General features: G+C 37.1%; 1 protein-coding gene and 1 long non-coding RNA gene across 6 annotated transcripts; one reads left to right on the top strand and one right to left on the bottom strand.

The window, feature by feature from the left end:
* Positions 1-87,386: 87,386 nt before the first annotated feature.
* TRPC6 (transient receptor potential cation channel subfamily C member 6) lies at positions 87,387-192,316 on the top strand. Of its 2 annotated transcripts, XM_047752592.1 has the most exons (14): positions 87,387-87,452; positions 87,562-88,061; positions 148,336-149,110; positions 160,221-160,403; positions 162,441-162,605; positions 167,970-168,186; positions 172,162-172,395; positions 174,651-174,915; positions 176,522-176,717; positions 177,744-177,947; positions 180,056-180,130; positions 189,779-189,862; positions 191,102-191,177; positions 191,900-192,316. In XM_047752592.1, exons 2-14 carry the CDS (start codon positions 87,892-87,894, stop codon positions 192,049-192,051), a joined length of 2,796 nt encoding a protein of 931 aa, XP_047608548.1. In that variant the 5' UTR covers positions 87,387-87,452; positions 87,562-87,891; the 3' UTR covers positions 192,052-192,316. The 2 variants fall into 2 exon arrangements, with proteins under 2 accessions (XP_047608548.1, XP_047608547.1); XM_047752591.1 differs by having other exon boundaries at positions 87,400-88,061.
* A 24,698-nt stretch (positions 192,317-217,014) lies between these two features.
* LOC125110976 (uncharacterized) lies at positions 217,015-280,944 on the bottom strand. 4 transcript variants are annotated; one of them, XR_007130784.1, is made up of 7 exons: positions 280,788-280,944; positions 275,433-275,491; positions 263,930-264,064; positions 260,364-260,502; positions 238,837-238,983; positions 219,265-219,733; positions 217,015-217,509 (listed from the first exon to the last, which is right to left on the bottom strand). It is a non-coding gene; the product is annotated as an uncharacterized LOC125110976 (long non-coding RNA). The 4 variants fall into 4 exon arrangements; XR_007130781.1 differs by having other exon boundaries at positions 219,536-219,733; XR_007130783.1 differs by having other exon boundaries at positions 219,536-219,733; positions 238,837-238,979.
* Between the last annotated feature and the right edge of the window lie 7,414 nt (positions 280,945-288,358).

The raw sequence follows: 288,358 nt of genomic DNA, 5'->3' as shown, positions 1-288,358 counted from the left end.
AGGCTAAGATCAGATGGAGAAAGAAGAGACCCAGGGAAACTGAAGCACCTCTAGGAACTGAGATAGGAGGTTTGGAAGTGAAGGGCAAGAACCACCTGATAGGCTGAAGGTGCTGACCATGAGTTACATAAGCTGAACATTCTAGAAGCAGATGTAGTAAGGACAGAAGCTACAGGCCTGGCAAGATGAAGTTGCTGTGGTATGTACCCTACACCTCCTCTCCATCTGGACCTCAATCAGAGATGGAATGGAGTACCCACCATTCCAGCTCCCTTGGCATACACGAGCTTTACTCTGTTTCCAGAAACTGTCTTCTGAAGGAGGAAGGTAGTCCTTTTGAGAGAGCAATGACAGCCCTGATGGATACTTTGAACTTTGAATTAGCTGAATATTTTCCCAAAAGGGATTTTTAAATCAAAAAAGACCATTTTGGACCAGAAAAGAATGATTCACCTCTAATTGGCATTTTAATGCTCTGCCCCCATCCCACCCCCAGCCATATGCCAGGATGGTGCTTGGCAGGAAGCTTAGTGCTTTGGTAGAGAAATGAAAACACTTTACTTTTGTTATACCTCTGAGCTCTAGTGTGTAAATTTTGACACATATCACCACCACCACAGCATCATCTATGACCTGTCAATAACCAAAACTATAATTTCCCATGGTGAGCGGTGGCTGTTAAGTAATTTGTACCTGGATATGAATAAGCAAAGGGTCTTTTGTTTCTCTTGGTCTGTGAGAATTTACAGCCTGTACATTCTTTTTGTCGATATTGGTATATATTTTACTTCTGCTTAAAAGAGCTCATCAAATGAAACTGGTTATGATGGCACAGGTTTTTCAAGAGTGTGGGTATTGCTTTGATTTCCCCCAGTTTCAGCCAAGGTCAGTCAGGTCAACTCTATCCTTAGAAATGTCATGTTCATTTCTAAATAAGATCTATTTTTGTTGTTGCTTGATATCTTCCTTCTCTTCTCCACCTGGTCCAAATGTTCCCTTTCCTCCTAGGCCCAGCTTGTACATTGTCCCCCACGACTTTTCCAGGCACTTTAAGTCACACCCTTTTCCTACTCTCCTGGGCTCACAAAGCACTTACTTAAATGCAGACCATTTATTTGGCTCTCAATCACACATGGCGAACAATGATAATTTAAGTCATTTTCATACAGTAAGCTAAAATCTTTCCCACACTCCATGAGGTTAGAACCTACAGCTTATATTTCCTTGTATATATATTTGAGGTGTATGGTTGGTTCGTTGTTTGGTATCAGTCAAATCTGACTACTGATTTACTTACTCTATGACCCTAGGGAGCCAATATCTTAGCTTCTCTTAGTCTCAGTTTCCTCATGGGGTTGTTGAGTAGACTGGTGATGTTAGGTATGTAAAGAGTTGAGCTGAGTGTAGGTATATTTTGGCACACAAATAGAGAATAAGTATCAGTTATTCTTAGAGAAAGGCCTTTGCGGGCAAGGATTATCTCCATTCCTCTTTTTTATTAACTCTACCTTCAAAATATTCACATGCAACCACTTCTCATGACCCTCACTGCCACCAGCTTCTACCTGACCCTGGGCCCTATCATCTCTTGCATAGATGGGAGCAGTGCTTCCTTACAGCTTGGAATGATTCATCTGCTAGGTACAGACTGTCCACACAAAAGCCAGAGTGATGCTGTTGAACTCAGATGTGCTGGGATTCCACAGAGACTTTAAAACCTCTCAGTAGCTTATTTCCCCTTGTGTAGGGCTGCTTGCAAAGCTAATTCTCTGACCTCATCTCTTACCACTTTTCCCTTCAATCACTTGACTTTGACCACACCAACCACCTGCTGCCTCTGACTGAGCCCAGATTTTACAGTCTCAATACCTACATTTTCACCCACATGATTGTTCCTTCATATTTTTCAGTTCTCTGCTCAGATGTTATCTTATCAGGAAGGTCTTCCCTTATTACCCAAGGCAAATACCATTTCTCATCCTATCTCCTAACCCTCTATACCTCCTTCATTTAGCTTTATTTTTTCTTGTGCAGTTACTCTCTGATGTATTATATTTTTATCTGTTTATTTGCTTTCTGTCTTCTTCCACTGGAAGGTAAGCCCCATGTGGGAGTCTTTTGTTCACTGCTCTATTCCCAATGCTTTAAAAAAAGGGCCTGGTATAGAGCAAAAAAGAATGAATTTAGGATTAACTTACTACTATATACATACATATATATATACATATATATGTATTAGATAAACAACAAGGAATTATTGTATGGTACACGGAACTATAATCAATATCTTGTAATAACCTATAATTGAAAAGAATCTCTCTCTATATATATATGTATATATAGATACAGATAAATAGATGTGTATCTGAATCACTTTCCTGTACACCTGAAGCAAATGCATTGTAAATTAACTATACTTCAATTTAAAAAATGTTTAAACAAAGAATGAATACATTAATTAAAATGCAATTAATTAATGGCATTTGATTATAGTATATGGTGAAGAGTTATCTGATATTATCAATACTTCTCTAAATTGGTTGGAATATGGGTATTCACTATGTTTTTATTTTCTAGCTTGTCTGTATTTTCTAGCTTTTAAAATAATGCACATGTATTTCTCTGTTAATTTTGTAAAATAGAAAATTTATACAGAAAGAAGAAAAGTCATTTGAATGTGTTTGCAATAGAAATGATGAGATTTCAATATGCAGAATGAAAGTTACTTGGTATAAACTTCAGGTTTTCAGCATATTTTGTAAATGAATTAATTCTAACATTCTGTGAATTCTGACTATATCCAGATGGGCATACTCATTGCATACTCCATTTTGTACCATTTGTTGGTGAATGTATTGTCATTCACTGTGTATTGACCACAGGATTTCTATTTTGAGTCATGTTAGTGTGTAATTATTGGAATCCATTACTAGGAGGGTTGACAGATTTAGTAGATAAAATACAGGATGCCAGGTTAAATTTGAATATTTGATAAATAACAACTAATATTTTAGTATAAGTCTATCCCAAATATTTATGGGCTATACTTATCCTAAGAAAAATTCAGTGTTTCAAATTCAACTACACATATATTTTATTAGGCAACTACAATTATGAGCATGAATCTCCTATCTGTTCGCCTCATAATTCTGCATGTTTTCTTCTCTTTCCATACCAAAATCAGGCCATCTCGGCCTTTGGGCTTTGCTATTGACCTATTTTACCACTAGAGGGGTTATTTCACTTTCGTTTTAGGACTTTGTAGAAAGTAAAGCCAGGAGATAAGAATGGCTCAATAAGTGCCCTTTCTTACCTCTGACTCCAGTAAAACAGAGCATAGAGCACACATAATTCCATTAGAACTTTATGTCATGAGGGAGCTTTGAATAAAGATTTGCTCTCTATAATGGAATTAGTTACTTGTTTCAACTGTCTGTTATCTCCCCATCATGAAACAACAGATGGCCCTGTGTGGAGTATGCTCACAGATCTCTTTACGGGGGAGGACTATGCCAAAGGCTGTGTTTGTTTCTTTTTTGTAATTACCTATTTGGTAAAGATATTTTTGGAATTTCCCCTGGTGAGACTTACTAGGCTGAGGATTTGACTTGAAACTTGTGTGGCTTTTTGGCACATCTAGCATCCAAGCTATTGGTTTAACATGGTTTGTGTTGTTGTCCAGTGAGAGCTGCATAAAATAATTTTGGACATGAATGAAGTTTCCATAAGTAACTTTCAAAGTTGCTTGTATGATGATGGTGATTATTCTGTTCTACAAAAATGTAGCTTTATCTGATAAATTTAATTTCATTTTCACTTTAATATTCTTTAGTTAATAGATTGTGTTTACTTCCCATTTTAATCCCAGACTGAAGGTTCATTACTTGATGTGTGAATAAGTCACTTCATCTGACAAAGTGTTTCACTTTACCCAAATGCTTTAAGATGTTGGCTACTGGATTTCAAAGCCATTTGACTCATTAGGCAGAATAAAAAGTGTCTTATATTATGTATTGTTTTTCAGTCCTCCTAGTTGGTCCATAAACTATTCTTAGTTTTGATTTTCTACAGATAAGAACAACTCTGTGAGGAAACTGCATTCTTAAAATTATTAAACTAAAGTGGAGGGCAAACATTTATAAAAAGAGTAAATATTAAAAGAACAGGCAGTGTGGTGTAGAGCTTAGATTAAATAGTATTTGGTTTGCTTTGTTCTCTTACCTTTCAAATTCTGCTTACTCAGAGGCGCCACATGAAACAGAAACATCCATTCATGTGTACACTTGGGGTGAGTAAGAAAGAAAATATACCTCTTGAATAATATCAAGTGGTCAGTGTCTGTCCTCAAGCTTTTTTTTTTCCCCCAGCTCAAATAACAATAATAATAGTGATAATAAGAATTATAGTTAATAACTTTAAGTACTTACTATGTGCTAGAAATTTTTTATACATTTTACTTATCATACCCATTCACAATTACATCATGTCAAAATTCTTCCACCAGATTGTAAGTTCTACAGGATACTATCTTATTTACCTCTGAATTCCTAGTAACTGGCATAGTGCTTGATTTGTTGTATTTCTTCAGTAAATGAAGGCTAAATAAATGAATATGTGAAAGAGAAGGCCCCTTCTACAATTAAAATAGAAGAGGACAGAGTTCCTGTTGTGGCTCAGTGGGTTAAGAACCTGACAGAGTATCCATGAGGATGTGGATTTGATCCCTGACCTTTCTTGCTCAGTGGGTTAAAGATCTGGTGCTGCTGCACGCATAGGTTGCAGATGCAGCTCAGATCTGGTGTTGCTGTGGTAAGCTGGCAGCTGCAGTTGTGATTCAACTCTTGGTCTGGGAACTTCCATGTGCTGCAGGTGTGGCCATAAAAAGAAAAAAAAATAGTAGAGGAGAATAATATTTATCAGATCAGAGTATTTAATCAATTTTTGATCATATTTAAAAATCATGTTTATTTTTCTTTTAAATATAATATTTGATATATTCTAGAATATATACAAAATAAAGCATGAGATAATGACTAATCGCAACCCACAACCCAAATTAGATTCTGGATCATTGCCGATAACATTTATCTGCTTTTTTATGCCTCCCCTCATTTAGTCCTTGTTTCCCCCACCAGAGGTAATGACTTTTCTGAAATTTTAGTTTATCATTACATCATCTTTATACTTTATATCTTTATTACATACATATGTGTGCCTAAAGAAACTACTGTTTAGATTTGATTTTGAGCTTTATAAAATAGGGTATACCATATGAATTCTCCAGAAATGTGCTTTTTAAAAATCAGTATTATGTTCCTAAGATTCAGCAAAGTTTTTACATGCGACTATAGTTAATTCATTTTACTGCTGTGTAATATTCTGTTGTGTTAGTAAACCGCAACTTATTTATTTCTTCTCCTTTCAGTGGACTTTGAGGGCTGGATATTTTACATTTTTGCTGGTAAGAAAAATGATGCTATCAACATTCTTGGACATGTCTTATTGACTATATGCTAAAATTTCCTCAAGGAGTATACCTATAATTAGAATTGCTGGGGTGAAGTGTAAGTGATTGTTCAACATTACAAGTTAATCCCTAATGATTTAGGAAGATGACCACCTTATTTTCTCAGATGAACCAGAATTCAAAATCCAAAGTTATTCTAATTCAAGTTACTCCCCTTGATTTCTCTTAGTATTATGACCTAGAGACTGTATGTTTTGTTAAAGAGCAAATTTTGGCAAAGACAACATCTTAAGATGTTGAATTGAGTGTTTCTGGTGACAGTATATTATCTGCAAAGGACACTTACTGTATAACATCTTTGAGTGATGCTTCTGTAAACTAAAAGTCTAAACCCTGTGATGGTTGCAAAACTACAGATATTGGAGTTCCCTGGTGGCTAGTGGTTAAGGATTCAGTGTTGTCACTGCTGTGGCATGGGTTCCATCCCAGCCCTGGGAACTTTCACATGCTGTGGGCATGGCTAAAAACAAAAAAACCAACAAAAAAACAGCCCCTAAAACTATAGAATGTTATAAATAGAATTTTCCTGAAGACTTTGTAAATCCCCTTGAATCAGAGGCATTATCCTGAGAAAATACAATGATGACAGTGTTTCTACTCTATCTTGTTCATGCAGAGAACAGTTTACTATAGGACAAACTGAACTAATAAGTTATTTCTAGGTTTTTGTTTGTTTGTTTGTTTCATAGTTTATCCCGCTCAAGGATATATGCTGGTCTATCATTATGTGGTAAGAAATATAAAAGAAATCTCACTTTAATGTAATTTGTTACTAAAAGAGTATTTATCCACATATGTGCTAAGAAAAAGTATTAATATGGTTAATAATACATATTCGGCCATACCTTACGAGGTATCTTGCCACATATTGAAAATTTCAACTGAGGAGAATCCACATATTTTAAGTAAGTTTTCACCTGACCTAAAAGTATTCTGATCCATTTGGTAGATTACTTCCCTACAGATTCTAATTGTAATCCAGATTCTTAAATTGGCTATATTGTTTCAACTTACTGAAATCTTTTTTTATTATTGTTTTTCAGTTAATATAATGATTTTTCTCAAAGTAATAATATGACCAGAAATTACGTACTTTCTCCTAATTTTCAATATTTATAGGTCCTATTTTACTTTCTTTGCTTTGACCATGAACTCAAAGATGAACTTCTGATTTTGAATAGAATGCAATAGCTTATGATATTCCAATCTTTGTGATGCAAACAATTGGAAAAGATAAACTGAATTTTTAAAAATTACAATGACTAATGGCAAGAACTATGACTGAGATGTAGAATTTCTTAGAATTTTTCTTTCTTCTCTCACTCTCTCTCTTACCCCACCTCCTCTAATAAATATGAATATTATGTTAAGAACTTAAATCACATGTATACTTAGACTGTTCATTGAGATATTATGCATACTAAAACTGTTATGTTTTAAATATGAAACATAACATTTTTAGCACATTAAATTTAAATCCCTAATTAAGGGTCATTGTGGGAATAATTAATTTTCAAAATTTTCTTTTAGACAAAAAAATTAACTGCCCAGAAGAAATTCTTAGGAGATGACTTTAATTAACTTGGCTCTTGCCAGGTAATTCCTTTCTGCTTCCTTGTAAATGACCTCAGCTTGATAGAACTGGGCCACCTGTTCTTTATGTCTGTTACAGGGTCCAACTTCAGCTAATTAAACCAGCCAGGTCACATAGCTATGAGTCCCAGGTTTCATTCCTGCAAATGTTCCTGTCTTTGTACCACCTGGCCTCTGATTTCCTACACCTTCTGACTTAGAAATCCTGGTGACAAGTCTGAGCCATTTTGACCCCTTCATCTGCCCTACTTGGATGACTTTACTTCAGTTTTGGACCTTCTGTTATACTTGAAATCCACAAGGAATAAATCAGTCAAGTCTTGCTGGATGTAGTCTTGGAATCCAGTTGTGTCATTAGGATGCTTTAGGCTCCAATTAACAGAAACCAGAATTTAAACTGGAATAAATGAAAACCTGTGTTATCTCATAAGGATAAGTCCAGAGGTAGAGAAGACTCCAGGGTTACTGAATTGATTAGTTACAAGGTTCTTCTGTTCCTCTTCTCTGCCCTCTTTGGCAGAGGCTTTTTCCTCAGTTTGGTATGAAGTTGTTGGAAGGAACTACAGACATCATTTCCAGACAAAACCATATTCCAAAGATGAATTGTTTGTTGTTTGGTTCACTCTAAAGAAAGAGGAAACTTTTCCCCCAAGGCATTTCCCATCCCACTTCCACCAGCAGACTTCTCCCAATGTTATGTTATTGGTAAGAACTGAGTTACATTTTCCCCTTCGCTAATCATTGCAAAGGAGAATGGTGTGATCATTCAATCAATCACCCCTTGGATGGGGGACAGAGTTTGCTTCTGAACTACATGGTGATGTGAGGAGAGTGGATACCTTAACATTTGGGTTTTATTAAGATGGAATAAGACACATAAAAAAGAAAAAGTAATACAAATGCAATGCTACAGATAGCAGATCGCAAAGGAAGATGACAAAAGAGGAAGGGAAGAAAAAAGACCTAAAATAAAAAATTTAAAACAATTAAGAAAATGGCAATAAGTACTTACTTATCCATATTTACATTGAATGCAAATGGATTAAATGCTCCAACCAAAAAACATAGACTGGCTGAATGGATATAAAAATAAGACCAATATAATACTGTTTACAGGAGACCTACTTCAGACCCAAGGACACAAACAGATGGAAAGCCAGGGGATGGAAGAAGGTGTTACATGCAAATGGAAATCAAAAGAAAGTGGGAGTAGCAGTAGTCAAATCAGACAAAATGACTTTATTTTGTTTTTTTTTGTTGTTGTCATTTTTTGTCTTTTTAGGGCTGCACCCACAGCATATGGAGATTCCTAGGCTAGGGGGCAAATCAGAGCTGTAACTGCTGGCCTATGCTACAGCAAGTCATATCTGAGCTGCATCTGCTTCCTACACCACAGCTCATGGCAATGCCAGATCCTTAACCCACTGAGTGAGGCCAGGGATTGAACCTATGTCCTCATAGATGCTAGTCAGTTTCATTTCCACTGAGCTACGAGGGGGAACTCCCAGACAAAATGATTTTAAAATAAAAAAGGTCACAAGAGACAAAGAAGGACACTACACAATGATCAAAAGATTAGTCCAAGAAGAAGATATAAAAATTGTAAATATATATGCGCTCAACTTAGGACCACCATAATATGTAAAGCAACTGCTAACAGCCTTAAAAGAGAAATCAACAACAATACAATAATATTGGGGGACTTTAACACCTCCCTTACATCAATGGGCAGATCATCCATACAGGAAATTAATAAGGAAACACAGGTCTTAAGTGACACCCTAGGCCACATAGACTTAACTGATATTTACAGAAAATTCCATCTCAAAGAAGCAGAATATACATTCTTCTCAAGAGAACACAGAACATTCTCCTCTATAGATCACATTTTAGGCCACAGATCAAACTTTGGTAAATTAAAAAAAACTGAAATTATTTCAAGCATATTCTCCTAATACAATGCTATGAGACTAGAAATCAACTACAAGAAAAGCAAAAACAAAAACAAAAACAAAACAGCTTCACAACTCCCGAAAGCTAAACAATATACTACTAAAACAAAACAAAACAAAAAAAAACAATGGATCATTGAAGAAATCAAAGAGGAAATAAAAGATATTCAGAGACAAATGATAAAGCAGATCCAGCAATCCAAAACTTATGGGACACAGCAAAAACAATTCTGAGAGGGAAATTTATAGCAATACAATCATCTCAGGAAGCAAGAAAAGCTCAAATAAACAACCAAACCTAACACTAAAAACATCTAGAGAAGGAATAACAGACAAAGCCCAAAATTAGTAGAAAGAAATCATAAAAATCAGAGCAGAAATAGAGACAAAGAAGACAATAGATAAGATTAAAGAAATCAAAAATTAGTTCTTTGAAAAAAATTAACAAAATTGATAAACCTGGAGCCAGACTAATCAAGAAAAAAAGGAAGAGGATTCAAATTAATAAAATTAGAAGCAGAAAAGTTACAACTGACACCACAGAAATACAAATGGTCTTAGGAGACTACCATAAGCAACTATATGTCAACAAAATGGACAACCTAGAAGAAACGGATAGATTCTTACAAAGGCACAACCTACCAAGACTGAACCAGGAAGAAATTGAAAATATGAATCAACCAATCACAAGTACTGAAATAAAAAATATGATTAAAAAACTCCAGAAATCAAAAGTCCAGGACCTGATGGCTTCACAAGCAATTCTATCAAACATTCAGAGAAGAGTTAACACATAATCTTCTGAAACTCTTCCTAAAAATTGCAGAGGAAGAAACACTCCCAAGCTCATTCTAAGAGGCCACCCTGACACCAAAACCAGATAAAGATGCCATGAAAAAAGGGAATTACAGGCCAATATCACTGATGAACGTAGATGCAAAAATCCTCAACAAAATATTAGCAAATCAAATCCAACTATATATGAAAAAGTTCATGTGCCATTATCAGTAGGATTTATCACAGGGATGCAAGAATTCTTCAATAACCACAAATCAATCAGTGTGATACACTACATCAACAAACTGAAAAATGAAAACCATATGTTCATTTCCATAGATGCAGAAAAAGCTTTTGACAAAATTCAGGCTGCCTGATAAAAACTCTCTGAAAGTGGGTGTAGAGTGAACCTACCTCATAATAAAAGCCATATATGACAAACCCACAGCTAACATCATTTTTAATGGTGAAAAACTGAAAGCACTTCTGCAAACAATGTTTTTTTTTTGCAAATCAGGAACAAGACAAGGATGTCCACTTTCACCGTTATTGAACATAGTTTTGGAAATGCTAGCCATGGCAATCGGGGAAGAAAAAGAAATAAAAGGACTCTAAACTTGAAAAGACCAAGTAAAACTATCACTGTCTGCAAATGACATGATACTGTACTTAGAAAATCATAAAGACACCACCAGAAAAATGTTAGAGCTCATCAATGAATCTGGTAAAGTTGCAGGACACAAAATTAATACACAGAAATCTATTGCATTTCTATATACTAACAATGAAAAATCAGAAATTAGGAAAACTATCCCATTTGCCATTCATCACAAAGAATAAAATACCTAGGAATAAACCTACCTAAAGAAATTAAAGACCTATACTTTGAAAACCATAAGATGCCGATGAAAGAAATCAAAGGTGACACAAACAGATGGAAAGATACACCATCATCTCAGATTGGAAGAATAAATATTGTTAAAATGACTATACTACCTAAGGCAATCTACAGATTCAATGCAATCCTTATCAAATTATCAATGACATTCTTCACAGAACTAAAACAAAAGATTTTAAAATCTGTATAGTAACACAAAAGACCCCAAATAGCCAAAGCAATATTGAAAAAGAAAATGTAACTAGAGGAATCAGGCTGCCTGGCTTCAGACCATAATACAAAGCTAAATTTATCAAAACAGTATGATGCTGGAACAAAAACAGAAGTACAGATCAATGGGACAGGATAGAAACCCAAGCATCTATGGTCAACTAATCTATGACAAAGGAGGAAGAACATACAGTGGAAGAAAAATAGTCTCTTCAATAAATGGTGCTGGGAAAACTGGAAAGCTACATGTAAAGGAATGAAAATAGAACACTATCTAATACCACACACACACACAAAAACCTCAAAATAGATTACAGACCTAAATATAAGGCGAGATACTATAAAACTCCAAGAAGAAAACATAGGCAGAATGCTCTTTGACATAAATCACAGCAACATCTTGTTGATCTACTTCCTAGAATAATGACAATAAAGACACAAATAAACCAATGGGACCTAATCAAACTCAAAAGGTTTTTGCACAGCAAAGGAAACTATTAAAAAAACAAAAAGACAACCCACTGAATGGGAGAATATCTTTGCAAATGATGCAAAAGACAAGGGCCTAATCTCCAAAATATACAAACAACTCATACAATTCAACAACAACAAAAATAACCCAATTGAAAAATGGTTAGCAGGCCTAAATAGACATTTCTCCAAAGAACATATACAGATGGCCAACAGGCACATGAAAAAATGCTCAACATCACTAATTATTAGAGGAATGTCAATCAAGACAACAATGTAGCACCTCACACTGGTCAGAATGTATATCATTAACAATTCAACAAATAACAAATGCTGTAGAGGGTGTGGGGAAAAGGGAACCCTTCTTCCCCTTTGGTGGGAATGTGAATTGGTATAGCAACTATGGAAAACAGTATGGAGGTTTCTCAGAAAACAAAATATAGAGCTAACATATGATCCAGAAACCCCACTCCAGGGTACATATCCAAACAAAACATTCATTCAAAAAGATACATGCACTCCTATGTTCACTGCAGCACTATTCATAATAGCAAAGACACGGAAACAACCCAAACGTCCATCAACAGATGAATGGATTAAGAAGATGTATATGGAGTTCCCATCATGGCTCAGCTGTAACGAATCTGACTAGTATCCATGAGGATGTGGGTTCAATCCCTGGCCTTCCTCAGTGGGTAAAGGATCTGGTGTTGCTGTGAGCTGTGGTGTAGGTCACAGATGTGGCTCAGATCTGGCATTTCTCTGGCTGTGGTTTAGGCTGGCAGCTACAGCCCCTATTCGACTGCTGGCCTGGGAAATTCCATATGCCACAGGTGTGGCCCTAAAAAAAAGCTAAAAAAAATAAGATGTGGTACACACACAAACACACACTTTAATACTACTCAGCCAAAAAAAAAAAAAAAAAAAGAATGAAATAATGGCATTTGCAGCAACATGGATAGAACTAAGATTCTTATATTATGTAAAGTAAGTCAGAAAGAGAAAGACAAATACTATATATCATTTACATACAGAATCTAAAATATGGCACAAATGAATCTATCTACAAAACAAAATAGACTCACAGACATATAGAACAGACTTGCGGTTGCCAAGGGGGAGGGGTGAAGGAGATGGATGGACAAGGATTTGAGGGTTCGTAGATGTAAACTATTACATTTAGAATGGATAAGCAAAGGAGTTCTACTGTATAGCACAGGGAACTACGTCCACTTTCTTGGGGTATAACATGATGTAAGATAGTATAAGAAAAAAGATGTGTGTATATATATATATGTCATATATATACGTGTGTGTGTATATATATATATATATATATGACTAGGTCACTATGCTGTACAGCAGAAATTGACACAACACTGTTAATAAATTGTACTTTAATTAATCAAAAATGAATAAGAGAGACTGGATGCTTGGTAGGTAACCAGCAGTACCTGCCATATTGCTAGCATCCTTTGTTATGCATGAACCAAATCTGAGCTGTGGAATTAGGCAGATCTGGATTCAAGCCCTGAGTAGAACTTGGAAAGCCAAGTTACCTGATCAAATTACTGAACTTTTATGAGACTCAGGGATTTTTTTCATCTTTAAAGGAGATATAAGTATAAATATCTTTCAGAGTCATTGAAATTGTTAAAGAAGAATATCTACAACAACCATAAAGCAAAAAATGTTTTACAGAATTCTCACTTTAGTAAGTTCTCAATTTAATTTTTACTCTTCCACTTCCTTAAATTTATCAACTCCCCATCCTGGGAAAAATCACTTCAAATTCTACAAACTTCATTTATTGCTTGGCTGGAGAAGACTTTGCTTGAGAAACACAGTGTCTAACTCTTCCAATTCTGCTATATAACATGACATTTTGTTTTCTTTCTACTGTGCCTGGAAGTGTTTATTGCACTGGAGTATTAGCAAACGTTTTATTTATAAAATAAAATATTAATTATTATATAACCTGTCTAGCACAAAGTCAGTGCTATGTTGTTCTGACTTAGGCAACTGTAAATTATGCAAAAAGGTGATAGATACACTAGACATAAAATGTGTGCCAACTTGTCACAAAACTTGAAACAGATAGGTAGAGACCAACTCTACCACTAGGAAACCTCATCTGACCCTGTTTCAAATAATGTTTTGAATTAAATTTGGTCTTAGGCCAGTAATACCCAAATTGGAATTGAGTGGTAGCCATGCAACAAAATCCCACTCCAGTTTCCAATTTAAAATAAATTTGATGGTTCTCCTTAAAGCATTTGAATTCATTCTTTATGAGTTCAAGTTCTCTAGATGGAAGGGTATATGATGAGTTATGAGGGGAAATTTAGGGCATGAAACCCAAGTTTAAGAAGTGTATATCTTGTGTTGGTATGTTCACTAACTACTTATCATGTAAATATACCTTGAGAGTGTTGCTTCTCATCCCTTCTCAGGTTACTATTTTCAACTTTTCACTTTAGGACAGCCAAATGCAGAAGAAAAAAATCTGACTTTCCACTTTTTTTCTTCTTGGGAGTGTGAGAATCAAGACTGTGAAGAGGTATGATTTTCCCTAAGGGCTCCTGTGTGGGGTAGCCATGACACAGGGCAGTGGGGAGCAGCATATCTGAGCTCTAGCTGGTCCTTGACAACTACCTCCTCACTGTCAGTAACAAAAAGCCAAGTTCCCAGGGTCTAGGATGTCTTCCAGGCTTAGCCTCACAAGCTGTGACTGGAATTTCCCTCTTGTATGATTTTTCCAGCTTTTGCCCTGTTTCCTCTCTCCCCTGAGTCCTTTCTCACCAACAACTTGGTTGGTATTCTCCCTGACTTTTTATCTCAGCTTCTCTTAATGATCATTTCTTAATTTAATCTCCGTTTTCAGGTGCTGCCTTAACTTTGAGCTGGAGTGCTGAGCCACGCAAAAATACCCTGTCACCATGGACTACCAGGTTCCCCAGAGGATAGCATTAGAACCATGACCTAGCTCTGGTGTTCCTATTGTCTATTTTTAATTGAAATATAATTGATCTATAACATTATGTTAGTTCCAGCTGTACAATATAGTGATTTGATAGGTATATACATCACAAAATGATCCCCATGATAATTCCAATTTAAGATTTTTTACATATTATAGACTATATTTTCCATGCTGTATATTTAATCTCTGTGATTTATTTTATAATTGGAAGTCTGTACCTCTTAATCTCCCTCAAATTAACATTTTTTTCTTCAGAGAGTTACCCAGAAATGGATTTACTAGACTGTATGGAAGTTCTACTTTTAATTTTTTGAGAAACCTTTATATTACTTTCCATAGTGGCTGCACCAATTCACATTGCCACCAACAGTGACCAAAAGTTTCCTTTTCTCCACATCCTTACCAACACTTGTTATTTGTTGTCTTTTTGATAATAACCAATCTGAGAGGCATGAGGTGATATCTCAATATGGTTTATTTTTATATGTATTTTGCTGGTGATTAGGGAGGTTGAAACTCTTTTCATGTGCCTGTTAGCCCTCTATATGTATTTAGAAAAGCATCTATTCAGATACTCTGCCCATTGTTTAATTAATTTTTTTACCAGTTCATAGTTTTACTCAATTTCATATTGATGTACTTAATAACATTTTTTGGCTTCTTGTATTTAAGGTAGCATCAGTTTTCCTTTAAGGGAATGTCTAAAATACTTAAACATTACTGTGTATTTATATTCTCTTTTTTAATTTTTATTTTTTCCTTTTATTAATTTTTTATTGAAGTGTAGTTAATTTACAGTATATTAATTTCAGGTGTATAGCTTAGTGATGTAGTATTTTTGCAGATTATACTCCATTATAGGTTACTAAAATATAATGGTTATAATTCCCTGTGTTATATCCTTGCTGTTTATCTATTTTATAGACAGTAGTTTGTATTCATTAATCTCCTACCCCTAGTTTTTTCTCCCTCTTTCTTCTCCACTTTGGTAACCACAAATTTGTTTTCTATATTTATGAGTCTGTTTCTATTTTGCAGATGCCCTCATTTGCATTATTTTTAGATTCCACATATAAGTGATATGATATAATATCTGTCCCTATGTCTGACTTATTTCATTAACACAGTATTCTCTACGTCCACCCACGTTGCTGCAAATGGCACAATTTTTAATGGCTAATATCCCGTTGTTTATATATACCACATCTTCTTATTCCACTCATCTGTGGGTGGGCACTTGGGTTGCTTCCATGTCTTGGCAACTGAAATAATGCTGCAATGAACACTGAGGTGCATGCATCTTTTTGAATTAGTGTTTTTGGCTTTTTTCAGACATGTACCTGGGAGTGGAATTGCTGGGTCATATGGTAATTCTATTTTTAGTATTTGAGGTTGCATCATGCTATTTTCCACAGTGGTTGCACCAATTTACATTTCCACAAATAGGGTACAAGTGTTCCCTTTTCTCCATATCCTCTCTAACAGTTGTTATTTGTAGACTTTTTGATGACAGCCGCCATACCTGGACCATACCCTGGGCCACAGGACCATAAAACAAAAAAGACAATCTATGGAAAGGGAGAAAATGTTTGCAAATGGTGTGACAAACAAGGGGTTAAATATAAGAAAAACAAACTTCTCATACATCTCAATATCAACAAAACCAGCAACATAATAAAAAAAAATGGGCAGACAACCTGAATAGCCATTTTTCCAGAGAAGATATACAGATGGCTAACAGGCACATGGAAAGATGTTCAACATTGCTAATTATCTGCTATTTTCTATGTGATCTTGGAGAGGTCATTCCTATTCTGTAACCCTAGACTTACTCAACTGAAAAATGTTAATGAATTGATTTACCTCACAAAGTAGTCTTTATAGAATTTTGGAAAGAAATATTTTCTCATTTAATTCTCAAAAGTCATATGAAATTAGAATGTGTAGTATTACTTGACTCTTAGAATAAGGTCAAAATAATACCTAAACACCTTCGCCAATTCCCTGATATCATTTTAGAGTATAGGGATGTTGCTGTAAAATATGGATATGAAAACTGCTATATTCTGAGTAAGCATCAGGGAGATAAACATGAGACTATCATGAACTACTAGAAGCTTTACAGTGTATATAATAGTATTTCTCACTCCTGGAAGAATTTTTAAGGCACTAATACAATAATTTGGCACACATTTGTGAATAGCTACAGTATTTTTTTTTCTTTTAAAGGTGGCAGTTGCAGCATATGGAAGTTCCCTGGTTAGGGGTCGAATTGGAGCTAGAACTGCTGGCCTACACCACAGCCATAGCAACGTGGGATCTGAGCCCTGTCTGTGACCTACACTAGCTCATGGAAATGCCAAATCCTTAACCCACTGAGTGAGGCCAGGGATTGAACCCACATCCTCATTGATACTAGTCAGGCTCACTAGTGCTGAGTCACAGCAGGAACTTGCAACAGCTATAGTATATCTGGCACGGTAGGCACAAAGACATGGCTCCTGCTTTCGAGGGTGTGGGCTTTAGCTAGAAAGTTTAAGTAGTACCTTCTAAAATAGGGACATACAAGATAAACAGATTTTGGTCATGTGACAATGATATAGAAGATAGAAGGTTCAAAAATAGCATAAAGACAGTATTCACCCAACTTCTGAGGAATAATGATCAAGGAGTTCTTTTAGGCTCAGGCTTTCAGAAGGAATGTTGAGAAAGTCTGAGATGAGGGGAGCAATCATACTATTGATAGGGCTTATTTTTTTATTTTAATTATAGTAGGAGCATTTAACATGAGATTTACCCTCTTAATTTTTTAAGTGTACAATAGAGTGCAGTACTATGGACACAGCGCTGTACTGCAGATCTCTATGACTTAACCACCTTGCATAATGAAACTTGATACTGAATAGCAACTTCCAATCTCCCTCACCCCTCAGACCCTGGTTGCCATCATGCTACAATCTATTTCTGTTTGAATGTTCTCGGTGCCTCATACACATGGACTCATACAGTATTTCTCTTCTATAATGAACTTATTTTACTTAGCATTATGTCCTCAAGGTTCATCCATATTGTGAGATATTGCAGAATTTACTTTTTTAAAAGACTGAATAATATTTCATTGTGTGTATATATCACATTTTCTTTATGCATTCATCCATTGATAGATGTTTCTTTTATTTCCATATCTTGGCTATTGTAAATAATGCTGCAGTGAACATGAGAATGTAAATATCTCTTCAAGATCTTGATTTCAATTCTTCTTAATAAATACCTAGAAGTGAGATAGCTGGATCATACGATACTTTTATTTTCAATTTTTTGAGGAAGACAGGGGCTTAAATTTTTATTGGAGGAAAGATGGAAGTTTATGACCCAGTAATTTAAAAGCCACTCCTTTATTATATAATGCTGTGTAATGCTTAAGTATATGTCTGAGCTCTTTTGTGGAGCTTCATTTCCTGTAGGAAAAGATGGTGTAGCTTAATGGTTAAGAACATGGTCTCTGGAGCCAGTATCCCTTTATTTCAGTCTGGGCTCCATCTTTAGGACCTGTGTAATTCAGAGTGAATAACTCAGTTTCTTTGTGCCTAAGTTTACTTATCACCATTATAAGAGAAACTGTAGTAGTCTGATACAGCTGTGAGGATTAAATAAATATATGGAATGCCCAAATATAGATATATCAATAAATTGTAAATTAAACACTGGGTATTGTCCTAATTTGTTTTCTACTACTACATACCTAGATTTTTTGCTATTATTACATTCTTTAAATTACCGTAGTTTCATAAGAAAGTGAGATATGTGGTAAAGCCAGTGGTCTATCCTGTTCTTCTCTTTCAAAATTGTCTGATGTACAGACTTCCGTTTCTGGTCATGATGGAGTAATAGGTTTGGCTCTGCTCTCCTTCCTTAAACAATTAAAATATATGAATTTTTTTTTAAGATATTGGGCAATTGATGGCATAGAACAGTGATCCCTGAGTGAAGGGAAACGAATGAAGTGAATTTTATGATTGCTTCAGTTTACTGCCTGTAGGGAGTTTCCAAAGCCATAGTATAGGAAGGAGGAACTCAAACAGAGTTGTGGAGACAGAGATCAAGATTCAGGGATAATTCTCAGACGGTCTTTCTGAGTTGGGCTGCCCTGGGGAGGAGCCTCCTGGCTTCGCAGCGGCCCAGCTAGCCACCCAAGCCCTCAGAGGGTGCCAAGCTCTCACGGATCAGCTGTATAGGACTGCCAGCTCCAGGAAGGACCCCCTGCAGCCCAGAAAAGCTACAACAAGCTTGGCCAGACTGTGAAAAGATCTGCCTAATTCTCAGGCTGTCCTTCTGAGTTGGGCTGCCCTAGGGAAGAGCCTCCTGGGTTCTCAGTGACCCAGATAGCTGCTCCAGCCCCCAGGGGGTGCTGCACTCCTGAGGAACAGCTGCCCAACACCGCCAACCCCCTGCAAGAACCCCACAGCCTAAAAACACCAGAGCAAGCTCTGCCTGACCGAGTGAAATCTGCTACCATTGTGGTGTGGACCTCCCAGTCCTGTTCCCCCTCAGGAAGTCCTCCTTTGCTTCAAAGAAACACTGTTAGCCCCATCAACACTCCAGAAAAGCCACACTGCCTCAACAACGCCAGCCCTCAGGAAACATTCCATGGCAGTGACAAGGCAAACACTGCCCGGTCATGGAGAGTACAACTCCCTCAGGAAAAAGAAAACAACAAGCAAGATGAAGAAGCTGAGAAACCACCCCCAGTCAAACCAACAGGAGAACTCACCTAAAACAGTCAACAATGAAACAGATCTCTGCAGTCTGACAGACCTGGAGTTCAAAAGAGAAATAGTGAAAATACTGAAGGAATCAAGAGAAGATATGAACAGTAATGCAGATACCCTCAGAAAGGAACTAGAAAATATAAGGAGGAGCCAAGAAAAACTAGAACATTCATTTGCAGAGATGCAAACTGAACTAAGGGCAGTAAAAACCAGAATGAATAATGCAGAAGAATGAATCAGTTACATGGAAGATAGAATCATGGAAATCACCCAATCAGGTCAGCAGACAGAAAACCAAATCAAAAAACAGGAAAGCAATATAAGAGACCTATGGCATAATATAAAGTGGGCCAATCTATGCATAATAGGAATTCCAGAAGGAGTAGAAAAAGATAAGGGAATGGAAAATATATTTGAAGAAATTATCGCTGGAAACTTCCCAAATCTAAAGGATACTGGGTTCAAGATACAGGAAGCACAGAGGGCCCCAAACAAACTGAACCCAAACAGACCCACACCAAGACACATCATAATAAAAATGGCAAAAGTTAGTGAAAAAGAGAGGATCCTAAAAGCAGCAAGAGAAAAGCAGAATGTTACCTACAAGGGAACCCCCATAAGATTATCAGCTGATTTCTCTATAGAAATACTACAGGCCAGGAGGGAATGGCAAGAGATATTTAAAGTGCTAAAAGGAAAAAATATGCAACTTAGAATACTCTATCCAGCAAGAACATCATTTAAAATAGAAGGGGAATAAAAATTTTTTCCAACAAACAAAAACTAAAAGAATATAGCAACACAAAACCCAGGCTAAAAGAAATACTGAAAGGGCTTCTCTAAACCAAAAAGAAAGGAAGGAGCCAACCGAATCCAACAACATATCAAAAAAATTATACACCATGACCAGGTTGGGTTCATCCCAGGTTCACAAGGATGGTTCAACATACACAAATCAATCAACATCATACACCACATTAACAAAAAAAAAGTCAAAAATCATATGATCATCTCAATAGACGCAGAAAAAGCATTTGACAAAGTCCAACATCCATTCATGATCAAGACCCTCGCCAAAGTGGGTATAGAGGGAACATTCCTGAACATAAAGCCATTTATGATAAACCCACAGCAAATATAATCCTCAATGGGGAAAAACTGAAAGCCTTCTCACTCAAATCTGGAACAAGACAGGGATGCCCACTCTCACCACTGCTCTTCAACATAGTTTTGGAAGTCCTAGCCACAGCAATTAGACAAACCAAAGAAATAAAAGGCATCCATATAGGAAGAGAAGAGATAAAACTGTCACTGTATGCAGATGACATGATACTATACATAGAAAACCCGAAGGACTCAACCCCAAAACTACTTGAACTGATTCATAAATTCAGCAAAGTAGCAGGATATAACAGTAACATTCAGAAGTCAGTTGCATTTCTGTATACCAGCAATGAAATATTAGAAAAGGAATACAAAAATACAATACCTTTTAAAATTGCACCTCACAAAATCAAATACCTCGGAATACACCTGACCAAGGAAGTAAAGGACCTATATGCCGAGAACTATAAAACTTTAATCAAAGAAATCAAAGAAGATGTAAAGAAATGGAAAGGTATTCCATGTTCCTGGATTGGAAAAATCAATATTGTAAAAATGGCCATACTACCCAAAGCAATCTACAGATTCAATGCAATCCCTATCAAATGACCCATGACATTTTTCACAGAACTAGAACAAACAATCCAAACATTTATATGGAACCACAAAAGACCCAGAATCGCCAAAGCAATCCTGAGAAACAAAAACCAAGCAGGAGGCATCACTCTCCCAGACTTCAAGAAATACTACAAAGCCACAGTCATCAAAACAGTGTGGTACTGGTATCAAAACAGACAGACAGACCAATGGAACAGAATAGAGAACCCGGAAATAAACCCTGACACCTATGGTCAATTAATCTTTGACAAGGGAGGCAAGAACATCAAATGGGAAAAAGAAAGTCTATTCAGCAATAATTGCTGGGAAACCTGGACAGCTGCATGCAAAGCAATGAAACTAGAACACACCCTCACACCATGCACAAAAATACACTCCAAATGGCTGAAAGACTTAAATATACGACAGGACACCATCAAACTCCTAGAAGAAAACATAGGCAAAACACTCTCTGACATCAACATCATGAATATTTTCTCACGTCAGTCTCCCAAAGCAATCGAAATTAGAGCAAAAATAAACCCATGGGACCTCATCAAACTGAAAAGCTTTTGCACAGCAAAGGAAACCAAAAAGAAACCAAAAAGACAACTTTCAGAATGGGAGAAAATAGTTTCAAATGATGCAACCGACAAGGGCTTAATCTCTAGAATATATAAACAACTTATACAACCCAACAGCAAAAAAACCAATCAATCCATGGAAAAATGGGCAAAAGACCTGAAAAGACATTTCTCCAAAGAAGATATACAGATGGCCAGCAAACACGTGAAGAAATGCTCAACATCGCTGATTATAAGAGAAATGCAAATCAAAACTACCATGAGATATCACCTCACACCAGTCAGAATGGCCGTCATTAATAAATCCACAAATAACAAGTGTTGGAGGGGTTGTGGAGAAAAGGGAACCCTCCTGCACTGTTGGTGGGAATGGAAACTGGTACAGCCACTATGGAGAACAGTTTGGAGATACCTTAGAAATCTATACATAGAACTTCCATACGACCCCACAATCCCACTCTTGGGCATATATCCAGACAATACTCTACTTAAAAGAGACACACGCACCCGCATGTTCATTGCAGCACTATTCACAATAGCCAGGACATGGAAACAACCCAAATGTCCATCGACAGAGGATTGGATTCGGAAGAGGTGGTATATATACACAATGGAATACTACTCAGCCATAAAAAAGAATGACATAATGCCATTTGCAGCAACATGGATGGAGCTAGAGACTCTCATCCTGAGTGAAACGAGCCAGAAAGACAAAGACAAATACCATATGATATCACTTATAACTGGAATCTAATATCAGCACAAATGAACATCTCCTCAGAAAAGAAAATCATGGACTTGGAGAAAAGACTTGTGGCTGCCTGATGGGAGGGGGAGGAGTGGGAGGGATTGGGAGCTTGGGCTTATCAGACTCAATTTAGAATAGATTTACAAGGAGATCCTGCTGAGTAGCATTGAGAACTTTGTCTAGATACTCATGTTGCAACAGAACAAAGGGTGGGGAAAAAATGTAATTGTAATATATACATGTAAGGGTAACTTGATCCCCTTGCTGTACAGTGGGGAAAAAAAAAAGCAAAAAAAAAAAAAAGCAAAAAAGATTCAGGGAGACCAAGGAGGCTAGAATACTAGGACAGAATACCAGAGAGGAGATAACTGGAGAGACAGAGAACATCACAGATCTGTAGAGGGTTTCTCTCAATCTTCAGCTAAGGTGCTGATCGGTGCCTGCATATAAGGAAACTATCTAAAGCCAGGAGAAGAACTACCGTAAAGGAGAAGGTGAAAAATTTCAGCAGAGGTAGAGTAATTCATGCTCCCAATGGTCAGACTGAAGAAATCTTATAATGTTATCTGGCATTGGATTAATTTACCAATGAGCTTTTTACCTCAGTAAGATCCATATGGCCCTGCATTAAATCTCCTCTGTTTCTATATAACCAATCTTTATAGCAGCTTTGACATTTATTTGTTTCCAAATAATTTTATTGGATTCCAGAAGGATGCTAAAATATTTCATACCTAATAATATAAAATTCACAGATTCTGCCATTCAACAGAGATTATCTGCTATGAAAAGAAACAGGAAAATACAATCTATAAGGAGAAGAAAATAAACTCAGTAAAATAGACCCAGAAATGACGCAGATGATAGAGTTATTAGACAAATACATTAAAACAGCTATCCCAAAACACTTATCATATCTAAAAAGGTATAGAAAGGATTGAGCATGATAATAAAAGACATAGAAGATACCCCCTCCAAAAAAAAAAAAAGACCAGAATAAAACTTTTAAAGATGGTAAAATATCTGAAAAGAAAAATACACTGGATGGTATTAATAGCACATCATTTCATTTCAAAATGTGGGCTTAAGTTATGATTTATTCATAGATCTTCACTAATATGTTAGTTAGACATTGGCAAATGGTGAATCAAGCACTTCTAGTTTTCTTTCTCTTTTCTTTTTTTAAAGCACTTCTAGTTTTCTATTATTCACCCATTTAATTCAACAAATGTTATTCACGTGCCTTCTATCAGCTAGCTACTGTTCTAGTATTGGGACCATATCAGAGAACAAATCAATTCTCTTGCCTCAATAGAGCTCATATTCTGGTAGCAGGAATTAAACAAACCAATCACACAAACAAACAAGCAAACAAACATACAGTGTGTTACATGGTCATACAGCTATGAAGATAAACAAAGTAGGATAAGAAAGACAAGGAGTAGGGAAAGTGTTCAAGGACAGTGACAGTAATAAAATGACAGTTCAACAGAGGACCTGCAAGAAGTAAGAGAGTGAGTAATGTATTTCAAGAAGGAAGAGTAATTGCTAGAGCCTTGAGACAAGAGCTTGCTTGAGAATATTCAAGGAAGAGCAATGAGGCTGGTGCAGGAGAAGCAGAGTGAGTAGAGAGGTGGTTAGAGGAGTAGCAGAGGAGGCAGATCACGAAGAGCCTTTTTTTTTTTTTTTTTTTTTTTGCTTTTTAGGGTTGCACCCGGGGCATATAGAGGTTCCCAGGCTAGGGGTCTAATCGGACTTACAGCTGCCAGCCTATGCTATAGCCACAGCAACGTGAGATCTGAGCCATGTCTGCGTCCTATCCCACAGCTCAGGGCAACATGAGATCCTTAACCCACTGAGCAAGGCCAGGGATTGAACCCACAACCTCTTGGTTCCTAGTCGGATTCATTTCCACTGCGCCATGACAGGAACTCTTTTTTTTTTGAGACTCTAGGTTGTTGTAAGGATTATGACTTTTGAGTGAAATGGAAAGCCATTAGAAGTTTTTGCTGCTGTTGTTGTCTTTAATTGTCGCGCCCACAGCATATCAGCATATGGAAGCTCCCAGGTGAGGGACTGAATCTGAGCTATAGTGGTGACCTACACTACAACTGCAGCAATGCTGAATCCTTTAACCCACTGCACCTGTCTGGGGATCAAACCTGTGGCTCCACAGTGACCTGAGCTGCTGCATACAGATTCTTAACCCACTGTACCACAATGGAAACTTCCCATTAGAGGGTTTTAAGTGAAATAATGAGAGAATACAAATATTGTAAGAGAATCATTTTGCTAGATTGAGCTTAGGTTATAGGGGAACAAATTTAGAATTGGGAGACCAGTTAGGAGACTGCTGTAATATTGCAGGTGAGTCATGATGGTGACTTTATCCAGCATGGAAGCAAAGGTGATGGTAAGAGGTGTTAGATTTGGGAATTTGTTTATTTATTTTTTTTTGGAGGCAGAGCAAAGAGGATTTCTTGACAGGATGTGGAATATGCAAAAAGAGAAGACTCAAGGATGACTCTGAGGATTTTAGCCTGTGAAACTGTAAAAACTGAGCTGGAGCTGTCATTTACTGATATAAGGAGGATGACAGAAGAACCACACATTTGGGGACATGTTAAATTTGAGATGCATTTTAGACATTTAAGTGAAAATATCAAGTGTGCCATTGGCTATGATAACCTGGGGATTAGAGAAGTCTAATCCAGAGAGATAAAATTTTGTAGTCATCAATGTTTAGCTGGTATTTTATTATCTCTCTTCCAGTTTTATTGATATATAATTGGCATATAAAGTTTTATTAGTTTAAATGTATAATGATTTGATATATGTATATATTACAAAATGATTACTGCGATAAGTTTAGTTAACTATCACCTCACATAGTTACAATTTTTCTTCTTATGATAACAACTTTAAAAGCCTACTATCTCAGCAGCTTTCAAATATATAATACAGTAGTGTTAATTATAGTCCCCGGGCTGTACATTTTACCCATAGAACTTATTTATCTTACAAGTGGAAGTTTGTACATTTTGACCACATTTACCCATTTTCCCCATCTTCATCTCCCACTTCTGGAAACCACCAATCTGTTCTGTTTTTATGAGTTTTTTTTTTTTTAGATTCCACATATGCATGAGATCATACAGTATTTGTCTGACTTATTTCACTTAGCATAATGCCTTCAAGGTCTATCCGTGTTGTCACATATTGCAGGATTGGCATTTTTAATGGCAGAATAATATTCTGTTTTGTATATATACCACATTTTTATTAATCCATCAATGAACTCTTAGGTTGTTTCCATATCTTGGCTATTGTAAATAATGCTGCAATGAACGTAGGAGTTCAGATAACTCTTTGAAATAGTGATTTTGCTTTCTTCAGCTAAATACCCGGAAGTGGGAATGCTAGATCATATGGTGGTTCCATTTTTAATTTTTTGAAGAACCTCCATATGTTTTCCATAGTGGCTTGCCAACTTACGTTTCCGTCAACAGTACACAAGGGTTCCCCCTTTCACCACATCTTTGCTAACACTTACCTCTTGTCTTTTTGATAGTAACCATTCTAAGAGTTGTGATGTGATATCTCATTATGGTATTGATTTTCATTTTTGAGAGCTGGTATTTTAAAGCCTTGAAACTCTCTGTTTTAAAGCTATTAGTGGATGGGTATAGAGAGAGAAGTGAATAGGTCCTAAGGATAAGCCCTGGGGGCAGGCAAATATATAGAAGCTGGCTTGATGAGGAGTGTTTATCAGTTTACTATTACTGCTACAACAAATTACCACAAATTTAGTGGCTTAACAACAACACTAATTATCTTTTCTCTTATAGTTTTGGAGATCTGAAATCTAAAATCAAATATTCATCAGGGCTCCGAATGGCATTCCTTTTGGTGGCTTCAGGGGAGAGTCTGTTTCTTTGCCATTTTTAACTTCTGGAGTCCATCTATTTTCCTTAGCTCATGACCCTTCCTCATATTACTCCAACCTTTTGCTTTCATCATCACATCACTTACTATTCTTTCTGATCTTCCTGCTTCCCTCTTATAAGAACCCCTGTGATTACACTGGACCCACTTGGATAATCCAAGATAATCTCTCTAGCTCCAGATACTTAACTGAATCAAATCGACAAAGCCCTTGTAACTATGTAAGGTAACATAGTCATAGGTTTCCACTATTAGGACATAGATAATTTTGGAGGATCAATGTTCAACCCACCACATGGAGGAACCAGAAGATAAAGCTAAAGGAAATAGCACCTGGTGAGGTAGACAGAGGCAGACAGAGAACAGAGGAAGTTTGTTCTGTAATCAGGTGAAGGTAGTTCTTCAAGGAGAAAGGAGTGACCAGTCTGTTATATTCCACTCATTAATCTGAAAAAGAGAATTGGCTTCTGGATTTAACCTAATGAAAATCATTACAGACATTGACAAGAACTACATTAGTGGAAATGCAGAGGATGAAAGACTAATTGGAGGAGGATTGGAAGACAGAGGAGGGCCAGCTTCATGGTTGTAAGATGCACAGTTTCACAAGGCTTCACTTTTAGATAAATTCCACATTTGGCTTAATGCACTACTGTCACTATTTGGAAATTATTAATTTTGAAAAAGGAGTTTAACATTTTTATTTTGCCCTGAGCACAGTGAATTATGTAGCTGGTCCTGCAATGGAAGAAAAGGAATTGGAAACAGTGATTATGGATAAGTCTTTCAAGGAATTTTATGTAAATGAGATCAGAAAAAATGGAGCCAGAATAAGACGTGGATTCAAGGGATAATTTTTAAACTTAAGATGGTTGCTTTCTAGTTTGGTGCTTCCTATGTAAAAATAGAATCACCACTGACCAGGACCATTTTTCCCCACTGCCAGATGTCCCACATATGGTTTTAGCTGAGTTTACACCATAATTTCATGGATCCCTGCATAGGAAGACACACTGCTTCCTTGGCTCACCTCCATTATTTTTTCCGTGGGCTGGTGGTTTCAAACAGGAAGGATCAAAACCTTAAAAAGTTAAATTCCAACATATCTTCTTAATCTGTCAAGCTCATGTCACTCTGAACTCTGCCATATGAGATTAATTTTCCAGGCTTTGTCCTTTACAGATTCATGCTCTTTTAGAAGCATTTGCAAATTGATTTTATCATGATTTTCTCTAGCATTTTCCCAGGCATACCAGTTAAGTTGACTCAGGGTCAGGGCCATTCATTGCTGTCCTCAGAAAAGACACACTGTTGGCATTTATCCAAGATACAGGCATTTTTTTCCCCATCTATTATAGTTACTGGAAATAAATTTCACTGTGAAAGGCTACTAATCACATTTAACACACAATCATCCAAAGAGATTTTATACATCAGCCAAATGTATTAACTCTCCCTTCTACCAAGTAAGCAAACTGTAACACATACCACACCCAAGACCTCATAAGGTAATCTAACATTGGCCATTTAAGGTTAGAAACTTTCTGCTGTGCAGAACCTTTTTAGTTTGATGTAGTCTCACTTTTCACTCTTGCCTGAGAACCAAATATATATATTTGGTTACTGTGGCTAGGACTTCCAGTACCATATGGAATAATAGTGGCAATAGTGGATATCCTTATCTTGTTCCTGAACTCAGAGAAAATTCTTTCAGTTCATGGTTTGAGTATGATATTAGCAGTGGGTTTGTCAATATTTGACCTTTATTATGTTGAGGTATTTTCCCTCTATTCTCACTTTGTTGAGAGTTTTGATCATAAATGGATGTTGAATTTTGACAAAACTACTTTCTGCATCTACTGAGGTGATCATTTACTTTTTATCCTTTTTTTCTTAAAAATATGGAGTTTCATGTTGATTGATCTGTGGATATTGAAACATCTTTGCATCTCTGAGATAATCCCACTTTATCCTAGTGGATGATTTTTCAATGTATTGTTGAATTTAGTTCAGTATTTTGTGAGGATTTTTTGTAGCTATATTCATCAGAGATATTGACCTATAATTTTCTCTTTTGTTATAGCGTCTTTGATTTTGGTATCAGGATGTTTATTGACTTATGAGTTTAGAAACATTCTTCTTTAATTTTTTCAGTAGTTTCAGAAGTACAGGTATTAACTCTTCTTTAAATGTTGGTAGAATTCATCTGTGAAGCTGTCTGGACTTAAACTTCTGTTTGTTAAGTTTTTGATTAATTATGCCATTTCATTACTCATAATTGGCCTGTTCATACTTTCTGTTTCTTTTTATTCAGTCTTGGCAGATTGCACATTTCTAGGAATTTATCCATTTCTTCTACGTTATACAATTTATTATTAGTGTTTATGTTTTGACATCATATTTTGTCTTTTTATTTTACATATCACTTAATTATTTTAAATATAGATAACTTTACTATTTTTGTCTTTTAACCTTCCTACTAGCTTTATAGGTAGTTGATCTTTACTATATATTTGATTTACCAGTGAGATTTTTTCTTCCATAATTTTCTTGTTTTAAAAAGTCTCTGTTTAAAGGAGTCTCTTTAACATATCTTGTAAGATTGATTTGTGGTGATGAATTGCTTTAATTTTTTTTTTGTCTTTTTTCCTTTTCTAGGGCTGCTCCCATGGCATATGGAGTTCCTAGGCCAGGGGTCTAATTGGAGCTGTAGCCACCGGCCTACACCAGAGCCATAGCAACTCGGAATCCGAGCCGCGTCTGCGAGCTACACCACAGCTCATGGCAATGCCAGATTGTTAACCCACTGAGCAAGGCCAGGGATTGAACCCGCAACCTCATGGTTCCTAGTCAGATTTGTTAACCACTGCACCACGATGGGAACGCCTTTAATTTTTGTTTTTTATGTCTCGCTCAATTCTGAATAATAACCTTGCCAAGCAGAGTATTCTTATTTGTAAAAATTTTTTTTTTCAGTACTGTGAAATTATTGTGTATTTCCTCTGGTCTGTAAAATTTCTACTGAAAAATCCAGTTGATAGTCTTGTGCAGTTTTCCTTGAATGTAATTAAATTATTTTCTTGTTGTTTTGAAGATTGTCTCTGTACCTTTAAATTTTGATATATTAATTATAATGTGTCTCGGTGTGGGCCTCTTGTTTTCATCTTGTTTGGGACTATGATTCCTAGATTTAGATGTCTCTTTCTTCTTTTTTTTTTTTAGATGTCTATTTCTTTTGCTGGACTGGGGAATTTTTTAGTTGTTATTTACTCAAATAGATTTTCTGTCCCTTTTTCTCTCTCTTCTTCTTGGACCCTTCTTTAATTCAAATATTAGTATTCTTGATGTCCCAGGAGGCTCTGAAACTATCCTCATTTTTTTTTTTTTTTGGATTCTTTTTCTTTTGCTGTTCTGGTTGTGTGATTTTTAGTACCCTATCTTCCAGATTGCTGGGCTGTTCTTCTGCATGCTCTAATCTGCTATTGCTTCTCTAGTGTATTTTTTAATTTAAGTATTGTATTCTTCACACATGACTGATTCTTTTGTATTTTCTATCTCTTTGTTAAAGTTCTTAGTATGTTAATTTATTCTTCTCCTGAGTTCAGAGATCATATTTATAGCTGTTAATTTAAACATTTTTTCTAATAAATTGCTTATGTCTGTTTTATTTAGATATTTTAATGAGGTTTGGGTTTGTCTTTCATTTGGAAAGTATTCCTTTGTCTCCTCATTTTGCCTAAATCTTTGTATTTGTTTCTATGTAATAGGTATATCAGTAGTGTCTCCCAGTTTTGAAAGAGTGGCCTCATGTAGAAGGTGTTTGTGAGGCCCAGTGGCACAATTCCTACCCCATTCACCAGAGTCAGATGTTCTAGGTGTATCCCCAATGTGGACTGCTTGCACACTTCTATCATGGTTGTACTGAAATTTCTGTGAGTATGCTTATGGGTAGGGTTGGCTCCCAGGATGATTGGCTGCAGGGCACAACTACAACTGCTGTGAACAACCTGGTGGGTGGGCCTGGTTCCTGGTCCATCTGTGTATGAGGCTCAGCCATTCTGCCATGGGTGTCCCGGTGTGGAAGCAACTTTGGAAGTATGTAAAGACCACCTCTCAGATAGGCAGAGCTGGGCCACCAGGAGCCCTGGAGGGGAGTCAGTGCAGCTGGGGTTGCCTGATGGATTTGGTGGGATGGGAGTCACCTTGTAAGGGCCACATGATGGTAGGTTGATTGAGAGTGACAGAAATGGCATCAGCTAGCACTGGTCCAGCTAGATGAAAGGAAAGTTGAAAAAAAAATGGTTGCCACCCAACATTTTCATCCCCAAAGAAAGTTTCACCAGATCACTACCCCGAGGGACATCTTATTGAATGACCCAGACCCATCTTCTGTTGGTCCTCAAAGTGAGCAAGTTTGTGCAGCAGCTCTTTAAGAGTGGGAGTCTTGATTTCCCACATCCTCCTGGATCTCATGGATGTGAGCCTACTGGTTTTCAAAGCCAGACTTTATAGGATTTCATCTTCCTGGTGCAGGTTCCCTGGTCTTGGGAACCCAACATGGGATATAAATCTCCAACTCCTCAGAGGGGACCTCCATGGTTATATCCTTCCTGCTTGTAAGTTGTTGCATAGAGGGTATGGGTTCTCAGTAGACCACAATCTTTCTTTGCCACCTACCTGTCTTGATGTGATCTTCTCTTTATATCTTTAGTTATAGAAAATATGTTCTTTGGGTCATTCTCAGGGATAGTTGTTCTATATGTAGTTTTAGTTTTGATGTGTCTGTAGGAGGGGGAGAGCTCAGGATCTTCTTACTCTGCTATCTTCATCTGGATCTGGTCTTAAGAAAATTAAAACAGATTTTCCATTGATCTACTCAGTTGTTCCTTACCAAATATATATGGTAACAGAAGGTTAGGAAATATAATTCTTGTAAGTAAGCTGCTTGCATTTTAATTAGGGAGAGAGATAAATGAATAAGAAATGACCACATATTGTGGGAAGTAGCATGTAATCAAAGCCTGAGTCTTGGGGACCCTCCCATTCCTTCCCAGCTCTTCTTAATCTCCATTATCCTCATTGTGCCCAGACTTATCTCCTTGGTTTATTTTCTCATATGTTTTCCATTCTTTCCTTTTTCTTTTTCTTCTTTTTTTTTTTGTCTTTTTGCCTTTTCTAGGGCCACTCCCGTGGCATATGGAGGTTCCCAGGCTAGGGATCTAATCAGAGCTGTAGCCACCAGCCTATGCCAGATCTGAAGCAACACAGGATCCGAGCCGCATCTGCAACCTGGACCACAGCTCACAGATGTTTTCCATTCTTAACAACATTCCAACTACACTTACTTGTCCGTTTTATTATTCAAAGTCTTGCTCTTTTTTCTGAATTGATAAAAAACCACTCCTAATTGTAAGTGAATGGAACCTTCTTAGCCAATACTGTGAAAACATTTTAAGTTTAGTTATGAATCTTAAAAGGCATTTTCTTCACCAACTTTCCTTTAAAAATAAATTTTGAATGAGAACTACAGACACTTTACTAAACAAATGATGGCATCCCAATAAATCATAGTCATTTAGGGACAATTAATATCTTCTTTGGGGTAACAGAGAATTTAAAATAAGTATTTAATTTACATAAGATTTTCAAGTTTCATGAATGTTTTTCAGGTAAGCTTTATAATTTGATATTTGTATCGAATTTATAAAAATTTTATTCTTTTTAATTTTATAGATGGGGAAACAGAGGAGCAGGCCAAAGTCACACAGCCAGTAAATGATAAAATTTCAATCATATCCACTTGCAATTTTCAAATTGAGTGCTTTTTCTAAAATGCTTTTTCTGACTCTTGAATTGCAAAAGCCAGGTTTTGAAAGTAAACAGCTATGTTTGATTTGGGAGGAAGAAAGAAAGGAAGGTAGGGAGGGAGGAGTGAAGAAAGGAGGGAGAGAAAGGAAGAAATGAAGGAGTGAGGGAAGGAAGGAAGGTAAAATAATGTAAGAACAGCAATTAAGGAGTTGAGTCAGCAGACTGAAGATGCCCTATGCCAATCATTGTACCCAAGAGGATGTAAGTTTCTTCTATAGACTCTTCCTTTATTGCTCTTCCCAGCAGAAAGTCAGAAGTAAGAGAAACAGCAAATTAAAATGGATGGCTAAGTACAGAATTTCATTGTCATATTAATGAATTAATAAATTAATAAATTAGAAAAGTAACAGCTGGAGAGGCATCAGCTTTCATAAACGTAAGATCTCTAAAGCAGTATGGCCTATTTATCAGATGATTAACTAGGTAGTGCCTCTACAAAAGATTCACTCTATGCTGTTTGATGATCTTTGATCAAGGTAAAATAGCTTCAGCTCTGAAAGATAAAATTACCCTAAAGTAGGTTTAATATATTATTCATACCTATAAAAAGAACAGATTAGAGGTAGAAAATTTAGTGATTTGGGTACTAATCTAAAAGAAAGCTATTTTTGGTTAAACCAACCCACACTAGTATCTCTCTTGTTTTCCAACTTAATTATTAAATCTACTTTATGGAGTTAATTATTTTGCTGGTAGTTTACTCTGTTAATCTTATTTCTCTTCTAGATATTTTTCTTGATATTAATGGCATGTCAAATGCTTCTTTATTAATTCCTGATAATATTTGTCAGAGAATCACATAAATTCAGAAGTACCTATTTTAATTAGCTTGAAAATTTTATCAAAAGAAAAACTTTATTTAAGAAAAAATCAAATATAATCTGATACTTTGTTCTCTTTCTTGTATAAGGAGATGATTTCAAGTAAAGCTTTCCACAATAATTGTGTTCAACCACCTTATCCTATTCATAAAATGCTGCCTACAGTGAAATCTCTTTAAAGTAATATTGCTATTTCAAATAGAGACCAGAAAAAGTACTATTCTTAGTTAATGCTCTCTATTGTTCTTTAATAAAAATATCGATAATCTAAATCTACTTAAGTCTAAATTTGTCTTAGTTCCTATTTTCTTGAATTTCCATCAGTGTATTTTGTTGAAATAAGTTTGAAGATGGTCAGCATTACTATCAGGCTAAGAAACTTAAGCAAAATGGTGTTTTCTTCCAAAGTGGTATATTCTCTTCAAAATAAGTTATAACATGTGGAATAGTTATTGAATTTCATAGTGATAAAGAAACTAGTGATTTGAATGCTCATACTTTCTCCTAAAATGTGAAAATTCAGCCATTATATGTAGTCATCTTGCTGATACCGTAAATGTATAGGAAATCTTCACTTTAGGAAAGCAATACTTTGTTTAAACATTTACATTTTTCATATATGTGTAGGAAAATAGAAGCTTAAAAGGAAGTTTATCAACTTGGATATAGAATTAAATCCAAGTTGATATCTATATCTATATCTATATATATTTCAAGTAGTATCTTGGAATTACTGAAAGGAATACTTAGATTTGTCCAAAAATATCTGAAATAAGTTAACTCATTTTTTTCAATATTGTCTTGTTAAATAACTATTTATCATTGCTTCGTTTTCAAGACTTGTTTTTCTGTCCTAAGAGGAAAAAGCAAATCGTTCTGTGCAATGAACCTAATAGATTACACAGGCATGCAATGTCTTTCTAAGGCTGGTTTATCTTGTAAGTTGAAGGGTATATTCATTTTAAACTGGTAAGATTTACACTCTAAGTAGAACTGCTAGATCATAAATTTAAAAATTATTAGCTACTAGAACATTTTTAAAAATTAAACTTTTTATTAGTGTTAGCTCAGTGGACCAGAAGCCAAGAGCTATGGGCTTCCATTCTCCACACTTTGTGGGGTGACATGATGACAGTGCAACCTGGTTACTGAATTTCACTGACATGAAGCCTCTTCCTGAACCTGTGATCATGACATCACAGTTCCACCCTTCATCTCTTGTTTGTTCTTATTGTTCTTTCAAGACAGCCCTCTTAAATTCAGCCCAAGCTACCAGACTACATAAAGTATATCTTGTGTCTTTCCCTATTTAATTTGCTGAATAAACAGCAGGGTAAAATCTGTCTTTGTGCTTGGATGAAATCTTTGTCTTAGGCAGGTCTAGTACTGTTATGGAAACTTGAGGTGGTATCAGGAACCCTAGATGAGGAGTCTATGGTCAGTAAACTGTGTTCTCTGGCACCCTGCTTGAGCATGCAGCTTCTATTGCACCATGACGTCTTGATGGAAACATTGATGTTAACATCCTTTTTCACTGCTAACTACAGCTGTTAGGAAAAAGAAAGGTTACACACTAGAGCAAGTGGGGAATGAGAAGTAGAGTGTTTTAGCTTCATGTGCCCCTTGAATCTTGAATTTGACTTAGAGGTACCTTCTGTTCTTTTTGACTTTGCCTCAAACCCTAGCTTCTTTTCAGCCCAGGATTCTCTTCCTATTTCCCTGAATTCCATTCTCCTTTTCTACTGTGATACAGGGTAGGTACCAGTAGTGTTCTGTAGATGGCCAAAATAATTGGCCCAATTTTAATCTCATTTTATATAAAACACTATTTTTTTTGCAATTTTCAGATGCAATATATTCTATCTTCCTAGTTATTTGGGAAATCAAAGGCTCTTATGACCAGACTATGCCCTGAGGATTCTCAAAATATAGTTTACTTGTTCAACAACACTTTACCAGATGCTTTGTTGAAGAGTAATATATGTGAGGGAATATAAAATACGACACATTAAAGTCAAAATATTTGGTACAAATGTAAGTATCTATAGAAAAGGAGTGAGAAGAGTGTAATGTGAAGGAAATAATTCTGTATCTAGCCTGAAACTTTGTTAATGCAAATGTGAAACCACATGGACCTGCAATGTCAGCACTACCCAGAGCTTGTTAGAAATGCAGACTCACATGACCCACCCTATACCTACCAAAGTAGAATCTACATTTTTTTTCTTTTTACTCCCACACCTGTGGCATATGGAAGTTCCCAGGTTAGGGTTCCAATCAGAGCCGCAGCTGAGGGCTACTCCACAGCCACTGAAACACTGGATCTGAGCTGCCTCTGCAACCTACAGGTACAACCTGCAGCAAAACCAGATCCTTAACCTACAGAGTGAGGCCAGGGATCAAATCCTCATCCTCAGAGACGTTGGGTCCTTAACTCCCTGAGCTACAACAGGAACTCTGAATCTACATTTTAACAAATCTTTGATTAAGATTAGAGAAGCATTGCTCAAAAATAATTGGATTAGGATACGCTAATTATTTATTACTTACATATTTAGTCTATGAGATGTTTTCTTCCAAACCACAAAGCTCTGAATTTTCCAAAGGACCATGAGCATTGACATACTGAAAATGTTAGTGGTAATGTCTTTATTGAATTTTGTTTAGACCTGTATTTTGCTTTCACACTGACTTTACTACATAGATGCACACACATATATTTTCCGAGCCCTTAAATCCATTGCTAAAGGCAGTAGTATAGAGTATCTGCAATTACCATGTTTTATGTTTATGTTATAGGAGATACAAAGATGCATAACACAATCTCTTCCTCCAGGGAAGTGATCTTGTAGACAAAAAATTTTTCTAGACATATAAATAAATAAATGCAATGTTAGAGACACCCTTGGAACAATATCATGATGACATTAAAAAGATTCCATGGACCATGCATTTTAAAATAAACTCTTTTTCTGTTTTATATTCTTGCCTCCTTTGTTGAACATTAATATACCATAGGTGTCTGGGTTTATTTCTGGGTTCTCTATTCTGTTTCATTGGTCTGTATGTCTGTTTTGGTACCAGTACCACACTGTCTTGATTACCATAGCTTTGTAATGTTGTCTGAAGTTTGGGAGAGTTATGCCTCCTGCTTGGTTTTTGATCCTCAGGATTGCTGTGGCAATTTTGGATCTTTTATGGTTCCATATAAATTTTTGGATTGTTTGTTCTAGTTCTGTGAAAAATGTCATGGGTTTCTTCAGCAAGTGGTGCTTGGAAAAATGGACAGCCACATGTAAATCAATGAAGCTGGAACACACCCTCACACCATGCACAAAAATCAACTCAAAATGGCTTAAAGACTTAAACATAATACAAGACACTGTCAAATTCCTAGAAGAGAACATAGGCAAAACATTCTCTGACATCAACTTTACAAATGTTTTCTTAGGTCAGTCTCCCAAGGCAACAGAAATATAAGCAAAAATAAACCAATGTGACCTAATCAAACTGACAAGGTTTTGCACAGCAAAGGAAACCATGAAAAAAAGACAACCTATAGAATGGGAGAAAACAGTTTCAAATAAGGCAACCGACAAGGGCTTAATCTCTAAAATATACAAACAACTTATACAACTCAACATGAAAAAAACCAACCACCCAATTGAAAAATGGGCAAAAGACCTGAATAGACATTTCTCCGAAGAATATATACAGATGGCCAATAAGCACATGAAAAAAAATGCTCAACATCCCTAATTATTAGATAAATGCAAATCAAAACTACTATGAGGTACCACCTCACACCTGCCTGAATGGACATCATTAGTACGTCTACAAATAACACATGCTGGAGAGGGTGTGGAGAAAAGGGTACCTTCCTACACCATTGGTAATAATGTAAATTGGTACAACCACAATGGAAAAGTGTGGAGGTACCTCAGAAAACTAAATATAGAACTACTATATGACCCAGAAATCATGCTCTTGGACATATATTTGGTCAAAACTTTCATTGAAAAATATACATGTACCCATATGTCACTGCAGCGCTATTCACAATAGCCAAGACATGGAAACAACCTAAATGTCCATGGATAGATGAATAGATTAAGAAGATGTGGTACATATACACAATGGAATACTCAGCCATAAAAAGAATGAAATAATGCCATTTGCAGCAACATGGATGGAACTAGAGACTCTCATACTAAGTGAAGTAAGTCTGAAAAAGAAAGACAAATACCACTTATATCTGGAATCTAATATATGGCACAAATGAACCTTTCCACAGAAAAGAAACTCATTAACTGGAAGAGCAGACTTGTGGTTGACAAAGGGGAAAAGGAGGGAGTGGGATGGACTGGGAGTTTGGGGTTAATAGATGCAAACTATTGCCTTTGAAGTGGATAAGTAATAAGATCCTGCTGTATAGCACAGAGAACTATATCTAGTCACTTGTGATGGAACATGATAGATGATAATGTGAGAAAAAGAACATGTATATATATAGATATATATATATGTATATATATATATGTATGACTGGGTCACTTTGCTATACAGTAGAAGTTGACTGAATACTGTAAGTCAACTATAATGAATAAAATAAAAATCATAAAAATGGAAATATCCAGAAAAAAATAAAATAAATAAAATGAACTCTATTGAGATATCATTTACATACAAGAAAATGCACCAGTTTTTTGAAAGAATACTTGGATTTAATCCCTTTGGGGCCACCTATGAGTCTGTGACCACAAACTCCTCTCTGATAAGAATGATTAATATCAGTGTCACAAGATCATAATGAAGTTAAATTCAAGATAATTAATGTGAAATGGCTTTATGAATTACCAAATAATAAACACATCAGAGTTACCTGTATTTTCAGTAAAAGTTTTTATGGAGATGTGTAACTTTCAGGATACTCTATGTAATAAGCAGAGCAACCTGAATATCTCCTTGGGTTCTGGTTTCAACTTAGTTAACCTTTCTCTCTCTCTCTCACAAAGTTGCATTCCTTGAACTACACTCCTGATTCTTTTTTATTTTTTTCTTCTTAAGGTCACACCTATAGCACATCAAAGTTCCTGGGCTAGGGCTGGAATCAGCACTGCAGCCTCCACCCTACCCCATAACCACAGAAATGTAGGATCAGAGCTGCATCTGCGACCTATGAGGCAATGCCAGATCTTTAACCCACTGGGGAAGGCCAGGGATCAAACTTGCATCCTCATGGACACTATGTTGGGTTCTTAACATGCTGAGCCACAATGGGAACTCCCTGAATTCTTTTTTGAGGTGTTTTCTTTTTTTTTTTGTCCACTTTAGAACTTATGAACCATTCTACGTCTTCTGGAAGAGTTAGCATGATCTTTTTTAAAAAACCTGTTATCAGTTAAGATTTAAAAATTAACTACTGTCATTAATACAGACAATTACTTAAAATAAACAATCATACCCCAAAGTGATCACATACTCAAATTCAAAAAATAATAGTAATCTGTCACAAAATATATGGGATTCTCATTTGATAGAAATTCAGAAGCATGTGAAAATTTAGTTTTTGCAATATTAATTTTCTCTCTCAGCGGCATGTTGGTATGAGGCAAACAATGTCCTTCAAAGATACAAAACATTAACAACTCATACCATCACTGACAACTAAGATTGATGGTTAACCTAGTTCCAGAATATGGAGGAATTTTCTATTAATCACAGAATTAAGATGTATGATTGCTGGCAAAAGTATTTCTCCATTCAAATAGTTTATTTCCAAAGAATCACACATGGAATATTTAAGGATTAACATACCAATTTTTCTACTTATTTGTTGCTTTTAGCGGAGTGAAAGGATGGAGGAAGAGGCAAAGGCTGCCATATGATGTGTTTGAGGAAAGCTTGTAGCTGTTAAAAGTTCTAGTCACAAAAATTATTTTATTATTTTATTTTATTTTATTTTTTGCTATTCTAGGGCCACACCCATGGCATATGGAGGTTCTCAGGCTGGGGGTTGAACTGGAGCTGTAGCTGCTGGCCTAAGCAACAGCCACAGCAACATGCGATCCAAACCACATCTGTGACCTATAGCACAGCTCATGGCAATGCCAGATCCTTAACCCACTGAGTGAGGCCAGGGATCAAACAAACCCACATCCTCATGGATCCTAGTCAGGTTCATTAACCGCTGAGCCACAAGGGGAACTCCTCTGGTTGCAAAAATATTTTAAAGTCAAATATTAAGCCTCACGTCAAAAGGTTTATTTTAGTTGTAAGTATTAAATTGACAACTAGGTCACAAATTTTGTCTTCATTTGGAACACAATGGGGGTAACTGATATACTTGGAACTTGTTCTTTAAAAAATTAGATGTATAACCCTCATTATTTACGCCCATGCCCCCCCTCAAAAAACATAATTTGTTGGATAATTTTGTCTCCCAAAATGCTTAATTATCTAGAATTTACTGTTTATTAACTGAAAAGGAACTGAATGCATCTCTTTGCCTCACCTATTTCCATGACATTAATGTTATGTGGTTATTATGACAGAGAGAGCAACTGTTTATGTAATATAATGCATTCCAATTGGGGTGATATTGTTAGACAATATCTATATTTAATAGTCACTTATCAGTAAGAGATGAGAGCTAGCAAGTTGGATTATTCATATTTGGAAAATCAAAGGATATAGTTAATGTTTTATTTTTCTTAAAGAAATATTTCTTTAATATAAGTGTTATACAATGACTTTCATAATTGCTTCCAAGATTTTTCTCTCCTTGGAACCTGAAATTTTACAACTATGTTAATTAATAACAATGTTTCGCTGTTCTGGGGCACCTTTTTGTCTGAGAATCTCAGTGTTTACTTTATGTTCGTCATATCTTTGGGGAGATATGAATCTGTGATGTTTTCTACTTCTTTATTTTTAAGTACAGATAGTCCATTAATTCAAAACATCCAGTAATGCAGTCATGCCACAGATTGTGCAAATAAAAAGAGGGTTTCACTCAGCTATCATTCTCAAGAAGCCTGAGTGGGCCCTAACCCTTTCCTGCCTGCATTTGATGAAGGTGTAAATGAAAGCATGAAGAAGAATGCAAAAGCATTTCATGGACTTCTTGGAAATTTCTTTTATTTTTCACACTATAGGTACAGCCAAGGTAACTGAGGACTCCAAATATACACATTCTGTAGGATAATAGAATGACAAATTTGTAGGTTTAGGGGAACTGTAGTCATGAAGAACTTTGAGAACTATAGATTAAGTCTAGATTCCTTGTATTAGCAATCTACTGCTACATAAAAAATGACCACATACTTAGGGGTTTCAAACAACAGATTTATTATCTCATGGTGTCTTCAAGTCCAAAGTCTGGGGACAACTTAACTGGATTCTCTGCTTGGGCTCTCAAAAAGCTTCAATCAAAGTACAAGTTGGGTTGTGCCAATATTTGGAGGCTGATGAGGGAGAATTCCCTTCCAAGCTTACTCAGATTGTTAGCAGAATTCATTTCCTTCTGGTTGTAGGACTGAGGACTCGGGGTTGTTGCTGGCTGTTGGGTGGTGCTCACTTTCATATCCTAGTGCCTACCCTCAGCTTCTTTCCAGGTGGCCCTTCCAGCATGACTGCTTCTTCACAGTTAGCTAGGGAAACAGACTCTAGAGGGAATATGCTTACAGTCTTAGAAATACAATATAAACAGGAGTGACATCTGTTCACCTTTCCATTTTCAACTAGTTAGAAGCAAGTGACAGGCTTTGCCCACACTCAAGGGAAGGCAACTGTATAAGGTCATGAACACTAGGAGGTGGGAATTATAAGGAATAGTCTGCTCACCCTACTCCTTAATCTGTCTATATTGACTGAGATTAGGGAAAGGAAAAGGCAGGTTAATAGTGACTAAAGCAAAATGGAATTTATTTCTCATGTGAAAAAAGAAGATTAATCCAGAGGAAGGTATGTCATGACCAGTGTGGCAGTTCCTCCTATTTATCTGGGGCCTATACTCTTTGTTCTATCTAATTCTTAATATAACTTCCAGCCTCAGCTTCTAGTGTTAAGGCCACCTCATGGCTCAATATGGCTATTGATACAGCCATCATCAACACAAAGGAGGAAAAGTAGACAGAAAAACTGTTCAACCCAGCCGAAGCAGCTCCCAAAGCCTTCTTGGATATTCCAAAGAACACTCCATCAGTTTGGACAAATTTTACATGTAGCTGAGGGTTACAGATAGCTTAGTTACACAGAGCTTAGAGAGAGCTGAAAAATACAGGTTTTCACTGGAGCTATTATTGTCTCAATTAAATCAGGTTTTTTTTTTTTTTTTTTTTTTTACTAGTGAAGAAAAGAAGAATAGCTGTCAGGTGGTAACTTGCCTTTTTGACCATGCTGGCATTGAGAACTCCTTATAAGCTTGCCCTGACAAAATGTTGAACCTCATTGTCCAATACTAGCTTCCTATGGAAACCATGCACCTGGGCCTGCATTCAGCCAAACCTCAACACTGAAAACATGTTGATTCCTTCCTGGGCTGGTCCAGGTGTCTTCCCCATGCAACATTCCATGCATTGATTTTCCCATCGTTGCCAGAGTTCCTGCATTGGTAATATTTTCAGTAAATAGATCAACAGTACTTTGGACTGCGCCTTCTTTTGACTAATTCCATCCTTCATCTTCACCCCTTGAATCTCAAAACTCTCAAGTTGGTGACCTGGCCCAGTGCCTGTATCCCTTCTACTTGGTGATTTATTGCCTGCTTTGGAATCCACATCACTGTGTACTGGCTTCATTTAGGGACACAGATCACTCCCTTTTGTGTCACTCCCTTTGACGTGAGGTCCTTGTTTGGGCAGGTCATGTCCTCTGTCCCCTTGCTCCTGGTTACCCTGTTACTCTGTCACCTGCAGTTGGGACTCACCCCAGTCCTTGCCATGCCTTGTTGTTTGGGTCTAGGTCACGTTTTATATACCTGCAGCCTCAGCCTGACATTGATAATACAGCAATTTTTCAGGCCATGCCAGAGGTTGAGCAGCTAACAATACTAGCCTAGGTGCTTAGTAGGTCCTTGGTGAATATTTGAACTGTGTTTAATGAGTACTGTATTTTAGGAGACGATTCTTTGATCCTACTGTTACCAGCTTCCCTCAGGTACTCAGGTTATGCTTTTTTCTTCTCAGAGAATATTCCAGTACAAGTCTAAGACCATTTAGGTCTCAGGCAATGGTCTTGGGACCTAATTTTGCCAATGCCAAAAATAATCTGGGTGGGAGTCTCAGTCAGTGGTGAAATATTTGGGGCGGATGGTTTAGGTCTTTGAGGCCCCAGGAATATGGCTGCTGAGGTTGCTATTGTCAGGATAAAGGGAAAGGAAATCAGAATTCTATTGAGCTGCCTGGGGCTTCTGCTGCCACATGTTTATTTGCCATTGTCACCTCGAATCTCCTTCCTTACTCTTCCAACAGTGTTGCTGGAGATCCTACAAATATTTCCCTTCCCTGGAATTACACTTCTTTGTTAGATGATTGCCTTAGTTTAATCCCATCTCTAAATTCACCTCTCTGTCCCAATGTCTGACCCACATTGACCTGTAAATTTCTAGTACGAAGCTGTAAGTACTCTGGCCAATAATCTCACCTTCTCCACTCAAAACAATCAGGGCACGATAGCCTCAGCTTTCATTCACACTGCTAATATTTACAAAACTTTTCTTTGTATGACACTGTTCTTAGTGTTTGGGAGACAGGGCTGAATAAAAGAATGTTCTTAATCTCATGTCATTTATAATCTAGACAAAGGCATAGACAATGAACAGGGCAATGAATGGACAAACATGAAATCAAGCAATGATAAATGCATTGCGGGGAATTAAAATAAACTATTGTGCTAGTGAGTGACTTAGGTTAAAACAGTTAAAAAAGGTCTCTGAAGAATAAAATATATGCTGGGAATTATTCACAATAGCCAAGATATGGAAACAACCTGCCTGTTAACAGATGAATGGATAAAGAAAATGTGGTATATTCCAAAATGGAAAAAAGTATGTAATACTCAATACATTTTATATTGATTGCATGTTGAAATGATATTTTGAATATATTAGGTTAATGACATTATTAAAATTAATTTTACCTGTTTAAAAAAAAGAAAATGTGGTATATATACGATGAAATACTATTTAGGCTTAAAAAAGGAAATCCTGCCAATTACTGGATGAAGCTGGAGAGCATTATGCTAAATGAAATAAGCAGAGAAAGAAAAATACTATGTGGTATTACTTATATATGGAATTTATCTTTTAAAAAAGTCAAACTCATAGAAAGAGAGAGTAGAATGATTGCTAGGGCTTGGAGGGTGGCAGAAGTAGGGAGAGGTTGGTCAAAAGTTACAAAGATTCATTTCTAAAAAGAATACATTCTGAGGATCTAATGTCTATTATGAATCACCATAGTTAATAATACTGTATTGCATATTTGAAATTTGTTAAGAAAGTAAACCTTAAGCATTCTCACAAAGAAAAGTACCTATGTGAGTTCACAGATATCTTAATTAACTTCATTACAGGAATCTTTCACACTGTTTATGGATATAAAATCATTAGGTTGTACAATTTAAGTATATTACAATTCTGTCAGTTATGCCTCAATAAAAAAATAAAAATTATTTAAAATTTTAAAAAATAGGGAGTTCCCATCATGGCTCAGTGGAGATGAATCTGACTAGTATCCATGAGGATGCAGGTTCGATCCCTGGCCTTGCTCAGTGGGTTAAGGATCTGGCGTTGCTGTGGCTGTGGCGTTGGCTGGTGGCTACAGCTCCAATTTGACCCCTAGCCTGGGATCCTCCATATGCCACGGATGTGGCCCTAAAGCAATATATATATAGGGATCCTAAAAATACTTATCACTAGAGGATTAATAATACAATGTTTAATGTGTCCATAAAACATGCTGCCACTAAAACCAGTAATGAATTATACTTGGGTAAAGAGGAAACTGTACATGTATTTGAGTGTGCATATAAGTTTAAACAGCAAAATGTTTAACCTTGAGGTGGTGAGGTTAAGGATCATCTATAAAAATGTTCTCTTCATGAGTTTTCTGGCCTTTTCCTTGCAGTGTGTAAGATTTTTATAATAAGAAGAAAAGAAAAGCATTGAAAGTACACCATAAAATAGAGAAAAAGCAACACAAGACAGGCTGCCTTTAAGCATATCCCTTCCTCAGATGAACGTTGATGACCTTCACCATCACACGGAGGAGCTGCACTTCCTACTAACGTTTTTTTGGGCAACTGGATTAAGTACTACCTAAGACTAAATTTATTAGAGATCCATCTAAGCAAGAGGGAGCCATGTGCAGCTTATAGGTGCGGGGTGAAAAAAAACCTTCAAACAAGCTAATAGGAGAGGAAAGAAACAGGCCACTGAAGATGTCTTCTTGTCACTAAGCAATAAATTCTTCCCCCAATTACTTCTCTTTTGCCAGCTGTGCTATGTGACCCAGCATTTTGCCCACAAGATCTTTGGATTGTGGTGAAACAATAATTCACTCATGTAAAAGCATTTGTAGGTTTCCAAAGAGGAAGATTATGCAAGTTTAAGAGCAGAATGAATTCTTAAATTGTACTTATCTCTTTTCAATGTACATAAACATATTATAGGGATGTTCGATTGCCTAAATCTTTATTATGAAGATGTAATACTTCTTACTGATTCTGAAAGAAGGTTTCAGGCAAATGATAATATATGTACATTTATCCTATCTTTCCATTTTATTATACTTCTGAATAATTAATATTCTGTCGAGCACTGCCATTAGTATGTACTGAAATACAATGCACATTTGTAGAAAATTATAATTTATAATTAGTTCAATAAATGCAGAGATTCATTTCTATGTGTGTTGCAATCTACTTACTTCTTGAAGTTGAACCAAAGCCCTTAGAGTAAGAATGTACCTTAGAAATCATCTTGTTCCAGTAGTGACACAGACATTCATCTCAGGAATTTGAGAATAACAAAAATCAGGAAAGAAATTGTAAAGGATATAACCCTTAAAGGAAGAAAACTTCACTGGATGGGATACACTTTAATAAGCCTTTTTCCCTGAGGGTGCTCTCTAGTCTGAAAGGCACAGAGCAGCTGGAAATAAGCAGAAGGATGTTGTGTTATCGACTTAAGCTGAAGACAGAGTTGAAGGCTGCCAGAAGGGTTGGAAATTGAGTGGAGGAATTGTGACATGAAGGAAACCACAGAAAGAAGAGCCTCAAAAAATCTGTGTGTAAATCCCCTTCAAACCCCCGATATAGAGGAGATGCTCAGGAGTCCAATAGAAAGCAACAGAGGAGAGGCTGAAAGAAATTTCAATCGCTGCCCTCTACAAGGGAGACAGAGCTTAGAATCTGAGCAGGGTCATGTTGGATAGCTTGGCAGACTCAAGCTATTCACAAAACCCCACAAGTTTCATCAGAAGAGTAAAGACTATGTGCCACACTAGGGTTCACACTAGGTCTAAGCATAAACTGTGAGACTCACTCTGAAAAGTATAAAACCAAGCCTCTACAAGGTTGATATGATCATCCCATTAGAACAAAAATAAACACTAACCAGAGGATGATAACAGACTCTAAGTCTCTGCAGTGTATCACCCATGATGTCTAGTACATATTAAAAATTAATAGTTATGCAAAGAAACATGAAGTGAGACTCATAACCAAGAGAAAAATGAGTCAAAAGAAATGACCTCTGTTGGGATAGGTATTGAAACTAGTAGGTAAGAAATTTAAAGAAGCGATTGTAACTATGGAAAACTGGAAGTTATTTATTTATTGTTTCTTAGCCCCAATTCTACCTGCTTTGTGGTATTGGAATTAAGAGTCTTTAAACATTTCTCTTTTGCCAGCTGGCATAATGTTAAGCTTTGTTAATAGAAGGTGCTGAGTGACGCACCATAGGTAGTAGGAGCTTCTCTTTCTAGTTCCGGTGTGCTTTTCAATTTTTTAAAAATTCTTGAGGTAGCCAGTAGAATGTATGACACCTAGAAGGTGGCTTTCCAGTGAGTTTTGGCAGCACCTCACCAGGCAATTTCCCACTTGTCTCTCCACTAGGCTAGCATCCCAGCAGGTGATTTCCTGCTTGCCATTCCTACTCTGAAATACATCATGAGCTTTTCTGCCATCCAGTGGGCCAGAGCCACACTCAAGCTAATGATGTATGAATCTCAGTCTTGAAGATGAAACTGATAGTCCATGTCTATTCATGCCTCAGCTTTGGTGGCAATGGCTGCTCCCTATGTAGATTATTTATATATTCTTTAGACTTCTCTTTATTTCTGAGAAGTTAATTCCCTGGAACTAGTTAATAATTCTTTATAGTTCTCCCTTTCAAATTACTGGTGTGCTTTCCATGTCATGATTTGACCCTGAACTACAAATTATATTCAAAGTGCACACAAAATTGTCTAAAATATATTCAAAATGAATCATACATCTCAGTAGAGATTCTAGAGCTGAAAAATAAATTGACTAAGGTATAAAATAATATAATAAAGATAATAAATAATATATAAAATATAAAAAATAAAAATTCATGGCAAGGACTTACCAGCAAATTGAACAGGACAAAATAATAAATCTGAACGTGAAAAATATCTATGTATTTCTCTGAAGAACCAAAATAACAGAGAAAGAAAAAGGAAGTGAACAGAGTTTTAGCGACCAGTGCAATACTGTCATGAAAATACAACATGTATATAATTTTAGTCTCTGAAAGAGAGGTGAGAGAGAAAATTGGACAGAAACATATTTTTTAAAAATAATAGCTGAAAAATTCCCAACTTGGGAAAACATGCAAATCTTTAGATTTAAGAAGATCAGAAAAATCTAAAGAAGATATATAGATAATATCATTGTTAGGTATGTTATGGTCAAATTGCTGAAAATCAATAACAGAAAATCTTGAAAATAAGAAAAAATGATAATTTTATAGAGGGTAACAATAATATGAATGGCTGCTGAACTTTCATAAAATCTAATGAAGACCAGAACATAGGAAACGTCTTAGTTACTAAAAGAAGAGAAAGAAAGTCAGTTCTTAATTCCTTCAATAAAATATCCTTCAAATATATAAAGATAAGTAAAAACATGTAAGAATTTTTAGACAAAAAAATAGAGAATTCTTCACCAGCAGTCCTGCACTATAAGAAATGCTAAATTAATTTCTTTAGAAGACATTTACACTACATGGCAAATCATGATTATAGGTGCAAATGAAGAGCACTAGAAATTTTAAATATGTGGGCAAATATAATAGAAACTGTTTTTTTTCTCTTAATTTTTATAAAGTACACAAAATCAAATAAAACAAAGTTTATAATATATTCAGATATAAAATATGTGAAAACGATAACACAAAAGAGATAGTGAATGAAATTATAATGTTGCAAGATTCTTACATCTGATTAAAAAAAAGTACAATTTTAATTCTAGTAGAATGTGACAAGTTAAAAGTACATGCTGCAGGGAGTTCCCATTGTGGTGCAGCAGAAATGTATCTGACTAGTATCCATGAGGATGCAGGTTCCATCTCTGGCCTCACTCATTGGGTCAAGGGTCCTTGCTCAGTCATGGTGTAAGCCGGAAGCTGTAGCTTTGATTTGACCCTTAGTCTGGGAACTTACATATGCTGCAGGTGCAGCCCTGAAACAAACAAACAAACAAACAAAACTAAAAAAAAAAACAAACCAAAAAAAACCAAAAACCCTGGTTCAGGTGATCAAGGAAAGAAAAAAGAAAGAAAGAAAAATATACATCTCCTCTTCAATTTCTTGTATTAGCAATTTAACTACCAATATAAAGACCTAAAAAGATACAGGATGGACTAACATACATTACTATAAATTTGACAATAAGTTGGACAATTTATTGAATTAGAAAAATGTATTAAAAAGAAACACTTCAAAATAGACACAAGATGAAATAGAAAATATGAGATATACTGTGGAAGCATAAATTATGGTATTTGATAAGTTGGAAGGAGAGAGTGCTGAGTAAGAAAAAGCAATCAAATAGGCTATTGGGTTCATGGACTCGAGTAGTTAGGTAGATGATAGAGGCATTTACTGTGAAGGAAGAAACTAGAGGAGAAATGGGCTTTGTGGGGAGTGGGAGTATGTACGAAATGAATTCAATTTTGAAAATATTAAGTATTCCCAAAGAATATGCAAATAGGCAGTTATGTATGTAAGTCTAGAATGTGGAGGAAAAGGTTGAGTGAGAGTTGTAAATATGAGTGGAAATTAAATCCATGAAGACAATAATATTACTTAACGAGATAGTGGAGAGAAGATGGCCTAGGCTGGAGACCTGTGAACAACATTTAGAAATAACAGAGAAGGAGCCTATAAAAGAGATGAAGAACAAGTAACCAGCAGATATTAAGAAAAATTGGAGTATAGAGTCGTAAAATCCAGGAGAGAATAGTGTTGAATTTTGTTAAATGCTTTTTCTGAATCTACTGACAAGATCATCATAATTCTTCTTTGTGTTGTTTCATGTGCTTAATAACATTGATTAAGATTTTAATGCTATACCAACTTTTCATTCTTAGGGAATAAGCATTAAAATATTACTGATTTTTATTTGCTAATTTTTTTGGCCACCCAAGGCAAGCAGAAGTTTCCAGGCCAGGGATGGAACCTGGGCTACAGCAGTGACCAGAGACATAGCAGTGATAATACCGGATCCTTAACCACCTGAGCCACCAGGAAACTCCTATTTGCCAGTGTTTTGTTAAGGATTTTTGCATCCATATTCATTGTTCACAGTAGATACTTTCAATAAGATTATTTTGTTGTAATGTATCTGTAGAGGCCTCATAAAAGCAGCCAAGCAGTGAGGCCTCATCCTTTTGTCTGAAAAAAATCTGTAAAAGATTAACATTATTTCTTCCTTACATGTCCGATACAATTGAAACATCTAGATCTATAGTTTTTTCTTAGTTCGGAATTTTGATTAAAAGACATTCAGAATCAGATAGATATAAGGTTACCTCAGAGTTTCTTATAGGTTAGAAATATTGGTGTGACCTAACTGGATGTCTCTCAAGTTCTCTCCTGAAGTTATGGTTAAGCTCTTGCCCAGGGTTCCAGTCATTCCAAGACTTGACTGGAGAAGAATGATTCACCTCTAAGTCACTGACGTGGTTGTTGGTTGGCCTCAGTTCCTCAGTGGGTGCTGGCCAGTTCCTTGCCACATGGACCTCTCCCTAGGCTGCCTGAGTCTCCTCACAAGTTGCAGTTAGCTTCCCCAGAGTGAGCGATCCAAGGGAAAGCAAGTGTGTCCAAAAGAATTTCCAGGATAAAAGTCAGAGGCTTTTAATAACTGAATCCCAGAAATGCAGTCATTTTGGTTATATTCCATTCATTAGAAGCAAGTCACAAAGTCCTGCCCAAACTCAAGGGGAGAGGATAACACAAGGTGTGAATGCCAGGAGGTGGGGATCTTGGAGGCTACTTCAGAAGCTTCCCACAGTACTCGTTTTACTCAGCAATCGGCCTGATCTTTAGATGGCAGGTAGCCCAAGTACTGGGCAGTGAAGTGAATAATGGACACAAATTTGTACTGTGGATAAAGATGTCAGCAATGCTGATTAAGTGCCACCTCTGAAACAAACCCTCTAATATACACCACTACAGAGTCATTACAGTTCAAGTGTTATTACAAATTTGGAAACATTTAAATCATGGGCATAATCAAATTTGAGCCAAAAACTAACTTATACAACCTAAATTCTTATAATGAAATGGATTTTCAAAGGTTTTAGAATGTATACAGAGATTATTTTAAAAAATTGTCTGACTATATGTTTAGAAATAGGAGCTGTAAAAATACTTAACAAGTTAGACTATTTTGAATACATACATTACTCATAAATTATCCTAATATAAAGAAAATTCTACTTCTATTTTTTTCTGAAAAAAAAAAACCCAACAAAGTTTTTTTCTAGGCTTGTATCAGCTTAATACATACTTAACAGGTACTCAATGTTAGCACCCTAGGCCCCCAAAAGAGCCACTGAAATAAATACTCATGCCCTATTAATTTCATATTCAACATCTGGGAATACTTTTAGTGAGGGGTTAGATTACATAAGTAATGAGAAATGCTGGACCTTCACAATAAACAGACAAAATTTGGAGTAAATAAGAAGTTGAGAGAGCAGCAACAATCAGAAATCAAGACCAAATAGGTCATCACAAATTCAATTTCTTTCTTGATTGGTCATGGACATCCAAACCTGAGGTGATAAATGGGACCAGGTATAGCATTAGAAACAAGTGGAGTTCTGGGCATGTCAGTAACAGATAGCAAGTTGGGTCATTCAGTGGAGGAGACAGGTCAGTGAGAATAGACAAGGTCTAGCCTTGGTTTCCTATACCTTCTGTAATGAATCTTTCTCAGGCTTATTTGCTGTCCCCTTCTCTTTGGCTTAAACAAAATATGACAATGCTTCAGGGTAGGGTCCTCTTTTGCTTCTGATTAATGTTAGGAATCTGGGTTGATCTTCAGTTATGCTGGATGAGAGATATTTAGTCCTGGCACAAATAAGACCACTTGGAATGAATGAATGAATCAATCAATCTATCTACCTACCTACCTATAGATTGAGAGATACAGATGTATACAGATATTATATAGGTATAAATATGTATGTAATGAATTAGACACTATCAAAATTAAAAATCTGTTCATCAAAAGACATCATTAAGAAAGTGAAAAGGCAAGTCGTAGGCTAGGATATTCATAATTCACAGATCTGACAAGGTCTTATATCAAGACTGCATAAAGAAAAATAAAGACAATCATATTTTTTTAAACACAAGCAAAATAAAATATCCTAAAAGCTGATAAATATGTAAAAAGGTGGTCAACATCATTCATCATCAGGAAAATGCAAATATACCAGTGCACATCCTCCTAAAGGACTAAAATTTAAATGTCTGACATTACCAAGTGTATTTCCAAGAATTTGGAGCAAATATAAAGTGGTTTTTTGTTTTTTGCTGCATCTGTAGCATATGCAAAATCCTGAGCCAGGGATCTAATCTGAGCTACAACTGTGACCTATGCCACAGCTGCGGCAATGTCAGACCCTTAACCTACTGCGCTGGGCTGGGGATCAAACACATGCAGAGACAATGCCAATTCTTAACCTACTGGGCCACAACAGGATCTCCAAAAATTGTTTTTGAAAAACAATAGCCCAAACTGGAAATGATCCTAAGTGGAGAATGGATAATGATGTAAATACACTATAAGCAGCTGACATGTGTAGAATCATGGAAGAATCTTAAAACATTCTGTTAAGTGAAGGAAGTCTAAAGAGTACAAGTATGTGGTTTGTTTTATATGAGGGTCAAAACCAGACAAAATTGATCTGTTAAGATTGGGAAGGTACATAGGGAGTGATGAAAATGTTCTTGTATTTTTTTTTTAATTGGAGTGGTGTTTATATGAATGTATACATAAGAAAAATTAGTTGCAGATTTTATTGCATATAAATTATAATTCATTAATAATTAGATTAAAAAAGAGAAAATATGTATTGAATTCTAGAGAAAGGAAATTATTTACTACATAAAAAATAAGTGTTCAACAAAGGCCGATGCATTTTTCCTTTAAACTACATTTATCTCTGTTGATTTTAAGCATTTATTGATGCTGCATATTGCTTTAAAACAGTAATTATGCTAAAGAAACAGCGTAATTTATATTCAGAATTTTGAGCCAAAATTTTAACTCTTTTTAACTGAAGAAAGAAGGAAGCCATGATTTCTACTCTAAAAACAACAGAAATTGCCTATTGTTAGACTGTTGAAAATAGACTACATCATACAGTGGACAGCAATATGAAGGTACAATAACTGCAAGATGACCTTCCCTTCTGGGTCCATGCGATAAACAGCTTAACATCCTAAATAAGTTACCCAAATGCCTATCTCGGCAGCAAAAACAGAACATATTTATAAACCATGCTTTGTATGTTTCTTATTCTTTATTTTATGGTTTTCAACTGTCATTTTCCTTCTCTCTGTACTCTCATATTGACTCCTATTTTTCGATTCTTAGGGTCACACCATAATTCAAGACCTTGAATATTTCTCATGGAGAGTAAAGTTGGTATAATAAAGAAGCATGATGACAATATTAGCCAATTATTATTTGATTTTACTTTCAATAATGGCATCCACAGATTGAGGACCTTCTCCTGGACCAACTAAGCATATACTATGACCTATGATATTTAAACCAATTTCCCACTTTATTCTCCATCTTCATCACATGTATCCTCTTTTAAGCGCTCATAATATCACTGTCCCAACTTTTTTCTCTTATCATTTTTCTCATAATCTCTTCTGCAATTCAAGATAATGACGTCTTATTGCATTGTCTTCTGGTGCCTTTTTACTCAACCTCCCTGGATTTGTCTAGTATTATGTCCTAAATATGTACCTACTGCCTTAAAAGATGGTGTAAATATAGGATGATTTAATGTTCTGGATATTTCTGTTTGCTTTTCAAAGTAAGTCTACTCTCCACCTTTGCCACTGAGCTCTGTGCCTTAGGAGATGACTACTTTAACCGTAGCCTCATACCCCTTCATTCTCCAGAATCTGGTTGGATTTTGGAGGTGACTTTTATTGGCCAGATGTTGGTAAGTGGGAATGGAGAGAGATGGGGGTATTTATTTGGGGATTCTTGTAATGGCTCCATCCCTTTATCTAATGTCATGATTATTGTCTTGTGACACATCTCTCACAACTATACATTTTGCTGAGTTCTGTTAAAAGCTACCTCTCCTTACTCCTTCAACCCAAAGGAAGGTAGAAGCTTCCTGTGATTTCTAGTCCCAGGATTCTTCACTTCTCCCTGGGAGTCCCAGGACTTGCCCATAGCTTCTTAAATCATTTATTCATAAAAGTCTCTTTGCTTTCTTCTTTGAATGTGCTATCTCCCAAGACCCTGATTGATTACATCTATTTAATGTGAAACAAACAAAACCCCGAGACTTGAATATGCAATCATCTCAGAAAAAATGGAATGCTTTTCTCAGTTTTTAAATAATTTATCTCTGTTGCATTTCTAGATGATGTGTGTAGAGTACAGTGGTAGCCTGGCAGCCTCATGAAACTCTGTCTAGCCTTTTATAAAAATGGGATTCCTAGCCTGCAGTTTGAGGTTCCAGATTCATCACGGATTTGGATAACAGAGCCATGAAATCAGAACCAGAAACGACTGTAGCGATCATCTAATAAAGTGCTGATTTTGAGCTATATAATTGGAAGCAGGTAGGGTCCAAGGCTGTAAAACTAATGGAGGAGCTGAGCATACAAGACTTCAGTATTCCTTGCAACTCCCTCTGCATGAGCAGCTTCACTTTATTCTGCCTTATAGCTTGAGCTTTTAAAAGTAGTTGGGTTTGAAATATGTCATTTAAAATCAAACTCTTGGAAACAAATGGAAACAGTAAGCAACAATAAGTAGTAAAAACAGCTCAGATTTATGAAATGCTTACCATACATTGGGATAACTGTTTTACAGCTTTACATTCATAACATCATTTAATTATAATTATGCTCCCCCTACCCTCCAAAAAAAGTAATGAAAGCTCACTCTAGACTCAGAAACTTACTGAATATGAGTATATAACTCTACACTGTAAATGTTTGGCCCTTTCAGTTGCCAACTCTTGAGAGGCTGAGAAAATGAAAAGGGTACCTATCAAGATATGCTAAGAAGTCTTTAAGATTCCATTTTTCTAATTAAATTCATCACCTGAAACAGTATATACCTAGTTGAATTTTCTTCATGGTGAACTCACTCGTGATTAGGGATTGCTTTCAAATAACACTTACTGAACATTCATTGAATATCCTCTATGTCTAAGATTCTGTTCTTTCAGTGATAGAAAGATGAAGAAGGTCAAGACTGTGCCCTCAACGAACTCGCAAACATGATCAACAAAGTGACCACGTAAATAGGTCTCCCAACTGTAGTTCCTAAAGGATCCTTGGAAACCACCTAATCCATCCTGCTCATTTTATATGTTAACCTTAACTCTAAATGATGTATGCAGTTCCCAGATCTTCTGAATTTATGGGCTCTTTAGTTTATTATTAAAATTTAAATGGGTATGAGTCTTTATTCCTTGAATTCAGGGAGTAGTGTGTCTTGCCAAAAAGTGTGCAATTTGTCAGGGATTTAAATTTTTATGGTGCTGTTCCACTCCAGTTTTATGTTTCAGAGAACCCCTGGTCTTATTCAAGTCTTCCCTTCTGCAACCTCTGTCTCTGAGATGTTCAAGACATGGACAAAGAGTCCCCCATCTCTGATGTCTCTGAAGCATCACCCACACAAGGCAGTCAGCACTTCTGAGGGAAAGGGAGAGGCACACTGTAGCATAATAAACCACATAAAATGTAAATCACATTATATTTTATGAACATTATGTTTCGTAAAAGTCACCTGGACTTTCCATAGTCCAGGAATGAAGAATGATGTAGAAGAAATAGTATAATGACCTGCGTCTTAAAGAACAGTGGGATCCATACATTTAGAAGTTGAGGAGAAGGGCGTTCAGAGAAGAAACAGAAACAAAGATAAGAATAGGGGGTGGGGCATGAGCCACAATCTTTCATGAAAATGCCCTTCTAGATTGTTCACACACACACACACACACACACACACACACACACACACACACACACACACACACACTCTTCATCTGGCCACAACGAGAGGTCTGAACTGGCTTAATAATAATGGTTTGGCTAAATTGAGGATGCATATGTGAGTAATCTGGATGAAATTTAAGAGAGGTGGTTTTGGGAAAAATAATAGAGAACAAGTTAAATTAAATCTGTTGGCTAGATAGAAGTTTCTGAAGATTTTTGAGCAATAGAGTTATCAGGACTAAGCCTGGCCTATCAGGAGATTAATCTGGGGAATCTGGATACAATGTGTGGTGAATTGCAATGGGGAGAGGGGGAAGGGGGAAGCTGGTAATGGTGAACAGCGGGTTGTGCTCAAATGGGGGGAATGCTGTTGGGAGTGCTTTTCATAGTTCTAACGGAATGGAATAGAATAGAATTAAGTTGGCAGGCTTGCCATGTATTGGCTCAGCTACCTTGACCAAAGTCAGGCCTCTTACAACACACATCAAATGGTTACTTTCTGCAGGACAGTAAAGGCTTGGATATATTGTCTCAACTTGGGACAACTCAGAAGAGTCATTCTGGCTTCTGAGCTTCCCATGGGGTTGGGGCTGAGTGTAAGTGGTCCTGACTGTACAAGCTGTCTTTAAGCTCTACCTGGTTGTAGCCTGACTTCTCTCTTTGTCCACTCCTGCTTCCTTTTCCTCCCTTCCACAGGCGCTACTCCCAAGGGCAATTCTTAATAAATACCCTGCGTCCTAAACTCCATCTCAGAAAATGTTTTCTAGGGAAACCAATCTGTGATATTTGTCAGGACATGATCATACTACTAGTCTAGATGAGAGGCAATATGGATATAAATTAGAATAATGTCACTTGGAATAGAATGTTCAGACATAAAGAAGTCAGCTCATCCACTGAACAGTTTTGCTGTCATGCAGACATCACTGGGGATTCTGTAATTAGGATTTAATTTACCAAATCCATGCGACTGCAAAATGGTCCAGCTTAGTCCATTCAAAGCATATGTGATAACATGAATGAGTGAATAAATTAATGAATAAAATAATGAATAAATCAAGTGAAACAGATGTGGCAAGTCCATTTATAGTTCCTTGAATAGAATGGGACCAGAAATACAGATTCTACTGTTTGAGGGGCTGTAGTAATAAGCCACAGAGAAGCTGACTGGCTGTCTTTATCCTCACATCTGATTCTGCTGCGCTTGTATAGTGCAGCTTTCCTCATCACAAAGACTGTGATGAGGAGAGCAATGCAGACCATTTTCAATGAGATATTTACTGTGCTACGATTGCAAGTCACATGAATGCTAATCAGGGATTTGACATACCCTAAATAGGTGAGTCTTATCACAATCTACTGCCAGATAGGAAACCTAAAATGGCCCTTTTCCCATTTAAGGCACCAGCTTTATAAAAGGATACACTGAATCTTCATCTAACCAGATCCAAATATTTGTAACTGTGAAGCATCTAGGAATTCTTTTAAATAAACACTTTTATTTTATGAACTGGTAAAAATAAAGTAAGACGATAAACAGAATTTACCATAAACGAGCTTGTTCTGTTGTAATGTGTCTCCTTCTATTAAAGGCAGTTTTCACAGAAATTTAAAAAAATCAGACCCTCACACCATGCATGAAAATAAACTCAAAAAGGGTGAAAGACTTAAATATAAGACAAGACACCATCAAACTCCTGGAAGAGAACATAGGCAAAACATTCTCTGACATCAACCTTAAGAATATTTTCTCAGGTCAGTCTCCCAAAGCAACAGAAATAAAAGCAAAAATAAACCAATGGGACCTAATCAAACTGACGAGCTTTGGCACAGGAAAAGAAACCAAAAAGAAAACAAAAAGACAACTTACAGAATGGGAGAAAATAGTTTCAAATGATGCAACCGACAAGGGCTTAATCTCTAGAATATATAAGCAACTTATACAACTCAACAGCAAAAAAGCCAAAAACCCAACGGAAAAAATGGGCAAAAGACCTGAATAGACATTTCTCCAAGGGAGATATACAGATGGCCAACAAGCACATGAAAAAATGCTCAACATCCCTGATTATTAGAGAAATGCAAATCAAAACTACCATGAGATACCACCTCACACCAGTAAGAATGGCCATCATTAATAAGTCCACAAATAACAAGTGTTGGAGGGGTTGTGGAAAAAAGGGAACCCTCCTGCACTGTTGGTGGGAATGTAAGCTGGTACAACCACTATGGAGAACAGTATGGAGGTACCTTAGGAATCTATACATAGAACTACCATATGACCTAGCAATCCCAATCTTGGACATACATCCAGGTAAAACTTTCCTTAAAAAAGACACATGTACCTGCATGTTCATTGCAGCTCTATTCACAATAGCCAAGACCTGGAAACAACCCAAATGTCCATCAACAGATAATTGGATTTGGAAGATGTGGTATATATACACAATGGAATACTACTCAGCCATAAAAAAGAATGACATAATGCCATTTGCAGCAACATGGATGGAACTAGAGACTCTCATACTGAGTGAAATTAAGTCAGAAAGAGAAAGACAAATACCATATGATATCACTCATATCTGGTATCTAATATACAGCACAAATGAGCCTTTCCACAGAAAAGAAAATCATGAACTTGGAGAATAGACTTGTGGTTGCCTGGGGGGGGAGGAGTGGGAGGGATTGGGAGCCTGGGGTCAATGAATGCAAACTATTGCTCATGGAATGGATTTACAATGAGATCCTGCTGTGTAGCACTGAGAACTATGTCTAGATACTTACAATGCAGTACAACAATGGGAGAAAAAATTATGTATACCTGTATGTGTAACAGAGTTCCCATGCTGTACAGTGGGGAAAAAAAAGTGCGTTGGGGGAAATAACAATAAAAAAAATTTACTAGCAAAGAAAAAAAATCATAAATTCACATGGAACCACAAAGGACCCTGAATAGCCAAAGTAATCCTGAGAAAGAGCAAAGTTGGAGTGGTCACACTTCCTGACCTCAAAATACAATGCAAAGCTATAGTGATCAAAACCATATGGTACTGGCATAATAATAGACACATAAAACAATAGAATAGAATAGAACAGAACAGGAGTAGAGAGCCCAGAAATAAAAAAGAATATTAAATATTAAGTAGTAAATGTTCTTATTTCATTGATTTCTATTCTAGTCTTTATTATTTATATATTTATATTTGTATAATGTCAAACAGGTATATGAAAACATACTCAACATCAGTAATCATCAGGGAAATGCAAATCAAAACCAGAATGAATTATCACCCCATGCTTGTTAGAAGGGGTATAGTAAAAAAGACAAGAGATAACAAGTGTGAAGAAAAGACTCTGTTTACTGTTGGTGGGAATGTAAATTTGTAGAGTCATCATGGAAAACAATATGCAATTTTCTCAAAAAATTAAATAGAGCCAGCAATTCCACTTCTGCATATATATCTGAAGGAAATGGGATTACAATTTCAAAAAGTTATCCCTATCCCACCCCCACTCACTGCAGCATTATTTATAATAGTCAACCTAACTGTTCACCAATAGATAAATGGATAAAGAAGACGTCATATACGTATACAATGGAATATTATTTTGCCACGAGAAAGAAGGAAATCCTGTCATTTTCAACAACATGGATGGACCTTGAGGGCATTAACCTAAGTGAAAAAAGTCAGAGAGAGAAAGACAAATATGACCTCACTGTTATGTGTTTTTCAGATTTCACATGAAAACATAGAGAGTAAAATGGTGACTGAAGGGTGAGGAAAACGGGGACGTGTTAGTCAAACAGTATAAACTTCCAGTAATAAGATGAATAAGTTCCTGAGATCAAAGATACAGCCTGGTGACTACAGTTAACAATACTGCAATGTATACTTGAAAGCTGCTATGAGAGTAGAGCTTAAATGTTCTCACCACAATAATAACAACAATGATAAAATTGTAATACGCGAGATAAAGGATGTGTTAAACTTTTATGGTAAACATTTTACAATATATATGGGTATCGAATGGTCACATTGTTCACCTTATACAATGGTGAGGTTCCCCTTGTGGCTCAGTGGTAACAAACTCAACTGGTATCCATGAGGACACAGGTTTGATCCCTGGCCCTGCTCAGTGGGTTAAGGATCCAGCGTTGCCATGAGCTGTGGTATAGGTTGCAGATGTGGCTTGGGTCTGGCGTTGCTGTGGCTGTGGTGTAGGCCGGCAGCTGCAGCTCTGATTTGACCCCTGGCCCAAGAACTTCCATATGCTGCAGGTGTGCCCCTAAATAAATAAATTAATAAATTTATACAATGTTACATGTCAATTACATCTCAATAAGGCTTTACTTGTAGCTATGAAGCCAGTTCCTAAGTTTTCCTCTTTCTTCTTGAATTTATTATCTCATTGGGAAGGATACACAAAGAGGAAGGCAAGGTCAAGTAGGGGAGATAATGGACAATTTTCTTGGAAAGAAGGTGAAAGGTAGGTCCCAACATCCCCAATAATCTCTCAGGACAAACTTGCTATTTTGTTTCAACTAATGGATGCTGGTAGCTCTGAGATTCCTGGGGAAGGTGCCCCATTTCTCTTTAAAGGGAAAGAAAAATTTAATAAAAGATCATACAGTTCCCAGTAGAATGGATGCTGTCAATCCCTATCCTCAGACCCAGCTACAAGTCAGCTACCATATGCAAGCAGTGCTCATAAAGTAATGAAGCTGTGCTGGACATGATGTCACCCCCCACCAGTTGTTGTAAAGGGTCTTGTAAAGCTTGATGGCAAAGGGCTAAAATACTGGAAGGGATGAAGTTTTTTGGTGTGAGTTTTAGCAACACTAACAATTGGTCATTCCTATGGAAGATGGTCAGTCCAGTCCTTTCGGTTCCAGAATTTCTCTCTCTGATAGGTCTTTGGATACTGCCAGGCATCTTGTACTGCACCTAAGCCAGCTGGCTGGGACTTGCATTCTTTTCTCATTCCTGCCCAGCTTTGTTTCTTTGGGCACTGCTCTGTTTTGACTATTCTATGGTTCTTCTCAGAAAGAGATTATCCAGGGCATGTCTCTGCTGTCTGGTTGCCATGTCTTTCTCTGTTTTGCTCTCTTAAAGTCAAAGCTTTGCTTTGTTTCTTGAACTTGAGGCTTTGCTACTTGATATAAACCCTGGTGGTCTCTCTTTCCTAGGATCAAAAATTTCTACCCCGGGTAGAAATTCCCCACTCTTGCTAATTCTCTACTCCCTCATAAATCTTCCTCGGATGAGAAACATGGATGAGAGCAATCAACTGAAATGGTTAAAGCAAGCTGTTAGAAGACAAGTTTTCTGTGGCTGGAAACTTCTTATACAATTATTCAATTACTTACTCAATCAGTATTATTGAGCCTCTATTCACACTGTTCCCAATTGTGCCAAACACAGTGCAGGAGACATGAGAAGGATACCCACAGACCAAGACTCTAAAGCGTTTATGATCTAATTGAATACATGTATAAACAAGTGAAAATTAATTAAACCTTAGTTTCAATCTGGACTCTGTTACTAACTGTGACTTTGGGGCTTAAAGAGATAAAGCACTTCTTTTTTTCCTATGGAATACAAATATAAAACCTACCCTTTTGAATTATGGTGAAGATTAAATAAGAATACAAATATAAAGAGTATGGTACCTGACAGACACACAGTGAAAAACTCCCATTTTTCGATCATTGCATCCGTAAGGGTCCAACCAGATAAACAGAAATCACTTTGAGTGTTTGGAACAGGAAAGGTAATGTTCACAGTCAGCTACCCAGGTGATGGAAGACCTGCAAAGGCCACAGCAGGAGGGGGAGGGAGCCCAGCGATTCCCAGCAACAGGAAGCCACTGCCATCCTAGGAGCGGAGGGAGAAGGGGAGAGTCTGTGTTAAATTCAGGGTCCCTAGCGAAAGATAGAAACACAGTGGGGACATGGAGAAGGAATTGGAGTCACAGAGAAGCTGCCCATTCTGAGCCATTAGCACAGAGATAGGGAAAGAAATAGCTTAGTTTCTCCTTTCCTTCTCCCCTCCAATACTCAGGGAACGCCTCTCATAAACTGAATCCAGCTGGAAGGCAGCTTACTCTGAACTGGGAAGTGCAGCTGCAAAAGTTTATCCTCCATTCCTTCACTCTGCCTTCAATAAGACCAGGGAAAAAGATGTAAGGGTAAGCCTGGCATTGGCACAAGCACTTGCTGTGGGTAAAATGTGTGGGGTGGGGTGGAGAGTAGGGTTATGGATGTGGAGTGTGTGTGTTGGAGAAAGTGCTGCATGTGTGAGGAGCAGAACCCTGTGGGGCCTTCCTGGTCCGGCCCTTCCCCCAGATCCTCTGCTTTAGCTCTTATCTGAAGTACCTAGATAAAACAGTATATGATGCACATTTCCTGAGTTGTTTTACAAACGAGAAACTGCCCTCACCCCACCCCCACCAAATGGAAGATGTTAACTACTTGATGACTATGAACACATAGCCCCCAGGAGCCTAAAGACTGATAATGTTAACCCCTATGACATCGCCCTGTCACTATCAGCCAATCAGAGAATTGCACATGAACTGATCACTTACCCTGCAATCACTGCTGACCCCCAACCCGCACCCTCATCCCAACCTGGCTTTTTAAAATGCTTTACAAAAACAATGAAAAACAAAACAAAACAATAACAACATCAACAACAACAAAAAAAACAAAAACAGTTCTAGGGAGTTTAGGGGTTTAGGGGGATGGGTATGAGCCACCCATCTCTTTGCATGGACTGCAATAAATCTTTCTTTGGATATTTAGTTTTGGTTTGTTTGGCCTCACTGTGCTTTGGGCACACAAACTTGTGCCAATCCTGGGGGACAGAAGATCCTGTGGGAGACCCAGGAAGAGTAAGTTTAGTCAAGTAGCCAGTGATCATGTTTAAGAAAACCAGATTGAAGGGATAGGCAATAAGGAGTCATTGTTGATTACTGAGCAGGGGCAGTGGCAAGATGTATGGTGTAGCGTCCAGCTATGGTCTTGTGAGCACTGAGTGCATTTAGAGCCAAATAGATTTAGTACTAAAAATTTAAGTGGTGGCTGGTTTTAATTATCTACCCGCTGATCTTTCTGGATAGTAAGACACTAAAACCCATACTTTAAAAAAATGATATATTTTTTACAGCACTTTCAGGTTCACAAATGCATACTTTTCATGGGAATAATACAGGAATGCAAAGGAGATGCTCTCAAGAGTTTTCATGACTTAATCATATTTAAAATATACTTGAGGAGTTCCCGTTGTGGCTCAGTGGTAATGAACCTGACTAGTATCCATAAGATGTGGGTTCGATTCCTGGCCTCTCTCTCAGTGGGTTAATGATCTGGCACGGCTGGGATTCCTAAGTGCTGTGGCTGTGGTGTAGGCCAGCAGCTGCAGCTCCAATTGGACCCCTAGCCTGGGAACCACCATATGCTGTGGGTGAGGCCATAAAAAGAAGTAAAATAAAATAATAAAATAAAATAAAATAAATATGGATTTACTCAGTAAATGTAGGACAATGAAATGATGGTTTACATAAAATTTTACCTAGCTGTTTTGAAAATTTATAGTATCATAAAATTCAGCTCTATTTCTAACGAATTTTCTTAGATATCTCTGTGTAACATGTCTGTCTCAAATGGTAGATTATGAAGCAGAAAAATCTAAATGTTTCATCCCACATATTAAGTTGATAGTGGTGAGGTTCATACTGAAGAGTTTCTATACTTCTCTGCAATGTTGTTGCCTTCTAATCTTGCTCACCCACTGGAGCTCCAGTGGGACAGAATGTATCTAATTTATTTTCTGATGCCCAAGACCTAGCAAATGGTAGGGGCTAAGTGCACATTTATCAATTTGATCTCATTAAATTAACTGTAGCGTATTCTTATCGATAAGGCCACAAGAGGATACTGTGTCTCTTCTGTTTCTCTGATGAGTTGTCTAAATGAGACATAAAGTAGTGCTTCTGATAAAGGCTGGACTTGTGTACCCTTCTCATGCTCTCTGACCTGTCTTGAGATTTCCTTTGTACCATGTAAAACTAGTCTCTACTCATGTGAATAGCTTCTCTGACCTCGGCATTCACATTGGTGAGCTGAGCTCCCCACAATTACATTCAGAGTTCTGAAGCTGAAAGAAAATCACAGAGGTAGAAGTGAATAATAATTATTAATCACTTACTATGCTCCAGGCACTATCTCTGCTATTAATCGGTAAGGGTACATTTATTCCTAGTGGGGTGACACTTGGATTGCTTTCCAGGTGATATGGAAGTCTCATGGAATTTGAAGCTACAGAGTTAACTTCAAGGAAGCAGGCTAGGTGTACTACAGCTGCTTAGCTAAGTATAAGAGCATTGAATGCTTTTAACATTTTTTTTTCTTCTACTTATTTCCATGGCACAAAGTCCTACTGGTTCTTCCTCTGAAATATGCCTTACATTTCATCCCTTCTATTTCCTTTGCCACCATATAACCCATAGGCTCTTAACCCTCTGCTGGATTACTGCAATAATTTCTTCATCATCTCTTCAACCCCTGTATTTCTATCCTTCCATTTCTATACATGCCTGCCAGATTTATCTTCCTGAATAATCTGCTGGAAACATTGATTAGAATTATGATTACAACTTCTAGGATGTCAAAGAGTGTTTCCACCCAGTCTCAAAGACAGAACAAAATGAATCCTAAAAACTACATTTACTTTTTTATTCAACATTTTTATGCAATGATTTTAAAAATAGAGGGATAGATATCTTCCAGAATATAGACTATTACATCAACTTGGTGCTTTGAGTTTAATACAAAATTCATTAGTGTTCTATTTTTCTCTCCTGACTGGGATCATTAAAAATTTCACCATAAATCAGTAATTGGAAAACATTAATATATGCATTTTCTTTAGCAGGTGTTTGGAATCAAGCACAATCTCTAAAACCAAGACCCAGTAGAGGAAATTAGGTGTCAGGGAAGCAGGAAAAGAAATGGAAATAATTCCTGCCATAAACTCTACTGATAGTCCTTTTCCTCTCCTACTCTCTCCCCACTTCTCTTACCTTAGGAATGTCCCACTGTGCCACTCCCCTCCTGATCCTGGGGAGTTTTCCATCCCTCACTATCCCTCAGCACACACACCGCCTTGCTCATCTCTTGGATTGGGGTAAACAAATGTGGAAAGTCCATGTGTCCCAGATCATGCGCTTTGGACTCGAAGCAGCTCTGTGTTAGAAGTCTCAGGTCTGTAGCTTAACTGTAGGATAAGCAAGTTCCTTAAAATATCAGGGTAAAAATGTCTAGTACAGATAGTTCTAGTACACATCAAAATTGCTCAATAATTGGTAGCCCTTACAACTTTATTTTAGGACATGAGAACAGGAATGGAAAAGGTGAATTTGTTGTTTCAAAGCTGTTTGTAGATGCTTAGTCATGAACAAAATAGAATTAAAGATTATGAGTCACCTTCTTTATTTCCTTTCTCTTGAGCCATTTTGTTTTTAGTCTATTTTGTATCGAGCAGAAACTATATTTCCTCTTACCAATATGCAGAGAATGAGTTCCTGTTTTTTTCCCCAACATCTATGTTAGTGTCACCAGAGCCCTGACTTATTAAAGGAATATGTCACCTCATTTCAGAGAAATAAAAATTACTTTAAAATTTGCCCTTAAATATTAATCCCATATATATGAAAAGGCCAACCAAGGTGAATGGGAGCAGGCAAATCCAGGAAATAAGGATCATAGGACTAGTGGGGCAATGTCCAGTAAATCCTCAGGGGGAGGCTCCAAAGGAAAGAGGTTCTTCTTAAGCAGAATAATAAAGGTCACCCATGCTTATTTTTTGCTGTTTCAGGGAGAGAAGAGTCAGACTTAAATATGTTTAAGAGCTTAAAACAGAATGAAGTTGAGACTGTTTGGGTTACCTTGACTGTTGGACTTTTTCAGTTCCACTGGATTCTAAACAGAGTCTGTCTGTGTGGAGTGTTGAAGCCCACACTGAGAAAACAGAGGACACAGAACCACAAAGACTCTGTGGAAAACAAACCAAGTATAAGAAAGCTGATATGCAGGGTTTATGTCCTTGCATATGTAAATATCACCTGTAAATGTCATTAAACAAGGTACATCCTGAGCCTAGCACCTCATGAAAGTTTGTCTTCCTGAAAAATTTGTGAATATGTGAACTTCTAAGAGAACACCTAAGAAAGCAAATTTTGGATTGAAGCATAGCACTAAACTTCTATTTTAAATCTATATTTTAGAGTGAAGAAGCTTTATAACATAACTGATCAAGTACTGGTTTGTCCAATATAGAATTTGAGGTATGTATATAATAGAGCATTTCTTTAAACGGGTGTGTTTGTGTGTGTGTCCCATACATTATCAAAGTCCCTGACAGCGAAGACAGGAATGTGAGAGATATTGGTGGGTCATTCCCTCACCAGCAGGAAAGCTGCCAAGTGTGAAAAACAAAACTCAGAAGGAGCTGGAGTGAAGACTAAGAGTGACAATCACTTAGATAAGATCATGAGCTGAGCTGAGATGGCTCATATCTATGCCATTTACTCTCCTGGAATTCTAGGTCCTTGGGATAAACAATGGGATCTTAAGTCAAACTCAAGAAAAATGAAAGCCAGGGGCCACAACCAAAAGGGGAACACAGAACTGTGAATAGGTTAGAGCATGGTGCAAAAGCAAGTGAGTTTTAAACCCTCAAGGGAGTTGTGGGTGATTCAGAAAGGTAGGATGGGATTAGAAAGCTTTTGCAATGTGTTTAAAGCTACTCTGAATGGTTCTCCCTGGTGACTTGAAAGTACCATTACAGCATCTTCTCTATCACCTTTGGTCTGTCACTGATCGAGGAGTGACCTCACCAGACACCCATCCCTGCCTCTGAGCAGTGGAGGCTGTCCTTAAATCTTTTCCATCTTAAATCATAGTGTCTATTATCACATGAAAATTTAGTAATGAAAAAAATGGATAAGAAAAAGCCTAAGCTAGAGGTCTATAAAATGAAAATTCGATGGAAAGTTTCTGTGACATTTCTGTTTTAGTAAAATGGGAATTTGAGGCTGTTATCAAGGTAGAGCAGACCACTGAATTTCCTCTTATAGTGCCCATATAACATAAATAAGGTTTTAAACATATCTTTGCTTGACAACTGGTATAATCATCAATTTCATTTTGCTTACCTTTGCTTAAAATAAGGGTAAGAATGATCTCTGGAAAGCATTCTTAGCTTAGTTTATACCATTTTAGAGTTAGAAGGATCTTAGAAATAAAATAATCCAACACTTTATTTTGTAGTGGAGAGAGAAAAGGCCTCCCCAAATGAAAGAGACTTAGACAAAATCATGGAACCCATTTATTTATTCCTAACTATTTTTATGATCTACAATGTGCCAAGTATGAGTGTCCAAATAATGACAAAGCTAGGATAATAATCCAGGTATTCTCTGCCCTAATCCTGTGGCCTTACCACTAAACCCTAGGTTCTGGGAACAATATGAAGTTCCTAGATCCTCTGGTTACACCATCTCCCTCAGAGGAAAATAGTGCCAGGTAGTTCTTTATATACAAATAATCAAGTAATTGCAATCTGCCTCCCTGGCTATTGGATCAAGTCAAATGACATCTATACTGGATGGCACAGCCCAATTTGAAATGCCTAGACACGATCAAATTTGCTCTTTGGCAAGAATAGATACTAGAAAAAAGCAGGTACATAACTCAAGCTTTGTTGACCAGTTTGGAGAGCACTAGATCCAGACTAACTATAGGGCCGATAAAGAAATTCCCCGATCTATTTGTATTACTCTTATCCGTGTAATAAATCCAGGGTGAAACAATAAATTCTACTGTCTGAATGCACCACTGTTTATTTAACCATGCCCCCAAGAAGGGCATCGTGGTTGCTTCTAAGTTTTGACAATTATGGATAAAGCTACTATAAACATGCACATGCAGGGTTTTGTGTAAACTTAACTTTTCAACTTCTTTGGGTAAATGTCAAAGAGCATGATTGCTGGATCATACGGTAAGAATATGTTTAGTTTCGTTAAAAAATGCCTGTCTTCCAAGGCAACTGTACCATTTTGCATTCCTACCAGCAATGAATGAGAATTTCATTGCTGCAAACCCTGGCCAGCATTTGGTGTTGTCAGTATTCTGGACTTTGGCCATTCTAATAGGTACATAATGGTATTTCTCTGTTTTGAAATTTGCATTTTCTTGGGGGTTCCTCTTGTGGTTCAGTGGATTACAAACCCGACTAGCATTCATGAGAATGCAGGTTAGACCCCTGGCTTCACTCACTGGGTTAAGGATCCAGTGTTGCCACGTGAGCTGTGGTGTAGGTCATGGACGTGGCTTGAGTCCCTCATTGCCGTGGCTGTGGCTGTGGCCAGCAGCTGCAGCTCCAGTTCAACCCCAAGCCTGGGAACTCCCATATTAATAATAATAAATTTGCATTTTCTTGATGACATACAATGTGGATTATCTTTTCAAATACCAGTGCTTGGAGTTCCCATTGTGGTGCAGTGGAAACAAATCTGACTAGGAACCATGAGGTTGCGGGTTCGACCCCTGGCCTCACTCAGTGGGTTAAGGATCCGGTGTTGCTGTGAGCTGTGGTGTAGGTCACATACAATTCAGATCTGGCGTTGCTGTGGCTCTGGCATAGGCCGGCAGCTGTAGCTCCGATGAGACCCCTAGTCTGGGAACCTCCATATGCCGTGGGTGCAGCCATAAAAAGACAAAAAGTCAAATACCAATGCTTATTTTCCATCCGTATATTTTCATGGGTGAGATGACTGGTCTTTTTTTTTTTTTAATAGAATGATTTTTATTTTTTTCCATTATAACTGGTTTATAGTGTTCTGTCAATTTTCTGCTGTACAGCATGGTGACAGTTGGGTTGTTTTTTAAATGGGCTATTTGTTTAAAAGTTCTTTGAGTGTTTTGGATGAGTCCTTTATCAAATATGTTTTTTAGAAATATGTCTCCAAGTGTGTGGCTTGTTTTTTTAATTCTTTTGACAAGAATTGTTTTCTTTAATTCTTTTGCAGAGCAGAAATTTTTAATTTTCATGAAGCCAGCTTATCAGATCTTCTTTTCACAGATCATGATACTGATGTTATATCTAAAAAGTCATCGCCAAACTCAAGGTCACCTAGATTTTCTGTATTATTTTCCATGCGTTTTATAGTTTTGCACTTCATATTTAGGGCTTATTTTTATGTTCACTTTAGACTAATTTTCCTGAAGAGTGAAAGATTTGGGTGTAGATTTATCATTTTTTTGCATGCAGATGTCTAGTTGTTTCAGCACCATCTACTAAGAAGAAATTCTGTTCTCTGCCCTTTTGTCAAAGATCAATTGACTATATCAGTATAAATCTATTTCTAGGCTCTCTATTCTGTTCCACTGATTTATTGGTCAGTTCTCTCATGAATACCATACTGTCTTGATTATTGTAGCTTTATAGTAAGTTTTAAAGTTGGGTAATTTCAGTCTTCTGGCTGTGTTCTTTTCATTCAGTATTCCTATAGTTCTTTTGCCTCTTCAGAAACTTTAAGTCTTTTGATAGCCATGAAATAACTAGTTGAATTTTTGACTGAAATTACATTGAATCTATAGATCAACTTGGGAAGAAATGGCATTTTAACACTATTGAATCTTCCTATCCCTAAGCATGGACTATCTCTCCATTAATTTAGTTCTTTGATTTAGTTCGCTGTTTCCTTATATAAATCTTGAACATATTTTGTTAGGTTTATATCTGAGTATTTTTGGGGTGGTGTGCTATAACAAGTGATATTGGTTTTTTAAATTGCAATTTCACTTGATCATTGCTGGTATACAGGAAAACAATTGATTTTTTTATTTATTAAATGACTGAGGTCTCTGACTGTGGGGCTCTGGGGATCTCAAGCACTAGTACCCATGCACTGGCATGTGGGGCTAGGTTCTGGGCCTTCTGGAAGACAGGGTAGAGTCCCAGGGTATCTGTGGGCTCAGGGGTTCTTAAGGAAGTAGGCCTGCTAGGGGGTAGGACTGTGTCTCTGCCCAGATACTTTGTTTGAGGTGTCCCAGTACTTGTGGGCATCCCAACACTAGACAGACTTATGGACAGGGCCAGGTCTCAGTGTTAATAAGCTAGGGGGAAGGTTCCAGAATGCAGTGACATCCATGTGATAGAGAAAGCTCCCCAAATGGCTGCTGTCAATGTCTATGTCATCAGTTTGAGCTCCAGTTGGCTCTTCCCTCTCCAGGAAACCCTCCAAGATCAGTAGGTGGGTCTGACCTAGGCTCCTTTCAAATTACTTCTTCTGCCCTCAGTCCTAGATCATGAGGGATTTTGTGTGCACCCTTTAAGAGTGGAGTTTCTGTTTCTTAGGGTCTTCTGTCTCTCCTGAAAGTAAACATCACTGGGCTTCAAAGCTAAATAGTATGGGAGTTCATCTTCTTGGTGCAGGACTTTTGGGCTGATGAGCCCGGTGTGCAGCTTGGGTCACCTATAGTGAGTATGGATCCTGACTATGTGGATCTCTGCCCCTCCTACCTGTCTCATTGAGGTTCTTTATATTTTAAGTTGTAGAGGATCTTTTCTGCTAGTGTTATGGTTTTTCCTCATTAGTCATTACTCTGCAAATAGTTGTAATTTTACGGGAGGAGGTAAGCTCAAGATCTTCCTATTCCAGCATCTCAGTCATTCCCTTTTTCTTGAACATTTCATCCAAGGCAAGTCCACCTGCAACAAATTCCCTCAATTTTTTGTTTGAGAAATTCTTTATTCTCTTTCACTTTTAAAGGAAATTTCACAAGGTACAGAATTTTATGTTGGTAGTTTTCTTCTCCCAACAGTTTACATATTTCACTCCACTTTATTCTTGCTTCATGATTTCTGAGGAGTTGGATGTAATTTTACTTTTTGTTATTTATCTATAAGTAAGGCATTTTCCCCCTCTGTTTCCTTTCTCTATCTTTAACTTTCTGTAATAGAAAAGCGGAATGCCTAGTATATGGTTTTGATTGTGTCTATTCTGCTTGTTTTGCTATGCAATTCCTGGATCTGTGGTTTAGTGTTTGATGTTAATTTGGGGAAATTTTCAGTCATTATTGTTTTAAATATTTCTTTTCTCTTTTTTCTTCTGATATTCCAATTATACATTGCTACACCTTTTGTAGTTGTCCCACAGGTCTTGGGTACTCTGTTTTCATTTTTTTTCCCAGTCTTCTTTACGTTTGCTTGTCATTTTGGGGGAATTTTCCATGGAGATAGTCTCAAGCACAGAGAGTCTTTCCTCTGCTTTTTCCAATTTACAATAAGCTAATCACATTTCTGTTACAGTGTTTTTAATCTCTATCACTTCTTTTTGATTCTTTCTTAAAATTTATATTTCTCTGCTTAGATTTCTATAAGTTCTTGTATAATGAGTACTTTATCCATTCAAGTCCTTAGCATAGTAATCATATTTGTTTCCTGGTCTGATAACTCCAATATCCCTGTCATGAGTCTGGTTCTGATGCTTGCCCTCTCTCTTTAAACTATTTTTTTTTTTTGGTCTTTTGGTATGTCTTATTTTTTTTTCTTAGCTTGACATAGTGTACTGGGCAAGTGTAATGGTAATAAATAGGCCTTTGGCAATGTGAGATGTGGAGGAGAAGGGGAAGTGCTCTGTATGATTAGGTCTCATTCTTTTGATGAGCCTTTACCTTTGGAGAGTGAACTTCACACAGGCTTCTCAGTTCTCCTCACTTCTCAGATCCCCCCCCACTCCACCGACTCGGGTGAGGATGATGACTAGAGAGTACTGCATTCCAGTCCACTCCAGTCATTCCCCATGTGGAAGCTAGAAAGAGTTGGAGCTGAGTGTTTCCTTTCCTCCATATGGAAGACTAGATCTAGCTGGAGTCAGGTATTTCCTTTCCCCAGGTCAGGTAGGCTCTGATAAAGCACCAGCAGTGTAACTCCTGGTTAACTAGTTTCTACTGAAGCCAGAACTTATTAAGAAGATAAGAATGCTCTGGAATATTTTAAAAAATAGTTCCCTTTCCACTTCCCCTGCAGAAGACACTGAGAGATTTCTCCTGTATTCACTGGGAATGCCTGGTACAGTTTTAGAAGGTAAAATTCACAAAAATGGGGCCCTTCTGATGATTGGGTTTCCTGGAGTTTTTCTCTCTCATGCTGCCTATACCAAGTCACCAGCCATTTGTTAATAGCAGGTTAGATTTTCCTACCCCAACACTGGTTCCCATGTAGGTTTCCACTGCAGTGAGTTGTGATTCTCTATATTCCCTCCTTGGTCTCTCAAATTTAGAGGGAGCAGGAGTTTGCCCTCTGACCTTACTTCTCTTATGGATCTAAAAAGAATTGTTGATTTTTCCGTTTGCTCTGCTTTTTACCTGTTGTTAGGATGAATGGGCTTCTTCCAAGCTCCTTAAATGCTGGATCAGAAACTGGAGTTCTGAAGACATTTTATTAAATTTATTTATTTTTATTAAATTTTTTTTTTGTCTTTTTAGGGCCGTACCTGTGGCATATGGAGATTCCTAGGATAGGGGTCCAATCAGAGGTGTAGCTGCTGGCCTACTCCACAGCCACAGCAACGTGGGATCCAAGCCACATCTGCGACCTACACCACAGCTCATGGCAAGTCTGGATCCTTAACCCACTGAGTGACGCCAGGGATCGAACCTGTGTCCTCATGGATGCTAGTCACGCTGACTAACCTGTGTCCTCATGGATGCTAGTCACACTGGAACTTCCAGATTTTAAACAAATATATTGGGCAAGTAATGTTGGGCTGAGAACCATCTGGACTTTTGAGAGGGTGATCAGAGATATCTAGGCAAATAAAATCAAAAAAGAATTTTTCCAAAACTGAACAAAATCAGATTCTTAGTCTAACTTATAGATGTTTAATATACTCACAGAATTTACATCCCCATCTATTTCTACCTATGGCAAAAGGCTGTAGTCACCCTGGAGAGGGTCCCTGGAGGAAATGCTGTGTTGTAAAAATAAACTTTCCACCTTTTAATTTTCCTGACTGACAGAAACTGAGTTATCTTTGGAACATAAAGCCTTTTAAAATGCATTTCAGGAATATTTTGGTATCATTCAGCTGGGAAAAAACAAATTTTCTCTCTCCATATTTCCCTCTAATTCCCAGGGGCCTTCTAGGGCAGAATCACAGACTAAAAATAGCTTAGACTAATTTAGGCTCAGTTAGGCAAGCTATTTATCCTGTTGTACATAGTTACTTTTTTTTTCTTTTTGAACATCTAGTCATTCCATTAACGTTATGAAAGCATCTATGTGGTATGAGCAAGGCTGCTGTACATGTTGAGTCACGTCTTGAAAGTAAATCTCAGAATTCATTTATTGTTGAGCATCTATTATTTGTCTCTCCAGTTGCATCCATATTATAACCACAAATCCTTTATCAATATGTCTAGTTACATATTCAACTATGTAAACAAGTACATTCTCAACATGTAAATATTTTGGTTGTAACTGAAGAAAATTAGATAGCTTTATACATTTTCCCTTAATTTCTGGGTTTTATAGGTCACTCTACATTGAATATTTGTGTCTAGATATTTCCAAATTTCCCCCCCTCCCCACATATATACAGTTTATTTAAGGGAAGATCCTTTTTTCACTTCTTCCTTGGATACTGTGATCATTATTCATTAATGTTTTATCCATGATTTTATTTCCTACTCATTATATCCTTCAAGATCTTCCTTCAGATTTTCAATATGTCTATCCTCTCTATTTCTTCATATGGCTCTTTACGAATGTTCAGTGTGTGTTTCTCTCAGTGTATAGAATAGATGCAAAGAGTAATGGCAAGTATGTACTTTCTATGGTTTCTGGTTAATTACTCTCTTTATTCCATTTTTTAGCAACTTTTAAGTCCCACCTCACTTCATCTACCTGCTCCCAACAAGTGTCAGGTTGTGGGGGTGCAATATGTTTTGCTAAATTAAATAAAGGTTAAAGTGGTTGAATTGGTAAGACCTGAGATATATTTTTGATGTGGCAAATAATCCTTGAGTAGTAACTAGATGCCAGACATTATTCTCTGGGCCCTAAGAATTCGTTAAGATAGAAAAAGTCCCCACACCCAAAGATCTCATCATCTAATCAGGGGAGATAGTCAATGAACATATTAGCATTGGGTGCTATAAAGAAAACTGGGAAACAGGATAGAGAGTGATGTCCTGGATTTCTTTTTCACTAGATACACATTTTTAACTTTGATATTCAAAAGAACTTCTCTGATGAGACATGAACAAAGAAAAGGGGTCAGCTGTGCAGATATCTACAGGGAGGAGCACTTCAGATGGAGAGAGCAGGATGGACAAAGCCCAGGAGGCAAAAACACTGCTGATATGTTTGAAGAAGTGCGAGAGAGGAAGTGGAAGTGCAGAACCATATTTACCAGTCTCGGAAGGGATCATATCTGCTAATACCTTCTTGCCAAAGCAAGACATGCAGCCAACCTCAGAGTCAAAGGATGAGAAAACTGACTCCACTTCTTCAGTGGGAGAAACTACAAAGTCACATGGCAAAGGGCAGAGAAATGAGTGAAAAATTGAGATTATCTTAGACAATATTTACCCATACTCCTAATTATTCACTTGGAATAAAAACAAAACTCAGGAATTAAGAAATGAATGATATTTTGAGTTTTTCCTTTAAATTATTAATGCAGCAGATTGCTTGTTTTATTTAATTAATTAATTAATTAATTAAGGGTTTCACTTATGGCATATGGAAGTTTCCAGGCTAGGGGTTGAATTGGAGCTGCAGCCACTGGCCTACCCCACAACCATGCAATGATGGATCTGAGACGCATCCGTGACCTATGCCTCAGCTTGCAGCAAAGCCGGATCCTTAATCCACTGAGTGAGGCCAGGGATCAAACCCACATCCTCATGGATACTAGTCAGGTTCTTAACCTGCTGAGCCACAATGGGAACTCCACCAAACAGCTTGTTTGATTTTTTTAATGTTAAAATCCCCCATACATTCCTAGGATAAGTTAGTTCGTTCATGATGTATGTGATTTTTATGGAGTCCCTGTCGTGGTGCAGCAGAAAAGAATCCGACTAGGAACAATGATGTATGTGATATTTAGGTATTTATGTTTGTGGCTTGCTTGTATGTATTTGGGCTTCTGGAGATCCATGAATTCATGGTAATGAGGGAGATTTGCCTGTAATTTTCTTTTCTTACATTGTCCAGTTTGTTTTGATATTGAGGTTATGTTGGTTCTATGCAAGTAGTTGGATAGTATCCTCTTTTACTATTCTGTGGATAAGTTGGTACAAGATTGGACTTACTGTTTTTTGAAATGTTTTGTAGAATTTTCCAGTGAAATCACTTTGGTACTCTTTTCTCTTTGGGACAGTTTAAAATCTGATTCGATTTGTTAATAATCTAGGACTGGTAAGAGTTCCTTTTTCCTCTTGTGTTAGTTTTTTTGTTTTGTTTTGTTTTGTTTTTTTGTTTTTTTGTCTTTTTGCTATTTCTTTGGGCCGCTCCCTCGGCATATGGAGGTTCCCAGGCTAGGGGTCGAATCGGAGCTGTAGCCACCGGCCTACGCCAGAGCCACAGCAACACAGGATCTGAGCCGAATCTGCAACCTACACCACAGCTCACGGCAACGCCGGATCATTAACCCACTGAGTGAGGGCAGGGACCGAACCCGAAACCTCACGGTTCCTAGTCGGATTCGTTAACCACTGCGCCACGATGGGAACTCCTTTTTTTTTTTTGTTTTTTTGTTGTGTTAGTTTTGATAAGAATTTTTCTAGGATTTTTGTATTCTTCATATGGTTATAAGTTTGTTTATAATAATTTCTCATTATTCTTAGAGTCTATAAGATGTACAGTGATATTCCCTTTTACAATTCTGGAATTGCTCTCTTTTGTTCTTTCTCTTCTTTTCTTGATGTCTTGCATTAGATTTATCAATTTCATTAATTTGAAAAATTGGATTTTTTATTATATATTTTTCTATTGGAATATCCTATATTTGAATTTTTTCATTTTTAAAGTTTTACTGAAATAAAATTGATTTTTACATTGAATTTTATTCTTTTATTTTCTGCTCTTATTATTTATTTCCTTCTACTTTCTATGGATTTATTTTGCTTTTATTTTTAATACAAATTGTGATGGGGATGCTTCAATCACTATTTTTACACCACTTTCCTTCTGTAATTATATAAATTTAAAGCCAAATTTTCCCCTAAATTCTGCCTCAGCTTCATTCTTAAATTGTGAAATGTATTTCTATTAGTAAGATGGGATGGTCTATTAATCCGAATATCAGTGTCTCAGAACAGTAAAGATTTATTTTTCACTCCTAAGTCTAATGTGTGTCATGCGCCAGTCTCCTCCAGGTTGTCCCTTAGAAATCAAGGCCCCTCCCATCTTATCATCATACCAACCAAACATCCTGCTCTGAGAGCGTCACTATGGAAGAGAATTCAAGAGAAAGAGGGATTTATGTCTAAGGATAGATGTGGCATGTATAATTCCCACCTCTATTGCTTTGGTTAGTGTTCAAATTACTATGGCTGCATAGCAAACTACCCCAAAACTTAGTAGCATTCAATCAAAATTCTATTGTGTTTCCTGATTCTGTGAGTCAGGTATTCCCATAGGGTACATCAGGGAAAATGCGTCTCTGTTCCACAATGTCTGGTGCCTTAGTTGGTTAGACTTGATGAGAGTCACCTAAGTCTAAGGGCTGAAATTGTCTCCATGCATATGTCTGGCTGTTGGTGTTGGTTATCATCTGGGAATTCAGTCAGGACTTTCAGCCAGAATATCTACCTGTAGTTTTTTTCACATGGTCTGAGTTCTTCACAGTATGAAGGTCTCAAGATATTTGGACTTCCAATAGGGTCACTTCAAAGACAAGTGACACAAGAGAGTTAAGTGGAAAGAGAAAGGCCTTTTCGTATCTTTCCTTGGAAGTTACTCATCATTGTTTCTGCTGCATTCCAATGGTTATAAATGAGTCACTAAAGTTAATCCCAATTCAAGGGGAGGGGGCATAGACCCCATGTGCAGAAATGTTTAGAACCTCTTAGAGCTACTTACATGGTCCTTAACAGCAGACAAATTTGACAAGGGTTATTTTCTTACATGCTCAGAAAGAATAAAATGAGTTTTGTGAATATACCAGAAGTAGATGCAGCAATGTTCTTTTATCATTTATTAAAAAACTTATTCTGGTTTCCATTATGAGCTCTTGATATTTTAATATTCCAGGTATGCTTACAAAGAGTATATTCTACAGTTTATGCAAAAGTCAGCAGACTTATTCTCTGAAGAGCCAAATAATAAACATTTTAGGATCTGTTGGTCACATACGGTCTTTGTAACACATTTTTCTTTATTTTACTTTTTTCACAGATCTTTTAAAGTATCAAACAATTCTTAGTTCATATTTCATTCAAAAACAGACCACAGACAGGATTTAGCCCAGTTTTCTGGCCCCTGCTCCAATTCATTGTTCTACATATGACTATTAGGTCAAATTTGCCAATTATGTTCAACTCTTTTATATCTTTCAGTAAAGAAAGATTTTCCATATCAAATATGAAAAGAGCCATGTTAAAATCTTTGAGATTGTGGATTTATTTCTATTTATATATCTGTTAGTTTTTGCTTTAAACATTATGAGGATTAACTATTGAGAATTGTTACATAAGCTATATTTGTTTAACATCAGTAATATGTCCAAGGAAAAATAACAGTACATATATATGCTTGTGAGGAGCCTATTTATCATTTTAGTGGAAAAAAATTACAACGCATTAAATGTCAAAGGCAAACTCTCAACCAATCTCCTAATACGTTACTAACACAGAAAAGAACTTACTTGTAACTATCCATACGGTTATAAACTAACATATTAGGATGCAAAATGTTCAAAATACCACTTCCTAATCACCAAAAACCTAATTTATTTGTTAACCAATATCTTCTTTGTATGATGTAGCAGACTCCTTTAGCACCAATAACATCTCAGATAAACATTCCCTTTGTTGATATTCTAATGCTTTTCAAAATGTCTACTTTTGTATCACAGAAAATAATGTTATAGATCAATATCTCTTGTGAATATTGGTGTAAAAATTCTAAATAAAATATTAGTGAGAAAAATCCTGCACCATATTTGGGACATAATATACAGTGAACAAGTGGGATTTATCCTGGTACAGCCAGAATGGTTCAGCAATAATTTCCATTAATATAATGGACCATATTAATAAATATCAGGAGGAAAATCATAAGATTATCTCCATAGTTACTTGGAAAGCCTCTTTTTTTAAAAAAAAAATTAAAAACCTCAAGAAAACAGAAACTGATGGACAATTCCTTAGCATGTGTGTGTGCACTCACACATTTGTATGTATTTATCTTTAATCTACATTACAATTTTACATTGTACTCGTGATATTAACCAATGTAATTAGACAACAGGAAACTAGGGTAATAGAAATTTGAAAAAAATAGAAAATCTATATCTAGCTAAAATGATGGGACACTATTCCTAGGAAAATCTATAGAGTCACTGATAACATGACACAATATAAGAATTTAGCAAAGCATCAGGATATAAAATTAACCTAAAAATCAATGCACTTCATGTAAGCAAAAATAACTATTTAGATAACATAATGGAAGATAAAATCTTAAAACCTGGCAATGTGCTTAGAAAGAAGTGTGTAAAAATTATGTGAAGAAAACTTTAAAACAATTCTGCAAGATACAAAAATAGATGTGAGCGAATTAAAAAGGCATCCTTTGTATTTGAATGTAATAACTCAGATTCATAAATATGTCAGTTTTACTAAAGTTAATTTATAACTGTAATACGATCCCAATAAAAATACCAACAAACATTTTTTTCTGGAGTTAGAAAAGCTGATACCAAAGTTCATATGGAAAAATAAGCATACAAGAATAGCTAGGAAAACAATGAATAGAAAAGCTATGCGAAGGGAATAGTCTTACAATATACTAAAATATATTACAAATTGTCTGTAGTTAAAATAGTTTGGAACACATATATGTATAAACAAACATTAATGGAATAGAGCAGCAAGTCTGGAAATAGACCCAAGTACACATGAAAATTAAATATATGATAAAGATGGTACCTAAAAACACTGGGACAGATGTGAAATTTCTTTAATAAATGCTACCATGTGGATAACCATGGGGGTAAGTGGATAACCATGTGGAAAAAGGTGAAAGTTAATCCATATTTCATTCCGTACACAAGAATAAACTCCAAAATGGACTAGATATTTAGATATAAAATAAAGTCATGCAAGTACTGGAAAGGGTAACTTCCTCTACACCCATACAATCTAACAATTACTGGTTAATTGAACTATTGTTTCCCTATGTATAATGTGTCATTTTTCTTTCTTTTTTTTTTTTTTTTGGTCTTTTTGCCATTTCTTGGGCCGCTCCCGCGGCATATGGAGGTTCCCAGGCTAGGGGTTGAATCGGAGCTGTAGCCACCAGCCTACACCAGAGCCACAGCAACGAGGGATCTGAGCCGCGTCTGCAACCTACACCACAGCTCAGGGCAATGCCGGAGCGTTAACCCACTGAGCAAGGGCAGGGACCGAACCCGCAACCCCATGGTTCCTAGTCGGATTCGTTAACCACTGTGCCACGACGGGAACTCCCTAATGTGTCATTTTTCTACTGGCTTCTTTCTTTCTTATCTCCTTGTCTTTGGTTTTCAGCAGTTAAGCTATGATGTGCCTATTTCAATATCACAAGTTAAATTCCAATCAGACTAACAAATATAACAACTATTAATTCTAGATGAAATACAAGAAATACACAAAGTCACTTCAGGGTGAGTGAATAATTCTTTGAGGACTTCTTGAGGGGAGTGAAAACTTGAGAAAAGATGTTCACATGCAATAAGTGCTCCCCTTGTACAGTTTTTATCTGAAAATAGGCTCAAATAGCCAGCAAGTATGGTGGGTAAACCTCTAATATCAATAGCATTTATAGCCTATAGAACAGAGGGCTAAATTCAGGGCAAACTCAACTGCTGGGAAGTCAAGGGAGATTCCTGAAATAGAGTGCCAGAGTGGGGTAATTCTCAAATTATGTGAGTAAACTGGCCAAGTCTTTAGATGGCCCTTGACCTATGCATACAAGGAGCAGACTCAAAGTAACAAACAAGTATGAAAGAACTGAACTGAGATTTGAGCTGCCACCAGGAGAAACAGTTTGCACTTTAATTTCAGTCAAATACACTGCTTTCAAAACAAACATGTCAGATTTTTTTTCAGTCTTCAAGACATAACATTCACACTTTGCAGTATAAATAAAAAATGTTTAAAAAATGATGAACCAGGAGAATGTGACCTATTTTTTTTTTTTCTTTTTTGGCTGCCCTGTGGCATATGGGGTTCCCAGGCCAGGGATCAGAAACAAGTCACAGTTGTGACCTACACTGCAGCTGGTACCAGGCCAGGAATTGAACCTGTGTCCTGGTGCTGCAGAGACACCACCAAACCCACTGTACCACAGCGGGAACTCCAATGTGGTCATTTTTAAGGGAAAAGATAATGTAACAGATATGATCCAAAGGCTGGGATTAGTAGGCAAGGTTTTAAAAGGAGCTGCTCTGGGTATAGTGATATAAAGAAAAATATTGATGGACATACAGTGGAATGACACAGTATTTAAAGTTTTAAAATCACTGGATGGTTTTAATAGCAGAATTGAGATGACAGATGAAAAGAGCAGAGAACGTAAAGAAAGATCAATAGAATGTATATTATCTGAAGAAGAATAAGAAAAAAGAGTGAAAGAAAATAAAGCTTCAGAGATCTGTTGGACAATATTGAGTAGATTAACATACACAAATTTGAGTCACAGAAAGAGAGGAGAGGAGAAGATGGGACAATATTTGAACATATAATTGCCTAAATTTTATTGGAGTTTAGTGAGGTATAGGTTTTTATATTCAAGGAATTCTGAACTTGCTTTTGATCTTTCAATCTTGATTCTAGGAATTTACTCTAAAGATGTACCTCCAACGATATGAAAATACATATGTACAAGGATATTCATCACAGCATTATTAATTATTAAAAATAAAATATCTAGGGATAAACCTACCTAAGGAGGCAAAAGAACTCTAGTCTGGAAACTATAAGATGCTGATGAAAGAAATCAAAGATGACACAAACAGATCGAAAGATATACTATGCTCTTGGATTGAAAGAATCAATATTCTCAAAATCGCTATACTACCCAAGGAAATCCCTATGAAATTATCAATGGCATTTTTCACAGAATTAGAACAATAAACTTTAAAATTCATTTGGAATCACAAAAGACCCCAAACAGCTAAAGGAATTCTGAGAAAGAAAAACAGAGCTGAGGGAATCAGGCTCCCTGACTTCAGAATATACTACAAAGCTATAGTAATCAAAATAGAATAGCACTGGCACAAATACAGAAATACAGGCCAATGGAACAGGATAGAAAGCCTAGAAATAAACCCATGTACCTATGGTCAGTTAATCTTTGACAAAGGAGGAAAGAATATACAAAGACAGTCTCTTCAATAAATGGTGCTGGGAATACTGGACAGCAACATGTAAAAGAATGAAATAGGAATATTCTCTAACACATTCTCATACACAAAAGTAAACTCTAAATGAATTAAAGACCTAAATATAAAACTGTATACTGTAAAACTCTTAGGGGAAAGCACAGGCAGAACACTCTTTGACATAAATTGCAGTGATAACTTTTTGGATCTACTTTCTAGTGTAATGAAAATAAAAACAAAAATAAATGGGACATAAAGTTAAAAGTTTTTCCACAGCAAAAGAAACCATAAACAAATGAAAAGACAGCTCACAGAGTGGGAGAAAATATTTGCAAATGAAATAACCAACCAGGCATTAATCTCCAAAATACATAGACAACTCATGAAGCTCAATAGCAACAAAAAGAGATCACAATTAAAAAATGGACAATTTAAATAGACATTTCATTTCCTTTTTTAAAATTAGAGTTGATTTACAATGTTGTGGCAATTTCTGCTGTACAGCAAAGTAATTCAGTCATCTATATCTGTATCTATCTATATATACCTATATATTCTTTTTTTCTATCTATATATTATTTTCTATCATAGTCTATCCCAGGAGTTTGGATAGAGTTCCTGTGCTATACAGGAGGACCTTATTTATCTATCACAAATGTAATAGTTTGCATCCAATAACCCCAAAATACCACTTCATCCCACTCCCTCCCCTCTTCCCCTTGGCAACCACAAACCTGTTTTCTATGCCCATGAGTCTGTTTGTTTTGTAGATAGGTTCATTTTTACGCCATATTTTAGGTTCCACATATAAGTGATATAAGTGTTTGTCCTTCTCTTTCTGCCTTACTTTACTTAGTATGATAATCTCTAGCTTCATCCATGTTGCTACAAATGGCATTTATTTAATTCTTTTTTTATGGCTGAATAGCATTCTGCTGTAAAATAAACACTTCTCCAAAGAAGACATACAGATGGACAAAGGCACATAAAAAGATGCTCATCATTTCTAATTATTAGAGAAATGCAAATCAGAACGACAATGAGGTATCACCTCACACCAGTCAGATTAGCCATCATAAAAAAATCTGTAAGTAGTAGATGCTGGAGAGAGTGGAGGGGACACTTTTACACTGTTAGTGGGAATGTAAATTGGTGCAACCACTATGAAAAACAGTGTATAGGGTCCTCAAAAAACTAAAAACAGAAGTACCACATGACCCAGCAATACTATTCCTGGGCATCTCTCTGGAGAAAAACATTTCAAAAAGATACATGCACCACAATGTTCACTGCAGCACTATTTTACAATAGTTAAGACATGGAAGCAACCTAAGTATCTATCGATGGAGGAATGGAAAAAGATATTGTGGAACATATAAAAAATGGAATATTACTCAACTATAAAAAATGAAATAATGCCATTTGTAGCGACATAGATGGACTTAGAAATATCATACCAAGTGAAGCTACTCAGACAGTGAAAGACAAATGTCACTGCTTTTTTAAAAAATGAATTTTCTTACTTTTGTCACATCTATTCTTAGATGAAATTAACAGTAGAGAAAACCTGTACCTAGAGGGAAAGACAATATTGAAAATATTACATTCCTGGAGTTCCCACTGTTGCTCAGTGGGTTAATAACCTGACTAGCATCCATGAGGATATTGGTTTGATCTCTGGCCTTGCTCAGTGGGTTAAGGATTGGTGTTGTTGCAAACTGCAGTGTAGGTCACAGAAGTGGTTTAAATCACATGTTGCCGTGGCTGTGGCATAGGATGGCAGCTGCAGCTCTGATTCGACCCCTAGCCTGGGAACTTCCATACATCACAGCTGTGGCCCTAAACAGAAGAAAGAAAAGAAAGGAAAATACTACATTCTACTTATTAACGTATACATTATAATAGCAGTTTTATCACATTATCAATAAAATATATTGCATAATTTGAGGTAGGCCTTTGACTCATTTTAAAATCAGGTCTTAGTAAAGTTTTGCAATTTTCTTTACATAGGTCTTACTTTTTCTTGGTTAAACTGATTTCTGTTCACTTTACATTTTGTAGCTTTTATTGTATTTTGGCTGGCTATTGCTAGTATAAAGGAAAACTACTGAGGTTTCTATGTTTACCTTTATAATATAGCATTGTTTCAAACACATTTTTTACTCTGCAGTTCTAATAATCTTCAGCTAAAAATCTTGAAAATTTTAGAGTAGACAATTATAGAATCTGTAACTAAAAAGTTTATGTTCTTTTTCCAACTTCTCCCTCTTATTTATCTACCATGTCTTATTTAACTTATTATAGGAGTTCTTAGCTTATCAATAATAGTAATAATTGAAACCTCTTTATCTTATTCCTTACATTTATGGAAGCACCTTGGATGTTTTCCCTGTATGGGTTTTATCTGAAATAGACCTCTCCACCACATTAAAGACACGTCTATTATTCCTAGTTTACTAAGCTTTTTTGAAAAAAAAAATCAGGAATAGATACCGAGTCTTACCAATTGTGCATTTTAGATCCATGGAAATGATGACACGTTTTTGAATTTTTTCTCAAAGGATCTTAGTGTTCATTTAATTCACGACAAATACATTTATTTATTTGATAGCATATGTAAAAAAAATGAAGTATAGGCTGTATTTGAACATGTTCAGAGATAGGAAACTAACTACCTATAAAGTAGTTCTCTCCTTTCTTCATATGTCTCCTTTCACTGAGCCTGAAATCAGTCTTCTTCTCAACAGTCTTATGACCAGATACAAATCATTCCTCTGGTACCCACGCTATATTTTTCAATTTTTCTGATTAATATATTATATTATATGCCTGGCTAATAGTTTACTGAAAGCATTCTAAGAATTGTATTAAAAGAGAGATTAATTTAGTTGAACAAGACTTATTCTGAGTGAAAACATGGTAATCACGAGAGCATACAAAAAAAAAAAAATACCCATATGATGATATTAGAATTTTGATATCTATGTAAAACTCAAATTAAAGAGGATACTAAAATAGGTTGCCCCCCCTTTTTTTTCCTTTTTAGGACCATACCTGCAGCATATGAAAGTTCCCATGCTAGAGGTCAAATCGGAGCTGTAGCTGCTGGCCTATGCCATAGCCACGGCAATGCCTGATCCTTAACCTACTGAGTGGGGCCAGGGATTGAACCCACAGCCTCATGGATATTAAACAGGTTCTTAACCTGGTGAGCCACAACAGGAACTCCTAGGTTGCCATTTTAACTTTCCATTTCTAACATTTAACATAATAAAGTTTTAATATCTGCACTGGAGATGTTCAATGTAATTATTACAAATCTTTTGCTTTAAAAATTAGGCAACTGAGGTTTAAAGATCTGGTATCAACTGCAACTATTTCACTCAAACAGGAATTTTTTTTTCTTTTTTTTTTTTTAGGGCTGCACCTGTGGCATATGGAGGTTCCCAGGCTAGGGGTCCAATCAGAGTTGTAGCTGCCAGCCTACGCCACAGCTACAGCCACAGCAACGCAGGATCCATGCCGTGCCTGCAACCTACACCATAGCACACGGTGATGCCAATCCTTAACCCACTGAGCATGGCCAGAGATCGAACCTACGTCCTCATGGATGTTAGTCAGATTCGTTTCCACTGAGCCATGATGGGAACTCCTCTTCTGTGGATTCTACGTGCATTAGAAGTCAGAACTCTGGGTCTCCATACTTTGAATTATCCAGATGCATTTCTGACTAACCTATTATTTGTAGCTGTTGGCCAGCTAACCCCAAACTGCATTTCCCAGAAAAGCTCTTGTGTCAGTGGTTTCCCATCAACAACAGCATCTCATAAACTGCAGCTGCCCAAAGTCTTCCATGTATCCCTGTCTTCTTGAGTCATTAGGCATCTAATAATGTTTTCTCAACCTTTTGTCCCTGATAACAGTAGCCCTTATCTTTTCCTTTGGGCTCTTAGCCTGAGACCTTCTAGAGGGCAACTCTTTTTCTTGACTTTTCAAATAGTGTGTTATAATAAAATGAATCAATCAAACAAAATGCAGGTGTGCGTAATGAGGTGAAAGAAAGTCCTCTCTTAATGGCATCCCTCCTTCTTACCTTCTCTATTCTCCGATCTACAAATTGATTTTTGTTTGTTTGTTCGTTTGGCTATGCCTGCAGCACATGAAAGTTTGAGGGTTAGGATTTGAACTTGTGCAACAGCTGCAGCCTAAGCCACAGCAGTGACAATGCAAGATCCTTAGCCTGCTGGGTCACCAGGGAATTTCTTTTTGTTTTAGTACCATAAACATATTACATAAACATAACTTCATAGCAACTTTTTGCTCTGTGAAAACTACTTCATCCATTTTTTACTTTTTCGACTTCATTCACCCAACTTTCTTCATGACTCCAGATCTATTTAGCCATGCCACACTTGATTTAAAAATGCATTGTCTTCATTTCACTGTTTTTTAAAATGTAATTGAAGAGATAAAACTGCACAAATAGGCATAAAACTCAGAAAGTTAGAAATTGAGAGTTACTTAGTAATTACATATCTACTTACTGATTAGGAAAAGAAGCAGAGAGAGTTTAGAGGTCCTCTCTGAAATCGTATAGCTTCAATTAGAGGAATGGTTAGAACAAGAACCCAGACTTTCAGGCTTCCAATCTAATGTGCTATCCACTTCATCATAACACAAGCTCTTTAGAATCCTTTGTAAACCACCTTCTCCCTCCTGGAGAAACGTCCCTGGGATTTACTGGTCCAGTACTAACTACACTTCAAATAGTAGAGAAAAGCATGTCTTATCTTGAAAAACGATAAACTGATGCCACATTATAAGTTTACACACATTATAAAATTATAAGTAATAATTTTTTCAGTGTGAAGGTTGCTACTTGGGAATGAAAAACAGTGTTATAAGAAATGGCACAAACAGCTCAACTAACTATAACAAGAAAATTAATGCTGCCTCAATTTTTGTTTTTTAAGTTAAAGCCTAGGAGTTCCTGTTGAGGCTCAGTGGTAATAAACCACATCCATGAGGATGTGGTTCCGATCCCTGGCCTTGCTCAGTGGGATAAGGATCTGGTGTTGCCATGAGTTGTGTGTAGGTTGCAGACGTGGCTCAGATCCAGCATTTCTGTGGTAGGCAGCTCACATTCGACCCCTAGTCTGGGAACTTCCATATGCCTTAAGTACAGCCCTAAAAAAACCCAAAAAACCAAAAACAAAAAACAACAACAACGAAAAAGTTAAAGACTGACTAATACTTCAGCTAACACCACTCATCTTTTCCAACTTGGCTTTAACTCAAAGAATTTGAGTTAGGTTGAAAACATGTGAATATCACTTTCTCCACTAATTGTTTCCTATACTTGATGTTGCAAAACAGATTACCTCGGCACTATTTAAATTAGACATTTACTAACTAATTCGTTCAAGCATCAAAGCTATTGAGTTCCGACAGATAGCAAAAGCCATAAACAAATTTCAAGCAGTGTGTGTTATTACTATATATAATTATTAGGCAATAGGAAAAATGTTAAACCATGGCTCCACATGATTAGAAATCATAAAAAGGAGACTCTTAAATCAGGAATAATGTACTTCAGAATAATGGTGGTTAGTTTTTCAGTGTAAATGTTATTTTGGTGGCCATAAATTAAAAAAAAAATTTTCTATACTTCTTCCATCCATCCGCTCATTCACTCATTCCACATACCAGTGACAAATACAGAACCAGACCCCCAGCGTACAATGGTTCCTGTATGCTGTGAGCTTTAGTTCTTAGTGTACTGGTAAAGCTGAAAGCTCTAAATTTGTGACCTCTTTTCTCGTCTATCAGGTTGATTGCTTTCACACTTCCAACATCCATTTAATTGTCCACCTGAAAATGGGAAGCCAAAGTACCTTTATCAGCAGAATTTCAGACCACCTGCTTTTCTTCACTCCTATGGCAACCAGCCTCTGATCTTCTCATGTCTGGCTCCTGTTCTGTCCATCTCCACGTAACTAGCACCTGCTTGGAAAAGCCACCTGCTTAAGTAGTCATTCTCCAACTACTATCACATCAACTTGTTTTATTTTTTACTTACTTATTTATTTTAGGGCTGAACTGGCTGCAGCATATGGAAGTTCCCAGGCTAGGGGTGGAATTAGAGTTGCTGCTGCCTACCTGTCACAGCCAGATCCGAGATGCATCTTGGCCTATGCTGCAGCTTGGGGCAATACCTGCTTGATCCTTAACCCAATGAGTGAGGCCAGGGAACCAACCGAATCTTCATGGATACTAGTTGGGTTCTTAACCCACTGAGCCACAGTGGGAACTCCCAACCTGGTTTTGTTTGTTTGTTTTATTGTAGACTTTGTCTTTGATGATTTCTCATTTGCTTGTTTAATCTGTCTCCTCTTCCATGAAATCTCTATGAAGGCAGACAGGGGGCGTGTGTGTGGGGTTGCAGGGGAGGTGTCTTATCTGGCTAAATTGACTTCCTAAAATGATGCTTGGCACACAATTGGGATCAATTAAATATTTGTTGAATGAATGAATGGATTTCTAATTGACAACTGCTTGACCTACTACAGATACTGATTCGTCCTTGTTTTTACTTAGCATGTATATGAAGATTAAATCAGAATTTAAAACTAAGTCTTAAACTAGATTCTGCATAAGTCTTAAATTGTAAACAGTTCAGAAATGTGGGAAACATCTGGCAGAGAAATAACTCTGGCATTTGCAGTGAGGGAAGGAAAGTTTTTTTCTGAAGTAAGCAGGTTGTTGGCCTTTATCAGTATTATTGGAAAAGGCTTGCCTATTTTTGTTGACTTGCTCAGGAACTGGGAACATCTGGCACTGGGAACTTAAAGGGTTGTTCGTTTTAAACAAAAGAGTTATAATAACGTCTGGGTTGGGAATGGAAGGGAAAATGTCCTAAGAAAATGAGGTCAATCTGAAGAAAGAAGAGGCTCCTGTCTCTTAAAAAACAGGTTTCCTTGTGGTTTTTTTTTGTTTTGTTTTGTTTTTGTCTTACTTAAGAGGAGCTTCCTAGAAAGTTCTTAATTTGTATGTTTCCTAAATAAGCAGACACTCCCCCCCACCCCCCGGCCAAAGTGCTTGTGTTGCTCCACCTAGTTTAAGTTCATCTTGGCCCTGAAAGTCGTGGTTACACGAGAGGCTTTGGCTGCTTTCTGGAACGTCGTTCTGATCCCTTTAAAGGTGGGATCATGACGGAGGATGCGGGGGAAGAAGGCGGGAGCCGAGGGCTGGAGAGTCTCCGTTGACATAGTAACTCTTAAGCTCCGTCTCTCTTTCTCTCCGCTCTCAGGCTCCGCTGCCACCCGCCACCCCGCCTGCGCTCCCTTGGCCCGGGAGTCCCAGCGGCTCCCTTGTGGGATCCATTCGGCTTGACCTGCCCCGGACAAGGTCCCCTTTGCGACCCTCTAGATGACGACTTCTCCCCCAGCCAGCGGCGGAGCCACTCGCGGAGGTCAGCGCGCCGGACGTCCGCGCTCCTAGCCTCACCCTCGCCCCGTGGGCACCTATCTGCCCTGGCCAGTCCGGTGGGTGACGCAGACTCCTCCGCACCGGGTCCCAGTTAGAACTGCTGAGGCGTCTCTCCCAGGAGCGGGACCCCGGCCCGTCCCGCGTTCCCGCCATGAACCAGAGCCCGGCGTTCGGGCCCCGGAGGGGCGGCTCTCCCCGGGTCGCGGCCGGGGCCGGCGCGCGGCGGAACGAGAGCCAGGATTACCTGCTCATGGACTCGGAGTTGGGAGACGACGGCTACCCGCAGCCCCCGCTGCTTCCCTACGGTTACTACCCCAGCTTGTAAGTGCGGGCGACGCGGGCTGACTGGGCGGGCTGCGGGTGGGAGGCGTAAGTTAGCGGGAGAGTACCCGCAGCTCCGTGCGCGTCTCGGCGTCTGTTCTTCCACTGCCGTGCGACCCCGGCCCGGTCCTGAGTGAGCGGAGGGATCGCACTCGTCGAGGTCGGCTCCTGGGGAACACACCCTCGAGTAGGTGCGAGAATGACCGTAGGGTACCGATGCCACTCTAAGTGATCAAGTGTGTTGCAGTGTTTGCAGTCTAGATATAATCCCGCTTCCTCAAAGAGACCCTACACCAAACGCAGGGTCTGGGCTGGGGACTATTTAGAAGTGCGCCCCCTGTGACTCAGCCTCTGTAGGAGAGGTGACCGGAACTTTAAGGGTCCTGCGCGCTGCTGCGCATTCCCGCCTGGGGAACTGGGAAAGCCAGCGTGCTCTCCGTCTGCACGATCCCCTCGTAGCCCTTCAGGTCCTCCGCGCACCGGTCCTCCGGCCGCGGGACCGCCGCAAAGTTCCAAGGTGTGCGTGGGAAAGGGGAGAGGCGGGGGGACTTACCCAGGACGTCCTCTCCCCTGTCTCTGAGTTCTACCCATTTAGTCAGAGAAAAAGAACCTCTAGGTTTCCCCACTCGCAGCGCGAAGCTTGTACCTAGGGCGTCCGCGGGAGGCTACTTGTTACAAGCGCAGGGCGCGGAAATTCGTAATTGTAGTCGCGGGAAAGGTTGTTATGCACTCTAACTACGAACGAGATGAGATTTTATTTAAGAATCTGAAGAGTTTGTTTTGGCCCGGGGGGGGGGGCAGGGTGTCAGGGGTGAGCAGATGCCTGAATGTGGGAGAAGTCTTCCCTACCCCCGCACGCCTGAGACCACAAGTGCCTCTGGCAGATGGTGTTTCTGCCTCTTTGCCCCTTTAGTTGATTGAGCATTCTGGTTTTTTGACATGTCACATCCACTGGCATGCGGTTTCCCGAGTAAAGCAGTTCTCGGTAGCAGTTCTGTAAGCAGCAGTAGAGGAACCTCTCTCACGGGGGCGCGGATAGGGTCAGGATGGATGGGTGCCCCTTCAGATCATTCAGATCCTTGGTCAGGGCTGCCCACAGACCTGCTATGAATTCCTTTCCCAGTAAGAGGTGAGGCCCGGAAAATGGTGCATCTAAATTTTCCCCTAGATAAAAGAAAAAGAAAAAAGGAACTTCTTCGGTTCATCTTTGTGTTGTATGGTTTGAAAGCATTTACTATTATCTTTTTGCCCTTTAAAAATAAGCTATCTTGCCCATATCAAAAAATCCACTCATTTAGGTTGTACAGTTCAGTGGTGTTTAGTATGTGCACAAAGTTGGGGAAACAATCATCAACTGTCTAATTCCAGGACATTGTCATTACCCCCGAAAGAAATCTTGTACCTGACATTAAACTACAAAATATTTTTATCTAACAGTCTCTGAGATGTGAAGGCTGCTGGTCTGTGGAGCACTCTTTGAGTAGCAAGGAAATAAATGCCAAGAAAGAATAGAAGAAAAATGAATTCTGGATACTCTGAATACAGCTATTTTCAAATTTGCTTTGAGAGTATGTTGAAAACATAGATGGACTTTTTTATTGACTTAGATTTGTGATCTACTAAGCTTGTTTGGTAATGTTACCTGCAGGTAAGTTAAGCAACTTATAGAAGCTATATTGCTTTCTAAAAATTGGACTGTTCCAGGACTTCCTGTCCTTGCAGAGTGCAAACGAATCCACCTAGGAACCATGAGGTTGCAGGGTTGATCCTTGGCCTTGCTCAGTAGCTTAAGGATCCAGTGTTGCCGTGCGCTGTGGTGTGGGTCCCAGATGTGGCTTGGATCCTGCGTTGCCGTGGCTGTGGCCTAGGCTGGCAGCTGTAGCTCTGATTCTACCCCAAACTTGGGAAATTCCATATGAAAGACTTTAGTCTCCTCCTTGCAAAGGAAAAAAAAAATAAATAAATGAAAAAATAAAAGTTAGGCTGTTCCATAGACAATATCTTTTTTATTTATATCACCTGATCATTCTATAGTCACATGTCACTGTGTGGGAAAATAATTTGATTCCGAAACCTTGTAGTTATGTATTAGTAGTCAGAGAGACTAAATAAAGTAGTAATTCCAAATTGTACTAAAAACTTTCCCCAGTTCTTTCTTCAAACATGATTTCCTGTCTTATTGATTTATCTAGTTTTTACATTATCCACTATTTAGAAAAGAAGCATTTTTTCCCCCATAGTTCAGGAACCCAGGATCAATCTGGGATCACTCTTAATGGATAGACCTTGGCAACACGGAGACTGAATAGAAATATTTTAATGTGCCTCAATTCATAATGAGCACCCTCTTTCATGTCAGAGGTACGATAATTTAAGAATGTTTAATGTTTCTGAATAAGGGTTTGGTCTTGTCCAAATCTATTATTTCCAAAAGGTTCTATAGTTACTTTTCATCAGTTTCCTCTGGCAAGGTTTTTATTTTTTCCAGTTGAATAATCACGTAGCTGAGAAATTTTAACCCACAAACAGAACTTCACACCTATGATGTTATGAGAAAAAAAACTAAAAACATTACTTCCCTCTGGTAGAGAATACACATAAGCCCTTCCGTATGCTTTTGACTTATAATTTTAACAATTGCATATATTTTCCTAGGAGGCATATTACTTGTGAAAGTGGCAGTCGCTAGTATACTTTAGATATGGGTATTGCCATTATCTCAAATCATTGCGATTTTTCCCTTATAAGATCACATTTTTTGGCAAATTGTCATTTCTGCGGTATAAATTCTATGACTTGCTAAAATACTCTGTTTCATAGTTCACTTATGTAGAAAGATTTTTCCACATATTTATGAGGATCTTGCTACTGAAAATTGTGGCAAATTACCTTGGTTGAGAACAGTTACATATTCTCAGGCTTTAAGTGTAAGAAGTAACTTTTTGAAGTGGTGTTTAGAAGAAAAATAAGATTCAAATTCTCCCTTTTTAAAAATTTTAATTGGAAATCGATTAATACAATCTGTTTTTATCAGTTTGTAATGATGAGTAGCAGGAAATGGTCCATGGCTGGCAGGACATGGTATATCCCAGGAGGTGTATTAGAGAATTCCTTCATTTAGAACCTAAAAATATGTCTCTAGTCCATCACTTCAGAACATGGAAAAGAATTCCGGGCATAAAAAATGTTAAGTGTAACTAAATTCTCAGGATCTGAAACACAGTCCAACTGAAATTTCTGCTTGAAAAGACTGAGTACTTATGAATAATGAAACAGTAAACTGTAAACAAAAGCAAAACAGTAGACTGAGATATTCTTTTAAAAAGTTATGGTTACAAAAATCTAGAATTACTGGATAAGATGCTTAAAATGATTTTAACATGATAGTACCCAATTTTGCAAAAAAGAAAAGGGATTACCATGAGCCAAAAGCAAAGAAGCTAAAATCCATGTATAATCTGTGAGCTGGGATTGTGGTTGTCCTGGGGATTATGGCTCTGGGTGACCAGGAGGTTGGAATCTAATACACACCCATGACGGAGAGAGAAGTTAAGGCCTTGGTCCCAGAAGAGACAGAGTTGAATCTGAGACATCCTTTTCTTCTGCATAAAATGAGGACCGTTATTTTAGTGAAAAGCTGGGCTAGAATAATATGCCACCAGCACAGAGTGAGAATGAGAAACTTTACTAGTAAGAGGAGGAGAAACTTTACTAGTAAGAGGAAAAGAAACTTAAGAATTTTATTCTTTGGGGTTGCATGTCATGTGACTCTGTTTTTGCTTTTGTTTCTTATGCTACCTAACTGACCTAGAAATCTTCATGCTGAAAAATACCCCTGAAGCTCATGAAAGAGTAAAAGAAAACTATTCTGAAAGAATAGTATAAATCTAGACTGCCTAGGATTTTCAAGAAAACAGCAAGCTCTGCTAAAGATATGCTGTACAACATGACAAAGCACATAAGAAAACAGTCAACCAAGAATGAAAGTTAGCAGGAGTTATGTCTTAGCTCAGTGGTAATAAACCCAACTGGTATCCATGAGGACATGGGTTCTATCCCTGGCCTTTCTCAGTGGGTTAAGGATCCAGCGATGCCGTGAGCTGTGGTGTAGGTTCGCAGACACGACTCAGATCTGGTGTTGCTATGGCTGTGGCATCACTAATTCGACCCCTCGCCTGGGATTACATAAGCTGTGGGTGCAGCCCTAAAAAGGCAAAAAAAAAAAAAAAAGAAGAAGAATGAAAATTAGCAGACAGTACAATCCAAGAGGATGAGTTAACATGAAACATAACAGCAGTATTGGATCCTTCAGAACTTGAAATAATACAGAAACACGAAAGAGAAAATAAAACAAATATGTATAAAATATTGACAATATGTAAGAAATTAAACCCTAAGATGTATTTTAAAAAAAAACAAGTAGAAAACTTGTAAGTGAAAAATATAGTTTAAAAAAAAAAAAACTCAGTTGGAAGTGTTAAAATGTAGATTAGCCGTGGTAAAATTGATGGTAATACCCAGAATTCGGAGACCTAAATAAATGGAAAATATAAACATTATTGAGCCAAAAAACAAGAATATCGGGGTTCCAGAAGGAGAAACTATAGAGAATGAGGGAGAGGCATTTGAATAGATAATGGGTGATAATTTTCCAGAAAAGATTAATTCTCATGTTTATGAAGTACAGCAATATTAGTGCAATACAGAAAAATAAACCCATTTAAACTTATATGGAAACTGGAGAGCACTAAAGATAAGAAGAAATACTGAAAGTGAACCAAAATATATGAGATTTGGATGGCTAAGTTTTGAAATTCAAAATATGGAAATATACTCCTAGTGTTTCTTGATATCTAGGTTATATAATGTGTAGCTTATAAGAGCTGTACTTTTTCTTTTATATAAAGCATTGTTTACCCTCTAGTTACTCAGTTTTTTATACAAAGTCAGAGCTCCATTGCTGGTAGGGTCTCTTTGAACATAGATATGGACAACAAAGGGATTCCAAAGGTTATTGAATACATGGTTTTAGGAGAAACCCAAAGAGATTCTTTAATTTAATCAATTTACTTTAATTCAAGTGTGATGAGACAATAATGCCCTTTTTTAATAGAAAATTTTAATGGGTCATGAATCCTTTAAAATTTTTATTGACCCTCAGGATGGTTTTGGATGAAACCAATCGATGAGCCCTAGGACCCAAACTTCGAACACCTGAGTTAAGAGAGGGAACCTAATGTCAGAGACCACAGGTAAATAGAATCCCCCTACATAACCCCTTCTCCAGGCAAAAAGTATATGTTTTGGACTCATTTCCATATTAATAGAGGAATGAAAAATTCAGACTGCCAGCTAGAAAATGTTTTCTGACATTATAATTAATGATAAAGTACACAGCTCTTTTGAAACTCAGGTCTCTGAATCATATTACATTTCTATATGCTTGTTATCCCTCCATCATTTTTTCTTCCCTATGTCTGATAAATATATCTATTCAAACATCTGTTATGCTTTTCTGCATTTAGTTGTTCCCATATCTCTTTCTATTAGACCACATGCCTCTGGAGGTGGGGCTGTCCTTCATCCCTCTACGCTTAGCATAGTGTCTGGCAGAGAGAAGGTATAAATGAATTTATTCCTCAACAAAGACATGATCAATATCTATTCCATTAAGGAATAAAGTGATGACACCTCTTTTCACAAAATAGCATCTGAGTCTTCTAAGGAAGACAGAAGAGTGAATGTCCATATGGGAGATATCAGATCTTAGCTGCCTCTGCACTGAGATTCACCTTCGGGGAATCTGTCATTAATCACTATGCCACTACCACGCTGCTCTCCTTTTAGCTCCAGCCTCAGGCTCTTCCCTTCTGCTCACCAAAGGTGAGGCTGTATCTTTATCCATACTTGTCAAGTGCTTAGGGCTAACCAAAGAGAATTAACATACAGAGTAAAACTCCTGGCTGGCTCTCACTGTCTTGCAGCTCATTTATGGAATCTCATCAGAACTGACCCCTGCCTTACCCCAAGCTTCCTCCAACTGGCACAGAGCATTCTGTCCTCCCCTCCTCAGACCATCCCCAAACAGTCTAGCTCTTAATAGTCAGTCTCAGCCTGTACAGACAAAGGAATAGCCCCCCCCCCGCCCCTTTATTCAGTGTAAAATATGCCTTTCAAACACCATTTCGTTTTCTAGGACCTTCTTTCCTGAATCATTGACATTAGATTGGTCTGCTCTTTTAAGCGGAGACCCTACCACTTACCCACAGAAGTATAGCTTCATGCTGACACATAGGGACAATTACCTTGAAAAAAACATGACACCCAAAGTGGTATAAGGGATTTCCAAATAAAATCAAAGGGTTCATTTTCCCTATAAGAACATACTTATCAAGTGAAAAATGAAATCAAGCACAAGGAGTTTGTGTGATATCATGATTTCTTAAACATATATAGTGGTTTAGAATTCAGAGAGAATCCCAGTATTTATAATCACAGAGCAAAGACCTGAACTTTGGTTAAAGGTTTGCAGTTTGGAAGCTGCTGTGCTTGCAGGGAAGAAGCAAAATCACCTTTGGATCTGCTTCCCCTTATTCATTTGGGAATCAACATCTCCCAGCTGCCATTTGGATTAGTGGTGGGTCTCTTTTAGTTGACCACTTGGAAGGTCTGTGTTCTGCATGGCAGCCATCACCTATTTGGTTTCCAAATCTCCCCTGGTTTGAAATAATCACCATCTGCTGAATAACAATTTATCACCAGGAAACATCTTTTATAAGGGCTTAACATTGTAGGTTGTGGAGTTACTGCTAAATGTGCTGAAATGCCCACATTTATTCTGTAACATAGTGTTTGTTTACCTCTAGGAAGACATGACATAATTTTTTTTTTCTCTAGACAGTTAGGTCCATTGAGTTATAAGTAACTTAACTTCATAAGGCAATTCATCTTTGCCTCTTAGAGAGTAAATTATAAAAGGAAAACATTTTCTTGAGCCCATTCTTACTTTTCTCCCTCTTTCACAAAAAAATGCTAAGTATGATTCGATCCAGTTGGATAAAATTACCATTTGTGATTGCTCTTTGTTTAGGAATCTTCTGTTGGCTTTCAGTACATGGAGAAGTCCTCATCTGTATGTCAGATTTCAATTAAACTTTGGCGTCTAAAACTTGGGTATGCTGTTTAAGCTGTTGGAATGGATTGAATCCCATTTCCTATAGAATGTCCATTTCGAGCAGCATATAGAAATAAATATTACAGATAGATACCCAAATAATATGTATGTCAGCCTCACTGTTCTCAACCTAATTCAGATAACTCAGCCAGCACAAAGAGAAGCAATGATGTTGACCAGAGTTATTTACAGTTCCAGGCAAGTTGCTCTTTCTGTAGAGGACTCATCTAAACTGTTTACATATATTTTGGGGGACTAACATTTCTTGAACATGAACTCTGCAGCAGGTCCTTTTCTAGTTGTCATACAAATGTAATTTACTCTTCAGAACAGCCACTTAGCTGTTTTCCATGTCCCTTTTACACATGAGCATCCCGAAATTTAAGAGATGTTCAGAAAGTCACACAGCTGGTAAGTTGTTGTCAAATGGACAAAAAACCAGTTTGTTTTTGAGCGTGCAGGCTGGAATGCGTGGACAGAGGGGCTGGCAGTTGCACAGAGTGCCTTACTCTTTCAGCATCCCATAATCATGCCTGGGCCCATCACAGCTGCATATGTGGTCATTGTTCCTTTTCCTCTCTCTTTTTGTAAGTACTTGCGAAGTCCCTGGTTGGCTCTGAGCTATTGAACCAAGATTCCTATTCTGTGCTCGTTGTCTGTAAGTTATACCCTGGTGAGGGGAGGAGACAGGAAGAAAGGTTATGAGTAGCAGTAATAAGTATGTTTTACCTCTGCTTCTTCTTTCCATTGAAATCTTAATCATCTTTGAATCCCAAACTTTATATTCCACTTATTTCCCTAATTCATTAATCTCTTTATTTATTCATATTTGTTGACCTTATATGATTATGTCAGGTAATAATAAAAATAACACCTAGATTTATTAGGGGCTTCTATGAGTGAGGCCTTTCTCAAAGTGCTTTACAGGTATTAACTCACTTAATATTTATAACAAATCTATGAGACATGAGGTTTTCTAATCTCTGTTTCACTGATGTTTTGCAGATAAGAAAACAAGAAAGAAAAAATCCAGCAAAAAAAGAGGTTAAGTGACTTGCCAAGGATTACACACCCAGTAGCTGACAGAAATGAGAATAAAGAAAGGAAGGAATGGAAGATTCTTTTATCTAGATAAACAGTGAAACTAGCTTTTGAAAAACTACCTTTGTCACCAAAGGGAGATTATGGGTGTATCAAAACTAAGTAATCTGTAGATTACTTACTCATTTTACCACTGGTCCACAAATTTATCATGGCTCTTTAAAGAAAAGAGAAAGAAAAAGAAAGATGAAGCTTTCTTTTACCTTTTATTTCTCTCCATCCTGTGGATGAAACTCTTTCTATGCTATCAGAAACACTGACATGACTCAAATGGTAGTATGAAACTGGGGATGGCATTGCAGGGTTTGTATAATTTTTAACATTTTACATGGTATTCATCTGAAAGTATATATTGTTAGAAATCAATTATATTGTAGACAGACATGTTAAGATTGATTGCCTATTGAAGGCAGATTTTATGTGTCAGTTACAGAAGCTCTGGTTGTGGCACAAAGAATATTTTGTCGTGACGTGTAATGGGTCAGCACAAAAGCCCCACACGAACGTGGGAAGACATTCTCTTCATGGGAGTTACTACCAAAATTATTTTCAGAGTAATGATAAGAATTGGAAATGACATGATTTCTGAAGCTCTTTTAAAGATTCTTTTAGGCCGTTAAACTGTTACAGATAAAACTCATTTTTATTATTGCTGTGTTAATCTCTTAAGAACAGAATTTTGCATTGAATAGATTGAAGGGTGGCAGTGATTGCTATGAAAAGCTGATTTCTAGGCACTGTGAGAATCCTCTCCCGCCACCCCCAAAAATGTTTCTGCAGGACCTCTTTTCTTAAAGGGGCAGTCAGGGCCAGACACTGTATTCTGTCTTGAAGAATGCATTGATTTCTTTCCATAAATATTTGCTTAGCTCCTTTGATGTGCCAAGCATCATATTTGGGAACCCCCACTATATTTCATAGAGCTTAAGTTTCTACCAATTTTAACCTGCCCTGATATTTTATATGCCTCCAAAAAAACAAGCAGAAAAAGTGATATCAATTAAAGTGTATCTTAGATTTTATATTATAATTACTAAAATAGTTCTTTATACTTAATTAGGTATAGATTTGGGTCATCTGTAACTCTTTATGCACATATAAAAACAAATCTTAAAATAAATTTGGTTAAGTAAGAGATTCCTAAAGCTTCTTCACATTCAGAGATGAACTTTCCTGAGTTATTTTCAACTCAGAATTTTCAGTGTTCATGCTTCTCCACATAGTCTTATTCTCTGTCCCCAAAAGACATCGATGATGCAGCATTTCTTTAAAGAATCCAAAGAAACCATGGTAAACTAAAGGCTTCAGGTGCTAGGCAGTTAAACTGACTTTACCGTTATATAGAGTTAGCCTATTTTGACTTAGCAGTTCCCAAATGTAGCTGAACAACTCGGATTTACCACTGTTCCCCACGTATGCGCCACCCTACCCAGTACACACATGCACATACACACATGTATCTGTTTCTTTGGCTTGAAAGGAATGCTTAGCTACTGTTTCTGGGATGTATTTTCAAGCCACTGTCATCCATGCTGAAACTTTGGTGCCGTTGCTTATGATACATGCAGTGGCAATGGAAAACTTTCATGCTAATGACTGACACCTGGCTGGCAGTGTTGCAAGAAGGTTTAGGTGATGACATGTTCTATTGCAAAGGAATTAAAGTAGGAGAAATATGCGGCCTAGAATCAATGAAATATGATGTTTGGTGTGTTCAAGTTAAGGTACATGAAAGAGAAGGTGAGGTATGAAAGATTATATGGCAGACAATATCCTTTATTATCTGTCCAGAATTTGAGAGGTTTGACCTTTGTTCTCCGACTTTAAAACACAGATAAACCTATGCCAGTCTTTTGTCTTGTTTATATTAGCTTATTTGATCCTCACAGCAAATTTGTATGATGGGTGATCTTATTTCTACTTGTAAATGTGGAAATAAGTTCAGAAAGTTTAAGTAACTTGCCTAAGAATGTATAGCTCTCAAAAATCTGAGCCTGTGCTTGAACTCGTATTTGGTTGTTTTGTTTGTGTGCTTGTTTGTTCACTTTTGACCCTCATTGTTGGTACTTTTTCCTCTCACTGGAATAGCAGCTCCGTGAGGGCAGGAGTACAGTCTGTTGACAGTGACTGGCAATTGGCAGAGACTCAATACATGTTCACTGGATGAAGGAATATAGTGTCTTCCTTAGACAAAGAGATTCCAGTGGACTGGCCTTATCTCTGAAATTCTTTTCTCTCTGGGCCTCATACAGTTTTGTAAGACTTTGCCTTCAGGGTACCATGTTTTCATCTTAGCCTTTTCAGAAATACTGCAGTATTGGTGTTTTATATATTCTTGCAGTTTAGGTCATTTAACGAGTTCTAAGAGCTTTGTGATATGTATTTTATCCCCCAAATTTTGCCTGTTAAATATTTTTAAATAATCCTATAAATAGGTAGATAGGAATATTAGCTATTTACTTTTTTACATTGTGTTGATAGAAGACCCATGGGGATTAATCTTTTTTGTACTAACTAGAATAGCAAGAGGAAAAGTATTTGACTTTTTATTTAAGTTGAAAGAATTTGTGAAAGCTGAACTTCCTGAGACCAAAGCTTATTTGTCCAGAAAAGTCTTAAAATCCAACTTAAAATCAAGAAAGTGAAAAAAAAAATGATTAAGTAAAAATGGTCTAAAAGTTACATGTTAATGATAATGTAACTTTGATTTGTGTCACATTGTGCCTGGGTAAAACTTACAAAGTCATTTAGTTGATTTTCCTGGTAACCTGTCTTCTAGAAATTAGATCAATTATTTTCTTCTTTTTTTTTTATTTTTTGCCATTTCTAGGGCCGCTCCTGTGGCATATGGAGGTTCCCAGGCTAGGGGTCTAATCAGAGCTGTAGCCTCCAGCCTACACCAGAGCCACAGCAACGTGGGTTCTAAGCCGCGTCTGCGACCTGCACCACAGCTCACAGCAACACCAGATCCTTAACCCACTGAGCAAGGCCAGGGATCGAACCTGCAATCTCATGGTTCCTAGTCTGATTCATCAACCACTGAGCCATGACGGGAACTCCAATTATTTTCAAATTGTATCTCAATCACCCTTATACTCAGGGAGACTTAGAAATTATCCTCATTCTCCTTCTTTTGTAGAAGAATACAATACACCCTCACTAGAGGACTGCTGTAAGATATTGCTTAAGGAAGCTGTTGCATACTGGCTGGTGTAAATACAAAGAAAATAGCAACCTCTTATCTGAATATGGACACCAGATGATGGGAATTAAAAGATGTTTTCATCAGTGGTTTGAGAATCTGGCTATATATTAGAATCACCTGGATACTTTAAAAATATATAGATTTTCTAGTAATTACAAGAGTCCAAATAAATCAGTATATCTGGAGGCATGGCTAGGAATAATACTTTAAAAAAATTTCCCCAGTTGATTCTAATATGTAGTCAGTTTTGGAAACCTATTGTTTCAGCTACTTTAGATTCACTGTGAAAACCAGAGTTAGGAACTAAACCTAATTTCAATCAAGAAAACCATTACTGTGTATTCATCCATGCACAAAAATGAGATTAAAAATTCATTTTCTTCCTAAAATAAGATAATATAAATAATCAGATATTACGAGATAGATTGAAAAATAGTGTATTTTAATTCAGCAAATTCTTATCAGATACCTGCTAAACACAAGGTGCTATTATTGATATATTTTCGGAGACTAAATAATGAATCTATGTGTTCTGCTTTTTAAGATGTCAGAGGAGTAATGTGTTGTTTTATGAGAACATATATGAGAAAAACTACCTTTCCAGTTTATTTCTTAAATCAAAACATGATGCAATAATTTTATATTTAAATTAGAAGAGAAAGTTAATTTGACTTTTATTTTTATCTTACTGTTGACCTTCTTCCTGATTTGAATTATCTGTATTTTCAGAGACTATGGAGGTAGTTTGTCCTTTTTAAGTACCTCAAGATTCTATGGGATAAACTTTTCTGAAAGGGTATTAAATAAGCTTTAATATTGCTATTAAATAAGCTTTTTGTCACTTAGCTGGATTTCTTTTTCTGAATATCATAAGGTTTTGAAAAACTCTTTTGTGATTCTGCCTCCAGTGATGCAGTGTAATAAATAATCTTGGTGGTCATCCTGTTGCAAAACAACTAGATTCTGCATAATTTGTATTTTTGTGCTTGTAGGAAGGAAGGGACGTCTTTAACCCAACTCCTCTATGCAAACACACGTATGCACAAGTCTTAGGCTTCTATCAGAGGATCAGTGAACAGCGAGCGCTCTTGAAAGGCAGAATTCCACAAATCAGGTGCCAGTGTCAGCATCGTGGTCGGGAGACTCTGCCTTGGACCTGATAATCCTCAATTAATCCTGGTCCTGTAGATTCTCTATAAATTGGTAATCTTTGATTGTGAATATATATTTAATTTACCTTAAATACACAGGAAAATAACCATTATGAGTGGGAGGCAACAGAAATAACAAGCCCTCAGAAATTAAAAAAGAATACTATTGAAATAAAAGCATCAGTGGACCAGAGTTATTTGCGGAAGATTAAGTGCAGCTAACAAGAGAATTAATAATCTGGGACATAGATACTAAACAGTTTTTTAAAATGCAGTAGAGAAATGTAAGAAATGTAAAAAATGAGAGGGGTTAAGAGATACAGAGGCTAGAATTGGAAAGACCGGTTTACATATATTAAAAGTACCATGTGCAAAGAATAAAGGGAATGTAGTTGAGGAAACAATTGGAAAAATAATGACTTTTTTTCAGAATCAATGAAAAGTATGAAGCTCCATATAGAGAGGAGCCACAGCACATATAAAATAGGATAAAAAGAAATCCACACCTAGATATAATGAACTAAAAATACATTACACAAAATTCACTAAAAACATCTTATAAGCAGCCAGAGAGAGAAGTACAGCTTATCTATCAAGAAAAGAGAATTTTCTCCCAGCAAACATCTCAACAGTGAAGAATGGAAAGTAGAAGATAAGAGAATGTCTGTCCAAAGTCTTATCAATATTTTGTATTCAGAAACATCCCCTTTCAAGAAAGAGTTTGAGATAAAGACATTTGCAGGGGAAAAGAATCGAAAGAGTGTATTACCAACATACTTACATTAAAAGAACTTGTAAAGGATATATATGCTATATTTCAGAAAGATGGAAGCTTATCCTAGGAGGATGATCTATGTTATCACAGGAATGAGAGCAATGAAATTGATAAATAGGTGGGTAACATTAAATAATAATTCTCCTATAGTATAATAATTTTGCCTAATTCGTGTATTTTAAACAGAGGATAGAATTAGAATACTGAACAATTTTACGTAAACTGGGAGAGGATTTTCAGACTTAAAGAAATTCTGAAGTCCTTATGTTGCCTGGGAAAGGGTGGGACTTAAAATTAACTCTACATTGTAAAATTTCAAAGGAAATCTATGCAATAATAGAAATAGAGTATACATCTGTACTAATTGGTAGAGGGGAAATAAAATTGAGTCAAGAAGATATAGAGGGCCTAAATAGTTTCATAACTATTAAAGAAATTTAATCACTATATAAAAATCTTCTCATAAAGAAAAGATAGGCTTAGAAAGTTTTGTAAATAAGTTTTAACACACTTCCTAAAAACGGATCACTTCCGTCCCACATGGACTCATATAGGGGAGCCACTGTAACCTTGATATACAGTCCAAAACAGGAGTATTAGGAAAGAAAGCATAAAACAATTTCATTCATCAGCATAAATGAGAAACTTTCTGAACAAAACATCAGTAAGCCAAACTCAGCATTTAATTCCAAGTAAATAATATATTTAACTCAGATCAATAAATCAAAGGGGAAAAGGTATATGATCATTTCAATTATAACATTTAAAAAGGAAAAAAACATTTGACCAATTTCAGTATCCCAATAAAATTCAACAAAGCAGGAATCACCCCAAATCTACCGAAAATATTCTGACCTTTTCTTTCTGCGGTAGAAAAATGTTTTTTTTTAATTCAATTTTATTGAAGTATAGTTGACTTACAATGTCGCATTAGTTTCAGGTGTACAACAAAATGAATCAGTAACACATATAAATATATCCATTCTTTTTTCCCATATAGGGTATTACAAACTACTGAGTAGGTTTTCCACCTGTTTGACACAGTGGTGTGTATATGTTATTCCCAACCCCCTCCCCCCAATTCTTCCCTCCCCACAATGGTTTCACCTATGATAACCATAAGATTGGTTTTGAAATCTGTGAGTTTGTTTCTGTTTTTTTAAAAAATGCCTTTATATTATTTTTATTAGATTCTATATATTAAGTGATATATGATACTTGTCTTTATCTGACTTACTTCACTTAGTCTGACACATTTTTGCTTCTGTAAGCATTGTTGCTAGAGCCTTAGCAAGCACAGAAGAACAGAGAAAGAAATAAAAATGATAAGTTTATAAAGGAAGAAATAAAACTACCATTGTTACATAAGTATTGCAGTGTTATTTACAATAGCCAGCGTATGGAAACAACTTGTGTCCATCAATGAATGAATGGATAAAGAAGATTCCATATATTATCGAATACTGGTCAGCATGATAAAGCAAGGAATCCTGTCATTTGTAACAATAGGATGGATCTTGAGGACATGATGATAAGTGAAATAAGCCAGAGAAAGACAGATTTTGCATGGTGTCACTTATATGTGGACTATAAAAAAAAAATAAATTTAGAGAAACAGTAGAAAAGAGGTTGCCAGGGGATAGGGGATGGGGAAATAGGGATAGGCTGGTAAAAGGATATAAACTTTCAGATATAAGATTAATAAAGTCTGAGTCTAAGGATCCAAGGTAACATGGTTACTATAGTTGATAATACTGTAATGTATAATTGAAATTTACTACTAAGATAATAGAATTTAAATATTCTCACCAAAAAAGTAAAGATAAATATGTAAATATTTGAGGTGATAGATGTGTTGATTAACTATGTAGAGGGAATCCCTTCACGATACACGTGTCAAATCATCACAGTGTACACTTTAAATATCTTATAATTTTATACGTCAGTTATACCACAATAAAGCTGAAATAAGGAAAACTAAAACCGCTATTATTAAAATAAATTGTCTATATAGTAAGGCCCCGAATTCCATAGACAAATATTAGAAATAATATGAGTTCAACACTGATGTGTTATAAGATCAATATATAAAATTAATTACATTCATTTGTATCAGCAATGAACTGTTAGAAATCATGAAAATTACAGCTCACTGAAAAAAACAATACTTATGTCATTGGGACTAAATCTAGCCTAAAATGCTCATGGCGTTAATGGAATACAATTTAAAATTGTACTGAAAGACAGTAAAAAATGTTCCAGTAAATACAAATGTACTAAACTGTCTTTACAGATATTAAAACTTGACATTTTAAAGATGTCAGTTATTTTTCCTAAAATTAATCTATAAATTCACCATAATTTAAGTCAAAATTAAAAGGCTTTTTCTTTCCAGAAAATAGACAAGTTGATTTAATAGTTACACAGATGTGCAAAGAGCCAAATTATAGCCAATATGCAATCCTGAAGAATCATCTGAAAGAACTTGTCTTATCAAATATCAGAATACATCTTAAGGTTTCAATAATTAAAGCATTGGACTACTGTGATAATAATAGACTGATTGATAGAATTACATCTACATGAAAGAGATGGCTGAGCAAATCAATGAGTAAAAAGCTGATTTTTTATTAAATAGTGGTAGGGAAATTGGACATTCTTATGGAGATATAAAAGCAGAATTTGGATCTCTACCTCACATCCTACACAAAAATCTACTCCAGATGAATTTAAATTTAAGGGGAAAAACAGTTGCTTTCATTTTCTTCTAAAAATTTTAATGACTTTGGGATAGAAAAAGATTCCTAAGACACACAAAAAAACCCCATAAAACATAAATTAATGTTAAATATATAAAAATTAAGGAAGTGCTTACCAAAAGATACCACAAGTAGAAAAGGAAGATTACAGATTTGAAAAAGATACAGCATATAAAATACTGACAAATTTATAAATTCCCTAAAAAGGGGGCAAAAATACACACAGCTTTCTCACTGCTGCAGAAGCACAAATAACAATGACCATCCTCAGTCATATTAATAATCTGGAAAATGTCAAAACAATCACAAAGAGATACCATCCGACATCCATTAAATTGGCAAAAAAAAAAACAAAAACTTGAAAACATCAAGTATCTATGAGAATATACATCAATGAAATCCTATACCCAGCTGGTGGAAGTATACATCAAAGGGAAACAACCTTGTTAGAAAAAAAAGAATTGGCAAAATTTAGTAAAAGTGAAGATGAGAATATCTTATAACCCAACAATTTCACTCTTTGGCATACACCTAGAACAGTGCTTTGATGATGTTTGGGTTGGTTATGTTAAAAGAATGTTAAAAAATATATTCCATCACATATCTTTAGCTTAACATCTGAAACTTTTCATCATAAAAATAGTCTCAAAGAATGTCACTGCTAATATATTGTGAAAATTAACATTTGTAAATAAAATTATATTTTCATCACCATTAATTTAAAAATATGTCTTGTTTAATTAAAAATTTTTACTTCCTTTTACTTGAAATATTTTCACAGAACCATCATGTTACAATATATTTTCTTCCTGAAGGCTTTGTATTGATAAGCCTATAAAAGTTTCCCGAAACAAAAGAAAATCTATATAAAATTTTAAAGTAAAAAATTTTTCTGTTATTAGAATAATTACAACAGTAACACTAATAGCTAGTACATAGAGCTGTTCCCATGTGCCAAGTACAATTCTAAATACTTTACAAAGGTATTCTTTTCTGACTTTGGACCATTAGTGTTTAAATTGCCATAGGCTCTACACAGCTCTCGGAGCCCAGTGGTGCTTTATGCTGCTGTTACTGTTTCATCCAGTTGAAGCCATCACCATTGTAAGATAAAGTCTAATTTTAAAGATCTTAAAATGTGAAAAACAAAATAGGTGTTTTTGGTTGAATGAAGCATGGTCTTGCCTTGCCAGAAGATTTGTCCTACCTAAAGGCAAGGAACGTGGTTTCTCTCTCACTGTGTCTTTGGCTATGAAAAAGGGAAATAATCACTGCTACTATTTATTCCTAGGCAGTAAGAGAGGAGACAAAGTGTCCTTTGCTGTGAGAAATAGGGGGTTAGAGTCAACTGGCCTCTAATTTACCAGTATTTGCCTGTCCATTATCTGAAATGATGTTTATTTGACTTTTCCCCCTTGTATTCTCGCTAGTGTACAATCTCAGTGAATAAGGGACCTGGAGTCTCTTTTCACTATATTCCTAATGCCTAGAGTGGCACCTGTCTCATAGCAGACAATCAATAATTATGTTTTGAATAAAAAATTGAATAAATAGGTCAACTGAGGTTAACTAAAGCCTGAGAGGAGTATTTGTATATCGAAATTTTTATACAATAATGAATGTTTTAATTTTATTAATTTACATTGAGTTGCAAAATTTAAACCCTAGTGTTTCTCAAGCTTTTATATAAAATATTTATTTGTCTGAGTTATAATTTACATATAACATTATATTAGCTTCAAGTGTGTAACATGATTTGATAGGTGTATATATTGCAAAAGGATCACTACAATAAGTCTAGTTAACATCCGTCACCATGCATAGTTACAAATCTTTTTTCTTTCTAATCTTGTAGCAAATTTCAAATATGTAATACAGTAATAGTCACCATGCTATACAATACATCCTCAGGACTTATTTATGTAAAACTGGAAGCTTTTACCTTTTGATCCACTTCATCCATTTTGCCCACCCCTCTACCCTCTTCCTCTCGCATCCACCGCTCTGTTCTCTGTATCTATGCTTTCAGTTTTTGTTTTTGTTTGTTAGATTTCACTTCTATGTGCAGCAGCCTGCAGTTTAACAAGCTCTCCAGGTGATTCTAATACATGCCAAATTTTGAGAGCTGCTACCCAAGAGAATTTCTTATGCATGTAACCTAGAATATACATAAAGAAGTGTTCAAAACATGGCTTCTAATATTGAACAATTACACAACATTTGAGAGAAGAATTTGTAGAATGCCTGTAGGCCTGACAAGTTAGAAAACAAATTAGCAGCAGAAGATATTAGAATAGCTGGAGCCACTCAGTTTCTCTCACATTAGATTCTTTCCAGGGGGTTGAGGTACGGGAGTCAGTTGGACCTTACAGTGTGTGTGGATGGACAGTCTGCATTTTTATAGCGCCATGCAGGAAACATATAACCCTTTTAAATTCAATTACATGCCATTGTTTTATTTTTATTTTTTTCTTTTCATTACTTCTAGAAGGTGGATCAAAAAAGATATTGCTGTGATTTGGAGTTCCTGTCATGGCGCAGTGGAAACAAATCCAACTAGGAACCATGAGGTTGTGGGTTCGATCCCTGGCCTCTCTCAGTGGGTTAAGGATCCAGTGTTGTCATGAGCTGTGTGTAGGTCGCAAACGTGGCTTGGATCTGGTGTTGCTGTGGCTGTGTTGTAGGCTGGCAGCCCTAGCTCCCATTAGACCCCTAGCCTGGAAACCTCCACATGCTGTGGGCATGGCCCTAAAAAGACAAAAAATACAACTAAAATAGTGCTGTGATTTATGTCAGAGATATAAATCTCTGCCTGTGTTTTCCTCTAGGAGTTTTATAGTATCTGGCTTTATGTCCTAAGCATTTTACACATTTTAACTCATTTAAACCGCCCTATAACCCTATGAGGTAGGGTTATTGGACCTTCTTGCAGTTTAAGATGATATTTTTAATATAAAATAATAAAAATAGGCTGTGTTTTCTGGGTATTTTATTTTTTTCCCTCTGAGCTACCTTTGATGCTCAGCACATCCCAGCCCATCTTCTTGCCTTTTCATCAGGGCCCGCACCTATTGCCCAGCCTGCCCACCCATGGTCACATGGTATACCTTGCAGCCTCCAACTGCACCATATTTACCTATTCCAAAAATCATACCTCCACCCACTGTCATCTCCATGTAGATTAAGAAATGTAAGCCCAGACAACTGAAGTAACTTTCCCAAAGTCACACATAGGTAATTGTCAGAGCTGGGATTCAAACTCAAGCAGTCTGACTCCAGAATCTAGATTCTAAACCTTTACTCTCTATACCCTCTGGTAAGATATTTTTGGCACCCACTTCCAATATCGTATTCCAAAAGGCCAGAAACAAGGACAAAGTCATGCTTCCTATGACATTTCAACTCAGAACAGGAGGTGGCTACCTACATTTGAGTATGAATTGCATTATCTTATTATGCAAACTAAGATTTTGGTAGGAATATCTGGGGCAAAATTTAAGTATAAACTTCAGGTTGTATAGAAAGAAGCATTTTCATGAAAGGAGTAAAAAGGAAAGAGAATAGAGAAGGAATTTTAAAACACATGATTTGCAAAGGGATTTACCCTGGCAATATTCTGGGACTCAGGATGAAGTCATAAGCTCCTTGAATTTAGGGACTGCCCCCAAATTATTTTTACTAAATGTTTAACTGCCCATTCAAATCCTAGCAAATCCCATTGAAACTGGGTGATTTCCCGAGTTTCTTCTCTTCCTCTTTTCACCTTTTCTTTTTTTTTCAGTGCTTTATTTTTAAATTCCTTACTTTTCTTTCTCATTTATGACCTGGCCTATCCATTTCAGGAGAGTTAGAGGAGGAGGAGAAATCAGAATTAGGAGCCACTCATCATCAAAGAAGGTTTGGAATTTAGTTTCTCAAGATACTTATTTCACCACAGGTTCACTTCACTTATCCCATCCTTTTGTGATATTATGGTGCATCTTAGGCATTTATGAGGTGTGCTCCATGCAATTCATTAATAACAAGGGTTGAAGGGCCAAAATCTTAAAGGGATTTTCTCTTTTTTTAAAAAAAATTAAATTTTAGGAGATTTAAGGGTAATCCTTAGAATCCTCTGTATTGATATACCTTTCATATGGTTTCCTGAGTGGAAGAGAGAGGAGTGAGGCTTGTATAAAACACAGCATATACTCTCTATTTATTCAGCCCAGGGCTTCTCTCCCTTTTGATACCTACCACAATATAAAGTAGAAGGATTAAGGGGTGGGAGCCACTGATGGCTAAGATACTCAAGAGTCTGCATAAAAATTACAAGAAAAAAAGGGCGGGTGGTGGTTCTGAGTAAATAAAAGTGTTGGCGTGAAGCTCATGCCTACAGTTTATAAGTGCTCATCCCAACCAAAGTAAAAGACATCATGTATGTATTTGTAATGAGTTTGATCCTTTACTTCTGGCCTATAGTGTATCAGAAATAACCAATGAGAAGACGGTACTTGAGGCTTCTTCTTACTTTTCAGTTACTTTCAATTTGCCTGTATATATAATTTTTATATATATATATATTTTTTAAAGGTGAATTACTCAAATAGAGTATTATAGAGTTCCTGTAATGGCTCAGCGGTTAGCGAACCCGACTAGGATCCATGAGGTTGCAGGTTCAATCACTGGCCTCACTTAGAGGATTGGGGATCTGGTGTTGCTGTGAGCTGTGGTGTAGATCGCAGATGCAGCTTGGATCCCAAGTTGCTGTGGCTCTGGCGTAGGCCAGTGGCTACAGTTCCTATTGGACCCATAGTCTGGGAACCTCCGTATGCCGCAGGTGTGGCCCTAAAGGAAAAAATAAAATAAAATTGAGTATTACTGGTGTAGGAGGAAAAGTCCTTCTTACAACTTTGATATTTTATTGGGAGCATGGTATAATCATTGACGTTTATAATACTATTCTTGAGTCATCAAAAGAAACGTAAACTGAGCATTCTGAGCAAGAAGGGGAGGGGAGATGTATGCTGTGTATTTTAGAAAGATTTAAATCCACAGTGAACAAAAATGTTCATGTTGTAAGACATGAGAGTAAACTGTAATGTCCTTTATGTAGATTTGCTCGTTGATACCACATATAATTTGAGACCTTACTGTGGGACAATTCAGTATACTGGTTTCTACAGTCTGACTTCTTTCTTTTTCTAACATCAAATGTTCCTCATCTTCTTCCCAGCCTTTGTGCTCTCACAATAAATGTACTGATACTTATGACTACTGTGGACAGTCACTCTGCCTGAATTACCCTCGTCTCCTTTTTTATCAGGCATATCTCTCCAGACACTCCTTCCCTCCACCCTTCCTTCCACTCCAGGCTGGAGTTGCTGTACCTCAGAGTTCTCATCAAGATCTCTTTCATTGCTTTTACAACACCATAATGTAGTGATTCATTTCTGTATCTGCTGTACGGAACATTTGAGTATCCAAGGGCAGGAGCTAGGGCTTAGTAATATACTTGCTAGTTACAGAACAGCGTGTCATACACAATATCTAAAAATGTCTGATGCATGGAATGCTGATTGAGTGAATCAATCTTGCCAACTCGAATGCTTAGGCAAGCCAACACCCCTACCTTCTTCTTCAAGGTAGGGGTGTTGAGGACCTGATGACCTGGAGAGGATGCCATGTATAAAAATGGCAGTCTCCACTTAGCCCTGGCCAATTGTTACCATAGGTACTAGGGGCCTGTGTTCTTAAATCCTCTGATTTTTGAAGAGAAGCCAGGAGGAAGATTTTATATGTTAAATGTTCTGATTTTAAAACATCAAATGATCCAAAAGGACTACAGACCAGATCTGACTCTTAGATTGACAATTTTTAAAGATTTAGAATGAATAAAAGGTCAGTTTCCATGAAATCTTAATTAGAGGTTGAGTAAATTTTGGTTGCTAATGTACACTATAATGAGACCTACTACTCTATTGATTGAAAAAAAGAATGTGGAGTTCCCATCGTGGCACAGTGGTTAACGAATCCGACTAGGAACCATGAGGTTGCGGGTTCGGTCCCTGCCCTTGCTCAGTGGGTTAACGATCCGGCGTTGCCGTGAGCTGTGGTGTAGGTTGCAGACGCGGCTCGGATCCCGCGTTGCTGTGGCTCTGGCGTAGGCCGGTGGCTACAGCTCCGATTCGACCCCTAGCCTGGGAACCTCCATATGCCGCAGAAGTGGCCCAAAGAAATAGCAAAAAGACAAAAAAAAAAAAAAGAAAAAAGAAAAGAAAAAAAGAATGTCAATATCTCTCGGTGACATATAGGTTTTAATTTTCTCAACTTGGACTTACAGATGTTACTTTTCCATAATATAGCTGGATGTTGCTTTAAAAAGGAATTGTCAAAAATGAGTGAATGGATGGTTTTGGAGAACTATATCTTGAAAAATCACTACAATAAAAAATACCTTCAAATTATCAAGGAATTCTAACTCCCTGGTAAAAAATAGTTCACCATTACTTAGAGGTATATTCATGATATGTCACAATTATTAAGGTTTAAAGTATTTACTATGTTAAAATCTATAAAGATAACTTATTGGAAAACCACTCCCTAGGGAATAGCTGGGATAGCGCTTCTCACATTTTTATGAATAAAATTATATTTACATAAAATTTTCAACATTTTATATCCCCGACCACAAGAAAAAAAGGACTGGTTCCCACAGAAATCTGGTACAGCCCACTGTAAGCACAAATGTACTCTGACATCTGTTTTAGATTAAAAGTTTGCATCTTATTCCATAATATTCCCATGTTTATCTGGAAAGAAAATAGCTTTCCACCACCCCTTCTTTCAAAAGGATGTAATATGTTTATCCATAGCTTTATATGTGGTTAGGTCTTGCCACATGCTCAGGGGTCCTCACACAGGATGGGGAAAAGCCAATGATTCACATCGGTGACTCTGAGCAGAAATGTCAACTCAACTCTTCCTCATGAGCAAATACACTGAGCACATGGGAACTTCCCAGACAGGAAAACATAGTTAGGGGAGCCAAGAGGAAGCCTTTAAAAGAAAGATCCATTTCAGCATGGTGAAAGAGTAGGATTCCACATGGCAATGTTGAAAAGACAGATATTTGCAACGGAAGAAATAAGATGTCAACCCCCATATGTTCTGTGACCAGTTGACACCAAGGGTAAAGCCTCCTGCTTTGAAGAATAGGTGAGGAAAGATGATTTTATGAATAGTCGGTTGTATCACCAAGTGAATGCACACTCCATGTCCACAACTAGTCACAGACAAGGAGCTCTGAAACCTGAACTCTCCTGTCCTGTGCAGTATCTCCATGGTGTAACACAGAGCTTGGTGCAGAGTGTGGGTTCTGTGACTCTCAGGCCAAGCTATGCTAACATTGAAAATCATCAACAGTAGGAAACAAGAGGGGGTAAATAGTAAAGCAGCCTGGAGCAGCCGAATCTGTGGAATAGAATCCTTGTGGCCTGTTTTAAGACTCTGAAGTACAGAGAAGATATGCTTAGAGAAGACAGGGAATGGAGCAGGAAGGCTAGTGCCCACCCCCAAGGCAAGGAAACAGGGCTGGGATTTTTGAGGGACCATCCAGCTCTGATGGCTGGGCCAGCTGCTATTTGTCTGAGCTTGGAGATTAAAACAACTCTGATTTTTACTTAATAAATAATTTTTAAAATTTATTTTATTTTGTTTTGTTTTATTTTATTTTTTGTCTTTCTAGGCCTGCCGCGGCATATGGAAATTTCCAGGCTCATCAGATTGGAGCTGTAGCTGCTGGTCTACACCACAGTTCACAGCAATGCCAGATCTTTAACCCACTGAGCGAGGTGAGAGCTCAAACCTGCATCCTCATGGTTACTAGTTGGGTTTGTTACCATTGAGCCATGACAGAAACTCCTAATTGTATTTCATTTTCATTTTAAACTTTTTTTTATTTTTATCACTGTTTGGGTGAGGCTGAAAAGGGAGGCCACGAGAGAGATAACTTGTCTCTTCTTGTTGCCTGGCCATGGCAGCCACCCCCTGAAAAAGGCTGGGGAATAGATGGTACTCTAGAGGCCAGTGCTTCTCCTTGGAGCCAGGAAGACATATATATGTTACACAGAGTCATATATAATACATAGAGTCATGCAGGCATGGGAAACATGAAGAATTCCAGCATACTCAGGTATTGCTTATTCTCTTAATAGATTAACTTTCCATTTTTGCCCAGCTTTCAAATAAGCTTAGTTGTCTAGTTAATATACCAAACATAAAAATATATGCAAGCAAAAGTTTAAAAACTTTTAAATGAATATGTGCAAATCAAAACTTTTTTGTTCCGCTTCTCTGAAACTGACCTCTTAATAATAATTTTCTTTTTAAAAGTAAAAAAAGAGCAATTTCCACTTTTGGTTCTTTCAGTCCACAGTCTCATACGTCCTTTCCATTACATAAACTGTTGTGGTTGCCTGGAATCCAAGCTGTCTTCCTTCCTCTTCACTTATAGAACCTCTTTGCATCCTATTAATGTACTCTAAAATTACCTTCCTGTAAATTCAGCTCCACCTCAGGCCAAGTTCAGTGTGTCAGTTTCTATATTTTCATGTCCATTATACACACCTCTAGTGTAACATTTAAACCAAATATAAAAAAATGCTCATGTGAACATTTTTCTTGCTGAAGGATGAACACTTACAACAGCATCAGAGCAGGTGTTTACCAAATGCTTCTTGTTTGCAAGTGTCTTCTTTTCCTTTGTATACATCCTGTTGCTATGGGCTTGGCATCTGGGACATGACAAATGTTAAGTGAATTTTTATGGAAAGAATGACATATGAGTGTATTTCCTTTTCTAGAAAAAATTCTGGCAGCCAAAGGAGACATGGATACAATAAGGGAACTTTTTGATATATATGTGATAGAATATTTTATAATTCTTAGTGGACCTGATACAATGTATACTGAAATTTTAGCAAGTGAGCTGTTTGAGAAGGGAAGAAAGCTGTAAACTATTAGGGACATGATCTAGATTGATTCTAAAGTTTTGATGAGCATTCTAGATTATAATGTCCAAAGGCATGGGACCAAATTACTTGGTTTAGGCTAACATGAGTAACCAAAAGGATCTGCTCTAACAGGTGGGCAAGGCAGCAGGAGTCAATTGTTAGTGAGATATTTGAATTCATCCTATGGTGTCATCTTAATTATTTTTATTCATCTGTTTAAAATAGGATACCAACTCTAATAAAGATTCAAGGAGAGGGAGTTCCTGTCATGGCTCAGTGATTAACCAACCCGACTAGTATCCATGAGGACGAGGGTTCAATCCCTGGCCCTGCTCAGTGGGTTAAGGATCCAGCATTGTCCTGAGCTATAGTGCAGCTCGCAGATGTGGCTTGGATCCCATGTTGCTGTGACTGTGGCACAGGCTGGCAGCTATAGCTCCAATTCAACCCCTAGCCTGGGAACCTCTGTATGCCATGGGTGCAACCATAATAAGACAAAAGACAAAAGACAAAAAAAAAAAAGATTCAAGGAGGGGATTACAAAATCTCTCCAACAAAACAAAACAAACAAAAAAGCTCTATCAGTGGCAGATATGGGATAGGTTATAGGGAAGAATACAGCTCAGGGGGGATTTGGTTTCTGCCTGTTTCAATTCTGAACTTCACAGGCTAGAGTAATTGCACTGGTAAAGACTACCTTAGGTTCATGGTCTTGAGTGCCAGCTGCTGCATCAGGCATAGAAGGGACTGGCTGCATCTTTTTTGATTATGTTCCACCCATGTCTCCTGTCTTACTTCGCATTAACACCCTACTTCCTGATTTTAGGCAGAACCAGACTTTAAGGAAGCTTCACTTTTCATGTTAACTGAGTTTCTTCTCCATTTTCATCACTTAGTCAGATGAATAAAAATAATTAAGATGACACAACTTAGTTTCTTCTCCATTTTCAGAGAAAAAGTGACTTCCCAGTCCTGATATTTTTCATGTCATTTCTGCCACTTGAAACAGAAAAGATAAGGTCCAACAATATTTGTAACTATCATTCTTTTTCATGCAGTAGCATTTGCGCATATGTTGTCCCAGGCACTGCCCAAAACCCAGAATTAGACATGACCCTTATTTATTGGGGTAGGATACATCCTCAATACTAATACAGAATAATATCAAAGGAATTGTAGAGGAAATACACAAAGGTTGAGGCACTTATAATTTTAATTTGATAGAACTTTTAAAAATGGGGTATTCTCATATCTAAGACTGAATTTCTTTTAGAATTTGTGGTTGTAGTATTGACCACTACTCTTTTTGTTTGGGGCAACAAATAAACTTAACTGGAGAGAAGAGATGTCTCAAAGGCAAAACTTGAAGTTTCTGGCTCACTTCCTTAGTTTCTGTTTTGTGCCAGAATGGATTGCCTCAAATTTTATTATTTCATCCAAATGCTTCTTGGACCATTTTGGTTCTTGATATATAAACTTCTCAGACAGAAGGTGATACAAATACTTAGAGCCAGGTAATTTTGGAAAATTCTGCCTCATGTGGCTTTGTTATTATTTTTTCAAATATAGGTCATTTCAAATATGGGTTATGTTGATTTCTCTTCATCATCTGTTTCTTTTGTCTCTTACTGCCAGGGGTGACTGGCTGCACATTGGAAAATGTGCAGTGAGTGCCCTTGGCTTCGTTTACTTAAAAAAAACATAACCAATTAAGTCCCACAAATAATTTATGAATAGTAAGTAAATTACATGTTCTTACTGTTGTCCAGGACTGAGAAGGATCTGGGATTTTAATTCACTTGCAGACTTACAAGATAACCCGTCGCAGCTTACTGGATACTGGTAGAAAACACAAACCTCCTAGGTCAGAGATAAAGGAGAGTTTATTATCCTAGCAATAACACTGGCTAGTGTAATCTCATTGGGATTGGTTCCCCAAGTCCCCATTTCCACAAGGTTGCGATGGTGCTGCACTCATACTGAGCTGTATTACGGCTACATTGCAGAAGAGGAACTCCTCGTTTAAGGAACCTAGATCTTTTGTAATGGACAGTAACCACGGGTGCCCCTGTGCTCTGGAAGGCGAACGCTATATGTCTTCCAAGGCTGTTTGCTATACCAGCATCCTTGAAATTATGGTTTGGAACAAAGAGCAGTCATTGCCTAGCACACAAGATATGTAGAAACTCTAGACTCACCTATGAATAGTTGGATTTTAGGTGTCTCTTTGAGCCAGTAGTTGGTAGAGACAATATATTGGGGGAAAAGGTGATTTTAAAATTATTTGTTACCACAGGAAAAAAAAATTGAGGACTTAGGGCTATATGAGAAAGTAGTGAAAAGCAATTTAACTTAGGTTTGAAAATGGTAAATCAGGTTTTTCTAAATATTATTTCTAAGGACAGCAATTTAAAGACACTAGTTATTTTTCAAAAAGAGAAGTTATGTCTCCAAAGAAAAAATAGTTTAGATGGTCAAATCTAACATATTTTTGACTTTCTCTTTGACAAACTCTTTATAAAGGTTTTTTTTTAAGATTATTGCCCCAAATTGCCATATTGTTTAATGCTTTAAAGTATGTCATGTTTAATGAGTGCTAATTTATGATATTCAGTCTTTTTAATTCATTTAGTAGTTTCACTGAATGTATTTATTAAATGTTAAAATACTCCACTCATTTATAGGAAGTTTGAAATCAAACTATATTTTAATAGAATTATGTTGACTTGAAAATATGCTCTTATATGGAGAAACTATTTTTTGATTACTAAAATACAAAAGCATTTTCTCCTAGCAAACTCGGCTATAGAAACTGCCTTCTTTGTCCTAAATACTTATGTATTTGTAGTTGTATAATTGCTCTTAATGATAATGATTATTTAACTTTGGGTAATGCAGTGCCAAAATTAAATGTTTCATTTTTAAATCACATGGTTCAATTTCTTCTTAAAGTTACAATCCAATAAAATATAGGAATCATCTCCCATCCCACAACAGTATTAAGTGAACCTAAGTGAACCTAATCATAATTAATCATTAGTATTGTTATTATTATTATTAGCTTTTTAGGGCTGCAGCCATGGCATATAGAAGTTCCCAGGCTGGGGATCAAATCAGAGCCACAGCTGCTGGCCTACACCACAGCCACAGCAATATGGGATCCAAGCCGTGTCTGTGACCTATACCACAGCTCACTGCAAAGCCGGATCCTTAACCCAGTGAATGAGGCCAGAGATGGAACCTGCATCCTCATAGATCCTAGTCGGATTCTTTAACTGCTGAGCCATGAAGGGAACTCTGATGTGTATTATTTTTTAAATAAAAATGAAATACATCAATGTGGAATATTAAAAAGTACTACATTTGATCCAAATACATTTTTCTAAATGTAAAAAGTTTATACCACCTGCTCTGCTTGTGTCATTTACATTTTTACTTAATTTGTTTTATGATGTATCACCTTACAAAGTATCTAAAAACATTTATATATAAACAAATAATTTAGTTTTAACTGCCCTATGTCATTATATATTCGTGCTTATGGAAAATATTATAAATTAGAAGTTGAAATCAATTTTTATTTTTCATAACAGCATTAACATAAATAAAAAAGTATCAATACACCTGATTTCTACAAATCAAATTATGTTTCTTTGGGTTACCTTCTTGTACCTATCAATATATATGCATTATTTTATAGCAGAGTATATATCTCTGTACTTTATAAAAGTAATATAATATCATACCTCTTTTTTCACATGTATAATGTATATTTTTATAATAATCATGTTGAAAGACATAAAATTCTGTTGGGGAACTTTTTATTGAAGAATTAATTATCGTATGATTAATAATTTCCTTACTGTTGGACACTTGTAAGTTGATTCTAAATTTTTCTTCTTATGCATAGGGTTTTGAAAACCATCCAACATACATTTTTTTTCTTTAGACTCTTTTTTAGACTAAATTCCAACAAGGAGAATTCTAAAGTACAAAAACATATATTTTCAGGATTCATAGACCATATTATTAAATTATTTTCCAAAAAGGCTGTTCCAGTTTGTGTCATCAGTAAAAGGGGAGGGTACAGATTTCACTTTAGTTTTGTGTATTTCGGTGATATCGTTTTTTATATTGCTAATTTTGTATGTGAAAAATAATACCTCACTTTAGTTTTAAGTTGCTTTTATTTATTAGTTGATTGGCTATTTTTCCAAGTGTTGCTTTGCTTATAGTATTTTATATTGTGTAAATTGTCTATTTATTAGGGAAATTTTTATTCTTCTCAAAATTTTACATAAGCCCTTTTCAAAATATAGTAATTAACCCTTGATATTTTATTCAGTATAGTGTTTTTCTTTCTGCCACTTTCTTTTATTGAAATTACTTTATTATAAACATTTAGAACTTCCTTTTCACTATGGTTCTAATCCATCAAAATTTATAATTATTAATTCAAGATACTGAATAGCTTTTTATTGTCTTTTTTTTTTTGCTATTTCCTTAGGTTTGTTATTTAGTTAGCTAAATAAAACTCATACAAATATTTTTTTACATGTAAGTTTGTTCAGTTGTATGGTATTATATGAGGCGTAAATATTTTTCCCTGTAGCTGATTTATTATCCTAACATAATTTTTAACTTAATTTTTTGTTATAATCAACTACATATACATAAAGCTATTTTAAATATTTTAAAGTATACAGTTCGGTGGTATTAAGTCCATTCATATTGTAGTGCAACAATCATTGTCATATATTTCCAACTCTTTTTATCTTTCAAAGCCAAATTTCTCTATCCTTTAGACAGTAACTCCCATATTCCCTCCCCCCAGTCCCTAGCAACAATCTTGCTATTTTCTTCCTTCCTTCCTTTTTTCCTTCCCTCCTTTCTTTCTTTCTTCCCTCTCTCCCTCCCTCCTTCCTTCCTTTCTCTCTCTCTCTCTTTCTTTCTTTCTTTCTTTCTTTCTTTCTTTCTTTCTTTCTTTCTTTCTTTCTTTCTTTCTTTCTTTCTTTCTTTCCTTTCTTTCTTTCTTTCATTCTTTCATTTTAAAAAATCTCCCATTTTTCCCATGCTTTATCCTCTGGTAAATCACCATTCTACTCTTACTATGCATTCAGCTTTTTAAAATAACATATTCCCTGGTGGCACAGCAGATTGAGGAGCTGGTGTTATCACTGCTGTGGTTCAGATCACTGCTGTAGTGTGGGTTTGATCTCTTGCCCAGGAACTTCTACATGTTGCAAGTGCAGCCAAAAATAAATAAAATAAAATAAAATAATATATTCCACATATAAGTGGGAACATGCATTTTTGTCTTTTTGTGTTTGAATTATTTCATTTAGGATAATGACCTCAAAGCTTATCCATATCACAAATGACAAGATTTTGTTCTTTATTAAAAATGACTACTATTCCATTATATGTGTGTATATTTACCCATTCATTTGTCAGTGGACATTGAGGTTGTTTCCATATTTTGGTTATTTTGGATAATGTTGCATTGAATATGGGACCACAGATACCTATGCAAGATACTGATTTTATATTCTTTGGATATATATACACAAGTGAAATTGCTGGATCATATGGTGGTTCTACTTTTAATTTTTTGAGGAATCTTCATACTGACGGCCATAATGGCTGTACCATTTTTCATTCCCTTCAACAATGTACAAGAGTTCCCTTTTCTTCACATCCTTGAGATATCTGTAAATATTTGACTTTTTGATATTATCCATCCTGAGAGGTATGAGGTGGTATCTTATTATGGTTTTGATTTGCCTTTTCCTAATGCGTAATGATGTTGAACATCTTGTCATATACCTGTTGCTATTTGTACGTTTTCTTTGGGAAAATGTCTATTCAGGTTCTTAGCCCATTTTTTAAAATGTAGATTGGGTCTTATGCTGAGTTGTAAGATTTCCTTATATATTTTGTATGTTAACTCCTTATCAGATAGATCACTTCAAATAATTTCTCCCATTATGCAGGTTGCCTTTTCATTTTGTTGATGGTTTACTGTACAGAAAGTTTGTTATTTCATGTAGTCTTTCATGTTTATTTTTGCTATTATTGACTGCCTTTTGTTGTTAGATCTAAGAGGTCATTGCCAAGAACAATGGCAGGGAGCATTTCCCTGTATTTCTTTTAGGAATTTTATTGTTTCAGTTCTGAGATTTAAAGTTTAAATCCATTTTGAGTTGATTTTTGTGTAATGAGATAAGGGTCCAATTTCATTCTTTTGCATGTAAGATTGTCATCCAATTTTCTCAATACCATCTACTAAAGAGACTGTTCTTTCCCCAGTGTGGGTTCTTGGTGACTTTGTTGAAAATTAAATGACTATATATTGAGGGTTTATTTATGGAAACTCTATTCTGTTCCATTGATTTAAGTGTCTGTTTTTATTCAAATACTATACTGTTTCGATTATCTTAGCTTTGTAATATAGTTTAAAATCAAGACATGTGATGTCCCTAGCTTTACTCTTACTGCTCAAGATTACTGTGGCAACTTGTGGCCATTCGTGGTTCCACACAAGTTTTATGATTGTTTTTATATTTCTGTGAAAAATGCCATTAGAATTTTGATAGCAATTGTCCTGAATCTGTAGATCACTTCTGCTGTATGGAGAGGTTAATAATATTACTTCATTTAATCCATGAACATGGAATACCTTTTTATTTATTTCTGTCATCTTCAATTTCTTTCATCAGAGTTTCATAGTTTTCAGTGTATAGTTCTTTAACTTTCTTGGTTTAGTTTATCTCTAAGTATGTTATGTGCTATTGCCGATGGGCTTGTTTTTTAAATTTCTTCTTCAAATAGTTTTTTGTTATTGTATAGAAATGCAGCTCATTTTTTTTTGTGTATTGATTTTGTATCCTTAAACTTTACTGAGTTCATTCATTAGTTCTAACAATTTTTAGTGGAGTCTTTAGGATTTTCTATATATGAGGTTATGTTTAGCCTAACTAAGGGAAAAGAAGAAAAGGCTCAAATAAATAGGATGAAATAAAGGAGACATTACAACTGATACCTCATAAATACAAAATATTAGTAAGATGTTACTAAGAATGATTATATGCCAAAACCCAGAAGAAATGGATAAATTCCAGAAACATATAACCCACTAAGTCTGAATCATGCAGAAGTATAAAATCTATATATACCAATAACAAGAGATTTAGTAATTAAAAATTCCCCAAAAAAGAAAAGTCCAGAAGTAGGTAGTTTCACGGGCGAATTCTACCAAATATTTAAAGAAGAATTTGTATCAATCCATCTCAAACTCTTCAAAAAACTAAAGAGGAAGGAACATAACCAAGCTCTTAAATGAGGCAAAATTACCCTGATACCAAAGCCAGACAAAGCCGCTATGAGGAAAGAAAATTACAGGCCACTATCTCTAATGAATGTTGATGCAAAAATCTTGACAAAATATTTGCAATCTGAATTAAAAAGATTATACACCGTGATCAAATGGGATCTGTCCCTGGGATGCAGTGATAGTTCAACATATGAAAATCAATCATTGTGATACACCACATTAACAAAATAAAGGATAAAAATTATATGATCATCTCAATAGATGCAGAAAAGTCATCTGACAAAATTCAACACCCATAATAAAGACTTCCAAAAAATTAGGTATAGAAAGAGTATACCTTAATGTAGTAAAGGCCATGTATGACAAACCTATGGTAACATCATACTCAATGGTGTAAATCTGAATGCTTTTCCTTTAAAATCAGGAACAAGGCAAGACTCTTGCCACTTCTATTCAGAGTAGTTCTGGAAGTCCTAGCCAGGCAAGAAAAAGAAATTTAAAAGCAATCGGGCAAGAAAAATAAATTTAAAAGCATCCAAGTTAGAAAGAAAGAAGAAAAATAGCCTCAAATAATTTTAATAAATTTTACTAAATAATTCCTTGATTTTATGATTCCCTTAATTTTATGTTATATCCTTTTTTTCATCAAAATATTAAATAAATCAAGTATATTTCTAGGCTCTGAGTTCTGTTCATCTAACAAAGCATTTAATTTTTTTATACTGCTTGCCCTTTAATCACTTCAGGAGATGAAAGTAGATATATGCAGTAGTCAGTTCCTCCTAGAAGTAGACCTTACACCTTATATAAACATCACACCATCTTTTAAAAAGAAAACTAGTGTTTTCCTTTAATAACAATGTGTTATTTGAGCATGAAATCAATTAGAAAATATAGAAAGGTAGTAAGGAAACTTCATATCTCCCTGCATAAGTCCTACAATCAATACTATTACCCAGAGTTACTCATTGATATTTTCTTACATGTCCTTTCAGAAAATGTCCATATACACAGCCATATGAGTGTATGTGTAATATACATATATATATATATACACATTATATATATAATTTTTTACAAAGTTAGATTATTTTATCATACTTTTATACATCATCTTTAAAAAATCAGTAGTATATGTATTTTGCAGAATCTTTTATTTTAGTAACTATATGTAGATTTATTGTTTTTTCTAGTAGCTGCATCGTGTTCCATTGTATAAAGTAATTTCTAAAAAATTTTGAATAGTTATTTTATCTCAGTCTTCTTTTTGTAAATAAGCATGATTGATTCTGAATACAGCAATGGAAAGGGTATGTGCTTTTCTGTCCCACAGAATTGGAATCTAACTTTGGTTAAATGGTTTGTTTCATCCTTGGACAAGGTACTTAACTTTTTAAAATATCAGTTTCCTCATCTGCAACATTAGTATGGTACCTATTATGCTTTTGGTAAGATTAAATGAGACAGAGATGAAGAAAACAATAGAAAAGAACAATGAAAGTAAAAAATGATTCCTTGAAAAGATAAACAAAATTTATAAATGTTTAGCCAGACTCATCAAGAATAAAAGGGAGAGGATTCAAATAAAAAATTAGAAATAAAAAAGCAGAAATTATATAGTAGACACCACAGAAATGCAAAGGATCATAGGAAACTACTACAAGCAACTATATGCCAATAAAATGGACAGTCTGGAAGAAATGGACAAATTCTTAGAAAAGTACAACCTTCCAAGCCTGAATAGGAAAAAATAGAAAAGGTGAATAGACCAGTCACAAGTAGGGAAATTGAAACTGTGATTAAAAACTTCCAAAAAACAAAAGTCCAGGACCTGATGGCTTCACAGAGGAATTCTATCAAACATTTAGAGAATCATTAGCACCTATTCTTCTGAATCTCTTCCAAAAAAATTGCAGATGAAGGAACACTCCCAAACTCATTCTGTGAGGGCACGATCACCCTGATACCAAAACCATGCAAAGACACCACAAAAAAGAAAATTATGGAACAATATCACTGATGAACGTAGACGCAAAAATCCTCAACAAGACATTGGCAAGCCAAATACAACGATATATTAAAGGGGCCATACATCATGATCAAGTGGGATTTATCCCAGGAATGCACAGATTTTTCAATATCCGCAAATCAGTGTGATACAACACATTGACAAACTGAAAAATACTGATGAACAAAGACACTGATGAATGAAATAAAAGATGACACAAACAGATGGAAAGATATACTCTACTCATGAATTGGAAGAATACAATGAAATATTACTCAGCAATATTGTCAAAATTATAATACTTGTCCAAGGCAATCTACAGATTCAACTGAATCTCTATCAAATTATCAATAACATTTTTCACAGAACTAGAACAAAAAATTTTACCATTTGTATGGAAACACAAAAGACCCTGACTAGCAAAAGCAATCTTGAAAAAGAAAAGCGGAGCTGAACAAATCAGGCTTCCTGTCTCCAGACTATAGTACAAAGCTACATTCATATAAACAGTATGGTACTGGCACAAAAACAGAAATATAGATAAATGGAACAGGATAGAAAGCCCAGAAATAAAACCACCCATGCACCTAGAGTCAGTCTGTGGCAAAGGAGGCAGGAATATACAATGGAAAAGGATAGTCTCTTCATTAAGTGGTACTGGGGAAACTGGACAGCTACATATAGAAGAATGAAATTAGAATACTCTCTAACATCATACACAAAAATAAACTCAAAACAGATTATAAAGACCTAAGTATAAGACCAGATACCATAAAACTCTTAGAGAAAAACATAGACCGAACACTCTCTGACTTAAATCACAGCAATATCTTCTCAGCTCCACCTCCTAGAGTAATGAAAATAAAAACAAAAATAAACAAAGGGGACCTAATTAAACTTAAAAGCTTTTGGACAGCAAAGCAAATCATAAACAAAAAGACAACCCAAAGAATGGGAGAAAAATTTTGCAAATGTAGCAACTGACAAGGGATGAAATCCAAAATGTACAAGCATCTCATATAGCTTTATATCAAAAAAGCAAACAACCCAATCATAAAATGGGCACAAGACCTTAATAGACATTTCTTCAAAGAAGACATACAGATGGCCAAAAACCACGTGAAAAAATGCTCAACATATCTAATTATTAGAGAAATGCAAATCAAAACTACAATGAAGTATCACCTCCCACAGGTCAGAATGGCCATCATCAAAAAGTCTATATTCAATACAGGCTGGAGAAGGTGTGGAGAAAAGGAACCCTCCTACACTGTTAGTAGGAATATAAATTTGTGCAATCACTATGGAAAACAGTAGGAGGTTCCTTAAAAAAACTGAAAAAATTTCCATATGATCCAGTAACCCTACTCTTGGGCATATATCTGGAGAAAACCATAATTCAAAAAGATACGTGCACCTTAGTTGTCATTGTGGCACTATTTACAATAGCCAAGATGTGGAATAAGTTTAAATGTTCATCAACAGAGGAATGGATAAAGAAGATATGGTACATACATACAATGAAATATTACTCAGCAATAAAAAAGAATGAAATAATGCTATTTGCAGCAATCTGGACCAACCTAGAAATTATCATGCTAAGTGAAGTAAGTCAGACAAAGACAAATATCATATGAGCTCACTAATATGTGGAATCTAAGAAATGATACAAAAGCCTATTCACAGAATAGGATCAGACTCAAAAGTTTTTGAAACATAGGGTTACCAAGGGGGAACAGGGGGAGGGACATATTAGGAGTTTGAGATTAACATAGGCATACTACTATATGTGAGATAGATAAATAAGAACCTACTATATAGCACAGAGAAATCTACTCAATACTCAATACTCTGTAATTGGGAAATAATCTGAAAAAATAATGGATATATAATGGATATATGTAGATGTATATCTGATTCACTCTGCTGTACACCTGAAGCTAGCATAACAGTGTAATAAACTGTACTCCAATAATTTTTTTTTTGGTCTTTTTGCCTTTTCTAGGGCTGCTCCTGTGGCATATGGAGATTCCCAGGCTAGGGGTCCAATTGGAGCTATAGCCACCGGCCTGCACCAGAGCCACAGCAATGCAGGATCCAAGCCGAGTCTGCAACCTACACCACAGCTCATGGCAATGCCGGATCTTTAACCCACTGAGCAAGGCTAGGGATGGAACCCGCAACCTCATGGTTCCTAGTCAGATTCGTTAACCACTGAGCCATGATGGGAACTCCTACTCCAATAAAATTAAAAAACAAACAAAACAAAAACCTTTGCCTTTCAAGTATTTTTTAAATCCATTCACCCCTCTCCATCCCATTGGTACCACTGTCCCTCACTTGCAATAATCTCCTAACTGGTTTCCTTACATCTCTAACTGGTCTCCTAACTGTTTTCCTTACATCTAACCTTACCATCATCTATTCCATTCCTCATATTGCAAAATTATCTCTATAAAAAAAGATGATTGTAGCATGCCATGTTTAAACTTATCAGTGGCTTCCCAGAGTCCTAGGAGTGGCTACCATGGCCTGAACAACATGGCCCCTGGTTGACACTTGAATTCTCAGAAGCACCATTCTTCTTCCACCTCTCTAATCTTCCAGTCCTATTGGGCATCTTTTGATTCCTCAAATATGCCAAGATATTAAAAGCCATCACATGAGTTGTTTTCTCTTCTTACTATGCATTCTTCTCCTATTACTACATCTTATTCTCCCTTCTGGTTTCAGCTAAATTATCACCTTCTCCACATTTTACTGATCACTACCCTTGACTAGAGGACATATCCCTGAGGGTATAGCATCCTGCACTTCTTAGGAACACTCTGAGCACTTGTAATTATGTAATTCATTTCAGCTGAACCACAGCAGGAATTGCTATATTGGTTGTTATTTAATCTTCCCTTCAGCTGGATTAGGAATGAATGGGGTTATTGATCTTTTGTTATAATATTATTTTGCCACTTATTTTTTAAATTTCCTTGACATTATCAATATATAACTCTAGATGAATTTGTTATAGGATAATGTGGTTCAAATTATATCAAATCCTTCTTGTTATGTCTTGTAATGAAAACTCAAGCATGGGCAGTAGCCCAGATAATATAAGAAGTTGAAGGGGAGTTGGGGCTTAGAGTAGAATCCATACAGTAGACAGGAGCTGAGGGAACTTCCCAACTGCAGAGACTTAGTACAAAAGAGCTGCCTTCTGGGCTAGATGGAATGGAAGTTTCCAGATAGCATGTGGAGCCTGGCATCAAGGAATCTAGAAAGCATGGGTGAGGGGATAAATCCTTTTTAGAGAGAAATTCTACCTCAAACTCAGGTTAGCCTCAATAATTCCTCAAGGGTGGTGGGCAGAAGACTGGGACAGAAGACATGGATTTCATCTGATTTCCAGTTTTCCAAAGAGCTTAACTGAGTTTCTCCCCGAAGGTATGATTAAAGCCATAGTTTCAACCAGGAGAAGATCTAGGCTTTATGGAGTCTGATTCTGGTGTAATTTTAAGGGCCCTGTCAGAAAGCACAGAATACAAAGTTAGGAATACAAACACTAGAGTTCCCTGAAAGGCACCTGTGGAAATGAGAAGCTCTGAAGGTCAACCCTCTTAGCTTCAGGATAAATGTGCTGTGGGATCAAACATACAGTGTGGTTACTTGAGCTGACCTCTGACCCTGCTTTTGCCCTAGCACCATGAGTGACTGGTCTCATTTTGGCATTGTCCATCCAACTAAACCTCTATTTTAGGATAGGCTCACCTTACCTCCAACCTACAGAGTCATTTCTTCCCAAGTCCCCCTGACCAGCTCATCTCTGATATGGCTAAAACAGGCAGAGGGGAGATGGAGAGAGAACACCTAGGATGCTTCTGCAATAATCTGGGGATAAGATTTTGAACTGCAGTGCAGCAAAGAGTATGGGGAGAAGTGAGGATGGTTAGTTATAGGGGATGAAAAAAGGAGAGCAATGCATAATATTGATGCCAAATGACTGACAGTAAAGGAATGGATGTAGATTCGAGCCTGCATATTTGGATTAATTAAGAATATGGAAGACAATAAAAGCTTCAAATTATGTCCACTTCATTCATCATATTCATGGGAATCAGGAAGAGTTTTGGCCAATAACATTTCTTTGGTACAACCAAACATATTTTTAGAATCAAGATTGTGAATCTAAATATTTCTTAGAACAGAGGCTATGTATGTTTTTCATACACACTATCAAAGGCTGTTATAGTCTAGAAAAAGTAATCCTGTGTACAAACCTAGTTAAAAGGCAATGCATTAAAGAAGTGAAGGGTACAGACTCGGGCCAGACTTCCTGGCATCCAGCGCCTGCTCTGCCACTTAGCAGCTGTGTGATGAGCAGGTTACTTCTGCTCTTGGTCCTTGGTTTTCTCATCTGGACAGTAGAAATACTAATAGTAGAAATACTAATAGTACATATCTAATAGTATTAAGGTTGTGATTACAATTGTGTTATTTTAAAAAGTAATGTTTAGAATTGCATCCGACATGTACTGAGGAAGTGATATCGAAGTCTTTCATAAATAAATGTTTTCTAAGATCCCTTCTAATTCTGAGATTATCCAATTTTATGGGATAGTCTGTTCTGTCCAATCTTTAGCATTGTTTTACTTTGCCTTCAGGTGATTCTGCACTGACAAACATTTTTAACACACCATGTATGTCAGAGGACCTAGTTAAAGGACAAAAGACTGCTCAGTGACGGTTCTTTTTGTGGTGCAGCAGAAACGAATCTGACCAGGATCCATGAGGACACAGGTTTGATCCCTGACCTTGCTCAGTGGGATAAAGATCCTTGAGCTGTGGTGTAGGTGGCAGACACAGCCTGGATTTGGTGTTGCTGTGGCTGGTGTAGGCCAATGGCTACAGCTCCGATTGACCCTAGCCTGGGAACTTCCTTAGGATGTGGGTGTGGCCCCAAAAAGAAAAAGGAAAAAAAGAAGACTGCTCAGTGCAAACTCCTGCTTTTACATGGGCCAATTAATTCCTTTGCTGCTGCAGCCCCATCTGAGGTCCCCTTAGGAGAGTGCTCCAAAGACAGGGCTTTCACAGCTAGGGTGCTGCCCGGTATTTATCCTGGATTCCCATTTCCTTGGTCACTCCACCCTTCCTAATAAATAGACTATGTATGCATTACTCTAATCCTATCATTGGCGGTATGTGAACTTCTTCCTGATCTTTCTCGGCTTTTTGTGAAATTTGAAGCTTTTTTAACATTTTGTTCTGTCAACTTGTGTTACAAAATGAACTCTTATGTATCTACAAGTCTGGTATTTAAAATCCATGGGAATTTCTTAGCAAATGTACCTATTAGTCCTTATTTTCAACTGAAATTCAATTCATTAGTAGTTAAAAGGAGGAAAACTGTGCTTGTTCATGGTTCATGCCTCCTGCTTGCTAATAGGGCTATTCGCTTATTAGTTGGAAATTTCCAGATGTGTGACTTGGAAAGAATCATTAATATTTTCATGATTTCTGAAACCAACTGGTATGTGGTATTATTGTATAAATTATTCCTAATGTACACTCTTAGGTCAACTTAACCTCCCAGGAAACATCTAAAGAGTTTTTCAATCTGTCAAAATCCTTTTTGGCTCAAAGAATTTTTATTGACACATTTACTTATGACTTCACATGTCTACACATGTTTATAGTTTTCTAATATGTACAGGCAAGAAAGCATCACGTGACAAAGGCAGTTGTCCTGTATCCTCATAAACTTACATGACAAGAGACAACTGATTACAAATGAGAGAGTTAATAATAATAATAAAATAATCATAAGCATTTATTGAGTGTTTACTGTGTGCCAAGTGCCAAGCTAAGCAACTCTTTATGTGTATTAGCCAGGTAACATAGAAGCCAATATTCTAAGGTAATATCTGTATTTTAAAGATTTTTTTAACCAAAGTATTTCATAATAAGATCATATTAGTATAAGATCATATTGTATATACTACTTTCTGATCTGCATTGTGCTTCCTGTTCAAATATAGCAGACATCCTTCCATGTCAGTATCTCGGAATCTAATATTTGGATAATCAGTCTGATTTTTAAAAATATTGAAAACATAAATATACTATAAATGTATTTATTTATATAGGTATATAAATATATAAATCTGGCTATAAATATGGATATACAGATACTGTAGATTAAAATATTTTATATTCCCATTACATTCCAGAAAGGATTTGTGGTGGCAGGAATTTAAAGAACTAAAAACAAATTAAAAGGAGTAACTCTTTAGCTACTTCATTTTAAAACATGCTCTCTTGTAAACAGATAATTTCATAAAGATGAATAATTAATAAATTTCAAATTGTGCACCATTGTTCCTATAAAAGCTGTAAAGTGTCCATGAAAATAATTACATAACATCACACACAAACATACACACATATACACCCCCTTCACAAATGCATATAGTCTCTTGTTAACCTGGTATATAGTATTGGAACTCTGTTATCAAAAAATGTAAATTGTGAGAGTTCCCATTGTGGTTCAGTGGTAACAAACCTGACTAGTATTCATGAGGACATGGGTTCAATCTCTGGCCTCACTCAGTGGGTTAAGGATCCCACGTTGCTGTGAGCTGTGGCGTAGATCGCAGACATGGCTCAGTTCTGGTGTTGCTGTGGCTGTGGTATAGGCTTGCAGCTGCAGCTCCAGTTGGACCCCTAGCCTGGGAACTTCCGTATGCCACAGGTGTGGCCCTAAGAAAAGGAAAAAAAAAAGAAAAATGTAAATTGTGAAATCTATGTTTTCTCTCAATATTATGTAAGAACACTTACTTGCTGAATCCAATCATTATGAGCATAAAATCATAAGTAAAGCCAAAGTTTTTGCTTCATAAATTTTTTAAGTGTCCTAGAGTCTTCAATTTTAATTGAATATACTGGTTTCAAGTGTTTTTTAGACTTCAGAGTAATTGGTGGAAACATGTTTAACCAAGACTCAGAGGCAATAATTCAACAGAGCCTTGCAAAACCGAGGAACCTCATTTAGCATTTTCAAGAGAAGTACAAATTTCAGAGAAAAATAAATATATTGCAGGAAATGAAAATCAAAAAGAAGGCATTACTTTTATTCCTGAAAAGTTGTAATTACTATTCTCTTATAATGCTAGTCATATTTCCTTCTCCACTTTCAGTACTATGATGTATAAAATGCTACACAACCTTATACCTATACAATATTTTGAAATTGTAGCCTTTTTCATCTCTTCAGTGTTTATGTGTACAGTGAATAGTATAACTCATTAGAAACATAATTTAATTAATTGTAGTTTAAAATGCACATTTCTTGTACTTTGTGAGATAAGCTTATTTACTTAAATCATCTTTTGATATTAAGAAAATTCTAGAAGGGATTTATATATACAAACAAAAGACAATTTAGAAATAACACATCTGGAAAAATCAACTCAGTAAAAAATAGCTATGGTTATTGATCTTGATTTTAAAAGGAGAAAGGAAAACTAATACTAATATATAATACATTTTTGAAAGTTAAAAATGTATGTCTTATGTATAAGCTTCTAAGGACAAGAAAATATACCATACTTTAATGTTCATATTTAATATAATTTCACATAGGAATTAGCACTTAAAACTTTGATGGGAATGATAGTGGTTCTCCCTCTATTGGAAGAAACAATTCTATTATTTAGTGATGTCTACCTTATCCCCATAAGTAGTCATTGCTCAAAGGAGAAGTGCATAATGGGAGAGAGATTCATATTTATACTTTTTCATTAATGTTTACATATTGAATACTTTCCACTTGCCAGATTGTGTGAGGAGCTGGAAACGAGACATATTTCTTGTCCTCTTGGACCTTACATTCTACTATGTGATGAAAATGTTTTGAGGCAAGCACCCTGCCGTGCAGGTACTGAGCACAAAGGGCTATGGAGCACAGAAAAGAAGTAGCTTCCCCTGTCCTAGGTCAGGAGGGCTTTCCAGATATGTTCCTTAGTCCCCATTCCTTCTACCTTACTTTAGGTCACCATCGTCTTGCACCCAGCTTTTAGCCATAGTGTCCTAACTGGTCAGCCACCTTCCCATCCCTTGCTCTTGTCTACTCAAAATCTAATTTAGAAGCTTTTAGTGTCTCAACATCAACCCTCGAGGTTAAGTCCAAACACAGTATTATGTCTCAAGAAGTCTCATGATTGGGCTGCCATTTTCCTTCCATCCTAATCTCTAGCTATCCTGCTACACTTGACCCTCGAGTGTAACTAAACTACCCTGAGTTCTACGGACATATCATGTTCTTGCTCATCATCTGCCCCTTGGTCATGCACTCCCTCTTTCTAAACATACTCTTCTCTTTTTTTTTACTCATTCTTTAGATTTCAGTTCAGATGTATTTTTCCAAGCCAGAAATATGAGTATCATCCTACTCTCTTCCCTTTACCTTGTCCTTTCCATTTGGTCAATCATCAAATCCTAAAAATTATAAGCCTAAGCATCTTTGCTGGATTATTTTAAATTTTTTCCTAGTTATTAGAACAAATCTGCAAGGTTGGTGTTCTTGTTTAGTGTGGTTAAGTTACTGGCTCAATATCACATGCTTAATAGGTCCCAAATCTGGGATTCAGATCAAACTCCATCTGACTCCAAAGCCAAAATGCTCTACTACATTGCCTTTCAATACTAATGACCATATGTGTTTGTTCCCAGAACAAACTTCTGACTTTGCGTGTTTAATTTCATTTTGTTTAATTGTTTTTTCCATGGTTATATAAAAATCAGTGGCCAACAAAAGTGGGCACTAGACTTTCACACATTTTCATCTATTTAATAATTCCTTTAAGATTTATACTTAAAGCAGTTGTCTATTTTAAGTGAGTCAGTGAGACTTAATTTGCTGCATATACATTTCTAAGGGATAGAAAGTGAGAAATAATTGGAAAGTGAGTGAAGCAGGGGCTTTCATTTTGAATCAAATAAAAATAAATTATTTAAAAAGTGTTTCAGACTTATCTCACTTTATATGTGGATTTCAACAAAGGTGAAGTCACGGATGCATAGAGTACAACGATGTACAAGGACAGGGAGGTGGGAGAAATGGGGAGATGTTGGTCAAAAGGTACAAAGTTGCAGTTATGTAGGATGAACGGTCTAGAGATATAATACACAGAATGATAATTAATAGTACTGCATTGAGTACTGGAAACTTGCTAAGACAGTAGATTTCAGGTGTCCTACCTTGATAAAAAAAAAAGGTAACTATGTAAGTAAATGGATATTTTAATTAGCTTGACTGTAGTGATCATTTCACTATGTATACATGTATCAGATCCTCATGTTGTAAACTTTCAATATAATCAATTTTTAGTAAAAAATAAAGAAATTCTTATCAGGCAAAAATGTCATTATAGTTAGGAATCTCCTACCAGCAAATTTTTTTTTAATATTGCAAATGAACTGTAGGAAATTCTACCATCCATAGATAACAATTGTTATCAGATTTTGCTGTGTTCTATAAAAATTGCATATATAACATAGTATACACATAGGTCATACTTCCTGCTACTTACTGTTTTGGTAAATGAGGAATACTGAAATGAAAAACCCAGCTTTGAAATCAGAGTTCTTGCAATATGATAGAATTACATTTGTGCTTAAATACACTCAGATCTCAGGGATAGAAAAGGCCTGATGGACACTGAAATCCTCATATCTCGGTAAACCCACCTGAGTGGTCTTGATGAACCCACAGTCCCTAATTTGTGAAAGTCAGACTATAGTGAAGATAAAAAAATAATGTGAATGAGAGGTTACTTTTAGATTGGAGAAATGCTAATGAACCAATCTGAGGCAGGAGACTGGCTGTCACTGAGGAGCCCCATGTTGGCTTTGGCAAGGACAGAGCTCATCCAGCTTAGAGAGATACCTTCCAAGTTAACCATTATAGTTTTAAAACCACAAAGGAATACAGAGGCAGAGAAGTGAGAGAAGGAAGAATGTTTTCCTCAAATGTTGACATGGGAGGGACAGAAAATTTCATGTGGAATCACCATATCCATTTTTAATCTTTTAATGCAAAATTTGAAAATTTTTAAACAACTTTTTCCCACTTACATATACATGATTTAAATAATCATTGCAAGTAGAACAGAGTATTTGAGTCAAAAGTTAGATACATTTTTTATCTCAAATGAATAAGTTTGGTCTTTTTCAGTTTGTTTTGTTTTGATTTCAGTCAACAACAAATATTTGTGAAGTGAACTCTTGTATAATCTAAGGGGAAATAGAGAATTTTTGCTTTTTTACTCTCCACTGAAGATTGAGGTTGGTTTTATGATAGAGTTAGTCTCCAAAGTTTAGTGGAATCAATTTTTATTTCTGCTACAATTTATTTAAAATATTTCATAATAAATACAAAAGAACAGAACATTCCAGGCAATGGAAGACAGTGGCCACCGTCTAGCTTTGAATATATATTAGAAACAATAAAGAACAAGAAGGGATAAATACAAGTTTGCAGAAACCATACCCATAGTTTAACTTGAAGACAGAGAATGATCAAACTTCAAAATAACTGTAATAAAAAAAAGAAAAAAATCTGCTAAATCCTAGTGCAATTCTCTGACTACTGTGGTGGTAAGAACAGGCTTTCTGGATTGTGGTGATGGCAAGGAGGCAACAAAAGCAGGATGGAGACTATTGCAATAACCTAGATGATGTGGCCTGGGCTAGGATGGGAGCATGATGTGCTCAGATTGTGGATGCATTTTAAGGTATAGTTGAGAAGATTTCCTAATTAAAAGGTTTTGGGGTAGAAAAGAAAGAAAGAAGTCAAAGATAGATGCCACCAGAGTTTTGTTTTTCCCTGAGTAACTGGAAGATTGGCGTGCCATCAACTAAGATGGGGAATAAGATAAGAGAAGCAGAAGTTGGAGAAAACACCATATTATTGAATGTTTTCTCCTGGTATTCACCTAGGAGAAATTCCACTTAGTCTACAGGTTATTCTACTTAGTCTCTATTCTCCAAACTGTTGAAAATGAAGATAGTCTACTTATTTAAAATAAAGAAACAGAATCAAATATAGTATTAACTGGAATGGCCCTTAGAGATGGTTTTAAAAGTAAGAAAATGGAAAACCAAAGAGGAAAATTGATACTTTCCTCCAAGTTGAATTGGTAGTGAACATCTGAATGACCCAGTTGGCTCAATGCCACAATAATATCAATGAGTGATGTACCCACAGATTATATCAGTACTCTGGGCTTCAGCTAAGGGATGAAGATTATGGATCCAGCCAACTCCTGCCTTTTCTACTTTTATCTGGCCACAATCTATGTGGGGAAAAAATTAGCATCGGTAATGGAAATGTATGAGGAATAATGGTTGTTTGTTAAATTCGATCTTTATCATAAGAAAATCCCTTAGCAGGACCAGAAACTAATCTCCTTTAAATAACAAATTTATTTTTAAGGTAATAACATCTTGGAGTGAAAATGAGTCAACAGTTCAGGGTTATAAGAAGCTATGAAAAATTGTGCAAGTTATTTGGAGCCTCAGTTTTCTCACACAGAAAAGTAACTACATGATTAAAAATAATTTTTCTACATTTCCTCTTCCAATAAACCTTAAGACTGGTATCTGAAAAGTGAGAAAGTTGAAAGACACAATTTCCAAGTACCTTTGTGAAATTTCTGGTCTGTGCTCCTACCATTTTTGCCTTGGTGGGTAAAATCAAAGTGATGCAATAATGTATCCCATACATTCAGACATTTAAGTAACATTCACTCAGTGACTGATGGCATTAATAAAGAATCACAGAGAGTAGGTGCATAGAGGAAATATGACCCTTGGGCAGGGTTCTCAATTTTAAATTTAGCATAGCCATACAATGCAGTTAATAAAAATGGTGTGAGTTATGTCTATAGGAACTGATGTTCATTTTTATCATAGAAAAGGGTAAGGTAAGAATAACTTCTTTATGGAAAAGTCAACCTTTTTTTTTTTTTCGTTCACATGATACCAAAGCCTCCAGAATTTAGTTCAACTAAGTTTATTTTGTATTGTATCAAAACAATAGCTTCACTGATTTCACTGATTTTGTATTTTCCTTATCACCTTACTTTAGGAAAGTCATGTAACTTATGGCTCAAGTTGCCTTGAAAGTCCCACTTTCAATAGAAGCTCATTGGCCACACCTCTAAAAGTTGAATATAGCTGCAAACTGAGATAGACACATTCCATCCCTGGCTTGGCATAACTAGTAGCTTTCCAGTTACTATAGCTAGTCACCATGTAGCTTTCAGTGTAATTCGGGTTTTTTTTCCTGTGAAATTGTTTTTAAAAATACAGATATTATCATACCAAGTGAAGTAAGTCAGAGAGACAAAAATGATACAATGTCACTTATATGTGGAGTCTAATAAAAATGACACAAAAGAACTTATTTATAAAACAGAAACAAGTCCACAGATTTCAAAAGCAGTCTTCTGGTTACCATAGGTGAAACCGTTTTGGGGGGGGAGGAATTGGGAGTATGGGAATAACACATACAGACTATTGTATAGGAGAGATGACTAACAAGAACCTACTGTATAGCACAGGAAAATCTACTCAACAGTAACCTATATGGGAACAAAGAATGGATATGTTTATATGTATGATTGATTCACTTTGCTATACACCTGAAACTAATACAACATTGTAAGTCAACTATGTTTATTAAATCTATTAAAGTGTAATTAATAAAAAATAAAATAAATCTTCTAAAAAAATAAAAGAAAGTGCAGACCAAAAGAGGAGACGAAGCAAAGAAAGAACTCGGCTGATAAGCTATTTTTTTCCTTTTTTTCTTTAGGACCTCACGTGTAACATATGGAAGATCCCAGGCAAGGGGTCAAATCAGAGCTGCAGCTTCTGGGCTATGCCACAGCTCATGGCAACACCAGATCCTTAACCCACTAAGGGAGCCCAGGGATTGAACCTATATCATCATGGATACTAGTCAGATTCTTAACCCACTGAGCCACAGTGGGAACTCCTGATAAGCTATTTCTAAAGACATTATGGAACAGGCAGGAAAAGGGCCAGTCCCTTCCCCCCTGATGTGGTTTGCCTTGACCTACTCAAGGGTCAAGAGCAGCAGAAGCCTGGCCAGATGTCTCATCAGATGTCTGGCCAGATGCTGCAGCTCTTGTGAACCGTGTTTCCCAGGACTCACTAGTAGTTGTTCACTGCCTAACACACGGGGCCCTTGTAAACTCTCAGGAAAGCTGGAGCCACGATGGACACAGACTCTGCTCTGCTTTTCCTATCGTAGGAGCCTCTCCCCAGCAGTGTAGCAGTGGCAATATTTCCCTTTCCTTATTCTACCAGGTTTGTGCTATATACTTATTTCTTCCAAGCCAATCTATCTTATTGTGGCATACAAAATGGAAGAGCTGTAATAATATAGTTAAGAATGTTTAGCCCATAAGCCAGGTAGTGGTGCAGTGGTTACTTGGAGTGCATGGGAAGATAGTAATTCAAGAGAGACACACAGAGTTTTCAAAGTTATCAGTGGTTTAATTCTTAGAGGGCAGATGGGGGGCAGGGGTGGTAAATTGTGTTAATTTTACTATTAAGCTTAACATTGTAGCTCTTTTCAGCATGCATATGTCATAGTAATAAAATTAAGATTGAAAAAATGAAAGGCAACATCTGCAAACCTAAACAATCTTGCTTTGCCACTTGTTATTAGTATGAATTTGAGTGTTCTGTATATCATAGCTAGTTCTAGGAACTAGGAACTCCGTAGAGAGTTCATGAACATTTTTCTAGGGTATTTAGTCTTAGATTTTTTCCACTGTATTAAAAAATAGAACAAAAAACAATGCTTTTCTCTCTACATAATGTTCCTAGAATCCAGGTCTATTCCTGAACATTTCTTCATATGGAATGTGGAAGTAACAGAGCCAACTTCACCAACTGCCATGAAAATTACATAAAATAACATCAATATAGTGATTGGCACATAGTAAACCTTAGTAATTTTCAGTTCTCTTCCTCCCAGTTCTAGTCAAATTAATTTATTATTTATTTTTAATATTTATGTTATTTATTTATTATTTTATTTTTTTAGGGCCATACCTGTTGTACGTGGAAGTTCCTGTGCTAGGGGTCAAATCAGAGTGCAGCTGCCTTCCTACACCACAGCCACAGCAATACCAGATCCGAGCTGCATCTGCAACCTATGCCGAAGTCTGCAGCAACACCAAATACTTAACCCACAGAGTGAGGCCAGGGATCCAAGCTGCATCCTCAAGACTATTAGTCAGTTTCTTAACCTGCTAAGCGGCAATGAGAACTCCTCAAATTGATTTAATATATATTTCATAAGAGCTTATCTGGTAATTTTATTTATATTAAATTATTTTATTTTTTGTTGAGAGACAATTGACATATAACACTGAGTTGATTTTAGGTGTACAACCTAATGATTTGATATTCCTGTGAATTGCAGCATTGTCAACAGCCAAGACACGGAAACAACCTTAGTGTCCATGGGTAAAGAATATGATGTATATACGCAATCACACAATAAGTTCTCTGTATCTATGAGCCCAAGTTTTTATTGTTTTGTTTTGTTTAGATGCCACATATGCGAGATTATCCCATGTTTTTCTTTCTCTGTCTGACTTATTTAACTTAGCATAATGCCCTTGGGATCTGCCCACATTGTTGCAAATGGCAGGATTCCCTTGCCTTTTTTTTCTTTTTTATGGCTGATTGATATTCTATTGTGCATATATATCACACTTTCTTTATCCTGTATCCACCCATAAACATTAGAGTTCTTTACATGTTGTGGCTATTGAAAATAATGTTGCAGTAAACATGAGGGCACAGATATCTTTTTGAAATAGTTATTTTTTTTGGAATATGTATATAAAAGTGGGTTAATCATATGGTAGTTCTGTTTTTAATTTTTTGAGGAATTTCCATATTTTTTCAATAGTGGCTGTACCAATCTATATTCCTACCAATACTTCACATGCATTTTAATTTTATTTATAAAGCTAGAAAAATAGGGGTAACTGTATAGTGTAGTTACAATTTTATTGGCACAATTTTTTTGTATTGGTATACAAAAAATCAAACTCTACCAAATTGCCATATTTCATTCTCACCAAGGGTAGATAAATACATTCGAATTTATGACAAGCAAAACTTATTTTAAAATACAGTAGAATAATAATAACTAAGACTTTATTGAGCACTTATCAAGTAGTAAATGCTTTCTATTATCTTTACTTCAGTGAGAATAATGAGTGCTTACTGCCTACGATTATTAGATTACTTGAGTTAAGACTTGCAAAGCACTTGGAAAAGTGACGAGCCATACCTATAACAGTATTGTACATATTTTATTTTATTTCAAATAAAATATTGTACATGTTTTATTTTATTTCAAATATTTCAAATAAAATATGTACAATATTGTAACCCTCCGACCAATCTTGTGAAACAGGATCATTATTATCCTGATTTGGAGGAAGCCAGATAGTCAACAAATGGGCAGATCAGAACCTGAATCCATGTCTGGTTACTCTAGCATTTGTGCTTTAAACAACTGAATCTGAGGCATTTGGTGAAAATTTTTGAATTTGATCACGGGGATGAGGAAAAAAATGGTGCGTAGCTTTCAAAAGCTTGACATGAAGTTAGGAATGGTATAAGGGAAAAAGTGTACAGGTTAGTTTTGAAAGTCATTGGGACAACATTTGCTATCTATGATGCTTTCTAACACTTTGTCCTATATTTCAAAGAGGGCAGTCTATTTAAAAGAGAGCATTGAGGCTGATTGGGAGATCATAGTTAAATCAAGTATGTTTATAAAAATTGATTGACTCAGTCTTGTGACCACTTTAATATTCAGATATGAAATTATTTTATCCAACAAATTCATGATCTAAATAAAACCTAGTTTTTTATTAATTAGATGACATCCTTCTTGGTGGAAGAAATTCTAAATAAATAGACTGTAATGTTGTAGGAAGTAAAGCAAATATGGTTACATCTACAGAGTGGTCTGTTTACCTTCCCCTTAGCTGCTGAATGATGCAGAAACATTAAGTGTCATCCTTGCTTGGTAAATACAGGACACACTTCTTTTCAAAATTTACCTCTCAGCACAGAAAATTTGTGTGATACGGTTGTGACACATTTGCTTAATGATAATTGACATGCTACCTAACTGTATAGCAAAAAATGTGTCCTTGATTTGGAATAAAATAGTTTTCTTGGGAAACTCCTGAAAATGTGAAAAAACAAGATGCTCTCCATTAATTTTTCTTTCATACTCTTTTATTACTTGTTCATTAATTTATAGATTCATAGCATTTTGTGCCTGGCTTGTGCTTGGTCTCGGAAAATGAAATGAGTTTGGGTCTTAAGAGCACATATGTACAAGGGTAAGAGAAATACACAATCAGAGAATGAAGAGAGATTAGAACATAGGTTAAAAACAGTGCAAACAAGGCTGAGTTACAGAATATGCTGAATATTTATTTTAAAAAGTAAGGCAAAGAAGAGGCCTTTTTATCCATGTTTATGTACCAGAGCAAGAAGAAAGAAAAGAAAGAGTCAATTTGTTGTTTGGGGCACATGGTACATGTTTAAGAGATGGCATTAGGGAAAGAAAAGCTATTTAATGATTGCTTGGCTTCCACCTTGCTTATTAAACAGAACATCTTCAAACTGGAAAGCTTTGAACAATTACGATTAAGAGGGTTTGAAGTCCATAAGAGATGAGACATCAAATTAAGCTGAATCTCACAAAACACCAGTTTCATAGGAACCCTGCAAAATAACTGCTATCCTTTCCACTCCACCTCATCCACCCATTTTATTTAATTTATTTTTTATTATTAAATTATAGTTGATTTACAATGTTGTGACAATTTCTTCTGTACAGCAAAGTCACCCCAGTAATACATATATACATCCCTTTTCTTATATTTATCTTCCATCATGGTCTATCCCAAGAGGCTGTGTATAGTTCCCTGTGCTATACAGTACTTATCCATGCTAAATGTAATAGTTTGCCTCTACCAACTCCAAACTCCCTATCCATCCCACTTCTTCCCCCTTCCCCCTTGGCAACCACAGGTCTGTTCTCTACATTAGTGGGTCTGTTTCTGTTTTGGAGATAGGTTCATTTGTGCCATATTTTAAATTCCACATGTAATGATATCATGTGATATTTGTCTTTCTCTTTTGGCTGACTTTGCTTAGTATGAGAATCTATGGTTGCATCCATGTTGCTGCAAATGGCATTGTTTCATTCTTTTTAATGGCTGAGTAGTATTCCATTGTGTATATGTACCACATCTTAATCCGTTCATCTGTTGATGAACATTTAGGTTGTTTCCATGTCTTGGCTATTGTAAATAAGCTTCCATCAACATTGGGGTACATGTATCTTTTTGAATTGTAGTTTTGTCTGGATATATGCCGAGGAGTGGGATTGCTGGATTATGTGGTAGTTTTATATTTAATTTTCTGAGGAACTTTCATCATACTGTTTTCCATAGTGGTTGTACCAATTTATATCCCCACCAACAGTGTAGGTGGGTTCCCTTTTCCCTACACCCTCTCCAGCATTTGTTATTTGTATTAATGCTGGCCATTCTGACTGATGTGAAGTGGTACCTCATTGTAGTTTTGATTTGCATTTATCTAAAAATAAGTGATGTTGAGCATTTTTTCATGGGCCTATTGGTCATCTGTATGTCTTCTTTGGAGAATTATCTATGTAGGTCCTCTGTAGGTCCTTCTTTGGAGAATTATCTGTGAAGGTCCCATTTTTTGGATTGGGTTATATTTTGTTGTGGTGGTTGTTGTTTTGAGTTGTATGAGTTGTTTGTGTATTTTGGAGATTAAGCCCTTGTCAGTTGCATTGTTTGCAACCATTTTCTCCCATTACATAGGTTGTCTTTTAGGTTTTTTTAAAAATGATTTCCTTCATCCACCCATTTTAGAGCTAAGGAATCTGAGGCTCAGAGAGATGATATAGCTAGTAAGTGGCAGAGTCCATATTTCCAACAAAGCCTGTCTTTCTGCAAAGTGATGTTCTTCCTGATATTTCCTATAGCTTCACAGAGTTGCCAAAAGTTCAGATCCCTGAGGACTTACTTCTCAGAAACTGTAAATTTGGCCTTAATTTTTCTAACTTATGAATTTGAATGATATAAGTTCCAAATTCCTCAGGAAAAAATCCTTGAGCTGGAGACCCAATAGTTGAGTTCTGAATCTTGAATCTCCTAAATTGGAATCCTTGGCTCGTAGAGGGTTATCTAAATTTTTACCTTCTGCTGTATGGTATAAATGATAAATGTTGACCTGAGATCAGCAATGGAACTCAGACCCCAGCTTCAGCTCTGAGCCCTCAACCTTTAGTTAAACTGAGCCAGGAATAAGAAGTCCCTTTGTTGAGGAGAATCCTATACATTCCAGCCAGAATGGACATCTTTCCAGTCTCTGTGGACTCTGCAGGCATGGTTCTCTTTGCCTGGAGTGCTTTTTGTCCTCTTCCATCCCTTCTACCAACTTCTCCCTCTTTCTTACAAGTTAAATGTCTTCAGAAGTCTTTCCCTGACCCACAGATTGAGTTGAAAACTCTTTGTTATTCATTTATATAGCACATTGGACCTTTTCTTTAGTAACATGCATCACTTTTTTAAAACTTTTCTCTCTTTTGCCATGCTTTAAGTGTCTTTCCTTGCTGTATTCCTTGCTCCATGTGCTTAGCAAAGTGCCTGGGACAGCAAATATGTGAATGAGTGAACTGTTAAGATCATGATGATGGATGTGAGGTTTGATAGTAGTGTCTAAAATCATGTTGGATCTGTGAAGAAAGGCATTCCACAATTTCAGTTTCTAAATAAATTAAACAATGCACTGCATCTTCTCATCATCTTTCTCTATATTTATACTCTCTGATACATTCCAGGTATATATATGTTACCTACCTGGCCTCTTGGCCTTACTTAATCAACAGAAATTGATAAGAGGCCAGGCAAAAAATTCAGGAAAGATTTTTTTGGGGGTCTCCTGCTGCAGCAGGGAGCAGCAAAAACAAGTAATAGGTTCCCTTGCTTGTTCACTTCCTGTGGAAAGGCAAGCTGGGTCCTAATATGGGACGAGGGTAGGGGTGGGTCCAGGAGTCAGGCCAGAAGGATGGCTCAGGTGGTTTGCTCACCCCTTTGGTGGTGTTATATGCAGGGGACATATATGGTATCCTGCTTTTGCTCTTCATTTTTCAGAAGTGGCAGTTGGGGTTTTTTTTTTTAGTTTTTTTTTTTTAATCTTGTTTATAATTTGCCCCTACTGCACATGCATGCAGTTATTTTTAGTCCCTAATAGATTCTTTGTATTTTGTTGCTCAAGGAGATGTTTATCCAAGTAGAAGCACAGCAGCCACTTTAGCAAATGGTCCTGAGTCCCATGTCCTAGCCTGTCTCATATTGACTTAAACCTGCACTGTGAGCAGTTAGATTTAGCCTGCAAGGCAGAGGTTTGAGAGCGTGTTCCAGACCCATTGTTGAAATCTGTTTCTTTAGCACTGTTATCTCCAGCAGTCAGAGGCTTCAGCCTGTGCTGAACACAAAATTTCCACAACTCTGAATGTTTCTATGACATCACATTGCCCTCCTTCTCACCCCCGGAGTTGTTCATCATAAGCCTCATATGAACGTTAACTTAAATGCAGATGGATGAATCTTAGTGAAGACTCACTTTTTTAAGATAATGGACTGCCTGAAATTGAATGTGGGTGTCTTTCCTGACAGATAGCTTAAAGAAGGGAAAAATAAGCTCAGAAAGGTGAGAACTGATGATGCATCAGTGACTCATAATAAAAATTATACACTTACCATTTTCTCTATGCATATGTTTTCATCAGTGATTTCTAAAGGATATAATCATGGAAAAGTCAAATTTATCTGTAGGGTATGTGTTGGGTATAGTTGGCTTGACTCTTATGGTCCGCTCTTCATCCTTTGTACACTGTCCTCTACCTGGGGGGTTGGCACAAATGCAGACCTGTGTGGCCTGCATCAATGGGCTCCCTTGTCCCCAGGCTTTGGGTTGGTGCAGGCTATGGGAGGACCCCTATGGGTTATTAAAGGATAGGAGAGTGAGGCCAGGCTATCAATTCCCCTGGCTCTCTCCTCAAGGGTTGACTCTTAACCTCAAGCAAAGGTCAAAAACTCTATCAAATGGCCCTTGCCTTATATTTACCACATTTAACTGCTTGTAACTGCTTCTTCCTTGTGCCCATGCTGGCCTAAGCCTATACTGTCCTATACCTGGGTAACCTGCCCTAGGCTGTGGTGCCATGTTGGATTTCCCAAGCTTCTGCCAACACATTCCTAGTCTTATCCAATTCAGGTGTTCTTTTTCCTGCCTGGAATCTGCATTATACAGAAGTTATCTGTGGGAAACTTTGCTTATGTAAACACACAGGACTATGATGGCTGTTGATAATAAAAGCAAAGTGTTTAAACCTCTTTCTTTGATGAAATAAAAGAAAATAAAAGTTTATGTCTTGTATTGCACATAAACTTTTTAATATTTCCAAGAGTACTGTGTCAAAATAGATCAAAGAAAGAAGAAGAAAGGAAGAAGGAAGACCTGATACATGAAATAAATTAAACCATAAGCTGAAGGCTGAAAGGACATAATGAAATTTCAGACTTAGTTATTTTACAGAAAGTAAAGTTTCTGTAACTGTTTGATTATTTACTCATGTTTCCATTATCTCACCTAGTTTGGGTTCTAATTTATACAAACAAGATATCAACTGGTAATAACAATAAACAAAGATATTTTTCAGTCACACTTTTGCTGGCTCCCAACTAAAAGTGACAAACAGTTCAGGCTTCTATCATTTTGCTTCTCAGAGTAGTAAGGCAGTGGTGTGATGGAGTGTGACTGATCAAATAGAAAGTTGGTATTTGATGAAATTAGAGGAGTCCATGGGGAAAATCAAAGCTAATTGAATCAAAATAAAGAATTGTCTTGTTGAAATTAATGAATAGTAATGAATAGTGAACATGGGTGGTTATGCTCTATGTGCAGTGTCAAGGGTGGACAGAGAGAGTGATAGAGGTGAGAAAATATTAACTCTGCCTTTAAGAACAAGAAAATCTCCACTTCTGGATCAGGGACCAGCATGGATGCCATTTTAAAATATGCATTTCAATTTTCTCCCTTCCCTATTGAGCTTGCTGCTTGCTTGAAATGAATGCCAGCTGTTATGTATGTACTCCAGGACACATTGTGGTTCAACCTACATGTTGTGTTCCTTTTGTTTTTTTGGTAGGGTTGTGTATCATAGTGATTTGCTGTTGGCTTAATAGAGAACAAACTGGCTTTGATTTTTATTCCTTTGACAAGAGAGGTTCATGCATCTGACATTATGTACGGAGTGCTTAATGGTGAGCCTTTCCACTAAGCACTGGGAATCCTGTGGTGCGTAAGTCAAAAGAGCCCCTGCTCTCATGGGAGGAAAGAAAACCACTCTTAATTGTTAATTGATCCCTCAATCCCAAAGGAAGGAACAGGAAAATGTGGCTAGAGATGAAGTAGAGAAAAAACAGCCTCATTATTATAAAATTAGAATAAAATTACTTTTATCATTCATCATCCTAAAGTAGTATGCAAAATTCCTAGTTGTATTGGTTGTAAATCTCTAAATACCACATCTAATTTTTCCCATGGATAATTGTGTATGTAATAAAATATACATTCTAGAATTTTCTTTATTTTCATCTTTCTGGGATGAATCTAAAATCTACTCTTGTGGCTCTTCCATGCTGCCTAGAATAGTTACATGCTATTTATGTTTTTGACATTTTGCTTTGGTAGAACTGTGCTTTATTTAAATGTTTTAAGGATTTTTGAAGCAAAAAATAAAAGTGAATAGCTAGATATCTAATATGGAGCTGAGTTTGTATAGGAGCAGTTCCATTTGATAAAAGCACATCATATCTGAACAGGATGTAGAGGAAATTACTGCACATGCTCTGGCCTCACACAGTCTATTTGACTCAGAAGCTAATTTGCGTTGCTGGCATTTTCAATAGAGATGGATTATTCCATCTCTCACTATCTGGGGTAACAGGCACTATTTTGCCAACAAAAAGAATCAGGAAAATGAGATATGTAAAAACTATTGCTTTTATAACTCAATCAGTGTTTGAGTACCAAGGGGGCAGTGGCTGGTTACACTCTTTCCTAGAACTAGTATTTATGTAGTGTGTTAAAACAAATTGTAAAAATCCAGGCTTGAAAATGTAGGTTACTAAAAATTCAGCCGTGCTAAATATGGCTAAAGGGAGAAGAAAACTCTTAATAAATATTTCTCTTAAATACAAGAGCCCACTTGGCGAAAGCATGCCCTTTAGCTGGAATGGAAGTATCTCTTTTGTTGACATAGTATTTTGGGCTGTTGTTCCTCTTTCTAACAGATGATTTTTCTTGGTTACATTTGCAGTCAATGTACAATTCTACAATCTAGTCTTGTAAAATCCATTCTCAGGTATATAATATAATCTAGCAACATCTAGTATCTTTCTTGAAAGGCTTCAAATGTTTGTCATTTTAAAAGCTGTTGGGCACATTTTGCTTTTGTGTTTGAAAGCCAAGGATTAAGCAGCACCACTTGTGACAAAATACTATACCTAGAGCCTTTTTTTGCTTCTTTAGGCAGCAGTTGGCAGCAGTTGGGGAAGTCAAGGAAACAGCAAACATGCATTTTGTTCTATCAATGTACAAATGCTTTCCTTTTATCTCATTACCCATGCAAGGAGTACTGCCTTCATTGAGCATGTGATAGCTATCTTCCTAAAACAGTCTTAAATGCCTTTATAAACATTCAGTATCTGGCTTTGCTGTTGACAGCATGCTAAAGAGATGATGACAATCCAGGCCTTTTTATAAAAACATATCTGAAATTTATGTCACTGCATCTGATTAAAATTTGTGCTATCAAGGATGAAGACAGGGGAAGCTTTAAAATTGAAGAAAACATTTTCTTTGAATATCTTTGCTGTTCTTCAAAAGGATGGAAGGTATAGGTATGAAAGCCGTAACAGTTTAGAAGGAAATAGGATATCTCCTTAGGATTAGTGGCTTGCTAGGACAAAACTTTTTTTTTTTTTTTTTTAGTTACACAAAAATCCTTCTTGTACTCCCAGTACTTTCACCTCACTTTTATAAACCCCCTGATCCTGGCCCTTTTCTCCTTTAATTTTAGTTTTTCTTTTTCAAATCATTTACCATGTTCAGCAGATGTCTCCCCTCCCCCTAATCTTTGAACTTCCTCTTATCTACACCAAAAACTATGGAAGGTAATATATTCAGAAGATAAGAAAGGAAGTGAAAGGCTAATGAGGTTATTAGAAGCCAGAAAAGTGACAGAAAAAGGGAAGAGGGGTCAAGATTTCAGAAGGAAGATGATAGATGGTTGCTCATGCAACAAATCTTGATGACCTCTTGTCTCTTCCACTTCATCCATCCTGTTAACTCAGAAATAATGCTGCTCTTCTAGAAACTCACCTCTAAGTCAAGAGTCACCTTTTTGCCAAAATCAACAGTAGATTCTGGCTGATTCTTATAGGAGAAAATTATATTCTCTTTGCAAAGATATTAAAAGTAATATTTATTTTTTTAAATGGAGAAGGATATCTACTAAGGATCACTAGTTATTTGAGAAAAAAATGAATATAAAATATAAAACAAACTTAAAAATTAAAAAATAAAAACCAACATGAAAAAGCAACTTAGGAGTAAATTCTCTGAAGTGTTCTGATCTGTGTTAGAATTTTTATCACTGATGTCCCCAGAAGTAGATAAGATACTATGTCTTTGAAAGCAGACAAGGGATTATGAAAAGAAATATTTGAAGAACAAAAGATGTTCTTAAAAATTAAAGATGTAATAGCAGAAAAGATTTTTCAAAAGATATGTACCACAGCTCAAGGATAAAGTAGAGGAAATATGCCAGGGTATAATGCAGAAAGATAAATAATTGAACATAAGAGAGAAAAGATAAGAAAACTAAAGGATAATTCCAGAATGTCCAACATCCAAAAAGAAGGAGTTCCAGAAATGAAGAATGCTGTAAACAAGAATAAAAATTATAAGAGAAATAAGTCAAAAATATTCTTCCAAAAAAAAGGGGATATACTTTTTCACATTAAAAGGTTTACTGAGTGCCCAGAATGATGGAGGAGAAGAGAGTCCCTTCAATTAAAGAAAACATCATGTACTTCTAGGGCCCCAGAGACAAAGATAATTTCCAGAATTGCACTCCTTGAGAGCTACTACCAAAAACTAGAATCTAACAGAACAGGGCTTTCAAAATTATTGTCACACTAAAATTCTCTACCCAGCCAAGCTACCAATTAAGTTTGAAGGTAGGACAAAGTCATTTTTAGACATAAAACATTTCAAGAAATTTATTTCCTTTGCCTGCTTTCTCAGTCAACTCCTGGGACATGAGCTCTATTCTCTAGGGAGGAAACTAAGAGGAAGATCTGGGATACAGAAAGCAAGGAATCCAACACAAAAGCAAAGCAAAGAGAATCCTTGGAATGATGCTAAGGATCATTCAAAGAGGAAGATTCAAAGACAACCTATGTTCACCAAGTCTACACAGCAACTGGTCCAGTTTAACAGAATAGAAGGTTACAGAGAGATCCCTCAAGAAGATAAGATTAAAAGACAACATGTAATATGTTGAAGGTTTAGAGAATATTTGTATTGATGGAGAAGACAGTTTTGTTGAATGTCATAAGTATATAGAACATTAAGCATATGGATACAGAAAGAGGATTTTTAATGACTGAGTTTCAGGACACAGGGAAGCAGCACCAGAAAAGATACCAGAGTATGATATATACTGCTTATCATAGCTATGGCTAATACATGTACTGTCAGAATGTAAATAGCTATCTAACAAGAGTTATAACTATACTGAAATGATAAGGGACCATGAAGCATGGTGTGTGTGTGTGTGTGTGTGTGTGTGTGTGTGTGTGTGAGAGAGAGAGAGAGAGAGAGAGAGAGAGACTCTCGCCTGACTCCCGCTATCCTTCCATTTTCAGCATGTCACCTTCTCCCAGAAGGTAGGTTAGATACTCTGTTTTAGGTCTCTCATGACAACCCAACAGCTGATAACAAGGTAAGGTGCTAATTGCCTGTTTCTCCCTTTGCACAGTAAGATTTATAAAGACAGAAATGATTCTCTTTTTCTAACCATTGTTTTTTCCAGACCTTATAGAATGCCTGACCCTGGCATAAGAGAGACTCAGTAAATACATGTTGACTTGAATGGATTTGCAGTTTTCCTCCTTTTTTATATTTTTACACTCTATGTCATAATGGTGACATTTGGGGGCTTTCTTATATCTACACCATCTGTGCTTGAAAGACACATGTTAATCTCTCTGTGAATGGCACAGAAAGATGATAGGAATTGTCAGAATCTCCACCCCAAATTAAAATGTCAAAATCTGCAAAGTGCCTGGCTTTCTAAAAGGAAAAGTTCTTGGAGTCCATTAACAAATAAATTCATCTTCCTTTGTATTATAGTTGGTCTGGAGATGATGAGGCAACATCTAACATACTTGAAGATTGCATTAGATGAGTAGCAGGTCACTGGACACACTAAAATGCCCTTAATATGATTTGTTCACAATCTTTCAATTTTATTACAGCCGAGGCAGTGACAATAGACTGGCGCACCGGCGGCAGACAGTTCTCCGTGAGAAAGGGAGAAGGCTAGCTAACCGAGGCCCAGCATACATGTTTAATGATCACTCAACAAGCCTATCTATTGAGGAGGAACGCTTTTTAGATGCAGCTGAATATGGCAACATCCCAGTGGTGAGGAAGATGTTAGAAGAATGCCTATCACTCAATGTTAACTGTGTGGATTACATGGGCCAGAACGCCCTGCAGCTGGCCGTGGCCAACGAGCATCTGGAAATTACAGAACTTCTCCTTAAGAAAGAAAACCTCTCTCGGGTTGGGGATGCTTTGCTTTTAGCTATTAGTAAAGGTTACGTGCGGATTGTGGAAGCCATTCTCAGTCATCCAGCTTTTGCTGAAGGCAAGCGATTAGCAACCAGCCCCAGTCAGTCTGAACTCCAGCAAGATGATTTTTATGCCTATGATGAAGATGGAACGCGGTTCTCCCATGATGTGACTCCAATCATCCTGGCTGCCCACTGCCAGGAGTATGAAATTGTGCACACCCTCTTGCGGAAGGGTGCTCGGATTGAACGGCCTCATGACTATTTCTGCAAGTGCAGCGAATGCAACCAGAAACAGAAGCATGACTCCTTCAGCCACTCCAGATCTAGAATTAATGCCTACAAAGGCCTGGCAAGCCCAGCTTACCTGTCATTGTCTAGTGAAGATCCAGTCATGACAGCTTTGGAGCTTAGCAATGAGCTGGCAGTGCTGGCCAACATTGAGAAAGAGTTCAAGGTAGGTCTTTTTTTCCCTTTTCTTTTTAGGTCACACCTGTGGCATATGGAAGTTTCTGGTCTAGAGGTTGAAGTGGAGCTGCAGTCGAGGGCTATATCTCAGTGTTCCCAACACCAGATCAGAGCTGCATCTGCCACCTACACCACAGCTTGTGGCAATGCCAGATCCTTAACCCACTGAGCCAGGCCAGGGGTCTAAACTGCATCCTCACAGAGACTATGTTGGGTTTTAAACTTGCTGAGCCACACTGGGAACTCCCAAGGTAGGGAGGTCTTTAATAAGTCACAACCAAGATGTATTTACAGGTTTCCACCATCTTCACACTCTGTTGGGTATGTAGACAGTAGGCAAACTTATACGTCTTTTAACACACACTCTTTATTTTAATTATTTATAGTAAAAAATTGTGATCACTATCATTTGGAGATGATCTACTGTACACTAGACATTTTACATTTTTGTTCAATCCTTATCATAACCTTGAGAAGATCTTAATTCCTTTTCAGGTGGAGAAATGGAGGTATAGAAAGGTAAGTAAGGCCCAAGATCTGTAACTGGTAAATGACAGAGCTGGGATCAGAATCCAGGGATGCTGTACTCTAGGAACCAGGTTCTTTCTCCTGTGAAACACTGTTTCTGTATTCAGGGCATGGTCAGCTATACTCACAGCTGCTGTTTAAGTCAGAAAGATGAATAAGGTAAAGGAAGTCAGTGTTTGATACATGCACAAATAAATATGGTATAAAGAGAAGTGAAACCACTAAACAGGGCTATAAGCAATGTCCTATAGCAGTCCAGAGAAAGTGGTATTTAATTCAGAGTAGGTTTCAAGGAAGTTACATGTAAGATGGTATTTCAGCCAAGATAACAGCCAAAGCAAAAGCTTATAGATTTGAAAGGAGTAGTCACTTAGAGGGGACTTTGATCAGTCTCTGAATAAAAGGCAGGTGAAAAGATACAGTGTTAGATGCTGCCATTGTCCGCATGCTTTGTGCTACATTTGGAGAGGATAAGATTTCAGATGCCCAGTGCAGGGTCTCTCTCTCTCTCTCTTTCTCTCTCTCTCTCTCTCTCTCACACACACACACACACACACACCCCTTTAAATTCCCTCCACGGGTCACCTGACCTGTCTTATAGTGCCCATCATGTTCTACTGTACATTCTTGTTATTTAGGGTGGACCTTTCTCCTTTACTCAGCCATACGCTACTCGGAATCAGGTCTGATTCATCAAATAAAGCACTTCACAAAGATAAACAATTAGTTTTATTTTCTCTATTCTCTATGCTGTTAGAAAGTGTGTCTTTACATTTCACGCCTTGGGGGGGATCTCTCCTGTGCAGTTTCTAGGTGCTCACCTGTCACTGAAAAAACTCCAGCATGGCATGTTTCCATCTGTCCTGGAGTCCTGTCTATCCAGGCAGGAAGGGGAAGGTAACTGGTGACTGGAACCCTCCAATGGCTCGCAGGATGAAGGATGGAGGCTTTCCTCTAACTACCTGGCATGTGAGGGTGCAGGACAGCCATACCATCTGTTACAGTGCTGTCTCACTCTTTCCTACTTCTCTACTCCCGGGAATCAGTGAGTCAAAGGACTCTGCTATCTTCACATTAGAGAAGTTTCTTCAAAATGTGATTAACATTTCTTAAATATTAACTTAAGGTTAATATTCAGATTTCTTTGAAGTCTGATTCAAAATTGTATTTAAATTTTATGAAATTTCATTGCTTAGGCTTCAGCATTTCTATTTCAGTTATGGCATCTTTCTTTACTCACCCCTTCTCCAAACCACTGAAGAATATTACATTCTTTATTCGTTCATTCATTCACTCGCCTACATCTTTTGAGCCCCTGAATTGTACCAAATATATCGGGGAGAGTTGAGAATGAGGATGCAGATGAAGCACAAACACAGACATTTCAGTCAGTACTCCTGCCCTCAGTTATTTTATAATCTAGATCCGTGTGTAGGAAGTATGTTATAAAGCATGACCTTGTGGGGTGAGGGGACAGGCAAGTGGGTCAAAGGTAAGAAGACTCACATCTAACCAGAACATGAAATTTTCATTGTCCCTTAATGCCTTGCAAGATGTGAAGTTCCCTTTAGGATTTTTAGGATTTAGGGATCCAGACATTCCTTTTTTTGTTCACCACACTTTTTTTTTTCTGCTCACATGTGTGAGGTATATGGATTAGGCACTTTCCCTCCATTCACGCGTGTTCTGTGTAGTTCCATTCTCTTTAGTAGTTTCCTAGAGCCTCTACTCCAGCTTACTTCTTAGTTAATGCCCTTTTCTCTGTGATGGTTTAAAAGGAAAAAAAGAATAAATCTTTCTTAAAACATAAATCTCTTTAATAGTATGTTACTCCTAATATCTTTAAAAAATCAGTTTCAAATTAAATTAGTTTACTATCAAGAGGGTAGCAGTTTAAAAAAAGTATGTCTCAGAATATACTTTTGTACTGCACAAGGAGAAAGGCTAGTTCTTGGCTTTTAATTTTTTTAAAGTTTTGTTGAAGTACAGTTGATTTACAATGTCATTATAATTTCTTCTGTACAACACAGTGATTCGGTTATAGATGTACATATACCCATTCTTTTTTAGACTCTTTTCCCACATAGACCATCACAGAATATTGGGTAGAGTTCCCTGCACTATACAGCAGGTCTTTTAAAAAAGTTGTTGACAAATATAAAACAAAAAGTCATAATGTTTCCCACTAGATATGATACAGTAAAACAAAAATTTCACTCTCCAGACTAGTTTGGTCCACAGAGGCAAGAACAGCCTCATATGAGGATGAGCCGCCATTGCTTTTGCGTGCAAACTCAGGGAAAGCACATCCTTCCACCACCGATGTGCTGTGATGCTAAACCTGTTCCCAGCATTTCACCCTCAGTATACAATAGGATGGGACCCAACAGGGCTAGAGAGATTGGTGTCTTGGGTGGGATTTCTTCCTAAGTCTATTTATCTACCCTTCAAACACAACTTCTCTTTTCTTACTTTAGTTTTTTGCATTTAAGATTTATTTTTTGTTTTTTTTAATTTTATTTTTACTACAGTATAGTTGATTTACAGTGTTGTGTCAATTTCTGTTGTACAGCAGAGTGACCCAGTCATATATATATATATATATATATATATATACACACACACGCACATTTTTTTTCTCATATTATCTTCCATCATATCTCCCAAGAATTTGGATAGAGTTCCCTGAGCTGTACTGTAGGACCTCACTACTTATCCATTCTAAATGTAATTGTTTGCATTTACCAACCACAAACTCGCCACCCATCCCAATTCCTCCCCCCTCCTCCTTGGCAACCACAAGTATGTTCTCTGTGTCTATAAGTGTATTTCTGTTTTGTAGATAGGTTCAATTGAGCCATATTTTAGATCCCATATATACATGATTTTATATGGTCTTTTTTATATATGTTTTTTATATATTTCTATTATGTGATTTTATTTATACCTTAATTTTTTTCTTACTTCATTTAGTATGAGAATCTCTAGTTGCATCCATGTTGATACAAATGATATTATTTTGTTCATTTTTATGACTGAGTTGTATTCCATTGCATATATATACCACAGCTTCTTAATCCATTCATCTGTCAATGAGCGTTTAGGTTGTTTCTATGTCTTGGCTATTGTGAATAGTGCTGTGATAAACATAGGGGTGCATGTATCTTTTTGAATGAAGGTTTTTTCTGGATATATGTCTGGGAGTGTAATTGCTGAGTGATATGTTAGTTCTACATTTAGTTTTCTGCAGAACTTTCATACTCTTTTTCATAGTGGTGGTACCAGTTTATATTCTTAAAAGAATACAGTTGGTCCTTCAACAACATGGGTTTGAAGTGTGCAGGTTCACTTATATATAGTTTATTTTCACTAAATGTTGACTATAGCACTATATGGTCCCAGGTTGGTTGAATCCATAGTTACAGAACTGCAGATACCGAGGGCCCACTGGAGAGTTACATGCTGATTTTCAGCTAAACAGAGGATCAGCACCTCAAACCTCTACATTGTTCAAGAGTCAAGTGTATATGATCATGTAGGAAATAATAATATAAAAATTAAGGAAATTTTTAAATTAATTTCTAAGTTTGCCACAAAAAAATAAACACTGATACTGCAAACACACCAGCACATATCCTTCATGTCCTATTTTTAGGAGTCAAGCCCCTTAGAGTCTCAGGAAACAAAGATTAGAGGCTGGACCAGCTGAGGCCTGGGCTGCCTCACAGGGACCTGAGAGATTGTATTGGCCACAAGCAATCCTCTCTGCTCATGGTCTTCAAATTCTTTTGCTTACTTTTCACCTGAAAGACATTTGAAAATTTCTGCACTCATTTGCACATTTTAAAATTGACATCTAGAATTGTTACTTTGAGATTGAAATGTTTTTAAGAGAGATAATTTCTGCATGATGTAAATATTGTCATCTAAAAGTAAAATTCTTACATTGCTCCTTCAAATGTATCTGCGGGCCTCTAAGTACTATGATTCTATGCTCCCCATCACCTATTTTAAAAATAAGTGAACAACCTCCTCTTTTAACATTAAGAATAGCTACATCTTTCTTTTTCTCCTTGAACTTATGTTTCCATTCCAGATTCCTCCACAAAAGTGATTCCTAATATAAGAGCTTTTTATTGAATGTCTCTTATAAATCACCCTATTACATATGTATTATATATAATATATATTATATGATGTATTTGTAACATATGCATATACATGCATATGTGAAATCCTAGAATTTATTTTACTTCCTGTAATTGTCTATTTTGGTATTCAAAATGTTCTGGAAAGAGTTACCATTGCATTTATTAGCAGTATATTTGTTTAAAATTACATAAAATTGAACATAATTTTTCAAAATAACAAATATATATGAATTTTGAAAGATAAATTTTAAATGTATGACACAGTTCTTATTGGACATGAATTTTTAGTGGAATTAATCATGTTCATGCTTTTATTATGCATTTAGTGAAAGAAAAAGTTATAGCCTGGTAAAAATAATAGCAGCCAGCATATTATTTATTTAATTTTTGGTAAGATATATAAATTATTAAAAAATTTATGGAACAGATTTAAAAGAGAGTTGATTATAGTGGAATGTTTCTTGAGATTTGATAACTGCCTTAATAAATTACCCACATTTAATCTGAAAGAAAACACATTAAAATTTTTATCCATGTGTTTTAGCCAATATCCTAGAAAAAGTGTGAGTCCTAGAAACCATTCCAAGTCACATTAGAAAGAATAATCCTCATTAACCTTTTCTGCCTTGCCCATTCAAGATGTCTTTCTTTCAAGCTAATAATACATCCAAAAGGTGAGTATTAAGAATAGTTTAAAAGAATTTCTTGTATTTAAATACATGAAAAAGTGATTTGGAATAATTCATAAAACTCAAAAATAGTACATTTCCTCCTTCCCCTTTGCTCTGGACCCCTGCCCTATGCTTCTGCAGGCTGCTTAGCAGACAAGTGACACCATTATCACCATGCTAAGGTCTGATAGCAGTCATACTGCCTTTCTGTAACAAAAACCAATTTTTATCTCAGTTGGTTTCTTAGAAGATAATTCTTTTTCGAACAATGCCAGGCAATTTTGAACATCTTGAATGTCAGAACATAGAAAAGGTTTGAAAACAGACACAGGAGAGAATCCTCCCCTTTCTCAAAGCCAATGGCAGAGGCATCTGGTGTTTAGCTACCAACCCTGAGGAGGACATGAAGGATCTGGAAAAGCTTCAGAAGGGCTAGTACTTATCCCCATCTCAAGCATGTACCAAACAATAAGAATTCCCTTGTAGTGAGTTATACTCTAACTGTATGATATAGCAGCATTTACGTCCTCGTTGTTTAGTAGCAGAGCAAGAATTCAAAGGTATGTTTTATACCCAGTCATGTTCCTTTCTCATCATCACTCAACAAAAGTTTTGATTACCTACTGTGTGCCACACGTTGTGCTTGGATGTGAGGACTCAAAGGTGAGCAAGATACAGTCCTGTTCTGAAGGGTATTTGAGTCTATTCAAGAGAAGCAGATGCATAAACAAATGCAGTAAAGTGTATGAGTCTGTTTGTTCCTGCCTTTGAATTTCCTATCAGTTTAAATAGATGGGCAGAGAAAAAGCTATTCTGGCAAAAATTTTCCATCTAAGTAAGGCAAGTCAGCAGTTGGGGAGGGAAGTTACACGCAGCAGTTTGCATTCTGAGAGGCCTTAGCCCCTGAAGTGCCTGTTTACCTTCATCGTTGCTTTTCAAGTTTCCTAGCTGCCATGGGACCTGAGAATTTCTATGCACAGGGAAGAATAAAAACTGGTTATCAAACAGTGCATTAGGTTAAATCAGTAGCCACTGCTGTGACAACCATTAACGCAAAAGTCAGTAGCATGGATATATCTTGAAAAATGTTTGTCTTTAATTCCTGTTTGAAATTGTGTCTCACCCCTTTTTACCTTTTCTTTAGATACTGTATGATTACCTTTTATGTCCCTCACAACCCCCCATAGTAGGTGTCATATAAATGCTTGTTAATCATCCTCACATTGGCTATGACAGGGCTCAGGGCTCAACATGCCATTTAGTGACAGTTATTCTGAAGAGCAGGAAAGTCCTAGAGTTAGTCATAATCCCAAGAAGCATGACTGGTTAAGTCGACCTCTAGGTAATGATATTCCATACTTTTTTCTCTTCAAGTACAATCTCATGTTACAAAATTGGCTGCCTCAGTGAGAGAGAGGTATCTATTACAGCACTGGTTGCTGAATATTTGTTGAATGAATGAAGGAAGGAATAATTGTTTTATTTTCCATACATTTAAGTAATACCCAGTGTTGATGCAAAACTAATAAACTATACATGTTAGGAATCAAAAAGAATTTTATTTGAACCAAATTGAGGATTATAGCCTAGAAGACAGCCTCTCAGATTATTCTGAGGAACTGCTCTGGAACTGCATGATTTTTAGCACTGTTTTATATCTTGTCAGAATGAAGAACATTAGACAAGTAAGGGATATAGTCCTTCAAGTTTAAAAAAAAAAAAAAGATTAGCATGTGCACAGGGAGTCAGTGTGGTCTTGGCACCCGGGAAGGGAGTGTTATCATTGAAAGAGTACCAGCATTGACCTCCCAGGAAGAGAGGCATTAAATGTGTATTTTTAACATGGACATTCTTTACTTATGGTCAATGCAGCCTTTTCTCTTTATTTCTTGTCTTTTTGTGACCACACCTGCAGCATATGGAAGTCCTAGCCAGTAGACAAATTGGAGCAAATGCAACCTTTACCACAGCTTGCGGCCAATGCCAGATCCTTAATCCACTGAGCGAGGCCAGGAATTGAACCCACATCTTTACGGAGACAACATTAGGTCCTTAACCTACTGAGCCACAACAGGAACTCCCCTTTTCTTAATAATTAACACAGATGTACAGTGTATGTTTGACAGGCCATAAGCAGGCTATTCTAGTTAGCATAAAATTCAAGTTAACTCATGTATAAGCCAGAATGACTTACCCATACCTCACTGTGTTTAAATATATTTTATCACCAGGAATCTCATCATGGCTTTATATTTTTTAGCACAATTTTGTGCCAAGGTACTGAGAATACTTGGGTGTTATGGAACAGTGAAAAGAACAATAATAATAATAGCAGCAGTAATAATTACCATTGATTCAACACAACCCTGGGCCAAGAAATTGGCTCTGTTGTGTTATATAAACTTCACATCAAACCTAGGAAGTAGGTACTTCTGGTATCCCCATCTTACACATGAGAATTTTGAGGGTTTAGGGGATTAAGTAAGTCATGCAGCTAGTAAGTGGCTGCACCTAGTTTCAAATCCAGGTCTGCCTTTCTCCAAAGCCCACAGGGCTGATAAGTGAGAATTAAGGCATGCATTCCCCTCCCTTCTCTTGAATTCTAGGAAGCAAACTTTATTCTTTTTATAGAGCCATTAAATTCTTTATATTGAGCAGTACACACTGCTACCAGCTTCATATCATTCACAGGCTGGGCTTCAATCAGAAGGACTTTGGCCCCTTCTATTATGTAAAATCCAAATAAGATAACCCTTTGAAAGGATAATTTTAACAGGGTCTTTTAAAATTTTTTTAATAATGATTTTTATTTTTTCCATTATAGCTGGTTTACAGTGTTCTGTCAATTTTCTAAGGGGGAGGAAGAGGGAGTGGGATGGACTGGAAGTTTGAGGTTAACAGGGTCTTTTTATTTCTTATAATCTTTAAACTTTGTTCTATTAACCCACTAATCAGTCATCTCTTTATAACTCAAAGGTTAATAGGCAAGCACCCACTTCTACTTAACTAATGTATGGTATGTGTGTGTGAGCCAAGAGCAGAATTAAATCAACCCACGAGCTTCAATTTTTCTTTCGAAAAGCCACAGTGCTACATCTGGCTAATGAACTACTGCCACCATCTCATTTTAAGTGAGTTTACACTTGAGAGAACTTAAAATGTGAAAATATTTGTAAATGGGTTCCCAAGTTGGAAAAAAAGCATGCATTTCTAAAAGCAGGGTCTTATTTTTTGAATGGGTTTTGGTTTGTTAGTTTTTGTTTTGCTTAGAATATATCTTGAGAATCAGCAGTGAATTGGAAATAATTTTTAAGTCATGGGATTAAACAGCACAGAGCTCCTGTACTTTTACTTTTGCAGTCCATGTAGTCTCAACTAAAAAGTCTTAACCCTACACTTGAAGCTTCATACTCTCCTTTGAAATATCTACTTTCATCTGGAAATTGGAATTCTAAAGAGTATTGGGTTTGAGTCTAACATTATTTTGTCTCCAGAAGGACTATAAACATCTACAAACAAGAGAGGCTAGGTGCATTAAATTTCATCATAGCTCCAAATGTCAAGAAACAGCCTGTTTTCAGATCCTGCCTTTGATGATATAAGTAGTTACGTTTTATCAAATGCTTGCTAAATGCTCACCCCAATGCTGTGTTCTTTGCATGTATGATTTCTCTAACACTTATTTAATCTCACTAAGCCTCAGTTTTGTCATATGTAAAATGATAATAATAATAGCACCTACCTTGTATAGAGTGATTTTAATTTACTTGAACTCATATGAATAAATAATGGAAGAGCTGGGATCTGATTACAGGTATATATAACACTAAAAGCCCAAGCTCCTGCCCACTTTACTAGAGAATAGTGGGCATTGACAATATATGCCCACACCACATATACTGTGGACATTGACATACATTTCCACACCACAAAGTTCTTCCCCAGGACCTTGATTGACTGTTTCATGAAGGGGGTAAAGCCACTTCTTTGTGATTCTGACTATCCACTATCTGACTGGGTACCTCTTTAGAAGTAGTTTGAGCCCTTCTCAGTTAAGACATAATTTGTCTTACCAAGTTGCCTTTATAGAACTTGTTTGAACCTACGGTTAACAAAGCCTAGCATGGTAAGAAGTTACTAAACTGTATTAAAAGGTCACTTGGCATGATTTACAGGGAGGAGCCCAAGTAGGTGCTTTACGCACACCCAGGATGAAGCTATTTTCCATGTAGACTTCCCCAAATATTAATTTACTGACTCACATCCAAAGCCTCTCATATTTGCCCATATCTTCCTCTCTTGATCACTGCAAGGGATCTTTTCATCCTACAACACATCGATGCCATCAAGATGGAGGAGGAGACAATTAATTCTGAATCTGCAAAGCTTTCTTTAAGAGTAAACTCCCTCCACCACTGAAGCCGTAACCTCACGGGACCTTAGTTTTCTGATATGCAAAATGGGATGAGTATTTGCCTGGCTTGCCTCCCAGTTCTTTAAAGATCAAAACAGAAAAGCATTCTACAGATGCTTAGAACCAAACAGGGTTAGGTTTAAAGACTCATTTTGACACTTTGTGGCTGCATGATCTTGGATACATTAACCAGAGTGAGATGACTGTGAAGATTAAATGAGATAATATGATCCACTTCCAAAGCAACAAATCCTAGCTAACAGTTACCGTAGGTTACAAATGACCATATTCCAATTTAAGAGAATAAAGAGGAAGGGAATATTAGAAAGACTTGAATGAAGACATGAATACCTGGTATATGTAAAATTTGAAATGAGTTTTTCATGTTTAAATAAGATCTGTACTCTCTACATTCTCACAAAATACTATTTGGTCATCAGCAATAAATTACAGTGAAAGTATTTTCATTAAACTTTCTTTTCTCCAAAGAGAAGAATCTCAATTTGCAGACTTCATATATTGGATCTCGTCTTTTGACCCTTTGTCACCTAAAGTGCCGCAATAACAGTTTAATGAATAGATATGTGGTATATGTTTGCTTTTATCTGGAATCTGTCCAAATAGTCTGTTTCTCACATTTACCAACATGTTTTGCAAAGTCTTCCAGAGACCTAGCAAATACATATTATGTGCCTAGCTGATGAGGTTACGAATATCAGAGGTATGATGTTTGCAAAATAGTGTGACTTGCTTACTTTATATTTCTCTTTGAATCAATAGGTGAGTTTGGCAAGTACAGTACTTTGTGATAACTTTGCTTATGTTTTAGACACATTTTAGGATATAACGAAAATCTTTATAGTTCTAAGATATTTCAGAGACCACTCAGCAAACATCAATTGAAGCATCTAAAAAAACCCAGTAAACCTAGGAGTTCCCATTGTGTCTCAGCAGAAATGAACCCAACTAGGATCCATGAGGATGTAGGTTCAATCCCTGGCCTCTCTCAGTGGGTTAAGGATCTGGCATTGCCATGAGCTGTAGTATAAGTTGCAGAGGCAGCTTGGATCTAGCGTTGCTGTGGCTGTGGATAGGCCAGTAGCCACAGCTCCTGTTTGACCCTTAGCCTGAGAACTTCATATGCCTCAGGTGCAGCCCTAAAAAAGGCAAAAAATTTAAAATAAAATAATATAAAAAACCCCAGTAAACTTAAAACGGGAGTGTTTCTTTGGGTTTTCTCTACCGACCATTACGTCACTCATAAGTTCTGCAGCGTAACATAGTGAAATGTGCTACTTCTACATTATTGTTTTTGCTTTGCTTTGTCTCTCCTAGAATGACTACAAAAAACTATCAATGCAGTGCAAAGATTTTGTGGTTGGACTCCTTGATCTGTGCAGAAATACCGAAGAAGTAGAGGCCATTCTGAATGGGGATGTTGAAGTGCGCCACAGCGGAGATCACGGTCGTCCCAATCTCAGCCGTTTAAAACTTGCCATTAAATATGAAGTGAAAAAAGTAAGGTCAGGCATGAAGCCCCTTTTACATTATTTCCATTTTTTTTTATTGGTGCTAAATAAGGATGAGAATTGGCATAATTAGATTGAACTAGGTTTTCTAATTAAGTGCCCCAAGCAGGTTCTCTAATGAATCCTAAGACACTGGTTGCGAGGTATTTAACCTACATGAGATGCACATCTTTAAAATCTAGACTTGTTTATGCAGTGATTGCCATTTTCCTTTACTTAACTAATGATATAAAAAAATGATATTGTGTGTTCAAACTATATGCCATTTGTTATGGGATAGGAACATTGTTATTTAACTCCCTTTTCCCATTTGTTAATATGTTCCAATTCCAGACCAGTGCCTTCAGTTCCTTCTTTAGTGCATTTGAATCTCCTGCATCTTTATTTGTAACATATTTTTAGTCTCTGTCCTCATGCAGTAACCCCTGTCCTTGACTACTTTCTTAGGTTAAGTAATACATCTTAAAAACAACAAAGTTTTTAAAGATAGGTTTTATAATAAAACTAATATAGTCTTATGGTAAGAGTAGTTAATCAGAATTATATTTTTCTTCATAAGTTTGTATCTTGGGCATCTTCACATATCAGTATATAAATTAATAGCCACTTCATCTTTTCAAAGGGTGCCTATCATTATGCTCATTTAAATTGTTAGGTTCATTTAATCAGTTTATTATTTAAGGATGTTTATCATTTCCTTTAGGTTTTTGTTATTTCAAAACATTTGCTGAGGGATTCCCTTCGTGGCACAGCAGAGACGAATCTGACTAGTATCCATGAGGATATGGGTTCGATCCCTGGCTTTGCTCAGTGGGTTGGGCATCTGGCATTACCATGAGCTGTGGTGTAGGTCACAGATGCGGCTCGACTCCTGCTTTGCTGTGGCTGTGGCTGTGGCTGGCAGCTGTAGCTCCAATTTTACCCCTAGCCTGGGAACCTCCATATGCCGTGTGTGCAGCCCTAAAAAGCCAAAAAAAAAAAACAAAAAATATTCTGAATTTTCCTTCAGAAAAGGTGCATCAATTTACACACATGCCAGCAGTGTATGAGAGGGCTTATTTCTTCCTTTCACAATGAGTGTTAAAACCTTACTCCTAGAAGACAAGCATTGTATCTTGTTTTAATTATCTTTGTGGTTAACCATTCTTAAGAATCATTTGTAGTTCCTTTCTATAACCTGCCCTTTGTCTAAAATTTTAATACTCTTTGCCAATTGTTATTTGAGGTCACTGTTTTTTATATGCTAAATAATGCTCTTAGTCATATATGTAGGGTTCACTTGTAAGACATAAATATGTGAGAATAAAAAATTCTGCAGAATAAAAATTGAAATTTAATTGTAAAGTTTCCTTAGTTGAAAGAGGTTATGAATAAAAAAGATAATATCAGTGGAATAGAGTAGGTAGTTAGGAAACAGACTGTAGACAAATGGGAAGTTAATATAAAATAAGTTTAGCATTTTAGGTCAGGGCAGAAAAGGTTATCTATTTTTTAAAAATGTATTTAGACCTGGACTAGTGGGATCTTTTTGTTTGTTTGTTTGTTTGTTGTTTGTTTGTTTGTTTGTTTTGGCTGGGCCCTCAGCATGAGGAAGTTCCTGGGCCACAGCAGTGACCAAGCTGCTGCAGTGACAACCCCAGATCCCTAAGCCACAGAGGAACTCCCAGGACCTTTATGTCACTTCTAGATGAAAAAGCATACAATCGTAAAAGTCCTTTTGTAAAAGATGGATAATTCTTTTTATAATATTCAATTCCCCAAATTTGTCTATGCTTTGAAAGAAAGCCCACTAGTCATAAAGGAAAAGTTGGATAAAATGAAATCTTCTAATGTATATAATGTGTATTAGAACCCCTTGCCATCTTGCTGGATGCCCATCATTTCAATATCTTACACTTGTTCTTTAATTCTAACAATATTTTTTTTCATGGGAAAGAGCAGAACAAAACATGAGAACACAGGAAATGAGTTTATGCTGGGTCTTTTTTTAATCATGCTGTTAAATGTTTTGTCACTGCCCTGCCAGTTTGTAGCTCACCCCAACTGTCAACAGCAGCTTCTCTCCATATGGTATGAGAACCTTTCCGGTTTGCGGCAGCAGACCATGGCAGTCAAGTTCCTTGTGGTCCTCGCCGTTGCCATCGGACTGCCCTTCCTGGCTCTCATTTACTGGTTTGCTCCATGCAGCAAGGTATGTCTGTGAAGCCTGGACCTCAAATAACATCCTAAAAGAACATGTTTCCTTTTGTTATTTTTCCTCTGGCAAAATCCAAGATGACAGATTTTATTTTGTGTTTATTTCAGCTAATATGACCAGGGAAACCTTAATGTAAATAAAGGATAATTGTGTAAATACCAACAGAATGCTTGTCTCAATGAAGAATATTTATTTTGGGGACAGAGTTCCTTGTAACCTGACAGTAAAATAGCCTGATTTTTCCCCCCATATCTATCTGCACAGACATTGGTGAAATTAACTTGTTCAAACAGACCTAGGCTTTCATTAGTGAGACAGAACAAGTTGGGAAAATGGTGTCATGCCATTCTGTTAACAGGCGTAGAAATTTGTCTGCCCTTCATCGCCAACAATCTTACTCCTCATGTTTTTGAAGCCACATTTCTGGAACTGTTTAAGTTTCAACTCAGAGTCAGACTGAAAGAATTCTAAAGCTATGTGGCTAGAATGTCTGCTGGACCATCTATTTATGTGCCCTGTAGAAAGGCCAGTTGAATCACTTGCTGTTTACATGGGCGTGACTCATTTTCAAATATTTGTAACATTTAGGTGCAAACACATATATCACCATGACCGACATATTTTCTTCTTATTACTTAGTCACATATTTGGTGCTTTGACCTTATAGGAATGTTTCTAAATGACTTTTGGTCGGAAGCTGATGCAAAGCTCTTTTTACATAGTGGGAACTTCATAATTACTTTCAGTGGTGATGATGGAACTGCTGGAAACTGGGTATTTTCTCATGAGGGTGAAATCGATCATCATATATATTTTCCCTTAAATATATAAGCCCAAACGTTGACTCATAAATAAAATATAAAGGATGAAAATGAAATGCAAATAGTGAGATTTACTTGAATTAGAAATTTATAGCATGGATTATCTTCTAGAAAGTTAGTTTTCTTTCTTTTTTTTTCATAGGAATGACAGATTTCACTTCAAAAAAAAAAATTCTCCTTAACTAGAACATAGGCTCCATCTATATATGCAGCCTCTGTTCTGCTTCTACTCACATTTCCTGGGTCTTCTGAGATGTAGGCTGGATTAGAAGTAGGGGGCGGGGAGTTTTAGAATTATCCCTGTGATTACTCTGTGATCAGTTAAATTCATGTCTTTTCAAAAGTGGGTAATTGTGGGTAAATATCCCTCCCCATATCCACTGGATTCAAAACATAATGCCTTCTGGAGTGTTTGGTGTATTGAAAGACTATTTTTGGCACTCCTTAGAGTTGCACATTTCTTAAATTTTGATTCAATTCTAATTAACCTGATTTCCTTCACTATTTCTTCTTCCCTGGCCATGTTTATTTCTGGCATCTGTTTTCCATCCTCGTTTATGAACACTGAGGCAAATAATCAAATTAAAAGGACACTGTCAAGTTATTTTTTTTCTCATATCTAAAATCTATTTTACTGACTGTTATTTAGTGTTTGAAGCATGATAAAATCTCTTTTACATTTTTTCCCTTTAGTAATAGGTATAGGTAAACATTATTTATAGTTTACAGAACTGATTTTTTTTTTAATGGGGGGAGGTTGCTCAAGCTATATTGATGCTTTTATTTAAAATGCTATTTTTTAAAAAATTCAAAGAATCCATGAAAATTAAGCCAGATCAAATTGCAGGTCTACACACCTTGACAGAGTCCCTGTTTCTGTTTAAAGTTTGGTTTCCTTTCCGCAAGTCTGTTCTTTTCTTTAAGAAATTCTCTGTCCTTACATGTTCTCTTTTTCCACCTTAACCCAAATAGGTTTTATGCTCATTACAATAAAACTAGGTCATGCCGTGATTTCAAATCATTTTGGCTTAAGCTAAGTTCAGCCTTTTCTGTTACTATTGGAATTTGATAGATAGTTGATCATCAATAAATACTTAAAAGAGTATGATAACAATATTTAAAGACAAGTATTTCAGTGCTCACCTTCAGTCATTTTCCAGGTAGATTAGTTGTTCACCTTGTTCCATTGAGAAGTCCCCTTCTTTATAGTTATTTTTCGGAAGTTTGCTTACATCACAGAATATGTAGATAACAAATTTTACTAAAACGAATAACTCACTTCCACTCCTAAAGTCCATTGAGTGGTACCAGGTTCTCCTTTAGTTTAAAGAGAAACACAAGGAGTTCCCGCTGTGGTCAGCAGAAACAAACCCATCTAATATCTCTGAGAATGTGGGTTCAATCCCTGGCCTCACTCAGTGGGCTAAAGATCTGGAATTGCTGTGAGCTGTGGTGTAGGTCAGGTCAGCAGCTGTAGCTCTGATTCGACCCCTAGCCTGGAAACTTCCATATGCCGCATGTGCGGCCCTTAAAAAGAGAGAGAGAGAGAGAGAAACACAGGAAATAGGAGATGTGAATATTCGAACACAGACACCATCTTAGTTTCCTCTCAGCCAACTTTGTGTTTGTTTTCTGTTTATGTGTTTGTTTATTTTTCTTTAAACCAGAACATTTAGTAAGCAACAAGCTTGCCTGATTTGATTCTCTTCTCTCCCTTCTGAATAAAAGGAAGGAGTCATAAGGACCAGTAACCCAGTGAAGAAGGGAGGTGAGCCAGGTCAGGTGTGAGGCGCAGAGCAGACTCCATGACTTGACAGCTGAATATTGGCTTCAGATGCATCCAGAGAGTTAAACTCAAGTTCAAGTCTCAGATGCAGAGCCCACTCTAATGTGGGCAACTTTATTCTCACCCCATTTTTTTTTTTGTCCCTAGCCCTTTCTTTTCTTCTTCTCCTATTTTAATTTTCATTCTCTTGAGTTTTTGATAATTTTGTATTTCGAAAGCTGTCTCTGATGCTCCCTGGACAAGGCAGGGAATATATAATTTTAACATGGATTTCACTGCTAACAAGCAATGCCCCAATCCCAGTGTTCCACAACAGTCAGATAAATTGCGAATTTAAAAAAATTGGTTTAAGTTTTATAATAAATAGCTTTGCTTACCAGGAAGATATTTAAATTTGCAATAAATGATTAAATAAATCTTACACTCACAATTAAATCTCATATAAAACATGATTAAATAGTCATGGTTATGATAAATCATATAAAACAATAGAGAATTAAAATTTTATATATGACACATAATGAAAAAATACTCATTTATACTCATTTTTTAACAGTCCATATTTTAAAAAAACATAGCTAAGCCCAATAGGCAAAAAAATCAAATCTACTTTCTCTGCCATTTGTTTTAACTTTATTTAAAAGTTAAAGTTTTAACTTCTATTTAAACAAGACCTTAAAAAACACAAAAAATACTCTGACTCAATATAATGATCATATTTATAGAAGATGGTTTTTAGACTTGACTTTTTACAGCAAATTTTAACAAAATAACTTGGCATTGGCTCTGCACTTTAACTTAAATGTATGAATCCATTGCTTAAAACTAGATAAACTGAGCGATTGAGCTAGAGAAAGACACACGCACACACCTGTTGATATTTTGCCTGGGCTACGATTCAAAATATCAAGAGAGAAGGGACTAAACTATGTGATTGATTCTAGCTCTAACTTTTATGATTTTGAAAACCACATAGACGGATAAAGTTTATAGGAATAGAGACCACTGACTACCTTCCTTCCATTATAGCATTTAGCTTTTTAAAATCTTAGAAACTTTTTTCCCGCTAAGAATTTACATATGTTACCTTATGAGAAAATATAAAATTGTTTTGTAAACCAAATAGAAACATTAAACCTGAAACAAGTATGTCTGGGTTCATATTCCAGCTCTACCCCTTATGAGCTGTGTGACCTTTAAGCAAGTCTCTGGACCTCATTTCCTCAGTTTCTTTATCCATAAAAGATGGGCATTTTGTCTTTTTTTTTTTTTGTCTTTTTTGTCTGTTGTTGTTGTTGTTGTTGCTATTTCTTGGACCGCTTCCACGGCATATGGAGATTCCCAGGCTAGGGGTTGAATCGGAGCTGTAGCCACCAGCCTGCGCCAGAGCCACAGCAACGCGGGATCCGAGCCACGTCTGCAACCTACACCACAGCTCAAGGCAATGCCGGATCGTTAACCTACTGAGCAAGGGCAGGGACCGAACCCGCAACCTCATGGTTCCTAGTCGGATTCGTTAACCACTGCGCCACGACGGGAACTCCAAGATGGGCATTTTGGAAGCACCTTCCCCATTGGGTTGTTGTAATGATTATATGAAATTAACAAGGTAAAGCATTTAAAACAGTACTTGGCACATACAAGTCCAGGCTAAATATTGGTGGTATCACTATAAATTTATATATTTTTATTGTAATAAACTCAGTTGAAAAGCTAGTGAAAGCTATGGGCCTTTTCCTAAGAAAAAATCCTTGCACACACATGTTGAATTTTGTTTACCATTCCAGAGAATGCACAGAGACACATGCTGGGTACATACCATTCTTCTACCCTACCTAGAATTTGTGCATTTCAGACGGAAATGAATCCTGTACTCCAGACGGAGCATTTATTGTCTCCATATTCATATGAAGAATCTGATTTTCACATAATTTCGGAAATTCACTCATTGCCACTCAGCTAATGAAGGAACAAAACTGGAACCTGAACTTAAAATGTTGGGCTTTCAATCAAATGTCGTTCCAGGACATCTTTCCAATACAGTGATGCAAACTGCCCTGCTGTCCTAACCTCGGCTGGGAGTTCTCTTCTTATTACACCTGACTTTTACTCCATGTACAACATCACCAACATAGCAACGGCACTTGAAGCCTGACTTGCACCCTTGTCAGGGAAATACTCATGAGGACAACAGACAAGGCAAATGCCAACCAAAGGTGTATACATTGGAAAGTAGATACAGTTTAATATTTTCATTGCTGTTTCCTCAATACTTCAGGTCTAAATTTTTTCGCTTTTTCTGAGTAATCTTGATCCTATGCTCTGTCTTTTGTCATTATTGTATTAAACTATTATTTTGTCAGTATTATATTAATATTTTAAGAACTTAAATATCATTTAATAGAAAAGTTAATTTATTTAATTATCAATCCAGAACAACAACATATTAATATAAGAAAGGGAATGTGTGTGTGTATGACTTGGTCACTTTGCTGTACAGGAGAAATTGGCACAACATTGTAAATCAACTATAATGAAAAGAAAAGAGTATCAGCTTATGTAAATGAGAAATGTGACAAACATTTTATGCCAGCATAAAGAATTATTATCCTGTTATTAATTATACAATGTACGTAATTATCTTAGGAGAACACTGGACTGCGTAGCTGTTTATTCTTGTGTATACACATGTATGTTTTGCAAACCATACAAAACAAACGTAAGAGTTTCTTTTGATGTGTGTTGTGGCAGATGGGGAAGATAATGCGTGGACCATTCATGAAGTTTGTAGCACACGCCGCCTCCTTCACCATTTTTCTGGGACTGCTAGTCATGAATGCAGCTGACAGATTTGAAGGCACCAAACTCCTTCCTAATGAAACCAGCACAGATAATGCAAAACAGCTGTTCAGGATGAAAACATCCTGCTTCTCTTGGATGGAGATGCTCATTATATCCTGGGTAATAGGTAAAGACTGATTTTCTGTCATCATTTATTTTTGCAGCCTTAGCAGTAGGACTGAATGACACTGATTCCCTCACACATCAGTTATATAAATGTATACAGCATGGCACAGTGCTCTACACAACTTGATTTTGTATGCACAGTCATCTTGGTTTCATTATTAGTGCCACAGTCTCCTTACACGCCCTGGTTCTTTTTAGATTTACAAGAAAAACTCAGGAAGAGAATGAACAGGAGAGTATTAATCAAACTCTGCTATGGATGAAAAACTGCCCTCATGTTTTGGGGGAGCTGTGACTTCAACTTGAAAAACAATCACATGATTTCACGTTGAGATTTAATAGGAGCTGAAGGTAGTAGACACACACATTCATTGAACATTTGTTATGTGCCCAGAACTACTCAAAGCACTTTACACATGGCACACCATGCAATCTCTTTGTGCCTTAGTGTTCTAATTGTTAATATAATAAAAACATCTGCACTACAGCATTAATGTGAGGATTAAGTAATTTGCTTTAGATCTCCCAAATGGTAAGTGAAACCAGTGGAATGCAGTCTTAATTACTATGCTATTTGTCTTTAGAATCAGTCATCCACATGGCTTGTCATTAAGTATAATATAAATGAAATAGATGTTGAAATTAGAAATCTATGAATGAATAAATAATGTAACTATTGGTTGCATAACCTAATAGTTACCCAACAAAGTGCCCTTGTTAGGTAATAAGGATACTGAAATGAATGAAATGCAGTCGTTATAGTCAAGGAAGTTAAGTCTCGGGAGAGTAGGTCAATAAGTAAATCAATAAATGAGTTCCCGCTGTGGTGTAGCAAGTTAATGATCCGGCTTGGCTCTGTGGAGGCACCGGTTCCATCCATGCCTGGGTGCAGTGGGCTAAGGATCCAGATTGCTGCAGCTGTGGTGTAGGTCACAGCTGAGGCTCAGATTCAATCCCTAGCCTGGGAACTTCTATATGCCATGGATGTGGCTGAAGAAGAAAAAAATAAAGGAGTGTGGAAAATAATCTTCATATTAAAAAAGGTAAATCAATAAAACCTATGTGCCAAATACTGTAATTGAAGGTTATGAACATACACAGATTAAGTATCTAAATCTGAATGAGGAAGGGGCAGAGGAGGCCTCCTGGACGTAGGTTCAGTCTGAGACTTTGAAGATAAAGAAATGTTAAACCCACCTAGCGTTTAGGGGGGAGTAAGAACACTGCAGAGCATGGATGCAGAATGTTGGACACAAAGATATGAATACGTCAACACCTGCAAAATTATGAGTTAGGCCCAGCCTGAGCACAGGTTCATTTGTGGATGTGGGTGGTGAGAGATAAGGGTGGTGACATGGCCAGAAGATAATTTTCATCTGTTGTTGATATGATCCACCACATTTTACAAAGATCACGGTGGGAGTTCCCGTCATGGCTCCGTGGAAATGAATCTCACTAGCATCCATGAGGACACAGGTTCGATCCCTGGCCTCACTCAGTGGGTTAAGGATCCGGCATTGCAGTGAGCTGTGGTGTAGGTCGCAGACACAGCTTAGATCTGGTGTTGCTGTGATTGAGGTGTAGGCTGGCAGCTACAGCTCCAATTTGACCCCTAGCCCGGGCACTCCATATGCTGCAGGTGTGGCCCTGAAAAAAAAGAAATAAATTACATTTCACTCTGAATTTTTGATTTAAAATAAGAGCAATCATTTGGACATTGCCTTTATCTCAAGCTGCAAGCCTATATGCTAGTTGTTTTATTTATATGTATATATATGTTAGTATGTGTAAAGTATATAACACAGAACTTGGAACATAGGACATGTTTAATAAATTTCAGATAATTATTATTATGACACTCTTCATTAAGAGTTTATATGTTTTACATGGAATTGTTATTTCCTACTGAAAACATATTAAGGAAGATATGACTTCAAGATTAAACTTTGAAATCATTAAATTTTATGTAAAGGATTAGATGTACTGTTCATTTTGCTCTTTATCAAACATAACTCATTCTTCTCATACTAATATTTTATTATAAACATTGGAAGTGCTACCTTTTTCACTTGAAACCTAAGCCAAGAATATTAACTTTTAATTTTATGAATAAAAGCATTTCCTTGGAACAATTGGCCTGATAACCTTTGTATTTGAAATTCAGAGATGATCACATAGTGTTCATTTAAAGCAAAAAAACTAACAATTCAGAACAGATAGCTGATGCTTTCTAGCATATGTTAGACACCTGGTTCAATTTCTGACACTGGTATTTATTTTTCTTTTTGAAGTTTTTCTTGAAAGAAAGTTGTTGTACCTTCTGGAAACATTAATAAGAAGTGGCCTACTTAGGTCAGATCCTGGTTGGCTTGAGAGAAAAGACTGACATGATTGGTCACAGAAAGCAAATTTATATAACTTTTAGTAGACAAAAGTTGAAAGCCTAAATGATGGAACTGACATTCCAGGAGATGTCGACAAGGCAGAATGGTGAGCTCAATCCAATGAGAAGTGTAGCAGGAACACAGGGCCGAGGAGACATGCTCCATAGACACTTCACGTGAAAAGGTGCCCAGCAGCCCTTTTAACTTAGTGACCAGCATGAGCTGCTAAGGAAGCAAAAGCAATGCTGGGTTGACTCTCCAACAGAGAGGACTACAGACAAGGGCTGTAATTACATCCTTGTTCCATGCTCTGGCCAGATCATATCTGTAGGATTTTGAATGGCTCTGTGTGCCCCATGGAGACAATTGGCAGACTAGACTAGGGACCATTCCCAATTGAAAGCAGCCGGAAATGTGAGTGACTTCTCCATGGAACAGCACTTGCGAGGACTGGGGAAATTTACTCTAGAGGGTGGGGTAGGGTGGAACCTAGGGACTGTGAACCCAGAAGTTTAGTTATTTGGACCACATAGGTAAAAAAGAAGATGAAACAGAACCCTCAGAGGAGCCTGGGCAAAGAAGGTATCTTAAAGCTTAAATTTCATTAGTTTAATGGTAAATATGTCCCTGCTATAGAATAGATTTAATGCGTCCATGGGGGGGGGGGATTGTTTTGTTTTAAGAAATTTCAAGGCAGAGGAGCAGACTTATTCTCTTCTCTAGAAGGTAGAAATAGCACAACAGATCCACAGTGAGGGGATGCTTTCTTCAGAGTCAACAGTGGGTCAAAAAAAGAAACTATGAGCCAGTGATAGAAAATTTAAAATACTTAATGCTCAATAAGTGTTATTCTTTTCAAGTGCCAAACACTGTGCCGTGCATTTTTCATGTATTATTTAATTCTCCTAACAATCCTATGATGTAGGTACAACCTACTATCATCCCCATTTTGCCAATCGAGTTTTAGAAAGTTGAACTTTCCAAAGATTACATAGCTAATAAGTGGAAGAACGGAGTCTTAAATCCATGCCGATCAGCTTCCAAAACTTATGCTCCTAAGCAGTGCACTAAGTTTTAGAGACACTATGCAGCATTATTAATAATTCCACTATCCATGGAGTTCTCATCGTGGTTCAGCATTAACGAACCTGACTAGTATCCATGAGGACATGGGTTCGATCCCTGGCAGTGCTCAATGGGTTAGGGCTCCGGTGTTTCAGTGAGTTGTGGTGTAGGTCGCAGAAGCAGCCTGGATCCCACATTGCTGTGGCTGTGGTGTAGGCCAGCAGGTTCCGCCTAGCCTGGGAACTTCCATATGCTTCTGGCTCAGCCCTAAAAAGCCAAAAAAAAAAAAAAAGGCAAAAACATTTATGTTTGTTGTTTGAGTGAACTTTGTCAAATGCCTTAAGGTAATGTACTGATATTGTTGGACTGTAGGATTTGTGGGGATAAGAGAATTATGGCTGGATGGGCATGAGGCCAAATTTTGAAGGGTTTTATATGTCAACCTGAGACTTCAAATTTATTTTGTTTTATTGATGAGTGAAGGCTGGAATGAAATTAAATTGATATGTTAACCCCTTTTCATGCAGGCATGATATGGGCAGAATGTAAAGAAATTTGGACTCAAGGCCCCAAGGAGTACTTGTTTGAGTTGTGGAATATGCTTGATTTTGGAATGTTGGCAATCTTTGCAGCATCATTCATTGCAAGATTCATGGCATTCTGGCATGCTTCCAAAGCCCAGAGCATCATTGATGCAAATGATACTTTGAAGGATTTGACAAAAGTCACATTGGGAGACAATGTGAAATACTACAACTTGGGTGAGTTTTTAGTACACAGTCAGTAGAAGTTTATAAAATGAAGAATTTTCTTATAAAAATGCAATCAGCAGCAGTTTGGTCACCACTCCATTCTCAGAGAATTGTTGATTAGTTTCCAGCTTCTTCAGAGTATCTGTATCTGAAGAAAAATGCTTTCTCCTTCTTCCCTTGATATTTCTTCTGGCTGGAAACCTCTTTTTGTCCCAAGAATCATATCACTTTATCTCTGGGATGAATTGAATAACCACCAAACTTCATTGAGAATGCCTGTATTATGTCTTGGATTTATTTTTTTCCCCATTGATAAAAAGTAGTACACATTGAAGTTCCATTTCCACTTAAGGCATATAAACTATTTGGAAGCAAGGAAATCATTGGAGGCTTTGGAGGGCCCCCAATAAATAATACCACTCTTCCTCATTCAGGCTCAGCCCTAAAAAGCCAGAAAAAAAAAGGCCAAAAACATTTATGTTTGTTGTTTGAGAACAAAACAACAAATAAAACAAAAAGCTAATGTGGAGGCCAGATCATCATAGGCTGGATGAGATAATTCTGAGTCTATTATTAGCCAATAGTAATATTGAACCCCAGGATTAGGCAGACGTATCTTCCAGTTTCCAGACAGCAATGGACAAGGAAGTCTTCCCCAAAGAGGGGTATGGCAGAAAATGTCTGATCATGTGAGACTCCTCCTTGGGGGACCAGGGGAGAATTCTCAAGAAAAAGAGGGCAGAGCTGAACCAAGTATGCTCTGTTACCAGTTATTCATTCACGTTTAGCAATCAGATAAGTCTTTCCACATCCCCAAATGCAAAGTGACTAAGAGGGATAGAAAGCACTTCAGCTATTTTGCTTAGGGAAGATCTTTCCTTGCATAAACCTAGGATGAGGAAAATAGACTCCCTTTGAACACTTATTTTGAATCCTCTGGTGAGACGTCAGTTAACATTCAATTGACATCTCTATGGGCTTTTTTGGCTATTTTACATAGGGATTTCTTTTTTATTATTTATTTTAATATTAATATTTTTTAGTGCATAATGGAGGGCTTCTCTACAAGGATATACTGTACAGCTCAGGGAATATAGCCATTATTTTATAATAAAATTTTTTAATGTGCAGAATTTTTAAGTCACAGCTATGTATTTATATATTGTACTTATATTCAAATTACAGCAAAAAAGGAAACAGCTTTTATTAGTTTCTTGTATCCTTTCCTAATTCCACTTCTCAGCAAATACAAATGCATAATTATATTTTTCCTCTTTATTACACACTTTGTATTTTTCTTCACAATGGTTTCTTAATTAGGTTTTTGATGACCTGATGTAATAATGCCAGAAAAATTCATAAATGAATAATTACTACATTTTTATGATAAAAATAGACTTGAATGAGTGATATAAATTACTTCAGTAAGTTAAAATAACTACAAGTACTCCACAAGCCCAAAATTACATTATAGGGTAATTATAGTTTATGATTAAATAATGATATTTATTTGGGGCTTATTTTTTATTATAGTTTAAGATTAGATAGTAAATGTTACCATTTATTTAGTGACAAGCACTTTTTAAACACTGAATATACATTGACATACTGAATTCTTACAATAGATGACAGTGGTAGGAGCAATACTATCTCATTTTTAAGATGAGAAAATAAAGTTAAGTAACTTATCCCAGTTCTTCCAGTTGATTTTATTATTTATTTATTAATTTCTTTTTATTTTTAGGACCACACCTGTGGCATATGAAAGTTCCCAGGCTAGGGGTTGAATTGGAGCTGCAGTTGCCAGCCTAAGCCACAACTACAGCAACTTCAGATCCAAGCGGTGTCTGTGACCTAAACCACGGCTCATGGCAATGCCAGATCCTTAACCCACTGAGTGAGGCCAGGGATCGAACCTGCATCCTCCTGGATACTAGTCAGGTTCATTACTGCTGTAGAGCCACACTGGGAACTCCTCTTCCAGCTGATTTTAGATAGATAAATAAATAGATAGATACTGGCATTTTTGTATATACTGAGAATTCCACAGTTCGAACATCTTAACCATTCTGATACACTCTGCCAGCAAACCAGGTAATTCATTTCTCAATAAATTTAGAAGCTCAAGTACACCTGACACTTAAAGAAGCCCTTTAAGATATGAGACTTCCATTGAGAACTGGATTGTTAATCCCACAAAAGAAGTTACCTAAATAAAAAACTTAAATAAACTCACCATATCTCTTGTCTTTGCTTTTTCCTAGCCAGGATAAAGTGGGACCCCTCTGATCCTCAAATTATATCTGAAGGTCTTTATGCAATTGCTGTAGTTTTAAGTTTCTCCAGAATAGCCTACATTTTACCAGCAAATGAAAGCTTTGGACCTCTGCAGATATCTCTTGGAAGAACAGTAAAAGACATCTTCAAGTTCATGGTCATATTCATCATGGTGTTTGTGGCCTTTATGATTGGAATGTTCAATCTCTACTCCTACTATATTGGTGCAAAACAAAATGAAGCCTTCACAACGTATGTGCTTTCAGATATTTTGATTACAAAGATTGTAGATTAATTGAATGTTAACTTAGCCGTGTTCATATACATCCATAGGATAGATGATGTTTTGTGGGAGTTCCTGTTGTGGTGTAGCAGAAATGAATCCGACTAGTATCCATGAGGATGAGGTTCAATCCCTGGCCTCACTCAGTGGGTTGGGGATCCGGAATTGCCGTGAGCTGTGGTGTAGGTCTCAGATGCAGCTCAGATCCTCAGTTACTGTGGCTGTGGTGTGGGCCAGCAGCTGTAGCTCTGATTCAACCCCTAGTCTGGGAGCTTCCAAATGCTGTGGGTACAGCCCCAAAAAACAGCAAAAACAAACAAACAAACAAACAAACAAAAAAAACTTTTGGTAAAGAATTCTCTGTAACTCTTTAGCAAAGTGGGAGGATTTTAAAATGAGTTGTACAGCGCAGGGAAATGTGTGTGATTGGGTCATTTTGCTGTGTAGTAGAACTTGACAAAACACTGCAAATCAAGTATACGTTAATAATTAAAAAAAACAAAAATAAAATGAGTTAGAAGAATTAAAAAATGTAGGCACCTTCCTAATATTGGGCAATAGCAGCTAACATTTTTAGGGCGAGGAACTACCTCACACACATCATTTTATGATCTCTGTTTCACAAAATAAAGGAAACTGAATTTCAGGAAAGTTAAGTGATGTGTTGAATGTTGCATAGTTGCTAGTATGGAGAAAAGCCACTGACTCTAGCATCTGAGCTCTTAACTGCTGTAACCTTGTGCTTACCAGAGACTCCTGGGACACTGACCAGAGCTGCTTCCTAATTCAGTTTGTTGGATCTTTTCAATAGTGTCAAAGTTTTGACTTATGTTCACCATGGAAACAGGTGTTTTTTTAATAAAGTGTGTTTGGAATAGATTACTCAAATATTAGATATTTGGTGTTATAATGAAAAATATTGACCAAGGTATAGCTATTATTACCCATATTCCTGTGAAGTTCAGTTTATGAGAGAAATGAAACCACCTAGGCTGAGCAGAGAGGCTTAGCTTTGGTCAATAATTATGCCTAAAGCATTGAAATTCCTACCTAAGACATGTCAGTGATTTTGGTAACATTGACTAGATTTACATTGTCATATTTTCCGTAAAATACCTTAAGACCCATACTATTGTTTTCTATGTATTAGATATTAGCAGAAGTATAGATGAGCAGGAAATCCAAAAGGACTCTAACAAATAGCACAGTTTTTATTAAAGAATACATTGAACATTTCTATTGCCAAAGTTATGGATTATTTAAATCCATGGATTATTTAAATGTTAATATATGTGGTCATGAAGTTATGGTAGCGCTTATTGAGTGCTTGCTTGCCAGATAGTGAGCTATGTGCTTCAGGCACACAATTTTACCTCATCCTTGCAACAATCCTGGAAATAGTTATTGTATCCATTTTACAGAAAAGAAAACTGAGATTCAGGAAAAGTTAAGAATTTGCTCATGGATATCTAGTAATTTTCAAAAGCACTCCATAAACTCACTTTTATCATGGTACCATTATCATTTACTTGTATACTTTATTGTTTCCTTTCTCTACTTTTTTCCTTCCCGCAGAGTGGAGGAGAGTTTTAAGACACTATTTTGGGCTATATTCGGACTTTCTGAAGTGAAATCAGTGGTCATCAACTATAATCACAAATTCATTGAAAACATCGGTTATGTTCTTTACGGAGTCTATAATGTTACGATGGTCATTGTTTTGCTAAACATGTTAATTGCAATGATCAACAGTTCATTCCAGGAAATAGAGGTATAAGCTCTATGCATTTGTATACTGTGTGCCCACATGTTTTAACTATTCCAGGGATCAACTCAGCAATGGTAGTGAAAGGATACTGTTTTCTCTTTCTTCTTTTCCTTTTTTCTATACTTCTTTATAAACTTTACATACAGTATAGAATATCTGTACTTTTTACATACTTTATATGTAGTAATCGAGTAAAAATCTTTTTGTTGTTGTCTTTTGTCCTTTTAGGGCTGCACCCACGGCATATGGAGGTTCCCAGGCTAGGGGTCTAATAGGAGCTACAGCTGCCAGCCTATGCCAGAGCCACAGCAACACCAGATCCGAGCCACATCTGCAACCTACAGCACAGCTCACGGCAATGCTACATCCTTAACCCACTGAGCAAGGCCAGGGATCGAATCCGCAACCTCATGGTTCCTAGTCGGATTTGTTTCCACTGCGCCACAATGGGAACTCCAATCTAGTGAAAATTTTAATGCATTGCTTCTGAACACAACATCTTGTGGTGTGGGGGATACTAAGGTATAAGAAGGAGAAATGTTGTGTGATTCGTTATTGCTATTTTAAAACCCTTTAGAAATACTATATCAGCATGAATTTATATTTATTTCAAAAGGTTATTACTTACAAATATCACTATTCTCCAAATCTTATTTTGAGTGATGGTCAAACTTGACCCTTTCTCAAATTTTGAGTGATAGTATAAATTTTTATTCCAGAAATTTTGATTTGTGTCCCAAGTTAGATATCTAAGTAGTGGTCTGCTGAAGAATAAAAGAGTGAATAATTTTTCATAGAGTTTTTCAGAATATGGGAAAATATGTTTATACTTCAGTGTATTTATAAACACATGCAGGTTTTAAGATCTGTAGTTCTCTAAGCCTGGTAAAATTTTAGGCAGATTTAGCAAAAGAGTGTGGGTACTACCTTAACATTCTTGAAAAATCTTTGAGCTGTCTTTGGGGTCTGAGCATCCCAGTAACTCTGTGTATGCATTTCCTTGCTGAACTGTCATGTTTATTTGCGTAGGATGACGCTGATGTGGAATGGAAATTTGCAAGGGCCAAACTTTGGTTCTCCTACTTTGAGGAAGGAAGAACTCTTCCTGTTCCCTTCAACCTGGTGCCAAGTCCAAAGTCCCTGTTTTATCTCTTACTGAGGCTTAAAAAATGGATTTCCGAGTTGTTCCAGGGCCATAAAAAGGGTTTCCAGGAGGATGCAGAAATGAACAAGGTGAGTTGACATGATAATTTAAAATTTTATTTGATAGATCAATAGATAGATTTTTTTTTCTTTTTATGACCATACCTGCAGCATATAGAAGTTCCCAGGCTAGGGGTCAAATAGGAGCTGCAGCTGCTGGTCTATGCCACAGCCACAGTGACAACAGCTGCAGCTTGTGGGAACACTGGATCCTTAACTCACTGAGTGAGGCATCCTCATAAAACACTGTGTCAGGTCCTGAACCTGCTGAGCCATGATGGGAACTCCTATTTTTAAACACTGAGACCATTATAACCACTATACCACATTCCTTTATAAAGAAGCAATCTGTGATGGTATGTCCATCCATTCCCAACTGTATTCACTTAGCTCAGAACAGTCATTTGGCTTATGTCTTTATTAGGAGCAAACTGGACATTTTCTACTTAAAAACTTAGGAAGCATTCATGAAATATAACTAAAATAATGCTTTGTGCGAGTTGGATAGGCACTGGAAGGGAGAGCTATTCTGGACCCCCATTTTTGCTGTTGTTGCTACATGTCCCTCACTTCACCTCCAATTTATACCACTAAGTATATTTATAATATCTCAATTTATACAGTTTCAGTATTGTGTACCTTCAGTTTATACAGCTAGCTGATTAGGACTTGACCTGGTAGACTCTTAAATAAAAATAAACTTAAAAAAGAAACATCGGGGAAAAGTTCAGAAATCAATTGTTCACATGTACTATGGGAGACCAGGCATGGCCTTAAGTAGTTCAAGAAAAAAAAAAAAAAATCTAGGGAGTTCCCATCATGGCTCAGCGGAAAGGAATCTGACTAGCATCCATGAGGACACAGGTTTGATCCCAGGCCTCTTTCAGTGGGTTAGGGATCTGGCATTGCCATGAGCTGTGGTGCAGGTCACAGACGTGGTGGCTCAGATCTGGAGTGGCTGTGGCTGTGGCACAGGCTGGCAGCTGCAGCTCTGATTCGACCCCTACCCTGGGAACCTCCACATGCTGCACCTGCGGCCCTAAAAAGACCAAAAAAAAAACAGAAGTGTGTGGAGCATGTGTGGAATGCTGTGTGGAATAGAGGAGGGTGGGGAGGCTACTCTCTGCAAGCAGCTCTGCAGGGGTCAGAATTCTTCATCCTCGAGTAGCTCTGCAAGACTAGATGCCTCTAGAGGAGGGGGCCAGAAGGGGACAGGTATGATGTGGTGTCTCATGGTGGGGATGTGAAGGGGCTGGCTGCTTCATCAGTAGCAGGACTGAAGCGTAATAAAATGAATATCTTTATAATTTCCAATTTAGATAAGGAAACACATTTGCCTTTTTTTTTCCCTCTCTTCAAAAATAGGAAGGGAGGCAATGGGAAAAAGTTGCAGGTGGTTAAATTTTAGTTCTGCCTAAAAAACCAATTTGTAACAACAAGATCTGCTCAACCAAGTGGTGGGCTGTCTTAGGAAATAGTGAGCTCCCCATCCTAGTGAGTAATCAGTAAATGCTGGATGACCAACTTTAGGAATTTATAGATTTTCCTACACTGGGTGGACACTTGAGCCAAATGATTATAAAGGTTCCTTGGAATTATGATATTCTATTATTGAATAAAAGGGAAATGTTGTAATTCCTGCTGTATTTGCTGCTTCCTACCTGGGACTTTCAAGTTAAGCTCCCTGAGCTCCAATTTCCTCAATTGTAATATGGGAATAAAAATTACATCCACATTGTGAAAATCAAATCAGATATATATGTAAAAATGCCCTTTTTAAAGTTATTAGGATTATTTTATACAGTAGTTTTGGCAAAATATGCCATCTTTGGTGCTCTCCCAGATGTATAACTTACAAAACTTAGTGGGTTGAGCGGCAAAAATTTCCCTCACTTAATGTTATTAAGTGTGTAGTTTACAAGTGTGGGTAGAACTGCAACCTAAGACAATTCATGTCCAAAGGAAATGTCTAAGTTCTTCCCAAATGGAAGGCTCCTAAAAGAGTATGTTTCTCTCATTGAAACTTGATGGAGAATTAGACCAGATGGCTTTTAAAATATAGAATTGAGTAAAATTCGTTTTATAATTCCAAATGTACAATTAGCAATGGTACTCATTTTACTTTCTCTCTTTAAAAGAGAAATGAAGAAAAGAAATTTGGAATTTTGGGAAGTCATGAAGACCTTTCAAAACTATCACTTGACAAAAAACAGGTAAGATCACGTTTGAAAGTATGAAGCGACGCATCTAATCAGGCTTATCTTCTCCGAGAAGAGATCAAATGTTCAGAAGCAAATTCAAGAAACAGTAGCTACATTAAAAAAATTAATGATTTTAACCATGCTCAAAGGATCTGTTATTGAGAGGTGAAAGTAAGCCTCTGTCCAAATCATCAGTAAAAAGAATTATATAGGTGTTTAAGACAGATATTAAACACATATTTTGGGATACTTATGGGTAATGGAATTTAGGACTTATAAGATAAAGAAGGAAAAATTAAAATAATAGAGGGATCTGTCAAGGACCTGAACTTAATTCTTGGCCGCTGTGGAGACTATTCGCACTTAGCAGGGCCTCCTTACTTGTCAGTAATCAAGAAGCTGTCAAAAAGGGCACCCTGAGAATTCAGTGGCTACTGGAGTCAGCACAGCTTATAATGAGCAATGTGCCCTGGAGCTGCATCAGCTCCCTAATTGGGAGTGGTAAAATCCTGGATGAAGAGGACTTTTGCTTTATCCTTATAGCAGGCATATAGGAGGGGTCCAATAAATGCTTATTGCTGAGAGAAATTATGAGCGAATTGATTAGAAGGGCAATGCATCAGGTGGGATTTGCATTCAGTTGCCTATAGTAAAAAAAAAAAAAACCACAACAAATAATATTCATGCTGGTATAAACAAGACAGTTGTATTTCCCCTTCTCATTTAACTCTCCAGAGTTGGCAGTAAAGGGCTGTTGTTAGGGGGGAGTCTGAGTCTCCTGGATTTTGGTCATAGTCAGATGCAAGATGACACCTCCAGACATCATACCCACTTCTCAGGGCATGAAGAGGGGATGGGGCAAAGGAAAAGTGGGCTGCCAGCTCAGTCTGCCACCATCTTCAGAGATGCCTCCCAGTAACTTCTGTTATGCTATCTCATTAGCCAGAACTCTGCTCCAGGGCCACCTCATGGGACACAAGTGCCAAGACTGGTATTTCATCTCACCTCTACCCTGAATCTTAACTTTGTCATCTACAGAGTAGGCAAGATCAAGGTGTACAGCCCATCACACATGATTGTTTGGGAGGATTCAGCTGATGTTTTGTAAATTACAAACACTGTTATACAGATATGAGTATTCATTATAGAGAAGCAGCTTTTTGTTACTTGACTATAAATCAATTTTTTTCTAAAATAGGTCAGTGTAAGTTGGGTTTTATAGTTTCCAGTAAGAAATTATTTGTGCTGAAAATATGATGAGTGCATAACTATAAACACTGGACAAACATTAAAAAAAATTCAAGTGGGATCAAAATGCCTTTTTTTCTTTAGGATAGAAACTACAGTATCTTTCAAATCAAGTAATTTTATTTTCTTTGTAGTTTCTCCAAAAATGTAGAAAATAAAATGTGTTTTAATTCTATGAAAAATACATATCTTTTAAACAAGACTTGGGTTACTTTACACTTTCTAGTAGCATTTATTTCAACCTCAGATTAAAACAAACTCTTAAAGAGCAATATTCAGCCTGCAGTATCTGACCTCTGTGCTAGATCAATAAAATGTTGATTCCAATGTCAGTTGAACCTTCTGGAGACCCTTTTGAATGACTATTAATTATAATAGCCACAGAGATGCATGGCTCATATTTTCTTTCAAGAAAGAGCCTGCTTCAAGGGGTTTAGTCAGCGGACAGCCTCCAGCTGCAAGTATCTTTGGGAGTCCCCTTAGCTCTCCCTCTGCTGGCTGAAAAATGCACAACCTAAAAGGTGAGAATTTCGTTTTATTTGGTAGACCAAACCAAGGACTTGAGCCCAGGGCACCGGGCTCTCAGATAGCTCTGAGTTACTGCTCCCAAGAGGTAAGGGAGGAGCCAGGATATGTGAGAGTTTTTGCAACAAAAGACCAGGGAGTCAGAAAGTCAAAAGATTACCGTTACCTAGGGAATCCACATCGTGGCACAGAAGAAATGAATCTGACTAGTATCCATGAGGATGCAGGTTCAATCCCTGGCCTCACTCAGTGGGTTGGTGAGCTGTGGTGTAGGTCGCAGACGAGTCTTGGATCCTGCATTGCTGTGGCTGTGGCTGTGGTGTAGGCCAGCACCTGTAGCTCCGATTCCACCCCTAGCCTGGGAACTTCCATATGCCTTGGGTGCAGCCCTAAAAAAAAAAAAAAGCTTACTGTTACTTAAAGGAAACCAGATTTCTCAAGTTAAGGAATTGAGCACTTTTCTATGTATGGGAAGATGCAAAAGTCAGGGCTCATTGAAATCGTCCTTCAATATGCACCTCAGCTATCTGGGGCCAGAATCATATGCTTTCTCATCGCCAGTCTCCTGAGGGTGCATCAGTGGAGGAGGCGCTAGTGGCTGACTGCTGGATGGCAGGAATCCTGTTTCCATCCTGAGCCCCCTCTGGGTTCACTGTTGGGGTGGCGTGATGCGATGACTTGATGGCTGCAGCATCCTTTATTTACTTATATGGCAGGCAACATTTTTGCACTGACACCGCCATGTCCATGCTCTTTAGGTCCTGGCTGATGCAGGACCCCTCCTGGGGCAGGCGGCCTGTGCTGGAGCTCCCGTTTGGGCTGGCTGACTTTCTCAATCTTCTTTCCTTTTCCTCTTTCATAGGTGAGCCAAGCCTCACAGTCTGTAAGCCTTTTCTGCCTTCTGCTCCCACTTCCCATTATCTTTCAGAGGCATGATTCTGAATACATTTCATACTTCTAACTTTGTCTTGGCATTTGATTTCTAGAGGACCAAATCATCACAAGTGTCTATTTTCCTTTGCCATCTAAGTTTGCCATGAACAGAATTGCGGCACATTTCACATCTTCTGCTTTTGCTTGATGCGTTAACTGTATTTCTGTGAAAATGTTTTTTAAGGCAATCATTTCCAATCATCTTTGCCTGTTGTTGCTGGGATGGTTTCCTGGAAGAGGTTCGACATTGATATGTACTCAGAAAAACTGTCATGGTGTGTTTTTCTTTACCCAATTTGCATGGCTCTTGCTCATTCTTTTTTATAAAGTTTACATCTAAAATGACAGTTTGGGAGTTCCCTGGTGGCTCAGCAGGTTAAGAACCCTGTGTTTTCACTGCTGTGGCTTCGGTTGCTGCTGTGGCATGGGTTCGATTCTTGGCACCAGAATTTCCACATGCCATAGGTATAGTCAAAAGTAAAATAACACAGTTTAGTTTCTGTTTCACTGGGATCTTCTTTCTGACTCCTTGAAGTGGTTAGGTTGCATAAAACTTTCTTCACAACTGCCTCCTTCACATCTGTTCCATTTACCCTAGAGCAATCAGTCAGGTGAGCCACATAAAAATACTTTTTTGAAACAAAGTAAGCAGACCTTTTTAAAAATTATTTTCTGTAATATCCCTCAGCTCCAGATGTCACTGACTTAGGTGGTTGCTAGCTTTAGCTTTTAAGGTATACAGTCTGAGAGTTCCTGAGTGGCACGGTGGGATCAGCAGCCTCTCTGTAGCACCAAGATGCAGTTCCATCCCTGGCCCAGCACAGTGGGTTAAAGGTTCCAGTGTTGCCACAGCTGCAGTGTAGGTCACAACTTCAGCTTGTATCTGATCCCTGGCTGAGGAAGTCCATGTGCCATGGGGTGGCCAAAAATTTTTTAAAAATTTAAAATAAGGTATACAATCTGAAAAGATGGCATAATGTAATAGTCAGCTTTTGCCATACTGCATTGTGTGTAAAAACCTGAAAATGCCAAATAACTTCTTAAATATTTGTGTTGTTCCAGCTCTAGAAGAGATCAACTTCGTGTTGCCAGTTTCAGAGCGGGTTTTACACCCCAGTCAGTAGACCAACATGGAGCATAAACATATCATTTTAGTACTTTGGGTCCATTTTGCCCTGGATTGAATGAGATGTGAAGGGTTTTTTAAATCAATTACATATCCAGGATCTATACCCGTTAACTTTTAATTAGGTCAGTCAGGTCATCATTGTATCTGATGAAGCAATTATACATTTAGTGGTTCCAGTTTGTGACTATCACCAGAGCCACTTCTCCTGATGATTTTGTACAGATTGCCTATCCTCTTCTCGAGGTCTACTGAGTTAAAAATCTCTGTATTGGGGCCTGGAAGTGTGTATTATTAGTAAATTCTTAAAAGATTCTAGGAGTTCCTGTCATAGCACAGTGGAAACAAATCCAACTAGATACCATGAGGTTGCAGGTTTGCTCCCTGGCCTAGCTCAGTGGGTTAAGGATCTGGTGTTTCTGTAAACTGTGGTGTAGGTTGCAGATGCGGCTCAGATCCCACGTTGCTGTGGCTCTGGCGTAGGCTGGCAGCTGTAGCTCCAATTAGACCCCTAGCCTGGAAACCTCCGTGTGCCACAGATGCAACCCTAAATATCCAAAAAAAAAAAAAAAAAAGATTCTAATGCTCATCTGGTATAGGAATCACTGACTATTTCATTCTCTGAATGACTTAGTCATGGACATGGACACATTAGTTAAAAACAATATTTAGCAAAATATCTCTAGAAAAAAACAGAACAGCTTAGGAGTTCCCGTCATGGCTCAGTGGAAATGAATCTAACTAGTATCCATGAGGATGCAGGTTCCTTCCTGGCCTCGCTCAGTGGGTTAAGGATCTCGCATTGCTCACATCAGTGGGCTGTGGTATAGGTTCCAGACACTGCTTGGATCTGGTGTTGCTGTGGCTGTGGTATAGCCCGGTGGCTATGCTCTGATTCCACCCCTAGCCTGGGAACCTCCATATGCCGCAGATACGGCCCTAAAAAGACAAAAAGAAAAAAGAAAAAGAAAGAAAAGAAAAAAAAAATAGAACAGCTTAAAACTAACCATAAAATAGACCTAAAGCCACAGGTAGATATTTGCCCTTCCTTATAGTAATAAGAGCTCTTGACACTTGTACCAAACCAACTATAAGTCAAGCTACCCATTCTCCCATTCTACACACCTTCTCTCTTTAATCCTCATGCTAGCTCTAGGAAGTAGGTAATTTTCTTTCCCCCTATTTTATACAGGAGAAACCAGAGGATAAAAGAGATGAAGTGACTTTCTCCAAGTCCCATTTCAGACAATGACAGAGCCAGTATTCAAATCCACATCTGCTTGATTCCAAAGTGAAAGCTTTTTTTCTACCCAGTTATGTCAAGAGTTTCTTGCCCTCTTTGGAGGTTTAAGTTCTTCTGCCAGCATTCGAGAGATATTCTGTGCAAGTCGTTTTACATGTAGACGTGTTTTTTTGATGTGTTTGTGGGAAAAGGTGAGCACGACCACTCTTACTCCTCCGCCAGCACTGTACCGCATGGCATCACATGCTGACTGATCATATCGCCTGTACCTCTTGAGGTCCTTGCTTTGATCCCACCTCAGGCCATTCAAGGCTTGTGAGGAACGGGAGACTCCCAGAACTGTTATTATGTCCAACAACATAAAAAACTCCGAAGACTGAGGCTTACCTGTTCTTTTAATGAATAACAAACAAGTTTTTAGTATTCCTAACTCCAGTCCTATAGTAAAGCTGCAGCAAGATGAGAGATGCTAATATTAAACTAATCACTAGGAAGTGAAAGAAGCAAACATAAAGAATGCAGGATATATGAGGGGAAAAAAGGACGGGTGGTTCTTCATTCAGAATTGGAGGATTTATTTGCATATTAGAAACAAAGCTTACACCCAATTCTTCCTGCTTCCACTCGACAAGCTCCCCTTTCCCACTCTCATTGCATCATACATGTCAGTACCATCTATGAATATCCAAATCACTAATATTTAAATGATATTCATATTGCCAACTGAATTCCCTTGACCTCCCAATCTATTTTAGTAGCTGTGCATCAAACAAATATAAATTAGAATTTTCTGCCACCAAGTGGCAATAATGCTTCTTTGCACCTTTGGTTAAATTTCTTTTTATGTACTATTTTTTGTGTATTACTCAATTTTTAAATATGTATTTGTTGAATACCTACCATACATTAGAAACTATTAGAAAAGTTCTGCTGAACAAATGTTATTTTTGCACCAAAATTCATATTTCTTTCTCTCTCTCTTTTTTTTTTTTTTTGATTTTTAGGGTTGCATCCACGACATATGGAGGTTCCCAGGCTAGGGATCCAATCGGAGCTACAGCTGCTTGCCTACACCACAGCCACAGCAATGCGGGATCTGAACCGAGTCTGTGATCTACACCACAGCTCACGGGAACACCGGTTCCTTAATCTGCTGAGCAATGCCAGGGCTCGAACCCACAACCTCATGTTTCCTAGTCAGATTAATTTCCGCTGTGCAACGACAAGAACTCCCAAATTCATATTTCTTTAGCCACATAAAAATGATACAAGTGAATTTATAACTGTTTAGACCTATACCATTTGTCTCTACTGGTGGTTCCCAGTGAAAGGTGATTTTGAATTCACACTACCAGCGGTCTGTGGTAAATTTCTAATACCCAGGGACATTCTTGGCTGTCATAACTAGAGAGAGGAGCTGTTATTGGCATCAAGGGGGTCGAGGCCAGGGAATCTGGCAAACATTGTAGAAGGATAGAATCCCCCACAATAAAGAATTACCAAGTGAAGCAACCCAGACAAAGGAAAACAGCATAGGATATTGCTTACACGTAGAAGCTAAAAAATTACACAAGTAAACTTATTTACAAAACAGAAATAGACCCACACAGACATAGAAAACAAACTTAAAGTTACCAAAGGGAAAGGGAAAGTGAGGGAAAGGGGAGGGAGGGATAGATTAGGAGTTTGGGATTCACATGTACACACTACTATATATAAAATAGATAACCAGCAGGGACCTACTGTATAGCACAGGGAACTATACTCAGTATTTTGTAATAACCTATAAGGGAAAATAATCTGGAAAAGTACATATGTAGGTCATGGCTGTGACTCATATTCGATTTCTGGCCTACAAATTTCCGTATGCCAAGGGTATGTCCAAAAAAGAAAAAATCCCAAAGAAATAATTTTTCACTTTCTTATTGCCATGAACACCATTTGAATGTGTAAGTGGCCTCTAATGAAAGAAGAGGACATCAAATTAATGATTTGCAACATTGAGGCTGTGTGCTTACGAATAGATGGACGTAATGCACAAAGAGTCCTTTGTCTAGAGCTTGTCTCTCCGATTATGAACCTGTCCTCACCCTCCATCCTTTATCATAAAAAACTGGGGGATGGCAGTTCCCTGGTGACCTAGTGGTTAAGGATCCTGCATTGTCACTGCTGTAGTGTGGGTTTGACCCCCGGCCCAGGAACTTCCACATGCTGAGGGCATGGCCAAAAATAAATAAAAACTGCAAGATGAAAGTGAGCTTGACTCTGGTCATCATGTTTAATAACATCTTTACAGTATAAATCATAGTTTGAAATCCAGGAATAATATCTGATATAACATCATTGTATTTTATAATGTCATAATAAAATGAATAATTATATTATTTTAAGATCAACTAAATACTAACAATATTATTAAAAAGATATTTGCATTTGTGTCACAAATACATAAATTAGTAAGTAGGACTTGAAGGATCGTAGGGGTCAAGAGAACACTCCTTTCCCTGTCAGAAGAGATTACAGAGTTTCAGCTTCTCCCCGAGTCCTAGTGTTTCATAGCTAACTTGTGTCAGAGCCAGATTTGAGCAGTCCAGTGCTCGTCTAGAGAATCCAAGCTGCCTCTCTGGTTGATTTGGTCAATCGTATAGTTTTATCTTAATTTTTAAAAGTTAATGTAAAAAAACCTGGACATTTTGCTGACATTTGTAGAGAGGGTGAAAGAAAAATGGAAATAGCTACAAGAAAAAGGACACTCTGTAGTCCTTTTTATGTCTGAGAAGTATTATTTCATTGTATATGTACCACATCTTCTTAATCCTGTCATCTTTCAATGGACATTTAGGTTGTTTCCATGTCTTGGGTATTGTGAATAGCGCTACAATGAACATAGGGGTGCACGCATCTTTTTGAATGAAAGTTTTGTCTAGATATATGCCAAGAGTGGGATTGCTAGAGCATATAGTAGTTCTATATTTAGTTTTTTGAGGAACCTCATACTTTTCAAAGTAGTTGTACCACTTTATACCAACATTTGTGGCAACATGGATGCAACCAGAGATTCTCATACTGAGTGAAGTAAGTCAGAACGAAGAAGACAAATACCATATAATATAACTTATGAGTGAAATATAAAATATGTAACCAATGATCCTATCTACAACACAGAAACAGATCATGGACAGGGAGAGTGGACATGTGGTTGCCAAGGAGGGAGGGGTGGAGGAAGTGGGATGGACAGGGAGTTTGGAGTTTGGAGATGCAAACTACTACATTTGGAATGAATAAACATTGGGGTCCTACTATACAGCACAGGTAACTATGTCCAATCTCTTGGGCTAGAATATGATGAAATATGGTGTGAAAAAGGAACATATATATGTGTGTGTGTGTGTGTGTGTGTATGTATAACTGGGTCACTATGCTGTACGGCAGAAATTGACATAACACTGTAAATCAACTATACCCTAATAAAAAATAAGGGATGCTATATAAACAGTACCTTTATAATTATATATTGCTTTTTTGAATCTTATAGGCCTTGTCATATTTTTTCTATTATTATAACTCAAGCAGATCATAAAATACCTTCATTAAATACCTAGAACATAGCACAGCACCTTACATATAGAGGACACTCAATACATACCTGTTTGGTGGATGAATGTGTGTATAGCTGTTTTAATTCAACAGGTGGCCATCTAAAGCATCACAGCATTAAAGTTAAGGATTTTATTGAGTCTCATTGAGCTTTCCCTGCAACCACTTAGATATCATTGAGAAATATAAATCATGGCTGTCTTAGTAAATAGTTTTAAATTTTCTTTTTCCTTGGAAAACATTGTGCATCCCCCCCCAATACATTTGTAGATACCATGTTTTGCTAAGTTTCTTCTATTTATTTCTTTGTAAATCCATTTTTCCTTTTAGAAAATGCCTTAAAGAGTTTTTTAGTCCTCTTCTTAGCATGCTAATATGGTACTTTACCACCTCTCTTGCAGATTGCTTTAAGTTTGTTATGTGCCTATCCAAGAAAATATATTATTTGAAAAGTGCTCCCCAAATAGGATACTATACAGATCCTAAAATTCAAATGGATTTATTCACGCTTTCTTGGCACCTGAGTCCCACCCCACAACAAAGCCGTACCCTGGTGTTTCTTCAGGTTTTTGTCACAGTCTACTGCAGGCATAACTGCTGGCACCATCCATGGACTTCTGAGATCCCTCATCAGTGGACTTCTGAGATCACCATCATTATTTTCCCAGCCTGTTTGGCTCTTCCACCTCCAAGGGTGTATATGTGAAAGTGTTAAAACATGACTCTCATGTCAACATAATTGACAGCCACACAGTCTGAGTCCTTAAACAACCTCTAGGAGCTACTCAGAGGTGGAATACACCCAGAGTGTCTATGATTTGCCTTGGAATACTGAATATCAAGCAAATTAAGTTAAAATGGCACTATATTTAGATAAGATTATTTATATATATGAGGCCTTACCTGTTCACATATGTAACTAATAAAATACCATCACATTATTTAAAAATTAAATAAGAATCAATGTCAAATTCTTTTCAAATTACAGTTTGGGCACAGTAAACAATCAAGTATAAGGAGCTCGGAAGATTTCCATTTAAATAATTTCAATAATCCTCCAAGACAATATCAGGTAAGCATGAAATTTTAAAGACATGAGTCTAGTTATCAGTAATAATTAGGAACTCCAACTGTGATTCTCTAAATGCAAATGACCTATTATGGTATTTGTTCACTATCAAAAAGTACACTAATTCAAAAAGTATATATTGAGTAACTACCATGTACCAGGTACTTTCTAAGTACTAGAGCTATGTAAGTAAACAAAACAGATTGAAGTTTTGCCATCATGGAATTTAGAATATGCATGTTCATTGTAAAAAGTCTATCTTACAAAAAACATAAAGGGATTGAAAATCACCTCAAACCCCACCACTGAGAAATAAAGATTATTTACTTTTGGTGACTATTCTATCAGATGATTATATGTATGTATATAAATTTATATATTTTTTAATATTATTATAGAAATGTATATGTAATATTATATGAGTTAATAATACTTATACAATGATTAATTTTTTCTCCTCATAAAATATATATTCATATCAATTTTGATGGATCTATAATATTCTTTTGTACAAATAATCACCTATTGATGGACTTTTTTTTTTTTTTACTATTAAAAGTAGTACTACTATGAACATACTTATCTATGTATCATTCTTAGAGTAAGTTCTTGAAAGTGGGATTTTACTGTTTACCATTTAATTGGGGGCTTAGGTAGTAAGATTTGATTAGCTATGTATCCACCCAGGACCCCCAGCATATGTGCTAAGCTTCTTACTTTTCATGAAAAGTATGTAGAAAAAGCAACATCTTTATGGTAGAAGCCCAGATACTGGCGAACTACTGTTACATTGAAACTAAATTATTAGAAAGTATAAATTCAAAACTGTCTGCATTTCTCGATAATGGAGAGGAAAAACCATAAATGAGGGTGCATTTGCTTAATTTTCCATTTCCATGTGCAGAACTGTACAATTTTGACCCGGCCCAGCTTAAAGGCTGTGTCTTGATTGAATATTGTTCAAGTAAAAATACAAGCAATGAACATAGAGAGGTAGATGTTTACTCTAAAACTTATTCTTTTCTCAAGAGCTAACTTTTGAGTCCTTAGCTCTGGTGATGTGAAAATTCGTTTTTAAAATCTGGAGATAGAATGCATTCCCCTCTGGATAAATCATCTTATTCTTTCATAGCTGTCCCTTCTAAAGTGCTTACTGAAGAGAGAAAGACTTGGAAACTTATTCCAAATGAGAGATTTATTGTTAACATAAAACTAAGATGGATTTCCCCTTTCTCTGTCTAGAAAATAATGAAGAGGCTCATTAAAAGATATGTATTACAAGCCCAGATAGATAAGGAGAGTGACGAAGTGAATGAAGGTGAGTTGAACACAGGGACAAGCAGCCCCGGAGCCTGAGCCAGGACCTGGGGCCTGACGCAGAGCTGCCGCAGAGCTGAGGGACTGCTGGAGAGGAGAGATGGGCGTGGGAAGGGCGAGTTTCAAGGGTATGAGAAGACAGGATCTCGCCAACCATCAATACTGCTACATGCTGGGGAAATAGACTCTTTCTCCACTGTTGGGAACAGGTGCTGCTAGCTAGATAAGCAACTATAGTCATCCCTCATTTTTTGCAGGGAGATTGATTCCAAGACCTGTGCAGATACCAAAATCCACAGATGCCAAGTCCCTTGTAGTCCCAAGCACTACAGTCCACCCTCTGTATTCGCAGATGCAAAACCCACAGATAGGGAGAATGATCGGATTGTATTATTTCTGTGGGGGGCTTGGAGGGAGAAGGAAGTGGTTGGGGTTGGTGAGGGCCATTGCTCCCAAGCCCTGTAACATTTGCCACCTGTTTCCCTTTCACTTACTTAAGGAAGATGTTTTTTTCTAAGTTTTCTCTATGAATCTTTTCTTTGACCAAAATACTTAGCTGAGAAAAACAGAAACCTGCCCTGTTAAAAAGTGTTTCCCTTTGACAGGATTCAAAATACAGATATGTATGGAATTAAGACTGCTTTTAATCTATCCCAGAATCACTAGTTTCTCTATATTACTAAATATTTACAGTTGACTTCTTATCACTCTTGTTTTTCAAAGGGGAACTGAAGGAAATTAAGCAAGACATCTCAAGTCTCCGCTATGAACTCCTTGAAGAAAAATCTCAGAATTCAGAGGACCTAGCAGAACTTATTAGAAAACTTGGGGAGAAATTATCAATGAGGCCAAATCAAGAGGAAAGCAATAGATAATGCAAAGACTTTCTTAAAAATTCATATTTATTTGTCCACTTGAAGCCATATTATTTTCTGATTTATTTTTTTAAGTGCCAATGTAACCACCTTTTAAACAAGAGAAAGTTCAAAGATAACTTGGGTCATCCTATCCTTTGGGACTACTATTTAATATTTTTGGTGATTAAATTTCATCATTCAGGCTAAAGATTGCAGATTATGATGAAAAGTATGCACAGTTGTTTGGTGCTTGTTTTGTAAACTGCTTTTTTGGGTATGACTATTGCGATGATGTGTCACCATGTAATGTCTGCCTGGGAATCGTTTCAGCGGGCTGGGGTAGACACACAGACAGTGATATTTCAGGCATTTCAGGCATTTTCAGGCATTTCAGGCATTTTCTGCTTTGTGGATCCCTTGATGGTGACGTCTAGACTTGAATTCTAGAGAAAAATAATCTCTTGCCATTTAGAGAACACTGTTTAATCATCTCCCCTAGTGAGCCCCCACAGAATATGATAGATAATGTCTATATAAAATGGGGTTAAATCCTTCCTAAATTTTCTGATTCATCTCTTTGAAAATACTGCACTTATCAATGAAAAAGTGCTTCCTTTACCAAACTCTGGAAGCATAATTCAAGAGTGTGTGTGTGTGTTCGCGCGCGCGCAAATGTACATGTGAAATGCTTGTCCTGTTTTCTCTTGCAGCCAATATAGGAACTCAAAAGTGCTCTTTATGTTGTACTTTTTATCATGACAAAAATTATTGGCCACATAATTGGAGAAGTATTAAAGCCACAAACAGTTGTGGTTATTTGGTCCAGTTATAGCACAATATTGTGCCATTTCCAAGGGCCTTTACAGGTGAATTCCCATATTTGGCATCAAATGTAAAGGGAAAAAAGTGCTGAGGGAATTTGCTAATATTTACGTGTTATTCTCAGGATGTCCTACCCTCATCTCAGAATATAGAAAATAGGAATTTGCATTCATGAGCATTTACCAAGAGGTTGCCATTACTTATCGATAATGTAAGACAATATCTAAAACAACTAAAAGGAAAAAATGAAGGTTCACCATTCAGCCACCCAAAGACTGTCAACATTGAGATGATGCCAGGCATGGATTGGAATTGCTGCTTTAAAAGAGAGGCTTCAAATGCAAATGTTTAATTTCATTTTGGATAAAATGGTCAGAGAATCTGTTTAGCCCCAACTTCAACTGAGTTTAAATCAGAAACACCTTTGTGTAACCAGATAAGAAAATATAGCTGAGATTTTATATTCAGTGATTTTGTATTTATGGGTACTACTTATGGAGAAGTTATTTAGTGATACAGAGAAGGTCTGTTTTCAAATGTTTTGTGATGATATTTGATTCAGAAATTGTAAAAGTCAACCTCATACCCAATGTACTATTTGCAAATTAAAATAATCTAAATATACAAAGTGTGTGTGTTGTGCCCTGCAAGAGACTGACCACCATGCCAAGGAGCACTTTATGACAGCAAGATGGGCCCAAGTCCAGAAGATTCTAGAAAAGATGTTTAGATTTCCCAGTGTCTTTTGAGTGGGATGACTTGACAAGATTTGTTTTAGGAAATGCAAAATGCATGACTATGGATGCCTCAGTAAAGGCACTTAGTCAAGTGTCACCTGTTGTTGTTTAAAATTTGTATGTCCTGAAGTCAACATATTTTCCTCAAAGTGTAGATGAACTGACATCTCTTCTAATTTCCTTTTAACTGAAAGATGAAAAAAGAAACCAAGAGTATTTTCTAAGAAAGGCTTTAAAAATTCCAGTAAGAACTTAATTCAAGGCATGTTGGCAAAGGATGGTCAAAGCAGAGCCATCCTTCAAAAGTCTCAAGACCAATGCCTTTAAATTCTGCATTTATGTTGGGTCAGCTTAACCTTTTTAAAATTAGGTGATTAAGAAGTTTAAATGTTTATCCAAACTACTCTCTCTCCTATTTCTCCTCTGAGATTTGGCACATTCTGGAAGTTTGGGTACCATAAGCAGGACAGAACAATGATGTGTGATGCTCTGACCATATAGCCACTCCCTGAGGGCTAAGCCCTGCCCACTCCTCATGGCAGACCCACCACCAGTGACCAAAATGAAGCCTTGGTTTTATACATTACTACCTAGTTTTACTCCCCGCTGTTCTCCTTACCCTGAAGCTGAGAAATAGCACAAATTCAATATGATTTTACTAGGCATATAAAATGAACCCAGTCTACTGTTGGCTTAAAACTTTACCAGGGATTGAAAGGAATAGCAAATGAGTCTGTCCTCAAGGATCCTTCAACCACATAAAGAAATGGGACTTAATACAACTATAAGAAGTGTTTATCATGCACCTATCATGTGCCAGCTACTGTGATAAATGCTTTCCATGTGCTATATAATTTGATCTAACTTAATGCTTATAACAGCTATATGAGGGAACTATTATTATTATCCTCATTTTAGAAATGAGAAAACATTGGCTCTTGGTGGCAAAATAACTTGCACATAGGGTAAGTTTCAGAACCTTGAAGGAAACCTAGGCCTGCCTCACAGTGGAGGCCTTGAACTTACTTGGGATCTTGACTGGCTATTTTGGAGTGTGGTTGTCTCATATTTCAACTTCTAGGTGAGGGAAAATGTGCTGTACCTGAAAAAAAATTTCCATTATATACCCAGTCCAGGGACACACAATCTCATTAGTCAAGAAAGGCTATGGGCAAAGAGAAGATTTGGCTTCAAAAGAATTGCAGATATATTGGATAAGCAATGAGATCCTGCTGTATAGTGCTGGGAACTATATCTAGTCACTTATGATGGAGCATGATATGTGAGAAAAAAGAATGTATATATGTATGTGTGACTGGGTCACCTTGCTGTACAGTAGAAAATAGACAAACACTGTAAACCAGCTATAATGGAAAAAAATCACTAAAGGATTGCAGATATTTAAAAAAAGAATAAAAGATGGAGATGAGGATCAAGAGGTGGGGGTAGTGTGAGCAAGGCCAAGAGCTGGGCATGAGTATGGGACACTAATGGATAAATAGTGAAGTCAGTGCTGTGACATGGCAAGGAGAACAGACTGACTTTATTTGGACACTCTATCCCACCCTATTCCAGTATGAAAGAATCTTATCACTATGTGAATAGTAAAAAAACAAAAACAAACAAAAAATTAAGTGTTCAATGAAAAGGGAGAGACTATGAGGTAGTATTTGCCAACCAGCCAGCTTGGCCTACACATGCCTGATAGACCCACTAGCCCAATTTCCAGCTTCAGGCCAAGGCAGAGATGTTTCTTCTGCTGCCACCTTCTAAGTATGGCTTGCATCTGATTCTAACAAGCAGACACAGCCTCCGTGTTCACTCTGAAACCATCCTTTGTCATCCTGTTCCGGGCAGGGTTTATGAAAGTCATGGCAGCCTCCCTCTGGATGTGAGGTCTGCATTGTAGTTAAATCTCCTCCCTTTGATGTAGAGTGTGCAGGTGGAGTCATGAGAGAAGCAGAAAAGGATATGAATTCCTGACCCAGACCTTTGCATTATACGTATCTAAGCAGTTTTCCAAGTGAGCAAGTTCATCAACAGTTGTGTTGGAGTACAGCTCAGTATCCGACTAGGGATGAAAGTTGAAAGTTCAGCTAAACATCTGTTTTCATACAAAACGCTGATTATATTCTGAGTCTTTTATATGTGAGTAGCTGAGGTTAGAGATTCACCATGAACTCTGTGAAAGATAGTACATTAAGGAAAGTGCATTTTTTTCTTAAATCATTAGACTGTAGAATGATTGACTGAAGTTTCTTCGTTACTCTGTATTTACAGCAACAACCATATACGTTTCTATGGACACTTTCAAAAATGAAATTGAAGAGGTCATAAAAACACTCCCTACAAATAAAAGTCCAGGACCAGATGGCTTCACAGGCGAATTCTATCAAACATATAAAGAGGAATTGGTGCCCATCCTCCTTAAACTCTTTCAAAAGGTTGAAGAAGGAATACTCCCAAAGACATTTTATGATGCCACCATCACCCTCATTCCAAAACCAGACAGAGATACTACCAAAAAAGAAAACTATTGCCCAATATCATTGATGAATATAGATGCAAAAATTCTCAACAAAATCTTAGCCAACCGAATCCAACAACATATCAAAAAAATTATACACCATGACCAGGTTGGGTTCATCCCAGGTTCACAAGGATGGTTCAACATACACAAATCAATCAGCATCATACACCACATTAACAAAAAAAAAGTCAAAAATCATATGATCATCTCAATAGACGCAGAAAAAGCATTTGACGAAGTCCAACATCCATTCATGATCAAGACCCTCGCCAAAGTGGGTATAGAGGGAACATTCCTGAATATAATCAAAGCCATTTATGATACACCCACAGCAAATATAATCCTCAATGGGGAAAAACTGAAAGCCTTCTCACTCAAATCTGGAACAAGACAGGGATGCCCACTCTCACCACTGCTCTCCAACATAGTTTTGGAAGTCCTAGCCACAGCAATTAGACAAACCAAAGAAATAAAAGGCATCCATATAGGAAGAGAAGAGATCAAACTGTCACTGTATGCAGATGACATGATACTATACATAGAAAACCCTAAGGACTCAACCCCAAAACTACTTGAACTGATTCATCAATTCAGCAAAGTAGCAGGATATAAGATTAACATTCAGAAGTCAGTTGCATTTCTGTATACCAGCAATGAAATATTAGAAAAGGAATACAAAAATACGATACCCTGTAAAATTGCACCTCACAAAATCAAATACCTCGGAATACACCTGACCAAAGAGGTAAAGTACTTATATGCCAAGAAGTATAAAACTTTAATCAAAGAAATCAAAGAAGATGTAAAGAAATGGAAAGGTATTCCATGTTCCTGGATTGGAAAAATCAATATTGTAAAAATGGCCATACTACCCAAAGCAATCTACAGATTCAATGCAATCCCTATCAAATGACCCAGGACATTTTTCACAGAACTAGAACAAACAATCCAAACATTTATATGGAACCACAAAAGACCCAGAATCGCCAAAGCAATCCTGAGAAACAAAAACCAAGCAGGAGGCATAACTCTCCCAGACTTCAAGAAATACTACAAAGCCACAGTCATCAAAACAGTGTGGTACTGGTATCAAAACAGACAGACAGACCAATGGAACAGAATAGAGAACCCGGAAATAAACCCTGACACCTATGGTCAATTAATCTTTGACAAGGGAGGCAAGAACATCAAATGGGAAAAAGAAAGTCTATTCAGCAAGCATTGCTGGGAAACCTGGACAGCTGCATGCAAAGCAATGAAACTAGAACACACCCTCACACCATGCACCAAAATACACTCCAAATGGCTGAAAGACTTAAATATACGACAGGACACCATCAAACTCCTAGAAGAAAACATAGGCAAAACACTCTCTGACATCAACATCATGAATATTTTCTCAGGTCAGTCTCCCAAAGCAATCGAAATTAGAGCAAAAATAAACCCATGGGACCTCATCAAACTGAAAAGCTTTTGCACAGCAAAGGAAACCAAAAAGAAACCAAAAAGACAACTTTCAGAATGGGAGAAAATAGTTTCAAATGATGCAACCGACAAGGGCTTAATCTCTAGAATATATAAACAACTTATACAACCCAACAGCAAAAAAACCAATCAATCCATGGAAAAATGGGCAAAAGACCTGAATAGACATTTCTCCAAAGAAGATATACAGATGGCCAGCAAACACGTGAAGAAATGCTCAACATCGCTGATTATAAGAGAAATGCAAATCAAAACTACCATGAGATATCACCTCACACCAGTCAGAATGGCCCTCATTAATAAATCCACAAATAACAAGTGCTGGAGGGGCTGTGGAGAAAAGGGAACCCTCCTGCACTGTTGGTGGGAATGGAAACTGGTACAGCCACTATGGAGAACAGTTTGGAGATACCTTAGAAATCTATACATAGAACTTCCATATGACCCCGCAATCCCACTCTTGGGCATATATCGAGACAAAACTCTACTTAAAAGAGACACATGCACCCGCATGTTCATTGCAGCACTATTCACAATAGCCAGGACATGGAAACAACCCAAATGTCCATCGACAGATGATTGGATTTGGAAGAGGTGGTATATATACACAATGGAATACTACTCAGCCATAAAAAGAATGACATCATGCCATTTGCAGCAACATGGATGGAGCTAGAGAACCTCATACTGAGTGAAATGAGCCAGAAAGACAAAGACAAATACCATATGATATCACTTATAACTGGAATCTAATATCCGGCACAAATGAACATCTCCTCAGAAAAGAAAATCATGGACTTGGAGAAGAGACTTGTGGCTACCTGATGGGAGGGGGAGGGAGTGGGAGGGGTCAGGAGCTTGGGCTTATCAGACACAACTTAGATTTACAAGGAGATCCTGCTGAGTAGCATTGAGAACTTGGTCTAGATACTCGTGTTGCAACAGAACAAAGGGTGGGGAAAAAAATGTAATGTATACATGTAAGGATAACTTGATCCCCTTGCTGTACAGTGGGAAAATAAAAAAAAAAAATTTCACATGATGAATTTGATGATATCACCTATTCACAAGTCTAAAAAAAGCTTTCATTTTAGAATCAGTTTTTGCTGATATCTTTGTATAACTGAGTAAATAGCTAGAAACACTGACTAACTATATGATAGATTTTTCAAAATATTAGTGCTTTTAAATGGATAATCAATCCAACGTAAGTGGATATTGATCACATAGCCAACTTACTCAATAGTAAGGGGAACTATACATACTAAGGAGATCTGATGAGTCATAGTATTAAAATAGTTTTTCAAATTCATCGTAGTCATAGCATTCCCTAAGTATATATAATGTTATCTATGACACAGAAGTAAAAACAAAGAGAAATATTGGTGTATACAGAATCTAAGAAGGTTTAACTTGTCTTTTTTTTTCTAATGCCCACCCTGTAAGCCATAGACTTCTGTCATTGTCGACTGATAAACTGTAGGGACAGTGTGTAAAAAGTAGACAGACAATAAACTGTAGGGACAGTGTGTAAAAAGTAGACAGACAGGCATGTCCTCTAGTAAATGTACAGAACATTACTAATTTTTTTCCTAAATCATTAAAGGAAACCTTGATGATGACATTCGAGAGGAGAATCTTGATCTTCACTGCCCTGCCTTTTTCTCATCATTGTCCTTGAAAATAGACTTTCAAATCATCACCAGAAGAGTCTCAGAATAAATTGTTTACTAATTATCATGTCTGAGACTAAAAGTACTATGGCAATGCTCTGCTTTTGCCTTAACCTTTTCAGTGTTTTGTGATTCAGTCATCTGACATTTACCCTTCACTCTTCCTCAGAAAATAGACTATCCTTCAGAATAATTGGAAATGATCAAATTTCAGTGTTTCCTTATATTTCAAAAAATGTTAACATGTTCTGATATTGCTACTATTAATACATAGAAGGACACATACACGCAGTATACATAGATAGAGTTTGTCATGATTGTATATGATTACATAATGAATATATACTATATATGCATGTATATATGATCAAAAACATTTTTCAAAGCAGAGTTAAGATTCTGGAAGAAACATCTTACAAATTTGGATTTTGTTTTTCTTTTCTCACCTCTTTCTTTCTTTTTCTTTCTTCCTTCCTTTCTTTCTTCTTTTAATGACTTAAACTTTTCCCCTGGTCTTTATATATTACCTACCTTTTTCCTAGTTCTTTTTAAGCCTAGTAGCTCAGAGAATAGGATCTAGAGTCAGAACACATGGGCTTGAATCCCAGGTCTGACAATTACCAGCTGTGCCCTCTTCTCTAAGTTGCTTAAACTTTCTGAGTCTCATTGCCCAAATTCTACAGATTAAAACAACAACAACAACAACAACAAAAACTAAATCATGTCCTGCATAAAGTTTCTGTGAGGATGAAATGAGTGAATACAGCTTAGACTCAGAAAATCATATCTGGCACATGTAAGCATTTAGTCAGTGTTAGCAATTGTAAAGAAGGGATGTGGCTTTCAAATTCCTTTTTTGTACCCTGTCTTAAATCCCTCCCTTTAAACCTCATAAAATCTTATGAAATTTAGGTTTCAATTCATATCTCTGAACAGTTGGTACAGAGTATCTGGAGCATTGTGCTAAGAAGGAATCTGAGTCCTCTGTTGAGATCAGGAGGAAAAAAGAACAGAGACACTTAACACTGCTTGCCATACATGTGCAAAATTGGCCCTCATGCCACGTGTTTGCCACCCTTGAGCAAAGGAATCATATTTGAATAATATTTAGGAAAATTTCAGGGCATATATTTACTACTTTTCATTTTAATAATTTTGTATCATTTTATAATAGTATCATCAAATGGTTTAGGGAGGGTATTGTATTCAATCCCACTCATAAGACTTTTATTTAAAACCTATTCTATTCATGCAATGTGCTGGATGCCATTGCCAATAGCAGTACTAGGACCACAATATAAGTAATTGATTTTTAATCAATAGTTCGATGAGGCCTATTTTAATTTATTCATCTTAGCTATACAACACTTGAAAGTCTTTACCAACTGCAAAGCAGGAAATGAAGCTGGGACTCACTTGCCAGTGTGTTTTGACCTGTGCTTTACAAGAGGATCATCTAATGCCGTTTTCATTCCTGTGCCATTTATGCTTCTTCATGCCCAGAGGGGCTCCTGGGACTTTGTGGGTGTCAGCAACAGATGGTTTATTCAGTTGTTTTGCTTAAAATTCAAATAATAATCAGGAAAGAGTTTCTGCCCTCAAGGAGTTCTTAGTCAGACACAGGAGTGAGACATGTTGTCTGTTCCAGGCCGTGAAAAACCCCCAGGGGAGCGTCAGTCAAGGTGGGGGCGGGGGGAGTACATCCCTTCCGTTCAAAGAGGCTTCTGGGTGGAAGTAACATACATTTCAGAAAAGCTGGCTCTTAGGCTGAAGCATTGTTCCTTCCACCTCCTGGGAACCTGGTATTGGACATCTACCTGTGGCTTGGCACACAGCTTGCTTTAATGTAGCCTATCTTAGAGAACGTTCCCCAGAAGACTTGGAAGGAATCTGTGCAAGGGATTTATGAAGAAACGACTACCAGGCCCAGGACAAACTGATGAAGTGTTAGGGAAAATGGGACAGGGAGGGAGAAAAACCACAGAACTGTGTGATGCAGGCAAAAGCCTGCTATGTGTGACTCCCACCTGGTCCTGCAGACGAATTCTGAAGTCCTGCCTCGACTTTCATATGCTGGCCCACCAGTCTTTGGCTAAGGGTGGCCCCAGGGAGATGCAAACTCCCAGGCACTTTCAGCCAGGCTGCAGTGGCCAGAGGGCAGCCCTCCAGAAAGCATATCCAGTACGGGCATTTCAAAGCACGCAGACCTCAGAGAGGGATACGCTGTAAAGGGGTCAGCTGCCACGTGGACAAGCACTGACAGCATCCACTCCATTTGTTGGATGAATGTATTTGGTGCCACTTGCTACACCAGCTGGGCTTGCTATACCCTGGGACAAAGAGAACAGGCCTTAGGCAGACCTGTTCTTGAGAGGAGACCCTCTCAAGACTTGCTGGCCAAACACTTTGATGTGAGTGACCAGCAACCTTCCACAGGCTGAGTCAGCACTGAGGGTCTAGTGAGGGACCCGGGATTCTAATGCAGTGGGGCTCTGCCTGGCCACCATAGGGATCTACCTGTAAGAGAATAGATACATCTGGCTTGACTTGGGCTCTTTTTCTCCCTCACTTTTTGAGGACTTTATTCTAGTCCCAAATGTCTGGGTATCACCTTTCATCCCCTCAGGAAAAGACATTAGAGATGAGAAGACCCCTTCCTGGGTGACACAGTGTTCTCAGAACTGCTGCGGAGGAAGGAGCAGCAGGAAACACCCCTTATCTCTGCTGCCTCGGTTTCTTTATCATAAGAGGAAGGGAGGGGATTCCTGTTGTGGGTTAAGAACTCGACTAGTATTCTTGAGGATGCAGGTTCACTTACCGGCCTCGCTCAGTGGATTAATGATCCAGGGTTGCCACAAGCTGCAGCATAGGTCTTAGATGAAGCTTGGATCTGGCATTGCTATGGCTGTGTCATAGGCCCGCAGCTGCAGCTTTGATTTGAATCCTAGCCTGGGAACTTCCATAGGCTGCAGGTGTGGCCCTAAAAAGAAACAAAAAGAAGAAAAAGAGGGGGGGAGAAACCTTGACATTCTGATATTATGGTGAGGAGGAGAGAAGTACACTTGACATTGAGATTGTGGTGAGGTGCCAAACACGCCCCCCCCCATATATATATATGTGTGTGTGTTTTTAAATTGCTCCACAGAGCAAGGCTGCTTCCCTGAAGACAACCTCAGTGACGGCATCCCACACGTTAAGGGTTCTCATTTGCTTGGAATAATCAAGACTTTCCTAACTGAAAGCTCATTGACAATTAAGGGGAAGAGAGCAAATATTGACCGGTTTCCTGGAGGGAGCTATTCTCTGGGTCCGTGGAACCCTGTGACCACTCTGGCTTTTTCCTCTCTAAATTCCTCTTTCATTCTTTTTCTTAAAATTGAGATGTAATTGACTTATCACATTATGTTAGTTTCAGGTGTACAGCATAATGATTCTGTATTTGTGTATGTTGTGAAATGATGACCGTGATAAGTCTGGTTAACATCTGTCACCCCAAATACTTACACATTTTTTTCTTGTGACAAGAGAACTATTGAGATCTCTTCTCTTAGCAACTTTTGAATATACAATACAGCATTATTAGCTCTAATTGCCATGTTGTACATTACATCTGACTTGGGCTTTTTTGTTCCCATTACACCCGGCTGCTGGCCAAACCACAAGGTATTCTATCCAGACCCAGGAGGTCACACTGACACGGTGCAGGCAGGCTGGCGATAGGACCCATGAAGAACCAGGGAGAACAGCCCCAGCCTGCTGGCACCGATATGTGGCAGAGTGTTTCAGAGAAACCCACAGAGCTCCAGAGACAGTGTGGCGAGACACCCCACACGGCCACTTACCGCCTCCCATGTGAGCGTGGAGAAACGCTGAAGTCTCTTGAGGCTCATTTTCCTCAGCTGTTGAAAACCACCTCCCTCATGAAGTCAGTGTGAGGATTAAATAGGAACACGTACAAGAAGCCCTTCATCTTCGAGGATCTTATGAGTGAGCATCTCCGTCCATCATGGTGTGATATCCACAGCCTTTCCTTCCTGAAGTCTTCCCCAGAAACCCAACTCACTTTTGAGATGCCTGTAAAATAATTCCAAGATGGGCATCAGGACGGGCATCTGGGCTCACAAAGACCAGGCTGAGACATGAGCTGACCTTTGCCAGGGAGCTGGGGGAGGAGCGTGGTCCAGAGGCAGAGTAAGGCATTCACATTCATCTTGTCTACGCTTCGGTGCATCTGGATCCTAAGTTTCCCCTCCTAACTTCACACATAATGTGCTTTTAACATATGGCTGCTCTTTCTTTTTCAGAGGAAAAAGGCTGTACCTGTGGCATGTGGAAGTTCCTGGGCTCAGGGTTGAATTGCAGCTGTAGCTAAGGCCTATAGCACAGCCACAGCGTCTGTAAAATCTGCAGGGCTGTGGAAGTGGCACAGGTGTTGGGAGTTAAGATGCCTGTGGTTCACAGACTGATGGTGGCTCCTGAAGATGGAGGGCAGTATGCACATGTTTAATGGTGCTGCAGAGGAAGCGTAAGAGTGTGGCACAAATGGAAGAACATGTCTCAGCTCCCACTTTAGCCTCCACCCCACACGCTAGCACAGCCCCCGAGAACATTGTCTGCAGAGCCCCAGGCCACCACAGCGCCCACTCTGCACTGCCATGTGCCGAGATCACAGACGAAATACTTACCTTGGTTGGTTCCAAAGGCCCCCAAACATGAAGCTAACAAAGACTGGTTTTGCTGATGCTCCGATTAGAATGCTCTTCCATTCCTTTATCATATGGGTTAAAACAAACCCCACTCCACAGTAGAAAGAACTTGGAGCCTGAGCCCCGCAACTGATAAAATATACACAGAGGAGGTTCTGATAAGGATACAGAATAAATTTTGTTTAATTCTCCTAGCAGAGCATTTAACTCATTGCTCTACAAAGATGACTAAATGATTTATTAAGAATCACTGTGCCCCTCTGGTCATGTTTATGTTTAGATCTTATTTGACTATTAAAGTTGAATTTCTGATCCTCTGATATTTGAAAAAATAGGTGAGCAGTCCCCTTAGATAATCCCTGTTTAATAATGTGTATTACTTTTCTCTGGGTGTGCTTCATGTGATACCTTACCCATTTTCTCATTTCAATCTTTACAACAGTCCTCATATATTGAGGTTTAGAGAAAAGAAGGAGTGAGTATTTCTCTTGCTTGAGAGCCTGATTCTAATTCCAGACCTTTTAACGCCAAGGCTGGTGCTTTATGCCTGCATTTTACATAACAGTAAAAGAAGAGACTGTCTTCCAGAGGAAGAGTGTTGAAGCAGTCGTCAAACTCAGGTCAAGTTGCTCCCACCCATCAGCGGTGAAGTCTGGTAAAGAACAAATTGTCTTTCAATTTACCAGGCAAAGAGAGCCGCAGAAAGCATCTTGACAAAAGTCGGCCACTAGAGGGTGCCATTGTCCCTCTATGTACATTTGGGAAGGGCACTCCCAGGATGTTAGCCCAACTGCCCTAAGGAAGAGGTCCAGCTGAGAGGTCCCCAAACTCCTGAGGATCGATGGATAGATAGATAGGCAGACAGACACTCCCTGCAACCGCTTTCCACAGAATTCATAAGATCAGTAATAAAATTTACCTTTAAACATGTTGGGAGTGTAACTTTGTGGATACGAATAACTTGACATCTTTGAAACAGTCTTCAAAAGAATTTTTTAAATCACTAAAACATATTTTTTAAATGACTAAATGAGACCCAGGAGGAGAACAATAGCTCAAGCTGTCTTTCTTGAAATAAATTTCCTTTTTTCGGCAGGGAGGATTCGTTTGTGAATAATCAGCTCTGCCCAGTTTTGTTCGGAGAGTCAGAGGGCTTAAACTTTGATAGCAAATGATCTCTAACCCCATTCCCCAATCACCACCATCAATTCTAAATTCTCATCTAGCCACCTGACTGGACATGGAAGGAAAACAGTGGATAATACTGGGACTTCTGCCCCCAGTAAGCACTTAATACAGCCAGTTGAAAAAATGATTGAACAATGAAAATCTCTGCTTAAATGCTCCCAACAGTAACCAGGTGACCGGTGACCGTGATCAGCCCTAGCTACTCCTCCCACCTTGGTCTTGAGCTGTCCACCTTATACTATCATAGTGATACGGTGAACATAAGAGCATAGATGACATTTAGGTTTGTCCTTTTCTGGCCAGCGATTACAGACCCAACTCATGCTCCTGGCCGATACTTCATAAATACCTGATGAATTGAGTAGGTAAGAGCTGGCTCAAATAAAGAGTAATAGATGAAACTGAGCCCTGGCAAACTGAAGATGGAACAGTTTAAGTGGGACAGAGTAATGGTAAAACTGCTTCTGTGGGTAATCACCTCCCATCAGTAGCAGTGGCTGTCCTCCACCTTAATTAACTTAGAAAAAGAAATAGCTGGGCCTGGAGGCCGTCTTACAGGGATGCAATGAGAGGATGAGAGAGACAGAAGAAGCACAGCAAAGATGCCCTAATGGGCTTTCCACATCTAGGTTGATTGATTGTTGAGAAAAGAAAGAACAGCTTGTACTATTCTGGGTAGCATGAGCACTGTAATTTGTGATAGGTATAGGTCATGTATCTATTTTTCTGTCTGACAAGGACAAGGAGCAGCTGGTGGCTGGTACAAACCCAGATTGGCTTGTGTAGGCTATGAACTACGGAGATAGAGCCTTGGTTTTCAATCTGGGCTATAGAGGAGGTAGGGTTGTGGTTAACACTTGTATGTCTGTGCAAACTTAACTGGAGTTAACAGATTTCGGGCTGCAAGAGGGAAAATGAAACTTAATGATTCTAAGAGCTCTGTTCTTAATTTCCTCCTGAGCATGAAAAGAAAGTCAGTTTTATACCTCTCTCTCTCTCCCCTCTCCACCCCCACCTTCTAGTCAATTAAGGATAACAAACATCAGCCTCGCACTGTGCTGGGCGCTGAGGAAGTGAGGTCAGCGTGGCGCAATACTGCGCCTCCGGGACCGGTTTAATACAGAAGGCCGATGAGGGATCATAGAGGGTGGTAAGCATGACAATAGATCCGTGCGTGAAAGCTGCAAGATGCAGTACAGGTAAGGGAGTGATTTACTCTATTGCTATAGATAAAGAGAATTACAGAAAACCTCTCAGTTCATGGCCGTTGAGAACACCGCACTAAGGAATGCAGAAGGCCTTCCTGCATATAATCCTCATGTCCCTCTCCTATAAACTGATTAGAAAAGAGCTGAGGCGTTCCCATCGTGGCTCAGCAGTTAACGAACCTGAATAGGATCCATGAGGATGCAGGTTCTATACCTGGCCTCGAACAGAGGGTTAAGGATCTCGCCTTGCTGTGGCGTGGTGTTGGCCGGCAGCTGTAGCTCCTCTTCTATCCTTAGCTTGGGAACCTTTATATGCCTCAGGTGTGGCCTCAAAAGGAAAAAAAAAAAAGAAGAGAGCTGATAGGTGAACGTGCTCTAAGTTCCTTCCGCCATGTCCCCAACCTCCGTCCTCCCTTTCAGGCCAAGGGGTGAACCTCCTTGCTCAGGCTGCTCCCCAGGCCTCTGTCCCACTTGCACCCCCATGGTGGTGCCTGGGTCTGTGTGCACCTTACTTTATGTCATGATTTTTTTTTTCCTCCTACAAAACTGTGATCTTTGTTTTATTCCCTTTAAACCTAAAAGAGAAAGATCCTCGAAAATGTATTCAGCTGGAGGGTTCTTGTCTTTTACAAGAAGTGCCAGTGTTTCAAGGAAGAAAAGGGCCCCGTCAAGCTGCATGAAGTTGCCACAAGGCGAATGCATGTAATTAAATTTGATACTTGAGTCAAACACAGGGTTTCCTGACATCTTCAAGTTGTTCTTTACCTGCTGCTGAAGCCTGTCCTCATTTCCTCCAATCCTTTCCTAACCCCACCTTCCACCAACCCCCCCTTCACAAGCCCTCCCCCTGCCTGCCTGTTAAACCCCAACCGAGCCCTCCTCATATCAACTGTCCAATTTTGACAAAACTACAACAGCTAAAGTTCAACTTCCTTTATTCAAGGGAACCCTCCATGGGTTGGGGAAGTACAGTTTTGTCCCAGGGGATCCGGGACAAAAATGAGTTTATGGAGAGTTAGAAGCTGCCACTTGGAAGGTCAGGGAGAAGGTGAGTGGGTCCTATTTTTTAGGGAAAGGTGAGGTAGCTAAAGTTGAGTTGGTGGGTTGTCACTGGGGTTTGTTAAGTTTCTTTGACAAGTGTTTCTCAGAAGCGCAGGCTGACATAGGTTTAGATTTGTGACATGGGTCATTGGCTCCATTTTGTGACCCCAAGGCATGCGTTAATATTATTAACACCTGGAGTTCCCATTGTGGCTCAGCAGGTTAAAAACATGACTAGTATTCCTGAGGATAGGAGTTTGATCCCTGGCTTCGCTTGGTGGGTTAAGAATCCGGTGTTGCTGCAAGCTGCAGTGTAGGTTGAGGATGTGGCTCTGATTCCTGCCTTGCTGTGGCTGTGGCACAGGCTGGCAGCTGCAGCTCCAATTTGAGCCCTAGCCTAGGAACTTCCATATGCCATGGGCACAGACTTGAAAAAATAAATAAATATTATCAACACCTGACAGTTTTCCAAGGGGAAAAAAAAATAAAAGTAGTGGCAAAGAGGAAAGTCCCCAATGTCCTCTTGCTATAGCAATGTCAATGTATTATTCACTTTGGGGCATCGATGCAGAATAAGCAATGTCTGTGCATGTTTGTATATCTGAAAAAAATCTCATTCTTGGGATAAATTCCTGCCCTCAGATCCTTAATAGAAGGAAGTAATAAATCCATAAAAGTAAATAAATATTGAAGTAAATTACCAGGGTTAAATGAAGAAAATTCGTGGAGATATTTAAAGAAATTTCATGAACGCCCTGGAATATTCTGCTGTGCAGCAGCAAATCCCTTTACATTTCTGGACAGTCTCCTGAGCCTAGCCATGGGGTATTTAAAAATTAAATTATGGCCAGCTGTCAGACGGAGCCTCAAGATTTTGAGAAAACTAGCAAGTGTTCCTGAAAGGGTACTCTTCCTAAATCCTAGCATTTGCTGTATCAGCTGAGCACTGAAGTCTCTTCCATTCGATTTGGGCTATTTTCTCTGCTTCGACCTGTCATGCCCAGTGTGGCAATGCTCCCCTCGTTCCAGAGAGGAGTCCGCAGGTGCACTCTGAAGCCATTCAGGTCTGTGTAGACTGCAGGGCTTTCCAGGAAACCTCTGAATGTGTGTGACTCCTGGACGGGTTGCTAAACATCGGAGGGTGATGTGCAACAGGTTTGAATACAAACCACAAGTTAAAGGCCTTCAAACCAAAGGGTAGGGCAGACTCACGGTGGTTGCGGAGTGTAAACAGGAAACTTTTATTTAGCAAAAGCTTGGAAGTTTGTTGCCAAAGGAGCTATTCAGGGACACAACAACTCATTACCCTTCACTGCCAAATGAATTCAAACTGTGATCTGTTTTCTGTTTTTCTTAGCCGCCATAAGTCTGTTTTCTGATGGGGCCCAGTTGAATCTGGGAAAAGGGAACTAGAGTCATTAACTGTATACCTCACAGTCTAGATGTGGCAACATTTATAAAGTTGAAGGCAGGGACCAGAATTAAATCCTTATATTACCAGGGAAGCATCCAGGACTTAAAATCAAGTTGTTTCTGGTCTTGATGGGTCTGGCTACAGCAAGCTCCATGGAGAGGGGCTGCAGGAATCAGCCTTATTCCAGCCTTATTCCTTTGACCCTCAAGGCCTTCTTTATTAGACAGGGGATGGCATTCTGCATCCTTTCCATCACTCCACCTTGAATTTTACGCATGTCTGTCCCTGAGGCATTATTTGTGGAAAGTTACCCTGCGGAAATCAGGATGGACTCCATGGGTTTCTTGGTAAATAATTTTGGCAAATAGTATCTACTCTGTTCACTCTGAGAAACTGATAATGTTCTCGGTCATTTTAAAACATCTGAGAAGTTCTGACGTCAAATTTTTTTGTACTCCTTTACACATTGTTTTACCCCAGTAGTTTCAAAATTTATTTAATCATTGTTAAAAGACAAACTGAGGCATATTGCACATTTAAAAAATTTATTTGAGCAAAATCAATTTGTATCAGGCAGCGCCAAGCTGAAGTGGTTAGGAACACTCTGAAAGCAGCTAGAAGAAAGCCTAATAAAGAGGAAGTGAAGAGAAAAGCAAGAAAGAAAGAGAGAGAGAGGAAGGAAGGAAGGGAGGGAGGAAAGAGAAGAAAGAAAGAAAGGAAAAAAGAAAGAAAGAAAGGAAATTATTGATTGGCTACAGTTTAAAGCCCACTTGGCTGCTTGTGATTGTTTATCCTTAGCTTTTTTTTTTTTTTTTTTTTTAACCCTTAAGGCCATTACAGGCTTCGATTTGCTTACGTAGGTCACCATGACTTTAGATCTGCCTCAGTTTGATAGTTTAATTTGTACCACGGAACAATTTTTGCAGAACAAACATTAGCATTTCAAGAAATGAGTGTTCAGCAATACTCATTTTGAAAAAGGCATAAAGACGTGATATGCACCTTGCATAGCAAATTAACATGATACAGAGCTACTCGTGGGTGAGGAAGGATGCTGATGGGTATTTGTGTAAGTCCATGCTCCTGGAGTCTGGGGGAATAATATGATGTAGGCAGTCAATACTGGCCCGGTGATTCCTTGCTTACCTGTGAAAGTGTACTTGGTGGAAGTGACTATTAATTTCAGCTCAAAGGCAAGGTCATTGGCATGGAGGGGGCTCTAACCTTCAAACAGTTCCATCCCAAGAGGGCGCTTCCTGAAGATCACAGAAACCCTGGACAGGGTGGATCCTGAAATCTTATCAGAACCACACAACGATTCGCCTAGGGTGGGCCACATGTGGAACAGACCTTGTGCTCCCTCAAGGGCCACCTACAATACTACGAAGACTAAAAGGAAAGGCAGGGAGGGGGAGACCACACAGACAAAGATCAGCAGGTTTCCTTTTGCGTTAATGATCACCAGTCAAAGCCGATTTGGAATAGGAGCCTTGAGCATAAAGTGAGAACCTCTGGTCTTGGAGGCCTGAATTGAGCTTGCATTCTTCAAGCCCTGCTGTGGTTATAATTTATGTCACTACTGTGGATGGGAGTAGCCTTGGGAAATAGAATCCTTAGTCCGAGAGGATAGCAAGAGCTGGGGGACAAACACTTCATTACTTGAAATTGTTTACCGGAGAGTTGGGGAAAATATCCAAGGGGGAAAAAAAATTACTCGAGAAAAATAAGCCCTGATGGAGTTTTTTTACTCTGACTTTTTTTTTTTTTTTTTTTTTTGCATAAACTAACATCAAAGGCCCCTGTGTTAGTTTGGACACTCCTAAAAGCAGACTCCAGACAGGACTGGATGCACAAGAGACTTATTGGAGGGAAGTGGCTGGAAGGATGAAGGGAGGGGGATGGAGAAGGCAGGCAGAGACAGGCACCAGTGAGAGAAAGTGGATACTCAGGGGTGGGAGGACACTCATCCAACCTGGAGTGCAAGTGTTTTCACTTCACTAGTGTGTGTCATGCCACTCAGGATGGTTGTTCTGCTGCTGCCTGTCCATCCCCTACCCAACCCGTGCCTGCTTTACCCCGTGCACACGGCTGACCTTCCTAGGTACTTGTCCCAGGCCCCAGCTAGTGAGAGCTCATTAACGGGTAGTGGGGACATACCTCTGATGATTTCCCTGGTAACTAATTAGCCAACCTGATGTAATTCCCCATATAACCGGTAATCTCCCCTTCCCCAACAGGAAGGGGGCGTTACGGCCACCATGTCCTGCCCACCATCCACCTCACAAGGTGGGGTGTCGCTCCAGGACCTTGCTTCAGTCCTATAAGCTCCCTCATCCATTAAACCATTGACGTCTCTGTTACTGACTCCAGGTTCTTCCTTCAGTCTTGAAACTGGACAAGCACGGGGCCTTGTAGGTCTGTGGAGTGCAGCCCCCAAATGAGCCACGGACTCCCTGACCTTTCTGATCAGCCCATTTTCATCACTGTAATGGGTCAGTGGGAGCAGGTCCACTATGTGGCTAAGCTTGGCGCATGGTGCTCTCTATCTTCAGGACCCATCGTGTTTCTGTAGCGGCCAGAATGTTGCCCAAATGGAAATATGATAGGGACCACAAGCCCTGCATCCTTTAGGTATTTAGTGGAGGCGCCATTCCTCCCAGGAGGAGATAATGTCAATCAGTTCTGCACCTGAAATTTGGCTCCTGTCTGGGAACCGAGCAGAGAATTTTGACTTTGTATTGGAATTACTGTCCTCAGCCTCCTGCTCCCCTGTTCATCCTTTTTCAGGCTGTAGATTTTTACAGCAGCCTTTCTGGCCGCCATCCGTTTTGCTCCTGGGAATGATATGCTCTATTAACCATCTACAAAACTCCCTGAAGCTCAAGTCCCCTTGGCTTCCTTCTGTACCTGCCAGTTATTACGGTAATTATGTTCTCCTGGCTTCTGGCAGTTAAGTACTGCTACCTAACCTCTAATAATTCAAGGTTCATCCCCACAGATACCATCAAACTCAGGTCTGTCAGCTACATGGCTGCCGCTCCCACTGTAAGCCCTGGCCTGCAGAGGAGAGCTCCCACTAAACTGCTATCCTTTTCATCAGTGCATTATTGGTGGCCTTGGTGAACTGTATGTCCTCTGGACCTTCCTGAAAAACAGAGTGCTCTGCTAGATCTTCTGACCTCATACAATACATCCATGCTGGCATGCCCACATCCCTCAGTCTCTTTATTCCTTTCTCTACCATCTTCCGGGACCCAAGCATTTGCACTTAAACTGGGCCATCACTTTCTCTAGGTTTTAAATAAACACCCCAATAGAGAGTTTGCCTCATCCTCTAGGGCCCTTGCCAGGGTAGGTGTTAAATTCAGTGTCTTGAGAAATTTCCCCCAGGTCAATGAAGTCTTGAATATCCACTCTTAACATTCCATTGTCCTTGATCATATATCCTCAAAATCCAGTATTGGTACAGACTGGCCAGTTTTGTAGCTCCTTCCAATATATGACCTCTTCTTTCTCTTACCTGGCCAATGGATTTTCAATTGACTATCTGTCTTCAATACAGGAGATAAAGTAGGAGTGGCTCTTAAAGGGGGTGCCTCTTGCTTTGTTGGGAAGACGTGTCGGCTGCATCTTCCAGTCTAGAGGGAATGTTAGCTCTTACGAGGTAGGGAACTTGCTGCAAGCTCTGAGGGCTGTCAAGGGGGCCGGGGGTATGTATAGAGCCAACACTCTCATACTTTTTAGCATACTTCCAAAGGCCCTCATCTGATTTTTCAGGGTCTCAACCTTTTCCAAGCTATCTCACTATTGTCTATATCTTAGGAGTTCCAGCTTCAGCAGTCAGATCTCTGGTCAGCTTCTCAGCAGAGTCAGCCCTCCCATCATAGGAAAAAAGGTACTAATAAAGCCCTCTGGTTCTCACACTTACTTTTAAATGCCTGTTAAAAGTGCTCAGTTTTCCATTATCCTTGTGCAGGGTATCAACATAGTTTAGCAGTCACTGACCAACTTCTTTGTTCCACAGACATTGCACTCTCATTATTTTTAAAAAGCTTGAAGCTTGCACCAACCAAGATATTCCCCTGCACCAGGGAGCTTCCCCAGGTCACTACTTGTGAAATCTTTAGCACCTGCAATACCACCTTAGGCCAGAGAACACCTGTGTACTATACACCACTCATGACAGCATCCTTATTGGTCACAGAGCAATGAGCAAGCCAGTCTCAGATGCCACCTTACTGCATTTTCCACCACTTATGTTAGTTCTGCTCCAGTGAGAAGCATATGTCAAAATGGGATTTGATTTAATGGAGGAGATGCCAATTAAGAATTAAGGGGAAGATACCACAGAAGGCAGGGAGAGCCTTTTGGCCTATATACAAGTCTGAAGCCTGTGAAGGCGAGGAGATCTTGAGAAAGCAAAGGGAAGTGAGTAGTAAGAGCTTCAGACTGCAGCACAGTTCTATGAAAATGTTGGCCAATTTGATGTTCTCAAGAAAATCTGCCTATTAAAAGTCTTGTGTTGTTTAGGAATAGTCTTGCATTAGTTCCTTAACCATGTTTCTCTATTAGTTGGAGGAAACCATGGGAAACCTGGTCCTAGCATGCCACTCAGAAGGGTGGCAGTTAATGCCACCAGTCAATCATATTCTCTGCAGCAGGAGATCTGGGTGGCACATTTTCATGGTACCACACCCTCCCTGATACTGTAGGTCCTCAAGACCTACCTGACATTGATTTTTTTTTCTTTTTACACCTGCACCTCTGGCATATGTAAGTTGCCAGGCTAGTGGTTTAATCCAAGCTGCAGCTGCTGGCCTATACCACAGCTACAGCAATGCCAAATCTGAGCCACATCTGTGCCCTACACCACAGCTTGTGGCAATGCCAGATCCTTAGCACTCTGAGAGAGGCCAGGGATCAAACCTGCATCCTCATAGACACTATGCCAGGCTTTTAACCCACGGAGCCACCATGAGAACTCCCTTTAAGACCTATCTGACATTGATGAGCCATTCTACAGAAGGCTGTCCACACCTTAAAGAGGCCTATTCTGAGACAACAGATGATCCCTGTGACTGACTGCTACCAACTACTCTCCAAATAAAAGATGGGAAGAGTCAAGAGGCAGAAGGAGGATATAGATAGAGTGGTAAAAATAGAAGGAAACCAAAACTGAAGGATGGAGTAGTACCTCTCTCTGTTAAAAACAAAACAAAACAAACAAACAAAAAAACCAGAAATGAAGTAGGGAGCTCTAGCTGTTGCACAACAGGATTGGTGGCATCTCTAGAGCACCAAGATGCAGGTTCAATACCAAACCCTGGCCTGGCACAGTGAGTTAGGAACCCAGTGTTGTTGCAGCTACTGAACAGGTTGCAACTGCAGCTCAGATCTGATCCTTTGCCCTGGGGAACTCCACATACCACAGATGGCGAAAAAACAAAACTAAACAAAGTAGAAGCCAGAAAATGAAAGGGCTTAGCCAGCATTAGCCAGAGAAACTGCAACAACCAACAGAGAGAGGACTGAAACAACCACCAGCATGGTTGAGGGAAGGAAAAATGCTATCTGCCTGGCATAGTTTGGGAGTTAGAACTTTAAAGAAAGAGGAAAAGCAAATCCATGCTTCCTCTGGTCCCACCGAAGCTGAGAGTGCAACAGGCTCCCTCCCCTAACTCCACCCAACTAACAAGAAGAATAGAGGAAGAGATGAGATTAATATTGAATTTTAAATTCAATATATTTTTTCTATTCAAGTTTTATTGAAGTATAGTTGATTTACAATGTTGTGATAATTTCTTCCATACAACAGTGATTCAGTTATACACATACATATATCCATTCTTTTTCAGATTCTTTTCCCATATAGGTTATCACAGAATAGTGGGTAGAATTCCCTGTGCATACAGCAGGTCCCTGTTGGCCATCCATTCCATATACAATTGTGTGCATACGCTAATCCCCAAACCCCAAATCTATCCCTCCTCCCACCTATCCCCTTTTGTAAACATACATTTGTTTTCCAAGTCTGTGAGTCTGTTTCGGTTTTATAATGTTCATTTGTATCATTTTTAGATTCCACATATTTGTATCATCTTGTATCATATGATATTAGGCATTCTCTGACTTACTTCACTTAGTACAATAACCTCTAGGTCCATCCACATTGCTACAAATGGCATTATTTCATTCTTTTTTATGACTGAGTAATGTTCCATTGTGTACCCATTACTCTGTCAATGGACATTTAGGTTGCTTCCATGTCTTAGCTATTGTAAACAGCGATGCAATGAACATTAGGGTGCATGCTCCTTTTTGAATTATAGTTTTCTTTGGATGGATGCCCAGGAGTGGGATTCTTGGGTCATATGTTAGTTCTATTTTTAGTTTTTTAAGGAACCTCTATACTGCTTTCCATAATGATGGCACCAACTTACATTCCTACCAACAGTATAAGAGGGTTTCCTTTTCCCACACCCTCTCTAGCACTTATTGTTTGTAAACTTTCTGATGATAGCCATCCTGGCCGGTGTAAGGTGGTATCTCATAGTAGTTTTGATTCACATTTTTCTAAATTTTAGCAATGATGAGCATCTTTTCATATGCTTTTTGGCCCTCTATACATCTTCTTTGGAGAAATGTCTACTTAGATCTCCTTTGCGCATGTGTCTTTGTAGATCCATACCCATGGCATATGGAGGTTCCTGGCTAGCATCAAATCAGAGCTGCAGCTGCTGGCTTATGCCACAGCCACAGCACTGCCAAATCTGAGCTGTCACAGCAACACTGGATCCTTTAACCCACTGAGCAAGGTCAGGGATTGAATTCACCTCATGGATACTAGTTGGGTTCTTAATCCGCTGAGCCACAATGGGAATTCCTTTTCTATTTTTTGATTTTTTTTTTTTTTTTGATATTGAGCTTCATGAGTTGTATGTATATTTTGGAAATTAATCCCTTCTGGGTTGCTTCATTTGCAAAAATTTTCTCTCGTTCTGTGTTGTTTTGTTTATGGTTTCCTTTGCTGGCAAAAGCTTTTAAGTTTAATTAGGTCCCATTTGCTTATTTTTGTTTTTACTTTCATTACCCTAAAAGGTGGATCCAAAAAGATGTTGCTGTGGTTTGTGTCAAAGAGTGTTCTATGTTTTCCTTTTAGAGTTTTATAGTATCTTAAATTTAGGTCTTTAATCTACTTTGAGTTTATTTTTCTGCATGGTGTTAGAGAATATGCTAATTTCATTCATTTACACGTAGCTGTCCAGTTTTTCCAGCACCACTGATGAAGAGACTTTCTTTCTCAACTGTATATTCTTGCCTCCTTTGTCACAGATTAGTTGACCATAAATATGTGGTTTATTTCTGGGCTTTCTATCCTCTTCCATTGATCTAGGATTCCACTGAACTAGATCTGCCATCTTGGGCCTACTTGGTTCTAATCAGTTTATATCATATTCTCAAGGATAAAAAGAATGAGGAAAAGAATGTGTACACACACACACACACACACACACACACATACATATATATGTATGACTGAGTCGCTTTGCTGTACAGCAGAAATTGACAGAACATTCTAAATCAATTATAATAAAAATAAACTAATTAAATAAAAAATAAAAGCAATATCTTAAAAATAGAAAAAATAAACAATGAATAAACATTGCAAAATACAAACAGATTCACAACTATAGAGAATGAACTGGTGATTCAGTATTGAGAGGGAAGCGATGGAGGGGTGGTAAGCTAGGAGTAGGGGTTTAAAAATACAAACTACTGGAGTTCCTTCTGTGGCAAAATGGGTTAATAATCTGACTGCAGTGGCTCCAGCTGTGGAGACATGGATTTGACCCCAGGCCTGGCACAGTGGGTGAAAGGATTCAGCACTGCTGCAGTATAGGTTGCAATCCCTGGCCCAGGAGTTTGCATATGCTGTGGATGTGGCTAGTGAAAAAAAGTACAAACTACTAACTATAAAATAAATGAGCTGCAAAGACATATCGCCATGGAGAAAATAGCCAATATTCTATAATAGCTTTAAATGAACTATAATCTATAAAAATATTGAATCAATATGTTGTATACCTAAAACTCATATAATATCTTAACTGTACTTCAATAAAAAAATAAAAGAGGTAAACAATAGGGTCAAATCACCCCAGGTGGAGAACCGTTGCTTATGTCTGCCTGGGTTTTATGGTTAAAAAGCAGTAAGAAAAACAAAGCAAAACAAAATCCTTGTCTAATACAGGTCAATTGGCATATATGAGATGCCATGACTCCAAAGCAAGAAAGCAAAGCCAGTCCTCAGCTGGGTTACTGTGGGAATCAAGCCTACTCCAAAGGTTTGTAGTGGGAGTTACATGTGCTAAATACATGAGCATGCCTGACAGTTGTCTTGGCCCGTATTAGTCTTGGGAAGCACTTGTTGAATCTGAATGCTGATTGATGTAGGATGTCTTTGGAAAGATGTGTAATTTAGCAAAAACTGGCAACAAAGTCATTTTGAGTTTGCCGTCAGCATGTTCAGCTGCTTTAGTGGTATTTTTTTCATGTCCCAGTGTTTGTAGTTTCCATCCTCTGAATCTTTTCTCCGATGTCCATGCCAACTGCTGCATCAGCAGCCCATGCAGAAGGCACTGCTGGTCTATCAGAGTGTTGAGGTAAAACTCCTGCATACAGTGGGGAGAGATGCCCACGAGCAATTTAAGTATTTCAGAATAATTCATAATGTCAGCAATAACATAGCTTCATCAGCATATGAATAATTTTTTAAAGTTTCCTCTTAAAAATACAGTAAGATCAACATGATAGTCTTCATCTTTAGAACAATTTCCAAAGGAAGGGGCTGTATTATTTACATCAACAACATAACATTTTCGATGTGCAGAATGAAAGAATGAAATGGCTTATTTTTAGTATTTGGGATCCTCTCACCTCTTTATCTTCTGTTGCCATTTATAAAAAACAGAATGATAGTTAACCATTTTCAATTATTCACTTTGGTCAAATTTTAATTTAGTCACTGTCCTATTAAAATTCATTTTGATATATATGGAGCCTCACTATCACCAAAGCCAACATTTGACAAAAGTCATTTTTGGAGTTCCCTTGGTGCTGCAGTGGGTTAAGAATCCAACTGCAGCAGCTAGGGTCGCTGCAGAGGCGTGGCCTGGTTTTGCCACAGTTGCGGCTCTGATTCAAACCCTGGCACAGGAACTTCCATGTGCTGCGAGTGCAGCCATTAAAAAAAAAAAAAAAAAAAAAAGAAAGAAAAAAGTCATTAAATGAATCTAAAAACTGATTTCCTGGAATCTTCTAGAATGCTTAAACCATCTTTAGTTTAGTTTTGACTTTGACACAAAAAGTGAAATTACTTAGGGGAAGGAGTTTAACTCTGTGTGTGTTTTTTGAAAAGTCATTGCAGAGGCTACTAAATTATTAGGCAAAGGAACACTTTTAAATTTCATCTTTTAAAAATCTGTCTCTATCTCATATCCAAATGTTTGCATTAATAAAATTTTAAACAAGGAGAAGCTTTTTAAAAATACACAAGTGTGCAACATGGCATTTTCTAGAAATCTAAATGGAAAATATTTTTCCCAAACGGGATATATAGCTTAAGTGGCAGGTTCTGCCTTATTTCCTGGCCCAGGCTTGAGCATGAAAGGTCATGCTGTCCTGCAGAACAGGTCTCCATGGCCTTGGGTGTACTTTCATTTTGCTATGGGAGAAGGAAAGAATAAAGAGAACTGTTTTCCTCTGCTTTCAGGCAGGGGCAGCTCATCTCTTGGCAAGCCTGCTGCATTCCTTCTGGTTTTAGAAGCAACCCACACAGAGTCCTGCAAGTCTTAATACCCTGGGACTTCTCTGTATGCCTGAGAAGCATTTGAAATCTTATTTGAGACATAGGCTAAAAGGCAGCTACCTGCTCTTGCACAGGTATTACCTGAATGATCAGGTCTTAACCTTGGCCCCGAGCCCCTCTATCCCATGTTTGGTGAAGGTGCCTTAAAAATGTCCCCTTCGGGGAGTTCCCGTAATGGCGCAGTGGTTAACGAATCTGACTAGGAATCATGAGGTTTCGGGTTTGGTCCCTGGCCTTGCTCAGTGGGTTAAGGATCCGGTGCTGCCATGAGCTGTGGTGTAGGTTGCAGATGTGGCTCGGATCTGGTGTTGCTATGGAGTGTGGTGTAGTCTGGCGGCTACAGCTCCGATTAGACCCCTAGCCTGGGAACCTCCATATGCCTCAGGAGTGGCCCTAGAAAAGGCAAAAAGACAAAAAAAAAAAAAAAGTCCCCCTCTTCCTTATTCAGGGCTGCCTTGGGGACCTGCCACAAGCCCCTGCTCTACCAGTCCCACCACTTCTCCAGACATCACTTTAGATCTAGTCCCTGCCCTCTGCCAGCCCCAAGACCATGACTTACTGTGTCTCATGGTGCTCTTATAAAGAAGCCCAATTTTCTTTTTCTGTACGCAGACAGATCACAGTTACTTGTGGTTGAGGATTTACTCCTTTGGAAGGGAGGGGGATTTACTCTATTGTAGGAATTATAAAGGAACCATCCTGGGGGCCTTGCATGCTTAAGGCATATACCTTTCTGAGCAGGTGGTAAAAATATAATATCTTGGTTTTAGAGGCATCAAGACTGGAAGATATGTTCACATTCATCTACGCTTAAAGACAGAACCAAATACCATTCTCATTTTGTGATGCAGTTTTGGAGAAAAACAGTGCTGTTCCTTGTCAATGTCTCCTGCAGTAACAATAAAGATGTCTGCACCAGGCACTGTGGGAGATGGCGAGATGGTCCCTCGCCAGCAAGTGGATTGAAGCTACTTCCTGTGGCAAGACTGCTCACTTGCAGCTGAAGTGAACTGGAAAGAATGATGGACCTGGAGACAGACCAATAATAATAATTAGCAACAGCATAGATCATGTTTTTTTAATCCTCACGTAATCCTTAAAATAGTGATAACTAGTACCCCTATTTTAACCAAAGCATGAAGTGGCGAAGGAACTTGCCCAATCTCTGATTAATAATTAATGGAGGCATGACTCAAACATAGCTATCTGATTCCAGCATCTGTGTTCTCCACCCCTGGCTTATCCTGCTCCAGAGAATGTAGATTCATATGGGTTCAGGTTTTGGAACTTAGTTGTGGCTTTATCTTGCTTTGCCTCAGTTACTTTTCTTATTTAAAGGGTACTTATCTCAGAGGACCTTTCTGGAAATGACAGAGATAATGGATGTGGGAATAAAAATAGTTAGATTTTTGGGTCTGTCACTCTTATAACAGGATGTGGTGCATTGCTGAGCTTACGGAAATGCTGTGGAGTGACTTCCAAGAGATGCTTTTCATAACTGATATGTCTCTATCTTTGTGCCCTGATCTTTTTAGAAACTCAGTTTTTGACTTACATATTATTTTGTGACCTAGTTGAGTTTCAAATAAAACACCTTGACATGGGCTCTGCGAACCTGGATTAATTGCCAGGTTTGTCACTCTGATCCTTAAAGAGGAAACAACAAAGGTTGGGACAACATCTGGCATGCTTATCACGGGCAGTAACATGGTCAAAACACAAATTTGGAGCTTTAGTCAAGGTTTGTATCTGAGAGGAAAAAAAAAGAAAACAAAAACTAATGCCATTTAATAGCATTTCAAGACATTGGATACTAACATTTCTTAAAAACTGCAAAAACCACCAGGTACTGGAAATATTGAATAACTAGAGGAAATAAGATGTAAAATAAGAGTTGTAGAAAAGAAATGGCGAAGCTTGAGGGCTGGCCCATGTGAAGATCAGGTGAGTGCCACTTTATAAGCATAGAAGCACATGCTCCTCCCCAAATTTGTACAGACATCATTTCCCCTGATGGCCCTATTTAGAAAATGTTTTCTCTTCATTCTCTTTCTCTGCTACTGTGGATTTTTTGTTTGTTTGTGGGGTTTTTTTTTTTTTTTTTTTTGGTCTTTTGTCTTTTTAGGGCTGCACCCACAGCATATGGAGGCTCCCAGTCTAGGGGTCCAATCGGAGCTGTAGCCGCCAGCCTATGCCAGAGCCACAGCAATGCGGGATCTGAGCCGCCTCTGTCACAGCCACCACAGGTCATGGCAACACCGGATCCTCAACCACTGAGCGAGGCAAGGGATCAAACCTGCAACCTCATGGTTCCTAGTCGGATTCGTTTCTGTTGCGCCACAACAGGAACTCCTGCCACTGTTTAATACTTTAAAGGGAATAATTCCAGGTTTTAATGGATTTTTTTGGTTTATTCTCTGGCTTCCTCTCACCAGGATGTGAGTGACCTGTACAGCAGGCTGTGAATTTTTTTCTCTGCCTGAGATTCTTCTATTGGAGAGTTCTTCTTTGGTCCAAATATCACCCTTTTAAATATGCAGTCCCTTTAAAAAAGGAAGCCATTCTGAAGGGAGCCCTGGGGTCCTACCAGCATGTGAATGATTTCTGCAGTTTCTCAGAGTGTTTTATTGAAAGCGTCTTATAATGGAAATAGAACTTTTTTCTAAGTCAGACAACCTTTCTTCATTTCAGATTTCAGCCTTGCGACTTCCTAGCTTTGGGATCATGAGAAAGTAGGTACTCTGTATCTCAATTTCAGTAAAAATAATAACAGTATTGTAGACTGGCTTGTGTAATTCTTACATCATACTGGAAGGAATGCATGTAGATCTGGGTTTGCTATACGGGAAGCACTTGTAAACTGTTTCCTGCCCTGCCCCCACCTTTGTTCCCCATAATTTATTCAATTCCAATATCAAGGAGAATAGGAAGCTAGGAATGGCTATTACCTTAGGAATAGTCATGTCAGGTTTAACTAAACTTAACCAATGTTTTCTCTCAGCTCTTTATATTTTTTTAGTCACACCTAAGGCATAGGGAAGTTTCCGGGCCAGGGGTGGAATCAGAGCTGTAGCTGCCAGCCTACACTACAGTGCTGGCAATGCCAGATCCCAAAAGCATCTGCCACCTATAATGGTGCAGCTTACAGCCAACACCTGATCCTTCACCCACTGAGCAAGGCCAGGGATTGGACCCACATCCTCACAGAGACATTAGGTCTTTAATCTGCCTGCAGAGCCAAAACAGGAACTCCTCTCCCAGCTGTTGAGAGTATTCTTGAAAGCCTTCTCATGTTGGATGGAGTGGTTAGTATTTAATTTAGTATTAGCAGTAGTATTTAGGAGCAGTTAGTATTTTTTAAATGATGGATCATTTTTCTTTTGTCCAGGGCTTTATGCTACAGGGATGGATAAGGCAGAATTCCTTCCTTCAAGGAGATTAGTCTTGAGATAGCAATTCTTAAATTTCAGGTGTCACACAGGCTCCATAAAGCTACTTGTTTGTTTTTTTGTGGACATAATAATCCTCAAGTAACATTTAATCAAACTACATTTCTTTCACTTTTTCAGACTAAAGTCTCTCCCTTCGCACAGGGCAAAATTCTGGAGCCTCATGAAAGGGTTTGAGCTAGCTTTGCAAAAGAGATCTAGCTCTATCCTGAGCAAAATGCAGGCTCCTTCTGCTGCAGCCCTTTTTCATGCCTTGAGGGAGATTCTCACCTGCCCCTCTGTCAAGGCAAATCTACAAATCCTGCTGGCCATCTTCCATAGCATAGTGGCAGCCTGGCCGTTTCTGGAGCTGAGATCTACCCCACCTAACTCTCATGAAAACCAGCACAGTAACTGTGTTTTAGGAAAGGTATTCATGTGGTAGGCAAGACAGAAACAATAGTAAGCAAGGCACAGCCTGCCAAATAGGCAGCCTACCTTCTAGCGAGAGGAGGCCAGAGAATACACAGTTAGGGCCTGGATTTCTTTCCTTTAAGGCATTTAAATAATTAAAAGGGACCTGAGAAAGAAAATAAACAGAAAACACTTTCTGTAACACGGCAGTCAAGAAAAATGGTATTTCAGTCTAAAAAAAGCAAGTCATGCAAAGGGCTGGAGAAGGATTAATTCACGGGGGAAAGCCAGTGGCTGCAAGGCCCTGAGGAGGAGAAGAGCTTGATGTATTTAGAAGAAATCCAGAGAGACTGTGGGCAGCTTGAGGGGAGAGCATTTGGAGGAGGAGGCTAAAATGTGGTTTGGAAATGGAAGCTGGGGGAGAGAGAAGTATAGGTCAGAGCCTTCAGACTAGGTGAATTTCACATCAGGACACCTGGTTCTTACCTTGAGGTTGGGGTTTCAGATGGGAAAGGATTCTAGCGCCATCACCTGCCATACCAGATTCACACCAGAACATACCAGGGCAGGTAGGATGAGAAACGCTGCCTGGACCACTCACTCAATTCCCTGAAGAGCTCCTTCATCCTAAAGACCTGGCTTGACCTCTTGAAGATGCTTTTCTGCTCAGCCCACCAGGGCTTTGCCACAGCTGAAACTAAGCCTAGGGACATTAGTGATATACTGGAATGTTTTAGTGTTGGACCACTATTTACCAGTTTGGTTTAGAAGGAATATTGGGGTCTAATTTATTAGAGTGAAGGGATAAAGGACCATTTCTGTAGAGTTGTCAAGGAGACCAAGATGTCCCTCTCCTCTTCCTGAAGTTCTTTTCTCAGGTCTCTGTTCCCCACACTCCCCTATCTACTATGTGATCAATTGCTTTCTGCTACTGACCTGAATCTGCCATCACTTGACAGTTTTCAATAATCTACAATCATCCATTCATACTGGCCACGTTACTATCAAATATCTTTCCGCAAAAGAAAAAGATAATTTAACTTATGCTTGATGTTTGGGTGGCAGTGGGGAGATTCATTGTTAAAAAGAATCACACTAGGAGTTCCCGTCGTGGCTGAGTGGTAACAAATTAGACTAGGAATCATGGGGTTGCAGGTTTGATCCCTGGCCTTGCTCAGTGGGTTAAGGATCTGGCGTTGCTGTGAGCTGTGGTGTAGGTCTCAGACGTGGCTCAGATCCCGAGTTGCTGTGGCTCTGGCGTAGGTCGGTGGCTACAGCTCTGATTAGACCCTTAGCCTGGGAACCTCCATGTGTTGCAGGTGCAGCCCTAGAAAAAGCCAAAAAAAAAAAAAAAGAATCACACTAAATTGTAAATAACTTACTGACATTCCACTTCATATCTCCCAAAGACATTTCCATTTTTGGAAAATAGTTCAATACCTCACAAAATAATTGTTCTCTGATGATAAAAATCCTAGATAAGTAATTTTGACTCTTGTATATTAAGCTTAGCTTCAATTAAAGTTCAAGAACCACTGATGAAGCTTCAAGAACTCACCTAAGTTTTCATTCTATTTTGTAAAATCAGTGTACACTTTAGTTTGGAAAGGCTTTTAGGTATTAGGAAATGTGGGCTATTGATTCACTCAGAATTTATATGATCCTCTTATTCTATTCATCTCGCTCTCTTTCTTTGGCCACCCTGTGGCATATGGGATTCCTGGGTGAGTGGTAAAATCCAAGCCACCAGATCCTTAACCCACTGTGCCTGGCCAGGGATCAAACCTGTCTCCCATCGCTCCAGAGATGCCACCTAATCCATTGTGCCACAGTCTTTTTCTTCATTAGTAAAGTGATGGAGTTGAACTAGATATAAAACTTTGGAGATCACAAGAATATCTGATTGATATTACTTATGAGTCTGCAAAATACTTTTTTTAAAAAAAATGCATTAGGTAGGTCATACAGGCTTCTTTCGAAACAAAGTCCTTCAATAGATACTCATCTTAATCACAGCATCCTTACAGTCAGTTGAAAATGTTGTTGATCTCAAAGGTAGAGTTGTTCTACTAAATAATGCCTGAACTTTATTCCCACAGGAATAAGATTTTTAAAATTATAGCAGTAAAGAAACACCTGTAATAAATGATGACATTGTTTACCAAATATATATTTTCTAATTCTTGTATTTTTATATTTGCCTTCTATTTTAAAGACAAAATCCTGGATTCATTTCTTTAGTTTTACACAATGAGATTATTTATCCTACAGAGCAGAGTTAAAATACATTCAGCAGGAGACAAATAGAGTTTATGAGTACCATGCACACAGCTAGGCAGTGGCAGGGCTCTGAGGACAACTCTAACATAATTTGAGGATTTTTATAGAGTTGGCTGAGTAACATGACCCAGGAGTTAAATTGAGTAAGGATTCTGACCAGATTAGATTTGTGTTGACAATGAAAAAGAAGGCTGGGAACAATCCTGAGAGGAAGCAGCTCATTCCTTAAATCTGCTACTTTTACCTTTTTCTTTTAATAGTCCATCAACACCCCTCATTCCAGACTTTTCTGTTCTTAAAACTTGGCTTAGTTTTGATTTAAAACTCAATTTCATGTCTTTTTGAAAGATAAAGACTAATTATCATCCAGCCTAATTCCTAAGTAAATTTGTTTCTAAATATCTTTTCTTATTCTAAAGATTAATCATATATTAATTTATATTATCTGCCCTAGCATGCTTCCAAAATATAGTTTAACCATTTTATTCTAAAGACAGTTATTTTCCATTTTCCCATCTCATCTTTCTATTTTTGCATTCTTAGAGTCTGAGCATTTTTTAAGCATGTGGGACATTAATCACTACAAGATAACTCCTTAATTCCTGAAATTCAGGCTGTTAGTCTAAGGAAAGAAGGCAAAACTCAAGTTGAAAGGTAATCATTCATGCATGTTAATTTTAGTACTAATTTTTTCCTGTGTGAAGTTACCATGCTACTTACAAAAATGTCCGCTTTTTATATAAGAAGCTTCCTGCATAAATTCTACACTGAAAAAGAGATGCTCCTACATTTTAGCTAATTATAATTTTTAAAGACGAGGACAGCTCATGCTTCCAAACATATATTACAGGGATTGAGTCTGTGCAGACATAACTTTGGGCACTAGGTTTAGTCTGAAATGTCTAGGGGAAGTGTCCACTGCCAAATATGGCTCCTCTATCTCCTTTTAAATACTCAACAAATGGCATTATTTCATTTTTATGGCTTAGTAATATTCCATTATATATGTGTACCACATTTTCCTTATACATTCATCTGTTGATGGACATTTAAGTTGCTTTCATGTATTGGCTATTATAAATAATGCGACAATGAACACTGGGATGCATGAATATTTTTGAATTACGTTTTCTTTGGATATATGCCCAGGAGTAGGATTTGTGGATCATATGGTAGCTCTATTTTTAGTTGTTTAAGGAACTTTCATATGGTTCTCCATAGTGACTGTACCAGTTTACATCCCCATCAATAGTGCAGGAGATTCCTTTTTCCACACCATCTCCAGCATTCATTATTTGTAGACTTTTTGGTTGTCATTCTGACTGATGTGAAGTGATACCTCATTGTAGTTTTGATTTGCCTTGCTCTAATAATTACCAATGCTGAGCATTTTTTCATGTGCCTGTTGGCTATCTGTAAGTCTTCTTTGGAGAAATGTCTGTTTAGATCTTCTACCCATTTTTTGAGTGCTATTTTCAGCAACATGGATGGACCTTCAGATTATCATACTAAATGAAATAAGCCAGGCAGAGAAAGTGGAATCTGAAAAAATGATGCAGATCAACTAATTTACAAAACAGAAGTAGACTCACAGACATAGAAAACAAACCAAAGAGGAAAGGAGGAGGAGGGATAACACAGGAGGTTGGGATTAACCTATACTCCAAAATATATTTTAAAAAGAATGCTAAAAGTGGGCGTTCCCATTGTGGCGCAGCAGAAATGAATCCGACTAAGAACCATGAGGTTGTGGGTTCGATCCCTGGCTTCGCTCAGTGGGTCAGGGATCTGGCGTTGTGGTGAGCTGTGGTGTAGGTTGCAGATGCAGCTCAGATCTGATGTTGCTGTGGCTGTGGTGTAGGCTGGCGGCTACAGCTTTGATTTGACCCCTAGCCTGGGAATCTTCATATGCCACATATGTGGTCCTAAAGAGACAAAAAAAAAAAAAAAAAAAGAATGCTAAAAGTGATTTCTCAATAACCGGGAAAAATATTCAACAAATGGCTATTTCCACCAATATTATTGTTGTTATTATTGTTTAACATGTAATGAACTAAGTGAAAATACCTAATTTAATATTCACAACAGATCTCTGAGGTGATTAATATTTTCTTTCTGCTACATTCAAGGAAAATGAGGCTCAGAGATACCTTTCAGATATCGCACAATTAGAAAGATACAGAGTTAAACTGCATCAGCAATCCCCTACAGCTTGTGTTTTGCATTACGTCACATGATTTCCCTAGAGGCTGTTATTCTGATCATACATAGAAAAGTATAGCCATAGTGCCTCCAGGGACCTAGGGTTCAATGGAATTCACAGTTCCCCCCCATGAGTCCTTAATGCCCCATTACAGACCTGGAACTTCTCTCATCTAACTGGAATCAATTTTCCATTTTTAAAAAGTTTAAATCGGATTTAGGACAGACTCCTTGGGTCTGTTTTCATTTAGTCAAACTGCTCAAGCTCAAGATAAAATTAAGTCTGCTTTCAATAAGCTGAGTAGTTGCTCTATGAATGATCTTATTTTTTGATCCACAGTTTACACTTTTTTTTTTTTTTTCTGCATTTGAAGCATGAGATAGATGGGTCCTAGGCTGAGCAACTGTAATCTGTTCCCTGTGGACAGATAACTTCAAGATAAAAGCTGCATCCTGCTTGGAAAAAAGATAGAGATCATCTATTTCTCATTCTTGAGGTCAAGGAGACCTCCAGAATTACACACTCACAGCAAAGTTCCTTAGGAGTCTAAGAAAGGAGGGGAACCAAACCATAGTACTTCTTATCAACTTGTGCTAAAATCCATACTGAGAGCAGGGCTCTGAGTCAGGCCAAAGCCATATGAAGCAAGATGATTGGCCAGAGGAAGCCTGGAAGGACCGCCCCCACACGAGTGACTTAAAGGGTCTCCAAAGTACATGTCGCCCCCTTCCTCTCTTGCTCTTTCTCTCTGTCTGTCTGTGTCTTTCTCTCTCCCTTTCCACCCACTCCCCACCTAGTCTGCCTGTGCCTGTATCTTCTCTGCACCTATCTTCTCTCTCTTCTCTCTTCAAATAAACACTTAATTGCCTCACTTAATTACCTTCAGTCTCTTTGCCAAATTCTTTCTCCAAAGAGACAAAGTTCTGGGGACCTACATCAAGTGATTAGGGTTCAGAATTTTTACCCGACAGCCACCTGAGAACACATTCAAACTGGCAAAACAATAAGGAAATATGTTATCTCATATAACAATAAACTCAGAAATAGTGTGAGCTCAAAGGTTGGCCATTTCATCCTCAACACTGTCTTCAAGTACACAGAATAAGCTTTTTCTTCTCAATAGCAAAGTGACTATAGCAGTTCAGAAGTTACTTTCAAAAATAACAGAATCTATTGGAAGAAGAGAAACCATCTCTCTATATTGATCTCTCTTAGGAGAAGTAGAACTTACAAAATGGAAAAGGAAATCTCATAACTGGCTGGGTGTAATGATTATACACACTCAAGAACATTGTCCATTTCAAATTGTAGACTGCTTCTATGCCAGAAGATTCATACCTAATCATAGCTCTCACATCTATAATTATATGACAATTGTGCTATACGGATATTACTTGATTCTCAGTTTGACAGATGCAGAAACTGAGGTTCAGAGACAACAAGTGTCCATCCACAGTGAAATTACATGGATTAGCAGCTAATGATAGAATTGTTTCCTTTATTTTCTTTATGACCCCTGAATCCAAATTATCTCCTCGAGTCTATGGCCAAAACGAACTGTTGACGATATACATGTGAGTATATATCCTACCGTTTACTGACTAATCATCACTAAGGAATGGTTCTCAATCCTGGCTGCTAGTTAAAAGTAATGCAAAACCAAACAAATAAAAACACTGGGGGCCTTTAAAAAAATACTGGTGCCCATTCCCTATCTCATACAAATTAAATAAAAATCTTTGGAAATGGGATATAGAATTTTTTAAAAGCTCCCCCAGGTGATTAATATGTATCCAAAATTTGAATAGTCCTAAAAGCAAAATCTAAGCTTCTATCTTAAAACCTAAGACACATCATGACCTGAGCTCTCCTTCCTATGTCCCCAGTGAGTCTTTTGTCTCTCCACCCTGGTGTCCTTGAGGTTCTATACTCTACCAGCACTAACCTGTTTCTGAACTCCTAAGTATAACAGACTATTTCATAATTCTGCACATATCTCTCTTCTTGTATGAAATACTTTTTCAACCATTAGGTAGCCCTCACCATAAGAACTTAATGAACCCCAGTTCAACCTTCTAACTGTAGCTAGGATATAACATTATCTGGAACAGCTTCCTAAACTCCACCTCAATAAGTGGAGATACTCTTTCTGCTGTGTTTCCTCATTTTTCATTTACATGTCTAAGTACAATATCAAAATCGTACCAAGTAAAATAAAATTGAGTGTTGTGTCTCCTCTAATGGGCCATGAGCCTTTTAAGGACAAAGACTGGATTTTCTTATCTCTATGTACTTAATGTCTACCACTTGGGAAACAACAACTATTTGTTGTACTAATTACTTTTACTTTTTTCTCAATTTCAAGAAAACATTTCCTTTTAATTGTTATTTTATTTTCAAGAGATATCCTCTCTTCTAGGCATTCCTATTTTAAAAAAAAAGAGCAGAAGCATATTTTTTATTTTATAATCAATCAACCTGTACATAGTCCAAATGTTTTTCTTACCATTTATCATTCAATCTTAGCTGGAGAATGTTGTGCTAACTACTCTATTGTAGCTCCAGTGAAGCAAATGGACAAAGAATTATTCTTTCCCTTGGAAGAAAAATCACGATGTTGCCAGTAGAGCAATTTGATAAAAGTCCACTCTGTTCTTGTCTATCACATTTCAACTTTGTAGCAGGCTCAAAAATCTGACCATCATTTTGTATTTAATCAGGGCAAGAACAAAACAGGGCTGTCTGAGTACTGTGCAATGGTTTTTGTAATATATCATTGAAAATGGTAATCTGATTGGTGGATAGTCTGAAAAGACAAGTAAATATTGCCATAAATACATTAGATTCAAAGTGCATATGGAAAGGTAAGTAGATTTTTCATACTCTTCCAGCCTAACTTTCACAAGAAGATTCTACCAAACAGTGAAGAACATCAATATGCAATCCCAAATTGAGATTTGCAAAACTGAATCCAGAGGGAAGAAAACTCATCCAGAATGACAGAAGGATTAGTGATAGGGAATGCATTCCTGTGAAACACAGATTTAATTATTTACAAAGAAGGACTGAAGACATTTTTATTGTCTTGGCAACAATTATTTGGCTATGACACCAAAAGCAAAGGCAATAAAAGCAAAGACAACAAAAGCAAAAATAAGCAAGTAGGCTACATCAGAATAAAAAGCTTCTTCTGCACAGCAAAATAAACAATTAACAAAATGAAAATGCAGTCTACTGGATGGGAGAAAATATTTTTTGTAAACCATATATCTAATAAGGGGTTAATATCTAAAATACATAAGAAACTCATACAAGTAAACAGCAAAAATTAAATAATCCAATTTAAAATGGGCAAAGGAGGGAATGGATATTTTTCCAAAGATGAAATACAAATGGCTACAGTTACATGGAAAAGCCACATCCCATCGTGGCTCAGTGGTTAATGAATCCAACTGGGAACCATGAGGTTGTGGGTTCGATCCCTGGCCTTGCTCAGTGGGTTAAGGATCCGGCACTTCTGTGAGTTGTTGTGTAGGTCGCAGACGCGGCTCGGATCCTGCGTTGCTATGGCTCTGGCATAGGCCAGCGGCTACAGCTCCGATTGGACCCCTAGCCTGGGAACCTCCATATGCTGCGGGAGCAGCCCAAGAAATGGCAAAAAGACAAAAAAATAAAAAATAAAAAAAAGAAAGGTGCTCAACATAACTAATCATCAGGGAAGTGAAAATTAAAACCACAATGCGATATCACTTAACATCTGTTAGGATTGCTATTATCAAAAATACGGGTCATAAAAAATGTTGGCAAAGAATAGAGAAAAGAGATACCTCCTCGAACACTGTTGGGAATGTAAATTCGTGCAGCAAGGATGGAAATATCATGGAGGTTTATTAAAAAATTAAAAACAGAAATACCATGTGACACAGAAATTCCATTTCTGAGTGTACATCTGAAGTAAATGAATTAAGTATCTTCAAGAAATATATGCATTCCCATATTCATTGTTATTCACAATAATGAAGATATGTAAACAATATTAAGTGTCCATCCAGAGATGAGGATAAAGAAAATATGAAATATAATCCTGCTATTTGCGACAACATGAACTTTGAGAACATTATGCTAAGTGAAATAAGCTAGATACAATAAGACAAATTCTGTATGATCTTGTCCATATGTGGAATCTGAAAAAGTCAAACTAATAGAACCAGAAAGTACAAAAGTGATTACCAGGGGCTGGGGTTGGGGGAAATGAAACACTGGTCAAAGACTACAAACTGCCAGTTGTAAGATGATTAAGTTCTTGGGATAGGATGTAGAGCATAATTATAACAATTAACAATACTCTATAATATTCTATTTTACTCTTGAAATTTGCTGGAGAGTAGATCTTAAGTATTCTTACCAAAAATACAAAAGGAGATAATTATATGAGGTGATGGATGTGTTGATTAACTTGATTGTGGTCATCATTTCTCTCTACACACACACACACATACACATATATATGTTTATATATATTTCACTATATATATATATATATATATATATATACACACATCCATAAATTCATCACATTTTACACTTTAAATATATACAGTTTTATGGATATTTTTATCTACCTTCAGAGGTTTTTTTTTAATTTTTGTTATTTTTTATGGTTTTTTCTATTTTTTAACTAAAGTGTACTTGCTTTATAAAATTGGACCAATTTATGCTGTACAGCAGAATGACTCAGCCATACATGTATATATACATTACTTTTTAAAAATATCATTCCATCATGGTCTATCCCAGGAGATAGTATATAGGTCCCTGTGCTATATAGTAGGACTTTATTGTCCATTAATTTTAGATGTAACAGTTTGCATCTATTTACCCCAACTCTTAGTTCCTCCCACTATGTCCTCCTTGCCCCCTTGGCAACCACAAATCTGTTCTCCATGTCTGTGAGTCTGCTTCTATTTTGGAGGTAGGATCATTTGTGCCTTATTTTAGATTTCACATGTAAGTGATATCAATGGTATTTGTCTTTTTCTTTCTGACTTACTTCACTTAGTATGAGAGTCTCTAGTTTCATCTATGATGCTGCAAATGGCAGTATTTCATTCTTTTTATGGCTGAGTAGTATTCCATTGTCTATATGTACTATATCTTCTTAATCTATCCATCTGCCAATTAACATTTAGGTTGTTTTCATGTCTTCGCTATTGTGAATAGTGCTACAATTAACACAGGAGAGCATATATCTTTTTGAATTGTAGTTCAATGTTTACTTTTCTGAGGTACCTCCACTCCATTTTTCACAGTGGTTGTACAAATTTACATCCATACCAACAGTGTAGAAGGGTCCCTTTTACCCAAAGTAATTTATAGATTTAATGCAATCCCTATCAAATTACCCATGATATTTTCACAGAAATATAAAAAATAATCCAGAAATTTACATGGAACTATAAAAGACCCAGAATTTCCAAAGCAATCCTGAAGGAAAAAAAAAAGCAAAACCTGACCAAGGAGGTAAAAGACTTAAATGCTGAGAACAATCAAACATTAATCAAGGAAATTAAAGAGGATTCCAAAAAATGGAAAGATATTCCATGCTCCTGGGTAGAAAAATTAAAATTGTAAAAATGGCCACATACTACCCAAAGCAATCTACAGATTCAGTGCAATCCCTATTAAATTACTGATGACATTTTTCACAGAACTAGAACAAACAATCCAAAATTTTATATGGAACCACAAAGGACCCAGAACTGCCAAAGCAATCCTGAGGAACAATAACCAAGCAGGAGGCATAACTCTCCCAGACTTCAAGAAATACTACAAAGCCACAGTCATCAAGACAGTGTGGTAGTGGTACCAAAACAGACATACAAACCAATTGAACAGAATAGAGAACTCAGAAATAAACTCAGACACCTACAGTCAATTAATCTTTGACAAAGGAGGCAAGAATATAAAATGGGAAAAAGACAGTCCATTCAGCAAGTGGTGCTGGGAAAACTGGACAGCTGCATGTAAATCAATGAAACTGGAACACACCCTTGTACCATGCACAAAAATAAACTCAAAATGATTTAAAGACTCAAAATGACTCATAAGACAGGACACTAACAAACTCCCAGAAGAGAAAATAGGCAAAACATTCTCTGACATCAACCTTACAAATGTTTTCTCAGGTCAGTCTCTCAAGTCAACAGAAATAAAGCAAAAATAAACAAATGGGACCTAATCAATCTGATGAGCTTTTGCACAGCAAAGGAAACAATTTAAAAAAATAAAAAAGACAACTTATAGAATGGGAGAATATAGTTTTAAATGATACAACTGACAAGGGCTTAATCACTAAAATACACAAACAACTTATACAACTCAACAGCAAAAAAGCCAAAAACCCAATTTAAAAATGGGCAAAAGACCTGAATAGATATTTCTCCAAAGAAGATATACAGATGGCCAACAAGCCCACAAAAAAATGCTCAACATGACTGATTACTAGAGAAATGCAAATCAAAACTACTATGAGGTACCACCTCATACCAGTCAGAATGGCCATCATTAATAAGTCCACAAATAACAAATGTTGGAGAGGGTGTAGAGGAAAGGGAACCCTCCTGGACTTTTGGTGGGAATGTAAATTGGTACAATCACTATGGAAAATAGTATGGAGGTACCTCAGAAAACTATATATAGAACTACCATATGACCCAGCAGTCCAACATCTTGGGCATATATCTGGACAAAACTTTCCTTGAAAAAGACACATGCACCCGCATATTCATTTCAACACTCTTCACAATAGCCAAGACATAGAAACAACCTAATGTCCACTGACAGATGAATGGATTAAGAAGATGTAGTATATATACTCAATGGAATACTACTCAGCCATAAAAATGAACAAAATACTGCTGTTTGCAGCAACATTGATGGAACTAGAGACTCTCATACTAAGTGAAGTAAGTCAGTAAGATAAAGACAAATACCATATGATATCACTTATATCTGGAATCTAATATACAGCACAAATGAACCTTTCCACAGAAAAGAAAATCATGAACTTGGAGAACAGGCTTGTGGTTGCCGAGGGGGAGGGAGTAGGATGGACTGGGAATTTGGGGTTAATAGATACAAGCTATTGCCTTTGGAATGGATAAGCAATGAGATCCTTCTGTATAGTACTGGGAACTATGCTATACAGTCACTTATGATGGAGCATGATAATGTGAGAAAAAAAATGTATATATGTATGTGTGACTGGGTCACCTTGCTGTACAGTAGAAAATTGACAGAACACTTTAAACCAGCCATAATGGAAAAAAATAAAAATCATTAAAGTAAAAAAAAAAAAGAAAGAAAAAGCAGGAGATGTAATTCTTTGAGACATTAGACAATATCACAAAGCTATGGTAATCAAAACAGTGAGGTATTGGTACAAAAACAGACATATGGATCAATGGAACATATAACAGAGGGCCCAGAAATAAATCAAGAAGCCTATGGTTAAATACTCTTTGACAAAGGAGGCAAAAACATAAAATGGGAAAAGGACAGTCTCTTCAGCAAATGGTGCTGGGAAAATGGACATCTGCATATAAATCAATGAAACTAAAATGCACCCTCACACCATGCACAGAAATAAATTGAAAATGGCTTAAAGACTTAAACATAAGACATGATACCATAAAACCCCTAGAAGAGGGAATTCCTGTTTTGGCTCAGTGGTAAAAAACCCAAAGAGTATCCATGAGAATGTGGATTTGATCCCTGGCCTCACTCAGTGGATTAGGGACCCAGCATTGCCATGAGCTGTGGTGTAGGTCACAGATGCACCTCAGATCCCCATCGCTGTTTCTATGCCTGTGGCATAGGCTGGCACCTGCAGCTCCTTTCCAACCCCTGGTCTGGGAACTCCCATATGCTGCAGGAGCAGACCAATAAAGAAAAAAACTAAATTAAACTAAACTAAAAGAACAAAAACAAAAAACTCCTTGAAGAAAACATAGGCAAAACATCCTCTGACATAAGCCATACAAATGTTTTCATAGGTCAGTCTCCTAAGGCAACAGAAATATAAATATAAATATAAATTGGGACCTAATTCAACCATAAATGAAAATACAACCTAAAGAATGGGAGAAAATAGTTACAAATCATACATCCAACAGGGCTTAATCTCCAAGATATATCAACAATTCATACTCAACAACAACAACAAAACAACCTAATCAAATAATGGGTAGAAGACCTAAATAGACATTTCTCCAATTAAGAAAGACAGATGGCCAGTAGGTACATGAAAAGATGCTCAATATCACTATTAGGGAAATGCAAATCAAAACTACAATGAGGTACCACCTCATACTGGTCAACAACAGTCAGAATGGCCTTCCTTAATAAGTCTACAAATAAATGCTGGAGAGGGTGTGGAATTTTAATTATATAAAAAATAAAGAAGAATATATATATATATAAAATCATGTCATTTTAGAGTCTGCTAAGTCCAAAATTTGCACTGTAGGTCAGCAGGCTAGAGACCTACGAAGATGCTGCTACAGTTCAACTTGACGGCAGTCTACTGGCAGAATTCCCTTTTCTTTGGGGAATATCAGGAAGGCCTTTAACTGATTAGATGTGACCTACTCATATTTTGGAGAATATTCTTTAATTTCACATGAAAATATCTTCACAGAAACTTCTAGAATAATGTTTGACCAAATATCTGAGTACTGTGGTATAGCCATGTTGATACATAAAATCTATCACAGACAATATGTGAACAATTTCTAAATAAATTAATTAATAAGTAAAAGCAATCATATTCACTCTGAAATTAAGGAATTTTGGTCTGAAATTTATGGGGAAAAACAGACTGAGGTTTTCTTCTTCACATTAGTACCAGGAAATATAGTGAGCAGACTGAAGCCCTAGGGAAATAATTAAAATTATTGCCTTAGTCACTATGTTCAAAGCAGGTGGACCAGTTGTCTCCTTGCTCTTCCTGACCTCAGCTGAGCAATAGTCAGCAGCAGCATTAGCTTACAGGTTACAGCTCTGCAGGGGCACATGGGCTGGAAGGGCAGAAAGGAGCTTTTGGAGAGGTAGGCATCAAATATTCCTAGGAGTTAAGCTGAGGGACACCACATTTAGAGGCACATCTCATACCTTACCATGATGACATAACTAGCACCTACCAAAAGGAAAACAGAAATTCTTAAATTAGAGATAAAATCTTGATCAAAATTACCAGTCACTTGAACAAGACATGCAAGGAACTGCAAAAAGGGCAGTTTGACTAAAGAACAGAATGTCAAGGGGGTAATGTGGCATGCGATGACACTGGAGCATTAGGAAAGTAGATCATGCAGGCCTTTGTAAGGCAGGACAACATGTTTACTTCATCCTAAGGGAAACAAAAATCTTGTAAAGGATTTTCAGCTTTGAGGTACCATGAAAAATTAGAGAACAAATCAGATCATATGGCTGCCAGCGGAAATTAGTTTGGAGGGACTTTCCATTTTCAGTAGTGATAGACTTAGTAACTAGATCAAACTTCCCAGTGGTTACCAGTGGAGAGAGGGAAGGGGAGGAGCAATACGGGATAGGGGATTAATAGGTACAAACTATTAAGTATAAAATAAGCTGTAAGAATATATTGTACAGCATGAGAAATATAGCTGATATTTTATAATAACCATGAATGGAGTATGACCTTTAAAAATAGTGAATCACTATATTTTACACCTGTAACTTATATATTATTGTACAATAAATATACTTCAATTTTAATAAGTTCTAGTAAAATATAAAATCATCAATGAACTAAAAAGCATGTACACATCATTAAGGTCAAATCCACATGAGGTCAAGAACTTATATAATTAAAGGAATATAGAAACAAGCTTTCAGCCTGAATTCAGTTAAGTCTGCAGAACCTGAGCTTTGTTCTTTCTTTTTTGGGGGGATAAAAGCAAAATAAGACAGTGCAAGGCCAACCAAAGCAAAGAGGATAAAAGGAGACCCTATCCTCATAAAGCTAGTGCCTCAGCAGACACACTCTCAGTTTTAGAGTGAATTAGAAATAAATTCATCACCTCCTAACCCCTCTCTTGTTAAGAAAAAGTGCCTGTTTCAATCATGGCACTGACTGAAAGGGGAAAACACCCCTGTGAAGTGAGATGTAAGCTAACTTAGAGATTTCTACCTCAAATTCCCATGCCTGGGTAAGGCAAAATATCTTAAATGCTGATTTTAGTTAAAATGATCTCACACAGGTAGTGCCTCTAGAGAAGTAAAGCAAATCTGCATTAAGTAAATTGCCTTTATCCTACACATCAAAGGATTCCCACAAACAAATGTATGATGAAGATGCACAGCTAACAGTAAAAATATGATAAGATATATTTTAAATAAAACAAGACATTATGAGTGAAAACCAGGCAAAATAGCAATTGAAATAGACTGGCATAGAACACAGAATAGTTGTTTACTATATTTAAGGTAATAAAAAACAAACTTAAATATCAACACAGGGGACTTGAAACTAGAATGACAGAAAATTAAAGTGTCAAGTAGAAATTCAAGAAATAAATCAATAATATTTAGAACAATCTTTGGATGGTTGTAACAACAACTTTGACAAAACTAAAGAATTTGTGAACTGGAAAATATATCAGAAAAAGAAATCTACATTGTAGCAAAAGAGCCAAATATATGGAAAATACAAGAGATTAACATACACAGAGGGTAGAATAAGCAAGCTTAATGCATATCAATCCTTACTTGTGAAAAAAAAAAATAGGACAGAGGTAATATTTGAAGCCACTCTATCTTTTGACATTCATATACATAGATAGATTATAAAAATGTGCTTGTGTGTGTATACTGTACATTCTTAGCTGAATTTTCCAAACAAAATGGAAAATCCATAGGTACCAAAAAAATTCTAGAAGTCTGATGCTGATGGAAGCCCCAGCACTAAGGGGATGGGAATTTATCATACGAGTTTTGGCTGCAGACTTGATTTGGTCTTATAAGAAGAAATTGGAACTAAGGCTTTTGCATCCTCAAAGGTGAACCCTTAGTGAAAAAAAAAAAAAAAAAAAAAAGGGAGGGTAGGGACAAATACACTCATGTGGACCTCCCAAAGTTTACTCTTGTCCCTGGTGGGTTTTCTCAATGTTTTTCTCTAATCCTTTAGCCAGAAGGGCTGGGTCTAGTTTCACAGCTCATTCTCGGGGTATGAAGTTCCCCCTATTATTATCATATTTTCTTAAATAACATTAGGAAAAAGGCTTCACCCTGTTTTTCTAGCCTTCCATCTATCAGGGACAAGTCAATATTAATGTATTGGATTAAATACCTGAACGTAAAAAACAAACACAAACAAACAAACAAAATGTAGATCTGGACTCCACTAATACCTGGTCTCCTTTAAGGAAAAGGGGATATTAGACTAAGATAGAGGCAACTCTATGGGTGGAAAATGGAAGAACAACACAGTGTACTAATCAAGGCAGGGAGGTGGATAGGCCTAGAGAACATTATTCTGGGATCTATAATCCAGGGAGCAGATTGAGAACAGAGTTTAAGGCAGCATCAAGAAGTCATAACTCACTAGCTATGCTTGGAACAATAGTTAGTATTAATACTACCAATAATAACGATAGTAGACAATGTTTATTAATTGTACCCTGTGTGCCAGTTATTTCACTTACAGTATTTATATCATCTTCAGGAAATTATATATCATTGTAGATATCATTGTGTTCATTTTATAGACCCTGAAGTTGATACTCACTAGATTAAGGTGTCTTCCCAAAGTTCCAACAGCAAGTAAGTGGAGAAGCTGGTGCTGGAGTCCAGATTCACAGGAGCCTATTGTCCATACTCTCTTCACTACTTCTTTGCCTATTTAACAGTCTTGAGGTCGTTTGGCTAAATCTGCCTTCCATAAAAAAAAAATAAATAAAAGGGAAAAAAGGGGAATTGAAATGTCAAACTTAATATGTTAAAGCTGAACTGCAAATAAACCCTGCCACCACCATACACACAGGCACACACCAATTCTGTTTCACCTGCCACTTTTCCATCTGAGCTGCTATTACTACTTAATTTTAGTTGCTGAGGTCATAAACTTTAGAATTATCTTTGGCTCTTTTTTTTTCATGTGCCACAAACAATCTGACAAGGAAACCTATCGGACTCTCCCCTTCAAAAAAGATCCAGAATCTGACTACTTCTCACCATGTTTCCTGTCGCCATCCTAGTCTAAGATCTCCTTATCTTTTATTCGAATTTTTCTTATTTTTTTTTTCTTTTTTGCCTTTTTAGGGCCACACCCATGGCATATAGAAGTACCCAGGCTAGGGGTTAAAGCGGAGTTGCAGCCGTCAGCCTAGGCCACAGACTAAGCAACACCAGATCCAAGCAGCAATGCTGGCTCCTCAACCCACTGAGCAAGGACAGGGATTGAGCCCACTATCTCATGGATACCAGTTAGGTTCATTAACTGCTGAGCCATGATGGGAATTCCCTCAAATTTTTCTTTTCTTTTCTTTCTTCCTTTCTTTCTTTTCTTTCTTTCCTCCTTCCTTTCTTTCTTTCTCTTTTCTTTTCTTTTCTTTTTTTTTTGTCTTTTTGTCTTTTTAGGGCTGCACCTGCACCATATGGAGGTTCGCAGGCTAGGGGCCTAATTGGAGCTGTAGCCACCGGCCTATGCCACAGCCACAGGAACGTCAGATCCAAGCTGAGTCTAACATACACCACAGCTCACGGCAACGCTGGATCCTCAACCCACTGAGCCAGGCCAGGGGTCAAACCCGCAACCTCACGGTTCCTACTCGGATTTATTTCCATTATACCACAATGGGAACTCCTCAAATTTTTCTAATATCCTCCAAACACAGTAGTTTTTAAAAAGCAAGCCATACCTTGCCATTCCTAGGCTTAAAATGTTCTGACGTCTTTTTAAACCCTTCCATGATCTAAAAAACAGCCCTCCCTGTGCCCCACATATCAGACGTTGGAAAGTAAGAGGTTAAGTAATTTGCCTAAAGTCACAAGGCTCATAATCATAAAGATGAGTTGAACCCAATGCAATGCAGTAAAATGAGAATAATAAGTTTTAGGTTTTTCGGTGATACTGACAATTTATTCAATTTGATTCATAGTGGAGAAAATGTGGGAGAGGACTGATTCCCATACCAAAATTAAAACTGGTCAAAGGCAGTGATTAGCTCTTCTAATTCTACAATCTTCCTAGGATTTTTCTTAAATGAATGAACCATTGCTCCTCAAAATGACCAAATGTTTAATGCAATCACTGCCTTTCAGAGTGCACACTATATTCTAGGTACTGGATGCCACCCATTCATATCTTTCACCATCACAACTATACTACTAGTCCTCTCTGTTCTATGCTCAGCAAATTGTTAAGAAAATCTGTGGATAGTACATAAATTTATAAACAGGAAGTGCTTAATAATTATAGTCTAACAAACGATGAAAGTATTAGATCAATAATCTCAAACCCCTAATGCATTTTTTGCTAAGTTCTATTACTCTGCTGAAATGCTTCTTTCTCCTCATCCTCCCTTCTACATGGATACAATGTGAAATAAACTCTGTCAACCTGAACGCCCTCCTTAAAGAAAACAAACATTAATCACACACTTTGCACTGGGCCTGGTTCAGAATATTATTTATTAAACCCATGGTGGTGGCTGAAAATGAGCGCTCCCTAATGAACAGGTAACATGGAAGCCCCCTTCCTAGGGACGGCAGGACCTGTGTGCTCCCTTTCCCACAAATGCTAGAGGTAAGCACAAATCAAGTAGGTAAGCTTATAAGGCAAGTGTCTATTGTCCTTTGATATTAATCCAACCCTGACCATCAGTCTGCTTAATTCTAGAGAAAGGGATTCGACTGATATTCACTGTTCTGGTATGCAATCTTTGTATTAGTGTCCTTCACCAACATGATATTCTGATAGTGGCAAGAGATAGATGTGAACAGACCAACATAATAAATATTGTGTTATACATTTAAATGTTAATAATTCCAAGAAAAATAAAAAAATGAAAGTATTTTCCATCAATAAGTTTTTTAAAATTTAGAAAATAATATAATAAGTACTTTTTTGAGTTCCATTTTCTGAATTAAGTCTCTTGAATACTGTGTCATGTCATACTTGAGAGCTATGTTTATAAAACACCCACTTAATCTTTCTCATTTCATAAATGGATGAAAAGGGATAAAATTATTTGCTCAAAGGCACAGAACAAACAATGTTGGCACCAAGTCCCATGATTCTACCACTCAATGTAGAGACACACAAGGCCATCTGTGAAGTTCTGATAAACAATGCATCGGTGGAGAGAGATGGAACCAGAGACCCTGAAAGCTTTCCTGGATTGGAAACAGTATCAAAATTGCTCCCCATTTTCCACCGTGAAAAATGCTGCTTTTGAAGAAGTTCTTAAAAGGTTATATTATGGGACACTCTGTAAAACACATTTCCCAGGTCGCTGCCATCCCTAAGAAGCACTTGCACTCAAGAAGGTGGTTTGTTTTTCATCTCGCTTAAAGGATTTGGTCAGAACTTGGAAAATAGATAGAATATCCTAAATGGAGAGCTCTTTTGGTCTTTTAAAATGTGAGATGGAAAACAAAATCCATGAAAATCTTTCAACATGTGCTAGTGCCTGGGGAGGTTATTTAAAGGCAGGGCACAGTGTTCCCTGGTAGCTTGAATGAGACTTGCCACAGAGAGAGAGGTCTAAGAAACAAACTTCAGGGCTTGATGATCACTCATCTGTTGGTCTCATGGTCCTTTAAGGACACAGAGGGAGAAGTGAATAAGATCTAAAGGACTTGATGTTTCCTCCCAAACCTGTCTCTCAACTAGCCATGGGACTTTAAGTCATTTAACCTCTCTAAACCTCAGCTTACTTGTATATTAAATGAGAATGTTAAAGCTAAGGGATCATGTAAGGTTCTCTGTTTCAAAATTTGAAAACTCTACTCTTTCAATTCAATAAGGTGTTTACCTTGAACACCATCTCATTGCTTACCCACAACCAATGCACACATCCAACTGTTCTCCACACTGAAAAATTACTATTCTTGCACACTTTTGCAAAAACTTAAAACTATTCCCCTCTTTGAGGTGAGAATGATCATTTCACATCATAAGTCTAATCATCTCATTTCCTGAATTAAAACACAGCATAATTCGAATAGTATGTTACAGGCAATGGTCCCACTGCTTTATATGGTTTAAGTTGTTCAATCTTTCAACAACCCTATAAGTGAGGTTCCATATTGATTTCTCTCAAACATGCTTCTCTTCCTAAAATCCCTATCCTATAAGTTGATCTCCAGTGCACTGAGATATTGGGATATCCTAACCTCTCACTCATTCCTCTTTTCAGAAAGTTAGCAAGGTCTATGGATTCCACTTCTTCCCTTGGGTCTATCCTGTTTATAACCTCACTAACAGCTTCAATTCAGGCATCATTACCTTTTGCCTGGCAATAGGCTTCTTTTTGTATCCAGCTTGTCCTCATCTATCTTCTCGCTACAGATTAGGACTTCTAAATTTTAAACCCAACTGTATTGACCCAATATTCATCCTGAATATTGTGTGAAGTAACAAAAGGATTTCTAACTCTAGGTGTCTTTCACAAAAGGCTCCTGCTTATATCTCTGGGCTCGATATTCAAGCCTACTCCTTCATGGCCTGCTTTTTCTTCTGCTCCCCAACCCTAAACCTAGATACACCAAATTATTTTCAGGAACACCAAAGTATTGTGCTATTTAATGCCCTTGTATCTACTAGAACAATTTGTCTAGAATTTTTTTCTGTCCTCTCATTTAGTCAGTCTACAAAATAAACTCAATCATAATCTATTCCTCCACTGCCCACAATTTCATTTATATGAACTTTCTTGGCTCTGTGTAACAAATGCATAATTTATCAAAATTGTTTTTCATTTACATGCCTTCTCCCTCACTAGACAAATTTTTTAAAACCTTTTGGGAGAGTCATTTATATCTTTGAGACTCTAATGAATATTTTGCACCTACTTTTTAGAAAAATGTAGTCACATGAATTTTTATCACCATTTCCAGTGACATGCAGATACCTATCCAAGTATTTATGAATGAATCCCCAGTGACTCCACTGCACTAGAGTTCTTTCAAATAACACTAACAATACAGCTGTCTTACCATTACATAGCCACTAGTGAAAATGGCCACAGCCCGAGCTCCATGTCTATGTAGGCATTTCCTTCATGGCATGGGCAGTGGGCGGAAGAGGAAAGAAATGGAATTTTTACGACTTCACAGGTGTCAAGGGGCTTTCACCTGTTGTGTGTTCTTGAACTAAGTGTAGTTTTCCCATTTTTTCCTAGACTCTAAGCCAAACCTCATCGCAGTTGCTTCCACTCATCAACACAGAACCTCAATTCCTTGAAGTCCTTGCAGTATCTCATAAGTGCCCCAAATAATCTAGTCCTTTTCCACAAAAGAGATGCTGGGTCCCTCTAACAACTCCATGCTTCTGCTACTTCCTGCCTGAACACTGCTTCTCATCACTGGAATCTTCTGGTTGCCAACGCTGAATGACAGGCTCTACTCCAGTCTATAAAACACTGGAGCAAACAAAGACTTATTGTCATTGACCTCCAACAGAGTTTTAGTAAAGCAACAGTCATTTGCATTTTTAATCCCCCCCCTTTTTTTTGTCCAGCAAGGATCTAGACCAAGGTTGGTGGTGCCATGCAATAAATCAATCATTCACTGTGCTCTGCTACACTCCACTCTGACCACTTAAGCTTTTATATTAAATCAGATACTTGGTTCTTGCTCATGTCTTCCTTGGGCTAAATTCTCTCCCAGCAAGCTCCTTATCCAAACAGACATCTATTGATCCACCCTATGTTGCCAGAAACAACTGAATCCACACCACTGACAACAGCTTAGGATTAATCTGTGATTTCTGATTCACAAGCATAATTATAACAGTTGATGCTTCCTACCTTGAGACTTAGATACAAGTTAGAATGTCAGGAAAAATGAAAGATTTAAAGAAAGGGCATATTGTTTGCTTTCATCTCAATTCCTGCTTTCTTTTAGCCAAGAGATGCAGGTTAGAGAAGACAAAGGTTTCCTGGTTTTGGATCATTTAAGAACTACAGCCTGCAATGCATCACAGTGTAAACACACAACACTGGGGAGAAGAGGTAAGCATTAGGTTGATAGGGAAGCCTGTTCCTGCCCTAGACTGAATGGCAACAGGCTGGCTAGCTCTTCATGGCAATGGACCTACATAGGCAAAAGTCAAAAAGAAGTTAGGGAGTTTCAGTGCAAGAACAACACAAAGTCTCTACTCAGAGAAAAGTCATGCTGACCACTTTCTGGGGTCAGGCTTTTATCTTCCATAGGGTAATTTATTATGACCTTGCGGTTGAACCCCTCAATAATTACAAGGGACACATCAATCAGGACATATAAATCAGATTTTAGGCCCATCCCCATCTCTCACCCATTAGACAAAGTGGGAAAACATTTACACCATATAGATCAGCTTAGCAGTCTACATGATTTTAAATGTTAAATTTATTTCTTATGTATTCTGAACACTGGCACACATTTATCCTTTTTTTTATTTACAGAATGAGGAACCTATAGCCACTACATATTAGTTTGTCAGAGGAAGGGGCTAGGTATACAAATCCAAAGATTTCTCCTCCCCCTTTCCATAACATTTTTATAGATCTAAGTGATTTTTTTCATGTTAAAAAAAAAAGCCTAGTAACAAATGAACCATAGATCAAATACATATCTGATTCCATGATGGAATTTCATATATGAGTCTAATGGCAGAACTGGATAGCTTCATTCCATCTCATAATACTGGAAAAGCTTCCCTCTGAGATTAAAATGAATATCTCCCTCATCTAGCTCCCTGCCCCAAAGACGAACCAGAAATCTCTTAAGTATCACTTCAAACCTCTAGTCCTCCCCTCTCTTGTCCCTTGCTCTTGCTGCTGTTATAGTGATCAGCTCTTAGTGGGCTCTAAGGCAACCTCCAAACATTTCTCATGTTAGTGCAGGTGCAATGTACCTCTCACTTATGCGGCGTAACTACACATGATGTTCATACATGTGTAACACAGAAAAATAAAGGTATCAATGCTCTGGAGAATAAACCTTTAACCAGTGGAAAAATACCACAGGTAATTCTTTGCCTTTCCCTCCCACCAATGTGATATTCTGAAATACAGTTTATATGGCTTCTTAAGGATTGTCTTCTGGGGTCAGTGTTCTCAGATTCATTCCTCCTTCCCTGTTTTACCACCTATAGTGTAAGGGGAGGCATATTACTGATGAGATTTAAAGTATTTCCAAACATGTCTTTAAAAAGTCACCACCATAAAATAGCATAAATTATGCTGTAGCATGTCATAAAGGCCACTAAATTTGAGAAAGTATGGTATTTTAATGATAAAGGTATCTAGAATTAAAAAAGAGTGAAAATCCAGACTATCATTGATAGAACTGTCCTTATACATGGTTTTGTTCAACGCTGTAACTTTAGAAATAAGGAATCTATGGACAGAGAGGTTCATGTGACTTCTCTCAAGTCACATAGAAGCTTGGGAAGCATTCAGGTCCTCCCAAGTCTCAACACTGTGTTTCATACATTATATCACAATACTCATCCTGAGCAGTGACATCAACATGATGTCTACTTTGCAGTCTTGGCACACAGAGAAAAGAGTGAATCATCAAACCACCACAACTTGATGAAAATTATCCACTAAGGACTCCAACTTGGCCTTCTCTGTTCTCCCAAATCTTTCTGGTTGCTCATCAGTTTAAACAGTTTCTTTCATTTAAGAAAGAGGCAGCCATGATTATTGTGCATAAATATTTAATCTACCTAATAGCTACATACCCAAAATTATTTTGAACCAGTCCACCAGAGTGCAATATCTCTAAGTAAATAAACAAGGTTCTGTATCTTGCGTTGGAGAGTCAGAGGACAAGACTTCAGAGAATGTAACTACAGTAACATTTGAGAGTCCGCCCAAAACAGAAGCCAGACTCCAAATCATATGGCTTTATCCTTTTCTATGGTTTCAATCAATGAATAAAAAGTTTGCTCAAAAATTCATGTTAATTTAACTCAACAAAAATCTGTTAAGAATATATGTTGCATATCTACCATATGCAAGGAGCTGAGCTCATGGAAACTCAGTCATATTTTTGAGAATCTGCTTAAGTCCTTTCTCTTCCACAGCAATTTTCCCCAGACACTGTAGCTTTCTCTCCCTGAGTAACAACAGCACTTAAGCCACATACAGTAATGGAAAAAACAGTGTGGCATAATCAGTATTACTCTTCTATTCTTTTAAGAAAAGACTTTAAACTCTGCAAAGTTGGGAACTATATATACAGATATATATATTTTGTTCTATGCAATAATCCCTAGCATACAACACATTACACAGCTTGTGCTAGGAATTTGTTAAATACTTACTGAATTAATTGCTGAATCAATTAGTCTTGCTCCTTACTTGTATAATAACCAACTTGCCCCAGTTTACTGCGAACTTTCTTGGTTTTTCAACTAAAAGTCTCTTACCACAGAATACCCCTAAATCTCAGGTAAATGGAGAAGTATTGTCACCCTACTTTAAGAGTTCATAAGCTGGTAAACTGATGAAAAAAAAAACATATCTTTTTAAAGTTATACACCCTAAGACTCTGCTGGGAATGTAATAAATTATATATATATACACACACACACTCATATTTATTCTCATTTTTCTCCCTAGACACTGTTCTAACCAGAACCCTTTCAAAAGAGATTGTTTTCTTAGTCTATTCCCAAAAATCTACTAATACTACCGTCATATGACTAGAATTATCTCAGAGAATCTTTTCTCTGGCAAGTAATAAATGCCTCTGTCGTTAAAATCTGACTCACAGAGATACTCAAGTGACCAAGGATCAGGGCAGTTCAGAGGCAAGAGGAGAACACAGTGACCCAGCAAGTCCCTGTGAAGGGCCATGAAGGTCTCAAACATCAAAGTGAGAAGAGGCCATTTCCCTTCGTTATTAGTAAGTGGCTATGTCTTGTAATCCTTCTTTGATGCAGCAGAACTGGCAGTTCCATTTTTTTTTTTTTTTTTTACCACATCCTGAAGGTGTGGTAATAAAAATGGTAGAAGCCATTCTTCATTAGCTCAAGATTTTCTCCTAATCTGTCTGATTCAATTTTCCTTTTATCTTATGTCTCTATAAGTAATAAAATACATACATTCTGATTGTATTAAAAATAGGAAAGTATATAAAGCAATTTCAAGTCTGGTACCCACTTCACAACCAAACCTGTCCAAATCTTTTCCTCCCCAGAGGGAACCATTTAAAATAGTTTAGTGTATGTTATTCTTATTTTTTTTGTGGTGTTCATGCATATATTATATATAATTTCTTCAGAAACAGAATCCTGAATAGAAATTTCTCCAAGGAAGATATACAGATGGCCAGCAAACACGTGAAAAAATGCTCAACATCGCTGATTATAAGAGAAATGCAAATCAAAACTACCATGAGATACCACCTCACACCAGTCAGAATGGCCATCATTAATAAATCCACAAATAACAAGTGCTGGAGGGGCTGTGGAGAAAAGGGAACCCTCCTGCACTGTTGGTGGGAATGGAAACTGATACAGCCACTATGGAGAACAGTTTGGAGATACCTTAGAAATCTATACATAGAACTTCCATACGACCCCACAATCCCACTCTTGGGCATATATCCAGACAAAACTCTACTTAAAAGAGACACATGCACCCCCATGTTCATTGCAGCACTATTCACAATAGCCAAGACATGGAAACAACCCAAATGTCCATCGACAGAGGATTGGATTCGGAAGAGGTGGTATATATACACAATGGAATACTACTCAGCCATAAAAAAGAATGACATAATGCCATTTGCAGCAACATGGCTGGAACTAGCGAATCTCATACTGAGTGAAATGAGCCAGAAAGACAAAGACAAATATCACTTATAACTGGAATCTAATATCCAGCACAAATGAACATCTCCTCAGAAAAGAAAATCATGGACTTGGAGAAAAGACTTGTGGCTACCTGATGGGAGGGGGAGGGAGTGGGAGGGATCGGGAGCTTGGGCTTATCAGACACAACTTAGAATAGATTTACAAGGAGATCCTGCTGAGTAGCATTGAGAACTTTGTCTAGAGTTGCAACAGAACAAAGGGTGGGGAAAAAAAAAAGTAAATGTAATGTATACATGTAAGGATAACTTGATCCCCCTGCTGTACAGTGGGAAAATAAAATAAAATAAAAAAAAGAAACAGAATCATCCTTTTGCATTTGTTATTTCAGAAAGTAGCTCTCAGAGAACTTTATATTATTAATGTAGATTTATAGATTTTTCAAATTCTTGTTCCAATACATCTATTAAACATTTACCTTTATATTAACATATGATTCAAAAATATTTATGTTAAAATAAAGACAAATCAAGATGTATAATTTTATTTATTTATTTATTTATTTATTTATTTATTGTCTTTTTAGGGCCACATTTACACAGCATATGGTAGTTCCCAGGCTAGGGTTTGAACTGGAGCTGTAGCTACCAGCCGACATCACAGCCACAGTAATGCAGGATTTGAACTGTGTCTGTGACCTACACCACAGTTCACAGCAATGCTGGATCCTTAACCCAGCCAGGGATCGAATCCACGTTCTTATGGATACTAGTCCGGTTCATTTCCACTGAGCCACGATGGGAACTCCGACATGTATAATTTAAATTGCAAGATTTGATGAAACACAAAGGAATTTTAAACTGTAAATTACTGTATATTTACTATGGATTATTATATAGTTCTAAGTTCATACTTCAGGAAGGACAGTGTTTGTATATAATTCTTAAGTTTACTTTTTTTAAGTTCACTTATTTTGGTATACAATTATGTAAGTTTTGAGAAATGTATGGAGTCAAAGATGCACCGCAATCAGGACACAGAACAATTCCCTTATCATAAAAATCTCCTCATGTTGCACCTTTAGCAGTCAACTTCACCCTACTACACCCTGGAAACTACCTTCTGTTCTCTGTCTTTATTGTTCGATCTTCTCCAGAACATCATATACATGGCATCACAAATATGGAAACTGTAAAGTGTGTTCCTTCACTTAGCTGCATTTAAGATCATCCATATTGTTGCATAAATCAGAAGCTCCTTGCTTTCTATTGCTGAGCATCCACTGTATGGATAAAATCACAATTTGTTTATCAGTTCACCTGTGGTAGGATAGTCAGGTTGTTTTTAGTTTTTGACAATGCTGCTATAAGAATTTGACAGGTTTTTGTGTGAACATAAATTTTCATTTCTCTAGGAGTAGGTATGCTAGGTCATACAATAATTCATGGTAAACTTACAAGAAATTTCCCAAACAGGTTTTCAGAATGGCTGTTAGCATTCCACATTCCTAAGAGAATGTTTCCAGTTGCTAGGCATCTTTGCTACTATATATATATATATATATATATATATATTTATGAAATATATATGAAATAAATATATGAGATATATATTAAATATATATATGAGATAAATATATGAAATATATATGAAATAAATATATGAAATATATGAAATATATATGTGAAATATGTATATGAAATATATATAGTATTTTGTATATTATATATAAAATATATATAGTATTTTTATTTCAGCCATTCTAATAGGTATATAGTGGCATTCTAATAAGTATATAGTAGTACTGGTGATTTAAACTGCATTTTACTAATGACCAATGATTTTGAACATCTTTTTTATGTGTTTATTTGAATTCTGTATATGCTCTTTGTGAAGTATCTGTTCAAATCTTTTGGGTTTTTTTAAAAGCTGAGTTTTCTTCTTATTCTTGAGTTTTATTGATTATTTTTACTAAAGTATACTTGATGAACAATGTAACATTAGTTTCATATGTGCAATATAGTGATCCAACCATCAAATACATTACAAAACGATCACCATGAGAGGTCCAGTAACCATCTTTCACCTTACAAAATTATTACAGTATTATCCTTTATGCTACATATTATATCCTGTGACATATATTTTTAAACTGGAATCTTCTATCTCTTAATAGCCTTATCTGTTTCACACAAACCTCACCCCCTCCCTCTGGCATCAAAAGGCTGTTTCTCTTTATTTGTTTGTTTGCTTAGATTCTACATACAAGTGAAATCATAAGGTAGTGATATCTTTCTTTGTCTGACATTTCCCTTAGCTTAATATTCTCTCAGCCCATCTATGTTGTCACAAATGACAAAACTTCATTATTTTTTATGACAAAATGATATCCTCTTGTGCATATATATATATAATGCTTTTTTCATATCCGTTAGTTTATCTATTGATAACCTACCAGATTGTTTTCATAGTTTGGCTATTGTAAATAGTGTGGCAATAAACATAGAGATGTACATATATTTTTGAACTGGTGTGTTTTTTTAAATTCTTTGGCTAAATGGCCATAATTGCTGGATCATATGGTAATTCCATTTTTGATTTTTTGAGGAACTTCCATTTTTTTTTCATAGTGGCTGTAACAATTTACATTTTCACCAACAGTGTACAAGAGTTCCCCTTTTCTTCATGTCTTCTCCAATACTTCTTATTTGTTGTCTTTTTGATGATAGCTATTCTGACAGATGTGAAGTAGTATCTCATTGTGGTTCTGGGGAGGTTTTTGGGTTTTGTTTTTTGGTCCCTGACCATGGCATGTGTATGTTACTGGATCAAGGATAGAACCTGTGCCACAACAGAGACCCAAGGCACAGCACTGACAGTGGTAGATCCTTAACCCACTGAACCACAGAGGAACTCCTCATTATGGTTTTGATTTGCATTTTCTTGATGAATGGTGATGTTGAGTACATTTTCCTGTGTTTGTTGGCCATCTGTATGTCTTCTTCAGAAATTTCAATTCAGGTCTTCTGCTAATTTTTTAACTGTATTTTGTATATATAGAGAGAGTTGTGAGGTTTTTTTTTTTAAGAAAATTTGGATATTAACCCTTATCAAATATATTATTTGCAAATATTTTCTCCCATTTGGTAGGTTGCCTTTTAATTTCGTGGAAGCCTTCTTTCCATTTGCAAAATCTTTTTAGATTATTCCCATTTATTTATGGTTTTGTTTCCCTTACCTGAGGAGACAGATGCAAAAAATATTTCGAAGACTAATGCTGAAGAGCATACACACTGCCTATGTTTTCTTATAGGAGTTTTAGGGGTTTTAAATTTAAGTCTTTAATTAATTTTCAGTTTACTTTTGTATATAGAGTAAGAATGTAGTTCAGATTAAGTATTTTTCATGTAGCTGTCCAGTTTTTATAACAGCATTTGTTAGAGATTGTCTTTTCCCCATTGCATATTCTTGTCTCTATTGTGGATTAATTGACCATATAAGTGTGGGTATATTTCTGGGCTCTTGATTCTATTTCATTGATCTGTGTCTGTATTTGTGCCAGTACCATACTATTTTGATTACTATAGCTTTGCAGTATACTTATGATATCTCCAGTTTTGTTCTGCTTTTTCAAGATTGTTTTGATTATTTGGGAACACTTGTGTTTCCCTACAAATTTTTGTATTATTTGTTCTAGTTTTGTAAATGCCCTTGATATTTTGAAAGTAACTGCATTGAATCTGCAGGTTGCCTTGAGTAATATAGTCCATTTTAACAATATTAATTCCTCCAGTCCATAGCATTATATATCTTTCCATTTGTTTGTATCATTTTCACTTTCTTTCATCAATGTCTTATAAGTGTTCAGAGTAAAATCTTTCATTTCTTGGTTATATTTATTTCCAGATATTGTATTCTTTTTGCTGCAATTGTAAATTTGATTGTTTTCTTTATTTCTCTTTCTTATACTTTATTGTTAGTGTGTAGAAATGCAACAGATTTCTGTATTTTTTTATCTTGCAACTTTACTGAATCTATTATTATTTCTAATAGTTTTTTTGTGTAGTCTATAGTGTAGTCTTTGTTTGTTCATATTTTCTATTTTTCCTGATTCAGCCTTGGGAAATCTTATATTTTTAGCAATTTGTCCCTTTCTCCTAGCTTGTGCCTATCTCATGTTATCTGAAGAAGTGACAGATTTACTTCTTCCTTTCCAATTTGGATGTTTTTATTTTGTTTTCTTGTCTTATTGCTACGGCTAGGGATTTCAAAACTATGTTGAATAAACATGGCAAGAATGGGCATCATTGTCTTGTTCTTGATCTTAGAGGAAATACTTTCAGCTTTTCACTGGAGAATGATGTTGGTTATAGGCTTGCATATATGCCCTTTATAATGTTAAGTATGTTGCCTCTGTACTCACATTGTGGAGGCTTTTTTTTTTTTATCATAAATGGATGTTGAATTCTATCAAAATATTTTTCTGCATCTATTGAGATAACCATATGATTTTTATTCTTCAATTTATAATGTATCAGATTGATTAATTTGCAGACATAGAACCATCCTTGCATCCCTGGAATACACCCCACTTGATCAAGGTGGATAATCCTTCTAATATTTTGTTTTCTAATATTTTGTTGAGAATTGGCCTGTAATTTTTGTTGTGACATTTCTGTCTAATTTTTGGTATCAAGGTTATGTTGATTTTATAGAATGAATTTGGAAGCATTACTTCCACTTTGATTTCTTTTTTTTTAATTTTGGACAATTTGAGAAGAATTGGGGTTAACTCTATTAAATATTTGGCAGAATTCACCTGTGAAGCCATCTGACCTTGGGCTTTTATTTGCTGGGATTTTTTAAAATACTGACTTAATTTTATTACTGGAAATTTGTTTGTTCATATTTTCTATTTCTCCTGATTCAGTCTTGGGAAATCCTATATTTTTAGCAATTTATCCCTTTCTCCTGGGTTGTGCATTTATTGGCATATAATTATTTGCAAAAGTCTCTTATGACCCTTTGTTTTTCTATGGTATCAGTTTAACTGCCCCTCTTTCATTTTTGATTTAATTTATATGGGCCATTTTTTTCCTTTTTTGTGATTCTGGATAACATTTATTAATTCCATTTTCAAAGAGCCAGCTCTTAGTTTCACTGATCCTTTTCTGTTTCTGTAGTACCTATTTCACCTATTTCCAATAACGTCTTTATTATTTACTTCCTTCTACTAACTTTAAGCTTTATTTATTCTTTCTTTTCTAGTTCCTTTAGATATAAGGTTAGATTTTTTTTGAGATTTTTTTTTTGTCCCAAGAGTTATGTCTGTATTTTTACAAACTTCCTTCTTAGTCCATTTACATTTAAAGTAAATATTAATAGGTATGTAGTTATTGCCATTTTGTTAATTATTTTCTTGTTATTTGAGGTGTTTTTATTGTTGTTGTTCCTTTCTTTTTCTATTGCTCTCTTCCCTTGTGATTTGATGACTTTCTTTAGTATTTTCTTTTTATTTTTTTGTGTATCTATTATTAGGTTTTGTTTTGTGGTTACCATGAGGTTTTTATATAACCACTTATGTATATATAAGCCTATTTTAAGTTGGTGGTCACTTAATATTGAGTACATTCCAAAAGCATTACATTTTTATCACACCCCCTTCATATTTTTTGTCTGTGACATTATCTTTTACATTCTTTTCATTTTGTGTATCTCTTAGCTAATTATTGTAGATATATATTATTTTACTAGTTTTGTCTTTTAACTTTAATGCTAGCTAGTTGATCCACTACATTCACTGTATTTTTGCCTTTACTGGAGATTTTTCTTTCATAATTTTTAAATTTTTGGTTATAATGTTCTCTTTTCTGTTTAAAGAAATTAAATGTTGCTTATAAGGTATATTTAGTGATGATAAACTCCTTTAGCCTTTGCTTTTTGGGAAACTTTTTCTTTCTCTTTCAATTCAGAATGATAATCTTGCTGGATACAGTATTCTTGGTTGTAAATTTTTTCCTTTCAGTATCTTGAATATGTTGTGCCACTCTCCTCTGGTTCGTAAAGTTTCAGCTGAAAAGTGAGCTGATAGTCTTATGGGTGCTTTCCCATATGGAAGCAACTTAAATGCCCATCAATAGATGAATGGATAAAGACTCTCTCTCTCCACACACACACACACACACACACACACACACACACACATATGATATGGTGTACATGTACACATACATATATACATATATTATATCTGATGAAACATTACTTGGCCATAAAAAAGAATGAAATCTTGCCATTCGTAATAACGTGGATGGAACTAGAGGGTATTAACCTAAGTAAAGTAAGTCAGACAGAGAAAGACAAATAACATATAATCTTGCTTATATGTAGAATCCAAAAAACAAAAGAAAGAAATGAACAAACATAACAAGACAAAAACAGACTCACAGATACAAAGAACAAATGGGTGGCTGCTAGAGCAGTGGGGACTTTCAGGGAGATGAGTGAATTAGGTAAGATTAAAAGGTTCAAATTTTGGTTACAGACTAAGTAAGTCATAGGGATGTAAAGTACAGCATAGAGGATATGATCAATACTATTTTAATAACATTATATGATGACAGATGGTAACTAAACATATAGTGATCATTTTGTAATGTATATTAATAGTGAATCAAATCAGCACATTGCAAGTCAACTATAATAAAAAATAAATACTGAATCACTATGCTATACACTTATTGTAATATTGTCAATCAGTTATACTGCAATAAAAAATTAAAAATAAATAATAAAAATTAGTCAACTAATCTTCTTCACTCACTGGGAGCTTTTCAGACTTCTGCCTCTGTGCTGTGACTCAGCAAAAGAGTTTTTGCCCACGGCCTTTAAGAAAGATGTCTGGATTTCCCATAGCCTTCTAGCTCTCCTTGCTGATTTGCAAAGCCAGATGTTTTAGGGGCTCTTGTTTCCAGTGTACGTCCACCTGGGCTACGAAGCTCAATGTGGGGGTTCAGAGCCCTTGGTCTTCTTGGGAAGCTACAAGTGATGTCCCTCCTGGAGTTCCCATTGTGGCACAGTGGAAATGAACCTGACTAGTATCCATGAAGATGTGAATTCAATCATTGGCCTTACTCAATGGGTAAGGGATCCGGTGTTGCTGTGATATGTGGTGTATGTCACAGATGTGGCTTGGATCCCACATTGCTGTGGCTGTGGCATAGGCTGGCAGCTGTAGCTCTGATTCAACCCCTAGCCTTGGAACCTCCATATGCCACAGGTGTGGCCCTAAAAACCAAAAACAACAAAAAAAGTGCTATCCCTCCTCCTCTGGGTCACAGCATCAGGGGATGAGGGGTGAATCCTGGCCAAACTGTATTTCTTCCCCTCCGACCCATCTCAATATGGCTTTTCCTTTTTATCTTCAATTGTGTAAAGTCTTTTCTGATAGCCTACAGGATATTCTCAAGAGATAGTTTCTCTATATGCAATTAAAATTTTGGAGGATCTATGGGAGGAAGTGAGTCCTGGATCTTCCTACTCTGCCATGTTGTCCCATTCCTTTTTACCTTCACATTTTAATAGCCTCATGATGTATCATCATATGGATGTAATAATTTAACTATTTTCTCATTGGTGCACATTTAGTTTTCTTTTTAGCTTTTTCTGTCACTATCACTGTTACAAAAACACGTATGCATGCCTTATTGCTATCTGTGCCTTACTGAAAGGTATATGGATTTTACTTCATTTTTTGCTTTTTAGGGCTGCACCTGTGGCATATGGAAGTTTCCAGGCTAGGGGTGGAATTGGAGCTGTAGCTGCTGGCCTATGCCACAGTAAAGTGGGATCCAAGCCGTATCTGTGAACTACATCACAGCTCGGGGCAACACCAGATCCTTAACCCACTGAGTGAGGCTAGGGATTGAACCCACATCCTCATGGATACTAGTCAGATTTGTTTCTGCTGTGCCACAATGGGAACTCCTATAAAGGTATATGGATTTTAAATATGATATACTCAATTTGTAATTGCTGTCATTTTTTGGAGAGCAATATGGTAGTATCTGTGAAACTAATTCACCATAGCCTTATCAACCCTAGATAGTATTAATCTTAAAATATTGCCAATATCCCACATTCCTGTTGTGGCTCAACAGGTTAAGAATCTGACATAATGTCCATGAAAATGCAGGTTGGATCCCTGGCCTTTGGCATTACCATAAGCTGCAGCATAAATTGCAGATGTACTTTGGATCCGGCATTGCTGTGGCTGTAGTGTAGGCTGGCAGCTGCAGCTCCAATTTGACCCCTAGCCCTGAGAATTTTCATAGGCCACAGGTGTGGCCATAAAAAGAAAAAAAATTGCCAATATACAGGAAAAATATATCACACTCTTATTTTAATAAAGTTCCCTATATTATTAGTTGAGTAAGTTTTTTCATTAATTCAGCAAACTCTTTTTGGAGTACTTACAACATGTAAGATGTCTCTTTTTAAAAATTTTATTGGCATATAGTTGACTTACAGTTTGTTTTAGTTTCATGTGTACAGCAAAGTGAATCAGATATATATATATCTGATATATATATCTCCATTCCTTTTCAGGTTATTTTCCCACATAGGTTATTATACAATATTGAGTAGATTTCCTTGTGCTACACAGTTAAGTCCTGTTAGTAATCTATTTCATAAATAGTAGTGAGTATATGTTAATCCCAGCCTCCTAATTTATCCCTCCCCCCAACATTTCCCCTTTGGCAACCATAAGTTTGGTTTTGATGTCTTTGAGTCTGTATCTGCTTAGTGAATAAGTTCTTTTTTCTTATCATTCTATTATATTCCACATATTAGTGATCTCATATGGTATTTGTCTTTGTCAGACTTACTTCAATTAGTATGATAATCTCTAGTTGCATTCATGTTGCTGCAAGTGGCATTCTTTTGTTCTCTTCATGGCTGAGTAATATCCCATTGCGTATATGTACTACATCTTTATCCATCCCTTTGTTGATGGGCATTTAGGTTGCTTCCATGTTTTGGCTATTGTTAATACTGCCGCAATGAACATGCAGGTGCATGTATCTTTTTGAATTGTGGTTTTCTCTGGATATATGCCCAGAAGTGGAATTTATGGATCCTATGGAATTTTTATGTTTAGTTTTTCAAGGAACCTCCATGCTGTTCTCCATAGTGACTATATCATCTTACATCCCCACCAACAATGTAAGAGGGTTCCCTTTGCTCCACACCCTCTCCAGCATTTATTGTTTGTAGACTTTTCAATGATGGCCATCCTGCCTGGTGTGAGGTGATACCTCATTGTAGTTTTCATTAACATTTCTCTAATAAATAGCAATGCTGAGCATATTTTCATGTGTTTTTTTGCCATATGTTTATCTTTGGAAAAATGCCTATTTAGGTCCTTTACCCATTTTTTTGATTTTTTTCTAATACATATAAAGCTGTATGAGCTGTTTGTATACTTTGGAGATTCATCTCTTGTCAAGACCTCTTCTAAGTGCTGCTATTAGGCTAACTTATTAGATGGGTATTTCAATGGGTTTAAACTGGTATGTAAAACAGACGTCCCCATTCTCATGGAGCTTATATTCTCCTCCAGGGAAACATGCAATAAATAAACCAACGCATATGTCAAGTGTTTACAAATTCTCTGAATCAAAATAAATAGAGGATGGAGATAGAGAATCATCTGGGGGCAGGTATAGAAGGTATCTCTGAATAGAAGGAATTAAAACAGAGACCTGAAGGAAGTGAGAAGGTGAGTCATGTGAATATCTGCAGGACATGGGGTTTTAAAAAGAAATAGAACATGAAAAACAATTAGGCAGAAATAAGCTTGGTATGTTCGATTTCCTGGCCATTTTTTCTTTCTTACATGAGTTACTTGTTCATACACTTTCTCTGTGTTCCCAGGGTTATTACTTTTTTGTTATTAATAAACAGGATGGTTAGTCATCCTTCATCTTTTATTTATGCTGCAAATATTTTCTCCCGGTTTGTTTTTTCACAAGACTTCCATGCACGATGCTTCTTTTATTGTTCTTTATAAACAGGAGTTTTAAGTTTTTGTCTTGTGGAAGAAGATTTTCCTGAACAAGTCATTTTTTATTTTTCCAGTGAAAATAAAGGTCATAATCATTTCAGATAAATTACCCTCGATTGCTGTATTTCTGACTGATCTTCTAACACTTCTGATAATCCTACAAGAGCTCTTTGACTTGTTACAGCCACATCCTAAGGAAGTTGCAGGACTCAGGAATCACCACTAGCAGCTATCAGCCCTTCCAAGACACGGGTATATGGGTATGCTCGATGAACCCCACAGATCTACACTGGATATCTTTTTCTCTTGAGGCAGTGAAGAAATGAGATTTAGATTGATTTATTGGAGTTCAGAGATAACCTCAGAGTGGATGTATTTACAGGGTATCCTCAGCGTGGTTCTGGAAATGTTTTGGTGAGTGAGTTAATCATAAATTATTCCCTACTCACATATTCCTAGAATTCCAGAAAGCTATATGACAGGGAAATGCAGAATACAATGAGGAACTGATCTCTTAAAGTTCTGCAGCTTGAGTTGATTACAAAATCCTTAGGTGCATTCTAGAAATGGCTTAGAGTAGCTCTGAGATAAGTCCCTATGATATGGTTCTCAGATCTGACTGGGCATCAGAATCATCTGTATGGCTTTCCGAAAACGAAAACTTGAAACCAAGACATTTTAATGCACTAGGTCTGGGGTGACCCTTGGAAACTATTTTCAAATCCAGATGGGTAGTTCTAGTGCCCATTTGGGAAGCCTTAATTGAAACATCAAGCTAATATCATGCCAATTTTCAATTCATATCCACTGCTCTGTTCTATTTCTGAAACAACTTCAGAGCACTTGAATATTATGGGGTAATTAATCATTTTTATAAGAATGTTGAGTGGTAAATATTTTATAAAATTGAGTGTACATGCTTTTAGTCATTCAATTTTATGAAACACTAAGATTTGCCCCTCAAATAATTAAGGGTGTCTCATGACAACTCACCTCACATTTGTAAGTTTTTCTTGTTTGTTCTTGAATATGGAGTATTTTAATTTGCTTTTGTCCTACTTCTTCCCACTAGCTTGTTATTTCCTCAGAGGTAGGAATCATTTCAATTTTTTTCCATTATAACATCCAAAAAGGTCAAGAACAATACTGAAAAGTGGATTATAAACACATCCATATCTGACCACATGCTCCAAAAATCAGGAAACTGAATATATCACTATTAACTTTTAAGAGTTGCTTGTCTAAACAACATAATTAGGTTCTCTATGTACTATCCATAAAAAAGATGTCTTATTAATTAACAATCATCATAAAAAGTAACCAACTCTAAGGACAAACAAAAGAACTTATCTTGAGTAAAGTTCTAACCTATAAAGAGGATATTCAACTAGTGTGGTTAGAATATAAAAAACACATATGGATGCTCAAATATCAGAATACGTAAATAAAGTGATTTCTTTCTGAAAGATCAACTTTGAGGGAGTGAGGACCCCATGAGAGACATGTAGAGGACACAGTTCCAGGCAGCTTTCTCTATTTTTATGGCCCTACAATATCATTGTAGGAGTATGTCACTCTAACCCCAACCAAAGACAGAAAAATACTCTTCCTTGCCCTAACTTCCAGACAACTGCAAAACTAAGTTTATGGTTCTCTTAGGAATCCATGATTCACTTTGGAAGAATCAGAGGCCAATACAAACTCTCAAGTCTTTTGCTTCTGACTGAGACAGAGCAATCCACATTTTCAGATCTCCTTCTGAGAAACTCTGTTTTACTTGATTCATCCTGAGTCTAGCTGGTTGCTTTGCTATGGTCCCTATCACTCAGCTTCCTATTTACCTTTCCAGTCTTAGTTTCTCCCCAAGCCCCACCCCTCACACTCTGCCCTACACAAAGGATGACCAAGGCATCACAACATAAGCATCCTAGTTTTCTTTACCTCTCTACTTTCTAAGAAATCTGTATTTGTATTACTAAGCTTTTATATTACTTAGCTCTTGACACCATTGTGTGGTCAAGATAATGGAGAAAAAAGAAGAAGCTATACATATCATAACAAAAAATTATGCTCCCAACATTATGCCTGTGCCATGGACTGGGTGTTAGGGATACAAAAAACCAGCCTCTTTTTTCAGAGTGGGGAGTGGTTTATGTTACATAGATAGCCCTCTCCTAGTACATCAGGCCAAGGCTAGTACATAAAGGTTTCTTACCTGAAACCACATCCTTGCTCAGCTCTGTCTTCTTTGTTATCCTGTTTCCTTTATTGGTTCTTCCTGCAGAATGTTCTCTGAATGAATCACATACATCCCGGTCCTTGCCTCTGGTTCTCCTTTTCTGATTTTAAGGGATCTAAATAGAGACAATAAAAACTATTTTTTTAGGAAACTTGCTATATGTTGTGTGACTTAATATTTCCAACTCTTTGATATTAGCATTCTGTTTCTTTTGAATAATTATTCATATTATAATGAACCTCTATATAAATATTATATAAGGAGTTACCGTCATGGCTCAGCAAAATGAATATGACTAGTATCCATGAGGTTGCAGGTTTGATCCCTGGCTTTGCTCAGTGGGCTAAGGATCTGGCAATGAAGTCAGCTGTGGTGTAGGTTGCCGATGCGGCTCAGATCTGGATTGCTGTGGCTGTAGCATAGGTCTGGTGGCTACAGATTCAATTCAACCCCTACCCTGGGAACTTCCATATGCCATGGATGCAGACCTAAAAAGACAAAAAAAAAAAATATATATATATATATATTGACTTATAGTTCCACCAAATATACTTCACCTTCTCTTCAGATCTTCTTACATGTGGTTCCCTAGATTTAGTATAATTTTTGCCTCTTTTTTTTTTCTAGAAAACTCCAATGGATCCTCAGTTGAGTTTCCTCCAGGAACCTTCCCAGATTTCTCCCTACACTGCCTCTCTAAATCTACTTATGTGTGTTTCTCTCTCATATACTTCTGTAACACTCTGAATATTTTCTAGCTATGATATAAACTCAAGAAAGCTATGTAGTGAGTCTATTTTTTTTATTTTTTTATTTTTATTTATTTATTTATTTATTTATTTTTTATTTTCCCACTGTACAGCAAGGGGGTCAGGTAGTGAGTCTATCATGCTCATTTCTGAATCCTCAGAATCTAACATAATACCTGACACACAATAAGGATGCTATTTTAAATTAAAAATGGATGAATATGCAAATTCTAGCAAAATGGAAGATATGTTTTTTGACATTATTTATTACATGATACTTAGGATAGGCTTGGACATTATATAGGCTTGGGGCAATTTTTCTTAGCAGGTGGACAATTGCACTATACCCCTTATCTAGCCTCCTCCAAGTCCATTTTTGTCACCTTTCCAAAATAGGGTTTGGATGGGAGTAGAGGGTTGGGTAGAGGGTCTTGGCTCAACTAGACTGAAAGCTGCTTAATGGAATGGACTGTATCTCACTTACCCCTTTATGATAAAATTTTAGCACAGAGCTTAACAAACAGAAGATGTTCAGGAAATGCTGAATAGGCAAATGAGTTTAGTTTCCTGAGGTGAAATGTAAATGTAGTGCCTTATAAATTGATTAAAAATAAAATTCTGAATCTGATTTCCTACACACTCTTTTCATGGCTAATTCTTTTTTTTAACGTTTACACTATTTTTTTGTTTTTATTGTTTTTTTGAAAATCATTTATATATAAATAAATCATGGCTAATTCTTAATACTGTGCTTCTCTCCCTCTAGAATCCACTAACCCTCCTCTTCCATTGCTGTCACATCCCCATGCCTCCATGTGTGCTGTTCCCATTATGTAGTGATCCTTCCCTATCTCCTCTGTACATCTTAACCCCACAGAATCCACAGAAATCCTCAGTTGATTCATGAAGATTTCTTTCCCAGTCTCTTCCAGTTCTTGTTGATCTTCTACATTGGATTTCATAAATATAAAAACCACAGAAATGTCATCTCCTCTAGGGCAGGAGCTCTGTTTTAGACACTGGGAATGCAGAGATAAATAACAGCACCCAAAGCATAGTTGGTATTCAACTTTTTTTTTTTTTTCAAGTAAGTCAGTACAGTGGAGTGGGGGTGAGCTAAATTTTTTTCATCATTTTCTAAAGTTCAGAGCTAAATTTAAGACAGAGAAAAGCAGCTTGGGCCCAGGGGCATTGTTGGCTGTTAACTTAAGCAAATTTACAAATATACCCAATGGAGTGAGAAGGTTAATGTATTCTTTAACACTAAAAAAACCAGTTATTTCATTCCCAGAAGGGATGTCAACATTATACTACTTTTACTATTTTTTTTTTAGCTTTTTAATTTTTTTAGATAATTTTTTGGGTCACTCCTGTGGTATGTGGAAGTTCTGGGGGCAGGGATAGGACTTGCACCACAGCAGCAACCAGTCAATACTGGCTCCTTAGCCCACTGAACCACCAGGGACCTCCAAAATTTTTTAATTTTTTTATTGAAGTGTAGTTTATTTACAATATTGTGTTAGCTTCAGGTGTACAATAGAGTGGTTCAGTTGCTCAGTTTCTTTTCCCATATAGGTTATTACAAAACATTGAGTATAGTTTCCCTGTGCTATACACTAGGCCTTGTTGATTATCTATTTTCTATATGCTTGTGTATATATTGCATATGTTAATCCTAAACTCCACCCCTAATTTATTCCATCCCTCTTTCCTTTGGTAACCGTGGCTTTTTTTTCTGTGTCTGTGGGTCTATTCCTATTTCATATATAAATGCATTTGTATCATTTTTTAGATTACACATATAAGCAGCATAATGACATTTGTCTTTGCATGGCTTACTTCACTTAGTATGATAATCTCTAGGTCCTACCTGTTGCTGTAAATGGGATTATTTCATTTTTTATTGCTGAGTAGTATTTCATTGTGTGTATTCTACTTTTTTTTCTGAGAAAGTCTTTATTTTTGTTTAAAGTAGGGTTATTTACAATGCTGTGTTAATTTCTACTGTACTTCAAAGTGATTCCATTTATTTATATATAAAAATATATATAAAATATTTTTCCATTATGGTGTACCATAGAACATTGACTATACTTCTCTTTATTATTCAGTAGGATCTAGTTGTTTCCCTATCATTATACTAGCTTTAAAAATATGAATTCTTCAAATAAAATTGATGAGAATTTCAGAAAGGAAAAAATTTGTATTGTGGCCAAGTGTGTCTGATTTTAGATACTGAAAGACAAGTACAGTTGTAGTCCTGAGCTGAAATCGCCACTTTTTTTTTTGCTTTTTTAGGGCCACACATGCAGCATATGGAAGTTCCCAGGCTAGGGGTTGAATCAGACCTGCACATGCTGGCCTACACCACAGCCACAGCAACACCGGATCTGAGTCACATCTGCAACATATACCACAGCTCAGGGAAATGCCAGATCCTTAACCCACTGAGCACGGCCAGAGATCGAACCTGCAACCTCATGGTTCCTAGTAGGATTTATGTCTGCTGTGCCATTACAGGAACTCCTGAAATCTTCACACAATTTTATGCTCCTCTTGACTAGACACAGGACTCCCTATTCCTCAAAATAACAAGCATTGAGACCAGAACCCACTCTCTCCTCAGAAGCGATTTACATTCTGCAGTTGTCTGAAGCTGTAACATTTTTCAGAGAATAAAAGAAGTTACACATAGTTTGGAAAGAAATTATGCTTGCTGGGAGTAACAGGTGAGGATAGAAAAACTGACATGAGGAGCTTAAATTAATAAACACTACAAGTGAAGGAGAGTACCTGGAGATGAAGATACATCAATGTGGAACATCCTGGAGTTCTGTGTCAGGAATCACAAATGACTTCAAGAAACAGAAAGGTAGGATGTGCTGGAGTCTCAATCAGATTAAAGAAAACTTGCTTAAGTTGCATAACCTACAGGCATTTAAATTAAAAAAAAAATCTTACTTTGGAGTTCCCATTGTGGGTCACTGGGTTAAGGACCTGACATAGTCTCTGTGAGGATGTGGGTTCAATCCCTGGCCTCATTCAGTGGGTTAAGGATCCAGTATTGCTGCAAGCTGAGGCTTAGGTCCCAGATGGGGCTCAGATCCAGCGTTGCTCTGGCTGTGGTACACGTCACAGCTGCAGCTACAATTCAACTCCTAGCCTGGGAAATTCCATATGCCACAGGTATAGCCATTAAAAAAAAAAAAAAAAAAAAAAAGAAGAAGAAGAAGAAGGAGTTCCCATCATGGCACAGTGGAAACAAATCCAATTAGGAACTATGAGGTTGCAGGTTTGATCCCTGGCCTCGCTCAGTGGGTTAAGGATCCAGTGTTGCCGTGAGCTGTGGTGTAAGTTGCAGACTCAGCTCAGATCTGGTGTTGCTGCGGCTTTGGCATAGGCTGGCAGCAACAGCTCCGACTAGACCCCTAGCCTGGGAAACTCCATATGCCGCAGGTGCAGCCCTCGAAAAGACAAAAGACAAAAGACAGAGAGAGAGAGAGAGAGAGAGAGAGAGAGAGAGAGAGAGAGAGAGAGAAATTCTGACCACAATAGCCTAGATAGCAAAGTTTTATGCTTGTTAATCCAGGAAATATACTTGACCCGCAAATAAAATTTCTATGTAGCATCAGGAAAATTGTCTAAATTCCTTAGTGAGCACCACTGCTACTATTGGAGGCCAGATCAGATTTGAAATGGTAAAATGGGCAAGACAGTCCCTCAGTCCCTGAAATAAGAACAGGTAACCTCATTACCTTTGCCAGTATGGTCAGTCAATGGACATTAACAGCACCTTTGATTTTGGTAAGGAAATAGTCCCCTAGAGGGAGAAACACACAAGATCTATACCTTAACTTTCCTATTACCAGGAGGTAGCCTGAAACACACCTGGCATCAAAATTTTTTTTCAAATCTCAGCTATGTGGCAGACTAGCTGTGTGCCTGTGGGCTATTCATTGGACTTTCTTAACCTCAGTTTTTCAGCTATGATATGAACATTTGCTCTGAAAATTTTCTTTCGGGTAATTTCAACTCTAAAAGTTAATTATTTTATTTTTATTATTTATTAAATTTTTAATTTTATGGCTGCACCTGCAACATATGGAAGTTCCTGGGCCAGGGATTGAATCCAAGCCACAACTACAGCCACAGTGGATCCTTGAACCCACTGAGACAGGCTGGGGATCAAATCCACACCTCCACAGAGACAGAGCCACCTACAGTTGGATTCTTAACCCACTGAACCATGGGGGGAAATCCCTAAATGTTAATAATTTTAAAGAAAATTTTAATTAATATAAAGTTGTTTATAATGAGCAAAAATCTTAACTGTAAATTCTTCCAGTATTCTGTACAGTAGACTCTCCTCTCCTTAAGGGGAGAAAGTATACTAACTCATTTACTCTCTTAATATTTTATCCTCCTAGTTAAACATCTCTCACAAATGGACATCTCTCACTCTCTTTAGGAGGAGGGCAGCAAAGACTTTATCTGGAGGGTTTACTGTCATCCAAATTTATCTATGAAATGCCCTTGAATAGGAAATCTAAAAACTTTTTCCAAAAAAATTGAAAATGAGTTTGTAAAGTATGATTTATTCTTATTAGAGATCCCCTGGTGATATCACTTCCTTTTTAAGAGTGAATAATAATAATAATAGTAATAATGCCCAATCTGATAGATCACTTAGTATGTGGCTGCAATCTTCGACATGCCTTAAGAGAATTTAATCTTCAAGCATTCTTGTAAGATAGGTACTCTGATTTTACTTTTGGGGAGACTTAGGCACAGAGAGGTTCTATCACTTGTTGAAAGCCGTACAGCTGGAAATTGGTGAGGCCAGCACACAACTAAGTCAGACTGGCTTTGTTTAATATCCATTCTAAGATTCGGCTGAAAATTATCCAATTTATATCTAGATTGTAATGTCTAGTACTCATTTTTTTTTCCCAGTCACTGTTCAGTATTTTCCCATCTCCAAAAGTCTGGTACTTCTGTTTTCTGTGATTCTTCAAGCATTTCAGCATTTGTACCTTTCTCCCAAGACTTCTAAATTAGTGAAGTATTCTCATATTGGGTCTCCATTTACAAGCGATTGTTTTTCACTTTCTGATTGTAAAGTCCTTGATAGAGATTAACCATCAAGGGAGAGGTAGTTTTCATTCTGTCTGTCATTTGTGAACCCAGGCATGAGTCTACCCCTCTTTGCCCTTCCCTATTCTCCAAGCCTTTTGGGCTTCCATTAAAAATTCTACTAAGCGCCAATTCTGATCTTTGTCACTTTAACGTATTTCACGTCACTTACTTGCCTCTGATCAGTCCATAAATATTTATTGAGCATGTATTATGTACCAGCCATTGTAATAATCCTTGAAAATGTTATATAGCCCCTACCTTCGAGGAGCTTACAGTTTAGTCAGAGGAAAAGAAAGTCACTTGGAAAATAATAGTGAGACAGCAGAGAGCTTGCTTCCTATTTCACAAAGTGAATAGAGGTCCTTCTCGTTCCACATAGAACTTTCACTTCCAAATCTGTCCTAACTTTCAGAAGAATGGTGCCCTCCTCTCTTCTAAGGCTTAGCCTTCCACCACTGGAAGCAGATTTTCTTATTTTACTCATCATAAACTAGTACTTTACTCAGAAGAAGAATCACAGAATGTTAGAGTTAGAAGGAACTTTGCAGATCTTCTTGGCCAAACTCTTGAGAAAACAAAGGCCCAAGAAATTACTTGATGGAGTCAAAAGTATATCTGACTTCTTATATAGTCTTCTGCCCATTTCCCAGAGCACAAAGCACATATTCAGAGCCTGAGGATCTGCCCTTAGACTCCATGTTGACTAGAAGACTAGAGCTCATTAAATAAAAAGAAAGATAGTTTTCTATTATCACCTCTATTTTTTCTTTTTAGGGCCACACCTGCGGCTCATGGAAGTTTGAGGCCCGGGGTCAAATCAGAGCTGCAACTGCCGGCCTACACCACAGCCACAGCAATGCCAGATTGGAGTCGTGTCTGCAAACCATTCCATAGTTCACAGCAAGGTCCTTAACACAATGAATAGGGCCAGGGATTGAACTTGCATCCTCCTGGATACTAGTCGGATTTATTACTGCTGAGCCCCAGTGGGAACTCCTATCTATTTTCATCTTTTATAAATATATTTGTGATAGAGTCATATAGACATATGTGCACACATATATATACACATACACAAAAACATACCATTTTTTACACAAATTCCTTGAGCTTCGATGCCAATAAAATGTCAAACAGCTATTAATGAACTAAGAAGACAAAATTTTGAAAAAGCTTGAGGGAAGATATGGGAAAAGTCAAACTTATTGGAAGATACAGAAAAGCAGGAGGGAATAAACTGAAGAGAAGGTTATAAAGCAAGGAGACTGCAGGATTTAAGGAAGGGCAGCAGCTTCCAAAGCTTTTGCTCTTTTCTCAGACAATGCTACAAGATGCCATAAATTGCAAGGGAACAGTTTATCACAAAGAAGATTTAGGTGGAATTACTTTTTCTATGGATCCATTTATTTGATGCTCCATTTCATAGTATGGCATGGTGAAAAAAAGGACCAGAACTGTTCTTCAGTATGGAATCTGGCCCAGTAAAAGCAGGCCTCACAATTATACATGTTAAATAGATCTTGATTTTAGGAGAAAGCTTTTAGTGGATGTTTGGTAGAAAGGGTTAGAGGTAAAAATGAAATGAAGGTCTTTTACAATTTTGTTACGATATTTGGAAGTCAGAATATAAGCTGCCAGCAATTTCTGCTAATAAAGATCAAGAAATGATAACTAGGAAGATTTTGGTCATCACCGTGCCTCCCTCCAGCCTCAGTTCCTCCTGCATATTTTCTTCTAAATCAATACAGAGGTGATACAGAAGTAACATAAACATCCTCAACGCTTTCCTCTGTATACAATTTCTGTGGTCTCAAAACCCCTAGTATTGTTATGGACTATATCATTACATCGGTACTTCTTAATTACTATATTTCTTTGCCTCTACATTAGAGTCTAGAGAAGAAACAAATTGAAAAATAAATAAATAAGTGTCAAATAACCTCCAAATTAATACATATTTTTCTCAGATCTTGCTTTTGGGTTTCATTATCCCAAATCCAAGTGTTTTCTCTACATCTCCATGTAAATATACCCTAGGAACTACAAATTCATTAGAGCTGAAACAAAATGTAAGGTTCTTCTCTATCCCCACTAACTCTGCCTGTGTCCCCTAACTTAATAAACGGTCCTGTATATAACTAGTTATGAGAGAAGTCTGAAATGACACCCCTGACTTGTCCCTCCCACAATCACGCATCTATTCCATCTCCAATTCCTGTCCCTTCAATTTCTGAAACATTTCTTGAATCCATCCATGTTTTGCAGGCCCAGTACCATGGCACTGTCATCTCTCTCCCAGGGTCCTGCAGTAGCCTCCTAACCTATTTTCTCATTCATTCTTGCTAGACGTTTTACCCCTCATCCTCTCTTCAGGCATTGATCAGAGATAATCTAGTTAAAATAAAAATTTTGATGAAAATATTCCTCTGCTTAAAACCATTCTATAAATTCTTATTACTATTAGGATCAAAATTTTAATATTTTGCATGGTTTTTAGTTCCTTGATGGCATGTTATTTAATCTCATTATAAAATATTATCTCTTAGTTTCCACATCTATAAAATGGGGATAATAATTGTACATATCTCTTAAAGGATTATTAGAAGGATTCAATGGATAAATATTTGTAAAGCACTTATAGCTCCTCCTGGAACAGAATCAATTCCATACAAATGTGTTTATTATATGAACAAATCAATAACTCTAATTTTTAGCTATTCTCCCCTTACTTGATTTTCTTCATGATAGTATCCCCTTTAATTTCTAACTATTTCAGTCTTATTCCCCCCCTTGGCACTTACGCCCAATTAAATTTCTCTGCCAGGAATTTCCAACTCCCACCTCAATCTTGTTAGTGTCCACTTTAAAAAGGGAGGCTTTTCACGAGGAAATCTACTCACTATTCTGTAATAACCTATAAGGGAAAAGAATCTGAGAAAGAATGGATATATGTCTATGTACAACTGATTCACTTTGTTGTACACCTGAAACTAACACAACACTGTAAGTCAATTATACTGTATTAAAAAAAAAAGCTTTCTGTTGACACCTCAGCCTTCCAGACTAAATTAAGTCCTCCAGTACATACTTTAAAGAAATTTATACTTTTCCTTCATAGGTCTTATCAAAATTCTAATTACTTTTGAGATTTACCCCCTAAAGCCCATGTGCCTAACTGAACTAGAAACCCCAGGATGTTAGCGTTAGGACTGTGCTTGTGCTGTTTATGTTCTAACCCTGCATTTATCACAGTACTGAGTACATGTTAGGCTCCCAATAAACACTTAGTGAATAAATGAATGAAGAAATGATACCCTAACTTTCCATCTATATATGCAATCCGGTTCTCCTTGAGTTTCACACACAACTTGGAACAAAATGGCAGGGTAGTCTTATCAGTTTATGAAAAACATATGTGCCAAAGCCGAGCTAAAGACTTTCAATTTGAGTGGCTTTGCGCAATGTGACTATTTGTTTAAAGATGTCTTAATATGAATATTAACTTTCAGTGTTACTTTCCTTAAACCTATGTCTCAAATGATGTAGAAAAAGTAATAAATCCCCAGCCAAATGATAAATTATTTCCTTAGTCACAGAGAAAGAGTTCAAATAATATTCTGCTTATAAGATGCTCTTCTGTTATCAGTACTTTACAATGAGTTGAACCACTCTTCCTCAAGAGGCAGGTTTATCTCAGGGTCTTCAACAGACCAACCCTCCCTTTCCCACATGTGTGGTCTCCAACAGCAAGCAGAGGAAGTCATCTTTACAACATCCAGCTGTGAAGCATGTGTAAGACTGAAGTGCAGTCCTATAGACCAGTGAGGAAAGCTTACTTAAAAAACAAAAAACAAAAAAACAAAAAACAAAACAAAACAAAACAAAAAAACCATTTTAGAACAAAAAAAGAAGAAAGGAAAAGAAAAAAAAAACTTTGTTTCCAAGGAAACAGTGCAGTCAAATTGCAACCACTGGAGGGGCTAAAAAACATAATTCTAGCTACCCCCTTTAAAAAATCATTCATTTGTACACTTGCTCTTATGCTCTGAAACATCTCAGCCTTGGATTGGGTGATTTATGAAGGGATCAGCTCAACTGCGAGGCAAGCACGCTCCTCGTAGCAAGCTAGGGATATAACCACTTTTATGGCAGCAGGGTGTCTTGACATTATGAGGTAAATTACCTCCTCTTGGATACCAACTGGTACCAGGAAAAAATAATTTACTTTCTTCAGGTTACACACCCCCAGAAGATAAAGCACTCACCTAGATGAGCAAATTGCTTTTTCCTTATCATTATGAAATGCCATCCTGACACAGTGTTCTCTTTGCCCAGGTCTATGAGAGTGCTGGCTTTTACCTTTTTTTTTGTTTTGTTTTGTTTTGCCTTCCTCCTCTTTTAGTATAGAGCCAGGGAAAGAACTCAGTGCTGTTTTCACTGAAAACAGAAGGCCACAACTCAACGGAGTAATACTGGTCTTGTTATTCTTCAGATTTGTGTCCTTAAAACACAAATGGTATCTATACTAAAGATGAAAGTGCATTTCCAAAAGTGAAGCAGAACAGCAAGGTACAAATGTGTTCAAGCAGGCTGATCAGCAGCCACAAAGAAGCAGCCTGAGAATAAACATTCTGAATGGTAGTTCATCACAACTACTTACAATTATTTTACTAAAGTCTATAGCACTATTTCTAGAGTTTAATTTGGCATTTAATGGCTCTGCAACCCTTTAGTGAGAATGAAGAGATGACCTCTTTCAGGATATCCATGGGTTCTTTTTACTCATGAGGGCATCATGTTATGTCCTCAGAAACTCAATTTCATAAATTATCTTTTGTGTCTTCCAAGAGTTAATGTGACCGTGCTCCTCCCAAATGACTCACACTCTCTTTTCTTCTGCAGAGACAGGTGTGCCATGGGTTTGATTGCATCAAGATAAGCACTAACGGAAGATAGAATGTTTACAGAATTAAGGCAGGAGAAAATATTAGACATATATCAAGATGGGCAGGTATAAAAATACACAAGGCTGTCCTGACCCATCATGGTTTTCATGGAAGAATTAACTTTAAAAAGGCAATGATTTTTGTGGTTTATTTCATTTTGTTTTCTTGGAATACTGCTATATTAATTGAGGGAAATAAAACATAGACCCCAAATCTTCATGTGAACAGTTATAATTTTGGTAATGTGATTTTGCTCCTAAGCTTTATTCAACTTTAAATATGGCCTCAGTTTGTAGCTATAGAAAATTAACATTTAAAAAGTAATAAATATAGCATTTAAAATATGAAATGCTTTTAAGCTAATGATATCTTAAAATAATTCTTTGGAAGAACACCAAGTTAAGGGAAAAACTGTGAAATTATGCTGATTTAAGTAGTAAGTAATAAATGAATGTGACCTAGTATACTGCTCACTTATCTTTGGCTCCTCCAGATAAGAGAAACACAGAGCTAGAAGGACTTTAGAGGTAATCTGGTAATCTCCATTTTTTTTCTTTTCTCTTTTTTGGCCAACCCATGGCATATGGAATTCCCAGCTCTGGGATCAGATTGGAGCTGCAGTTTCAACCTACACCACAGCTGCGGCAGTGCCCAACCCTTTAACCCACTGTGCAGGGCCATGATCTAACCTGAATCCTGATGCCGCAGATCCTTTTGCACCACAGTGGAAATTCCCATCCAGTTTTTAAATTATGTATAATACCTTCTGCTTTTATTAGATTTGTACTTAATCTAATTCCCACCAAACTCTATGTACGTAATTATTTGGCTGAGTTTTAGGTTCCCTAAATATAACATCTGTAATATTCAACATATGAGAGAGAGAAAGTGCAGATGGGTCTTCATATATTTGTTCATTTATTAATTTATTCAATCTATCATTTATAAAGTGAACATGATCTGCTAGTAATTGCGTTAGACAGTGGGGTTGCTACATTGGAGATGATATAGTTGTTCTTGCTCCAACATGTAAAGTTCTACAGACAGTTATGTGTTGTGAATATGCAAATTAGCAAAGGGCAAAAAAGCATGTGCTTATGAGAGAGAGAGAGAGTTTGTGTTTTTGAGACTCGTTGATGAAAGAAAGCAATAAAAGAGTAAGAGACTTCTGCTTCTGGATAAGATAAAGTATTTGGGATTAGATTTACTTCTATGTCTGAAATAACTGTAAACTGGATAAAATATATGAAATAAACATTTCAATCACACAAGCACTGAACTCCAGGCAACAAAGGACAGAGACTATGAATAAATAAGGTAAGCTCTAAAGATTCTTTACCTTACTATCTTGAGATAGTTTCCAAGCTACAACAGAGAAAAGGGAACCCTAGGCAGAGCCTGGTCAGAGTTGAGAAGATGGACCTGACAGTTCAGAGAGATCAAAGTATCTAGAGTAGGTAGGATAGAATACTACAGAGGAGAAACTCTAGATGCTTCCCATAGGGTCCTTTTGAGCCTACAATGGAGTATCAATAGACACATGTGTATTCTAAAACACAAAACAGTGGTAGAAAAATCCCAAAAGACTTACTAGTTAACAGTGATGAGCACTCGCACAAGGATAGTAACAGTGCCTTTTTCTACCAGCCAGACTATAATTTATACACGTAATCCCCAATTTATGGGATATCAGATAGAATACCAGAATTGTCTTGCTTCAGTAGTTGGGGAATAATTAGGCTAGATAAATCACTGCTCTTATCCTACCTAACACATTTTAAGAGCAAGACCAAAAAGAGTCAGTCTTTCCAAGTAACTTAAGTGTATCCCAGAGCAAAGTTTGAGAATATTTATAGCAGTATAAAAATATCCAGCACCCAAAAAGGTAAAATTCACAATTCTAGGCATCCATTCAAAATCAGCAGGAATACAGAGAAATAAGAAGATATGAATTATGAAGAACAGAAAAAGTCAATTAAAACAATCAAGAGGTAACACATATATTAGAATTATATTAGAATATTATATATTATATTAGAATATTAGATGTTAGAATTTGCAGAAACTACTTAAAAATATCAGTGAGCTATGGGGAAACTTCTAGTAGTCTACCATTGCTATCCCTGAAGGGAAGGGAGGGACATAAAAAATATTCAAATATGAGTTCCTGTTGTGTTCAGCTGGTTAAGGAACTAACATTGTCTCTATGAGGATGTGGGTTTGATCCTTGGCCTTGCTTAGTGGGTTAGGGATCTAGTGTTGCCATAAACTGTGGTGTAGGTTGCAGAGGGAGCTTAGAGCTGGTGTCGGCATGGCTGTGGTGTAGGCCTCAGCTGCAGCTCTGACTGGACCCTTAGCCTGGGCACTTCCATGTGCTGATAATTCCTAAAAACATACAATCTCCCAGGGGAAGAAACAGAAAAAATTAACTGACCAAAATTACCAGTACTGAAATTGAAATGGTAATGAAAAACACTAACCAACAAATAGAAATCTTGGACTAGACAATTTCACAGGTGAATTTTAACAAACATTGAGAGAAGAGTTTGAGTTCATCTCAAACTATTCCAAAAATTGACAGGAAAGAATATTCACAAATGGAACTACCTCAAAGTAAAAAGTTTTTCCACAGTGAAATAAATTATCAATAAAACAAAAGGCAGACTACTGAATGGGAGAAGATATTTGCAAGTGATATATACAAGAAAGGGTTAATATCCAAAATATACAAAGAACATACAACATCAAAAAATGAATAACAAGATTAAAAAATGGGTAGAGAATCTAAATAGATACTTACCCAAATAAGACATACAGATGGCCAATAGACACATGAAAGGATGCTTAACATCACTAATTATCAGGGAAATGCAAAAACCAAGATCATAATGAGAGAGCACCTCACACCTGTCAGAATGGCTATCATTAAAAAGATAACAAATAACAGGTATTGGTGATAATGTGGAGAAAAGGGAACCCTCATGCACTGTTACCAGGATTGTAAATTGGTGCAGCCACAATGGAAACAGTGAGGAGGTTCCTAAAAAAAAATTATTAATAGAACTATCTAATGATCCAACAAATTCACTTCTAGATATTAATCTGAAGAAAACAAGATTACTAGTTTAACATACATATATGTGTTTGTCAAGTGTTCATCATGAATAAAGAAGATATGAGATATATATATGTGAAATTTTGTCATTTGCAAAAACATGAGTATATCAAAAGGGTCTTATGCTAAGTGAAATAGTGAAATAAAATAAGACAAGTATAGTGCAATTTTACTTACTGTGGAATCTAAAAAAACAAAACAACCAAAAAAAGAAAAACAGTAAGTTATTGTCAGACAGGCAGAGAGTGGCAGGGGTGGGAAAAATAAGTGAAGGGTATTAAGTATAACACACCTGAAAATAATATAGTATTGTATATCAACTATATTTCAATTTTAAAATACTATACTTAAAAGTCCACATAACCCAACTTTGTACCCAATAATGAAATCTGCTCCACCATATTCAACTAGTTGTCTATTAGTCTCAGCATGTACACATCCAATGCCAGGAAATTTGGGAAATGTATAGTATGAGGAGTTGATAACTCTTAAATGAGTGCTTTTATGAATACGTTTATTACCATGGAAGACAACTGGCAGAGTAAGCTATAAAGGCAGGCTGTAGAATCTGACTGCCTGGGTTCAAATCCTGACTGCTACCATTTTAAAATTTCCTAAACCTTAAATCATTACTCTGCATCCTGAAGGCCATAAATAAAGAAGACTCAAGTCATCTTACATTTTGTTCGAAAAAGGCATTTGAAAACAGGTATACAAATATCAAATTTAACAAATAACATTGATATGAGTTTAAAAAACAAAAGCAAAACCAAAAAATCCCCAGGTAAACCAGCCATGATGGAAAAAATAAAAATCATTAAAAAAATAAAATAAAACAAAAACCTCCTACACTTATTCACCTCCTCATGCCCCACTGGTGATATAGAGTTGCTTTTCCTTTCTGAAAACTTAGAATTAGCCAAGCCAGATGCTGTGAGGAGTTCTACTCCTTTGAGATTTTCCAGGCCATATAACCTTAAAAAAATACTGTAACCTCCCAAAGAGAGAATGTCATAGATGAAATGTTCTCCATATTCTTAATACCCATAAACACTAAACTTTTGTTTAACAAACAATGGATAAACAGGACATCACATACCATTAGTTGAGTGAACACAGGCTCCCATTTTATCAAGGCATGGCTGCAATCCTGATGCCCTGCAGTCAGAGATTGTGAAACTATCGTTAACTTGAAATTAGTAGTTAAATTGGAGAAATTTAATGATCCTCTCTTCAAATGTAGATTGGGAATAATAACATACCTACCTTGCAGTGTTTCTATAAATGATTAGCTGAGAACATAAATGTAAGATAATTGTCACAAAGTGTGTTCCTGATAAGAGAGAGGCATTATTTATCACTATAACTGCATGGTACATTTATGGGCATATAAAAGCCTATCAAAGAAAACTGAAGGCCATTTTTTTTCCCCAAAGACCATTTCAATTTAAAGACCAGAAGTAAATAACAGTGAATAGGCAATGAGGTTTTAAAATTTTTATTGAAATATAGTTGATTTATAATACTGGGTTAATTTCTGCTGTACAGCAAAGCAATTCAGTTTTGTACACATATATATTCTTTTTATATTCTTTACCATTGTGGTTTATTGCAGGATATAGAATATTGTTCCCTGTGCTCTACAGTAGGACCTTGTTGTTGATTGTAAATTGGTACAACCTCTATGGAAAACAGTATGGAGGTACCTCAGAGCTAAATATAGAACTACTGCATGACCCAGCAATCCCACCCTTGGGCATATATCTGGACAAAACTTTCCTTGAAAAAGATACATGCACTCCTATGTTCATTGCGGTACTATTCACGATGCCCAAGACATGGAAACAACCTAAATGACCATCAACAGATGAAGGATTAGGAAGATGTGATATAGATACACAATGGAATATAACTCAGCCATAAAAAAGAACAAAATAATGCCATTTGCAGCAACATGGATGGAACTAGAGACTCTCATACTGAGTGAAGTAAGTCCGAAAGAGAAAGACAAATACCAGATGATATCACTTATATCTGGAATCTAATATATGGCACAAATGAACCTTTCTACGGAAAAGAAACTCATGGACTTGGAGAACAGACTTGTGGTTGCCAAGGGGGAGGGAGAGGGACTGGAATGGACTGGGAATTAGACAGTTAATAGATGCAAACTATTGCCTTTGGAGTGGATAAGCAATGAGATCCTGCTGTATAGCACAGGGAACTATATCTAGTCACTTATGAGGAACATGATGGATAATATGAGAAAAATCATGTATACATATGTGTGACTGGATCACTTTGCTGTACAGTAGAAACTGACAGAACACTGTAAACCAATTATAATGGAAAAAATAAAAAGACATTAAAATAAAATAAAATAAAATGGTTCACCTCTGCCAAACTCCCAATCTATCCTTCCCTTACCTGCTTCTCCACTTGGAAACCACAAGTCTGTCCTCTACATCTGTGAGTTGTTAATGTTTTGTAAACAGTTTTGTGAAGTTATCTACAAATCCTAATTATTCCTCCCTTCCTTTCCTCGTTGTTTTTTTTTTTTTTTTGTCTTTTTAGGGCCTCACCTGAGGTACATGGAATTTCCTAGGCTAGGGGTCGGATCAGAGCTGTAGCCCCCAGCCTACACCACAGTCACAGCAAGGGGGGACCCAAGCCGCGTCTGCAACCTACACAGCAGCTCACAGCAACACCAGATCCTTAACTCACTGAGCAAGGCCAGGGATCAAAGGAACCCACCTCCCCATGGATACTAATCGGGTTTGTTACCACTGAGCCACAATGGAAACTCCCCTTCCTTTCCTTTTTGGTAAACATAAACATGTCTGTGGGTCTATTCATGTTTCATAAATAAGTTCTTTTGTATCATTTTTCAGCTTCCACATATAAGTGACATCACTTGACATTTGTCTTTCTCTGGCTAACTTCACTTAGAATGATAATCTCTAGGTCCATCCATGTTGCTGCAAATGACATTTATTTTCTTCTTTTTTTATGGCTTAGTATTCCTTTGTATATATTTACCATATCTTCTTTGGACATTCTTCTATCCATAACATTTAGGTTGCTTCCATATCTTTGATTATTGTAAATAGTGCTGCAATGAATATGGAGGTGCATGCATCTTTTGAAACCATTATTTCCTCTGGATATAGGCCCAGGAGTGGGATTGCTGCATCATATGGCAACTCTATTTTTAGTTTTTTTTAAAAAATCTCCATACTCTTTTCTAGAGTGGCTATACCAATTTACATTCCCACTTACAGTGTAGGAGGGTTCCCTTTTCTCCAAACCCTCTCCAGAGTATGTGCTTTGTAGACTTTTTAATGTTGGCAATTCTGACTGGTGGGAAGTGGTATCTCATTGTAGTTCTGATTTCCAGTTCTGTAATAATTTGTGATGATAAGCATCTTTTTATGTGCCTATGGGCCATCTGTAAGTCTTCTTTGGAGAAATGCCTATTTAGGTATTCTGCCATTTTTTTTGTTGGGTTGTTTGTTTTTTGTTATTGAGTTGTTTTTTGTTATTGAGCTCTTTGTATGTTTTGGAAATTGAGCCCTTGTTGGCTGCATCATTTGCAAATATTTTCTCCCATTTTATTCATTTTATTAATTTTATTTTATTAATTCATTTTATTAATGCTTTCCTTTTATTAAATTAAATTAAATTAAAATGCATTCATTTTATTAATGCTTTCCTTTGCTTTGCTAAAGGTTGTAAGTTTTATTAGGTCCTATTTTTTTTTTTTTGTCTTTTGTCTTTTTGTTGTTGTTGTTGTTGTTGCTATTTCTTGGGCCGCTCCCGCAGCATATGGAGGTTCCCAGGCTAGGGGTCGAATCGGAGCTGTAGCCACCGGCCTACGCCAGAGCCACAGCAACGCGGGATCCGAGCCGCGTCTGCAACCTACACCACAGCTCACGGCAACGCCGGATCGTTAACCCACTGAGCAAGGGCAGGGACCGAACCCGCAACCTCCTGGTTCCTAGTCGGTATCGTTAACCACTGCGCTACGACGGGAACTCCGGTCCTATTTTTTTTTTTAATTTTTGCTTTTATTTTCATTGACTTGGGAGAATGACCCAAGAAAACATTGATATGACTTGTCAGCGAATGTTTAGGCAATGTGTTTTGAAGTGCCTTTGAGTATAATTTATTTCCAGGATGCTATAAGAAAATTATTTTCAATGCTTGATTCCATCCTAAATGAAGTATATTTTAAATACTTTATAAAACCTAGTAAACATTTCCTCAAAAGATATCCAAGTACACCAGAATGTTAGTTTAAGAAGGAAGACTAACTGGTTTGAGTGCAGATTTTAGGTTTGCTTTTTCAGCTTTAAATATCTGAAGAGTATCTATGATTTCAAGAAGAGAGCAAAGACATTAACTAGTATCATTTGAAATTACTTCTCTGTGAGAATAAGGACTGTTCCAAACTCTGAGCCAAGTGAAATACAGAAATAAATAATTTGATGATTCTGATATAAAATTTTAAAGTTGGCATCATGATTCTCAACTGCAAATATTTGTTTTTATCAAAGAAAGTCTTAGTTGCCCTATTAGTTGATTTTATAATGAGCTAAATATAAGTTTGAATTATTTTTATAACTCTGACCTTGTAAGAATACAATTCTATTTAGCATTTATCTTCAGGAAAAAGGAAAATTTTATTTATAAAACAAAGTTTAGAATCACTGTTTTAAAGTATAGAAATGAATATTGTTTACTCTATTTTACCCCTTCTGGAACACAGCTGCTTTGATAAAATGAACTGCATACCTATAAACTGTAAGCCCTATATGCTTATTTCCAAGATCTCATTCTTTAGGATGATCTTTAAAACTGAGGAAATATAAAAAGACAAAGGTTAAATAGAAAAAATAATCAAATGATTGAATATGTTAAATGAGAGATTAGAGCATTAATGGGAAAATAGCTAGGTTTCATTAAAGGGAAGAATTTCCTTGTTTCAAAAAGGGAGAGAGAAAGTTAATGTTAATTTATCTGGTGATACCTCACCTTAGCTTTGATTTACATTTCAATTAGAGATTTTTGAGCATCTTTTCATGTGCTTTTTCGCCATTTCTATGTCTTCTTTATAGACATGAATATTTATATCTTCTGCCCATGTTTTGATTAGGTTGTTTGTTTTTCTGATACTGAGCTCCAGGAGTTGTTTGTATATTTTGGAGATTAATCCCTTATCAGTTGCTTCATTTGCAAATATTTTTTCTCATTCTGTGGGTTGTCTTTGTCTTTTCATTTTGGTTATGGTTTCCTTTGCTGTGCAAAAGCTTTTAAAGTTTTATTAAAAACCACTTATTTATGCTTTTATTTTTATTACTCTAAGAGGTAGATCCAAAAAGATATTGCTACAACTTTTGTCAAGGATCATTCTGCCTATGTTTTCCTCTAGGAGTTTTATAGTAGATTAGACACTGTATCTGGTCTTACATTTAAGTCTTTAATCCATCTTGAGTTTATTTTTGTGTATGATGTTAGAATGGCCATCATAAAAAGCCTACAAACAATAAATGCTGGAGAGGATGTAGAGAAAAGGGAGCCCTCCTACACTGCTGGTGAGGATGTAAACTGGTTCAACCACTACGGAAAAAAGTATAGAGATTTCTCAAAAAACTAAAAACAGAGTTGCCATATGACCCAGCAATCCCACTCCCAGTCATATATCCAGAGAAAATCATAATTTGAAATGACACATGCACAGCTATGTTCACTGCAGCACTATTTACAATAGCCAAGACATGGAAGCAACCTAAATGTCCACTAACAGAGAAAAAGATAAATAAGATGTCATACATATGTATAATGAAATACTCAGCTGTAAAAAAGAAAAATAATACCATTTACAGCAACATGGATGCAACCAGAGATTATCATACTAAGTAAAATAAGTAAGACAAAGACAAATATCATATGATATCACATATGTGTGGAATCTAAAAATGATACAAATGGGGAGTTCCCATTGTGGCAAAGTGGAAATGAATCCAACTAGTATCCATGAAGATGTGGGTTTGATCCTTGGCTTTGCTCAGTGGTTTGGGGATCTGGCGTTGCTGTGAGCTGTGGTATAAGTCACTGACGTGGCTCAGGTCCCTCGTTGCTGTGATTGTGGTGTAGCCTAGCAGCTGCAGCTTTGATTCGACCCCTAGCCTGGGAACTTCCATATGCCACAGATGTGGCCCTAAAAAAAGTTAAAATAAATAAATAAAAATTATACAAATGAACTTATTTACAAAACAGATACAGACGCACAGACTTCAAAAACAGACTTAAAGTTACCAAAGGAAAAAAGGTGGAGAGAGGGATGGATTGGGAGCCTGGCATTAAAAGTAGCCTACTGACCAACAAAGGCACTGACTTCTCTAAAAGGTAAATAAACAAACAAACAAATAAATATGGTAAAAATTTAATTTACATGAGTCAGTAGCAGTGAAGTATAAGGTTGATGGAGAGGTAGTGGGAAGGGGATGAGGTGGGTTCTTACTCCAAAGCAGTTGACAAAGTCAGCAGCCCAGTGTCTAGTAGATGAGGCACTCAAAGACTATTTATGCTGTTACTCTTGATAATGATGATGGTTATCTGTTGTGAGTCGATCAACAGCCAGACATTATACCTATTGGAAAGAAAAACCTTATAGATTATGAATATTCACTAAGTAGTGAAATATGGGAGAAAAGAGAAAAAGAAAGGGCAGAAGAATGGAGGGCGGAATTATCATCTATTGAATGCCAGCTCTTCCAGTGTTTGTCAGACTTATTTACAGGTGGAGGTTCACTGAATCCTCTGAGTGGAAGCTCATATTATCACTTCATACTGGTAAGTATGTTAAAGTTCTGAAATGTTAAAATATGTATTTATTCAACATACATTGCATATAAGAATATATGGCATTATTGTGTTCTTCTCTGAGGATATAAAGATGAAAACAAACAAACTCGATTCCTTCTTTCAAGGAAACTTCTGTCCAAATATGTAGCAACCATTAATAAGTGACTCATCTGAGGTTACATAACTCATGAGTAGAAGGGGATTTGGATGCTGGTTTTCTAACTGTGGTACCTGCACTATAGAAACCATCATATCAGGGGAAAGCAATTTGCTGCTTCTCCCCATTACATTCTTTCACAATGTCCATATTAAAGATGTGGGCAGGTCCAATAGCACATTTCTTTATGCTTTCAGAGCCTAGTTTTGCAGGCCTTGCTTGGGCATCCATCAAGATGCTAAATACAGCAGTAGGATCTGCTTAGAAATCTATCATAACAAATAATCACATGAGTCAGAAATTGTAACTGAAATCGATTTTGAGATATCAACTTACATATTATTTTTGTCTCTCTTAATTTTCCTTTTCCTTTCTTTTCCCCATATTTAAGTTTGTTACTGACTCTGTATTCATTGATTTAGGAAACGTATGTGTCAGGGAAAAAAAAAGAAAGACCTGCAAGTTTTTACGGCTTTTGTGTCTCTAAATGAGCAAAGAGGTGAATGTTTAGACAAAATATTTTGGAAGAAGAATGTTGTTTCCCAACCAACCTAACTCCATTTGTTGACTAGAACGAGACCCTCTCAGGCTAGAAGAAGTAGGGGTAGGAATCGAGACTACTGTAGGTTCACCTTCTACCCAGCTTTGCAGCAGCATTATTGATAGAAGACCTCCCCCAAAAGAAAAAAATATTACAACATTGCAAAAGATTTCTGTTCCCTAAATGCAGCAATGAGGCAATGGAGACAGGAAAGCCTCGTGGATTAGGACAATGAAACCTATGCCTATAAGTATATGTTCTGGCAAGTAGAATGGCTGCCCACTTCAGGAGGAACTTTGTCTGCACCAATGAGGTCTGCTTGTTCCCAAAATCTTATGAAGTTGCTCTGTTTTAGTTGTGTTATATTTTACTACAGGGCAGTTGCACTGATGCCACCTATTAAATATTTAATTCTTTCTCCTCCAGACTGTTCTTTCCAGATCAAGCCTTAACTCTCCCCATCCACACACACAATTTACCTGACAGAGAGCAGGGTAGTGGTACTGGTAGAGATATTGGTAGGGAAGTACCCTATTACTTGTATAGGTTTGCTTTAAATACTAAGTAAGGGAAAGGTACAACTCATAAGAAACTTCTGGGTTTTTTTCATATCCATTTATACTAGTGGATCTCACAGGTAAAGAACTCAAGATTTCTCTCTTGATTTCAAAATCTTTCATTATATTAAAATCTTAGGGGAACAAAATACTCTGGGTTTTGACCCAGGACACGTAACTCTGGATCATGGATTAATTATTGATTAATTTTTTCTCTATTTTGTGTTTGATTTTTTTCTATGTTTTTGTAGTAAGCAGCTTTAACTTTTATGATCTAAAAATACCTTAAGTAAGAAGAAACTGAATCTCCTTGGGCAGCTGGTTCTTGACACTGTCTCTGTGATGTGGTCAAGGACACTGCTCTTCCTGTTGTTAACACCCCCTGGAGTTCTGCACCATGTGTACTCCCGGCAAATATATTCACTGATTGATTTCATGAGACTTCTCAAGAGAACTGCTCCCATCCTGAGTTGTTCTGAATTAGCCGTTGGCATTTTCTAGAGGTTTAGAGTACTTCTCTATTTTTGCAGGCTTTCCCAATATTTCTTTTGCTTGCTCTTTTCAGGTTGCCTAATTCCAGCTCACCATACAGAAGTCTTTGAAAATTATTTGTCTCATCTCTGTGTTTGCTCTACAAGTGAATATGGACTGGCACATGTCAGAAGGATGTTAGGTGAAAAGTCTCTTAACTTTCCTATGCTGTGTACTAAAAACTATAAATGTGCAAGATAATCTCTCATTTTGTCTTTCAAGTTGAGCTGACAATGGCTTCACATAAAATATGGCAGTGATGGGCCACATGGCCAATCATCTAATTTAATAGAGATTTTATCTCTTTAATAAAAGCAGTTGGTTAAATGAACAGTCAAAGGTGGCTTAAAAGTCTATGCCTTGTCAGAATTTTCTGGAAATATCTGTGGTCACCATATGTCTCACTTTGAGGTTTGGAAGGCATGACCACCATGAGCCACACCTGTATGGAGTCCTGCCAGGCCTGTCTCTCACATTTCTTTCACATGATTCCCAGGCTCCAGGCATTGGCAGGACCTTGAAGCACCCTTTTTATTCTCACTTTCCTTGTTCTTCCCTCTTCTTGGGACATATTCCTCTCCTTCCCTCTTCTGCCTGTTGAAGACATTGCAAGACAATTCTTTCCGTTATTTGCTCCCCAGATTTCATATAGTCCTCTCTGTCATAGCATTTACCACACTTTCGTAATTTTAAAATATATCCAACTGAGTTTTTATATAAAGTAATCCCTAAGAAAAGGAAACATAACTTTGTATTTTAAGTCCTTAGAAAGTCTCTTGTTGCTGGGTAATACTGTTTTTATTTTAAATGACAAAGTATTCTTAGGTAAGAACACGCAAGTCTAAAATAATTCAAATGATGCTAATTTGGGATGTTTATCTGTCACCTGATAAGGAGAAAAAAAATAAGAGAAATAAATTTAACTCAGAATTACTAATTATACCTGGGGTGCAGGGATAGAACTTTGCAAATGCAAATATGAGAAGTTTTAAAATCCCTAAATTTATTCTTTAAAAAATTTACACTTGAATACCACTAGATAGTTGGTTGCAAGAAGAAAATCTCAAATATATATTTACATGATGAACGGGAGGGTGAACTTGTCCCTGTGTTAATGAAAAGTGTTGAAATTTCTGCCTCACACATAAATTCCTCCAAAAATGATTTATCTCAAATAAATATACACTTCGAAAAATTGTGTTAGATCACCTAAAATATTTACTAAAGACAAAAATACAAATGTTAAATATTCAGATGGATCATTTAGATAAAGTTTGGTTAATAAAATGTTAAAATGGAAAATTCTGAATTAGTGCATTACACATAAGAAAATCTTAAACATGAATTCATAATTCAATTGCTAAATGCAAATAATATAGGTAGATATTTTGACTAATTTATATTGTTAAAAGTTTATATATTCAAGTTTCATTTAGCAATTAGTCAGAATGGAGTTCCCATTGTTGATCAGCAGGTTAACAACCTGATGTAGTGTCCATGAGGATGCAGATTTGATCCTTGATCTCACTCAGTTGGTTAAGGATCCGGTGTTGCCATAAGCTATAAATAGCATAGGTTGCAGATGTGGCTTGGATCTGGCATTGCTATGGATGAGGCATAGGCCAGCAGCTGCAGCTCCTACTCAACCCCTAGCCTGGAACTTCCATATGTTGCAGATGTGGCCATTTAAAAAAAAGAGAAGAGTAAAAAAAAAAAAAAAAAAAGAAGGAAATTAGCCATGCTATTTAAGTTCAATTATGATAGTATCTATAATTTATTGTCCAAACAGTGACACATTTTAAAGTATAAAAATAACTATAAGTGGAGTTCCCATCGTGGCTCAGCGGAAATGAATCTGACTAGGAACCATGAGCTTGTGGGTTCCATCCCTTGCCTCGCTCAGTGGGTTAAGGATCTGGCATTGCTGTGGCTGTGGCGTAGGCTGGCAGCTGTAGCTTTGTTTGGATCCCTAGCTTGGGAACCTCCATATGCCATGGGTGTGGCCCTAAAAAGAAAAAAAAAAAAAAAAGAACTGTAAATAAATAGATAAGGAAACATGTAAATAAACACTCAGGGACTCAACCAAATAACACATGTTTATTCACAGTGTATATAGTGCTATTCACACATGTTTCTTCTTGGGAGCTGAGATTGTGTGTTATACATCTTTATATGCTCTGTCTAGTAAGGTATTTGACATAAATGCTTAAACTAATAGAGAAATAAAATAATTAACTAATTAAAATATAATATAGAGATTTACGATCCAAAAGAGGAAACACCAGAATTTTATCCATTCACTGCAGTCTATAAGAGTAGCCAAAATATCAAGAGATTGTGTTTAACTGCCTTTTTTCCCTTGAAGAATAGATATTTATATTTATAACAACAGATGAAAAAACAAGAATACCAAGCATAGGAAACTGTATACGACTAGACCTTTTAATATTACATGAAACATATTTAATAGTTTAAAAAATTATTTAGTAAATATACAAGAAATAAAAAGCTATCCATGCTTGGTGAGTCAATTTAGCATAGTTGGACTAAATAACCCATTGTTACTTATCTCCTTGAGCCCTACAGAATATAGACTGAAGGTGAACATGGTTTCTTCAAATGATAGGGAAGACAGTTTAGACTGGAAAAAAGGGTGTAAATATTTAAAATTCAGAATAATAGAAATATATTAATAAGGTAATTAAATCTCAGAATACATAGGAAAGAGCTTGTAGCCATGAAATGGGCAGAGGGCAACTGACAGGTAAAAGAACAATAAACAAGCAAATGTTTAGAAAAGTAGAGGTTAGTTCATGAAATGGTACTTAACTGGTAGCTAGGAGTATTTGACTCTTTTAATATTTGCTCTAAATTATATATCTTTCTCAAGAAGTAAAAAAATAGAATATATACTTAATATATATATGGATATGTGAAATATGCACACATATGTATAAAAAATAAGACATAGGTAATTATAAGTATACTGAACAAAACTGTTTTAATTTCTATCCCCAAAGTAAATAAGTCCATAGGGTTTCTGGTAAATTACTTTGGCATAATTATTAAACTGGTAGCTATATACAATCCAGAGAAATTTGGTTTTTCTACCAAATTTTCTACCAGAAATTTGAGTTTTCAGCAAGCTCAATTCTTTATAAGTAATACAAATATCAGGGTACCGTTCTTAATTTCTATTAATTCAACGTAGTAACAGAGTCCTAACTGGACTCATTGACAATAAATATAGAAATACCTGACTCCGTAATAAAATTGCAAAAACCATCAGAGTTTGAAATTAAACTGTAAATTCAGTTCAGTCACCAAAAATTTAGTTCAACTACTAAAGTTTCCTACAGTCAACAAAATAGAGGCTTTAAAAATTTCTTAACTATATAGGATGTATAGCTATAACTTTAACATAAAATTGAATTTTTTCTGTATTTTTTTAAAAGAAATTCATTAAAAAGTTGTTAATTATTACCTAGGTATTCCATATTTTTAGGTTATGGACTCCCACAAAGTCATAATTCTTCTCATTTAGAACGGAATAAAATATCAATACATTAAAGATAAAGCCAAAAAAGAAAAAAATCTGTGTGCAATTTTTGTATAAACCTAAATTGTCAATTAATTTGGGTAAATAACAAGGAATGCAATTGCTGGATTATATGATAAGATTATGCTTAGTTTTGTAAGAAAGCTCCAAATTGTCTTCCAAAGTGGCTGCACCACTTTGCATTCCCGTCAGTGCAACAGGGAATGAGAGTCCCTGTTGCTCCACATCCTCACCAGCATTTGGTGTTGTCAGTATCTTGTTGTTTTAATTTGTATTTCTCTCACGATCATGACCTCTTTTTAAAATTAAATTTATAATGTGTCTCTGAACTCTTTTAAAAAAATAAAAAATAAAACCATAGAACGTGGAAGTCTTCAATATCTTAAATTCAACTGTATATAACTAACAGCAGATCCCAAAGTACAGAGAAAAATAAGTAGTTTTTAAACATAAAATGTTGGAAAGTCTGTATGTGCTATTTTTCCTCAAATTTGGATGGGGAAAGATGTCTAATATTCTCTTCTACATGATGAAACTTAGTGTGCATCCTTGTAGAGATCATTTTATGCTTAAAAATACTAAATTACTAGATGGTAACCTGAAACTAATATTATAATGTAAGTCAATTACACTTAAATTCTTTAAAATTTAAAAAAATAGTGCACATTCTTAACACTGCTGTTTGCTTTTATATTCTCCAGTTAACAAGCCATCTTATAAATTAGAATTGTTAACAGGCATCTGGGAAGATACATTTTCTCTAGATCTGAGAAGGATAGACACCAGATTAAGTCATAGCATCTGCAGTTCAGAATAGCAGTTGGAGCACAGTAGAATCTGGTGTCTGGCAAAGAGCAGGGAAAGGAGGGTGTAGGGTAGAGGAGTGCCAGGTAAGGCACGGCCAAGGAAGACTCAATTAGTGACAAAGAAAGGAACAATGGAAACATTTTTAAACCATACTAGAATAACTAGCCAAAAAAGATAAAGTCAAGGGGTGAGATTGATACATATATGTGATTATGAACTGAGACTATAAGATTCTCAAGAGTCTTTAAGATGCGATCTCTTCTTTTTACAGAAAAAAAAAAAAAAAAACAACTGAGGTACAAGTATCCTAATTGACCAACATCATAGTTAGTAGTAGATGCAACCGTAGAATCCAGATTTCCAGAATTCCAACCCAGTATTTTTCCAAGAATTTACTATGGGAGAGAATACTGGCATAGACAGACATGTTCTAAGGTCCAAGGGAACAAATAATTTTATCAGTCAAAATTTTGGGCAAATATTCTCAACAGTGTATTGTTCTTTTTCTGTTATTTGAACTTTACTTCTCAGGAGACTTGTTCTCAAATTCACATATTCATACATACAAAATTCAAATTTATAATATTGAGATAAATATATTCAGAGAATACACTTTAGAGAATTAAAAAAAACTGAATTTGAGAAGACTTCAAACAAATAGCCACCTTAATTGTGAAAAATTATTCTTAAAGTTTGTAATTTAGAAGTCAGTCAGACATTGGGTTCCACTTGCAGTAATGACAGGGTAGCATGCTGTAGCCACACACAATTAATAATTATAAACTGTAGACATTATATATAAAGACAACAATTTAAAGGCATTGGAGAGTCCCCTAAAGCAGGGGCAAAATGGAGAGGTGTTAAATCTTGACAGAGAGGAACTACACTGGGTAAGAAATGTATTTATGTAGCTTTTTACCTAAAAGTACTATCCAGTCTCCCTGGTGTGGAGCAGCTGCAACTTAAGCAGAAAGATGCAGTCTTAACATGTCGGGAAGTAAAAGGA

This window comes from Phacochoerus africanus, chromosome 11 (assembly GCF_016906955.1).
Source record: "Phacochoerus africanus isolate WHEZ1 chromosome 11, ROS_Pafr_v1, whole genome shotgun sequence".
Lineage (NCBI taxonomy): Eukaryota > Metazoa > Chordata > Mammalia > Artiodactyla > Suidae > Phacochoerus > Phacochoerus africanus.
The sequence above is the reverse complement of the archived record's forward strand: the minus strand, read 5'-3'. Positions and strand labels throughout refer to the sequence as shown.

Excerpts from the sequence above, each read along its gene's own strand:
- TRPC6 (XM_047752592.1), top strand. The coding sequence starts at position 87,892 with ATGAACCAGAGCCCGGCGTTCGGGCCCCGGAGGGGCGGCTCTCCCCGG. Across the intron at positions 149,111-160,220 it reads ACATTGAGAAAGAGTTCAAG|AATGACTACAAAAAACTATC; the intron begins GTAGGTCTTTTT and ends TGTCTCTCCTAG. Across the intron at positions 191,178-191,899 it reads GAGTGACGAAGTGAATGAAG|GGGAACTGAAGGAAATTAAG; the intron begins GTGAGTTGAACA and ends TGTTTTTCAAAG.